General features: G+C 39.4%; 1 protein-coding gene across 1 annotated transcript; it reads right to left on the bottom strand.

Moving 5' to 3' along the window:
• Nucleotides 1-111,189: 111,189 nt before the first annotated feature.
• LOC122807688 lies at nucleotides 111,190-241,408 on the bottom strand. Its single transcript, XM_044078645.1, has 2 exons — nucleotides 240,541-241,408; nucleotides 111,190-112,407 (listed from the first exon to the last, which is right to left on the bottom strand). The coding sequence occupies exons 1-2, from the start codon at nucleotides 240,823-240,825 to the stop codon at nucleotides 111,217-111,219; spliced, it is 1,476 nt and encodes a 491-aa protein (XP_043934580.1). The 5' UTR covers nucleotides 240,826-241,408; the 3' UTR covers nucleotides 111,190-111,216.
• Between the last annotated feature and the right edge of the window lie 46,950 nt (nucleotides 241,409-288,358).

The raw sequence follows: 288,358 nt of genomic DNA, 5'->3' as shown, positions 1-288,358 counted from the left end.
ATGTATTAATATATATATATATATATATATATATATATATATATATATATATATATATATATATATATATGTGTGTGTGTGTACATATACATACTTTCATATATGTACATTACCTTACATTATTATGTACAAGCTAACAATTAGCAGGGCTGTTTCTGTTAACACTAAACTAGTATGGGAATCCAGTAATTTGGACATTAAAAATCTACCTGACATGCTTTGGGTAGTACACATCCTATATTGCCTTTATATTCATTCCTACTATTACATGTTACATTTATTTTAGCACTATGTGCTTGTATGAGAGTCATGGCTTGGTGGTAGGTCATACAGACTAGTATTACCAAGGTCCTGGGTTCGAGACTGACAGTGGGAATTTATTTTTCTTTCGAAATGAGTACAGGACCTGTCAATCAAATGTGCCAAAGGCACTTTTAAGCACTTAAAACCAGGTCTGCGCTCGTTTGCGTGGAGCTCACGCATGCGCACTGGCGGTGAGCTCCGCTAACACACGCACACACCCGCGCTATTTTCTTTGAAAGAAAAGAAAAAGGGGTGACAGGAAAGTGGTGAAAAAGGGGTCACAAAGAGGGTAAGACAGTAGGGAAACAAGCTTGGGATTTGCAGGAGGGATGTAGGTGAGGCCCATAGCTGCCCATGTCTTTCTCAGCAACAGCTGTGCATTTGTATGTAATTTGGTGTGACATTTGAAACCTTCCACCCCTGAGAGAGGTGTCAGGACAACATTAATACCTGTTGTACAGCCAATTGTAATTAACAGTTTCAATGTCCAGCGGACATGTGTGCAACATGGACAGCTATGTATGGGGCGTAATTTTTTTGTGGGTACAGAGTGCCCCTTTTTTTTTTTTCAGGTGAGAGTGGTATGTCAGGTGAAGGTAGTCAGTATAGCTGGGGAGGTAGGTTGGGTAGGTTAACAGACAAGACAGACAAGATGCATACAGGGGCAGTGTATGACACATGTGGGGGGGTTACACAATTGACGGGGATGGAGGTTGGGATATCCAGGGCACATGAGCCCACAGATGGCAACAGTGGAACTGATATCCCCACCCATAGGCAGTTGCCACTGTTCCTTCACAACCCAGGATGGGGTTGTGCTGGGGACTGTGCAGGCGGGACAACGGGCATGCCCGTAAGCTGTGCCACCCGGGCCTCAAGCTGGCGTAGGGGCCCAAGAACAGAGTCTTGAATCTCCCTTCGCACCACAGACTGGACACCTTGGAGGGTGAGTGGACGGGCTCCTCCGGCCACGCTTGCAGAGGGGGGACAGGCCCCATCCCCTGCAGCGCTTCCACCCGAAGGTGGCACAGGGCCACCGGAGGAGGGTCCGGCCAGGGCACTAGTGCCAGGTGCAATCGCCAGATGAGGTGGGAGAGGTGGGTCCGCTGGGACCCGCCTTCCCAAGCGTTTTAGGTTTGTGAGTATGTTATGTTAGTTTGGGTTAGTAGCATATTATTCCATTCAAATTAGTTGTAACAGCATGCATTGGTATTCCCATTAAACAAACACCCAGATATTAACACCATTGAACAACAGGCATATCAATATCACATGCATTATTTGAACAATTAATACACAATCAAACAACATGCAGGGTTGATTAATGGCAACAGGCCATCAGGTTTGCAGGTATGAACACGGCACATGCAACAACGGACATGCATATATTTTTGAAACAACAGGACAAATGTCCATGGTTAATGAAATTTTCACATACCAATATTTAGTGAGTTTTTAATTTGCAATTATAGGGTGGGGTGGAGAATGAAAATGTTGACACATTCATAAATTATACATTGATATACATTTGTAATAGAAACACAATTAACTTGTGGGTGATAGTTTTCAAATGATTTTTAATTGACTGTCATGCTAGACCTGTTACAGATACATCACTATCCTATTTATTTTGAATTTGATCAGATACATCATCCTGCTACATTTTGATGACAGGGCAGGGGACAACTATGGATGTTTAGTATGTCAGACAATCATTCATTCTATCTGAAAATTGTTGACTGTGATCACCATATACAGATTTTGGCTTAAACATTCAAGATTCAGACACACCGAAATCAGTTTGGGATGTTAAGTTTTAATTCCCACATGCATTTAGTTCTGTAGAACCACACTGAGGCTTATATATTCAGGAGTTATTACTACTTTATTTATTGATACATGACCCTTTCTGTCACTCTCACACATCCTGCTATTTCACAGTTCAGGTTGGTACTTCTAGGCTTTGTTCACATATTAGACCTGTGGTGATTCAAACACTTTCCAGCAGCCTCACTTCTGTCATGATTCAGCATTTCAACAGGGGATATATCTCACATGTGATTAACTCAGCTTCTGAAGCTGTACTCTTGAGACTACTGCAGGTTATACTACATTTAATTAATGGTGGGACATCTGTTTTACAGAACTATTTATTTCTATCAATTATATTTCCAGTTTCACTTACATACTGATGAACTTGATGCAGCCATACCTTCACACTTTCACTTGTTGCTTGTACATTCAATTACTTTTAATGAATACACTGCAGTGTTCTGCTAAGTGCTACACTATAATATTTATTTACAAGTACTAGGTGGGGTTACTAACCTGCATGGTGGCGCAGCCGCACCAGCCTGCTGTCATGTGCCCTGCGATTCGCAGAGCGGACACCTGCAGCTGTAATACAAGACAAGTAATATTGGAATACACATCTCCATGGTATCAGCTAGTTGAATTCCTTACATACATAAGTAAAATGTAACTTACTCAGTAGTGGGGCGTTGGGCATATCCCGGGCCTCCTGGATCCATTGGGTCAACTGGTCTTGTTTGTGTCGCTTCAGGTCCGCATGGTGGTGACGGACCTGCTCACAGGTACGTGGAATCCCAGTAGCACTGGTGAGATCATGAGCCAACGGGTTCCATGCCTCCGCCCTGTATGCTCCCCATGAGATCTGGCCCTGCATGAGTTGGGCCTCATGATGATGAACTAGGAGCCAGACCATGTATCTGGACTCCTCAACGCCCCACCGCTGTGCTCGAAAGCAACGTCCCTCCCCTACTCCACTCATTCTGCCTGCAGGTCTATTCTACAATCGTTTATGCTGTGTATTCCCGCCTATGGGGCTTATATATGCCGATTTTCCCGCACATTTCTATGATTGGCCGTTCTGGAATTGTATAAACTTCACAGAAACTGCTTTATCATGCTCCATTTTGGATTACATCCTATATATATGCTATTTCTGCATTTCTAAGTACTGCTGTCATGGTTTAGTACCTTGACTCTAGTGCATGGTATCCTGGGTTCAAATCTGACCACTGATTTTTAATTTTTATGACTGTCTAGACAGGCTGAGGGGTGTGTCTGTGTAAAGGCACTTTTGATACAGCTTGCTTAACGTTGCCCAGCGGTTAGCTTGTGGGCGCGGCGCGCACCTCCGCACAAACGATGTGCGCTGGGTTAAACCTTAATTGGCTATTAACACGCATGTTAAGCTAAGCACAGCTAGTTGCACACAGTTTGAGCCTGTTAAACCAGTGCTTAGCTACGGGCTAGCAATTTGCAGCCTTTGAAACACTACTCAGCTAAGGGCACTCTGTCTCACCTTGTTTGACAGCAGCTTAGCTATCAGTACATTTCTAAATATTTTTATTATTGTATTACTTGAAAATATATGATCCATTTCATTCCATTTTACAAAAGGAAATACTTTTACATTTGTACAATACTGTCAGGGGCCTTTTTAGTGCTTATTTACAAAAATAAAAAGGATGTTGTGTGGGCTCGAACCTTGCCTGCCTGCTCTTAAGCCGAAAACTCTACTGCTATGCTATTACTTCTTGGCTTACTTTGCATATTTAGTTCTTATATCCTTTTCCACTGATTGCTAACTGCAGTTGCGCTAGTAGCACACCCGCGCACACGAGCGCACGCATTAGCAAACATTTACGGGGTTTTAAAAAAAATAAAAAAGTTTTCATTTTACATTTTATAACATCTGTTCACTTTTTACATTTTACATTGCTGGTCTGTGGGGGCATGTGTTGTGTAGTGTGTTTATTCACATTTCCATGGCCTCTCTCGTGGGTGTTTACTTTCTGCCATTCTAGACTTCCGGGGGCGTGTCTGCTTGCAGGGCTTAGCCTACAGACACACCCCCTACTGTCTTACACGGACCGTGTAAGACTTACAGTGTGATTCAGCATGCCTCATGCACCTCATGCATATGCATGACATGCTGACATCACACCGTTTAACTGCAGCCTCCGTGTAAGAGTTATAACTCTTACACGGAGGCTTCCTGAATCCTGCCCATTGTCTAATACAAAAACAATAAACTTCTTAAAATTAAAAAAACTAAGTAGCATGTTTAGCCAATGCATTTGCAACATCCTTCTTTTTAATGGCCATACAATGTTCACAAATTCTTTGTGAAAGCATTCTGACAGTCTTTCCAACATAGAAACATCCATAACTACAACAATTGGCTCAGGAGCGGCCTTAGGTAAGCTGGTGCCCTAGGCAAAAGAGCTCCATGGAGCCCCCCACCACACCCCCCGGTGTTCCCATCCTGGTCTACATACACCAAATAATACTGGAAAAGTGCCCCTGCTAGAGCGGCAACCTAGGCGGCTGCCTAGTTGGCCTATGCCTAAGGCCGGCTATGAATTGGCTAAATAAACTAAACCAGTACTTTTACTGTTGTATCTGTTTTTTGCTATGATATTCTTGTCTAAATGTTTAAAATAAATACTGTGTATAGAGTTAATATACCTACAGTGTTTACAATCTAAACATGGATAAGTGCCAACTGGACCTGTTGCAACCCAAAGGACAATTGTAACCAAAGTTTTCTAGTGTAGATAATTGGAAAATTATTTTAGGTAATGGTAATCAAGCTAAAATTGTTGGCAATCACCCACAATTTATATATAAAAAGTTTCTAACATTAAGATGTTATTAGAATACTGGTTTAGATTATTTAGCTGAGCTCCTACTACTGAATTCACATCTTCCATACCAAATATTTTCCTACATTTCCTAAAAAAAAATCTGTCCTCTTTTGTTATATTTTCCCTCCTAACCACATCCCCGATATATCCTGACTGTTGCAAATCAAATTCCAGTTCCCGCCTATAAGTAACATTCTTTGCTGAATGAAAGATGAGTAATTTTTCACAGAATTTTCTTTGGCTCCATTGCAGCAGTTTTAAGGGGAATATAAACACATGTCAGAGTAATTCTTATCCCTTGCCAGCAGCACCTTACTACTTCAAATATACCTTTATTATATTTTTTTCCTCTTCTGTCACAGTTGGAGCTCCCCTAGCAATTAATATAAGTACTTCCCTTTTCCTTTCTATCAGATATTCTGCTAAATGACCCTGAAATCCTTTTTTTATCAAATTCACATTCTCATTTCTTTCCAAATGTGTCTCCTTTGGCTTAGTTATTGCCACTCTCCATTTCCTAATATAGTTCACTACTATTTTTCTTTTGTATATATTTTTTCCAAGCATCTAGTTTCAGCTTTTATATTACATGCATACACTAACATTTGGCAGCTTTTATACATTTATATATGGTTTGTACCCATTTGAGCCTGTGTCACTTCTTACAAGGCTTTCTGTTTTAATGAAAACCCTCAAAAACGAAATACGCCCATAACCTATTAATTTAATACCAACACAAAACTATGTACATCTGCAAATAATGAAGTTTAACTTTCCTAATAAGACCAATTGTCCCAGATTGACAACTACACTACCAGGTTTTAATTGACTTATAATGAAGGTTATTCATGCTAAGGCACATTGCACAGCCTGTACTTGTACTTACACTAAGTGCTGTCCAGTTTTGTCTTACCTTTATTCTTATTCCAGATATAGAACACAACTTGAATGCGTAAGAATATGTTCAACAAAATATTAAGGTTGAAAGTAATTCTGTTACAAATATGCAACATAATAAGGAATAAAATAAAGCTTGCTTAAATGGAAAAATAGTTTGTAAAATGTGATCAGCATTTATACTAAATGACTGTGGCTTGAAAAATAAGGAACTTGCTTAATGGACATGTTTTTATACAGACTTGGCAAGAATGTAAAAAAGCAAGAGCCTGCTTTTGTAAAGAATGGACAACAGGAAAACAATCTGTGCATGTTTTTATCATATAACATTGCTATGCAAGGAAGTTTGAATGATCGAGTCAGCATTTGCACAAGATGGTTCCTTAAAAGACAATACCATTACAGGATAAAAACACATTTTTCTGCAAACATCAGCAAACAGATGTTCTCATACAAAGACCAAAATAGAATACCAAGAAAAAAACAGGATTTGAATTGCATGACTAGAACAGTATAAAGAGACTATAGCAATTAACATTGTTAGAGATATGTGTATAGGAACACACACTTGTTCCGAGGTAAATGTTATATCTCTCACATTATCCATGTTAAAGAAGTAAAGTAGAACAGTACCTGAAGCTGCAATGTTAGTCCATGTGGTTTGTTCTAAAAAGTTATTTGTTACTGCTCTGAGTTTGGTGCTGTAAAGTATATTCTCTCATCAGTGTATATTCTGCAAGTTTCCGTATGCAACAGACTGTGAATGCAACTATGACCAGACTTTGATTTCAGCTAAACCCAGCCAGCAAGACTGAGCACCTTAAGAGGACTTCGGAGCCATCACAGTAACAGCACAGTGTTTAGCACCACAAAATTACATTTTCAATGGTGAGCCAGACAGGAGTCAAACCTAGAATATTGTGTACCTGCATTTGAACACAGAGTGAGAAGTAAGTCCTGCATAGGGTCACTTCAGTCAAATTGCAGTAACCAACATTTTTACGTATGTGTAAATCCTAAACAAAAATATTCCAGTTTATGCAGCTTGCAGTAGTAAAGTTTTTCAGACGATTGAATCCAGATTGAGCCTGCAGTGCAGGAAAGTCACAGTGCCATTAATTCTTCAAGGAAAGGTGGACACCTACTTACACAGCAGTTTGCTGCAAGTTGTATTGCCCCAGCTTCTTGAGTGACTCTGAAAATTTTCCAGCCATTAGCAACAATAGCCTGATCACCTGTTTTCTTGCTAACTGGTAAGACTTTTTTCTATGTCACATTTTTAGTATGGATGCTGGTAGACATAACACAAACATGTGTAAGCCAAGCTTTCCTTTTAAATTGCAATGTTGGTATACACAGCACATTAGTAAATGTAAAACCTTATCAGGGCAAGTTAATAGTAAGGCATTATGCAAATGTATTACAATATTTGACTGGTATCTCAAAAAAAAATGTGGGGTATGACAAATGCTTATTGTGTGATTCAACAGAAATTGCATTTTGTGTGCCATGCCATAAAAAAGTATTGCATAATATTGCTAAAAAATAGACTGTGATGACAGGCCTTTTTATAATAAAAAACTGACTAAGGGTAAAGTGTTTTCATTATATTCAAATGTTGAACAGTTATGTCCTGTCACCACATGTAAAAGGTTTATCTCAGAGTTACAACAGGAGTCAAATTAGTTACTGACAGGACCTCTAGTATATTTTGTTACAAAAAATATAATAAACTCTAAGAGTCAGACACAATGAGTTCAGGAAGCTTAGACAAGTTATAAAAACATTTTTTTCAAAAGTGCATAGGAGTTTTAAATTCAGCAAAACAGGTTACTAAAGAATGTCAAAAAGACCATGCAACATTACAGGAAACTCTTAAACAGCAGTTATAAAATAAAGAAAATAAATTAGCTGAACTGACAGAGACTGACTTCCTGCATTTAACAGCTGAGCTTAAAAAGTATTGAAAAAGAGCAGGAAACTACAGCGATTCTGTACAAAAGAAATATATTTTATAATATGTTTGTGTTTTAAAAATGGGTAAGCATACATGGTAGGATGGTAAGATCTGATGTCTGGACAAATCATTCTCAAATGTTTAAAACTTCCATTCAGTTAAAGCAAGACATTTATCAGTACTACAGTAAAGTAAAACAAATAACTGCTATTCTAATAGCATAGTCAAGAGGTGCACAAAACAGTTCTAGTATATAAAAATCAAATAAAGTACTGGTTGTTGGACCATCATTTTATCTGCACTAGTATTGGTTACCCCAGTTAAAGAAAAAATATATTAAAATATTGTATTCATACAGCTAATGGACTAATATGTATATAGCATTCTTTAGTGTATAAATTATGTTTTTTTATCCTCAAGTATTAAATATACTGAAATAATTACATTCAAATATTTATTATCTAAGCTCAGTTCAGTACTTTACCAAGGTGTTTAATATGTTCACTTCAGTGTCAACCAAGATGTTAATCGGCAGTTCAGAGACATGACCACAATGTTATGGTTAAAGTGACATTGAAACTGTATATTTTGAGCAGTGTAAAAATGCTTGGAGTAGCACATAGTTCTTGTCTCTTATAGATATTAGTCTATCTCTAATCTTTTTATATTAATAAAAGTAAAGCGTTAATTCAACAGGTGCAAAGAGTTACTAAAAGAGTAAAAACCTCAGTTATATCAACTTACAGTCAGTAGATGGGTTATAGCATACATACAGTTCTAATAAAGTATACAGGAGGGTACAAATAACTACTACTAGTAGTAGACAGCAAAGGCAACAAAAAATATATTATGCCATTAAAAACAGCCAAACAATGATCAAATCAGGCAAAGGTCTATAGTTTGTTAGTAACACAATAAAGCAAAGGTATAACCACAGTGTTGGGCTGACATACATCATAAAGCAAATAAACAACAGTGCAGTACTACAGGGGGAGGGGTACTTTCTCAGTTTTACACTGACTGGGTGAGCAGTATGTATTGCAAAAGGGTCTAAAATAAAGCTACAGAAAAAAATAACATCTCATTCCTTCTTGACAATACTCTTTCAGGGGGAGGGAAAAACAGGTATTAGTGCATTAGAAATATTGGTAAACAGATTAAACCTGACAGGATAAGATATTTTACAAGTTGCTAATAGCTATCATTCTAGTTATTATTGTATTGTTTAGTATTAAATTGTATTTACAACCTGTTAAACTGTAAAGCTATACAAGAAATGGCTTAAAATTGCTTTATTAAAGCTATACAAGAAAGAGTAAAGATATGTAAAAATTGAGAAAGAATGGTCACTATATTTTAATATGTTTTTGGCAGGACAATGTTGGTATGCAAAAGCATAAATGTTTCTAATTGCTGGGTATGTAGTTGCCTCTGGTGGCAATTCCACTAGATACTTCTTAAGAGACATAAGAATTTTCCAAGATTTTGCTTGATGTTAATGTTACTACATTTGTAAGATTAGACTAAATGTACTTTACAGTCTCTTTATGTAAAAATACAAAAGAATTCAGTACAAATGAAATTAATGTCTAGCAATAAATATGTGTAGAGAACCATGTTTAAAAAAATAGGTCCAGGGTACCTACTAGATTAAAATGCATGAATAGCAAACAGTCTGTGTAAATACATACTGTACAGGATACATTGTAATAAGTTCAAAAGTAATTTGTCAAGTTGTAATATTACCACTGGTTTTAAATTAGAGTCTTATTACTGGTTTTTGGACCATCATTTTATCTGTACTAGTATTGGTTACCCCAGTTAAAGAAAAATTATATTAAAATATTGTATTCGTACAGTTAATGGACTAATATGTATATAGCATTCTTTAGTGTATAAATTATGTTTTTTTAATCCTCAAGTATTAAATATACTGAAATAATTACATTCAAATATTTATTATCTAAGCTCAGTTCAGTACTTTACCAAGGTGTTTAATATGTTCACTTCAGTGTCAACCAAGATGTTAATTGGCAGTTCAGAGACATGACCACAATGTTATGGTTAAAGTGACACTGAAACTGTATATTTTCAGCAGTGTATAAATGCTTGGAGTAGCACATAGTTCTTGTCTCTTATAGATATTAGTCTATCTCTAATATTTTGATATTAATAAAAGTAAAGAGTTAATTCAACAGGTGCAAAGAGTTACTAAAAGTGTACTAAGTCATAAATGATTGCAAAACAATAAATGAATCAAGTTAAAAAAAAACTAAAGCAGACACAGCTCATAACTGTTGGAATATTTTCAAAAAATGGTCTGCAAAAGAAAAAGTTGTTAAATACATTCAGTTTTAGTAGTAATACTTGATATCATTGTATTAACTATGTAAAATTGCATTTTGACTTGTTGAATCAAAAGAAGACTAAAGGTTTTGTTTCTTAATGTGTTTTCTATATAATGTGATCAAAAATACATATCAGTATAAAGTGTTTTGAGTACGTTAAAAAATAAAGAGGGAATTGTAAGTATATGCTCAACAAAATATTGTAAAAAAAACAGGAAACTGCTTCTGTAAAGAATGGACAACAGGAAAACAATCTGTGCATGTTTTTATCATATGACATTGCTATGCAAGGAAGTTTGAATGATCAAGTCGGCATTTACACAAGATGGTTCCTTAAAAGACAATACCATTACAGGATAAAAACATATTTTTCTGCAAACATTAGCAAACAGATGTTCTCATACAAAGTCCAAAATAGAATACCAAGAAAAAAAACAGGATTTGAATTGCATGACTAGAACAGTATAAAGAGACTATAGCACTTAACATTGTTAGAGATATCTATGTAGGAACACACACTTGTTCCGAGGTAAATGTTATATCTCTCACATCATCCATGTTAAAGAAGTAAAGCAGAGCAGTACCTGAAGCTGCAATGTTAGTTTGTGTGGTTTGTTATAAACAGTTATTTGTTACTGCTCTGAGTTTGGTGCTGCAAAGTATATTCTCTCATCAGTGTATATTCTGCAAGTTTCTGTATGCAACAAATTGTGAATGCAACTATAACCAGACTTTGATTTCAGCAAAACCCAGACAGCAAGACTGAGTGCCTTAAGAAGACTTCGGAGCCATCACAGTAACAGCACAGTGTTTAGCACCATAAAATTAATTTTTCAGAATGCTTTTTAGAAAAAAATTATCTTTTAGCCTGTGAATGAAAAAAGTATTATGTTTTAATTGAGCTCTTATCAGACAGTCTCTATAGAAACATGAGAACCAGCTACAAGCTTCTAATGTTGCCCTGTGAACATTTATTTACTAAAAGAAAGCTTTTCATTACAATTACTTCTGTTTTATTGGGTCCATGTTAGGCTACCGAAAAATATCTGTGAACAGCTAAATAGCAAATATAAAACATTGGAACGTAACATTACTGAACGCAGATAATTTTGAAAAATCATTCATCGAATGGGTATAATCAGCCAACAATCAGGAAGTAATGGGATGCATAAGGTAAGTGAAGGAAGCCTTTTAAATTTTCTCTTTTCCCCACAGCAGTGTGCTCTTGGAGTTGGTATATATAGTTGGGGGGTGTGGGGGTGAAGCCTCCCACCTTGGTTGGTTGCAGTCAGGATGTTGGCCAACTATGGCCATTTGATGAATGATTTTCTGACGGTATCCACATTCGGTAATGTTACATTTCGATGTTTTAGTTTCAGTGTTTAGCCATTCACAGATATTTCTTTTTGGTAACTAAACACAGACCCATTTTATTTACTTGCTCTACTTAAAACTTGTTAAATAAAGCCAACAGCTGTAGCATAGTCATTCCTGTATGCAAAAGTAAGAAAAAGCACATCAATTTTACTTTTATCATGCTGTGTACACATTTACAACCATTTCTCACCTCAACAAAGTAAGATTACAGCTTATTATCTTAAACAATCAAAAGATTTCAGTATCAAATTCTCACATTATCTCCACCCTACTTTATGCCTCTCCAATATATACAAACAGGGGCATCCTACCGTAGTCACCACTGTCTCTCACTGGCAGAACAGGGCTGGCTAGAGCTCCCTCACGTCCTTCAATGGTACCAACTCGCACTCGCCCACAAACTAGTAAACCATCCACTGAAAGTCCCATCCCTTCAGAATCTAATCCAACTGTATCTTACCACCAGACCACTAAGATCCAGCAACAAAAACCTCCTGCAGGTCACAAAAGCAAATAACTCAGCTGGAGAAGTGTTATTCTCCTGCGCTATAGCCAAATTATGGAACTCCCTCCCACCCTCATTTACCTCTGAAACATCTTGCACCCACTTCAAATCTGCCCTTGCAATTCCCCCTCTAATAGCACTCACTCCAGCCACCCACTACCTCTCTCTGCACTCCACTAACTACCTTGATTATAGCAAGCTCGGTTGCTCATTAACCTAGCTACTTACTATACAGTAAGAACGGCTTATTGCAACAATTGAAAATATCTGTTATGTACCTCACAAATGACATGTTTCAGTTGTCTGCTGATGAATTATGTTCTACATCTGTAACTATGTTCAACATCTGCCACTATGTTTGAAACTTGTATTTATTGTTCTACAGCTGTTTCACAACTTTGTATTAATCTTGTATTATGTTCTACAGCTGTAACAATGTCTATAATTCTTTAAATGATGTGTTTCTCAAATTGTATAATGTCTGTAACATTTGAATGTGGAGCTTTTCTCCCCGGGCCTCCGCTGAAAATGGACCTGCTTCCAGTTGGACTCTCCCAGTCAACAAATGTAAATAAATAAACATGCTTTTGTCCAGGCTTTCTTCTCATTTTACATCGCAGTGGCAACATTTCTTAAAACTAAAAAAGAAGAAAGAAGAAGAAAAAAGGGTCACTTTTTACTTTAATATCCTGATAATACACAAAAACAAGTGAAAATGCTTTACTATATAACATGCAAAATGTGCTATGTTTTATAAAAATACTGTTAAGAGGAAAAAATATTTTACTTACAGTTACCTCTTTCCTTTCTCTTCCCCTCTCTTTAATGTTCTTCCAAATATTAATGACCTGAAGTAGGGCATGTGCTTTGGAGTCCCCTACAAGTCAAAAAAGTCCAGTATTTACTTGTTCCGCAAAATTTCACAAATGTGATCTGTGTTTATAATTCCACATTTATTCATTAATTTCTGAGTTGCTGGTTTTCTTCCTGTTGATCTTCATCTCCCAATTCAAGTCTCTGATTCATTTCCAACATTCTCCTGGTTCTTCTAGTCAGCTCTTATGCTTTTTCTATGTCTCTCTCAGATTTTCCTCTGCAACATTAAAAAAAAAGGTTTCACTGGCACAGTTTCTCTGTGAGCTTTATTATCAGAAGAGTAAGAAACAAAGTCCCCTCCTGTTTGATGGCTCATTTTTTGTTGTACACACTTTTGTACTTCTGCCTTAGCATATTCTGCATCAATAAAATGATGTTAAATATTCTGAAGATATCAGGGTATAGCAGCTTGAATCTTGCACCTGCCTCTTGACATTCCCTGATTGCTGCAATAAATTTACTCCTCATCTGCTGCTATACAGTGACTAAGCTTTTTTCACAAACACTCCACTGAATCCAGCTTTTAGTAATTTGTCCTTCTATCACAGTTTTGTCACAATCAACTCTTTCTGCTGGTAGAATCGCATCTTTAATATTAGAGGTCTTAGCTGCTTTCTCATGGCCAGGTTTGTAGCATACACACAATGTGCCCTTTCATTTAACAATGCTTGCTGTGGAATACCAATCCAGTTGCTTATCTGTGCTTTCATAAAATTAATACAGTCAGTTCCTTTCAGTTTCTCTGGTACAGCAGAAAATTTTAAATGTTCCCAACATGCTCTGTCCTCTATAATTACGTAGTTTTTTAAATATCTCTTCTTGAGCAGTCTCATATTCTGCCAGCCTTTTCTTCATTATGACCTCTAATTTTTTTTCAGTTTTATCAGCTCATCAGAATATTCTTTCATTTTTCCTGCCTTTTGTCATTTGGATTGAAGACCTCCTTCAGTATTTCATTTATTTTTAATCAGCTCTGAGCACATTTGATGTATTTTTTCTCTACATTATGGGAAGTCATTTCTTGCACCAAAGTTGGAGCTTGAACTGCTGTTTGATGAACAGCTGCAAGATTCTTCCCAGATAGTGTTTTCTCCTCAACGTTTGTGGTTCATTTTCTTTCAGGTTTTCTAAATTTCTTCATTGCTGGCATCCAGGCAGTGCACTTACTAGCCAGCAAATGAAATTTATACAAAAATACAAATTCTGTGACTCTCTCTTCTGAGCTTCTGTTTTAACACTGGAGAGCTGAAATTAAAATAGTACTCAGTGTGCAGCCATCTTGGATGTCATGTTATCAAGGTGCTTGTTATAGTTGTAGCAAGCTGCTTGTTATAGTTATAAGAGCAGAGAAGAGCTTTTTTGTCTTCTTTCAGTTAGGGGTACCAGTATGGGAATCACAGAAGGTGCTACAAGGGTGCCAGATGGCCTAGCTACAGTTCTGTTTGTGTTAAGCAAGTTGTAATAATTTACTTGGTCCATTTTTTTAACACAATTAGATACTAGAGGTATACACAGTCAAGATGCTGTGATTTATGGGTACGGACATGGTATATTATAATGGCAGCAGTTTGAATGCTGTTAAATTATGGAGGTGAATCTAAAATAACATGAACAGTTATGCATTTTCCATAAAAAAGTGTGTTTGTGGGAGTGGGGTGGCTCACGATTTGAAATAAATCCAGGGCCCAAGGTACTCCTAATATGCCACTGCTGCTGAATGTGATGGGGGTTTCAGAAAATTATATTCTATTAGCAAGGAATAGCACCAATGTCACAGTGATGAACTGCAGTTTCATAAATGGTAGTGCTAAATGGCTTAAGGGTTTCAGGGCATGCTGGTGGCAGGGAGTAACACAGATGTTAGAGACGATCTATATTAATAAATGGTACTGCTGAATCTCAAAAAGGTTTCAGAATGCTATTCTCTGATAACAGATGGAAGCAAAGCTGTCAGACGGATAATCTGCCTATTCATAAATAATTTGCTGAATGCCATAGAAGTTTCATAACACTCCATGCAGGTAGTATTGAGCAGCACAGATCTCAGAGAGATAATTTGTCTTTTCATCACTGGTACCACCATAAGTCAGAATTATGATACAGTACTATGCTGGGCTATGAGGAAACAGCACAGCTTTCTGACAGATAGTTTACCCTTAAATCTATAGCACTACTGCATTTTCACATAGAGACAGATTGCTGTATGTTACATTAAGTGAGCAGGACAACTGACAGATTCTGTGCCACTCAACTGTTCAGCTGTAGTTCTTATTGGTGTAACAACCCTACATGATACTGTAATGCAGTATTAGAGCTGTCAGTTGGCTGCTGTAGACAGTGGCATTACAGTAAGTCAGAATGATGTCAGAGTACCACATAATACCATTAGACAACAGAAAAGTTGCTAGGCAGACCTCATCAGTGGCAAAAGTGTAGGCAGACCTCATCAGTGGCAAAAGTGTAGGACAGAGTGGAATCAGAGCCCTATGTAGTACCATCAGGCAGTATTCTACCTGTCATATAATAATCTGCTGCCTCATTAGTTACTTTACAATAAGTCAGAATAGAATTAGGATACTACATGCTGCCTTCAGGAAGTAGCTCAGTTGCAATTAAGAATCAGTTCCTTCTGCAGCAGATAATATGCTAGGTAAGCTTATCTCCCTTGTAGCTGCTTTCTGTACTCCTTCATCCTCACTTATTACTGTCAGACAGGATGACAGCTTTCTCTCGCTCTCTCTTTCACTCCTTCCCCTTACTCTTTGGCCTATTATATCAGGTTAAGAAACTGACAATAAATGTAAAACAAAGTTGTTTCCCAATCATGCAGCAGTCTTCTCTCAAAGAATGATTTCAAAGGCTGTATACTCCATTACTACTCTTATAAACTGTATTATCAAAAGAAATCAGTCATAATTTCCCTTGTTATATGGAGGAGCATAGACATAAGAGCAAGTGTCCCACTATATAGCCCCTCTTTTGTTCTTGGGGAAAGTTGTGTAAAAACAGTCCAGTATCTACTAGGTGCATTTCCTGATACTGTAGGCCAGGACACGAGGTGGACAAAAGTATGGTACCTGTCATCAATATTCATTATACTGAATCCCAAAATGGACAAATTTGGTACATAGACCAGGTTTGAATATACAACCCTAAGTGATCTGTGGCCCAAACCTCACCACATCTCCATACAGGAGTTTTACCCTTTGCTCCCTTTAGGAAATGTAACCTATTTTGAGGTTGTTCAGTCTTGGATAAGTTAAAGACATTGTGGAGTTGAACCCATTTGGTGGAATGGGTTGGTAGAGTCTAGTGTTAATTAATAGAAGAACTACTACCCCACTTAAGCTGCCAGACCACATCCCACATAGGTTCATAGGTAGGTACTAGGCTATTGTCCCTAGGGCCTATATAAGCCTAGTCAAAAAGGTACCCTGACTTTTGCCACCCAAGAAAATTATTTTTCTGTGCCCCTGTTGAGCAGAGCCACAGAAGTGATCCCCGGGGTGAATTTCCTATTTCCCATCCAATATAAACAGACTCCAGTAAAATGACAGGTACTGTTTATCTGGATCTTTCATTATGGTCAGTCCTAAAATCCACAAACCTGAGAAAATAAATGTCAGCAACGTTGTGTACAAGGTTTTAGACTTAAATATTTGAGTGATGGCCTTCAAAGACCAAGTGTGATATCATCCTTCTATAACCTTTAAAGGTGGTGATGTGTGTACTTCAAGGTCCAATGTTAGGCTCATTACTGTTGTTCATGTATGTCATCGTATTGCTAGAAAACAGTGGGAGCACTGCCAACATTTAATATGTAGATGATGTATTTCTGTTACTAAAATTCAGCAAGCACATAAAAGATTAAAGCTAAAAGAGTTGTGGTTGTATGATAACTACCTGTGGCTAAATTCACCCAAAATGGAAGTAAAGCTGTTCATAAAACAAAGCCTGGGACCTGACAGGTCTTGACATCTGAAGAGAAAAACACTGCCAAAAACATGATGGATTTTTGCAAGCTGTAAATACCACAGAGTCATGTGAAAAATGACATACGTTTTGTTGAGCAAATCAGTCATATCAGGTACATATTATAAAAAAAAATAATGAAACACCATATGTAAGATAAAGGTTTGTCTGTTCCTTGTTACAGTTAAGTGATTTCCATATCACTTTTAGTACTGGTTTTGCTTTAAGGTGCTATGATGGGTCTATATTAGTACATCAAAGTATTACTACTTCGAATGTACTAATATCGAACCCTTTGCATCGAAAGATGGAAATAGTGAAGCTGCAGAATATCGAATACTTTCCTAGGGAAAGTATTTGGTGGGCCGTTTCTGCAGCTTTGCTATTTGCTCGACTGTGGGGCAAAGGTTAGGGACCGGGTTAAGGTAAGTGTGTGAATGAAGGTGTGTGCGCGATAGGGACCTTAAGGTTAGGGAACGGGTAAGGTGAGTGTGCGATAGGGACTTTAGGGTTAGGGAGCGGGTAAGGTGAGTGTGCGATAGGGACTTTAAGGTTAGGGAGCGGGTAAGGCGAGTGTGCGGTAGTTACGGACCTTAGGGTTAAGGTTGGGTTAAGGTAAGTGGATAGCTAGTAGTGTATGTATGGTTTAGTGTAGGGTTTTGTGAAGTGTATGTGTGTGGATTATGTATTTTGGTGTACTTGTGTTGTGTGTATGTTTGTTGGAACAGCAAATTTTTTCCCTGGGAAAAAATTCGCTGTTTTGAGTGTTTGATGTGGTGTTTCGAGTGAAATGGTTCGATATTAGAACATTCGATGTAGTAATACTTCAATGTTCTAATATAGACCTGCTATGATTACTACTTCCCTTAGGCATGCAGATTATGACTGTCTGGACTCAGCATATTATACATTGCCCACTTATTACTAGTCTGGATGTAATGAAATATCACTGCGTAATTTTGACCATTTCCTTGGCAGGGACTTCTTCAATGACTTCTGAACATATTTTCTGTAAGTAAGACAGAAGGGTGAAGTACATGGAGCTACTGCAAAGCATGGCTAACAGAAATAAGCTAGAGTGCATCTTAGTTAACATAAAGAGTATGGATTTATTTCTACATAAAAGGTAAAGAGGCCCATGAACCAATATTATGAGGCAGTAGTGGGACAAAAAAGTGAAGGAATTCTAGAAATTCCAAAATTCTGTAGTCGAATATAAGGCATATGTCAATGGGGGCATAGAATGTTAGTTTGTTTATTTTGTTTTCTTTACATGGAGGCTCTAGCTGGACAAAAACATTTTTAGTGGAGATCCAAAGAGAAACGTTCCCCACTGCATTTAGATTCACTCTGCATAAATCAATGTACAGTATACTTCAGCTATATAAAAATGGTATTTTAGGCCCAGCCCCATGATATAGGTGGATAACGACACCTTTGTTTGATTAGCAGCATGAGTGTTTGAGGGATCAAATGAGGAGTACAGGAATGAGGGGCCAATTCTGGCTTGACCATCCTTGGTTGTGGGGGGAGTAGCTTAGCTCACTACATTGTCAACACCTGCAGGAGTGCAGGTGTATCACATACAAGAATGGGCCTGCTGAATCCACTCTGCTGACTTGTGTACAACTAAGCTAGAAGACAAAACATATCTGGTAATACTCATGAGCCCCCTGAAAAGGCAACATTTGTGGAACTTGCAAGCTAACAATGAGGGACAGAATTTGGATAGTCCACAGGATTTGCCGACTGGTCTTCTCCATAGCACCCAAATCTCACCTCTAAAGTGAAATTAATGGCCTTAGTGTCACTGGTCAGGGAATGATTGAGCTGCAAGGCTCTTGCTCTGGCTAATGAAGCCTGACTCTTACCGTGATTGAGGAGTGGAAGAGCTATTTGGGTTCAGGAAGGGAAACCATTGGGCTGATACTATCCCCCTCAAAAAAAAAAAAAAAAAAAAAGGTGTTTTAGGATGTGGATTTTAGCTAGTAGGTGGAAAAGGAAAGATAACAGGTGGACCAAGCAACAGTTATCCACTAGCAAAGTCCTACATGTGAGTGCCACAGACACAGACTTGAATATTGTTTCTGATGAAAACAGTTAGCCTTAAACAACAGAAATGCCTTTTAAACCATGACTTTCTGTGGCACATCCCCACTTTGCCCCAGCTCCCACAAACTTAATACAATCAACTCAAAGATTGCTGCACCTCAAGCTAGATATTTACTCTATGTAGGACACAGGTCTACCTTTGCATCTTTCTACAATGGTACACTACCTGAACTGATGTCCACTGCACTGTTGTCTTATCTGTTTCTTTGCATGAATGTTATGTAACAATTTCATGCTAGCTTGATAAATATTAGCAGTTTTGGACTTAATACTTAGTTTGAGAGTTTCAGACTAAATTTAGCAGTAAAGCCAGCTGTAAGATGCCAGTCATTCATGCATGCATTTATTTTGGTTAAGCTATGTTTATTTATTTACTAATTTTATAATATGAATGTCCAGCTGAAAGATTAGACTTTCAGTACATTCACAGGAGCAGTGATCTCCAGATAATTCATATACATTGTAAGTAAAGCAAGGCAAATGGATATTAGCATACAAAGTTAAATATAGAAAAGTAACATTATATTATACAGATAATTTGCATTGCAGAAAAATATTTACAATTATAGTAGAAGTATTTCTTGAGCTAGTATTGAAGAGGCCAAATAAATCTATAATGAGGTGGCCATAGAAAATCTGTAATTGTACAGTGTGTGCTAGTGTTGCAAAAAAGGGACACAAATTAAGAGACCCCTCAGTGAAAGGACCGATTTCTGTGGTATTCTCTTACTCACTTAATCTTGAATTATCTCGTTTCTTCCCTTCTCACTTACTTAAAAAATGCACTTTATTCAGCTGTTTTTACTGTATCTGTGCTTCTTCCTAATTTATTACTTTATTTTGTTTTTTGCTGCTTGTTCTTAAAGTGTTCAGTTGCATTTATTACTGCTTGTTAGTATCCTGATTACATTGTAACTGTTATTCTAAGCCTCTTAATTTTGATTTAAGCACTTTGGTTTCAAACTAGTTATCTTACATAAGGAGGGTTTGTGGTCAACACTCTTGTGGCAGGAGAAGTAGCTTTCATCCTTCTAAATTGGGAATTGCTTGTTGAAGGCTCACTGTGTCTGTTATTCTAAAAGTGTATTAGTTCTGGTTTAAGTGCTTGAGCTTCAGGCCAGTTACTTTACATTAAGAAGGTTTGTGGTCTAAACTATTGTGGCAGGAGAGGATAGCCTATACCCTCCTGAGATGTGAATTGCTGGTTGAATACTTAATGGCTCTGTTATTCTGAAAGCATCTTAGTTCTAGTTTAAGCACTTGGGCTCCAAGCCAGTTATTTTACATTAGAAAGGTTTGTAGTGTACATAGCTTACTGGAGCTGCTCAGAGTTTAGAATTCTTAGCTAGAGGTCTGGAGTGCATCTGAACATAAATCCAAGTCATCCACTGAAATATTCTAAAACTAAGTATAATTTACGCCTGTATTGAAGTTTGTGAATTGTATTTTATTAAACTGCTGTGTCATTTTATTGTTTTTTTTTTGCTGCTGTGACTGCTTCATTCCACACTGTGTATCGTTGCTACTTCTGCCTCAGATAGCATAGGCTAGATTCAGACTTGCTGAATCTAGACTGTTTGTATCACTTGAGTACTAAAACCAACCATTTCACATTAAGAGGGCCTGCCTACACCACTGTGGCAAATGTGTGTAGCTCAGGACCCATCTGAGTTGGGGATTGCTGGAATAAGCCTCTGTGTGGACATTTCCTACTGGTAATTTGTGTTAAAACTGTTTACATTTGCTTATATTTAAGCCTCGCATTTGTACAGGTTTGTGCTCAGTTTACTGGAGCTGCTCAGAGTTTAGCATTTTAGGCAGGGGTCTGGAGTGCAAAACACTCTACCCAATCATTGCTAGCTACAGGTCCCCCACCATGAACCATGAGAAGCACACCGCCTACCTGGACTTGCTTGAGTCACTCACTATACAGTCAAACACCTTGGTCATGGGAGATTTCAACTATCCTTCTATTAATTGGGCAATGTACACATGCACAAGCTCGATCACCCTGAGGTTCCTGGACTTTGTTAATACAAATCCTCTGGAAAAGTTAGTCTGCATATCCACAAGGGGCTCAAATGTTCTGGACTTATTACTCACCAATATGGGGGGGGGGGGTCAGTGCACTATCCCCTGTGTTCTGCCCACCTAGTAAGGTCATACATAAATCTGTCTGATTCATAGTAATTATCAGACCTGAAAACTCCACAGCAGCAATAAAAATGAGAAACTTCTGCAAACCAAACTATAGCCTATTAAGAGATGGTTTGAAAAGTTTCAAACCTCCTGCTAACACAGCCAAGAATGGCTCCTATGCAGAGGAGTACAGAAACATCCCGTATAACCACTTAAACAACTGTATTGGCTCTGCTGCACCTGTCAGGATCAAAACCAAGTCCTCCCGTAAAAACAAGCCCGCCTGGAGGACCTCGAGTATAAGCAGGTTATATAACAAAAAGAATAAACTGATATCTAAGAACAAGAGGAAACTTAGTCAGCAGAGAAAGAGTACCCTCCGCAGCTTGAACAAGCAAATCAGATATCTGGTAAAGTCCTCTAAAGCTAGTTATGAGATTAAATTAGCTTCCCTCACTAAAGACAGTCATAAGGCATTCTTTAACTACACCCAAAATCTAAAAGGGAATACCCAGTTGTGTGCTGTACTTATAGTGGACGGTACCACTCACACTGACCTTGACAAATTGCCAGCCTATTAGATGATAGATATGGACAAAACTTCATCCCTTGTCTCCACCAGCCATACCCCAAAGCATATTTGACACCTGTCCTCTCTCAGGTATCACCACTGAAAAGGTCATATCTTCTCTCTCCAAGGCAAAAATACGGCATCTATGGAACTAGATAACATCCCAGGCTGCTTACTAAACAACCTAAAATATGACCTAGTGGATCCACTTGGCACTCTCTTTAACCATAGCCTGAGCTCTGGCTTTGTTTCAGTAGAGTGCAGAAAAGCACCTGTAATCCCCTTGCACAAAGGGGGTCCGTCAATCAACCCTATGAACTATAGACCCATAAGCCTAAGCAGTGTTATCTGCAAGGCCATGGAAAAAATCATCATGGACCATTTGAACAAGGACATAGGCAACCTTTAAACTCTCGACCTGGCCCAGTTTGGTTTCATTAAGGGTAGCTCATGCTTACTAAGCTTGGTGGACTTTTTTCAGAATATCACCAAAGCCCTGGAAAAAGATAAAACAGTACATACCACCTAGCTTGACTTAGCCAAGGCTTTCAATACAATCCTCTGCTCAGGTATCATTCAGAAACTCTACCAGCTGGGAATTAACCCATATGTCACTAGATGGATATCCATTGGCTCACCAACAAAACCAATACTGTCAAATTTGGGGACTCCACCTCCAGCAGTAGAACAGTTACTAGTGGGGTACAACAAGATTCTTTGCTGGAATCTATTTCTCGTAAGTCCAGGTGAAAGTATATGGCCTGTGGCTCACCAAGCTCACAGATGACTGCAAACTGGGAGCAATTATCGAGTCCTATAAAGATATTACCATATTACAGGAGGGGTTAACACAAACAAATGATTGGTGCCAAAACCACGGTCTAAAACTAAATGAAAAAAATGCAACATTGTCCCCTTTGACAAAGAGGTAGCCCTGCAAATTACATTATAGGCAGCAGCCCCCTAAGTTAAACCCTATTGTGCATGACTTGGGAACACATGATAGCAGTCAAAACTTTGATTGCCATGTGTCCAAAGTGGCAAGAAATGCCTTTTACGTTGTACACCTCATATGTAAGGGCATCACATACAAGATCAAGGATGTTATAACTCATCTGTACTCCACACTCATCAGACCACTAATGGAGTACAATGCTCCCTTTTGCATGTACCTCACCAGACACCTGCAGCAGCTAGAGAGACCACAGAGGTTCCTGACCAAGAGAACATGACCTGCATGGAAAGACTGAAAGCCCTGTCACTGTACTGAGTGTCCTACAGGCTGCTGAGATCTGACCTGTGCCTGGCCTATAGAGCAGTCTCTGACCTTGCCCTAATGGAAATGCTGCACATCCGCAAATCAAATGGCATGAAGAGTCACTCGCTTCAGAGATCTCAACCTAGCCTGTGACTTAAACAGAACATGCTGGAGACACAGATATGTCTCCCTGAGACTGCAACTACTCTATTCCAGAGCAAAGCTCCTCAGTGACCCTATTTAACGCAACCTGGGGGTGGCACCTATGTCCCTCATGGATGGGCAGCTGGTGCTGATCATAGATTCACTCTGCAAACAATCAAGCCATTTAATGGTCAGTTAGGGAACACCATTATTATATGGCTAGGCTTGTAAAGACTGTATGGCCATTAGCCTAGTAACCACCTATGAACCCAAGATGAAACTTTGGGCTAATATTCTATCTGATGAATATTTCAAAACTGGTGCCCCACCCCAGCCCCTTCCATGATACATTGCTGTGTAATGGAATACAGGTTCAAAACACTTAAATGCAGAGCTCATAACCTTCTGTGGGTTTAGCACAAAAAGCAATATACAATGTTGTTAGCCAGCAACTCCAATTTTCTAGTTACCACTCTGCACCATTTGCATTTATTTTAAATGCAATTATATTATACAAAATAACATCCATAGTTTTTCTATATACCCTGCCTTATGTAGGCTCAACACAGTCAGCATTTGTTCTGTATATAGGTTCATAGGTTCATAGGTAGGTACTAGACTATCGGCCCAAGGACCTATGTAAACCTAGCCAACATGGTTCCCTGGCTTACGCCACCAAGAAAGTTATTTTCCTGTGCCACTGTCGAGCAGAGACACAGAAGTGATATACTTTATTCTGTTGTGCTTTCTGCTGTGTTATATTTTCTCTGACTCCAGAGTATGCTATATTTGCCGAAAGATCTAACCAGTCAAGTCAGTACATGATGCACAGTATACATATACTTTGCTTGAAGACATCTGCCATTTCAGAGATAAAATACTGCTGGGACAAAAAAGAAACAAAATAAGAAAGCTGCACATATTTATTTATTTAATTTTATTTACTGTCTGATAACCAGGTAAGTGGGCTGGTCCAGATACCGTTTTTAGCCATGACCTGTGTGACAATAGGAGGTACTGCCAGCCATGCCAGGAGAAGTAGGGCAGTGGGTGTATAACATATGCCAGCACAGCTAGATGGAAAATTGCAAAGAATTATATGTCATTTGTATATCAAACTGATTTGTACAGATGCTTGTGTTGAAAATGTATTTGTAAAGCTGCTTGTGTTAAAAATGTATCAACAGTGTGCCCTGTTGGAAAGAAAATAAATGCACATACGTAATTGTAACTGAATTAAATGTATATGTTTCAACAGACGATACTGGAAGAGCAGAGGTTAATCATAATCCAGCTGCAGCAAACTTTGAAAAATAGCTGAAATTAAATTAGGCTATAAAGATGTTATCTCACACTTTTGAATGAAGCCAGAGACGCAATGTCTGTAAGAAGTAAGGTTTATTAGCTCCTGTAGGAAGAAGGGAAGTGTTTTATGGTTTTATGACCTCCAGGAGCTGCAGTAAATCTGAGCAAAGCTCTGTCTATGTGTATGGTAACACATATGTAAGTTAGAAATAATATTTAGATATTAGTAGGAGACTAATTTTAGTATTCTGCACTCTGTCTTCGATATGACAAGGACCACTCACCCACTTCATCTTGCCTTGTGCTAGTAAGTGACCAGGGATAGTAATTCTCTAAATCAGTGAGGAAAGTATAGTGAGAATAGTTAAGTATTGCTTTTTTTTCTGTAACTGTGTGAATCTTTCCAGCTGTGTTATTTTCAATATTTCCTGTAACTGAAACTCTGGCTGGTCCTTTTAGAAAAATATTTAAGTTTTGAGAGTATTTGCATTTACTTATTTGGTGACGGCACTGGCCACTCCTGAAAGCCTCACTGTTTGGACAACATTTTCAATTCATATCAGTATTAATTTGACTCAGTATAATTGGGTACCCTTGCAAGAGCCTTAGGTAGCTGGCTTTGTAGTGATTGGTGGCAGTGATTACTACCTTATAGTCTGGGCAGGAGGAGGCATAGCAGATAAATCTATGCTGGCCTTTCCCCAGGTGTGTGTGTGTGTGTGTGTGTGGGTGTGTGTGAGCAAGGGAGCCCGCAGGATTTTTGCAGGGGGGTGCAAACCCAGAGCCCCATCCACTCCCCCCCTTGCAGCCCCCCATGCAATCCAACCCCCCCACACAGCCATTTCAGTGTCCCATTACTTGGCTATTTCTCCCTAGTTGCCATACACACTGTTCAAAACTCTATGCACATACTGTTTCATGCTTTACTTCTACGATATTACAGATATTTCAATTTAATTTACAACTTTTATAGCACAAACACTGATAGACATTTGACAATGAAAACAGACTTAGCATTAAAACTTCTCTATCACTGCAAGTCACATTAACTGAAACAGCATTGAAACCCACATTCAAAGAAAATGCATCTGGTCATTGGTAGGTTAAGTTTACCTTTGGGCTGTTTTCAAATCATTGGCCCCTTGCACACATTTTAGGACCATGCAAAAGTTATTTAATACAATCAGGAAGGTGAATCAATTCTAATATATAATAATTGAATTATATCCCTTGTATAATACAGCTCCACTTGATAGAATGTATTTTAAATTTATAGTTTGAACATTTTCCCAGTAAGCAATGAAATAAAACATATGAACCAATAATGACAAACTGCCCAATTTAATTTCAACCATAAAAGGCCACTCAAACGTTTGTCATTACAATCCGCCAATATCAGTCAATATGCACAATTCCTGCAGAAGTAAGTCATCTGAATAATTCCACATTAAAAAGATCTGAAACTAATGAAGAGATTGTTGCTATAAAACAACTTATGTCAATGTTTCATCTACAAATTCAGTGCCCATTGCCCTTGAAAAATAAATTGCCTATGTTACATTAAAAGATATGGTAAACTGGTATATTGCAATAGGGAATGGGTGACAAGCTGGAAAAAGATGTTCATAGTTACTAGGCATCTCATCCAAATGAGAAAATACTCAGTACTGTCACACGCCAACCCCCTGAAAATACAAATTTACATGCTGTGTGAGTAGAAGCTACAGCCCTCTGTATCAAGACACAAGTATGCAACCTGCTGTGCTACTAACACTGCTTTAAAATTCTATACCACAATAATGATACCATTTGCTAAACAAAACAGTTGCACATTTTAAGCAGACCTAGCATGAGCAGCAGTAAACTTCTCTTCCCTTGAAGCTCACAATTCCTTGAAAATAAATTCCACCTGCAAACTCTCACTAGGTCATCACACACATACACACAAACACACACACACACACACACACACACACACACACCCTGTCAATCTCTTAGCACAAGTAATTAATCTGGACAAAGCCTGTTATAATGTTGTAACTAGGGGCACATTTAGAAAGTTGCTAGAATAAAATGATTTGTGTTGGAATGCATTTACTGAAGGATATGAAGTCTGAAACTGAAATGCATGTCATTATTTAACTTTAATCCTTAGCTCATCCCAGTGATTTGTACAAAAAATAACAGAATTTTTATGAGGAACAGACCAAAACTATAAAGCAGAAATCTGGACATTCTGTGAAAATCTGTACATTTGAGAGGTATGACACACATATAAATCTCCCTACCTCCTTAGAAAGTGGATAGAACAAATCTTTTGGGTTTCTAATACCGTGACAGGAATGTACACCATTCCCAAATCAAAGTATGATTAAAGTTCATGATATCAGCACTGCGTCAGTCTTTGATGTCAGCCAAAAGTGCTCTTCACAGCACCTGCAATGTGCCCAGGAATGATTCCTCCTGCAATTTGTATGAAGTTACATGTATTAGTAGCATATCTAAATATGACTATAGAATATTTTTTATAAGACCCGTTGCTCCTACTACTACTGGAACTATCTGGCTATCTTTCTTCCACATTGCTCTCGTTTCTGCCTGCAAATCCTGATACTTTGTGTCTCTCTGTATGCAAGACACTGTAGTCACTGGGTGTGGTGATTTCAATGATCAATGCTACTTTTGTCTTCTTTTCTTGGACCACTATATCCGGTTTTCTAGCAGCTATCTTTTGAACTGTTGGTAATGGGTGATCCCATATGATGCATACTTCATCATTTTCTATGACGCTTTGTGGCTTATATTTTCAGTGTTTGTCAGCCACTTCACTACCATAATGTTTGCACAATCCCCAGTGCAACAGTCTTGCCACAACATTATTATGCTTTTCAGTATGCAGTCCATCTACAGTTAGTATGCTGCAACCAGCCACGAGGTATGCAACTGTTTCCAGTTCTGTTTTATAAAACCTACATTTGTCTGTCTCTCCCACATTTTCAATGGACATTGTAAACCAACATGTACATAGTCCACTATATTGTGCCACCAATATTAACCTTTCATCTCTTGGTTTGATTTCGCCTCTCCTTAACCTTTCCTGCTTTTGCTCCTGATCAGCATGAGGTTCTTCCAGTAGTTTTCTATACTTGCAATTATATTTATCCATTTTCCACATTTCTTGTCTTCTCAGTTGGTCCTTCACCTTATATTCTTTTGCTTTTTGGCACATTCAATTGCTGCCTGTTTTTTATCTACTTGTGGTTTGATTTCCATTCTTGCTTGACACCGATATGCTTCTGCTAGCCTAAGCAGGAAAGTTATCTTAGATTTATTCTCTTCATGTTTCAACACTTTCACTACATTTGGGTCTTGTGAGGTCAGCAGATGTGTGGAGTTCCATGAGTGCAGATCTGTACATGTAATCAGTTTCAAGAAGGCCCATCCCTTCTTCAGAACCCACAAGAGTCATCTTTACAAACATAACTAAAACTTTTGGTGGTGTTTTAGACACCTTGGTCTAAGTCCATTCTTGTAAACTGGATCGAAGGCTATATACACAATTACAGTAGCTATTAAAAATTTCCCTACTGGAGTCCCGCAAGCCCCAGTTCTGGGGCCACTACTCTTCCTGCTTTGTATAAACAATATTTTGTGCATTACTGCATCTCTGTTAACTTTCTACATTACACAGACAACCTAGCTATTTGGTCAAACATTCAAATTTATAAAAGACTAATTCACTCAATATATAAAAACGTATCTGGTGGAAACAAATGCTACAGTTCAACCTCAAACTTCAAAAAATGTTATTCACACTCTTAGGACCTCAAAAATGAGTAACAGTAGCACAGCATTAATCTCATTACCAACCAAAAGGAAACACACACCTTTATATCTACCTACGATTTAGATAGCTATCCATCTTATCAGTTACTCAAACACATTCAAAACTAGAATGGAAATTCCAGTCCTTATTAAAAATGTTATCCGCTACAGCATAAACTCACAAAACAATTAGTCAAGCACACTACATCTTTAACAAAATATGAACTACCCATATGGCGCACTCCTCCTACAAACTCCAAAAAAATTTTACAAACCTACCTAATGAGAACATGACAGTCCATGTGTGCCTCCCCAGAGAATGAGCTTCACCGCAAAACAATACAGAAATTCAAATATATCCAGTTGCAGAACAATGAAGCTACCAAAGCAAATATGCAAACTGCACATTTTAAATCAGTGTCCCAGCTTAACCAGAATAGGGTGTCCATCAACATTATACCATACAGCCAAATCACTACCATTGCAACACCTAAAAGTTTCTTCCAAAGTCTTGTCAGTCAAGGTCCCTCAGCTTTAACTGTCCTATTTTTACAGCTACACATCAGCCTGCCACAAAGCACTCAAACCACCACTAAAGTTATATAGTAAAACTAGAAAGTTAAAACAGCAAATGAAATTCCCTGAAAAATCACATACTCTGTATGTTTTATTGCATACAATATACATACATCTTATTAATTTTCAAATGTAAACTTTCTCCATATTGAACTTCTTCCAGATGAGTACATCACAACTAGATTCACGATCTCTCAGTCAGTACTACCAAACATCTGTTACTATTAAAGAATAGTTAATATTATGCCCATTGACCTTCCAAGCCACTCATGACATCAAATACATGTTACTGTGGTGTAGCTTAGAAATACATTTTTACATGCCTTCTACAACGCAATCACACTGTATTCACCTAATATGAAAATGTAAATAATGTATATGACCTTATCGGTTTTTATGTGTTGACTCTAATGAAGACATATAGTATGGAGAAAGTTAACATAGAACATAAACTTGATGCTGGTAGCAGGGATACTGTAAAAATTTGTACTAAAACTTTTTTTTCCTGGCTGCAATAATGCTGTGACTGAAAGACAGATGTAGTTTACTTTTGGCATTTTTTTTGGCACAACTAATCTAGTTTATGTACAAGTATCCAAGAGGGGAAAAAACAGCAGCTCACACAGTCCTCTCGAACATGTCCATACCACAGATTTTTTTTTTCGAATGAGTTTTTAACTCTAGAGAATGTTATCAAACAAGCATTTTCTTTTTGGCTTTTATAAGCATGGAAGCTACCAGCATGTTACAGTTATCTGTAAAATATAACTCTCAAAATCTTATCTCCAGAATTAGGCATAACTTAATAATTGAGAAAAATGGCTCCCCCAAGAGATGCTATTAAAACAGTTGGTATTAATAACCTAGAATATCTCAAAATGTGTAATTAAACATACACACATTTTGAACTACATGTAGGGATAGCTGAGAGGTATGCCGCAAAAATGCAAAAGAAAAGTAAAGCATTCCGCAGAGAAAACGGTGAAAAGCATGGAGTGGTGCAATTTGATGGTGAGTAGTCACATGAGTTGTACTATAAACCCCTGATATTTAACCTAAAATCCACAATTCTCGAGGGTCAAGCCTTAAGCACTTCTTAACATTAAAATGATCACAACACACGTGAAAACATAACATGTACGTGTTGTAACGCGATTCCTTGTTTAAAGAATAATGAATCTACAAGTACAAAAAAAAAAACAACTATTTAATATGAATGTTCACAGCAGCTTGACTAACCTAAGTTTCAGTGTTTATTCTACAGCTACGAACTTGATAAATATATGTGGAACACACTTTATTTGCAGAATGAATTCATACCAGTATGCACAGATCAGACCCACTAAAATATGTTTACACAAACTGCATGATCTTGATCTGTACCTTTTCTAAATCTCAGCTCAGACTGGAGTGCACAGTCTGCATACAACACAGTGTAGCATGTCATTTTGCGCAATAATTTTTTTTAAGAAAGTAAATAAAAAGAAAAACTGCTGCAAAAGCAAAAAGGTCAAATAAAGCTCACCTACTTTTCCACATCCGCGTTGACTATAAATCTGATGGAGCACTTCTCCATACAATAAGTAACGGAGGGGAGCCCTTCTCCTGCATAAAATAAGTAACGGAGTTTCTTTACTGTAACTCTGGCAGCATAGCGTGCAAGGATGTGATCAGAAAGGAACATAGTTTGTTTCCAAGTGCACTTTGTGTTTAAATTAATTCACGTTAGCGTGCGATGCACGCATGAGTCCTCCTTAAAGAAAAAATGATTAGTAAATGGAAATGATAGAAAAAAATGTGTTTTGCCAAATCATCACAGATAGCTTTAAGAAAATACAGGGGGGTTCAAGTGTACCCCCTTGCACCTACCTGCGGGCGCCCTTGTGTGTGTGTGTGTGTGTGTGTGTGTGTGTGTGTGTGTGTGTGTGTGTGTGTGTGTGTGTGAAAACCAAATCTCAAACAGTGTATGTGTGTGTCAGCTACTTGAAGCAGGGACTTGAAGCACTGGTTTCACAGAGAGAGAGAGTGGTGGAGGACTTGGCTTGGGCAGTTGGCTCTGCAACTGTACCAGTGGGGAGCCTTACTGGGGACCTGGGGAGAGACAGAGAGAGAGAAACCCAGACCCCGGGTTGAGTGTGTTCCTTGTGTGCTCTTAAGGGAAATTGTGCTTGATGCAGAGAGGTCTGCATGTGGAAATACTGAGTGTATCCAGTTGTATTCCAAGGGAATGTCCCTCTCCAGTGTCAGTGGTGAGAATAGAGGCTCCTTGAGTACTAGCCCAGAGTGGGAACATCACAACCTGATACACACACTCACACACACACACACACACACACACACACACACACACACACACATATATATATATATGTATGTATCCCTGTCATATAATAGAAACCTCATTTGGCTGAATCGCATTTGACTGAGACCAAAAGACTGAAATTTCAAAAGACTGAAAAGTCACTTGACTGACACCCATAAGACTGAAACCCATAATACTGAATTTCAACATACTAAATTGTAAACTGGACCATATAAAACCAGACTAGGTGAGGGGCTACACCCCCCACCCCACCCCCTAACTATATATATTAACTCCAGGATTGCACTACAGTGGGAGAAAGGGGATAGTAGTCGCAGCATGTAGACTACTGTAAGGTAAGTGACAGGTATATGGGGAAAAGGGCATAGTAGTTTCAGCATGTAGACTACTGTAAGGTAAGTGAAAGGTATATGCCCTTTTCCCCACTGTAGTGCGATCCTGGAGTTAGTATATATAGCTGGGGGGCACAGCCCCCACATTGGGGGGGGGTTGGAGGGCGTAGCCCCCACCTAGTCTGGTTTAACATAGTCCAGTTTACAATTTAGTATGTTGAAATTCAGTATTATGGGTTTCAGTCTTATGGGTTTCAGCCAAGTGACTTTTCAGTCTTTTGAAATTTCAGTCTTATGGTTTCAGTCAAATGCATTTCAGTCAAATGAGGTTTTCTATCATGATAGGGATCCATATATCTATATCTATATATATATATATATATATATATATATATATATATCTCAATAATCGACAAAGAGCATATGCTTCAGTGATAATTGTTATGTAACAGTTAAGAAAACAAGCAAATACTTCTAAATTAACAGAACATAAGTGGTTTCAAAGAGCAATGGAGGCTTGATATAGTTGACCAGTGTCCCTAAAACATTTTAGGTTGATTCTTTATAGAGGTATTCTGTTACAGCCTCTTTGAATTTGATGATGAAATTCTTCCTTTGGCTATAATATTGTCAGACTGGAGAGAACTCACAAGAAAGTGGATGTAATAGCCATTTTTCCATAGTTCCTTTACAGTGCTCCCCTTTCAAACACCATTCCTAAATCTGGCACTGCCAAAGATCTTATCTCATACTTACAATTCAAAAATCGTATGTATCATTGCATTCTATATCTGGCACCAGGAAATAACATTCCCATACTAGAAAAAATGCTACCATGGTTATCGGAAACAATTCCATATTAAACAATCATCCTTAAAGGCATTAATACAGGCTGGCAAGAAATTTCCTCGGGCTTCCAAATAGCTAGTATGAACCCGTATGGATTCATGCACAATTCATCAACACATCAACCAGATTTAATCAAAGTAGTAACTACCAATCCATCCTTGATTGGATTCTGGCCCCCAGCCCGTATAATTTTACTGTAGCAGGCACACTCCCAGATACCCTTAGTGACCATTTACCAGTCTTTGCTCATAGAACTAACACACAACTTACCCCAAAACACAAATTCACAATTTACTGTAACCTCAAAAAATGTAACCAACAGTTTACAACTGACCTACTAAAAGCAATGAACTGGTCTAACTTAAAAACTCTACCCCTTAATGAAGCAATAGATCATTTTAATATAATATTTCTAAACACACTCAACAGCCTAGCCCCACAGTGCATTAAAAGAATTAAAACTAAGTATAACCTGGCTCACTAAAACAAGCAAACTCATAAAGAAAGATGGAGCCAAAGCGTGATACAAGAGGCAAAAAATAAAAATGGCAAAGACCTACAAATATATAGACAGCTGTGCAACCATGTCAAAAAAGTTAACAAGGGAAAAACAATGTATTATACTGAACTACAAAGCATCCATAAAAATAACCCCCCAAAATTCTGATCTGCATATCCTCCCTACTTAACTCTGGCAACAAAAAAGCTCTAAGTCCTTGCCCAGATAACTCCCCTACTCAAATAGCTACTAAATTCATCACATACTTCATAGAATGTATAGCTCAACTTTCCCCAAAGCCAGACATCATTTCCCCCCCAACCCACTCAACAATACCTCATACCTTTCACCTTGTCAGCCTTAGTCTAACTTTTCTCCCTTTACTTCACTTACATTTTACTACTCCAATCACAACTCCTGTAATTCCTATATCCTGTCCCTTCAACCCATTTCTACAAGCTTTATAAAAATGACTTACACTCAAACCCGGCTCTTTATAGACAGATAACCTCCCACCAGAATACCTAAAAGGAACCACACAGGGTATCACTTACCATATTAGCATCCTCATTAATAGATCTATCACTGAGTGATACATCCATAATACTACATCCATAATTTACGGAAAATGTCCCGCATCACCCCATTGTACTAAAGGGTAACTCCACTGACATATCTAACTTTTGTCTAAGAGCCATCCTATCTGCCATCTCAAAAATCCTAGAAAAATATATACACAGACAATGACTAAACTATATTTTACAAAGCAAACTACTTAGCGATTGCCAACATGGCTTTTGACCAACCTATAGCACAACTACTGCCTTATTATCCTTCATGGACATTGTCATTAAAGCTACAGATTCTGGCAAATTTGTTTCTTTGGTATTCTTAGACCTGTCGAAAGCCTTCAACATGGTCTCTCATCCAAAACTCCTTAACCAACTTTCTAACCTCAGTTTATCATCCTCTTCAATTCAGTGGTTCTCTAGCTACCTATCAAACTGGGAACAGTGAGTAAAATGGCAAGAATCCATCCGTCCATACCTCCTAATCTCCACAGGTGTGCCTCAGGACATCCTAGGAACCCTTCTCTTTAACATGTTTATTAATAACCTGTATATTTCCTCAGGTTGAGGCTCCTACTCTGGTCAAAACTTGCCTCCTTCCTGCACACCTTTATGGAGCTCAAATCCTAATAAATTAAAAGTTGGACCTAAAAATAAAACTTGACAGTTGCTGTAATAAAATAGCCAAATGTATGACCAATGCATCCACCTCCTTCCATCGTTGTAAAACATTCCATTCACTTAACTAGCTTAAATTTTCCAGTCAACTATGCTACCTCCAACTAACTGTTGCACATAACATCATAAACAAACCAGATGCGTGTCCAGCCCTTTATTCTGTACTTAATATATACTGTTTCCAGAGATCAATTATATCCAAAGTTAAACAACTGCTCACAGTACATAAACCAACCTAATACTCTGGTCTAAGCTTATATTCCTACTCAGTAGCAAAATGCTGGAACCCTTTATTCCTTAGAAATATATCTAAATTACCCTCCTTCAATTACTCGTTGAATAAATTCTTATCCAAATCCTGGATCTGCGCATTGTTTAACCCAAGTTAAGCTTTTAATTCATCCACTCTCCTTTCTACCTCTTCCTTAATTTCTATCATAGCTTAAACCCATACTGAACTAAATTTCCTATTACTTATTTTCTCCTTCCGTCTTATATCATTTGTTAGCGATCACCATGTGCTGTTATGTTAGAAATGCCTTATTAAGGACTACTACAATATCTATGTCCATTGGCCATGATGGCACAGCAGTTAGCATTGTCGCCTCACATTAAGAGGCTCTCCAGTGAGCCTTCTGTGCAGAGTCTGTATGTCCTCTCTGTGGTCAAGTGAGCTTTAAAGACATGCAGGTAGCTGCGTGTGTGTGTCTTCTTTGAAGGTTGGGCACCAGGCTGACAACTCAACACCATAAAAACACCACTGCCATTCAATCTGCAGACTGGTGATTCGCTGTGGTGACCCCTAACTGGGATAAGCCAAAAGATGTTGCTTTTACAATATGTCTGTCCATTGTAAATTTTCATTATATTGTTAATTTTATTTATACTCCTCTTTGTATAACTCATTGTATAACAGTACTCTGTAGATGTCTGTTTTTATTTAACATTTGTTAACCGGGAAAGTCTAACTTGGAACAAAGCCAATTTTCAGCAGAGGCCCAGGGAGAAATGTTCCAGATGCATGTCTTTGTAACATGGGAGGAAACTGGAGTACCCGGAGAAAACCCACATGAATGCGGGGAGGACATGCAGACTCCACACAGAAGGCACTCCAGCTGAGAATCAAACCGGAAAACCTCTTGCTGTGAAGCGACAATACTACCACTGCACCACTGCGCCATTATTATTCAATTGCTATGTGTATTTCTCTAAAATTTTCCTTTTGTAATGTGGAACTTTCTCCCTGGGCCTCTGCTGAAAATGGGCACATTAGGCCCAGCTGGACTTTCCCAGTAAAAAAATAAATACATTTGTTAAAGGGAATTCTTTGCCCTTTATATCAGAAGGTATATTATTCTATAGCATGGGTCCTAGTCTGGAAAATGTTTGGACTCCAAGGGCTGTCTTCAAGGGTGGTCTGTTATGGGAGATGTTACCCTGGAGTATTGTAGACAGTATACCTGATCTTTATAGGGGTGTAACCTTTTTAAAACAGGGCAGTAACCCTCATTTAAAACTCTATATAGTCGAGTGGCAAGTAGGTAAGTTGTTCTTTCTGTTACAGGTAGCCAGTTTAACTTTGATAAAAGAAGGCAGTGATGAGTGTGGGAGTTTGTTAGCAGAAGAAATCTACATATCTTACTTTCTTAGTCTTTAGTCATTGTCTGTTGTATGCCAAACAAAATGACAACTGCAGTAGGCCATATTCCAGTTTAATTAGAAGTACATTTTTGTTTAAGGGAATTCTAGCTATTAGTGAGATAAGATGGGGTATTCTGTAGCATAACTTCAGCTGAACAAGGACTTTATTTGTGATGTTATCAGTATAGGCAGAGGGGCTGATACAGTAATCAGGGGTGTGGTCTAAATACTTATATGATAAGACAAAGGAGATAATATTGTTTTTATTGTCAGTAGTAGTAGTTCACCTTTCTTCTTCCAAACTGTCCCAGACAAGATGGCCAGCTGTGATAGTCACCAACTCTGGCATTAACATCGCCATGAATGAATACTTGTTCATGGGAAGGGACCTCACTGATGGCAGCACTAAGCTCATCATAGAATTTTTCCTTGACCTCCTGGGTAGAAGTTAAAATAGGAGTGTAGACACTGAAGATGTTGACCATGGCCACTGGTGTTTGTAGCTGAATTTTCAGCAGTCTCTCATTTCCCATATTTGGTTGTATGACTGAACCAATGAGGTTGTTTCTGATTGCAAAACCAACACCATATTCCCTGGTCTCTTCTGGAAGCTTCCCATGCCAGAAAAAAGTAAAGTCTTTCGTCCCGAGACATCCAATGAACAGCAGTCTTGTTTCCTGGAGAGCCACAATGTCCATCTGCAGTCTGATCAATTTGTTGTTGATGACTGCTGTGTTCTGAACATCACTGATGTTCTGTAGAGCTTCCATAAGGCCTGAAGTCATCATCCTTAGTTCCATGTTCCTAGCCTAAAGGCTGGTTTCTTTTGTTGCTTTTTTGTTTTTCCATGTGTATGGTTAACGATCCACCTGTTAGGCATTCCCTAAGCCCTAAACACCCAGTGGAGCAAGTGGACCATGGTGAGGCAGCAGCTGTTTGTCTGGGGGTTGCCCAGCTTAAGGCAGGTGGTAGCTGCCCGATGAGATCAAAAGATCTCCCCCACCATCAGAAGCAGCCCCTGCCTCCTCATTCTATGCCAACTGGGTCCATTGGTTTATTACCAATAACTACTACTTTCTGTGTTGTGTCACTGCTCACAGAGTGAAGCTGGAGTGCCTTCTCCAAGGTGCAGGCCTGGGCAAGTGAATTTGAGGAAACAGCTGATGCCCAGCAGCAGGATACCCCTCTCCACACCACTGACTTAATTCAAGGGGAAATGCAAGACCCATACAACTTGGCATTATTGTCATTGCAGGAATGTAAGGTCTAGTATAACCTCAAACTGCCTTAGGGGCTCCATCTCCGGATTTTTCCTCAAGGTTTACTCCCAAAGCCTTCACCATGACTACGTATTGCCACAAGGCAGTGGGGGTTTTAAATCAGAGTTTACCATCTCTTAGGTAGGTTGCCTTTCCAGGGTGATGAGCCTCACCATCCTGAAGCAACTGGTTTTAAGGCATCAGTCACCCACGTTTGCCCCTTCTCCTTTCAGTACAAATGGTTTCACCAGACATAGAAACTAAGCCACATTTGAAGTCCAGGAGCTGGACGTGGGTTGTTATAGGCTGTTAGAGATGCATGCCATGGGAACATTTTATAGATCATAGAATCATAGGAAGTTACTGGGCTATTGGCCCTGAGGCCCTTATAAGCCTAGCCAATAGTTTAGCCCATGTATAGACAAATCAGCACCCAATGCCCCTGTCCAGCAGGGTGGAATCCCAGGGATGTATTTTCTAATTCCCATCAAGTTATCCAGGTTGCACATAAAATGGGGTAAAGAGGTACTCTGCTTGACGTGGAGAGCGAGTATATTCCACAGATGGGTGAGTCTTTGAGACACAAGTCTGTCCTACCAACAAGTCCTATTGATGCCACAGACCAGACTGAGACTACGCGTGCGGGTTACTCGAGTGGAGCTTGACTTGTGAATATGCAGCAGTCCCATCAAGTTGGGGTCCGAGATTTTGTATGCCAGACAGATGTCACCTCTGAAGAGTCTATATGAAACTGAGTAGAGGGATAGGGCTTTTAGCTTAACTGTGTATGGTAGATTTTTGAGGCCCTGAATTCTCCTGGTGAGGAACCTCTGTGGTCTCTCCAGCTGCTGCATGTGCTTTGCGAGGTACATGCTGAATGGGGTGTTGTACTCAGCAATGGGCCTTATATGGGTCTTATAAGGGAAGAATAGCGGACAACATCTCCTTGAACTTTGTTCCCAAAGACCTCTGCATAACCAACACCTTCTTCAATGTCAAGCCCCAGCACCAAATTTCATGGCAGCACCCAAGATCAAAACATTGGCACCAACTTGACCTTGTCCTCACCAAATGCACCAGTTTAGGTAGTGTCAGGGTAACATGCAGTTACAATGTTCAGACTGTGATACCAATCAATTGCTTGTGTGTTGTAAGGTGAACATCCAGATGCAAAGGTTCTTCGGCTCTAAAAAGGAAGGGTGGCCATGCATTGACATAGGCAAGACTTGTGAACCTTCAAAAGTATGCACGTTTGTTCAAGCACTTGAAGAGGCTTTGCTCTGCCTGGATGACACTGACACCAACAAGAGATGGGAAAAACTATGGGATGCTATCAATAACACTGCAATATCTATCTTTGGGAAGAAGACAGTCAAGTATGCAAACTGGTTTAGCCCAATTATGTGCTAACACCCCTGATTAAGATCAGACAGGCACTGATTGCATAAAGGTCCTCGCCCAATGAGGAGAACTTGAAGGCACTGCAGTGTGCTCAGAGTCAAGTGCAACAGGTAGCTCAGTGGTGTGCTTCAACTTTACTTCAAGATTCAGCAGGCCACAGACATTGGTAACATGTGAGGAATGCATGATGGGATCAAGCAAGCCAATGGCCCATCACAAAGGATGATATCTTCACTTAAGGTGGCCACAGGTGAGTTCTTGAAGGACAGAGCCAAGCAGACAGAATGCTGGGTAGAACACTACTCACAGCTGTATGCTAGAGAGAGTATAGCTGTGGAGAGAGCACTGAATGCCACAGATCCTCTGCCAACTATGACTGAATTCAATGCTGAGCCCACCTTGGAGGAACTCAACAATGCACTAAAAGCACTCTTTTCAGGAAAAGCCCCGAGAAAGATGGTATTCCCTCAGAAATCCTTAAATGTGATAGCAGTACATTAATCTCAGAGTTGCATGCAGTACTTTGCCACAAGATATGAGGGATATTATCATAGTATCTATAAAAATAAGGGTGACAAAAGTGATTGTAACAACTATCATGGCTTCTCCCTTCTCTGTATCACAGGGAAGCTGTTTGCTCATGTTGTCCTGAAAGGCTCCACATCCTTGCAGAGAGAGTTTACCCCGAGTATCAGTGTGGGTTCAGAGCCAGACAGTCTCCTATAGATATGGTTTTCTTTGTTAGGCAACTACAAGAATAGTGCAGGGAGCAGAAAAAAACCTCTGTATATTGCCTTCATTGATCTGACCAAGGCATTCAGCTTTGCTGGTAGGAAAGGTCTGTTTGTGATTCTGGCAAAGGATGGCTGTCCTCCAGTACTGCTTGCCATTATCAGGGCATTCCATGAAGGCATGAAGGGGACCATCATGTACGATGGATCCACATCCAAACCTTTAGAGATTCTCTGTGAAGTAATGCATGGGTGTGTACTGGCTCCAACAGTGTTTGGTAGCTTCATTTCAGTTTTGTTGAAATTTGCTTTTGGAATTGCTACAGAAGTAATTTTACTCTGAACCAAAATGGACAGCAACCTCTTCAAACTGTCGAGACTTAGATCAAAGACCAGGGTGCTTAGGAAGTGTCTAAGGGAGTCCCTGTTTGCTGATGATGCAACTATTGTGGCTCACACTCAGCAAGAGCTTCAGTCACTCAAAACCTGCTTTGCAGATGCATGTATGGAATTTGGCCTCCTGATCAGTTTAAACGACACCCAGATGATGGGCCGAAATGTCAGCAATGTGCCATCAATCATGTTGAGTGACTATGAGCTGGAGGTTGTCCATTAGATTATGTACCTAGGCTCTAAAATCTTTGACAACTTGTCGCTTGATAACAAGATCAACAAGCGCATTGGAAAAGCTGCCACAATGTTTTCCAGGCTGATAAAGAGAGTATGGGAGACCATTTGGCATAATAGTTAAGGTCTTTGCCTCCCGTGCACAAGGTTCAAGGTTTGATCCTGACCTCTGACCAATGCCTGTTATAAACTTCTTTGGAGCATCTACTGTAATGTGCAGTAGCCTCAAGATAGGAGAACAAGGACCTCAGACTGCACACCATAGCAGGGCTAGCCACTTGATGGTGTAAAATATGGCTCTAGATGATTCAGTCATGTTGACTAATGTCACCAAATAGGCATGGGTAGTTACCGGTGATAAGTGGGTTGAGGACCTGGCCTACTCTGACCTACACCAGGGACCCATGCTAACATTGGGAGAGGTGTATGTGCCCCTATTGGCCAGTGTGTGCCCACCATAATGCACAGCAGCCTTAGGTCAATAAGCTACTGGCCAGCTGGTGTTTATTTCTCAGCCTGGGTTACCTGGGATAGTTCTGTTGAGTGAAAGCTGGATGTAAAACCAATCGGCCTACCAAACATAAACTAAGAATTGCCACACTTAATGTAGGTTCACTGACGGGACGCAGCTTGGAAGTGGATGACGTGATGATACAGAGGAGACTGGACATCCTATGTATCCAAGAGAAAAGATGGAAGGCCAGTGCAGCAAAGCCACTTGGCTTGGGATCCAGAGACTACTACTCAGGAGAGGGACAACCTAGAAATCATGGGGGAATTATGGTGAAAGAGAGGCTTCAGAAGGTAGTGAGGGATATTATCAGAATATGTGACAGACTCATGGCAATCAGACTCCAGTGTAATGATTGGGCAGTATTCATAAGCTCAGCCTATGCCCCACAGCAGGGTTATGATAGTGAGGAAAAGAGTGCATTCAGACAGCAGTTGAAGGACCTACTAGATAAACCAGGACAACACGAATTGGTGTTAATAATGGGTGACTTGAATGCACATATCGGGACAGACAGAACAGGATACGAGGACTGCCTGGGTCCACATGGGTGGGGCAACAGGAATAAAGAAGGAGACACCATTCTAGACTTCTGTCTAGCAAATGGCTTGATAGTAGCCAACACATGGTTCAGAAAGAGAGACAGTCAGAAGATCACATACAAGAATAGCCAACATGCAACTCAGGTAGACTTCCTCCTAGTAAGGAAAAGGTACTGGGGAAGAATGAATGATTGCAAAATTATCTGCAGTGAAACAGTCATCCCACAGCATAAACTATGGGTTGCCACAATCATCTGCAAGCAGTGGTCAGAGAAGGCTCTAAAGTCAACAGAGCAAAACTGAAGACCTGGAAGTTGACTGGAGAGAAAATACAACAGTTCAAGGAATTACTCAGGACTCTTATCACCCCAAGAAGAAGAGAAAGTAGGTAGAGTTGAAGAAGAATGACAGCGCCTCAAAAAACCATGTGTGAGGGCTATAGAACAGATATGTGGCTGAGTCAGGTATGGAAATAAAGTACATAAGGAAAGATGGTAGTAGAATGCAGAAGTCCAGGAAGTCATAAAAAGAAAGAAGGAGTGCAGAAAAAAGTGGGAGATAGAAAATACTGACCAGGCTAGGAAGGAACACTGGTTGGCTAACACAGAAGCTAAGAAAGGAGTTGCAATAGCAAAGAATAGGGCATCAGAGGCACTCTATCAGCATCTGGAAAGTGACTCATTAGGTGGCACAAAGAAACTATATCAGGTTGCAAGGCAAAGACAGAAAGATGAAGATAGTCAGATACCTTTCATAAGGGATGCCAGCAACAACCTGCTCACTACTCCACAAGACATCAAAGGCTAATGGAAGGAGTATTTCCAGGAGCTTCTGAATGAACCCCCCCCCCCACAGAAGCTGTACTGCCCCAGAAACAGCCTACAATGAGAGAAGAAGAGGAGCCCACCCTAGAAGAAGTAAGAACAGCACTATGTACGATGAAGTCAGCGAAAGCAGCAGGCTCAGATGAGGTCACAGCAGATATGATAAACATGCTGTGTGAGATAGGGGAGAAATGGCTCCTGAGGGTACTCATAGCAGTGTGGAGAGAAAGATGTATCCCAGATGATGGAGAATAAGCATACTTCTGCCAGTGTACAAGAACAAAGGGGACATCCACAACTAGTAGTATGGAGGAATCAAACTCCTGTCACATTGTATGAAAGTTCTAGAGAGGGTGATTGATAAATGGATACACAGAGTAGTAGAACGAAAGATGGGAGATGAGCAGTTCAGATTCAGATCAGGATGCAGCACAACTGATCCGATGTTTGCAGTGAGACAGTTAGTTGAGAAGAAGCTAGAGATGTGGAAAAAGTCCAACTGGGCATTCCTAGACTTGGAGAAAGCATATGACAAGGTCCCAAGAAAGCTGATCTGGGCAGTACCGTGGTGGTTTGAAGTCGCAGAAACATTGATAGAATTAGTGCGGCTATGTACAATGACCCAACAACTTAAGTACAAACAGTGTTTGGCCTCACAGAGGGGATCCCAGTGGGAGTGGGTGTACACTAGGGTTCAGTTCTGAGCCCACTGCTGTTCATACTGGTGATGGACTTACATTAGCAAACAGGTTGGAGGAGACAGATCAACAAAGTTGCTGTATGCAGATGATGTGGCATTACAGGCAGGCTCTGAGCAAGAATTCCAGCAAAGTATAGAGCAATGGAATGCACAACTGAAAGCACATGGGATTAAACTACTCACAGATAAGACAGTGGTAATGGCAGCAAACTGGGGAAATCATAAGAAGCTGAGAACTGAGATAGAAGGGAGGATAGAGGAACAGGTAAATAGTTTCAGGTATCTAGAAGGGGTGCTTGAGGAGAAGGGAAGTCTGAATGAAGAGGTCAAAGCTAGAATCAGAGGGGCTGCAGTCAACTGGCATAGAGTGTCAGGTGTAGTCTATGACAGAAGAATGCCAAAGAAGCTGAAAAGTAAGGTGTACAAGACAGTGGTGTGACCAGTACTAGGCCAGGTGGACTAACAGCACAATTGTAGAAGATCTTGTATGGTACAGAAACCTGGGCAGTAAAGGCAGAGCAGATGAAGAAGCTAGAGGTGATGGAAATTAAGTGCCTGAGAAGGGTGGTAGGATGCACTCTGTGGGACAGATGAAGAAAAGAGGACATAAGAGCAGAAGCCAAAGTAGGTCCAATTGCAGAAAAGATCAAAGAGAACAGATTACGGTGGTTTGGACAAGTGCAGAAAGGCAGAAGACAATCTGGTGAAGAAGATTTGGGACAGACAGGAAGAAGGTAAGAGGAAACAAGGATGTCCAGCAAAGAGGTGGATGGATTGTGTGAAAGAAGATCTGTAACAGTCAGACATGAGTGTCGAAGAAGGCAGGAGTGTGGCATTGAATCAAGAGAGATGGCGACAGTTAACACCATTCCCTGATCCCATGTAGAAAATGGGAAAAAGGGGGCTGATGATGATGATGATGATTAATAAGCTCACAGTGCCCATCTAGGTGCAGGTTTACACAGCCTGTGTTTTGAGCACATTACTGTATGCTGGTAAAACATGGACTCTGCGCTCCAAACAGGAGCAATGGCTCAATGTATTCCATTTAGGTGCATACTTGGTATCTCAAGGTAGGACAAGATCCCCAACAGCACAGTGCTTGAGAAAGAAAAACACAACTTTCAGCAGACTTTACAGCAAGTCTCTTTTTTGCATGGGGTGAGCCTCTGTACCCACGCATATGGGAAGGTATCCCCTATCCCCCCAAAAAATAAATATATATATATATATATATATATATATATATATATATATATATACCTACTCTGAAGTTGCACAACAGTGGAGAAAAGAGAAAACTCTTGAAATTAATTTGGCAGATCAGCATTAGGGTATTATGCTGTCAATCCATTGAAAGATTCTCTGATGCACTTCCCCATAAGGCATTTATGACACGTTCCAGGAATAGTATACATCCTTACTCAAGACCACCACTAGTCTAGCTGTCAAAGAAAGGATGCTGCTGGTATTGTTACAGTCCTTAAAACTTTCTCACCTATGTGACAACCTAGCAATTGCACTGATGTCCTCATGGACTAGTAAAATTAGAAGTAACTGCCACACCTAAGAGTAGGATGATAGGGCCAGGTGGACTAACAGCACAATTGTAGAAGATCTTGATGAAGACCTACAACCCCTTTTCTTAAACTCTTCAGGGAAATCTTCACAATAGAAAAGACCCCTTACTCATGTCAGAATGAGCAGCTAGTCGAGAACTGTAGACTGATCTCCCTAATTAACATAAAAGCTAAATTTTATACAAAAGCATTACTTAAGAAGATTCAACTACTTTTTCCAACCCTAGTACACCCATTGTAGGAAGGATTCATAAAGAACCAGATCAAAGGGTAAAAAGGCAGACAAACTGTTCAGTAAAAACTGCAAGCAAAACCCATCCAAGCTAGAGTTTTCATTATGTGATACCAGAAACCTCTTGTAATAGAGGCTCAAGGGATTTATGCAAATTAACCCTTAAGGACAGCAAGTGTTTCAGCTACAGATTCTGAATGCTCATGATTTTTTATAATTTTTAAGTCTTTATGGATACATTCAGGCCATGAAAGTCACTTGCCACTAGCTATAGACATGTATGTTTTTGCATTCAGAAACTATAGCTGAAAAACTTGATGTCCTTATGGGGTCATTTGCATACCTCCCATGAGCTCCTATTACAAGAGGTTTAAGGTAACACATAGTGAAAATTCTAACTTGGCAGGATTCATAAAGGGCTGTTCAAATACACATCACACCAGTGCATTTTTATTTGTTTATGTATGCATGTAAATTTGTTTAATGGGCTAGAAATCTGATAAGCAATGACCAATACAGGTTCAGCTCGGGTTACATCAGAGATTACTTGAGATTACAAGAGATTACAATAGTTATTTGTTAGAGATATGGGATGCATGGCTAGGCTTAAAATGTTCATTGTGTTTGTTAGCCTAGTAAACAGCTATGAACCTATAATATAACAAAACAATGTGCAGTATAAAAATAATAATACTTTACAGTTATGAGTAAGCTGTGACACCAGGGAAATACTATCTGGAATTTTGTAAATAATTATATATCACTTTAAAATATTAACATGACTTCTATAGAAATATGACACTGCCAGCCCAACTATCTGGAATTTTGTAAATAATCATATGTCACTTGTGAATATTAATATGATTCATATGCTTGTCTTACAAATGTAAAAGAACTATATGTTATATGTATGTTAAACTGCTGGTGCAGAAGTGTGTGTTGAACTGTATGTTATGTACTGAGCTTCAACAATGTAACCACAGTGTAAAAACTGCAAACCTCTTAGGGTACTTGCATATGTATTTGGTGACACTGTACAGACCGCTCCTAAAAAAGAACAGCAATGTATATAAACTATATATCTGTGCAAATGTATGTTTAATAGTAGAATATGGAACATACACAGTTAACTTGCAAAACTTCAAGAAAATAAGTTGAAATCAAAAGTGCTGTATGACATGCTATAAAAAGTAGTTTCAGTGCAGCAAGCAGACACTATGTCTTGAGCTAGAAGTTTCTTTCTATTGTTTTAGAGAGAAGTAATTACTAGGTCTAAAATGTAAAAGTATTTAGTTATTTTACGATTTCCAGTTCTGAGCAAACATCTGAGAGATATGTATTTTTCACAGAGAAATGTTAAATTTTGTTAGGTTTCTGTTAGCCTGGGAATGGAAGGCAGGTGACAAAGAGTGACATCATCCAGGCTAACCCAGCAGTAGGTTTTGATATTAATTTGGGAACTCACTCAGAGAAAGGGCATTTTGTATCTTGTCTTGGACCTAGAAACATACACTAATCACTAGCACTACATCTGCATTTGCCTTGCTCTGTAAGTAAGTTATTTAGGGCATAATATATTTTAGATATAAATAGGAACACAGTAAAGATTACTTTAGATGTTTCTGTATTTATTTGAGACTGTCCTGCAATGTTGTTTTAAAGTACTTCCTGTGATCTGAACTCTGCAGTTACTGTGTTTGAGTATTGTCTTGTTCTTTTATTATTTATTATTAAATGTGTTTAAACCTATCTTTGTGGCTGATATTTGTGAGACATATTTAACCTCTTAGGGTACTTGCATATGGATTTGGTGATACTGTACAGACCGCTCCTAAATAATCTTGGCCTTGGTCACACTTATCATTTGGATAATAGTAACATTACACAATAGGATCGGTCACCCTTTGTAAGGGCCTTTACAGTAGCTGATAAGTAGGGGTTGTTGGCAGTGATAACTACCTTATAGTCTGGACAGAAGGGGGCATAGCTACTAAACCTGTGCCAGCCTTCCCCAAGTGTGTGTGTGTGTGTGTGTGTGTGTGTGTGTGTGTGTGTGTGTGTGTGTGTGTGTGTGTGTGTGTGTGTGTGTCTGTATATAAATCACATCTCAAAGTGTGTGTATATCAGCTAGTTGGGCAGGGACACGAAGCACTGGTTGGACAGAGAAGGAGCTGGAGGTCTTGGCTTGACCACTCAGCTGAGATCGTAACCCTATAGCTGTGCCAATTGAGGGTCTTATTGGGGATTCGGAGAAAGAGGAAGAAAGCAGCCCCAGATTGACTGTGATCTCTGTGTGCTCTTAAGAGAAATTGTACTTTACTGTGTGTGTACTTGTCATCCTCCTAATGTGTACGTTCATCACTGGTGCTAGTAGTGAGGATTGATGTTCCTTGATTACTGGGCCAGTGCAGGGGCATCACATATTAATTATTTGGCAGTGGGGGGATATTCACATCACATATTAATTGGTTGACAGTGGTGAGTTAACCACATTACATATTAATTAGCTTGTAGTGGTATGGATATTAAATTCCTGTAGCATGTGTACAGTGATCATTGAAGGTGTTTGTACTCTTAATCAGCCACACAGTGAACATTCAGAGTTCATATCACAATTTTTTTTGTTAGCTTAGTTAGTCAAGGAGAGCAAGTAAGCATGTCAGCATAGGAGTATGGCAAGTTGACAAGGAGCCAGTTGGCTGAGATGTGGCAGGCTAAGGACTGGTGCATACCAACCTGACTAAAGCAGACATGATTGCAGCTTTAGTCACAGCTGCATCACAAAAAAGCAATCAGGAGGACAATAAGCCTGGCCGGGGAGATGACCAACTCTCAGAAAATGGATAGCTCAGGCTTTCCACAGAGGACTTAAAAATACATCTGGATTTAAAGAGACTTGAGCTAGAGGCCAAGCATTTGGAAATAGAGGCAGCAGAGAGACTGAGACATCTAGAGACTGAGGGAAATGAGAAACTGTAATGTCTAAAAGCTGAGGAAAATGAAAAACTGTGATGCCTGGAAACTGAAGAGAAAGAGAGGAAGAGGCAAAATGAAAGGAGATGTTGACTCTTCGGCAAAGTTATGGAGGTAATAGGGAAGGGAGGAATTGAACTCCAGAAGCAACAAAGGTCAGTACATTTCTTCCACAATTTACAGAGGGGGATAATTTTGATAGTTTCATTCATACATTTGAGAGGGTATGTAAGCAGTGTAATGTTGACCAAGGGCTCCGTGTACATCTCCTGGCCCCCTTACTCCATGGTAAAGCTGTAACTGTTATCTCTAAATTGTCTGATACTGATTGTTTAAATTATAATGTTGTAAAGAACTCTTTGCAAGAATATTTTAAGCTAACACCTGAAGCTTATAGGAAAAAGTTTTGTGAGCATAGATGCAAGGCAGATGAAAGTGTGTGTCAATATGTTGCTGCACTATGTACTTATTTAGATAGGTGGATGAGTGGATGTCAGGTTCTCACTTTTGAAGGGCTGGCAGATCTTCTGGTGAGGGAACAAGCCCTTAGCACTTTGCCTGAGGACATGAGAATCTGGTTAGCTGATAGACAATGCACTACTGCAGATGAGTTGGGGAAGAATGGAGACCTATACCTAGCAAGCAGGGCATCACTGCACAGGAAAGTGACGCACATTGCTGTGCATGGGTCCAAGGGAACGCATGGTGAGCAGCCCAGACTACCCCAACAGAGTCCGTCAGTAACAGGGGAAGCCACTAGTCCAGGTACATGCCCAGGACCAAGGGTTAAATGTTTTAAATGCAACCAGTGGGGGCATGTAGCATATAAAGGTCCATGGAGGCAAAGTGGGGAGCAAAAGGTGGGAGAGCCAGTAAGTGGGATTGACAAAATTCCAGCAGTAGATTGTCTTGAGATAACAAGGGTACCAGATTACCACAATAGGTTATATCCTATCTTAGTGGATGGGAAGGACAGGAAAGAGAGATACAGCCTCTTGACCTAACCACTCAGAAGCATGCAATGGTTACAGAGGAGTACTACTTGCTGAAGCAGGCTACTCCAGTCAGAGCAAAGCTTTAGGAGGGATCCCATTCCAAATACCTTTGGCTAGTGGTCACCTTGACTGAAAGGGTGGAAAAGGAAGCCAGTAAGTAGCTGTGTTTGAGGATATCCCTGCAAATGTTCTGATAGGGAATGATTTTGGTAATGCAGTACTGTGTGTGCATGCAGTTACATGCAGTTAGGCTTGGAGACAAGCATGTGGGTCTGGTAGCCTGGGGGAGACCCAGGCAGACAGCACACTTGTATCCAGGACAGGTGTGGTGCTTACTTCATGGAGAGACCTACCCCTGTAGCAGTAAGACTGAAGGTGATCCACAGCTGCTTGTGGGTACTGATGTTCCCTTGGACAGAGTGACTGCAAGGGCAGAGTTGAGTAGTAATACCCGGGCTGACAGTGAGGCACCATTGTCAGAGAATGCCAGACTTCCTGTGGAACTGGAGCTGGGAAGGGTTACAAACGGAGAGTTGAGACAGGCTCAGCTGTCAGACCCTACATTACAAGCCCTGAGGGAGGTAGCTAGTGAAGCACCTGATTCTCATGGGAAGGGGAAATCTGTATACTGGGACACAGGGTTACTGTATAGAGAGTGGACCCCTGAGGGAGGGCTAGAGATTGAGAGAATACAGCAGTTGGTAGTGCTCAGAGCCTACCGTCTGATGCTTCTAGCCATAGCCCATGATATTCCCTTTGCAGGTCATATGGGCATAAGACATACACAGAGATGTATTATACATAACTTTTACTGGCCTGGGATTTCCAAAGATGTAACAGGGTACTGCAGGACCTGTGAGCAGTGCTAAAAGGCAGGCATGGCAGGAGACAAAGTGAAAGCTCCTTTGATGCTTTTGAGTGTGATTGAGGACCCATTTCAGAGGGTAGCTATGGATATTGTGGGGCCTCTGAGTACCCCAAGTTCACAGGAAAAGGTATATCATAGTGGTAGTAGATTATGTTACCAGATACCCTGAGGCAGTGGCTCTGTCCTCCATTGGGGCAGAAAAGGGGTCAAATGCTTTGCTAGTGATTTTCAGCAGGGTAGGTTTCCCAAAAGAAATACTGACTGACAGAGGTTCCAGTTTGTGTCAGACATGCTGGCTTGTCTGTGGAAGTACTGCAGGGTAAAGCACCTAAAGACCACCCCCTACCATCCCCAGATTAATGGTCTTGTTGAGAAGTTAAACTCTACACTCAAGACAATGCTACGGGCATTTGCTGAACAGTTTAAGTGGGACTGGGACAAATATTTTCCCCATCAGTTGTTTGCTTACAAAGAGGTTCCCCAGGAATCCACAGGTTTTTCACCCTTTGAGTTTCTGGGCATAGGGTGAGGGGGCCTCTAAATTTGATTTGTGATGAATGGGAGGATAAGTGTTAATCCCAGAAGGAGTCTGTTGTGGCATATGTCCTAAACCTCAGGACAAGGCTCAGGGAACTCATGGGCTTGGCCTAGGAGAACCTGGCAGAAGCCCAACAGCAGAAAAAGGTCTGCTGTTGGGCTATACAACAGCAGAAAAAGGTCTGGTATGACAGGAATGCTCAAGCTAGAGAGTATGCTGTAGGGCAGCAGGTAATGGTTCTCATTCCTGTCAGACAGAACAAGCTGCAGGAAGCCTGGGAGGGACCCTACAAAGTGGTCAGGAAGGTCAGTGATGTTAACTACATCATAGAACTGCTAGGCAGGAGGCAGGGGCACAAATTGTACCATGTTAACATGCTTTACCAGAAAGGCTCATCCAGACTCTGCTACACTTTGCTGTGAAGGAAAGGTTAGTTTGCTGTTAATTTTTGTATTTCTGTATTGCCTTTCTATATTTTGAATACTGTAGTTTGTTTTCTTTACCTTGTGTTTTGCTTGCATTCTGTTTAACAGCATATTAAAACTTCAAAAGAGACCACAGCTCTCTCTGTTCTGAGTCAGGCAGAAATAAGAACTGATTAATTAAGGATTCATTCATAAGACAGAAAAGGTCACTTAAGGTTAATCACTTGTTAACAGAGGGGGTGGAGCTAGGAACTAAAATTTCTATTTAAGGAGTAAACTAAAACATTTCAGAGCTTTACCAGAAAGGCTCATCCAGACTCTGCTACACTTTGCTGTGAAGGAAATGTTAGTTTGCTGTTATTTTTTGTATTTCTGTATTGCCTTTCTATATTTTGAATACTGTAGTTTGTTTTCTTTACCTTGTGTTTTGCTTGCATTCTGTTTAACAGCATATTAAAACTTCAAAAGAGACCACAGCTCTCTGTTCTGAGTCAGGCAGAATTTTTCCCTCCCTCCTACCCATTTAAGTTGTCTTGTTAAATACCACTGTCTTTCTAGTTGCCCGCCTCTTATGTTAATCTGACCATATATCTCATTTCTCTCTACTTTCACTGGCTTATGTGAGTAATCACAAAACCATCACTTTTGAAATCCCACCCTTCAATTATTTAAATTTATTGGCCATCCTACAGTATTTCATAGTACCAAAATACAAAAGTAACCACCCTTTCAGTCCATCTTGCTGTTTTAAAATAGTAACTCTCCACTAAACCTTAACTTTTTAAACAGGTAAAACTCAAGTTACCTACTTTCATATCTAACTTCTCTAGTGCACACTGCAGAGTGCATTCTTTTCAATCTTACCTTTAAGCATCCCTGTTACTAGCACTTTCTCTAATACCTAAAAGATCATCTCTACTTGACTCCAAGTAGACTTTTCTCTATCTGTTAAACCTAGCACTTGCTCCTACAGTACTTATTACCTTGATACGGCACTCTTATAGATAGCACCCCAAAAGGCAAACCCCATTTCTCGGTCACTCACGTCCCCGGAATCTCTTTTAAAGTTTTTGTCTAGTCCTTCTAGCATGTCGAGGGATCAGTTGCTAGTGTCCTCTCCTGCTCAGCTGGTGAACCTGGGAATATTGAGGCAATGTTACAATTGCCTCATGTACACAGACAACCCTCTCCTCCTCCCACAAAACACAAATACATGCGAGAGATGCAACTATACGGCCAAACTGGAGGCTGAGCTCTCTCAACATAGGACTGGCAAGACCAGTCAGGAGGAGAAGGTTACCACACACACTATAGACCCAGTCTCACATAGTACCATCACAACCTCAAATCATACACATAAACACAAAAAAGACATACTCGGCTCTGATCAAAAATCTACCAAAACAGCAGAGGCCACCAAAGCAGACACCCAAACAACCACCAACTCAGACCACAACACCAGCAACACATAGACCTCACAGTCAGAGTGTCAAACAGTCACAGCCCTTAAGGCCAAACACAATGCCAGACACACTAGTCATTGGTGACTCCATAGTCAGACACACTGACGTCCCGCTCACCAGACTGAGTAAGGAGAAGGTCACAGTAAGCTGCCTGTCGGGCGCTAGAATCCGCCACATAACGCAAGCACTCAGGTCTCTCAACAGCAGGTACAAATATGACTCAGTCATTGTCCATGCTGGTGTAAATGACCTGAGACGTACCTCCTTGGACTACATGAAAAGAGACATTGAGGAGCTCTCTGATTATGTAGCCCAGGCAGGTATGACCCTGACCTTGAGCAGTATCCTACCTTCACCAAGAATGATGCCACAATACAGAGATAAGATGATCAGCTTTAACAATTGGCTTAAACTCTGGTGTCATTCAAAGGGGATCCAATGTCTGTCTGCCTGGGATGACATGCTGGACAAGCCACGCTGCTTCAAGGGACGGCTTGCACCTGTCACCCTGGGATTCGGATATTGGCAAAGGCTCTTGCCACCCCATAGTGCCTTTTTAGGCAAGGCTCAAATTCTAAACCTACCACCCTAGAACACAAAAAGGAAAAAACTAAGGGTAATGCTGCTCAATGCCAGAAGTCTAAATCTCAAAATGCACGCACTCGAGGCCCTTCTCAGTATGGAGAACATCGATGTCTGTGCAGTGACAGAAACCTGGTTCAAGGCTCCTCAGAGCACCCCAGCACTATCAGGTTTTACCTCTTATCATGCGTTCCGCCCCAAAATCCGGACAATACCAAGAAAGGAGGGGTATCCATATTCATCAAAGACACCCACACCTCAAGACTGGTGGCAACGCACGATGCATCGGAGACCATCCAGGTGCAATTAACCATAGGCAAGACTGCTCTGCAAATTGTAGCATGTTACAGGCCACCCTCACAAACTCAGGAACCTCACATGGCCTTCCTGAAAACACTAGAGGGATAAATGTATCACCAAACACCATCATACTAGGTGACTTCAATTACCCTAATATAGACTGGGAACACTACTCAAGCCCAAACACCCTAGCCCAAAAGTTCCTGGAATTCATAAACTCAAATGCCATGGAACAACTAGTCACCATCCCACAAGAGGAGAAAACATACTTGGTCTCATCATCACGAACATGGGAGCACAATGTTCAACACCGGAAGTATACCCCTCACTGGTGAGATCAGATCACAAACTAATCTCGCTGGAGGTCCTCATCGCACCCCCACCTGAAATAAAAAGACCACAGTAAAGAACTTCTCGAAAGCCGGCCTCACCCTTCTAAAGACTAGTGTGGTCTCCTTTAAGGCCCCGAGCCGACGGAAAACAGTACTCAAGCCGCTGAATCACTTACAAATGCCTTCTACCAGCACCTGCAGGACTGCATGGATAAGGCAATCCCAAGCAAAACAAAGACTCTTTGTACCAAAGGCAAGCGTCCACTCTGGTGGACCCCAGCCATAAACAAACTCTACAACAAAAGGAGGAAGCTACTACAAGATAGAGCAAAATCCTTAAAAGGTAAGACACCCTTGATCACTATAAGTAAAAACTAAGAGCTCTCATAAAATCATCCAAAGCAAATTTTGAGAGAAAAATAGCTAAAGACTCAAAAGACAATCATAAGGCCTTCTTTAGCTATGTTAGAAACCTGGGAGGAAACTCCCAGATATGCTCAGAACTAGTTCAAAATGATGTGAAGATTACTGATCCTACAGACATTGCCAACACACTGGCTGACAGGTTCAGTGCAAACTTCTTCCCCCCCCAAAAGGAGAGATATCTATACCAAGCGATTGCAGCCCCCCAACATCTCCAACGCCCAAGTGAGAACTGCTCTCTCCAAAGCAAAAACACAGCATCCATGGGACCTGATGGTGTCCCCGGCTGTGTGCTCCACGAACTCAACGAGGAATTAAACCCACAGCTAGGACAGCTGTTTAATCATAGTCTTACCTCTGGATACGCACTCCAGGAGTGGCGCACTGCAACTGTGGTCCCACTTCACAAAGGCGGTGCCTCCACCGACCCTGGAAATTACCGCCCATTAGCTTGACAAGCCTTATCTGCAAAGCCATGGAGAGGATCATAATGGACCTCATAAATAAAGACATAGGGAATTTGCAGACTTTGGATCCATCCCAGTTTGGCTTTGTCAAAGGCAGATCATGCCTTCTAAACTTGGTTGACTTTTTGAAACAGTCACCAAAGCCATTGATGAGGAAAGGCAGTCCATACAGCCTACCTCGATCTGGCGAAGGCCTTTGATACAATACCCCACTCGGGTATCATTGAAAAACTCATCAGCTTAAATGTTAACCCATACATCACAAGATGGGTTGCAAACTGGCTGAGTGACAGAACCCACAGGGTCAGAGTTGCTGGCGCCATGTCAGACTCAAAGCCTGTCACAAGTGGTGTACCACAGGGCTCAGTCCTGGGCCCACTCTTGTTTGGCATCTACTTTTCCGAAGTACAAGCAAACACAGGAGGGTTATGGCTGACAAAGTTTGAAGATGACTGCAAACTGGGCCATAGTAGAAAACACATCTGACACAGATATCCTTCAGAAGGGTCTCACAGAAACGGATAACTGGTGCCAGAGCCATGGCCTAAAGTTAAATGCCAAAAATGCATAGTCATACCCTTCGGGAAAAACAAGGTTACCCCTAGCTACCAAATAGGTGGCAATCCACTGAGTACAGAAGAAGTTATCAGGGACCTGGGGACCCAGGTTGATAGTAGTCTGTCATTCGACACCCATGTAGCTAAAGTAGTTAGGAAGACCTTCTACATTGCCCACCTTATCATGAAGGGATTCTCATCTAGATCAAGGGAGGTCATAGTCTCCCTATACTCATCACTCATCAGACCAATGATTGAGTACAATGCCCCATTCGGAATGTATCTGACCCGACACTTGCAGCAGCTGGAGAGGCCACAAAAGTTCCTCACCAAAAGGATAAAGGGTCTCAAACATCTGTCCTATGCTGCCCGACTGAAAGAACTCCAGCTCTATTCAGTCGCCACCGCTTGCTCAGAGGTGACCTTTGCCTAACATACAAGGCCATGTCAAACCCAGATTTGATGAATATGCTTCACCTCAAAAATCTAGATCCGTCAGAGCCACAAGGGCGGAGACTTAAACCTCGACACGGCTATTAATAGGACGTGCTGGAGGGATAGATTCATCACCCAAAGACTCCCTATGCTGTGGAATAAAATCCCGGTATATGTGAGGCAGAGCACCTCGCTGGCCTTGTTCAAGAGAAATCTTGACCAATGGATGGGAGATCACAGATATACCCCAGGGATTACCTCAGTGTCACTGCTCAACAGAGGCACAGCAAAATAATGGGTATAGTTCCCCATACTAAAGGGGTGGCGTAAGCCACAAAACTATGGGCTAGGCTTGTAAATGCCCTCGGGCAGATAGCCTAGTATGAACCTATGAACCTATGAACCTATGATGAAACCATACCATGACAGGGAGGCCTTTGCGTTAAGCATTTGCAGTACAAGGCAGGAGAAGTGTGAGGGGGATCTATGGCTACAGGGAGCCAGTCAGGAAAATCCCAAATTACTATGGTGGAGCTTAGGGTTGCAGGTATATGATGGGACAGTGCAGCATGGTACTGGGGTCAACAATGCCAAGACAGCTGAAATCTCAAAACAGGGAATGGGGTAAGGTATTCCCAGATAGGCTCAATCCTCTCAAGCAACATTTCTCAAGGGTCACTTGAAAAACTAGCTTGAGTTTTCGGGGAGGGGAGAAATGTGACACCAGGAAAACACTGTCAATCCAGCTATCTGGAATTGTTTAAATAATTATATGTTCCTTGAAAATATGAATATGATTTATATAAAAATGTGACACTGCCAGCCCAGCTATCTGAAATTTTGTAAATAATCATACGTCATTTGTAAATATTAATATGATTCATATGCTTGCTTACAAGTGTAAGAGAACTATATGTTATGTGTATTATTAAACTACCGGTATAGAAGTGTGTGTTGAACTGTATGTTATGTACTGAGCTTCAACAATGTAACCACAGTGTACCCTACTGGAAAAGAACAGAAGTGTATATAAACTATATACCTGTGCAAATGTATGTTTTAATAGTAGAAGCTAGAACATACAGCATTAACTTGAAAAACTTCAAGAAAATAAGTTGAAATTAAAAGTGTTTTATGATGTGCTATAAAAAGTAGTTTTAGTGCAGCAAGCAGACATAATATCTAGAGCTAGATGTTTCTTTCTATTGTTCTGGAGAGAAGTTATTACTAGGTCTAAAATGTGAAAGTATTTAATTGTTTTATGACTTCTAGTTCTGAGCAAACATCTGAGAGATACTGTATGTATTTTTCACAGAGAAATGTTACATTTTGTTAAGTTTCTGTTAGACTATGAACTGAAGGCAAGTGACAAAGAGTGACGTCATCCAGGCTAACCCAGCAGTAATGTTTTGATATTAATTTGGGAACTCTGTCAAAGGCTGTGCATTTTGTATCTTGTCTTGGACCTAGAAACATGCACGCATCATCAGCACTACATCTGCATTTGCCTTGCTCTGTAAGTAAGTTATTTAGGGCCATAGTATTTTTTAGATATAGATAGGAACATAGTAAAGATTAATTTACATGTTTCTGTATTTATTTGAGACTGTCCTGCAATGTTGTTTTAAAGTATTTCCTGTGATTCTGAACTCTGCAGTTACTGTGTTATTTGAGTATTGTCTTGTTCTTTTATCATTTATTATTAAATATATTTAAACCTGTCTTTGTGGCTGATATTTGTGAGACATATTTAAGATCTTAGAGTACTTGCATATGTATTTGGTGTCCCTGTACAGGCCACTCCAAAATAGCCTTGGTCTTGGCCACACTTATAGTAACATTACACAGTAGGATTGGTCCCCCTTTGTAAGGGCCTTTATAGTAGCTGATAAGTAGGAGTTGGTGGCAGTGATAACTGCCTTATAGTCTGGGCAGAAGGGGGCATAGCTAGTAAATCTATGCCAGCCTTCCCCAGGTGTGTGTGTTTGTATATAAATCAAATCTCAAAGTGTGTGTGTGTGTGTGTGTGTGTGTGTGTGTGTGTGTGTGTCAGCTACTTGGGCAGGGACACGAAGCACTGGTTAGACAGAGAGAGTGTGGAGGTCTTGGCTTGACCCCTCAGCTGAGATCTTAACCCTGTATGGATCATGCAATCCCTAACAGAACCAAGATGCTATTCTCCAAAAAAAGGAAGACAATTTGGTGGTCCCCTGCCATAAACTCTACAACAGAAGAAAGAAACTGTTGCAAAAAAAAGTAAAATCCCATGATTGAAGGAACTCCCTGGTCAGCCTCAGTAAGAAGCTGAGATCCCTCATAAAATCCCGCAAAGCTAGTTGCAAAAACGAAATTGCCACCGATTCTAAACACAACCACAAAGCATTCTATAGCTTTGTCAAGAATCTCAATGGTAACACTCAGATCTGCTCTGAGTTACAGCACAATAGCACTAAATATACAGAACCAACTGATATTGCCAACATCCTGGCAGATAGGTTTAGCGCTAACTTTACCCCCCTCTCATCTCCTAAAGGGCCCATCTCTATACTGGAAGAATGCAAAGTTCCTGTAATCATGGCTGCACAGGTAAAAAAGACACTCTCTAAAGCCAAGAACACAGCATCCATGGGACCTGACAATATCTCAGGCTGCGTTCTACATGAACTACAGAATGAACTGGCACCCCACCTAAGTACCATGTTTAATCATAACCTCACCTCAGGTTTTCTGCCCACTGAATGATGTACAGTGACAGTTATCCCACTCCACAAAGGGGGAGCCACCACGGACCCTGGGAACTACTGCCCCATTAGCCTGATGAGCCCGGTCTGCAAGGCTATGGAACGTATCATCATGGAACTTATAAACAATGACATTGGTAATCTCCAAACTCTGAACCTCACCCAGTTCGGGTTTGTAAAAGGCAGATCATGTCTCCTAAACCTGATAGACTTCTTTGAAGCAGTCATCAAAGCCGTAGATGAGGGTAAGGTGGTTCACACAGCCTATCTAGATCTCGCCAAGGCTTTTGACACCATTCCCCCACTCTGGAATTATAGATAAACTCACTAAACTATGTATAACTCCCTCTGTCACAAGATGGGTTGCCAACCGGCTCACTGACAGAACCCACACTGTGAAAGTAGCAGACTCCAAATCCAACTTCAGACCAGTGACAAGTGGAGTACCACAGGGTTCAGTCCTGGGTCCTCTCCTGTTTGGTATCTACTTCTCTGAAGTACAGGCTAACACAGAAGGTCTTTGGCTAATGAAGTTCACAGATGACTGCAAACTAGGAGCCATAATCAAACCTCCTAACGATGTGGACATCCTACAAAAGGGCCTCACTGAGACAGATGCCTGGTGTCAAAGCCATGGCCTCAAGCTCAAAGCGAAAAAGTGCACTGTCATCCCTTTTGGTAAAAACTCTGTACCCATGAACTACCACATAGGCAGGTCTACTTAACACTGAAAGTGTGATAAGAGACCTTGGGACACAGGTGGACAGTAGTCTCTCCTTTGATAATCACATCGCCACAGTAGTCAGGAAATCCTTCTACGTGGCACATCTCATCACAAAAGGTATCTCATCCGGAAAAAAAGAGGTCATTGTTCCCCTCTACTTGTCACTCATTAGACCCATTATAGAGTACAACGCCCCTTTTGGTATGTACCTCATAAGACATCTACAACAACTGGAAAGGCCGCAGAAATACCACACAAAGAGGATTACCAGCAGACCGTCTCAAAAAACTCCAGCTTTACTCCGTTGCATATCGCCTACTCAGAGGCAATCTCTGCCTAACATACAAAGCTATGTCAAACCCAGAGGTGTTGGACATGCTCCACTTAAAGAAATCTCAATCCCTCCAAGCTACTCTAGGGGCCTAAATGTTGTCACCACAATAAACAGAACATGCTGGGGGGATAGATTCCTGTCCCAGAGACTTCCCATACTCTGGAACAAACTACCTGTCTATATCAAACAAAGCTCCTCATTAGCACTCTTCAAGAAAAATCTTGATGATTGGATGGGAGATAGGAAATTCACCCTGGGGATCACTTCTGTGGCTCTGCTCGACAAGGGCACAGGAAAATAATTTTATTGGGTGGCAAAAGCCAGGGCACCTTTTGGCTAGGCTTATATAGGCCCTAGGGCAAATAGCCTAGTACCTATAAGCCTAGAACCTATAGCTGTGCCAGTGGGGAGTCTTACTGGGGATCGGGAGAAACTAGGCCCAGACTGACTGTGATCTCTGTGTGCCCTTAAGGGAAATTGTACTTTACTGTGTGTGTACTTGTCATCCTCCCAAGGTGTACGTCCCTCACTTGTGCTAGTGCTGAGGATTGAGGCTCCTTGCTTAATGGGCCAGTGCAGGGATGTCACATAAACATAAAAAAATATGGCAAAATGTCTATACATAGAACAGCTAACAAACCAAATATGAACAGTTACAAAACCAGAATAGAAAAGGGAGAATTGAGTTAAAGTAGAAATAGACATTGTGGAGATATAGGTAGTAAGGATCTAGGACTTTTGATTGAAAGATCAAAAGTCCGAATCCATTATCACCGAACATTCTTTACTGAAGGCGCTTTCACCAAAAAAGCACTTACGGTAAAGTATGTTTAAAAAAAAAAACATTAAACCTACTTCTATGCAGGGGGCAAGCCCCCCTGCACCCCCCATGTGAGGGGCTGCACCTCCCACATCCCCCCCACAATGAGCATAATATTTTAATAGCGTAAGGGAAGTACTTTGCTTTTTGTGGAGTGTAAGACAGTTACATATCAGAGGTACTCTGTGGGATAAATACATGTCACTCGAACATGTTCTATATATGCTACAAACGAGATTGAGATCCATTGAGCAGGTGTTCTCACTCCAAGGTCACACATTGGGGAAAAGGGAATTTTCCCTTATCCACATCATAGTACGACCGGCACAATGAGCATACTTATCCGAAAGTGCTGCTTCGGTGAACAGCACTTTCGGTTAAGTATGCTTGGTGATTTCTGCTTCGGTGGAAAGTACATTTGGGGATCTGTATAGATCCCAGGTAGTAATTAAGCTAACAGAGACCAGTGAGATGAAAGAGGGGGTGAGATTATATGTAGTGGGCTTAAAGCAGTAACAGTGTGCTAAGCTGAATCACAGTTTAGGATGAGTGATTTAATCGGTTGGACCAGGTATGTGGGAGGCAAAGGTACTATGTAGTTGGAGATATTGGTTTACGTGACGTATCCTTTAGATGGACAGTTGCATGCAAACTGTTTGAACCATGGCCTTATCAGGGAGTACTTGGTGTGATCAGTTAAATCAGAAGGAAGTGAGTGTCATAGTTTTAGTGCCAGTACAGGGAAGCAATGGCTAGTAGAGTGTAATCTGCGCAAATAGTTTGTAGGAACAGACTAGATCTGGCTTAGCTTCTGGTCCATAGGTTCATAACTGCCCTTGCAAGCCACTTTAAGCCTAGCCAATTATCCCTTGTGAGATTCAAATCCTGTACCTTGTATTTGTAAGGCAAACACCTTAACCATTAGGCCACCCTCCCAACCCTGAGGTTATAGGTTTGAGTGGCAGTACAAAGTATGGAAGAAAGAGAGGAAAGGTTGCCAAGTTTGAGTATTTTGAAGAGTAAGGAACCAAGAAGAGGATTTGACCTGGCCTGTACTGTAAACCATTTAACCTTTGGAAGAATAAGGTAGTGGTGCTCATTCCATGATTAGTTAGCAACGAATCTACTTATTTTAATGGAGAGTGCCTGAAGGGTGGCTGTGTTTTTGACAAAGGTGAATGCCAACAAGGGAAGACCATACTTAAAGTAGACAAGGAGGATGCCTTTTCCTACAGCAGCCCTTTCAGGAGGTGAGAGGAACTTAGATATTTTGCTGGCCCGGGAGAGTAGACTGTTAGTCATAGCTTTCAATTTTTCTTTGTGCCCATGGAAGTTCAGTGACTGGTCTAGCCAAATTCACAAATATCTAAGGGAGGTCGGTGCTGGTTTCAGTAGGCATGCTATTACATTCAAGGACAATCATTTATGGGTGACAAATGCTGTGGACTTTATTTTTTGGCATTGAGGAGTATTTTGGGGAGTTTCGCCAGTGCTGCAGCTGAAGAAGGTCTTTTTGAAGTTGAGTTTCAATTGTATGATGTGATGAATCTGACGTATAGATGACCATATTATCTGCATAAAGAAATAGTGGTAAGTCGGTCAGGTAAAGTGGACATTTGTTGATTAAAATTGAGAATAGAAGGGGTGAACCCTGTGGGACTCCAGAGTCAGTGATGGAACTGTTGGAAAGACTATGTCTTGTCTTTACCTGGAATGAATGGGTGAGAGGACTTCCTCACCTATATGCATACTTTTTTTGGCTATAGTGTTTGTAGACTTTGAAAAGATCTTTGACTCAATTCCATAGGAGTACCTATGAGCAATGGTGGAGCATTGTAGGTTCACAGCAGTGTCTATCAGTGCAATTAAAGCCCTGTATAACTCCTTATGAGGCAGGATTCTTGTCAACAATCTGGTCTTATATGTCATTACATTAGACAAGTGAACCAAGTAAGGATGTTCACTGTCCCCTTCTCCTTTCATCCTTGCTATTGAGCCATTAGCACAAATGATAAGGAGTCATGTAGTTCTAATGGGATGGAGCTGCCTCACTGAAGATATGAGAATACTGTTCATGAAAGTCTATGTATTCCATACTGAGAACCTGGGGGAGGACAGTCCAATAATTATTGACATACTGGCACGGCCGGCCTTAGGCATAGGCGAACTAGGCGGTCGCCTAGGGCGCCATAAAGGCCGGCCTTGTAAAGGGCGCAATTTTTTACTTTTTTTTTTTTTTTTTAATTAACTTAGTGTTTTCTTTCTTCTCGGCGCCTGCTTGAGGGCACCGGAACTGCAGAGCAAAGGGGGTTGGTGAGCGCCCTCCCACTAATACAGCATCGCGGTTTTGGCGTTTTTTTCCTTTAAGGGGAATCATGCGTACACACGCCAACGTCTAAGTAAATTCATTTTGCAGGCGCGCGAAATGTAATTAGTTTTGTTAAGAGGGGTTTAAGTTCGTGTGTGCTTGTTTGGCCGTTCGGTTTGGAAAAAAGGTAAGAGTATGTGTGTGCAATTTAAACTGTTCAGTTCTGTATGCATGAGAAAGTGTGTGTGTATATATATGTATGTATATGGAATTTAAGTTAGCCATTCTGTTTGTATGAGATAAAGTACATGTGTGTGTTACTGTATGTGAGAGAGAGAGTATGTGTGCATGTGTACAATTTAAACTAGTGGTTCCATTCATTTCTGTATGAGGGACAGTGTGTGTGTTGTATGAAAGAGTAGGAGTGTGTGGAATATGAACTAGTTAGTTGTATGAAAGAGAAAGTATGTGTGTGCTGCTATGAGACAGAGTAGCTGCTTGTCTGTTGTATAAGTGGTGTTTTGTTGATACCTGGATGGTTGGAAAAAGTGGCTGAAATACACAGAAGGTGACAAACAGCGAACAGTGCACTCAATGCTAAAACGTGCATTTTGCCTGAAACTATAAACTGCTGACCAGTCGAATATCCTACTCTCCGTAATGGGGGTGCAGCGTTTATTTAAACCCCCTGGGGACCCCTTATTTGCACTGAGTTTGCAACATGCAGTGAATGGGAAGGCGGGACTGACTGATCACAATAAATACCAGAAGTCAGAATGTGAATGTAACTCTGGCTGGCATCAGTTCAGCTATTTACAGTTTACAAGGATTTGTACTATTAGCAGCATGGATGGTTTAACTAATATTTTCAACATTCCGTTTTTAAACATTCCATTTATTACAGAAATAAATATATTTGTTCTTTGAGTTACTGAAAGATGTGTCTAAACTCAGAATTTTGCATTGTTTATCCTGAAATTAACGTTGCCAAAAGATTGTGATTAAAAGCACTAAGCAACCAGCCCTAGCGTTTAAAACGTGTTTTCTCCTTTTAATTTGCTTTGCAAAAGAACAAAGGAAATTTACAGACTAAATGCATCACTGAAGTAGATTTCTTATACTTTAAGATAAAATTTGTAAAATGTTATTCGGTGTCTCTTGTTTCGTGCTGACTCCATCTGCACCCCCCCCCCAGTCAGCTCTTTGTAATGAAAACACATCAGACCTGAAGTAAGAAATTCATCGCTAATTAAACAAATGCTTAAATTAAGCCTGTTGGAACCAGCTGCTGTTAACAGAAAGCATGTATTTCTTTCAGCACTTTTTCCTGCTACTAACTTACCAGGTCCGCAATTCTCTCTCAACACTACATGCATCCAACATTCCTTTATTTACAAGATGCTAACAAACGTTAATGTTTGTGTTTTGTTAACAGACCGTCTTCTCACCCCAACTCTTATGTACATATTGCTTTTGACATAATGTGGCCTGCACTAGACAATCACTGCTTCTCAGTCTTTAGTATCTGATCATAGTTTTATGTTCGAGTGACGTTTTATACCAAACAACCGTATAGCCACATTGTTGTGCTGCAATACTTGTAAAATATGAATGATAGTGGCTGCTCTTTTCTGCATGGTGCAATTCAAAGAGCATATTTATTCACAGGTTGATATTCAAGAAATTGTCAGTATGATTTTTTGTTGTCTTCTGTAGAAAAGAGTATGCATTCTTAAATGGCAAACAGCTAAATGGTGTTTTTATTGAAATGTAAGTCTGAAACTAGAACTTACCATAATTAAAAAATTAAAGGGTCCAAGAAAGAAGACCTGTTCTTAGTGAAAGTTATAAATTGTCAAAGTAGACAAGTAATTGGGGAATTTGGAGCATGAATGTAAAGTATCAGAAATATAAAGGATAAGATACTTAATAGTTTATTTGTAAGACTTTGTAAGTACCCCCACAGGTCTGCCAAGATCTAGGGAAGACGCGTGTCATTTACCTGAACACACCTACCATTGTTTTATACATGTGCGATAGGGTAGAAGTTGTATAATTAAAATACACATGCTTGTTGTTTCCTTGGGAGGGTGCTTTGAGAGGTATGGATGCATGGTATGTCATGCCCCTAGGTTGTTGATTATTTGCTGCATTTTAAGGGTGCCCTCCTTTGTATAAGATGCCTAGTAACTATGAAGTGTTGTCGGTTTCTCAGTCATTCCCTGTTGCAATATTACCAGCTTACCACTTTTGTTCTTCAATGTAATGTAGGCAATTGATTCTTCCAGGGCAGTAGGCACTGAATTTGTCGATGAAACATTGATATGTAAAGTTGTTTGCCAGTAGCAACCTCTTCGTTAGTTATAGATTTCTTTAATGTGGAATTATTGTGATGATTTTACTTTTGCAAAGACTGTGCGTATTGAGTGATATTGGATTGTAATGACAGAAGTTTGAGTACACTTTTATGTTGAAATTTTATGAAATAGGTCGTTTTGTCATTATTCGTTCATATATCTTGTTTCATTGTTTATTAAAAGAATGTTTAAAACTACAAATTTAAAACACATTCTGACAAGTGGTGCTGTATTATACAAAGAATATAATCAGGAAGGTGAATCAAAGAACAAATGCATGTATGTAAGGCCCTAAAAAGTGTATGCAAAGGAGCCTGTGGTTTAAAAATAGTCCAAAGGTAAACTTAATCCTCCAGTGGCAAGATACATTTTCTATGAATGTGGGTTTTCATGCTGTTTCAATGAATGCGGGTTTCAAAGGCATAGAAGATTACAGCTCATGTAAATCTGTTTTCATTGTGAGACTGTTTGTTTAGCAAATTGCTATTTGTGTTTATACTATTTTATTTCAATACCTGCAATATGCACACTGATAGGTTTGAGCAGTGTTTATGGCAACTGGTGAGAAACAGCCAAGTAATGGAACACTGGAATGGTTAGGGGTAGGGGGTTGCTGCAGGAGGGTCTGTTCGGTGTGACAGTGATCCATTGCCTAGTGCCCTATTTGACCATTATCCAGCTCTGGTATTTAAAGTAGGAATGCGTACTCAAAGGTAGTTAACTCATTTGCGCCTAGAGCCCGTGTGACGGTGATCCATTGCCTAGGGCCCTATTTGACCATTATCTAGCTCTGGTATTTAAAGTAGGAATACGTACTCAAAGGTAGTTAACTCATTTGCGCCTAGAGCCCTTAGCCAGTTTGTGTAACAGCTTAGCTAATAAGTGTGTTGAGGTATCTTTTCTTCTATGCATTTAAATAATTTTGAAACTGCTCCGGCTCTGCTTTATGTAAGTGAAACTGATCCAATTCTGTTTTATGCACCTGGAACTGCTCCGGCTCTATTTTATGCAACTTAAACTGCTCCGGCTCTATTTTATGCACCTGGAATTGCTCCGGTTTTATATTTGTCTATATTGTGATATTCCCTGCTGTTAAGATAGCTTTCCATTTTTAGTTTTTATTTAGTGTTGTGTGATAACTTGAGAATTGTAGTCGTATGTTTTCCATTTCCTACTCCCATGTGGCTTAACTGGGCACTCAGTTATATTATGCAAGAATAGCCATGTGGTGATCTTGGTTCTATTTTAAGAATAGGGTGGCTGGCTCCCTGGTTTTTAGATTGTAGGTGAATACAGAGTTTGAGTCCACATATATACTTTTGGGTTGCAAAGGAACTGAAATTGAATTTTGTATTAACATTATGTATACTTAACAAGCATGGGAGGAACTAAGTCAGTTTTTAAATGTTGTAAATCTGATTGCATGGCTTAAACCTCTATAGCTATTACATTTCATTGTGTTGTATGATACAGTACTTGAGTCAATGTGGTAGTTAAGAACTGCCCTTCCTGTGGCACAAGTTGAAAGGTAACCTTATGTCAAATTGTACGGTTGACAACTATGGAGGGTTTTTGTCTCTTATTCTTAGGAAAGTAATTTCCATGGACTGCATTTCTGCTGAAATACCACTTTATTGTTTAATGAAGTCGTGTTCCAACCTAACCAGATATGCTGATAAGTTTGGTAGAGGTGATGGACAGCTATTGGCATATGTAAAAGGTGAACATACATGTCCAAACTCTAAAACTGTTGTGCTCAACCATTAGTAAACCTCTTTGCTGTCCCTTATTCTGTCTGACAGAGCAGACTGCTGTCAAACTCATTTATTGTAAACTACATTTATGCTATATATTTGATTAATGTCTGTTGTACATGTTGGTCAGTGATGTGATGGTGTACTGTGGCTGGTGTGCAAAGCATGCCTCCTTTGTTATACTATGACAAAGCATTCACTGATTTTCATGCATTTAAAAAATTGAAAGAAATGACTGGAGTGGCTTTTGTGGGAGTAACCTACAAATGGGCGTGGCTCAAGTAGGGGCGTTAATTGAGAATGGTGTGGGTGGGGCTTAAAGGGCGCCACAGCACTACTTCGCCTAGGGCGCCATTTCAGCTAAGGCCGGCCCTGCATACTGGACTGGTTCTACCAGCAATCAGGGTTGGAGGTTAGCATCAGCAAAACAAAATGATATCCCACTAAGAACCAAACCAAGTTCTATGTGACCCCCTCCTCAAGAACAGTGTCCCTTTCAAATGATGCACAAGACTGTCTAAGTACTTTGAAATGAGGCTGCACAACTCCATGCCAAAGATGATGGAGCTCAACCTAAAATCGCTTTTGCAAGACTTGTTTTCTTTGGTGTCTATAGGTTCATAAGTTCATACATACTTACTAGGCTATTGATCTGCATAGATCTTAAGAAGTCTAGTCTTACATTCCCACAGTAGTTTTTAGCTCTTATATTTTGCATACAAATAACCCAGCTGCAGGCAGAACAAGGATATGTTGAGACATTTACTTGCTGCCCTTACACATGAGGTACATGTATGCTAAACTGGGGATGAAGTTGGAGTTTCCCATCCATTCAATCAAATTACATTTGAATAGCGTAAGGGAAGTACTTTGCTTTTTGTGGAATGTAAGACAGTTCCATATCAGAGGTATTCTGTGAGATAAATACATGTCACTTCAACATGTTCTATATATGCTACAAACGAGACTGAGATCCGTTGAGCAGGTGTTCATGCTGTCACTGGACTTGTGAATGTGTAATAGGTATGAGAGGATCAATTCTGCCGAGGCTCTAAATGTGAAGCAAAGATTGCCACTTAGTAGCATGTATTATACCAAGAAGAGGGACAAGACTTTGAGATTGTCTGCATAGTTTTATGATTCATGTCCTTCAATTTTTGATTGAGAAAGCATTTTGATTGCTTTAGCTATAACAAGTGTTTTAACAGGTGTATACTGAATGGGGCATTATATCCAATGATCAGTCTGATGAGAGCTGAGTACAGTGGAATGATTACATCCCTGGACCTGCATGCCATACCTTTAGGTAACAACTCTGTGATGAAAAATAACTTCCTTATAATAGTGGAGACGTGGTAATAAAAAGAACAGTTTATTGCTGACGTGTTCCCAGGTCCCTGACTTTGGGATCAACATTCAGGGGTGTGATGTCAGTATGATATTTACAAGAGAATTCATTCTCGCCAAACAATATGATTATACATTTCTTGCTATTTAGTTTCAGTCAATGGTTTTGACACCAGCTATTTATTTGGGAAAGACCCACTTGGAGCACTTTGGTATCTTCTAGAGAGTTTATGATGGCTCCAACTTTATAGTCATCTGTAAACTGTGTTTACAGTCCTCATATGGAGCAAATGCGGAGCCCTTATTACAGGGAAGGGTGAGTGGTTTAAAATGATGTTCTCATTAAAAGCACTATATATACTACAGAATGTACCAGTCCCTCCTGCATGTATTTGGTTGATCAAGGTTCAAAAATTAGAAATCCAGTTCTCCTGGGATGTGAAAAGGTGTAAACTTCTAAATCAGGTGAATTTTTTAGTCTGCTAGGAGAAGGTGAAGCTGGTCACATACATATGATAAAGTGTATTCCTGCCATACTGGATCACATGGTCATAACTATATCACAGAAGTCAGCACCACTAAGTGTTAAGTTAAATGTAGGCATACTGGGAGGATACTCCCACCTAGCATTAAGCTGATATAGGACAAGTGAACCTCAGCGTTTAAATTTCGGCACTGCCTGACTGCCATGCATACAGCTTGGAAGTATTTCATAAAGGACACATCTGTTAAGTATCTGTGTGGATTGGAACTTCTCTTTGTGGGAAAACCCTGGGTTAAAGATGGGCAGCCAGACAGTAAATTAGAGATCCTGGAATTAAGTAGGAATTCAAACATTAGCTGACATCACTCCAGTAGTGGATGAGTAAAGGTTTTCTGCAGCATCCTTTCAACATCTCCACAACAAACACATGCTGGGTGCTAGAGAAATTTATCAGTATTTCCTACTCCACTAGGCCATCTTCTCATCCTCACTCACAGAATTTGTAAACAAGAGTAACAGACACCCATTTCAGTTTATTAAGAAAATAATAGGACTTAGTACTTCCCTGAGCACAGTAAAGGCATCAGCTTTCTACACAATTTTTCTTGAAATCTGTAATAATATGCAATCTCTGATATTAAGACACATAAAGGAATGCGAAGCCCAAGGACCAAGGTGTGATCCAATAAGTATTAAAGGTCCTTTAAAAAGTGTTGAAGTGGAATATACTATAGCTGCAGGCTGTGTAGGATGTGGGGAACTGCAAGATACAGTGCAGCACAAGCTGTGGGGATGTCTGTAGCACAGAAATGATGGTAACAGACATGCAGACTATTGGTCAGTATGATGAGACAATGTTTTCTGCTGACCTCTGAGCCAAGCATGCTATCACAGTCAGAGGAAGTTTATGTACTGCAACCACACCTTAGGGAGCTGTATTACAGCTGCCACTCTTTACAAGGTTCTGTATAGCCAGCCAATGAAAAAAAGCAGACTATCTGAACAAGATGCAATGTCATGTATACATGCAAAGATAAATAAGACTGCTGCGTTAAAGCATGAGAAAGGTCAAATTCACATAATGACTTGAGAAGCTTCACAGAATGCTGAAGGCCTTCTCATTCTGGGGTAAGTTGCTTCAAGTGATGCCACTGTGCCCCAGCAATGTGTCTGACTTAGAATGTCATGAGCTGAATGCATATATGATGTATGAGTATTGCTTAGTAGGTTTCCAGAGAGAGTATTATGTGTAATTATATAGTTATAGCAGTGGATTGAGAGTTATGAAGAGATTATTAGTGAATCCTGTGTAAGGATACTGCTATGGTTTTGTTGTTTATTAGCTGTGTTACTCAAAGTTGCTTTATTAAGGGAATGTGTATGGGTCTGTAAAAAAAAATAAAACACGGGTAACAATTTCCAAACAGATGGCACTGCTTTTAATGTATTAGACTTTACAGTTGTAACCTAAACTGTATCTAACAAACACCTCTCCATATAGTTACTTATCTTCCATTGTTGTTGCTGACATTTAATTCAACAATTATGCAACAGTTAAACAACAGCTGCTGCTACTTAAAACAATCATTACTGCAGTGAAACAGTGCTGTGTATGTCCAATAAGTTTTACAATTGTCTTAAATCAAACTTCTAACTTGATAGTAATACACTCTATAACAATTACGCTAATATAGCCAACAACATTTATTGTATTCTAATACCCTAATTCTATTTAACTATTCTTATATATCCTTAAAGTTTCCCTCTTACTGAAGCTTCCTTCTTATTGTAACAACTACACTGTTACCAGTGCTAGCTTCTAATTGTACCAGATTATACCTTTCTCTTATCATTACACTAACGGTATCAACTTCTACCTTACACCTTTTAACCATGCTGCTGAAGAATACTGTTTCGACTATAGCCATCACCCTGCCTCTTAAAACCTTAACTAGTTAATGTATACATGATGCTTCACCTCATTAATACACACTAAACCTCTTATCACTACTATTTAACAATTACAAACTAATGTATTCTTCTGTAAATTATATATATCATAACATTGCAGCCTTCCTTTTCATCCTTTATATACAAAGTCACATACACTAACCCAAGACCCACTTAATTCAGTGAAAAGTGCCTTAACATGCTCACTACTAGTCTCTCATACACATTGTTTTTCAAAATCAGAATAAAAGCGTGCAGAACATGCACTTCCCCTCAGATTACAGACCATCAGTAAGTAGCTCTTTCCCATTATGCTTTCATTACACTTACCCCCACAAACCCCATCTCAGCTGCAGCAGTCTATGGCTATACTCACCTCAGCTGAGTTACACACCAATAAGAAGCTCTTCATTGTGCATGTACATTTGATCTCAGAACCAGCTGCTTCTAAAATCTACAGTCATGCATTTACATTAATAATGTGTAAAATGACAGTGAATGGTGATATTCAAATGAACTCAGGTCCTACCAAGCCAATCATACAAAAGTGAGCTACAACAATGATCTAAAGTTTACACAAATGTCTGCAACAATAAATAGGCTGACAGTGGAGGATGATTTACTTGGCACAACCCAAGGATTATGAATATAACTGTCTTGGTTAAAATAGAGTTCTTGGTTGTTCTGTCATATTACTTGGTCATACCATACATTTATTTACAACAGAACTTCGAACCATATTGGTAGAAGGGTTCTTACACTAGTAAACAAAATAATTCACCTTACCTCTATCCCAGCAGCTAAAGGTAATTTGACCTCTGATACTGTCCTAAATTGGTCATTCATTCAAATTATACAACTGCCCCCCCATTAATATTCAAAAACGTGTAAATCAGAGTTATAGTAATGGAAAAAGGTCCAGTTGCCCAGACTTTTTCCATTACTATAACTCTTTTTTCACACTGTTTTGCTATGTTAAACGAGTTTAACATAGTGAGACAGCTTTAAAAAAAGCAACAGAGATTCTTCGTTGCTTTTTTTAAAGCTGTCTCGCTATGTTAAACCCATTTAACATAGCGAAAACAGTTTGTAAAAAGCAATGGAGATCTTGTGTTCTCCGTTGCTTTTGCCCACAGTTCTGATGTACTGCATAGGCATACACATACGCAGTACATCAGAACTGCCGCAGAATACCAGACAGCTGCGGAAGGGCAGCAAGGAGGCATTATACAATGCCATTATTTAAGAAAAGTAATTATTTATTTTTTAAATAATGTCATTTTATAATAGCAATAACCCATTTCTGGGTGCGGGTAATGCTGGATTTACCCACGGTTGGCTTTGTTTGGCCACTCTGGCTTCGCCCTCGTGACCAAACCACGCCAACCGTGGGTAAATCTAGCATTACCCACACCCAGGCGTGGGTTATTGCTATATTAACCTAGGAAGACATGCAAAAACAAACCTTACCACAGTATATATATATATATATATATATATATATATATATATATATATATATATATACCTCTCCCACTTCAGTCTGACTGATACAATAAAGTGTAAAAGCCATATTAGCACATTCTGAGCAGCATAAAAATATTACTCTGGGTGACATAAATCTGACTGGAAAGGTCCCTACAGAAATCAGCTTACAAGATTTCTGAACAATAACAGTATATAATTAAACTGTACAAAACAATACCTACAGTAATGCAGCTACAGGTAAATGCACACCGTTGGATGTACTGACAACAAACATAACCAATAAGCTGAAAATGTTACATTTCCTCTCAGATACTATAACTGACCACACTTCTTTTGTTTCTTGGTCTCTGAAAACTATAAAAACCACAAATGCAGCTCTTGCTGTCAAGATCCCTATCTGAAACCTCAGAGCAAAAACTACCAGAGAGATTGCAAATATATCAGTTTTTAACTGCTCTGAACACTGTAGTCCTTTCTTTCTTTTATAAGCAAATATATAAATTTTTAACTGCTCTGAACACTGTAGCCCTTTCTGTCTTTTATAAGCTTTTGGTTCCCATACAGGACAGACTTTTCCACTCACAAAAATAATATTTCAGGGAAACAAAACCCCATGGCTGACTACTGAACTGAAAAAGTTGTTAAACTGAAGAGACCATGAAGAAAAAAATCCTACAAATTCAAACAAGAAAGATGTATTTGTAGCCCTTATATGAGAAATTAGTATAATGAAAAATGCAGCAAAACTATTTTATTACAGACATTTACAAACTCTGTTATTAGAGCAAATTAAATGATTCTGGCAGCCCATTCTAACATGTAAATACCAATAAAGAGTTACCTGCTAACTCGAGCAATCTAGATATAATTATGGTATATGACATCAAAATATCTCTTCCCACGCATAGAAAAATGTTGTCTAAGAGTGTAAAACAGTTACTCTGCAGTTCATGTTTGTATTTATTGTCATATTAGTACAAGTTAGTATAATTATGAAATTTTAGATTGTATGTAATATGTTTTTAAGAACTAATTTTAAGCTGAAGTTTGATAGTATAAAAAGGGTGTGTCAAAGATGGTAATCATACACCTGAAGAAGCTAATTGTGAAAGCGCTTGTGTGCACCATTAAAGCAGTCTGCCTTTGGAGAGAAGCTGGAGCCTAGGCTTTACTTTTTTACTATTTATATAAACACTTTAATGTTTTCACCATGTTTTTGTCTACCATCAGATGCAACAAGCACAGTACAGTACTGCTTAAAAACCTTTTGCACTAAAACATTCAATCATCCAATAATTCAATTACGTAACAAACAAGTTTCAGGGCATAAAGCTATAACATTGAAACTTTTACTTGACAGCTGTGAGGATTCCATAAATGGCTACCATAAACATATTAAAATAAAAACATATTGCAACTTTTATAAATATATAAACCAATACAAAAAATGTAATTATAAATACCAATTCCATTACTATAGTCTTTTAAAATGGTACATCTAGTGGTTAATTATTACATGTAATAAAACTACAAATCTATAAACATTTATAGTATATATATATATATATATATATATATATATATATATATATATATAATGTGTTAAAAAAGGTGACATAAAAATGTAAAATTAAAAAAAAAAAAATATATATATATATATATATATATATATATATATATATATATATATATGAAACTTGAAGGTACATATAAAAATATGTATACTGTCAACTTATAAGTCTAAGCTTTTGAAAATGAACAAATAAATAATATTATAATGCAAGAAGGGTTTTTTTTTTTTAAATTGTCTCTTTATAACCTTGCCATTCTCAATTTTAACACTGGGGCTAAAGAGACATTCTTGTTAAGCCCAGGCTTCCAATACCAACAGCCAATATAGTTCTTTATATTCTATTGTGGTTTTCCATGCCCCCCCTCTTGCATCAATTGCAACTTCTTTTAAAACATAAAACTGAAACCTAGCCTTCTCACCTATTAGGGTATGTTTAAACAATGTATTCTTATCATTCTTATTCCTAATATCATAATAGTGTGCGTAAATGGGTGTGCCTTCTTTGAAGGTTGAGCATCGGGCTGGCAGCTCGGCACAGTAAAAATTCACTCCCAATCATTAGCGGACCGGAGTTCCGTTGTGGCTACCCCTAACCAGGAAAAGCTGAAAGACATTACAAAGTTCATATATCCTGGTTTTCAGTTTCATTCCATAAAAAGCTTCACAAACTTCACATAGACCTAGGTAAACAACTCCACAAATATTGCAATTAGAAAAAGTCTTAATTCTAATGTATCATTTCCTACTTTTAATAAATAATTCATCACATTGTAATATATAAGGACAAGAGGAACATCCCCCACATTTAAATTTCCCCACTTTTTTTCTGGCTTGTCTGATTAAAAATGTGTTACCTTCAAATATATATCTTTTAAATTAGGGACTTTCCAATAAATGAATTTAAGCGTTGTTTTAAAAATGACCTCCAAATCTGACAAATGTGCAAACTGAATCCATTCTTTCATAATAATAGTCTTAATAATACCTTTATCCCCATTAAAGTCTGTCACGAAGGCCCCCTTAAACTCATTTCATCCTACGTAACTGGTAACTTAAGGTTGGTAAAATCATTAATTTCCCTGTATCCCAATTATCTTTTCCCAGTAAATGGGAAAAGTTCCCCTGTCTACCTGCCAGTACATCCATTTTAATGAATTCAATTAAGTCTGGGGGGTGTCCTAACTCTAAAAACATCTCCCTAAACAATTCACATTATTTAAATAAATCTTCATCTTCTGAAGTTATCCTACTAACCCTAACAAATTGCCCCTTAACAATACTTATTTTTTGATAAAAGGGATGGGTGCTAGTATAATAAAGATGAGTTAGAAAATGTCTCTACGATAATGTGTGCACTTAAGTCCCCTAATATCAAATACTTTATGAATGGTAACATCTAAAAAATGTACTTTCTCATAACTTAGCTCATAAGTAAATTTCAAAAATTCTGTTGTACTATTAATATAGCCAATAAATTCTCTCAACTTATCTTCCATGTCACAACAAAATATAGAAATATCATCTAAATACTATTTATACAACCTCCAACTCTGAGCAAATTAGGAATTAAATATGTATGACTCTTCCCAAATTGAAAGAATGCTATTAGCATAAGTAGGGGCACAATACGCCCGCATTACAACCACACTAACTTGCTGGAAGAATTCACCTTAAAAATAAATAAAATTAATTGTTAAAACCATTTCCATTAGTTCAAGACAAATCTGAAATTAATTTTGGGTGAGTTCACCCCATTGGGAAAGCTTCCTCAAACCATTCCATACCTGCATTGTGTGGAAATATGGAAAATAAATCCACCACATCTATTGTAACAAAAATAATACTCTAATGAAACAGGGTTGGTCTAATAATTAAAAAAAAAATCCCAAGAATCCTTAAGAACTCAAGTATCTGACATCCATTTTTTTTTACTTAAAATCGAGGTACTTAGCCAAGGGGTAAATTCTAGACCTACATGCTGAAACAATTGGTTGGGGGGGCTAAAATATTCTTATGGATTTTCAGTATGCTAAAAAAAATGCTGGCACCCTAGGTCTATCCATATTCAAATAATGGTATATTTCCAAATCAATCATCCCTTCAAGCAGTAAATCACTAATACTTAAATCCTTCTTCTTATATGCCAAATTAATTCCATTTTTAGAAACTCTATTATATTTATTAATATCCCCTAGGATGTCCATAATTTTGGCCTCATAATTTATCTTAGCCATTACAACTGTCAACCCACCTTTGTCAGGCTTCATCACTCTGATAAATTTGTTCCCTCTCAACTCTTCCATTACATTTTTCTCCTCACCATTAAGATTAGAGCAAAACCTGTTAGCTAAAATTCCTTTCCTTAATTTTTCAAACATTTTTAACTGGGGATGTAATGGAGGATTAAATGTAGAATGTTTCGTCAAAGTATCACTCTCCATCTTAGGTCGTCCCTCAGGAAATAGTATTTCAAAATTCTTATTATGCAAAAACAATTTAAGGCCTATTTAAACCTTACTAATGTTACTTTTGATTTGGGGAATAAGTTTAAATCACTTAGAAAGCAATAAGAAATGTGTAGCACTAATGTTAATACTACTATAATTAAGAATGCTATAATTATTGTAGGTGAATTTAGCATTATCCTTCATTATTTCTATTCCATCACTTTGAAAATTTCCAGGAACATCCACTGAATTAATCAAAATCTCCCCCTCCCTGCAGGTTTCCCCTGGTATAACTGTAATTGTAATTTGGGGGATTTTTGTTCTTCAACCTCTCTGACCTGTGAAAGGGAGGAAACTGTAAAGGGTCCTGTATGTCAAAGTGTTGTTGATTGTTGGTTTATCTTTCATAACTGTTCAGGTGTCTATCCTCTCTCATATAATTATCTCCCTTACTTTCAACGTGCATACTATATATAGTAACTACCCCAATTCCTAACTGGGCCATGGGGCCTTTGATAACTTCTATTCTCTCTATACTCACCTAAATCCCTCTCAAGTTTCCTACTTTATCTTTTAATTAAAATCTTACACCTTTCATCAATCTTATTTTTAATATCAAAATATTTTGGTTTTTCACATTCTACCATAAACATTAAATCATTAATAATACAATTATTAGGGTTTTCAATATGCGTTAAAATGGTCACCATTTCCTTTTCATTCTGCTTGACAATTGCTCTTATGATGTCAAACCTATAACAAAAATCCTAAGCAATTCTTTAAGAAAATCGCTACCTTCCTGAACGTTGTTGGGGTATTTGTACACTCGCAGTCCCTTTAGTACAATTCCCCTCCAAATACATTTTTGAAGGTAGAAGTTATCTAAACCTAAAGTCTTGTATCTAAGTAAATAATCATGCAGTTTAAAAATATTATTTTCATAAGTGTCCGGATTGTTATTACTTCCTGGTACAGGTCCATTTTCTTCAAAAGAAAATTTCTTAGTTAACCAACTACTCAAATAACTGAAATTACACTGTTGATTGTCCTCACAGTCATAAAAGTCACCTTGATTCCATTGAGAGTGGCCCAAAACACCTCATCCATCATTTGTTTCATTGTTATCCCATCAGTGTTCATTGTTGGAAGAAAAAAAAATATTAGGAAAGCCATTTGGACTAAAGTCCGATCCTCCAGTATTATTAGCATGTATATTTTGCTCAAAAGCCATATCTGGCTCGCTCGTCACCACTTCTGGTTTCCTTTTTCACACAACACTTCCTCTAGGTGATGCAGCTTCCTGGTGACAAGCCAAAGAAGCCAAGGAATCAGAATTAAGTGAAGTATTGCATATAGGGTTCAGCAATTGAACTAATTGTGAAAGCTGCCCAACGACTTTCCTTAAATCTGCAATTTCACCTGTATGACCATCATAGGTCTGTCTGATGGCCTGCCCTTCCATAGCCTAAAACCAAACTCTTGAAACCAAAAGAGAAACGGAGGAAAAGTGCTGAATATAGCCACCAGTAACCAGACAACCAGCACTCTAGAAGCAGCTAGGCACAAATTGATGACCAGAAGAAAAACTTTAATACATCTTAAATAAAACTAAATAACATATTTGATCTTCATGGAAAGTTTTTACTTTTCAGGTCCCACCCCAACTCCCTCTGGTTAGTACAGGGATCGGTGTTAGGTATGGCAACTACCTGTTGCTAAACAAAGTAGTACCTGCCTAGAAGGCCCAGTCTCCAGTTATTACAATGATGTGTCTGTTGCCAGTTTTCAAGAAAATAATTTTGCAGTCATGCACATAATTGCAAGCAACTAGATTTGTATCTATATATAGGGCGTGGTAATACTGCACACTACCCACTGAAATGATCCACTCATCTTACCTTTTTTTTTGTTTGTTTGTTTTACTTATTTATTACAGTGATTGGGCTACAGATGACAGTCATTGGCAACAACAGGTCCCCAAAACATTAATGGAATCAAAGTCTCTCAACCTTTAGTAGCATTTTTTGTTTTGTAGGTATTTTTTGTAAGATGTGAGTTAGGCTCAAATGGATATGACAAGAAACAACTGTATAAGAGTTCAACTTGCCAAACAGTGCATGCATATATCACAAAAGCTGGAACTAGCCATCTAACAAAAAAGCTGTTAAAGATAAAAGGTGGGAATAATCACTTTTTAATGCAATGATGCTTTCTATAATGTCTTTAAATGTCAATGGTCTCACAGATAAATACAAAAAAGAAAGAGTAGTGAACTATCTTAAAATATATAGAGTGCAAATAACTCTGCTACAGGAGACACACTTGGAAAGAACTGAACATGTGAATTTGGTAAAGAAAGGTTTACAGCATGGTTATTCAGTGGAATACCTGTGACAAAGGAAAAGAGGAGTACTTATATTAATTGCAAGAGGAGCTTGAATAGCGATAGAAGAGGATAAAAAATATAATAAAGATAGATTTGTAGTACTAAGGGGCTACTGGCAAGGGAGGAAGATTATGCTGGCATGTATATAATTATATTCCACCTAAAACTGTAATAATGGAGCTTAAGAAAATTCTGGGAGAAATAATCTGCTTTTAGCAGGGAATATTTCTTATAGGTGGGGACTGGAATTTGATTTGCAGCAGTGAAGATGTCCCTTGGGGGCTAAGAAGGGAAGATATAACATAGGAGAGTAGATTTTTGAAAATAAAATGAATATATTTTGCATGGAAGATGTGAATTCAGTACTAGGAGTTTGGAGGGTATTTAAATATTATTCCAAGATACAAAAACTGGGCTAGGATAGACATAATTTACATTTCACAGAAACAAGTGCATTTAATTGAAAGTCTTGATACACACCTAGTAACTATTTCAGATCATGTACCAATAGTAACTAAAAGAAAAACAGAGGGTGATAGAAAAAAAAATGAGACACTGGGACTTTCCCACCTTTCTTTTGAAAAAAGAGGAATTTAAGGAATGGGTAGTGGAACTATACTATGAAACTATGAAACTATGAAATTATTCAGGAGCTATTGGAGAATATATATATTTTTTCTGAAAATATAGCTAGGGATTGGGATTAAATTAAAGTGGAGTTTAAAATAGGGTAGAAATAAAAGAAAGGGAGATATGGTTAAGAAGTAACAAAATGTTAAAGTATTGCAGAATAGGGGGAATCAACTCACAGAACAAGAAAAGGAGCACCTGCAGAATGCTAAAGAGAAAATAAGAGATTACCTTGATAATATGCATGAGTTTAGAAAGATTGCTGTTAAGCAACTGCTTTTTGATAATAACTCTAGAGCACAGAAATTTTTAGCACAACGACTCAGGCAACAGAAAGTAGAAAGGGTTGTCACTAAGCTTAAGGAGCCTACAACAAGGAAGATAACAAGAGATCCTGTATAGGTATTAGAACTATTTCAGAAAATCAATGAAAGTTTGTATAATGCAGAAAAATATGGAAATCAAGAAAAAGGTACAAATGGAAATGTTTATGGAAGAATTAAATATGCCAAGGCTAGAGGTAGATGAGGCTCAATTACTAACAAAAGAGGTTAAGAGGTATGAATAACCAGTTGTAATGTTTGGCTGGTATTCACTGAATGTTTATTTAATGAACAGAACTGTTAAGGTCTTACCAGTCCTGTATTTGTTTTATGCCATCATTTTATTAGAGTGGTCCTTTTTCACTTAGCATTATTATCTTCTAGGTAATCTGCATGATTTGTTAAAGACATATGCATTTCTTAAGAGGTGAATTATAGTGTTACATCAGAAATGGATGTCTGGGAGACTATTCTTTAAGCTGGAATGTATCTATTAATATAGTTATCAATTTATTGAACAGAGATGTGTATAATGGGATGGCCAACCAATTTAAATCTGATACTCATAAAGGTTAGTTTATCACATTAATTGGTTGACTTACAGGCTTTCAATGTATTAAAGGATCCTCTTGAACAGAATATTATGGTTTTTGGATCTAGTTAAAATATTAGGCGGTAGTGTCATTAAACGGAACAATTTATAAAAGAAAACCAACAGGGTAGGTGCTTGGTCTTTGAGTGCTAAACTACTTAAATTAGTTTGGTCAGGCTGAACTAACGTAAAATGGAACTTCTAAGTTGTATTTGTACATGCTTGAAAGTCTTTGGGTGTCCCTGTCTGAACAGAACACAGCTGTCTACTTGAGTGGTAATGCAACTGGATGATTTGAAGAAGGAGCAGCTGTTCAGGTAAGACTTGAACATTTGGATTTCTCCTTAGAGGCTAGCCATGCTGTTGTGCATTACACTTTTAAAAAGATGAAAGAAGGTTGCATGATGTTAAAAAAATTGCATCTTAATGGAATTATCCTTCCAGTGATTATAGTTTGAATGAAAATAAATAAAATTTGCTATGATACCTGTTTTTCTTTCTTTTTTTTTTTTTATAGGTAGCCCATCAAATATGTTTGAAGTGAGCAGGAACATTAGATGAGCTGGCATTGGTGTAATGAAAATGATGATGTATGTTTGAAGAGGATGGCCGAGAGCTATTTATTTTAAGTGCTTATGTTTGGCGATGTGTTACAATTCTGATGTCATCTCTTGCTGTGTGTGTGGGTGGTAGGGAATCTCAAAGATGATTGTGACCTGGTGTGTGCCAAGTTAAATAATTATTGTACGAACATTTCCAAAGCATAGCATTTGAGAAGTTTGAGTTATTGTAAGTCAAATAGTAGGATACTGTATAAAATTATGATTTTTAAATGATCAATTGAAATATATATATAGCTACAAATAATTTGAATATCAGGATCAGGAGTTGCAGAAGACACAAGAATATGGCAATAAGCATTAAGTTGTCTAAAAAGACAACAGACACAGTATTGGATACCTGAAAGTTAATAGTGGGAAGATAGGAAGGTAGGAGGGAGGCAGTAAGAAAGGCAAGGAATAAAGTGGAAAGAGGACTGTACATGAAGCATCATTATCATACAGTTATAAGGTGCCAGATGTGGTAATCGCAATGGCTCAGTAGTAAGATCCCTGCTGTTCTCTCTCTGTGTCTGTGGGAGTTTTCTCCATGTACTCCAATTTTCATTCTAATTTTAAAAATGTACTTGTCTGGGTTGTGTCTGAAAAAGGTCTATGGGCTTGCCCACTTACCTTGCTAACAAATGTTAAATAAATAAATGCAGAATATGGTAGTATGAAATATACTTAGTGTGATTACTAAGGTAGAGCCTGCATCGGTGTACTTTAGGTATGATGAACAATATCTTAGCCATTTAATAATGTAACACCTTATGATTTTAGAGAGACGTATCCAGCTTCTACCCTGACTCCATGTGAAAAAATGGGAAAAAGGGGTTGTGGATGGATCTATCCAGCTTCTGGAGGTATTTCCATGTAGTTTTGTATCAGAAAGTACTGTATTACTGAATAGGCTTAAACTAATCCTTAGTTCTAGAACTGGTGAGTGTATGGAATGAATAGTTATAAAGTGAAGCATCATTGTACATACATGATTTTTTTTTGTCAATTACCAGATTCAGACATTAAGGTTATAATGACTACATCCAGTTCAATGTAATTATTGATAAATGCTTTATGCATTTGTCTGACTTATGCTCAGACTTTTTTTTTTGACTGGAAGGACAGCAAAGTTGATTTAAAAAAAAAAATCAAAATACATTTTTTAGGACATGAACAACTGATTTGTTCTGATTATAAGGGGAACCATATACCATAATTTTGGAAGTCACTGTGTAATGCATCCATCGTGTTTTTTTTTTAATTAATTCCCCGATGTGATGCTCCTTTTTAGGAATACACTTTTGAGTTAATGCTGCATTGTATACCAGGCAAATTCTTCTGCATGATTAAGCTGTAAAAATGGCATATAACGGCAGTTCACAAACTCTTTCTGAGTAGTTTAGATTATCTATCTCTGTTATTTTCTAGTAAGGAGTCATACCTTTTCAAGTTTTTTTCAAGTGGTACACCGATTTCTCTGGCATGATTAGACATACCCTTAAGAACTGAATAGCCGAATATGGTTTTCTGACTTTGGTAACACATGTGGGTCAAACTTTTAACTGCTGTTTACCACGACCCTTAGCTCTTTATTTTATTTTATTTGTACTTTGTTGACTGGTTCTTTTTTGGCCGTATTCTTCTGATCTTCTGACATCAGATTTGCGTGTGCTGCCTGTTGACACACTGACCTTGATTCTTTAATGGAGTTCATTACATTGTTTTATTTTGTATTACACTGGAAGTTAAAATATCATCTGTTCATCTTACTGATATCTCAGGATATCAGACATTGCCTTACCACAGATGTTGTAGAGCAATGTTCAGTGTTTGAGGCCAAATGACTCAAATAAGAGAGAAGTGGTGTTTTCTTTTAAAGTTCTCTCTTTTTTCTGAGTTTGTGTTATCTTGGAGGTAGTTTATGCAGAGAATGGGATTGTGGAGGCAGGGCCTCAATATCAGAACATGTGGAAGGCATAGCCATCCTGCAAAAGTAATGGCTTTTTAACATTTTGTGATTTTTGTGTGTGTCATATGTTAATATGATGTTGATTCGTGATCTAGATATTTCAGTTACCATGTTTGGCATCTCACGTAAGGGAGGATTACAGATGCCACAAAATATGACCTACAAGTAGTTGCATGATGTTGGTGTGGTTGTGAGTTTTTATTTATAATTTAGCAACAAAGCAAATCTGGCAAAATTGAATGGTTAGCTAATAACTAAATGTGGTGTTCATCTTTTGAATTAAATTAAAACAATTACAATGGTATTAAAACAAAGTGTTCTGGGGACTTCCAAGATAGCTATACATATAATAACAACTTAATTCTAGCTCTCCACTGTGAAAACAGAAACTCAGAAGTGATAGCCAGTAAACCCATATTTTTTTTATTTTTTTAAACAAGAATCAGCTTTATTAAATTATCATATATGAAATAGGCAATCTTGCATTTAAATAAATGAAAATAAACCATAGTGACACTATCTCAGTTTCAAACATTATACATTTCAAGCCGTGCTGACATAACTATAGCTGCAAAGATTCTACATCACTTTTAATATATCCAGTCACTGTTAGTCAACCATTACATTGCTCAATTAAATCCTGCCTTCTTTTAAACCTTGTTCCTCTTCTGCATGTATAGATTCCACATTTCCCATTTTCCTGTATAATTTCCTCATAACCTTTTCTAAATATCCCAGTTCCAGTTGTTTTATCTCTTTTACTTAGTTGCTTCTAGTTAAGTTGGTTTAGACTTTGATTTCCATTTTTTAGTAATTGCTTTTTGGCATAATTAGACTGAACAAGGCCTTACGATGTCTAGGCAATTCTGATTCTGCATCATAATTCAAAAGAAAAATGTATTTCACTAGTCACTCCCATTTTCGCACCCAGCATCTCCAACAGAGCAGTCTGCAGGTGAAACTTTAAAGTCTGCCAACTCATTACACTCTCAGAAAATATGTTCCCATTTATCTCTTTCTTCTCCATCACACCTTCAACATTTGCTGTCAACCAAAGGAATAATTCTTTGGAGCCTACTTGGGGTATAAAAATAGCTATGTAAACACTTCCAGGCAAAGATCCTAAATCTTCTAGATTCTGTTGCGTATTTAGGAGGCATACATATATCCCCTATGCTGTTTCTTTGTGAATTGCTTATCCAATCTCTCTTCCCAAGCCTTCCTAACCTCCTCTGATGATTCTTATAGTTATCATGCAATATTTTATATGTTTTACCAATTATTCCTTTCTTAACAGCAACTTCTGTTCTAGATTCTACTAAAAACTCTACCAGTGCTGGTCTTTCATTTAGGACCCCATGTTTCTTTCTCTTTGTCTATACCCTGATATCAATCCTCAATAGGGAAGGCAATCTCTAACTTAGACCAAATAAGTTCTTGGCATCTTCACATTCTATTACCTTTCCCTCTTTAGTTATTTGCTCCCAATATCTTGGTTCCTTTGCCAGTTTTCTCCAATGTATTCCAGCCCACTGTTGCCTATTGTCTGTATCACTAATTGCAGTTATCCCTATCGGCAGAATCTCATTTCTCCATGCCCATGTTGGCTTAGCTCTTAGAATACCTTCTGCTGCTTTATGAATATTATTCTCCTTAAACATCTACATCCATAATCCCAGTTTCTCCCTGTTGCTTGAGCTACCCCCTGTTTCATCATCATCTCTTTCTACTTTGAATTATAGTTTTCTGATCATGCTACATATAGGAGCCTTTACTGTTGTGCTCTGAAATATCCCTTCAACTCGGGTAATCCCAACCTTCCCTGTTCTATTGGAATAATAAGCTTATCCCACTTGACTCTTGCTGTCTTCCCTCCTCAGATAAAATCCTTCAGCTCTTTATTAATTGCTATCCACAACTTCTCCTCTGGGTGATAAAAAAATGCCTGACCTGTGTATAAAGCTAAAAGGACTAAAAATATTTTGACTGTTTGTATCCTACTATTGATATCCATACAACAGAGCTTGCATTTTCTCAGTTTTTGTGTTATCTTTTGTTTAGTCTCTTCCCACATAGCCTTAGCTGCCACACCTGTATCATTTTTAATCCATATTCCTAAATACTTCATTTTATCATGTCCCCATATGTATGGATATGGCTGAACCAGTTTGTATGCGGGTATATAATTCACTGCTATTGCTTTTGTTTTATCTTCATTAATTTTATATCCCGAAATTTTTTGAAATTCTCTCACTATCTTCCACAGCACTGTAATGTCCCCTTTCTGGTTTTGTCAGGTATAAAATAATATAATCTGCAAATAGAACAAGCTTTTCTTGACTACCATACCAATTATATCCTTGTATTTCTGAGTCTCTTATTTTCTTTGCCAGTGGTTCTAAACATGTTTGCCTCCTCTTGGATCTGATGAAGTCTTGTTTACTATTTTAAGATAAATCACTTATCTTTAATGTATTTGTCATTTTGTATATTGAAATTTGAGCTTTACTAGTCTGACCAACCTTTTATTGCTTAACCTAAAGCTGTGACCTCCTGCGGATATGCTTTATTTTGCTTTTATTTAGTTTGTTGGTCTGTGATACCTCTCAGCCGTCCCTGATTTTCAGGGACATCCTGATTTTGACTCAAATTTTAGCTCAGCCCCTCTTAATCCCTGTTAAAACTGGTGACTTTTGGAGGAAAGGTAGTGAATTAAACTTAATAAATAATGGCGATAATTAGAGCTATAGACTTCTTTACCTCATAAATGTATATTGTTTCACATTATCTTAATCTGTCAATGTTTCAAGCTAATAGCACCAATATTTTAAAAGTGGCCCTGATTGTCCCTGATTATTTCCGTTTGTCCCTGATTTTGTTGAAATTCACCCTTGACTGGTTGAGAGCTGACTGGTATAGCAGTCAAGAAAAGTTGGCTCTATTTGTAGGTAATGTTATTTCATACCCAATACAACAAGAAAAGTAAATTTCAGTGTTGTGGAACATTTTGAGACAGCTTAAAATATTTTGGGGATACAAAATTAATGAGGCTAAAATAAAGGCATTAGCTGTAAATTATGTACCCACACACAAACTGGTTCAGCAATATCCTAAAATTAGGTACTTTGGAGTATGTTTTAAAAAATGATTCTGGGTTGGCAGCTAAAGAAATGTGGGAAGAGATTAAACAAAAAAATAATATAAAACAGAGAAATTGGAAACTGTTATATGGATATGGACAGCAAGATACAAACAGTTAAAATGTTTTAGTCCCTTCAGTTTTATACACAGGTCAGACATATTTTTATCAACCAGAGGAGAAGTTGTGGACAGCAATTAATAAAGAGCTGAAGAATTTTATCTGGGAGGGGAAGATGACAAGAGTCAAGTGGGATAAGCTGATTCTTCCACTAGAACACGGTGGTTATGGATTGTCTGATTTGAAGGGGTATTTCAGAGCTAGACGGTTAAAGCTCCTATACATAGCACAGACATTTACCTATAATTCATAGTGGAAAGAAATGATGATGAAACAGGGGGGAAGCTCAAGAAGCAAGGAGAGCCTGGGATTTTGGATACAGATCTTTAAGGAGAATAACAATAACCATACAGAATATTATATAACAAAGGAAATGATTTTTTGAGCTACGATACAGAATCAGAAATATTATATAGCATCCAAATGGAGAGATGAAAAGACAGCAAGCAAAGGAGAGTAGTAGTGCTGAAATTGAATTCATCCTCAAGTCTTGGTGAGTACCTTCACGAGGTGGACCCTGTTTTCACAAAATCTCACCAAGGCGACATTGATATATAGACTGTATTTATATAGCATATATCTTGGACAGAAGTAGGTCAAAAACTAAAAAAAGGTGACAGTGTAGAATATTCAAAATATGGAAACATTCCTACAATGGGGCCAAAAGGAAGTAGCAGTCCACAAAAATCACAAAAACTGATAGGCCAAAGAAGAGCCATAAAGATAATAAAGTGGACTATTGAGGATAATAAATAAATTATGTATTGTTACTATTAAGCAAAAAGCCCAGAATTTTCAGACACAAGTTATACAAAGTGATTAAGAAAGAAATTAGAGGAAAGAAAAATACTTCCGCAAGAAAAACTGTCAGAAGCTTCAAATGAAAATTTGTGTTCATCAATACAATAGATTTGTGAGAAACAGTATATAGATGAAGAAACCTTGATCTGTTTGGAAGAAAAAGCATCTGAGGAAGTGCAAAAATATACACAACAAAACCAAGAGGTATTTGAAAAGTATAAAAAATAAATATGGACATGGGAAAGAAAGAGAGATCTGATATGGTTAGGGTTACTCTGATGAAGTTTCCGTATGTTGGAAATGAAAGCGCTTAATGGAATCACTGCATTTACTAATAAACTTGGTGTTTGTTAAAAAAGTTGGCGTGGTTAATTTTGGACTGAAGAGTCAATTGGAATTGTGATTTATCGTTACGCTAGTGGGACTGCCTTCATTGGATTCTGTACAGACGGGGAATATTACATTTTATTATTTTTTTCTTCTTCTCCGTTTTTTCCATCATGTTGTGATTACTAGATCTGATATGGTGCAATAAATATGCAAAAGAGAAAGCCAAATTAATTAATGTAAAGAAGGCAGCCCCAAAGAGATTTGAAGAGAAATACAGGCAAAGGCATCCAGGTATGGAAAATTTCACAATAAAAAATAATATAACAAAGATGGAACGTAGAAAAGAAGATCAGTAAAGTAGAAGTTAAAAAAATAGAATTTGAAGTTATGGAGTGCCTGCAAAGTGAAGGATTTGATGTAGAAGGTCTAACACAGGTTACATCACAACAGGATGGAGGGAGTCCCCAAAGCAGAGAGAAACAGGAAGATCAGGAAACATCTGAAGAAGAAATATGAACATGAGAAAGAAAAAGAGATTTACTATGGTGTAATATTTATGCAAACGAGAAAGCAAAACTAACCAATAAAAAAAGCACCAAAGATATTTGAAGAGAAACATAGACAAAGGAATCCGGACATGGAAAACTTTACAATACAAAATATAGGAAGACAAAGAACAAAAGTAATAAAAGAGATTAGTAATGGAGAAGTTAAAGAAATAGATCATTGGTAATAGATATAACATGTAAAACAGTCTGTGATATTATAGGTGTGATGCCCCCCTCTGGGCCAGTAATCAGGGACCCTAAATCCTCACTGACAAAGGAGAGGGATATTCACTTGGAGCAAAGATAGATACATACAATGTTTCCAGATGCAGCTCTCTGCATCAAGCACAATTTCCTTTAAGAGCACACAGGGAACACACTCAGTCCTGGGGTTGGTCTCTCTCTCTCTCTCTCTCTCTCTCTCTCTATCTCCAGCCCCCCCCCAAGTGTCCAAGCCAAGTCCTTCAGCACCCTCTCTGTGAAACCAGGGCTTTGCATCCCTGCTCAAAGCAGCTGACACACAAACACTCTTTGAGATTTGATTCTCTCACACACACACCCTGGGAAGGCTGGCACAGACTTACAAGCTATGCCCCCTTCTGCTCAGACTATAAGGTAGTTAAACTGCCACCAGATACTCCAACGGCAGCTACTCTAAGGATCTTACAAGGGTACCCAATTATACTGAGTGAAATTAATATTAATACTAATGATAGTGTTTGACCAATGCAGTAAAGCTTTCAGGAGTGGCCACAGGGTCACAAAATAGACACAAGTACTCTGAAAGGTTAAAATATTTTCTAAAAGACCAGCCAAAATGAAAAGTTTAAAATTATTTAATAACTAATAAAAGAACATGAAAATACAGAATATCTACTTACAATAAACACCATTGTTTCAAACAAAGGAAATATTAAAATAACACAAATGAGCAGATTCATACAGATAAAGAATAACACTACTTAACTAATCTCACTATATTTTTCTGACTGATCTAAAGAATTACTATCCCCTGGTCATTTACTAAAGCAAGGCAAGATGAAGCAGGTGAGTTATTCTTCTACGTCAGGTTTCAAAAACAGACTGCCCTGAAACTTCAGTCACATCTAGTATTAAAACATCATTTCAGTGATGTATTACAGAATGACATCACATGCATCTGGTCATCTGACTTCTGATTCCCATACTACCCTCTTTACTAGAAACGTCCAGAAGTTAGCACAGATGTGTTACCTTACACATCTAGAGCTTTGCTAAAATATGTTGCAGCTTCTGAAAGTCATAAAACCATTTCAGAACTTCCACTCTTCCAGGGTAGCAATTAGTTCACTACTAAGGACAAAACAGCAAGGATTCCTAGTCCTTGTTTTCACAGACATTTTTTCCTCTGGCTGCAATCAGAACTGTAAGATACAATTTTTATGGCCTACCAGGTAATTTAATTTCAAACTATTTTTTAAAGTTAGCTGGACTAAGACTAACCTCTTCTCTTACAGTATCCTCTGTTACAATATATTAATTTCCACAGTTACAATACAGTCTGGCATACAGGTTCATTTTTCTTTCTGTCCAGCAGGACCCACTGTTGGTACATTTTTTAAACACAAACAGCTTTACAAGTACATTTTTCAACACAAGTGTCTGTACAAATCAGTTTGATATACAAATGACATATAATTATTTACAAAATTCCAGCTAGCTATGCTGGCATATGTTACACATCCCATGTTCAACTTCTCCCGGCATAGCTGGCAATACCTCACATTGTCACAATAAGCGCAAACTGTTTTGTATGCTTCATTCATGTAAAACAGTTTGTGATATTATAACCATGTTGTTAGTGTGGTAGTAATGCTTCTAGCTTTCTGTAAATGAAGAGAAGTGATGGTAAGCATGTGGACAAAACATTTAGTGCCAACAACTAGGAGTTCATCTACACTTGAAAAGCTGCTGGGAAAAACTTTAGCATATAAGTATTAAAATGTGGACTGAGCTTCAAAAAACCTGACCTGTACGTAACTTTCTAGCAATATACCATAGAAAGGTCAAGCCATGAAATACAAATATACTTTATCCTGTAACTCTGGGTTTGATTCTATTGTTTTCACTTGTTATCTGTGTGATATCTGATGGATGTAGGAGGAGGACCATGTGAATGGGACGAAAACAAGTCAATGAACCAGTGGTTTTGGTTCACTCTTGAAAAGAGGCATATATGTCTAGCTGGCTTACCCAGTTACCAAATTAATTTAAAAATGTATATGTAAGTATTTGGTAATGGTAACTGACTGCTGTGTTTAGATCTATTTCAAAGTATCGAACGGTCAAATTGTCCAATCTAATATGGTCGACAATTCAGTCTGTCGACAAAAAGCCCAAACCCAAACAACACCCGCAAACAACAGAAACATTGCTTTTTCAGAAGGGCAAGCTTCCCTGCACCCCCCACATCTACTGCTAATTATATGAACCAGCTCCGAGATCACATTACAGTGGGGAAAAGGGCAAATCCCCTGATCCCCACTGTACTGAGATCTCAGTCAGAACAGTTCAACAGACTGAACTGTCAACCATATGGATTTAGACAATCTGGCCACTTGATAGTTTGAAACAGGCCCACTGAAATTCATACAGTCTGGTCCTGGGGTTAGTAATTATCAGGCATCCAGCATCTTTGCAGCATTATAATACAACACTGTTACCTTGTACAATTACATTTGTACAAACATACTGTAAAAGAGTTCAGCTCATACTGGAAAACACAGATAAATATTGTTCAGACACTGAAGGTCTACTAGTGTTGGAGTCATAATTATTAATCAGTACGATAGTAGCTAACATCGGACCTTTCACAAAACAGTGAAGAATGGGATGCTGTAAAGTTCTAATAGCAGTGAATCTCAGGTGTGCTAGAATGAACATAATGCATAAATGTTAGAGCTAATCCACTATGCTTTAGATGAGACCACAAGCCATGAGTGAGACTTTGAAATTACTATCAAGAGTAGCAGATATTGAAAGCCATTAATAAACTAGTGCACAGCCTTTATAGTCATGAGACATCTTCAGCAGAATGGCTTCTGTTTTCCTTTATTACACACTGCAAGTCTGCATGCTTTATTTCAATATGGATTACAGATTATCATTTCTGAAACATCTCAGCACTATCCTGCATGAAAGGTAATACAGACTTTATAATATTTTATTCATTGTGATCTGTGACTGGATTTATCAGTAAGCTGCAGTTTAATGCACAGCTGGGCATCTGCTGTGGATTTATTTTTATAAGTTTATTAACTTATAGATTTATAGGTTCATAGGTTGGTACTAGGCTATCGGCCCTAGGGCCTATACAAGTCTAGCCATAATAATTCCCTGGATATTTCTTCCCGCAATATTTACTTTCCTGGACCCCTGTCCAGCAGGGCGACTGATGTGATCCCCCAGGTTAATTTCCTATCTCCCATCCAATCGTCAATGTTATTTTTGAAGTGCGCCAAGGAGGTGCTCTGCTTGACATGTATGGGCAGTCTATTCCAGAGTATGGGTTGTCTCTGGGTCAAGAACCTATCCCTCCAGCATGTTTTGTTCATTGTGATGACAACGTTTAGATCCCTGGAGCGTGTGGCTCTGAGGGATTGAGATTTCTTTAAGTGGAGCATGTCCAACATCTCAGGGTTTGACATGGCCTTGTGTGTTAAGCAGAGATCGCCTCTGAGTAGACAATATTACACAAGAGTATAGCTGGAGGTTTTTTTAGATGATCAGTATAGGGCATCTGCTTTACGCCTGTGATTATTTTAGTGAGGTATTTCTGCAGCCTTTTCAGCTGCTGCAGATGTCTTGTGAGGTACATACCAAACGGGGGTTGTACTCTATAATGGGTCTAATGAGGGATGAGTACAGTGGGACAATGACCTTCTTTTTTCTGGATGAAAAGCCCTTAGTGATGGGGTGTGCCACATTGAAGGATTTCCTGACTGTTGTGGCGATGTGGTTATCAAAGGTGAGACCACTGTTCATCTGTGTCCCTAAGTCTCTCATCACACTTTCGTTGTTTCGTGTATTGCCACCTATGTGGTAATTCATGGGTACATGGTTTTTCCCAAAGGGGATAACTATACATTTCTTGAGTCATGTGCTTGGTGCATATAAATACTATACTAAAGGCATTGAGGAATTATGCCAAGTTTTAATTTAAAAAAAAAAATTAATTTGCCTATGCAGGTAAATAATGGATTGAGTCTTTTGACTGCATAATCAGTAGTCTGATCATCTGATGGTGTTCTTTTACACATAGGAACTGTTTCTAGTGACTTGGTTTTCACAATCCTGTGTCAAATGATTTCAGCTTATTTCTATTTAGACATAATTATGTAGTTATTTGGGGAGAGTTGGGGAAGTGTAATCTACTTGGCAGTCCAGTTTGAAGTTGGAAATAATTAGTTTTAAATGCAGGTGTTGAAATGCATGTACATAAAATTAGATTAGAAGGAACAACTGTATGAAAATATGCAAACTATGGTGGTTGATAAGTTCATTAATCAGATTTTGAGATATTTTTATATGAATAGAATTTCTAGATCTCATCTTGCTCTGTCCACTTGGCATTACACCCTCCACGACCACTTTAGTTTGTCTGGGAATTCATGCAGTCCAGCCTCACCTGTGACTGGTGAAAGATTTAAAGTTGAGACAAAGATTAACATTTCAGCTGTATTAGTTTTATCTCCTCCGAAACAAGTGGCTCACATAACTAGTCATAATTAATTGATAATACTGATTGGTCCTATAAATAGCAGGGATAATAGCCTTGGTATATTTGGGACCCCACATTTAATTATATTGTTCCTTGGGCACAAGGGATGTTGGGTATAATGCATTATGAACAGCCTGTCTGTTTGTGTTTTAATTTAAAGTACAGTTAACAAACAATGTCCTGTTTAATATTTGACATGCTGTTGTAGTTTTATCTCCACCTGGTTTAGATTAAGTGAGTGGATTTTAAGGAAAGCCCTTAGAGAGTACATAAATAAGGGTCCTTAGCTGGAAGCAATCTTTTAATTGCCAGAAGCTCATTTGCTGTCCCTAAATACAAAGCCCCTGCTTTTGATGGTTTGGATAACTGTTTTCAAGGGTCATTGTATAGATTGTTGATAGCTTTAGGCTTGATTTTTTTCCTAGGTACTTTTTATCACCTGCTGCTTACCAGACATTCCTCTGCGTGACAACAGCCAATGGTGGAAGGTCGTCATCCACTCATCTCAGGTGTTTTCTTTACTTCTCCCTTACCCCCACCCCTGGTGGCTAACATGCATGCATGCTCACAAATGTAAGGCCTTGCAACACCTTTCATTTGGGTGTGTATATTCCTGCACATGCCACATAATGGCTACTGCATGACCACAGCTTGGCAGCACTATCTGTGGCTTGTACACTGCATACCATGCATCTCTCTCCAGTACGTGTCAGCATTGCAGATGACCTAATTACCTTCCTCGCCCCAGGAAGGGTGAGCTGGCATTGGCTGCCTAACTTCCCTGCCTGGCACAGAAAAGTACAGTTTTGTACCTACCATAAATGTAGATGTTCGAGGATTCCATTGCTGCAGTCCTGACTATTGGGTATAGTCCGCGTCCAGTCGGCCCGAATACCAGAGTATAAGGCTGACGTCGGTCAGGGCGCATTAGACTGACGTCAGTACGTCAGGGTACTAATGCGCATGACCGACGTCATATCCTCAGTCTTTTCTTGCCCCAGATGTCAGAAGACCCTAAAAAGACAAGTCCCAAAAAACCTGCACCAAAAACATGAACAATATATACAACAATATATACAAAAATATAAGCATGTAAACTCACCTACACAACCACCCCTAAATACAGAGGGGAAGGAGGGAGGGTAAATTGGACTGCAGCAATGGAATCCTCGAACATCTACATTTATGGTAGGTACAAAACTGTACTATGTTCTTCGTCTTCCATTGCTGCAGTCCTGACTATTGGGTAGAATCCCAAAGCAGAGGTAAGGGAGGCTGGCAAATCATAAGGAAGTAGGAGCTGACAACATGCCTTGCAAAACAGCTGTGGCAAAACCAGCCCTAGACTTAGAGTAGATAGGAAGGTGATAATGCTTAGAGAAAGTATGCACTGAACTCCAAGTAGCTGCTTCCAAAATATCCTTAGTTGCCACCCCCCTTAGAAATGCTGTTGAAGTGGCAGTAGCCCTAGTGGAATGAGGCCTAATCCCAGCTGGAATCTCCTTGCCATGATGGGAATAACAAAATGCAATGCAAAAGCCAATCCACCTAGAAATAGTTTGTTTTGACACAGGCTTGCCCTGTGAACTCAAAGCAAAAGAAACAAACAATTGCTGAGACTGCCTAAAATCCTTAGTCCTGCTTAAATAATAACGCAATTGCCTGTGTACATCTAAAGTGTGCAAAATCTTTTCCCCTTTATTTTGAGGGTCTGCAAAAACGTAGGCAAATGAATAGTTTGGTTTAAAGCCACACTAGAAACCACCTTAGGCATAAAAGAAGGATTAGTGCGTAATGATACCCTATCCTTATGGAAAATCAAAAAGGGCTCTACTGCCATAAGGGCCTGCAACTCAGATACCCTTCTTGCAGAAGTAATAGCCAACAGAAAAGCAGTCTTCCATGACAAGTATTTCAATTCAGCAGTAGCTGCAGGCTCAAAAGGTTGTAGAGTAAGTTTTTCCAACACAAAATTGAGATCCCAAGCAGGAGTAGGAGCTCTACGTTGGGGTCTTATATTCTTTGCCCCTCTAAGAAACTGCTTGAACAAAGGATGCGAAAACAAAGGTGGGTCACAATCATAGTGAGCTGAAATTGCTGCAGCATGAATCTTAATGGAAGAGAAGGACAAACCTTTGTCCAATAATTCAGTAAGATATTGAAGAGCCACACTCAAATTAGGCTCAGAAATCTCCAAATTCTTTGCTGTACTCCAAAATAAAAATCTCTTCCATTTTTCTGCGTACACTCTCCTTGTACTAGGTCTTCTAGCTTCCATAATCACATTTAAAACTTGTTGAGGAAGTTGAGACCTGCTGTGTTTCAACACAGAATATGCCAGGCTGTTAGATGAAGAGAGTGAAGCTTGACATTGAGCAGATGACCGTCCTTCTGAGATAACAGATGAGGAATCACAGGTAAAGGCCATGGAGGCTTCTTTACCAGACTCCGTAGTAGTGGGTACCAGTGTTGCCGAGGCCAATCTGGAGCTATCAAAATCATCCTTGGCCTGTCTTGTCTGACCTTTAATAGTACCTTTGGAAGAAGAGGCAGAGGTGGAAAGGCATACACATGAAGGTTTTTCCAACTGAAAGACAGAGCATCCACTTTCCAAGCTGTGTGATGAAACCCCTTTGTGCAATACTTTGGCAGCTGGTGGTTTAGTGGAGAAGCGAACAGATCTATGTCTGGAGTTCCCCATGACACTGTCAGTTTCTGAAATACATGAAGATCCAGTTTCCACTCGTGGGGATCCATGATTTGTCTGCTTAACACATCTGCTAAGGAGTTCTGTGCTCCTGGCAGAAACCTTGCCTGAAGAGTTAATTGCAGGCTGAGCGCAGTCTCCCATAAAATCATTGCTTGCCTGCATAGAGGATAAGAATGTGTTCCCCTTGCTTGTTGATGTACCACATGACAGTTGTGTTGTCTGTTAGAATCAACACCTGCCCTGGAAGAAGCAACTCCTTGAAAGCCATTAATGCAAACTGGACTGCTAACATCTCTTTCATGTTGATATGTAGATGCTGTAGTCTGGCAGGCCACTTGTCTTGTATCCACTTTCCATTTAGATGAGCTCCCCAAGCAATGTCCGAGGCATCTGTCGTTAAGATCTGACTTGCCTCTGGCGGGTCACAGAGAGTCCCTTGTTTAGGTGACATTCCTGAGCCCACCACAAGAATTCTTTTTGAAGGCAAGGTATTATTTGAATGACAGTGTCCAAATCCTGGCAGTGCTGTGTCCATACATTTTGAGATACCATTGTAGCTTCCTCATATGCAGTTTGGCATTGGGAAGTACCAGAATACAAGATGCCATGAACCCTAATGCTTGAAGGACTGTCCTTGCAGTCAGCACGGACTGATGAGATAGTTGATGGAAGTAAAGTGACAGACTCTTTTGTTTGTCCGGGGTTAAAAGGCCATCTGGGCTGCTGTATTCAGTCTCACACCCAGAAAGCACATGTCTTGAGAGGGTACTAGACTGGACTTTATTTCGTTCACAGAATACCCTAGGCATCTTAGCACTGCTATAACATATTCCAGATGCTGTAGAAGGTCTTCCTTTTCTTGAGCCAGAATCAGGCAGTCGTCCAAGTAAGGATAGATTTGAATTCCTTGAAGCCTGAAGTAAGCTATCACTGGAGCCAGAACCTTTGTGAATACTCTGGGCAGTAGATAAGCCAAAGGGCAATGCAGAGAACTGATAATGAGAATTTCCAGCTCGAAACCGCAGATACTTCCTGCAACTTAGCCTTATAGGCACATGAAGGTAAGCTTCCTTGAGATCTAAAGTTACCATCCAGTGATCTTTGCCCAGCAGAGGTAAAAGCTGTTGTAACGTCAACATCTTGAACTTGGGAATGTCCAAAAGCGTGTTGAGGAGAGATAAATCCAAAATTGGTCTCCACGTGTTCCCCTTCTTTGGTACAAGGAACAGGCGAGAATAAAATCCTAGGCCCCTTTCTGATACAGGGACTGGCTGAATGGCCCCTATGTGAAGTAACTGAGAAACTTGCTTGTGAGCCTCTTTTCTTTGTGGAGGAGGAACGTCTGGCATGCCTTTGAAAGGGGGCATTGTATGGAAATAAAATCTGTAACCGTGGTGAATGATATCCAACACCCATTTGTCTTGAGTAATTAAATCCCAATTTTCTTTGAAAAGAGACAGTCTTCCTCCCAAAGGAGCTGCCAAGCGTGAATCTGCTGGCAGCTGAAAAGACAGGTCATTGGGTTTGTTTACGAAAGGACTGACCCCTGCCCTCACCAGAAGTCTGAGCAGGTGAACTCCTGTTCTAGGCCTAAAAGAACCTTGAGCCCTGCCCCTACCACGTCTAGACCTACCCCTAGACTGGGAATCATAAGCAGGATATGTCCACCCCTTAGCAGGCCAATTTCTACTAAACTTTGGTGGCTGCACCTGCAAAAATCTTTAACAGTTTGCATAGACTTAGCTTTGTCCTCCATTTTCTTTAAAACTGCTTCCACAGGCGATCCAAACAACACATCAGACTGTAAAGGAGCATCCAAAATCCTTGTCTTAACATGCTCAGCTAAATTCTGATCCTTCAACCAAGCATGCCTGCGAAGAACAGAACTGGTAGCAGCCACCCTCGAGGAGGCCTGTACAGCATCAAAACCACATTGCAAAGAATGCTTACCCACTTGTTCAGACACGTGAACCAAATCCAGCAACTCTTTACACTCAATACCTTCCGCCAAAGCATCCACCTTAGATTTCAATTGTGAAAGGAGATAATTCTGATATTTAAGCATGTGAAACTGACAATTCAATGCTCTCATGGCTAGAGTGGAAGAAGTATACACTTTCTTTCCCCACCTATCCAAAGCCCTTGCCTCTTTATCAGTGGGAACAGGATTTTTAACCACAGAAGCCTTTACACCCTTAGGCCCTTGAGAAATAGTTTCTGGGTCCGCCCTAGGACTCTTAAACAAATATTTATGAGCTTGGGCACCCTATAATACCTATCAGGCTTAACAGGAGCAGGAGGCAAAGAGTCAGGGAAGCCTCTGCAAAAACATCTTCCACCACATTCAACACAGGAGGAATAGCTAAAGGCCTATGCTGGGGTAAAACAAGAATTCCCTAAGCCTTTTCCTGGAATCAGAGTAATCCTGGCCTTCCCATTTAAAGTGCTCCCTCATGGAATGCAGAGTCTCTGAAAATGAGAAATCCTCAGGCGGAGAAGCTGTAGGAGTGGAATCATCCACATCAGAATCAGAATAAGTAGGATACTCCTGCATATCTTCCACAGAAGATTCTGAAGCCTCTGAACACTGTTCAAAACTATCAAACTCCGGTTCCACCCTAGGCCTCTTATCAGGCGGGGGCATAGAACCTCTAATCATAGTAATCAAATCTTCTGCCATTTTAAGCATATGTTTCTTAGGTACAGAACCTGAAATGCTAGGAGAAGCCCCCACTGAAGCTGAACTAGGCCTACCTCTCAAAGAAGTTTTGGCAACAGAAGGAGAGGCTCTAACTACCTTAGGAAGAGAGGGAAGAACAGTCACCTGAGAAGCCCCCTCAGCCTGGCCTACCTCCTGAGAAGGCACATCCTGTAATAGTATAGTTTCTGCCTGGGACTCCATGGAAACTCCTGGCAAAACCTCCGGCTCCACTGAGCCTTCTAAAGAACCGGCGTCCGGGACTGCGGTTCATCAACCCTAGGCTTCACTGTTTTATCCTTGCGCTTCTTGGAAGCGGCGTCGGAGCATCCGGCGGCATTTTATAATTACAACGCTTCCCAAACACTAACCTGGCACAGTCTAACCTCCTCTTAATAGTGCGTTTGTTAAACCTAGCACAAGAGCGGCAACCAACAACGTCGTGCTCAGGCCCTAAACAAGGTATACACAAGGTATGATAATCCCTATGAGGTATCTGTTTCCCACAAGAAATACAGTTATTCACTTTTTCTGACATCCGGTAAAATACTGAGGCAAGAAAAAACCAAAATGTTCCCCAACGGGGTACTTAGCCAACTCTGTTTCGGTCTGAAACTCCGGTTTCGGAAATATTTCAGAACGCCAACCTGCACTCGCAAAACTGCTTCTGCATCGGACCATGCGGCAAAAAAGACTGAGGATATGACGTCGGTCATGCGCATTAGTACCCTGACGTACTGACGTCAGTCTAATGCGCCCTGACCGACGTCAGCCTTATACTCTGGTATTCGGGCCGACTGGACGCGGACTATACCCAATAGTCAGGACTGCAGCAATGGAAGACGAAGAACATCCAATAAACAATCTTGGATTGTTGGAGTCAAAGTCAAGGCTTCATATCTCTATACCATATAGCCAGGCAGTTTGCTGTTTGAATTTATGATTATTTATGTGCTGTTCCTGATTGACTCAATAGGTGATAGACTTTATTTGCAAATCACTCGGCTGGAGTGCCTTCTGTGTGGAGTCTGCATGTCCTCCCTGTGGTCGAGTGGCATTTGAAAGACATGCATGAATGGGCGTGCCTTCGCTGAAGGTTGGGTGTTGGGCTGGCAACTCGGCACCATAAAAATCTACTGCCAATCATTAGCAGACCGGAGTTCCGCTGTGGCGACCCCTAACCGGGAAAAGCCAAAATGACAAACTGTTTTCAAAGGCATACGTATTCTGGGGCTATGAGTGCAGAACTGGTATATTTGAAGTGATCTAGCAGTATAGTTATCTAATTAGGAAGATGAAAAACATTTTTGTCAAAGATCCCTACAGGGCAACCACCTTTTTCTAAGTGATTTATTCTTGTAAAGTGCTGTTTAACATTTCTCCATCACTGAGGATTGTGTCTTTAACTGGAGTATGGTCATTTCCCATGGTGATGCACACTTCACTGGAAGTTCATGGGAATCAACACATTTTTGTAATTGGTTTATGTTCAAAGCCATGCCATTTTAGTTCATAAACCTCTATTGGTCTGACAGCATTAAGCACATAGGATTAGGACTATGAACTGCTACAGAGTGTCATCCTGTAGATGAGAGTTTGATTCCTTCAACCTCTATTTGCCTACTGTGTGACTCAGAGTAATTCACTTAACAGATAGTGGTAACAGGTTGCCTCTGAAAACAGGCTTGCACCTAGTGGTCTTACTCAGTTAAAAATGAATAAAAATAAAAATAAAAAAGGCTTCCTATTATCACACTTAATTTATGTACCAGCAGTCTAGATCACATTCTTCAAAAAGCACCCTACGTTTCCCTGTAATCAGGATAGACTTCACCCCACTTCTGTGAAAAGCACTGTTACTGATGCCATTTATGTTACCTCCATAACCTTATACTGTCTCTTTGCATCTCCTTAACCAAGACATTTTCTCTTTCTGCTCCCTTACATGGTTACATCTAGTTTAGTAACTTACATGATGATGAGTTTCATGCACTAAAATGTCTAAAATGCTGAGCTGTTTATGTGTCCTTAATTTGATCTTTTCAAATCTACACTGCCAAATGATAATAGTCAAGTACTACTTTAATTGTAGACAATTTGAATGTGCCACTATTTTTATAATTAATTTTTAGACAACAAATAATAATAATAATATACGCTATCTGGTGTGTTTAGGTAAGGAATGAGCACTCTGCTACAGTTTGGGTGTATTTCTTTCCCGCTTTCTCCACGTACATACTTTCCCTATTTTGATGCCATTTGACTTGCTGATGTGCAGTAAATCCATCAGTATTTGGTCGGAGGATGCCAGACACAAGTCACCTCTTAGCAGTCTGCAGGATACCGAGTATAGTGACATGGCTTTGAATCGGTCCATGTAGGACACGTTTTAAACCCTGTATCCTTTTAGTAAGGTATCTCTGTGGGCTTTACAGTTGTTGCATGTTTCTGGACAGATACATACCAAATGGGACATTATATTTAATGAATGGTCTAATAAGGGCTGAGTAAAGATGGACAAAAGCATCCCTAAATCCATTTGTTTATAAGCTGTGCATATAGATGAACTTTCTTACAGCAATGGACACATGGTGGTCAAAAGTTGTCACTTTCTACATAAATTCCCAAATCCTGAATAACTGGGTCAGTACTGAGGGTCATATTGTCAATGAGATAGTTTCCTGGAGTAGATGACTTTCCAAAGGATACAATAATGCATTTTTGGCATTTAGTTTTAGTCCATGCTTTTGGCACCAGTTATTTATTTGGGAGAAATCTTCCTGCAGGATGGCTAAGTCATTTGAGGATTCAATGACTGTTCCTAGCTTGCAGATATCTGCAAACTTAGTCAGCAAGAACTCTTTGGTACTGGATTTTACTTCAGAAAGGTAAACCAATCAGGAGATGTCCCATCACATATCCCTGGTGGACTCCACTAGTGACTGGTCTCTCTGTGGAAGTAACTTCCCCTATTTTGATTTTCTGCATCCTGTCTATGAACCACATGGCAATCCAGCGAGTAACATAGAGGTTTATTCACACTTTATTTAGCTTTTCTACTATGCCTTTGTGGGGGAATTCTGTCAAAAGCTTTGGCCAGGTCATGGCATGCTCTGTATACCATTTTATCTTCATCCATTGCTTTGGTGACCTTTTCAAAAAAATCCACCAGGTTGAGTAAGCATGACCTGTCCTTGACGAATCCAAACTGAGAAGGGTCCAGTGTTTAGAGGTTCCTTATGTCCTGCTTGAATATTTATTTATTTATTTATTTATATTTGTTGACCGGAAGTGTCCAACGTAGGCCCATTTTCAGTGGAGGCCCGGGGAGAAAAGCTCCACAGTTAAAACAAACAGACAGTAGTTACATTGGATTACATAGTGATTAACAATTTATATAGCAATTACTTACAACATATTTACAGATGAAGAACATAGTACATCAGTAGACTACTAGAATCTATCTGTGAAGTACATAACAGACATTAACAAATGTTACAATAAGAAGTTCCTGCTGTATAATAAGTACTAGGCTTATGAGCATCTGAGCTTGCTATAATCAAGGTAGTTAGTGGAGTGGAACTAAAGGTAGTGGTTGGATGGAGTGGGTGATATTAGAGTGGGAGTTGCAAGGGCATAGCCAGCATGTTTTTAGGTGTGCTTTTAGTAAAGTTTTGAAGTGGGTGCATGATGGTATGGAGGTAATTGTGGGTGTGAGGGAGTTCCATAATTTGGCTATGGCGCAAGAGAATAAGTGCTTCACCAGCAGAGTTATTGGCTTTAGTGATCTGCAAGTGATTTTTTTGCTGGATCTTAGTGGTCTGGTGGTACGGTAGGGTTGGAGTAAATTCAGTGGATGCTTTGAATTATATTTTAGAAATATATTAGTAGGAATTGTATTGTTTGGTATGTGTAAAATAGTCAAATGGGAGCTATTTTTTTAAATGTTAATTGTTTTATAAATTAAAGAATGACATCAGAAATTGGTATGGTATATAAAGGGGATGAAAATGTAATATGGCAGATTCTGATGAAATCCCCAGGAGGGGATAAAAGTGCTCAATCTGTGAATTATTCGTGAAATAAAAGTTTTTATAAAGCAGTTCCTGGCATTGACAGTGCTTTTTTAGCATTATTTATAGACAGAGATAAGTTGTTTGTGTGGGACCATGTCAAATGCTTTAGACAGGTCTAGGAAAGTAGCAGAGGAGAGATAGCCATTGTTTTTATGTAGAAGGATAGTGTTAGTAAAGGAGAGTAAGGCAGTGGTGGTGCTATGGTTTGGACGGAAACCATGCTGTGTATTGGAAAGGAGGTTGTTAGTAAGGAAGTAGTCTGAGATCTGAGAGTGTATGCATCTCTCTAGTATTTTGGAAAGTGGGGAGAGAATAGCTATGGGGCGGTAATTGCTTAGTTCTGTGGAGGGTCCGCCTTTGTGGAGGGGAATTATATGTGATACTTTCCACAGTGTGGGAACGTAACTTTCTGACAGAGAACGGTTAATCAAGATGGATACTGGGTAGGCCAGAGCATCAGCTTCAATTTGTAGGTATTCACTTGGGAGGTTGTCTGCTGCTAATTTGGTGGGCTTAAGTTTAGTTAAGAGTTTTTTTATGTGGAGGTAGGTACAGGAGAAAAAAATAAGCAGTGGGGAGATTACTAGTTGAAGGTGTGGGCTGGAGGGGAGGGGGGTTGTGTTGTTTAGCTAGTGATAGTATGGTTTGTGTGAAGTGTGTGTTGAATGAGGTAGCAATATTTTCTGAGGAATGAGCGATGTTAGGAGGAGAGGTACCGACTTTACCTGGGTGGAGGATGGAGTTTATGGAGGATCAGAATTGTTTGGGGCTGTGTTGTGAGGAGTCTAGGGCAGACTGGTAGTATTGGAATTTGTCCTGTTTTATTAGCTTTTTGACTCTATTGCGTAGTTCTAGGAATTTCTGTCTAGTTGAGGGGGTTTTGGTTTTGCCCCAGTGCTCCCAGGCTTTATCCCTGTTTTTCATTTCTGACTTAGTGGTTTTCTGTAGCCATGGGGAGGGTTGTGCTTTGATTCTGGAAATCTTATGGGGGCATGGTAATTAAGGATGCTCAGGAAGGTAGAATTAAAAAATTCAACTGCGTCATCAAGACTGAGGTACTCTAGAGGATGCCAGTTACATTCTTCCAGGGATGAGATGAATGTGAGTGGGTTAAAGTTTAGTTTTTTACGTATTTGACGGTAGATGACAGGTTTAGCTTGGTATAGGTATTTTTTTAGTAGGAATGTTGGGGAGTGATCACTGAGGCTATCTGATAAGCAGCCTGTTATATATGACTGGGGGATCTTACTGACTAGTATCCAATCCAGGGTAGTGTGCTTGCTGGAGTTTTTATTTATCCTGGTTGGTGACTGGACTAGTTGGGTGAAGCCATGAAGGTTTACATGATGGGTTGGATGGTTGCCAGAACAGGATTGACAGTCAACATTGAAATCACCTAAAATGATAGTTACTTGGGGGAGATGGTGGGTAGACCAGCTGAGGAGGTTTTCTAGTGGAGGGATGTTTTGGCCAGGTGGGAAGTAGCATCCAATTATGTTGATGGTTTTGTTTTGGTTTATTTTGAGGTTGGTATATATTATTTCTTCATTGCCTATTTGTGGAGCTGATGATTTTAAGATCTGGATGTTTAAATGCTGTTTAAATATTATAGCTACACCGCCTCCTTTCTTGTTTAGCCGGTCTACTCTTAGTATGCCATAACCTGTAGGGAGTATTTGCTCACTGGTAATGTGAGGTTTTAGCCAGGTTTCTGTCAGGATGACTATATCTGGGGAGTACAAGTCTATGGTGGCATGGAGTTCATGGACTTTATTGGATATAATTCTAATATTTTGGCTTAGTAGAAGGAAGTCACTTGGCTTTCTATTGGCTGTAATATGGGAGAAGTTGTGGTTTCTAGTCTGATTATGAGGATTGGGGTTGGAGATGGTAGGGCCAGGGTTGGGGTGGATGTTTCCACTTAGGGCTAGTTTTGATATGCATGAGGTTATTAGTTTTATCAGTTTTTGAATGTGTTTGTTTATAAGGGAAACTTTATGATTGTGCTCTGTGGATAATAGGTATGGTGGGAGGGTTACTATGTTAAGTTGTAGGGATGCTTTATGTTTGAGTAATATAGTTGGTAGAATATGTGGGGGTGCATAGGGATGGTTCTTGAGTTGGTGGGAGGGGAGCTGAGTGAGGGTGAGACATGACTGGTGGTTTGAGTAGTAGTACAGTGGAAGTGGTTAAGTGGGGGAATGATGGAGCTTTGGTAGGATGTAAGATATGCAAGTAGAGTGCATGCAGTGAGCATAGGTAAGGTATGCTTGTACATGTTAGTTGAGGATGTGTGATAGTAGTGGGAAGATGGAGGAGGTAGTGTTGGGTTAGCGCTGTGGTTGGTTACTGGAAAGATGGAAGGGAGTGTAATAAAGGTGGGACCACTGGGGGTGGGAGGAAATAGGGGGCAGGGTGGGGAGCGAAGCGGGTAGAGACCCTATTAGTTACTCTTATGAGGGGCTGGAAACAATCAGGTAACAGAGTTGACTGATAAATGAACATATGATAGTGATAAGGGTGGTTGTAGTTTTAAAAATGGTGCCTGCCACAGGTAATATTTATTAACTCTGGGATTGTCTTAAGGTAATAAACAGGGAAGGGGGAGGGGAGAACAAGTGTGTGAGCAGGCAGTTCTTTGTACTGCTGTTAATGAGCCAAAGCAAAGACAAGTTTGTGTTTAAGAAACAATCACAACTGACCAAGGACTGCTCTGAAACTGTAAGTAATTTCTTAAACATTTCTCAGGTGGAAAAACAGGATAACCTTGTATCAGTAGGCTACTGTGGTCTCAGTTTAAATTAACAAACACACAGTATTGATCAGTTATGGATACTATTTGCTAACAGAAGGGAATAAGAGAGAATGTGGAAGATGAGTGTGCATGTGTGTGTGTGCGTGTGTGCGTGTGTGCATGTGTGTGTGGGGGGGCTGCGTACATGCCAAAGCAGAGTGCTCTCCAGGGGAAAATGAATATTGGCTCAAACAGGTAGACACATACCCAAAGTTAACTTTAGCTGTTTGCAGACAGTTCAGACCAGGACTGCGCTTTTCTTATAAGAATGATAAAGGTGGTACCGCAATTGAATACTTAAGAGTGGTGTTAGGTTCAAAGTTAACTTTAGCTGTTTGCAGACAGGTCAGACCAAGACTGTGCTTTTCTTATAAGAATGATAAAGGTGGTACCGCAGTTGAATACTTAAGAGTGGTGTTAGGTTGGAGAGACACTGAGCTCCTCATGGGGCCTGTAGCAGAGTGGATTGTAGTTAGGTCCATGATAAGTGTTTCCCTGGTTTTGCATATGAGGCTGGTCAGACTTATAGGTCTCTGAGTCTGTGGAAGGTCCTCCCTTATGCTGGGGAATGACTGCATCTGTTCTCCATTTGCTTGGTACAAAACCTGTATGGAGGCTGATATTGAACAGTGTTGTTAGGGGTGTGGCTAAATCAGGCTTGATGTCATATGAGATGCATCCAGGGATATTGTCAGGACGCATTGATGCAGTACATTTAGCTTTTGATAAAACTTTTAGGACTTGGTCTTATGTGATTCCTGGAGGCATGCCAGTTTCAGGTATATTTATTTATTTATTTAACATTTATTTACCAGGGAAGTCCACCTGGAGTAGTTGTCTATTTTCAGCAGAGGCCCAGGGAGAAAAGCTCTACATAAAAGTACACAGTAAAATAGCACATAATTATACAAGTCAGGAAATTATACAGATCATAAAGAAAGCATACTATAAAATGGAATACTATTCAATAATATTTGTCTAATAACATACAATAATTTTGTCAACAGTTATATATAGACATCAGGGTAGTAGTTGGTCATAACATTTACAGATCGTAAAGAAAACAAACTATACAATGCGGACTACCACAGGGTTCGGTCCTGGGTCCTCTCCTGTTTGGAATCTACTTCTCTGAAGTCCAGGCTAATACAGTTGGTCTCTGGCTAATGAAATTCGCAGACGGCTGCAAACTAGGAGCCATAATCGATTCGCCTAAGGATGTATACATTCTACAAAGAGGCCTCACTGAGACTGGTGCTTGATGTCAAAGCCATGGCCTAAAGCTCAATGCCAAGAAGTGCATTGTCATCCCCTTTGGGAAAAACAATGTACCTATGAAGTACCACATAGGCAGTAGCCTACTAAACACCAAAAGTGTGATAAGAAACCTTAGGACCTAAGTGGATAGTAGCCTCTCCTTTGAGAATCACGTCGTCACAGTGGTCCAGAAATCCTTCTATGTAGCACACCTCATCACAAAGGGGTTCTCCTCCAGAAAAAGAGAGGTCATCATTCCTGTCTACACATCCCTCATCAGATCCATTATAGAGTACAACACCCCGTTTGGCATGTACCTCACAACACATCTGCAACAGCTGGAAAGGCCACAGAAATACCTCACTAAGAGGATTACCAGCCTCAAACAGATGCCATATGCTGACCATCTCAAAAAACTCCAGCTCTACTCCGTAGCAATTCACCTACTCTGAGGCGACCTCTGCCTAACATACAAAGCCATGTCTAACCCAGATCTGAAGGACATGCTACACTTAAAGAAATTCCAATCTCTCCGAGCCACACGCTCCAGGGACCTAAACTTTGTCACCACAATAAACAGAGCAAGCTGGAGGGATAGATTCTTGTCCCAGAGACGTCTCTTGCTCTGGAACAGGCTACCCATTCATGTCAAGGAAAGCTCCTCATTAACCCTTTTTAAGAGAAATCGTGACAACTGGATGGGAAACAGGAAATTCACCCCGGGGATCACTGCTGTGGTGCTGCTCGACAGGGGCACAGGAAAATAATTTTCTTGGGTGGAGAAAGCCAGGGAACCACGTTTGGCTAGGCTTGTATAGGCCTTAGGACCAATAGCCTAGTACATACCTATGAACCTATGAATTGTGTGGATTAATGTTTGTCTAATAACATACAATAATTTTGTCAGAAGTTATATATACATCAGGGTAGTAAGTGGGAAAAGGGTTTGAGGGTGGGCTGAGGTGGGGAAATGACAAGCAAGTTCAGACTGGTGAGGAGAAAGAGCATAACCAGTTGTCATTTAGAGGGATCTTTAGCAAGTTTTTGAAGTGTGCTGAGTCAGTTGGGTTTAGTATATTCTGAGGGATAGAGTTCCACGCTTTAGAGATGTGATTAGAGTAAAGAGTCTCTGCAGCTCTGTTAGATTTTGAAACTTTTAGTAGTAGTTTGTTGGAGTAACTCAGGGTCCTGTTACTGATGTGGATTTGTACTAGCTTGTGTAAGGCTGGACATTTGTCAGGTAGGTATACTATAGAGTGAGTTAAGATAAGCTGGTTTAAGCATAATAGGTTAGGTAGTTCTAGCCATTTGAGTTGTTTTAGAGCGAGGCAGTGATGGGCTCTGTGGAGTAGGTTGGCAGTAAATCTGGCTGTCTTGTGGTAGCATGTTTCAAGTTTGCTAAGTCAGTTTTCTTGAGGTTTGTAAGTATAAGGGATGCATAGAATAGGGTGGATACTAGGTGGGTCCTGGCGATTACTTGTCTGGAAGTGTTGGTTAAGAAAGCCTTAATCCTGTAAACAGAACCTAAATTAATGCGGGCCTTTTTAATTGCAAAGTGATATATGCTTGTCAAATTTTAAATTATTATCAATAGTGATGCCTAGTAGCTTAGTTTTTGAGATTGGATCAATTAGTGTGTGATTGGATGAGGTGATTTTAAAGTTCTGGATGAGGATCTTTGTTTTGTGATTGTTGTTGAGGAATAGCATTAATCTGGTCTTGTTGGGGTTTAGAATGAGCTAATATTTACTTAAGAAAGATTTGATGGCCATGAAGGATCTTTGGAAAACTTCTTGTAGCTGTGGCAGGGAGGGTGCGGCATAGATGACAGATGAATCATCTACCTATTGTATAATGGTAGCTAGGTTAGTTGTAGTGTGGAGATTATTGGTGAGCACTGAGAAGAGCAGTGGACTAAGTATTGAGCCTTGTATAGCACCTGCTGTTACAGGAAACAGAGAAGAGAGATCATTTTGCCACTTGACTGCTTGTTGGCAATCTGAAAGGTATTTAAGGAACCACGAGAGAGTATTTTTAGATATATCAAGCTCTTGTAGGAGCTGCTTGTGAAACACTGTGTCAAATGCCTTTGACATGTCTAGACATATCGAGAAGACCATTTGGCCATCGTTTTTTAGTTGGTTTACAGTATTGGTGAAGTTAAGCAGGGCAGTGGTTGTACTATGGCCTGGCAAGGAACTTGTTAGTTAGTAGATAGTCCATTAGCTGTGAGTGGATGCATTTTTCTAACATTTTTGAAAGAGGGGATAGTATGGATATTGGTCTATAATTGGAGAGCTGTAGTGAAGAACCCCGTTTGTGGAGAGGAATTACATAGGAGATTTTTCCAGTTTTAGGTATGTACTGTTCTGAGATGGAACAATTAATTAGAATCGATTTTGGGTAACAGATGACATTGTCTGCTAGTTTGAGTTATTCATTTAGTAGTTTGTTGGCGGCAAGAGCTGTAGGCTTTAGCTTGCTCAATAATTTCCTTATTTTGCCTATTTGGATGGGTTGGAGGGAGAGTATGGTATGGGTGTCATTGAATACAGGATGACTGATTTATTGGGAACTAGTTTTGTTTTTTTATAAGTGAGGGTATAGAGTTTATACTATACTATAGGTATTTGGTATTGGGGTGGAATTATGGCCTGGATGTATACGTTGTTTGATAGTACCCCAGAATTTGTTTGGGTTATTTTGATGTTTGTGCTGCATGTTTGAGTAGTACTGTTTTTTATCAATTTTGATTTATTTTTTGCAAATATTTCTTAAGTGAAGGTAATTATCAAGGGAGGCTTTGGTTTTATTGACCTGATGCTGGTACCAGAGTTTTTCTCTTTGTTTTAGTAGTTGTCTGGTTTCCTGTGTCGGTCATAGACAGTAATTTGTTTTAGATCTAATGTGTCTTATAGGGACCGAGGTGTTTAATATTATCTTGAAATTTGTTGTTGCAGTATCAGGCTGCTGCATCTAACGGGAGGTGTTTTAATGGGGACCAATTGCAGTTGGGAAAAGCAGAAAGGAGAAGAAGAACAATTGCAGTTTTGAAGCAGTTGTTTAAAAGCGTTTGTGGAAATGTTTTTAACTTATGTACTTGTTTGTATGATGTAGTATTTGTGCAAGAGTTGTGATACCTTAAGAAATAGGTTAGTAGGTGGTCACTTAGGCTGTCTGGCAGAGAACCTGAGAGATAGATAACCGAGGGTTTATTTGTCAGGAACCAGTTGAGAGTTGATTGTTTGCTGCTGTTTTTGTCAACCCTAGTGGGTGTACGTATCAGTTGGGTGAAACCACGTAAGTTTATGTAGTTGGAGGGGTTTTCAGTGGAATAGGTTTGCCAATCAGTATTAAAATCACTAACTATAATGGTTTCTTGGTTAAATGTAGTGGATGCCAATGAGAGTAGTTTTTCTATAGTACATGGGTTGTTGTTGGGTAGGATGTATACTGATCGTAGAATTATATGTTTATTGTTACTGATTTTGAGGCATGAGACTAGTAGTTCAGTGTTATTTATGTCTGGAGGTCTATTTGCAGTTGCTCAAAGTTAAGAGAGTCCTTATACATTATTGCTACACCTCCATCCCATTTTGTTATCCTGTCTTGTCTAAGAATGTTATAGCCAAGGGTTATGATTTTGTTATTGTTTATTTGGGGTTTAAGCCAAGTTTCAGTTAGGACATCAATGTGAGGTGTGTACAGGGCTAGGGTGGCATGGAATTCATGTATTTTGTTTAACAGGTTCTGAGGTTTATGTTAATAAGGATGATGTCTGACCTTTTTTTTGGGTATGCTGATGAATGGTGGGGTGTTAGGCTTTATTGTTGGTTGGGGTTTCATTTGTGCAATGGATGGGTTTTGTTGGGTGGAACTTGGGCCTGGGTTAGGGTGTATGTCTCTGCATAACTGAAGGTTTGTTTTTTTGCGAGATGTTGGGCAAAAATATTTAGTAGATATTTGGGGATATATGTGAAGAAGTAGGTGAATGTAAATTCTATATGGGAACAGTTCGATTTCTGTGGAGTTATAATAAATTTGCGGTGTTATATTGAAGTTGGTATGTGCAGTTAGAGGAGGATTTGTGGATGGGTAGGTGGGAGATTTTAAGTAGATATTGGAAAGATTGAGAGGTGTGGTGAGATAGAATGTAATTATTAATAGTGCAAGAATTATTACGTGAATGAGAAGCATATTTAAGATTAGGGTTTTGTGTAGGGGATGTGGTGGTTCTTGAAAATTAAAGGAGGAGAGTACAGTATGAGTGTAGTTGTGTGAGAAGTTGGATGAGGGGGCAGGAGGTGGGTGGGATTATTAAGTGGTATGATGTAATGGTGATGTAATTGATTATGAGTGATTGGTGTGATGTGGTGGGTGTAGTGTGGTTAGTATAAATGTAATTGATGTGAGAGTGGATGGGAATAGGTGTGGGGTAAGGGAGAGGAGTGACCCCAAAACCAGTCAATGAGGCAGTGAGTATTGGCAGTTACAGCAGTCACTTTACTTTTGCAATTAATTTTAAGAAACATTGTGAAGGTGCTGGTTTGAAGGGGAGAGGATTTAAAGTACCAGATGCTAGAAATATAAGGAATATGTTTAAGACCCTAAGAGCTAAACTTTAAAATCCAGTAATGGTCAAGGGGAGTTGAGGTAAGGAGAGTAGCAATTAGTTATATTAACTGAAATGGTACTATTGTAAGTACAATCAGTGCCTATGGATGGAAGAACAATCGAATATATTTGGGAATTAACTAGGCTTCAGTGAAAAGACAGGTCAGGAGAGTAGATGAGAAAGTATAGAAAATAACAGGTACAAGTAAAGTAGAGGCAGAAATGTAAAGAAGGGGTGTGAATGTAGCAGATATCTGTCTTGGTGGTGTGCAGGGAGCCTTAAAATAACAGATATATTGCAGGTAAATATTTAAGTGAATGACATACATTGATTGAATAATGGGCTAATGCAGAACCATGGTATCAGTAGTGTCGGAGCTTCGAGCTTGACAGGGATGGAACTTGTAGTCTGTTGTCTAACCATGACTTTACAACACTGATTGAATAATGGGCTAATGTAGAATCATGGTATCAGGACTGTCAGAGCTTCGAGCTGGACAGGGATGGAGCTTGTAGTCTGTTGTCTTAACCAGGGCTTTACAACCTTAATCTTTGAAAAAGAATACTCAAAACTGTAAAAACTATTCCAAGAATGGCTCTTGAACACCACCAGCCAAAGAATGGGATAATGACGTTAGCTAGAATGTAGAATGTAAAAAGTATGTCTTGAGGGACAGATGGAGGGGAGAGAGGGGTAAGGCTAAAACTAAATTTATTGGCCAGTAGGTTCGCTAATTATCCTTAGTATAGGTAACCGAACTGACAATTATCTCAGTGCATTGCTGTGTTGTACTTTTGAGATTACAAACATAACTAAAAAGTCCTTTTGACTGTTTTAGGCTTGGGTAGGATTTTATTAAGCTCTTGAGTTGTTTGTTTATTTCAGTGACAAGGACTCTAACATTCTGGGAATTACTCTTCATACTTTTGGTCAAAATTATTTTCCTTTTATTATAAAGCTTGTTGATATTATGGTTCTACCATGTGGGTTTGTTTCTGGTGTGTGCCCTGCACTTGTTCCTACAGAGTATGCTGGTTTAGTGTAGTGGACTACGCTTTCACATATTCAGTGCAGTTTACTGGGTTTAGTGGAAATTTGAAGCTTGCCAATATATCACTTAGGAGTAAGCATTTTATCTTAACGAAATTTCTAAAGTTACCTTGGGTGGAAGTGATCTCTGGTTTCAATTTTATTTCGATGGAGACTGCTATATGGTCAGACCTAAGAAGTGATGAAGATATGCAAGGGATGGTGCAAGATGCTCCCATATTAGTAAGGACAAGATCCAAGATGTTATTCTCCCGTGTTCTAGGGCATTTCTATTGACAATGTCTAGGAATCTCTGTGCTTGTGCACTAAGTGGTGGTGCAGGATTCCCAGTCTATAGCTGGATTGTTTAGATCACCTAGGAAAATAGTATTAGGTGTAATGCCGACTGATTGTAGTTCCTGTAGATAGGCATTTTGGCTTTCTTTTGTCATAGAGGGAGTTCTACAGCTAGCTAATATATGGTACAGGACCTTTCTGATGGCTATTTGGACATGAACAAACTCTAATGCATCATGCCGCTTTCTCAGCCTTGATGTGGGTATGTAGATTGAGACACCTCCACCTTTTTCCCCTCTTGCACAGTAGCTGGTCTAAAGTGTGGAAGGCATTATAGCCTTGTGCAGCCAGAGTGCTCTCTCCTATTTTAAACCGTATTTCAGTCACTATACACACATGTTAATGTCCTCCAAGGTGAAAAGGGCGTGTAGGGAGTGGAGCCTTTTGCTTCATGTTATTCACTTTCTGTCCCTGCCAACACTATCTCATTTCCTATTTGCGGGGCTTTCTGCTTTCACTTTCAAGAGGTTATTTTTATCCTTTTTGGATATATTTTACTATTCCATATCAGGTAATATAATATGTCTAATTTGTCTCACAGTCATTACCTCTGCTTTCTTCGTTTTCCTTTGGTACTATTTTTATGTAGACTTATTAATGTATTTCAATACATGGAGGCTAGGCATCTCATGCTTTTTTTATTTTATTGTACTGTTTTTACTTACCAATTTCAGAAGAAAAGATAAACCACAGCAGTGCAATTATACCACTCCCAAAGCAGCATGATAAAATATTCAGAGTTAAACAAACAAGAGTAAATACAAATAAGAAAGGAACAACAAATATGGCTACAGCTCCATACAATTGTACAATTGTCGAAACATTGTTGGCACAGTCTGAAATTAACCTTAATGGACAGTTACTAGCTATAATATAAACAGACAGCTTACTAATAACTGCATTTAGAAAAAACACAGAAATAGTTAAACAACTCACATCAATTGTTTTTTCAAATAAAACCAAAATTAGAAAAAATAGCCCGACATATATGCAAAGCAGTGTAGATAGGCAGGAAAGGACAAAACCAAATCCTACGCAAAGAATCACATCGCAAAGAAATTTAGCCATGACAGTGATAAATATGCTCCATGTATGAACTTTATGACTGTCAACCAAAATAAAAAGATAGATGAGAACAGAAACTGCTCCTGAAACCATCAGATTACTAAAAGTAACAATAATGTCATTTTGAAATGCCATAAAAGCTGTTAATATAAAGATGTGACGTGATATAGATAGCTGATGCAAGATTTTGCCCTTCATTTTTTTTTCTGCTTCAGTGATCAAGATTTTAAGGTTTTCAGACATTTGTATGAAAAAATGTGTCAGATTATCCTCGAACAGCGATACCATAAAAGCGATAAAAATGCCCTGTGGTAGAAGTGAAGTTAAAATCCACATCACATTTTCCAAGTAGAAGGTGACAAAATATATGACACGGTTGTCATTGCAACAGTTGTCCATAAATATCGCAGTATCTACCCCTAGTATGTTATGCAAGTCTGACAGAGTGACTTCTTCAATACTGCCAGTGGTTGTTATTATGTATGCAAATGTAGAATCATAGCCATCAAGGTCAGAGTAGCAACCAGCAATCCAGATCTGTTTGACTGCTGTAATGTCATTGTTTCTAGAGTCATACTTCTGAAGGATCGGCCCTGTAACTAAGAACATATGATTTCCCTTCAACTGTTTTTCCATTCTGTCTTGGATGTGCCTTTGAGTTTCAAAGAACCACTTTGTCTTCAGTGGCTCATTCGCTGGAATGGTGAGTGTGAGTCCATAAAAGTGGAATGGAATGCCCCGTACATTGTTGTAGTGTTGTGAAATATATTCCTTATTGTGGTCCTAAAATCAGAAGAAATTAGATTATGAAAATTTAGCATTTCAAAAGAAATGTTTACTCCTGTAAGTGACATAACATCAGCAGGCATTTGAGTTTCTACAAAATAAAATACAGATGTGAAAAATCTTACCATAACAGTAGATGTCCTTCTCTTCACTGTTGCAGTATTCTTCACCTTAGGGATTTCCTGCCAAGGATAGCCCAACATTCGGATAGTATACCACAGCCTTTAGATCCTGTATGCACTGTATGTCACACATATGCTCCCTGCACAGAACGTAGGGCATTAAGGTGACGTACAGATGCAGTCAACCAGAACTGAACTGCCCCAGTAGAAAACAGTCTCCATAAGACAAAAGGAGGCTATACACATCCAAAGGGAAAAAATGCAGATAGAAAAGGGGGGGCTTGGCCAGGAGGGGAACTAAATCAAATCCCAAAGTGAAAAGGGGGATGGAGGGAGGAACCAAATATTGCAGCGAAGACAATGGCATCTACTGCTATGGTAAGAGTTTACACAGCTGTACTGTGTCCTTCTATATCACTGTTGCAGTTTTTTCACCTCAGGGAGAGTACAAAAGCTCAAAAAAGGAGTGGGATGAGGAAGGCTGGGAAAAGCCTCAACAAACCTATGCAGGATGGACCTAGCAAAGCCAGCTCTGGCCCCAGAACCCAAATCCAATTTATAATGCTTAGTAAAGGTATACACCGAGGACCAAGAAGCAGCTTCAAGAACGGAATTGGTGCCCAAATCCTTGAAGAAAGCACCAGAAGAGGTAACAGCCCTAGTGGAATGGGCTCAAGCTGAAGTAGCTAAACATGTGCCTTTGAAATGTATAACAAAAGGAAATGGTTTTAGATATCTAGGAGGAGTTGGTTTGCTTAGAAACAGCTAAACCCAAAGTCCTGGGATGAAAAGAAGCAAAAAGCTGGTCAGACTTACAAACGGTCTTAGTTCTATCCAAATAATACCTGTGCTACCTGTGCAAATCCAAGGTATGCAGGACTCTTTCACTAGCAGACTATGGAGAAGGAAATAAAGAAGTGAGTTGTACTGCCTGATTCAAGAACAACTCATTAACAACCTTAGGCATAAAAGAAGGATTAGTATGAACAGACACCCTGTCCCTGTGAAAAACCAAAAAAGGAGGAATGTCCATAAGGGCCTCAAGTTCAGAAATCCTCCAAGCAGAAGTAAGAGCAAACAGTAAGACAGTCTTCCTGGTAGAGTGTTGCAGGGAAGCTGAACCTGCAGGCTTAAAAGGAGCTGGAGTCAATTTTTCCATAACAAAATTAAGGTCCCAAGGAAGAGGAATCGGCTTCTTTGGGGGCCAAAGATACAATTTAACCGCAAAATGAGAAGGCAAAGGTGGATTCAAGGGCAGACAAACAGAAATAGCTGACAAATAGGCCTTCACAGAACAATAGGCCAAGCTGGACTGGAGCAGCTCACACAAATAGGAGGAAACAAGAGGGACCCCCACTGAAAAAGCATCTTGGCTATAAACATGGCACCAGACAGAAAATATTTTCCTTTTGGACATATAAGACTTTCTGGTTGCGGGTTTTCTTGCCTCCTGAAAAAAACACAAGCACATCCTCAGAAAAGAGGCACTTAAAAGGGATCAAAACTCTATCACCCGCAGTGTCAGTTCAAGAGTGGACAAGTGAGGATGGAAAAGTGACCCCTTGTCCTGTGTGAGGAGGTCCAAATGGTGAGGTAACTTATGATGACTGCCCCTGGCCAGATGCATTAAGAGGAAGAACCAGTGCTCTCTTGGCCAAAAGGGAGTCACTAGCAAGAATTGTGGGGAGTCCAGCTGAATCTTCTTCAGGACTCTTGGAAGAAGAGGAGGGAAGGCATAAAGAAACATACCTTTCCAAGGAAACGAAAGGGCATCTGTCTTCCACGCCAGATGAAATAAAAAAGCTGGACCTGCCTATTCAGAGGTGAGGCAAGAAAATTTACTTGAGGAATACCCCACCGTTGGACTATGTCTAGAAACACATCTCTGTGAAGCATCCATTTGTGAGCTTATATTTTGGACCTGCTCAAAGAGTCTGCCACTGGACTGTGCTTTGAAAGAATATACATAGCCTGAAGAGTTACCTGATGACTGATAACCTGATCCCAGGCCTGAAGAGCCAGCCTGTAAGGAAGGTAAGACTTTGCACCTCCCTGCTTGTTGACATACCACATCGCTGTGGTGTTGTCTGTCTAAACCTTCTGAGGGGCTGGAGAGATCATGGGGTGAAAAGCCTGAAGTGCCAGAATCAGAGCTCTCATCCCTTTGTGTTGATATGGTCTGACTTCTGATGGGTGGGCAAAGACCTTGAACTTTCAGGTGACCACAGGAAGTCCCCCCATCCATTGCCTGAGGCTTCAGTGAATAGTCCTTGAGAAGGAACCTGAGGCTGAAAAGGTAGTCCTGGGTTGATGGTAAGTTGCTGAATCCACCACTCTAATTCCTTCTTGATACACGGAAGGACAGGCACTCTGAAATCCACTGGGTGGCAATGCTGAAGCCAAACTGACTTGAGGTACAACTGGAGCTTCCACATGTGCAGTCTAGTAAGAGGGAGCTTTTGACTAGAAGAGGTCATGAATCCTAGGGCCTGAAGAAACTCTCTGGCTGGGATGGCAGGCAGAGGAAGAAAATAATGAAAGAAAGCTGTCAAGGACAAAACCTTTGGAAGAGGAAGAGAGGCTAACATTGGCACTGTCTGCATTCTGCTGTCCAGATACACATGATACTGAGAGGGAGTCAGGATAGGTATTTGGAAGCTGATAGTGAACCCATACTTTGAAGGAGAGATATGGTGAACTTTAGTGCCTGCAAAAGGCAACTGGGAGAAGGTGTACGAATCAACAGGTTGTCTAAGCTGGGAAAATCTGAATGCTTTGGAGCTTGCAAAAGACAATCACATGAGCTAGGTGTTTTGTGAATACCCTTGGGGCAGGAGAGAGGCCAAAGGGCAAAGAAGAGAACTGAAAATGAGAGAAAGAAACAAAGACAAAATGTCATGAAAAGAGGGTAAATAGGAATATGAAGGTAAGCATCTTTCAGATTCAAGGACACCAGGAAAGCTTGGAGCAGCAACAGAGGAAACAGGATTTGAAGAGAAAGCATCTGATACAAAGGAACTTTGACAAAGGTGATGACCAGGAAGACTTAGGCCTCCATGTGCCCTCCTTTCAAGGAACCAGGAACATTCTGGATTAAAATCCCTTTCCCACTTGGGAAGGAGGGACAGGTTGAATAGTTCCCTGGTCCACCAGGGACCCCAGAGCCTCTGTGAAATGGGGAAGCTGCTCTCAAGGAGGTTAAGTAATCTCTGAAAAAAGAGGGAGAAACTTCCATACCATGAAGTAACCTTGACAGATGATGGACAGAACCCAAGAATCTGTGGTGAAGAGTTGCCAATTTGGAAGACAGAGGGAGAGCTGAAGGGACAAGGGAACCTGGCTGGGAGTTGGAGGGCAAGATGTCAAACAGAAGTAGGCTTGTCAGATAAAGGAGGCTTCTGGGCCACAGGAGCCTGACAACCCTTAGCAAGAGGAGCTTGCCTACCACATTTCCTACCTTTAGCTGTCTGACAATTCCCCATACATCCAAAAGCAGAGAGCCTCATTGGCCATCTTCAAAAGGAACCTTGATGATTGGATGGGAGATAGAAAATTCACCCCAGGGATCATGTCAGTCGCCCTGCTAGACAGAGGTCCAGAGAAGTAAATATTGTGGGAAGAAATATCCAGGGAATTGTTATGGCTAGGCTTGCATAGGCCCTAGGGTTGATAGCCTAGTACCAACCTATGATCAAGGCTGCTTGCGTACAAAAGCAGAGCTGGAAGGATAGTTCCTCTGAAACATACGGATAGGAGGAACAAACACATGTTTAAGGTCCTGAAAAGCTTTACCTCTTTCTTGAAGAGACTTATACATATCAGTAGCAGCAGCAGGCCCAAACAGATTTTTATTATTCAAAGGAGCATCCAAGAACTTGGTCTTAATGTCTTTGGGTAATGACTGCAGACAAAGCCAAGAGTAATGTCTCATGACAGACCCAAAGGCAGCAGTTCTGGAAAAGGCATCAGCAGTATCAAAGATACACTTGACAGAGTGGTGAGCCACCTGAGAGGTAAAACCAAAAATAGAGAGAGCAGAAAAATTTCCTTCAGATCAGGGAGGTCAAAAATAACTTGAAAAGCTTGGGCAATCAAGGCCAGAGCAAATCTGGTCATGTGGGTCTGGTAACTGATGGCTATAAAGGCTAAAGTAGAAGCAGTATAGACCTTCCTTCCAATTCTTTCCATGGCCTTACTATACTATCCAAAGGCACAAGCTTGGTAAGAGGGCAAAAGCTTAGAAAGCTTGTGAAGAGTGAGTAAAGACAGATGAAGGCTGCCAGCCTAGCCAGATACAATTTTGCAGATAATTCTGTCATTTGTAAATATGAATGTAAACTACAGACTTGTAAATAAATACTGTTACACGTGGAACTGGAAAAATGTGACAACAGTGCACTCTACTGACCAAAGTAAAGCATGTGGTGACCCTTTGATGTAGACAGTGTAGAAGGGTCTAGCTGAGTAAATTCTTTCTGTTGTTTTAACCAAGAGTTAAATTGCTAGATTTAAACATGCAAATGTATTTTTATTGCTCTGCTTCCTGATAAGCTGCAAAACAACAAAAGGAGATGTTAAGAATGTAAATGCAGTTTTGTTAGCTTGGGAACCCCAGGAAAGTGTGAAGAATGATGTAATGTGAATCAGAACTGCAATTTCAATTTAAACAGAGAGAACCAGAGATTATGAAACAGTTTTGTCTTGACCATCCAATTCATCAGCACTCTGCCTATAAGTTATCTTAGACTTGTGTTTTCTTTTAGAAATAGCTAGAAATTAGAAAGATTAGACTTTTTTTCTGTGATGTCAGAACTGTACTACTGAATTATTTTAAGTATTTCTCTGTGATCTCTGAACTCTTGACTAGCACTGTGTAGTAAGAAGTATTGTCTTGTGTTTTTATTATTTATTATTAAATATTTTAAGACCTTTCAACTGTGGCTGTTTTCTGTAGAGATAATTTAAGCTCTAAAGTACATTGCATATTTATAGTGATTACTGTATCAAGTCACTCTAATAAGCCTTGACTGTTTAGTTATACTACCAATGGGATAATAATATTGCACAATAATAATTGGACACCCTTTTAAGGGCCTTTGAGTAGCTGATAAAAATTAGTTGGGTGGTGGCAGGCAGTACTACTGTATAGTCTGGGTAATAAGGGCACAGCTGGAGAACATGTGCCAGCCTTTCCCTGGAGTGTCTGGGTGGTTGTATAAACTCTTATCTCAAAGTGTGTGTGTGTGTGTGTGTGTGTGTGTGTGTGTGTGTGTGTGTGTGTGTGTGTGTGTGTGTGTGTGTGTGTCTGTGTGTGTGTCAGATACTTGGGCAGGGACACAAAGCACTGGTTGGACAGAGGTTTTAGCTGCCCAGCTGGCTGAGATCTGGACCCTATAGTTGTGCCAGTGGAGAGTCTTATTGGGGACCTGGGGAGCAAGGGAGCAACCAGCACAGGATTGACTGTGATCTCTGTGTGCTTTTAAGGGAAATTACACTTTTCTGTGTGTATTTGTTATCTTTTCCTCATATATGAGACGCTCTCTCTGGTGTTAGTGGTGAGGATTGAGGCTCCTTGATTGCTGGACCAGGGCACAGGCATCACAAAGCTTGTCAAAGGAAACTAACACTACAGCAGGATCAGAAGAAGGATGTTTAAACAGAAACTGACAATCCTCAGGAACAGATGCCTGCAAAACCTTAGAGGGTGTGCAAAAGGAAGGAGCCATGCCAGCCTCCAGTGAGGTCAAGGCAGAGGATTCTGAATTTGACTCTGGATGTCCTACAGAGCTATCACCCTCTTCTAGAGTGACACCTGGTGGAGGCTGGGTAGCCAAAGAATCCGTCTAAGATTTCTTGGCCTTCTTCTTGCTTAATGGTACTACCCCTGGGTTAACTGATTCCACCATGCCACCCCAAGTCAACTGTTTAAGCTGCTGATTCTCAAGATAGATGGCCAGAAAAGACAACCAGGTTTTAAGAGTCGTAGGCACAATGCCTTGCAAATACTATAGGAAGTATGGTCCTGGGAAGCACCCAAACTAAAGAGACACAGTTTGTGAAAATCATTATAGGGAATCTGCCTCCCACACAGACATTTTCCTTTTGTGGTTGACATGAACTCCAGGTAACAAAAATAAAACAAGATCAACAATAATAAAGAAAAAAGACCCCAACCAGGCACTTATATGCTGGCTAGGTATCAGCACAACAAAGGCTGATCAGAACAATGATCAATAATGGTGTTTGGACTGGTGGCAAAAAAGTTATGGGCAAGTGTGTTAGCATGTCAACTTTATGTCTACATTCTGTGCAGGGAGTATACTTGTAACGTATGGAACATGCAAGATCTAAAGTCTTTGGTATACTGGCCGGACATTGGACTATCCTTGGCAGGAGATCCCTAAGGTAAAGACTACTGCAATGGTGATATAGAAGGACATTGTGCCATTACATAAAAGGCTACCACTGCAGAGGATTTTAGGAAGCTTAACTATTTCACAACTCCTGACACCTGAAGGAGGCAGCACAGTGATGCAGCAGGTGATGTTGTTACCTCATAGCAAGCAGTTCACTGACTCAGTTCTCAGGTGGGGTGCCTTCTGTGTGGAGGTTGCATGGTTGCATGTCCTTCCTGTGTTCATTTGTTTTTTTTCCAGGTGCTACAGTTTTTTCCCATATTTCAAAGACATACAGTAGGTGGACTGGACTCACTAAATTGGCCATAGGTGGGAATGTGTATGTGTGGTATGAAACAACAATCATGGCAGGGCTAACCATCCGGTAGTGTGACCATTGACTCTAGATGATTGTCACTGTTGAAGTGACACCATGATCACATGTGAAAAATGGGAAAAAGAGTTGTTGATGGAAGTGGATTGATGACACCTGAAGAGTTCCTGCCTAGTCATCTTTCACCTGAGCTAAAATTTTGAGAATGCAGTTTTGCAACCTACCAGTAAACAAAAGTATACATCTCAAAAATTATAAAAGTTATAAAAAAAGTTAAAATACAAAAGTTATTCAAGGTGCACTCCTGTTCTGAATGGTGATGTTAATATATCATCCAAAGATAATAGTAAGTGTATATTAACCAAGTAATTAAACATTATGTAAATTTACTGCAAAGGCTAACTATGAGGAAAAACTCCACCAAGCAAAAAACAGGATAAAACCAAGACTCCACGGCTAGAAGCAGAAACTTTTATTCAGTGTGCAGTCCGTTCAACTCAGCACACAATAAAATGCCAATAGCAGCAGCAATTCATCCCAATACAAGATTGAAACAGTAGACAATAGCAATTACGATCCAGCACATTAAAAAATAAAAAATATATTGAGTTGTAAGTGCACTGCCTGGACGCCAGAAAAAAAAGAAATATAAAGGATCTGGAGGAAAATCAGCTACAAAATGTGAGAAAGAAGCACAGACTGAGAGGGGTACTAAAGTGGTTCAGCAAGAAGCAGTACAAGTTCCAGACATGACTTCCATTAACCTAAATGAAAGTATAAAACAGCTGCACACAGACCTATTTAAAATAAACAAAACACTGAAGGAGTATATGTACACAAACAAAAAGCTGGAAGAAATGGAAGAAGCTCTAAACAGATATTCAGATAAGGTGACAGAATTGCAAAACTTGGACGTTGAAATGAAGAAAAGGCTGGCTGAATATGAAACTGCACAAGAAAAGATGTTTAAAAAAATAACAGAAGTGAAGAACAGAGCACATAGGGGAAAACCTGAGATTTTATGCTGTATCACAGAAGTTGGAAGGAACTGACTGTGTTAATTTTTATGAAAGCACAAATAAACAACTGGACTGGTATTTCACAACAGGAACTGTTAATTGAAAGAACATATCATGTGTATGTTCCAAATCTGGTTACTAAAATAACAGCCTAGAACTTTAAGAGTAAAAATCCAGTCTTATCAACAGAAGGAGGTGATGCTGACAAAACTGTGGCAGAAAGATAAACGTGCTAAAAGTGGGAGATAGTAGAGTGTTTCTGGAGAATGATTACTCAGTGTACACCAGGCAGAAGAGGAGTAAATATATTCCATTATTTAGGGAATGTCAAAAAGCAGGTGTGAGATTCAAACAGCCTGTACCCAGCCATCTTTAAAGTCTTTTTCCCTGGTGGGGCAAAATCATTTTTGATGAAGTGCATGCTAAGGAGGAAATACAAAAGTTTGTCCAACAAAGAGTGAGCTGTGAATCAAAAGGAGGTTCTGCTTCATGTTATCATGGCTCCTAGGACTACAGAGTGACTGAGCCGGTGAAATCTTTTCCACTGTTTCAATTGCCTGAGAGAAGGAAGAAAACATACAAATCAACTAGAAGAATCTGGAATATGTTGGACATGAAACAGAAATAGGATTTGGGAGATGGAGATGAACAGGATTAAAGCTAGTAACTTGGAAATCAACAACTCTGGAATAATAAAGCAATAATTATACTTGTGAAACATGACAGAACAGGACAATCTGAAAATATTGAACTTCCTTGGACTTTGCTAAACTTGTGGGGAACTTTAAAGCTTATACCCTGCTTCGTGTTTTAATGTCCAGAGAATAAAATCAGTTACCTGTAAACAAACAAATGTGGGATTACAAAGAAATAATTATATTTGTGAAACATAGCAGAACAAGAGGATATGGAAATATTGGATTTTTGTGGACTTTGCTAAATTTGTAGGGGACTCTAAAGCATATGCCCTACATTATGTAATTAAGCTTCTGAGAACTACTTTGGAGAGGGAAGGAGAGGGGAGAAAGTTAACTGTACGTAAAACTAATTTATTTTTTTCTAATAATGGTAATATTTAAATGTTGCATGATTTTCTTTGCAAGCTATGAAGTAAAGCTTTTTCAGTTCTTTTAACTAGGATATTAAGATAAACAAGTGCTTTTCTTTTTTTTTTCTTTTTCTCCATTCTTCTCTCTTTTTCCTGTTCAGTTTTAAGAAATGTATGCACTGTAATGTGAGAAAAAAAAAGGAAGGGTCTGGTTGAGAGAGCATGGCAAAATAAAAATTAGTGTGTTTTTTCTCATGCTTGCATAGGCAAATGATTCAGTTAACCCTGGGATTTATCCAACAACTATTATAAAACATATAAATGGAAAATAATATTGAATATTATAAGGCTTTTTTTCTGGTAAACAAGGTATCCGTAGCAGTCTGTGTCTGGTTTGCATGTCACCAGAAGACGATCTGATAAACAAAAATGGCTTGGAGAAAATGTTTACTAAAAGCATTCAAGTGTTCTTAGCTGGGAGGGCTACAAAGATAGGACAAAAATCAGATAGTATTTACTAAAATCATAGGCTGTATCATGTGTCTTAGCATGAATGACCTTTCTTTTGGGTGTTTCTAGCCTGTGGGTGTGGTTATCATTTTAGAAAGTTTGTTCTTATGTACATAGTTTTGTACGTTGATATTAAGTTATTAGATTTTATGGGGGCATTTTGCGCGCGCGTGTGTGTGTGTGTGTGTGTGTGTGTGTGTGTGTGTGTGTGTGTGTGTGTGTGTGTAGTTTTTGTTTTAGGGGTTTTAATAAAATAAAAAAATCTGCAGGATGTGACATAGCCTCAAATGGAGATGACAAGAAACAATTGTATAAACGATTAACCTGCCAAACGGTGCAAGCATTGACTACAAAAGCTGGAACCATACAGTTAACAAAAAAGCTGTTATACATAACTGGTGGGAAGAATAATCCCTCAAGAACATGATTCTTTCTATAATGTGTTTAAACGTTAATGGTCTCACAGATAAATACAATAAGAAAGAGAAGTGAATTATATTAAAAAATGTACAATGCAAGTAGCTTTGCTCCAGGAGACGCACTTGGAAATAACTGAACATGTGAATTTGATAAAGAAAGGTTTTTAAGATAGTTATTAGCAGAATATCTGGGGCAAAGGAAGAGAGAAGTACTTATATTAACTGCAAGAGGAGCTTCAATAGTAACAGAAGAAATATAAAAGACAATAATGGAAGATTTATAGTATTAATGGGCTACTGGAAAGGGATAAGGATTACACTGGCATGCATTTATATTCCACCCAAAACTGCTATAATGGAGCTTAAGAAAATTCTGGGAGAAACAATTAGCTTTCAGCAAGAATATTACTTACAGCTGGGGACTGGAATTTGATTTACAACAGTGAATATATGTATGGGGGTCCAGAAGGGAGAATATAACAAAGAAGGATAGATTTTTAAAGAAATTTATGAAAACATTTGGCATGGAAGATGTGAACTCAGTACTTGGAGTTCAGAGTGCATTTACATCCTATTCTCCAGGGGATATGGAATCAGGGCTAGGCTGGATAGAGTATGCATTTCGCAGGAAAGTGTGCATTTCATTGAAGGTCTTGATGTGCACCCTATAACTGTTTCAGATCATGCGCCAATAGCTATTAAAATAGGGAAGTAGGGTAGTGAAGTGAGCGTGGGACACTGGTGTTTTCCCACCTGTCTGTACCTGTCTGTTGAAAGGAGTGGGGGTTTGGGGAGTGGGCGGTGGAAATTATTCAGAAGTTATTGGAGAAGATAGAGATTTCTTCTGAAGGTATAGCTGGGAAGTGGGATAGAGTTAAAGTAGAATTTGAGGAGTAGAGTGGAGTTGGAAGAGGGGTTAGATATGGTTGGGAAGTGGTGGGAATTACTTAGAGGGATTGACAGGTGTTGGAGTACTTCAGAGTGGGGCGAGTCACGTGCAGCGGGCGGAGGGGCAACTGCAGAGTGCTGGACAGAAAGTAGGGAATTGCCTTGATGGTATGCATGAGTTTACAGGGATTGCTGTTGCGTGCCTGTTTTTTGGTGGTAACCCTAGAGTACAAGGGCTTTTGGCATGGTGACTTAGGCAGCAGAGAGTGGAGGGGGCTGTCACCAAGCTTGGGGAGCCTGTGGCAAGGAGGATGACACGGGATCCTGTGGAGGTATTGGACATGCTTTAAAATTCTATGAGGGTCTGTACAGGCTGAGAAATGTAGAGGAGGCTCAATTGCTAACAGGATAGTAGGAGATGAGATGGAAATGGTGGTGTATGGCCAGTCTGCGGGGGGTCCCCAGGAGTGGATGGTGCTTCTGTGGGGGTTTGGAAGCAGGGAGGGAAAAAACTGATAAAGATCTGGAAAGTTTTGTTTGACAGTATTTTAAGGGGGGGGGGCTAGCATCCTGGAGAAAGATGGTGGTGACTGTGGTGTCTAAGGAGGGTGGAGACCCGTCAGATCCAGTCTTGTGTGGACCTATTTCAATGCTAAATTATGATTGTAGAGTCTTTATGTCTATGGTGGTGAGGGGGATGGCAGGAGTTATGCTGAGATTAGTGGATGTGGATTGGTGTGGTTTTGTGGAGGGGAGGCAAACATTTGGCAACATTGATGGAGCAGTGATGATCCAGAGGGAAGCAGAGTCTGGGAGGGTACTGCTGTTGTTGGTGGGTCTTGATGAGGAGAGGGCATTAATTTGCATTCCCTGAAAAATTATAGGGTTGATTGGGAGGATGTGTGAGGGATCAGAGGTGAAAACTGAAGTGGATGGGATCCTCTCTGATGATCTCTGCTTGAGAGGAGGGACTGGGTGGGGATGTCCTCTCTCCCCTTTGTTGTTTGCATTGTATTTAGAACCATTGGCAAAGAAGATATGGGACTCAGGGATTCAGGGATGTGGCTGGTGTGGTGGTCGAGAGAAGCTGTTTGCACATGATGTTATTTTGTACCCAAGAGATGAAAGGGGGATGTTGCAGTGCTGTAGAACATATTAAGACAATTTCAAACCTTTTCGGGATACAGGATTGATGAAGCCAAAACAAAAGCAGCGGTAATGGATTATATACCCACATCTGAATTGGTTCAGCAATATTCATACTTATGGGGACATGGTAAAATTAAGTATTTAGGAGTACAGATTGAAGATGATGCCAGTGTGGCATCTGGGGATCTGTCAGATGAGACTGAACAGAAGATGATACAAGGATTGGAAAAGTGGAGTCTCTGTTGTGTGGATATTGATAGTAAGAAACAAGCAGTTAGGGTGTTTTTGGTCCCTTTGGTGTTGTATACATGTCGGGCATGTTTTTGTTGGCCGGAGGAGAAGTTGTGGAAAGTAATTAATAAAGGGTTGAAGGATTTTGCCTGGGAGAGGAAGAAGGCAAGACTCAAGTGGGAGAGGCTTATTCTTCCAATGGAATGGAGCGGATTGGGATTGCCCAGTTTGGGGGCAGTATTTCACAGCAACACAGTTAAGGCTTCTATGCATAGCACAAGCAGAAAACTATAACTCAAAATGGAAGGGGGTGGTGAGGAAACAGGGGGACATTCAGGTAACAGGAAGGGACTGGGATTTTGGATGCAAACCTTTAGGGACAACAGAGATGGCTATACAGAATGTTGTATTCATGGGATAGCGGGGGGTATTCTCAGAGCTGGGCTGATACGGGAGTGGAGAGGAGAGATTTTGCCGATGGGACTGACTGCAATTAGGGATGCAGACAGTGGGGAATAGGGGGTGGGAGTGTACTGGAGAGGCCGGGTGGGAGCCAAGGTGTTGGGAAAAATAACTACAGAGAGTGGGGTTTTGGAATGGGAGAATACTAAGAGCTTGTTTGGACTGCAGGTTGGAGACTGCTCTCCATGTTGGGGATTGATATCAGAGTACAGGTAGGAAGAGGGGGTATGGGGCATCCTGGGAGGAAGATCAGCACTGGTTTAGTTCTTGGTGGAGTCTAGAACAGAAGTGGCTGTTAAGAAGGGAATGATTAGTGCAGCATATAGAATATTGCATGATAGCTATAAGAATTGATCAGAGGAGGTTGGAAAGGGTTGGGAGGAGAGATTGGATAAGCAGCTTGCAGGGCAGCAATGGGGGGATGTATGTTGTCTCCCAGGCATGCAAAGGAGTCTTGAGGATTTGGGATCTTTGTCTGGAGGTGTTTGCATGGATATTTTTGTGCCCCGAGCAGGTTCCAGAGGGTCTTTCATCAGGTGGATGGTGGATGCTGGAGGTGTGGTGGGGAGGAAGGAAGCTTTTGTATGTTTGGGTAATATATGTCGATCACCAATTGCTGAAGCAGTTTTCAGGAAGCTTGCAACAGAACATGGTGTTGTTCACCAGTGGGTCATAGACAGTACAGCTGTTTCTGACTGGAATGTGGGGCGCTTCGCTGATGCTCATGCTCAGAGCTATTTAAGAAACCATGACACTGAACAGCCCCCATAAGGCAAGACAGGTTACAAATGATGATTTTGCTTCATTTGAACACGTTGTTTGCATGGATGAGAGAAATGTAAGGTACTCTTAATGCATATAATTGCTGGTTTTCTGGGAAGCTGAAACATTTGTTCTTTTTCTGAACAAAGCTGCAAAAGGCCTATGTGGTCATCTGATGAAGTCTTTATGAGGAGAGACGAAAACGCTACTGCTACAAGTGCATTTATGTGTTTATGCAGTTTGTGGATTGTGTATTAACATTTTCTTTAAACAAACCTTGTATTTTCCATTTTCTGAAGGACCTACAAGGTGGATTCTAGTTACGATTTTGCTGCTTCTGCTTCACTTTTTTTGTTTAATGAAGGACTGAACATTATCACTTCACTAGTTCTACACATTATTCAAATTGAGCTGAAAGAATAGATGACAGAATAGCTGGAGTTTAGTGGAATACAGAAACAAAAAAAAGTAGCCCAGAAGGTGATAAACTGGGTTAAACTGAGTTAGGATTTGGTCCTATGACAGGAAACAAGAGGGAGATAAATTAATTTACTCATAAGAAAAAAGTGAGGCTCAATAAACCAAAGGTGCCATCTGTAAAAAGATGCATTTCCCTCTAATTTCTAAGCAGTATCAGGAACAGTCTTTGTGGTAGAATTTTGTCACTCTCATTTCTTGGACATACTCAGTACATACAGCTTCAAACAACTGAACTTGTATACTTCTGTACAAAATGAGTATGTCATAGTGAAGTACAACAACAATAATATTCATGGCAAAAATGCTAAGTATACCTGAGATGATGAAAAACACAGTGACAACGAAACTTTCAACATCTTCCCCTAAAGGTAATGAAAAATTTCTGTCTGCATTTGTTATACATGATAAAAAGTAGACACTAAATCTACAGGTGTACAGCAGTATCTGTAATACTGGAATGAATGTTTCACACGGGGGGGGGGTATTAGATAAGTTACCTCTGTAGCACTAATAGTGATTTGCTATTGTACAATAGTGGTGTTACAGATCGAAGTAATGATTTAGAACATGCAAGTGTCAAATGAAGTAAAACCACATTAGTATGTATCTGAAACAAACACCTGTCAAAAAAATAACTGCATTAAGTGTTCCCCTGCCAAGCCACACAACAATGTTGCACAGGTATCATCAGACACACACACACATACACACACTCACAGTACTTAACTGCTACAGTGCTAACAGACCCTACCATACACAGTAGTGGAAGTACACCATAAACACTGCAGTCATTCTTCACTGCAATTCTCTTAAGTACCATGGCACAGCACATTTGTAAATTGCTTTACATTGCTGTTTCAATACTGGTATAAGGCTCTGGGGCAGTGCATGTGGCTAATTTAAATTAGCCACACTCCTGAACTGCCACAGCTGTATGTGGTGTTGTCCAGCAGAGCTCTATAGCACTACTTGGAAGAGCTGTCATATTCCTGTAGTGATACAGCAGGCTTTGAATCACTCCCTCATAATATACACACCGGTCTTGCTAGAATCAGGATGGTACAGTGCTTTACATGTTTCTGAATACCCTTTCTCCCACTGATTCCTAAGAAATACTGAGGACATACTATGAAGATTAAAATGTACGCAGGTGAGACGTTAGCTGAGTTGAGTGAAATAATGGCAACAGTATGCTATGAAAAGCATTACAAATACTTGTCTTTAGTTGTAGTAAAAGGAGAACAACTAGATTTCCGTGGGGATGCTGCATAAATTAGTGCTAAACTGGAAACACGTTACGTTTTTGAGCCAAAATGTGTTGCGTGAGTTTAATTCAGTATAAGTAGTGGTGAATCAGAGTCACACCAAAGTTTTGCATGAGTAGATCATTACCATTTGCAATGAAAGTGTGTGAATAAAGAACTTGAAATTCAGAGCTGGAAGCAAGCTTGTGCCTAATGCATACCAGATCACTGCAGAGTATAGAGAGAGATGTAGCAATGCTCCAGTCTGCTCACATCAGCTGCAGATTTGGATATTCTGCAATAAATCATCATAAGTTTCGGCTTTGTTAGCACAGTTAGTTAAGGTATTATGTCACTTCCCTGGAAGGTGAGTCAAGACAAGAAAGAGCTGGCGTTTTCTCTGGTGCACTTGCTGAGCTATCCCTACTATGGTATAATGTTCCAAGTTGAGACCACATGACTGTTCTTGATTAAGTGAGATGTTGAGCTGAACTGAGGCAAAGTTTTTTTATTTTTTATCTGAGATTTCAGCATGGTGACATCATCCCAGTGTGAATAAGGGACTGGGAAGAGAATGGAAAACAAGGCAATGAGTGTATTATATTACTTCTTTATCTCAGCAGTTCAGCCAAACTGTCTTGGTGTAACAAGTGAATGATAAGCTTATCAGTGTGGAACCTCTTGGGTGACTGAGCCAAGGCTACAGACTAAGGTGCTCAAATTGACGACCTAAGCACTATGTTTAGCTGTATTTTAGCTGTGTTTTCAGGATGTGAAAAAGTCTCTTATACTGAATTTTTTAGTGTATAAACAAGGTTAATTGTTTCATTGTATCAAAAGCTTTATTCAAAGCCATCTGTGGTGTAATGTTTGCTCATGTGATGTAGGACGTTGGCTATTATTTTAACACGGGCACAGTCACTGTCCTGGATGAAGATTATTCTATATGTCCTATGACATCCACACGCTGGGCCAGTAAAGGAGAGACTACTCCCTGTAAAATATAATATCCAAGATGCCTTGCAAAATGACCTCATCTGGTCACCTGATTCTAGGTTCTCACACTACTCCCTTTTGAAGCTGAGACAGGAAATTAGCATATATGGCTAAAATACACATCTTAAATGTTTATGGCAGTGCTTGGGGCTTCCCCTCTTTTTACTCAGCTAATGAACAAAGGCTTCTTCCAAACCCACCGTCTCCAGTCCTATTCAGCACAGTGGGGGGATGTTTTAATGGTTTAACAGCTCATTTACATTTACCTTATTTTTTTTAAACTAAGTTAGCTGGTTTACCTTTGCTGTCGCAGTGTCCTCTATTAAAATATATACATTTAATTCAGTTACAATAATACATGCACATTTCTTTTCATTCCAGCAGGGTGCACTGTTGATGCATTTTAACACAAGCAAACCTCATAAATACATTTTCAGCACAAGCATCTGTACAAATCAGTTTGATATACAAATGACATATAATTATTTACAAAATTCCAGCTAGCTGTGTTGACACAAGTCATACCTCTACTGCCCTACTTCTCCTGGCATGGCTGGCAGTACTTCCTATTGTCACACCTGTCCCTCCTTTGAAGACTCAAGCTAGTTTGTTAAGTGCCCCTTGAGAAACGTTGCTTGAGAGAAATAAGCCTATCTGGGAATATATAGGTCTATATCACAACATCGAACCTGACAACATCGAACGCTCACATAAACGAATATTCACATACTCGACAACGGTATTGTGGGGGGCTGCGCCCCCACACCCCCTGCTAAATATATATTCCTACTCAAGATCACACTACAAGGAGGATACGGCAAAAATCCCGATCTTCACTGTACCACAAACAAAATTAAAACACTTCAAGGACATGATTTTTCGCTCATGTGAGCGTTCGATGTTGTCAGTTTTGATGTTCCGATATAGACCCGAATATATTACCCCATTCCCTGTCTTGAGATCACATCTACATCGGAATTGCTGACCCCACTACAGTGTTGTACTGTCATGTCATATGCCTGCAATCCTAAATGCCACCTTAATAACTTGGCATTTTGCTGGCAAGCTCTATGTAGCCGTGTTAAAGGATTGCGGTCTGTAACTACAGTGAATTTTCTTCCATGAAGATAAGGCTGAAGTTTCTGCAGTGCCCATAGTATAGTTAGACATTCCTTTTCTACAGCTACTTAACATTCCTTCCTTGGTTGGAGTCTACAGCTGAGATATATTACTGGGTGCTCTTCTCCCTCTGAGGAAACCTGGATAAATACAGCCCCCACCCAATGGTTTGAAGCATCCCCCTGCACAACAAATTGTTTGCTGTAATCTGGAATGGGTAACACAGGGGATCCTCCCAAAGCTCCTTTAAGCTTCTGGCATCCGTGCTTACATGCTGAGGCCCACACTACCTTATCTGGCCTATTTTTCCTTGTCAGGTCTGTGAGGGAAGCATCTGTTGTACTATAATTGGGAACAAACTTTCTATAGTATCCCGCTGTCCCTAAGAATACCCTCACCTACTTTTTGGTAACATGTGCAGGCCATGCCTGAAAGGCTTCCAGTTTGGCAGGTTCTGGCCTGATCTTACCACTCCCCACTCTATGCCCCAGGTAGACCCTTGCCATACCCACCTGATATATACTGGGCTTAATGGTCAACCCTGCTCTTTGCAGTCTGTCCAGCACCTCCCTGACATGCTGAAGGTGCTCTTGCCAGAAATGGCTGTAGATGGCAATGTCATCCATGTAAGCAAGGGCATAATCTCCTGCTCTTGCTATAATATGATCTACCAGTCTCTGGAAAGTCACTGGGGAAATTTTCATCCCAAAGGGCATCTTTGTGAACTCACAGAAGCTGAAAGGAGTCACAAAGGCTGACCTCTCCCTAATGTTGGGAGTCAAGGACACCTGCCAGTAGCCCTTGGTGAGATCAATAGTGGTCAAATACTTAGCCCCACCCAGCTTCTCAGCTTAATCTGTCATAGGCATGGGGTAGGCATCTTGGTTTGACTATTTAGTCTTCTGTAGTCCATACAAAACCTGGTGATGCCATCCTTCTTTGGTACCAGCACCACTGGGGAGGCCCACAGACTGCTGGACTCCTGGATTACTCCCAGTTCCAACATCTCCTGTATTTCCTCCCTCAGAATCTGTTAGGGGCCTGCTTGATAGGTCTTTGGGGCCCTGTATCCACATGGTTGGTGCTCCCTGGTTTCACAGTGAACATGTCCCCAAACTCCTGTAACACTGCTCAGATTTCTCAAACCTGGGTAGGGGATAGTCACTGGGACATTGCTACCCCTTCCACTGAGCGTAGTCCAAGCCTCACTGAGGAGATCAGTCACCAGATTCTCCCCCAGTCTCCTCCTGCCATCTACTGCAAATACTCAGCACAAGGGCCTCCCTGTCATGGTAAGGCTTTGTCATGTTAACATGGTACAATTTGTGCCCCTGTCTACTGCCTAGCAGTTCTACCATGTAATTAACATCACTGACCTTCCTTACCAATTTGAAGGGTCCTTCCCAAGCTGCCTGCAGCTTATTGTGTCTGACAGGAATGAGCACCATCACCTGTTGTCCCATAGCATACTCTGGTTCGAGCATTTCTGTCATACCAGAAAGTTTTCCGCTACTGGCTCCTGCCAGGTGCTCCTGGGCCAATTCCATGAGCTTCCTAAGCCTTCTCCTGAGGTTTAGGACATATGCCACAACAGAATCCTTGTGAGATTCACACTCACCCTCCCACTCATCATGAATCAAATCTAAAGGTCCCCTCACCGTATGACCATACAACAACTCAAAGGGTAAAAAAATGTGGATTCTTGGGGTACCTCTCTTTAAGAAAACAAGAGATGGGGCAAATATTTGACCCACGCTCTCTCTTAAACTGGTCTTAAAATGCCTATAGCATGGTCTTTAGTGTAGAGTTTATCCTCTCTACAAGACCATTAGTCTGGGGATAGTAGGGGGTTGCCTTTAGGTGCTTCACCCCACAGCACTTCCACAGACAAGCCAGCAGGTCTGACACAAAACTGGCACCTCTGTCAATCAGTATTTCTTTTGGGAAACCTACCCTGCTGAAAATCTCTACCAAAGCATTTGCCACTTTTTCTGCCTCGATGGAGGACAGATCCACTGCCTCAGGGTATATAGTAGTATAATCTACTACCACTAGGGTATACTTCTTCCTTGTGGAACTTGGGGTACTTAGAGGCCCCACAATATCCATAACTACCCTCTGAAATGACTCCTCAATCACAACCAAAGGCATCAAAGGAGCTTTGATCTTGTCTTCTGCCTTGCCGACATTTTGGCACTGCTCACAGGTCCTGCAGTACCCTGTTACATCCCTGGCAATCTTTGAATCTTGTTGAATTCCCAGGCCAGTAAAAGTTTTACATAATACATTTCTTGGTACGCTTTATGCCCATATGGCCTGCAAATGGAATGTCATGGGCTATGGCTAGAAGTGCCAGATGGTAGGCTCTGGGCACTACCAGCCTTTGTATTAACTCAGCTTCCAGCCCTCCCTCAGGGGTCCACTCTCTATACATTAACCCTTTGTTCCAGTATACAGACTCCCCTTTTCCTTGACAATCGGGTGCCTCCATAACTACCTCCCCTCAAGCCTTGTAATGTAGGATCTGAGAGCTAAGTCTGTCTCAACTCTATTTTTGTGACTTTTCACAGCTCCCCTTCCACAGGAAGTCTAGTATCTTCTGACAATGGTGCCTCACTGTCAGCCTGGGTACTACCACTCACCTCTGCCCTTGCAGTCACCCTAGCGTTGCCACCCCTCCGTTTTTTTTCCGGAGTGCCCGGAAATCAGTAGGGCACTCCGGTTCTCCGGTTCTTGCACTCGGAGTCCGGAAATAGCGACGTCAGGCTCGTCAGCGCGTATTTAAAAAAAAAAAAAAAAACATTCCCGTCTTGGACTCTCGTTGATTGGCTGCTTGCTGCAGACGAGGCTCGTGCAGCAAGCAGCCAATCAACACATAGAGTTACTAGTCAAAGCCCTGCAAAGCCCGCGAAAATTTATGAATATAAAGCGGCGCTTCAGCTTCAGTTTTTACCTTTTACTTTTGTACAAAGGGTGCTTTAAGATCTGAAATTCTTGCTTGGACGTCATCTTCAGTGGATTGCCTGCTGCCTGGAAGCCCTGCCTGCTGCCTGGAAGCCCTGCCTGCTGCCTGGAAGCCCTGCCTGGAAGCTCTGCCTGCTGCCTGGAAGCCCTGCCTGCTGCCTGGAAGCCCTGCCTGGAAGCCCTGCTGCCTGGAAGGATTGCCTTAGCCCTGCATGTTTGCCTTGCTTGCTGGAGTCTTGCCCTGGCTGGAGGAGAAGTGCTGTGGACTGGGTGGTGGTGTGTTCCCCTGCTTGCTGGCCCTTTAGCTGCCTGTTCTCTTCTGCTGCTGAGAGCTTGTTTTAGTAGCCCTGCTGCTGATTTTTCTGGAGGTAAGTGGATTTTTTTAATGGATTAATTCTTTGGAATTAAGGTAGATTTTCAAAGATTGGTGTGACAAGGGGAATGAAATATTGCCAGCACAGCTACTAGTGAATTTTTTAAATATTAAATTTATATTAATTCACTAGCTGTGCTGGCACTATCTCATTCATTGATGGTGACAAGATGTGTGCAACTATCTAGATGTTCAACATGTGGTGATTAACTAGAACAGTTTCTAATCTGGTTTTGGACTTGGTTGCAGTGAATATATAATGACTTCATGATTTGTATAAGATGCTTGGACTGTAGATCTGTCTTTCTAGTCTGTCATCACCGTGATGTTTACCTTGACCTGTGTTTCTTCCTAGGGTGTCTTTCTAGGGTGTACAGTCTTCGTAGTATAGTGAGGCTTAAATGTAGCTTTTTGTCTAGTTTGTCATCACAACTGTTTACCTTTTATCTGTGTTTTCTAGGGTATACCGTCTATACCAAAGCTTAGCTCATTTGATGTTACAGTGAATATATGATTACATGATTTGTATAGGATGCTTGGACTGTAGAACTGTCTTTTCTAGTCTATCATCACCGTGATGTTTACCTTGACCTGTGTTTCTTCCTAGGTGTCTTGGGTATATAGCAAGGCTTAATGTAGTTGCTTTTCTTTGGGACTGTCAATGTGAAATATCTCATGTGGTTTTGAGCTTGTTACAGTGAATATACACAGGATATTTTCTAACGTTTTGTTGTGTAGATATTTAAGTTTTGAGACAACTTAAATATTTATTTAGTGACACTGGGTCACTACCTTGGCATTGGTCAAACTAGCAATGTTTATTACTATTGCACAGTAAGACTAACACACTAAGTAAGTAAGTAAGTAACACACTTTGTTAGGTCCTTAAAGTTGCTTACAAGGAGTAGCTGGCTGATTATGTTGTAGTCTGGGGAAAAGGGGGGCATAGTTAGTAAACTTGTGCCAGCCTTTCCCTTGTGTATATAAATCAGACCTCAAGTGTGTCTCAACTGCTTTAGCAGGGGCCCAAAGCACTGTTAAATAGGGTGCTCGAGGTCTTCACTTGGCCACTATGCTCAACTCTAACTGTGCCAGTGGGAGGAGGTGGTGGTGAGGATCTGGAGTGGAAAAGGGGAGAAACCAGCCCCAAATTGACTGGTCTCTGTGCTTTGCACTTAATATGGGGTGTTGCATCTGGAATTGCGGGGCTACGGAATTCATCTTTATGTCTGCCCATACGGTCTCTTATCATTATGCAATTACTGTTGCAGCCAGAGGGTATTATGATTGCTGAGTTACATATTTCATGTTTATCATTGTGTCGGCCCACACTATGTCCTGTTTGTCTTTATGCAAGTTATTACAATTGTAGCCAGAGGGTATGATTGCTGAGCTGCCATGTATTTCATCTTTATCTTGTCAGTCCACAGTATGCCTGAACTTTCTTGCTGTGTTCAGACTCAGCTGGATAACGTTTGCACTGGGTTCTACATAAAAGTAGAGGGTCTTAATTTGGTGCATTGCTGTAGTGTCTGACCCATGTGTTTTACACACAGTTGAATGCCTTCTGTGCATATTCTGCTGTCACACCAGGTTCATGTGTAACAGCTGCAAGTCCCTCAGACAGGAGTTGCTTCTGCCTTTCATTGCTTTACCTTCACTGTAATTTTTCATGAGGAGTCTCATTTTTTTTCCCTATACCAACTTGGTATTACTAGGGTGTGAAAGTCTGGAGATTCACATGTGAATGTGAACTCTGGCTAGTGGCTACTGACTGACACAGGCCCCACCAGGCACTGGTGTTGGTCACAAGTGTTTTGATTTTCTATTAATAGCTGTTTTGGTTTATTGTAGTGTTGAGCAAGGATCCTACAGGAATCATGTTCAGGAAAAGGTCAATGGATCATCAAGAAGAGGCTGAAAGCGTCTCCTAAGAGGTTTTTCTGCAGTTATAATAAGGTGTGGGAGCAAAGCTACTCATGGGTGCGACCTATTCCAAATGCAGATGCCATGGCAAAGTGCACATCCTGTGGAACAACTTTCACTGTAAAATGGGATGGGGAAAAGGCATTGAAAAGCCATCAGAAGTCAGACAAACATCATCAAAGCCTTCAGCTCCAGAGGCAGAACCTCGTAATGACCAAGTTTATTCAGCCACGTAGTGTAACCAGTGAAGCTTCCAAAGTCACTGCAGCTGAAGTGACAGCAGTCTATCATGGAGTGAAACATGGTCACTCATATGTATCCATAGATTGTGGAGGTAAGCTGGCACCGACAGTCTTCCCTGATTCTACTTTGGCTTCGAAATTCACCTGTGGGAAGACAAAATCTGAGAGTATTGTCATGAATGTTCTTGCACCTCATTCAGAAGAGCTTCTTCTGCAGGAACTTGGCAATTCCTATTTCTCAGTGGGATCAGATGCATCCAATAAAGGGAACAGAAAAATGTTCCCTTTAGTTATTCAGTACTTTACTCACACCCATGGCACACAACAGAAACTCCTTGATTTCTATGAGGATCATAACGAAAGTTCTGAATGTATCTTTACTAGAATAAAGGACATCCTTGTGAATAAAGGACTCAAAGTACAAAACATTGCTAGCTGTGCTGCAGACAATGCCTCAGTCAATTATGGAAAGCACAGGTCTGTTTTTAAAAGTTTGAAATCTGAGGTGCCTCACATCATTGCAGCAAACTGTTTATGCCATGTAATACATAACTGTGCCAAGCATGCAAGCAAGGCCCTTGCAAAGTTTGATGTCTAGACTCTGGTTTTGAAAGTACATAGTGAGTTTTCAGCATCTGCTAAAAAAATGGCACTGTTGAAAGGCTTCTATTCTTTCCTAGACCAGGACTTTAAGGAAATAATGCAACATGTTGTAACAAGGTGGCTGTCTTTGTTCCCAGCTGTGGCAAGGCTGGTAGAATGTTGGCCTGCTATTAAAAGTTATTTTATTAGTCAAAGGCCTGTGGACTGTCACCCCCTTATCTGGAAATTTGTGGAGGCCGGTGAGGATGGCATCAGTGGGGATGTGTCTGAGGCAGAGTGCTACATACATTTCATGCACTACATCCTGCAGGTACTCCACAAGTCTATAGCAAAACTTGAAAGTAACACACTCTCTGCTCCAGAGTTGTACACCGTGATGAAAAGTCTAAAAGATGAGTTGCAGAGAAGGCTAGATGACCAGTTCTTTGGTACTAAAGTTTCATCTGCCTTACAGCACTTTACTCCAGCTGTCGCACAGCAGGTCTGTAGGACCTTCTGCGATTTTTACAGTAAAGCACTTTGTTACCTACAGAAGTGGTTTGACTATGATAATAGTCCCTTTAAAGCTATGCAGGTCCTCAGCCTCCAACATCCTGTAACTTGGCCAGAACTGCGTACAGTTGCAGACCTCTTCAAATTGGATGTGGACATTGAAGCACTTTACTCAGACTACTGTACTTTAACTGCTGCATTGCCAGCCCTGTTACAGATGACAGAGGCATCTGTAAGTGATCGCTGGGTGACTTTTTTTAGTAAAGCTCTAGACTGCAAGCCACTTTACAGACTGGTGCAGTTTGCTCTTTCAATCCCCAGCAATAGCTTTGTGGAAAGGGTTTTTCACTTATGGGGAATGCGTGGACTGATGTAAGAAATAGAATGCTTGTGTCACTTGTGAAGGCAGAGTTGCAGGTCAAGCTAAACTTTAACATGAGTTGTTCGCAATTTTATTCATTTGTGAGAAATAACCAGCCATTACTTGAGGCTGCTAGATCAAATGCCAAATATAGCTTCAAGTATAAGCAATGATTTCTAGCAAAACTGAAGATACTTTAAAGAGTTGCTTTTCTTTTACTATTGTGTGTGGTGAACCCTTAATGTACTGCTTTGAATGAACTGGTGTTTTTAATATCTAATTGTATTTCCATTTTAGTACTACCTGTGATATGAGACTTGGGCTTAGTTTTCCCATGCTTGTGTGTGATGTACTGTTGTATGTAGTGAACCTTTTGAAGTATTGCTAAATAAAGTTTTTTTTATTTACTTTTGACTCGTTGCACATTTTTCTACTTATTGGTAACTGTATGTGATATTAAAGACTTATGCTGAAGGGTGCTAGAGTAAAGGGGTGTGGCTATTAAAAGGAATGGGTGTGGCTTGATTGTGCATGGGGCGGGGCTTGTTTGTCAGGAAATGGCACAGTAGAAAGGTGGCAACCCTAAGTCACTCTGTCCAAGGGAACATCAATACCTACCAGCATCTATGGCTCATCTTCAGGCTCACTGCTATACAGTAGCTCTCTCCCTGAATTAGCCACATCACCAGTCCTGGCTTCAGGGGTGCAGTCTGTCTGGGTCTCCCCCAGGCTACCAGACCCACATGCCTGTCTCCATGCCTGACTGCATGTTACTGCATGTACACAAGTTACTGCATTATCAAAATCATTTCTCATCAAAACATCTGCAAGGGATATCCCCAAATACACCTACTTGCTTGCTTCCTTTTCCACCCTCCTAGTCAAGGTGAACCCTAAAGTTCTGACTGGAGTGGACTACCCAAGCAAGTACTGTTCCTCTTTAACCATTGCAGGCTGTGTCTCTCTTGGCAGTGGCCTGTTTGTCATCCACCAAGATAGGATACAAACTCTGGCGATAGTTTTGTACCCCTGTTGTCTCCAGAAAACTTACCACTGGCATACTGTTATTCCCACTTGCTGGCTCCCCCACCTTTTGTTCCCCAACTTGCCTCCATGGACATCTATATGTTACATGGCCCCACTGCTTACATTTAAAGCACTTAACCCTTGATCCTGGCCATGTACCTGAAGTAGTGGCTTCCCCTTTTACTGGTGAACTCTGATGTGGCGGTTTAGGCTGCCCATGATGGTTTCCCTTATATCCATGTGCAGCACTGGGTATCCCCTTTCCTGTGCAGTGATGCCCTGCTTGCTAGGTAGAGATCCCCCTTTCCCCCCCTTCATCTGCAGAGTTGCATTCTCTGACTGCCAACCTGATTTTCATGTCTTCAGGCAAAGTGCTGAGGGCTTGTTCCCTCACCAAAAGGTCTACCACCCTTGTAAAGTGGTGACCTGACACCCATTCACCCACCTATGAAAATAAGTGAGTAGTTCAGCAAATATAATCACATACACTTTCATCTGACTTGCATCTATACTCATGAAACTTTTTTCTATAAGCTTCAGGTGTTAGCTTAAAACATTCCAACAAACATTTTTAACAATATAATAGTTTAAGCAATCAGTATCAGACAATTTAGAAACAGCAGTTACAGCTTTACCATGGAGTACAGGGGGGGGGGTCAGGAACCATACCCAGACCCCTTAGTCAGCATTATACAGTTTACATACCCTTTCAAATATATGAATAAAACTATCAAAATTATCATCCTCTGTAAATTGTGGCAGAAATTTACTGACCTTTATTGCTTCTGGGGTTTGGTTATTCCCTTCCCCACTACCTCCATGACCCTGGTGAAGAGTCAGCATCTCCCTCTAATGTTGACGCTGCTTCTCCTTTTCTTCAGCCTCCAAACTCTGCAGTTTCTCTGATGATTCTAGTGCTAAACATTTGGCCTCCAGTTCAAGTCTCTTTAACTCCAGATGGAGTTTTAAGTCCACTGAGGAAAAGTTGAACTGTCCTGTTTCTGAGAGCTGTACATCCCCAATGCCAAACTGGTTGTCTTCCTGGTTGCTGGTCTGTACTGCAACTGTTGTTAAGGCTGCAATCATTCTCCCTTTAGTCAGCTTGGCATGCACCAGTCCTTTGGCTTGGCATATCTCAGCCAACTGGCTCCTTGTCATCTTGCCATATCCCTCTGCTGACATCTTTGTCTGTACTCCCTAACTAACTAAGCTAGCAAAAAGTAAATAAATAAAACTATTGTGATATGAAACTCTGAATATCTACCATGTGGCTACTTGAGAGTACACCATATTTAGTGACAGGTGCTTACAGGCTATAAGAGTTAAATTAATATCCACACCTCTGCTCACCAATATGTGATGAGTGACAGTCCCACCACTGCCAACCAATATGTGACGAGTGATGGTCCTACCACTGCAAACCAATATGTGATGTCCCCACCCTGGGCCAGTAATCAAAGAGCCTGAATCTTCACCATTGACACTGGAGAGGGGCATCCACTTGGAATACAAATTGATACACTCAGTATTTCCAGATGCAGACCTCTGCATTAAGTACAATTTTCCTTAAGAGCACACAGGGAACACACTTAGTCCGGACTCTGGATTTCTCTATCTGTCTTCCTCTAGGTCCCCAATAAAACTTCCCACTCGTACAGCTATAGGGTTAGGTCCTCATCCAAGTGTCCAAGCCAAGACCTCCAGCACCTTCTCTGTGAACCAACTGCTTCGTGTTCCTGCTCAAGTAGCTGACACACACACACACACACACAAACATACACACACACGCACACGCACGCACGCACACACACACACACACACACACACACACACACACACTCTGTGAGATTTAATTCTACACACACACACACACACACACACACACACACACACACACACACACACACACACACACACACACACACACACCTGGGAAAGGCTGGCACAGATTTGCCTGGTGCGCCCCCTTCTGCCCAGAGTATAATAGTGAGCAGTCTTTCTAGTCAGGTTCCCCAAAACAGAATACTCAATCCTCAGAGATTACTCTCTGTAAAATATAATATCCAAGATGGCTTGCAAAATGACATCATTGGGTCACGTGACTCTAGGTTCTCACACTCTTCCCCTTTGAAATTAAGACAGGACTTTAGCATAAACGTTTACAGCACACTTCTTAAATGTTTATGGCAGTGCCTGGGCTTCTCCTGTTTTTAGTGAGCTAATGAACAAAAGCTTCCAGACCCACCATCTCCGGTCCTATTCAGCACTGTAGAGTACCAATTTAAATGGTTTAACAGCTCATTTGCATTTCCCTTATTTTTTCTTAAACTAATCTGGTTCACCTTTTCTGTCCTAGTGTCCTCTATTAAAATATATACATTTAATTCAGTTATAATAGTACAGATATATTTCTTTTCATTCCAGCAGGGAGCACTGGTGATACATTTTAACACAAGCAAACCTCACAAATACATTTTCAGCACAAGCATCTGTACAAATCAGTTTGATATACAAATGACATATAATTATTTACAAATTTCCAGCTAGCTGTATTGGCACAAGTCATACATCTACTGCCCTACCTCTCGTGGCATGGCTGGCAGTACCTTCTATCGTCACATGTCCTACAGTAGGCAGTAAAATTCAAGGGATATCATGATTTGCCTTCACTATGCTCTGTCCATCATCTTGTCAAGCTGGAAAAGAATGTACACTTGTGTAAGCAAACTTACCATTACAGTAGATGTTCGAATGATCACTGCTGCTGTAGCCTTAGCTATATGGGTTATAACCTGCCAAGAATATAACAGCCAATCAGCTTCCGCTTTTTTAGGGCACCTTCCACATGCCCAAACTGTCAGACATCTCAAGATGAGCTGACTAAAAGTCAAGTTTGGCAGCCAAACCCTTCAGAGCTTTCTTGCCAAGAGAGAGAGAAAGACCCTGAAAAGACAATTCTGTGAAGAACAAAAAATAAACAGCCAAACCATGCCATAAACAGCACAACAAAAAAAATAAATAAATAAGGGAGGTGGAGAGAGGGAGCAACTACTGCAAAAGTGGTCATTTGAACATCTGCTGTTATGGCAAGTTTACTTACACTACTGTACTATGTTCATCATATTGATCGCCACTGCAGGACCCTTAGCTATATGGATAGATTACCCTAGCTAACTACATTTGGGAGGTAGAAGGAGAAGAGGCCAGGAGCCCCTGGAGAATGGTTCTTGCAAAGCCTGATCTTGACCTAGAAAGGTAAACAAGCTTTTATAGTGCCCTGTAAAAATTTGTACAGTGGATTAAGTTGTAGTTTCTACAATGCTTCTAGAATCCAGTCCTTTCCAAAAAGTCATAGATGAAGCCAAGGGCTTGGTAGAGCTGCCCTAAATACAGGCTGAAAATGATTAGAATGCAAAAAAGGTAATAGCCTTAGGCAACCATTAGGAAATAGCCTGTATTAAATAAGGTTGTCCCTTCTTACTTTTACAAAAAAAAGAATACCAGATCAGAATATTTGAAAGATTGTCAAGATGGTACCTGAGTTGTCAACTGGCATCCAAGGTATGGACTATCCTGTCTCCCTTATTTTTAAGATCAGGAAAGAAAATGGGGCAATGGATAGTTTGGCTTAAAATAAACTTGGTACCATTTTTATGTATAAAAGATGGATTAGCTCTTTAAAACAATCTGTCTGTATGGAAAATGAGATTGGTTTGACTCACCATAACTGCTTGCAACTCACATACTCTTCTTGCCGAGGTCCAAGCAATTAGTAAAACTGTTAGAACCTCAAGTCTGCCAGATTAGCTGGTTCAAATGGAGCAAATGTTAGTTTCTCTTACACAAAATTAAGATCCCAAGAAGGGGGCACTGATTTTCTTGGAGGCCTCTTAAGAAAATCCCCTTTCAAAAACATTTTCACTTGAGAAAGTCTTGAAGGTGGAGCATCCCTGGGCAACCATACTGAAACGGCCAATAAATGAATCTTGATGGAGGAGTAAGAAAAACCATAGGAACGTAACTTACACAAATAGTGTGAAACCAGACAACTAGCCCTAAATGAGTACTGGTTACATTGTTGCTGGCACCAACTAGAAAACCTTTCCCATTTGCTAATATATGATTTTCTAGTAGCAGGCTTTTTGCCTTCATTAGTATCTGCTCCACATTCGTAGTAAACAGGTGTCTAAAGGAAAATAAGACCCTATTATCCAGGGAGTCAGCTGAAGGTGATTACGGTCAGGGTGCATGTGAGCAGATCCATTCTGTCAGGAAGCTTGTGGTAAAAGCCACTGACCATTTCTAAAAGAAGGGAGTTACCTGGGCCAGAAAGGGAGTCACCACAAAGATCTTGGAAGAGTCCATCTGAATCTTCAGACGTTCCCTGGATTTCAGTGGAAAGGGTAGAAAAGCATATAGGAACATTACTGTCAAAGAAAAAGAAAAAGGCATTGGTCTTCCAGCATGGAGTCCTGGAGCAGAAACTTGCCAGCTGATTATTTACAGAGGAGGCAAGTGGGTCTACTAGAGGAACAGACGGATCAAATTTTGGAAGCCCCCCCCTTATTTAGTTTGCATATGTGAGGGTCTGCCCTGTTCTGTTCAGCTTGTCTGTCACACGATATTGTTCTGATGGAACGAAGGATGACTGTAGAGTGAGACTGTGCTGTGAAGCTATATCCCAAACTAACATGGCTAGTATGCAAAGGGGGTATGACCTGGTTCCCCCATGCTTGAAGATGTACCTACCACATGACTGTGGTGTTGTTTGACACAACTTGAAGAGGTCCCGGGGACTGAAGATGACACAGAGGTCAAGCGCCTTGATCAGGGCAAGTATCCCTTTCATATTTATGTCTTTGCATTTGTCTTAGCTGTCCTACACACTTTGCACTATTATTCTTCCTGACAATGCTCCCAGTCAAAATCTGAAATGTCTGTGATGACTGACTGCTTCAGAACCGGGAGGGATAAGGGAAGATTTAAATTTAGGGATATTTGCTGTCTCCACCAAGTAATTTAATGGCAAACCCTGGCACTGACGTTTAAAAAGACAATGGATGTTAATGCTAGGACCAAAGAGACTTCAGATACCACTGTATCTTTCTCATGTGGAGTCTTGCCAGGCTAATCACAATAATCATAGATGCCATGAAACCCAAAATCCTGAATTATTCTCTTGCGGTGACTGAAGTCTGACTGGAAAACCTTAAAACAGAGCTAAATATAGATCTATTTTTTTCCTGTGGAAGAAGGGCTCTTTGAACTGAGGTGTCCTGATGACATTCCAGTAACACAATCCTTTGTGAAGGAGTCAAAAAGGAATTTTTAAAGTTCACTTGGAGTCCCAGATTGTGTTAGAGATCTGTCATCCAAGTGACAGATTCCTGCCTCTTTCAAAAAGACTGCAAAGATAAGCAAGTCATTTATATATGAAAAAAAGAAAATGGATAGCCTGTCGCCTGCAATGAGCTACAAATGGAGCTAGTCACTTGCTTTATTAAGCACCTTTACTGAATTATCACTTGTGACATAGACAAATTTACATTTATGTAAAAGTAATCAAACCACGTTAACAAGTTCACATTTACAAACATTATGCATCATATATTGTTCTATACCATATAATCAAAGAAACATTACATAAATTGTTCAATTCCTGTCTTCTGTTAAACCTCATTCCTCCTTCACAACATTTTCTGCATGTATTGTTCCCAGAATTTCCATTTTTTCTAAGTAATTACTCCTACCCTTTTCTAAAGATCCCACTTCCTGTTTTTTATCTTTGTTACAATATTCAATAGTTCTATTATACTTAGTTTAGAGTTTAATTTCCATTTTCTAGTAACTGCTTTTTTTGGCAGCCACCAGAATTAAACTTAACAAGGCCTTACTATATCTAGATAATTCAGATACTGCATCCCAACCCGAAAAAAAAACTCATCTCCTTAGTTATACTTATTTGCTCACCCAGTATTTCTGACAGTACTCTAAAGGAAATTTTTTAAAGTCTGACAACTCATTAAGCCCTGGCAACATATGCTCTAAGCCTAAGGTATCTCTTTCTTCCCCATTGCACCTCCAACATTTGCCATCTAGTTGAGGAAAAATGTCTTTGCAGTCTGCTTGAAGTATAAAAGTATCTATGAAAACACTTCCAGGCAAAAATCGTAAATCGTCTAGATTTTGTTCCATATTTGGGAGCTATTACAAATGTCTTCCCATTGTTTCTTTGTGCCCTATTGGACTCCAAAGACCAGCTGTATCCACCTACCTAAACCTGCCTGTGTATTTCCTCACCTGGGTAATCTAAACACCCTTGGACTAAAAGCCACATTAACTAAGATTCTGTGCAAACCTATTATACTTACTTTTTCCACTCCCAGCTGTGCCCTTTTGGACTACAAAGACCAGCTATATCCACCTACCTAAACCTGCCTGTGTATTTCCTCACCTGGGTAATCTAAACACCCTTGGACTAAAAGCCACATTAACTAAGATTCTGTGCAAACCTATTATACTTACTTTTTCCACTCCCGGCTGTGCCCTTTTGGACTACAAAGACCAGCTATATCCACCTACCTAAACCTGCCTGTGTATTTCCTCACCTGGGTAATCTAAACACCCTTGGACTAAAAGCCACATTAACTAAGATTCTGTGCAAACCTATTATACTTACTTTTTCCACTCCCGGCTGTGCCCTTTTGGACTACAAAGACCAGCTATATCCACCTACCTAAACCTGCCTGTGTATTTCCTCACCTGGGTAATCTAAACACCCTTGGACTAAAAGCCACACTAAGACTGTATGTCACAAAGTAATTTTTTCCCTTCTTCTACTATATGTATATACTAGTCCACTACACCTCCTACGTATACTAGTTAAACTGCCATATCTGCCAGCAGCCATATCCCCCCCATCTACTACTGTTGTACTCCACTGTCTGTCTCTTAAGATACTGCAACCCCCAACCTTTATTTTAATACCCCTCTAACCTCTCCCTTCTACATTACTTTTCTTTTTTTATTTACATCCAACTGCTGCGTCCTCTTTACAGGGTACTTACAGACATTGGCCACTAGATGGCAGTATTTACCCACCTCTAATTTCACTTTATTTCTCTTCCTACCTCTTACTTTAAACTTATCACTCTTGTTGCACCTTTCTCCTTTACTATCTTCTTCCATAGTCCATTTAAACCTTGTACCCATCTCCTTCTATAGTCCTTATAAACCCTTTACCTAGCCCTCCTCTCCACCTCCACTACTCCTAGGTTAACCCTTACTCACCTAGGTTTCCCCTCTCTTTTATTTCCCCCTTCCTCACACTCACAACTTCTGCCTTTTTACTTACTGTCTCCTGTTCTTACCTTCTACCTTACTGATTGTTTTTTCTCACTGCTTTTACCTTACTTGGGTCTCTCCCTGATACTCTACCAAGTCTATATTCTACCTAGCCCCCACTCACTATCTTCTTCCCTCCCTTCTTCTTTTATATACCCTCCTTTTTTCTCTCCCTCTCCTATTCTCAGGGTATTAGTCCCTATCCCTGTACCTGTGTACATTGATCTCCCCCTCCTCTCTTATTTAATTTATTCATCTCCACCTCCATCCACACAACTCTAAGGTATTTTTCCTCCTCCTCTTTACCTTTAAAGTTTCCCAACTTTGAAATACTTTCCCCTGTGTATCTCTATCTCCCTCTCCCTCCCCTCCACCTCCACTTCCATTGCTCTAACCTATTTTTTGTCTTGTTCTCTCTTACCATCCTGCATCTCCACCTTACCCTAGTCTTCTGGTCTCCATTCTGCTTTTACATACTTTACTCCCCCCCCCCCCAGCTTACCACATTGTGCATGAACTATTATATGGGACTAGCTCCCTAGAGGTGCCATCTTTAATCCCCCTCTCTGTGCGTGGCTGCTGAGCGATCCCTGGCGTCTAAATCTGTATACCAATGTAAGTGTGTTATTGATACATGTATTTATGTGTTTTTAAAGCATTGCCTGTATAAATTCCATTATTATGCTTTTGCCACCTGCTTTTTCTGTACTATTTTACAGTACCTTTTTGTAGTTTCCTGCAACTTATACTCTGGGTATCTCACCTACCTACCGCCTTTACCGCAGCTCATTAACCGCTGCATTGCTATGCCAGGAACCAGTAGAATGCTTCCACTTTGTTTGAATTGGGTTGCAAAACAGTAATTATTCCTCTGTTTATCACTGACTCGCTCAACCAGCTTTTACCACATCTGTCTAATATTTGCTTACAATTAAAGCCTTAGTGCCTATAACTTCCTAACATCTAGCTTTTTGAGTAAATGCCCGTAGTCGGCGGACAACTACTCTTGCTCCTCCGCACTACCTTCCCTTTCACAAAGTGCCCAGTACACTAGACTGGAGTATTTCGGTCAAGCTAAAAGTATTTGTCCTATCACACCAGTACAGATAATAGAGGACAATTTAAAATTGACTGCACTGCCTTATTAAATTATAAATTTGATATCGCGAGCACTGCTGAGACTGTGCCACTCATTCTGGTGTAGCCATTAATCATTAAAAGCATTTGCCCTACAGAATCACTGCCAGAGTCCTTTGGTGACCCCCTGAGCTGATAACGGCGGTAGTGTTGGTTGCTACCTCTGTAGTGAAGTTGCTTATCCTTATCTTTAAGCTTAGATTCCTCGGCATTACATTTCTACCAGCTTATAATCTTTTTGTACTGATTTGCGACTGTGCTATTACTCTGTTGCAGCTGCTAGTCCTATATTTATGTTGGGACTCTGCTGCTCACGAACTGGATACTAGATAACGAATGTGCTATCACTCCGGTGCTATGGCTAATTCTTAACTTCTAAGATAGACAGCACCACTTAGAATCTAAAAGTCTGCATTCCATTGTGATTTTAGGGACCTGGAATAAACTGGAGCACTTCTTTGAACACTCTAGTTACAGGATTGGCGTTTTACTATAAATCTTTTGTTTATGACTTCGCCGATCACAACGGCGTACATGGCACTCCCTAATAGGCTTTAATATTAAGTATACTCATACATTTTCCGCCCTAATTAATTAAAATGCAACTACAGTATAACTAAATTACCTGGATGCTATAGAGTTTGATTTCCCAGATACCTTGTGACTACAAACAGCTAGGCGTGATTGAGATGCCTGTGTAGCTCACATTATCGGAATATGGCACAGGTTCTGGCTCTATAAATTAATTTAAGAAGGTAAAATACTAACCATTGGCCTCAGCTGCAGCCTTACTACTACCCTGGGACCTGAAATAGTAGCAGCATAATTGATACTTCTAGTAGCATTAATATTTAGTGATTAAACAAGCTTGTCCATTACATAATGCTGTAATAGAGCTAATAAGATGTCCTCACTGTTCACCTAACTCTACTTCAAACGAGTTGTCTGTAACCGCTGAAAGATAGCCGATTGTTTTTACCGTTCTTTTAATTCTGGCTTCCATGTTCTAACTGTAATGGTTCCACTTTTAGTTAAGGCTCTGTTTCTAGCTTATATTTAATGCTATACGTTGTTTTATCCTAATTCAATAGCTAAGTACAGCTGCTGTGTTACAGATAGTTGAGTTATTATGCAATTAGGTGATTACTCCTGTGCTTTTGACCTATGCATTGTTGTTTTCTAATCCTGTTGCTGATGTTTATTATTTGAACAACAGCTTTTGACCTATTTGATGTCGTCTACTCCTGGTGCTGATGATTAATATATGACCAAGTTTTTTAGTTCTGTTAAATCTGTACTGCTAAATAAAGTCTCTCTTGCTTTACCTAGTGTTAATTTTAACCTTCTTCTCACTTTATTTTTATTTCTCTCCAGCTGTGCAAACCTATTATACTTACTTTTTCCACTCCCGGTTGTGTCCTATTGAACTCCAAAGACCAGCTATATCCACCTACCTAAACCTGCCTGTGTATTTCCTCACCTGGGTAATCTAAACACCCCTGGACTAAAAGCCACATTAACTAAGATTGTATCTCACAAAGTAATTTTTTCTCCTTCTTCTACTATATGTATATACTAGTCCACTACACCTAGGTGTACTAGTTAAACTGCCATATCTTCCAGCAGCCATACCCCCCTTGTCTACTACTGTTGTACTCCACTGTCTGTCTCCAAGATACTGCAGCCCCCAACCTTTATTCTAATACCCCTTAAACCTCTCCCTTCTCCATTACTTTTCTTTTTTTATTTACATCCAACTGCTGCAACTTCTTTACAGGGTACTTACAGACTTTGGCCACTAGATGGCAGTATTTACCCACCTCTAATTTCACTTTATTTCTTTTCCTACCTCTTACTTTAAACTTATCACGCTTGTTGCACTTTTCTCCTTTACTATCTTCTTCCATAGTCCATTTAAACCTTGTACCCATCTCCTTCCATAGTCCTTATAAACCCTTTACGTAGCCCTCCTCTCTACCTCCACTACTCCTAGGTTAACCCTTACTCACCTAGGTTTCCCCTCTCTTTTATTTCCCCCCCTTCCTCACACTCACAACTTCTGCCTTTTTACTTATTGTCTCTTGTTCTTACCTTCTAACTTACTGATTGTTTTTTCTCACTGCTTTTACCTTACTTGTGTCTGCCCCCCCCGCTCCGTTCGCCTGTGGGCTCACTCCGCTCCCCTACCCTACCCCCAATTCCCACCCACCCCAGTGGTCCTAGACTTATACTTCACTAAACACTCCCCCTGTTTTTCTCAACCTATCACAAACCTCCTCATCACTAGGCCACTCCCCTATCTCTTTCTATCCTAATTAGTTCTAATTACCTCTCGTTTGAACTACTCCCTTACCTATCCTAACCATCTTCTGCACTAACTACTTCCCATATCTACCTCCTATACAACCTCCACTAATTTCTTTTTTGTATATTTTAAACCCTGCTCAATCTCTTGAAACATTATCTTCTATTTTCTACTTCACCTACTCATACAAGCTACTCTCATCTCATATCTACTCACTACTATGGCCCCAACACACAAAACTTTTTTCACATACATACTACTCTTAACTACCGCAATAGCCTCTTTTACCATACCTTATTCACTCACCTTCTTTGAAAATCTGACTCTACTTAAACAAAACCATCATTTCCAACAAACTTCACCATCTTCTTTCATCTACACCCTTAACCACAGTAACATAACCTGTACCTCTAACTATATACTACCAAAATATCACAGAGCAACCCATGTTATTTACTTCACGATCAAAAAGAATTTGAATAATTCCCACAAAATCTTTAAAAGTCTACACTATCCCCAGCGTCACCTCCTCCTAGATGGTGATATTCATCCAAACCCTGGCCCCAATAATGACAATAGCAATAACCTTGATAATGTAACTTTACCTAACATTTCTACATTAGCTAAAGCACCTAACTCCCTCCTGATAGCTCACCTTAATATTAGAAGTATTAACAATAAAATTTCCCACCTGCATGCACTGCTTGATTTACACTCATTTGATATTCTATGTCTTACAGAAATCTGGCTAAAACCATCTACTCTAGACCAGGTAATTACCCCTCCAGGCTATAATATCCTTAGATGTGACCGCAAAACCAAAAAAGGTGGAGGTATAGCCATTGTCTATAAATCTAATCTCCAGGTTTCCCCCTTTAATGTGTGTCCATCATTAGACACCAAATCTGAAATGCTGTCTACCAAACTACAAATCAACAACTACAAATCTATCTACCTAATTTGTATGTATCTTCCCCCTGGTAACAATACTAATACTCTTGAAAACTTACTTAGTTGCCTCTCTACCCACCTATACCAGGAGACCATTGTACTGGGTGACTTCAACATAGGGTGGTTCACCTGCAGTTCCCAGAACCCTACTAGCCACATAAATCTCTTTGGATTCTCCCAATTAATAACCACTCCTACTAGAATCGACAAACCTAGCAGGAAAGAATCTACTCTTGACTGGAGCCTCATTAATAACCACCCTGGCAATTATACTCCAGGAACCCTTCACGACAATATCAGCGACCATATGCTAACTTACATTATTAGGCAAAAACTCCATATCTCAACTACTCATAATATCAAAACTTCCTGCTCTAAAAATGTCTTTAATCCAGATAGCTTCCTGAACGAATTGCAAGCATGTGACTGGTTACCACTGACCCATCTTGAACTTGATGAGGCTGTGACCTACTTCAACACTACCTTTCTTCAAATCCAAGACTATCACACTATCGCTCTACTAGAATAAGAACCAAATCTGCCCCATGGCTAACAAAACAAACTAAGCAAAAGATGCTCCTCAGAAACAAAATCTGGGCTAAATGGAGAGCTACCAAATGTCCATCTGATCACCTCCTCTTTAAACAGTTAAGAAATGCCACCAAGAAAGATATTCTTAGAGAGACAAAAAATACTTCTACCTTCACCTCCAACAAACCAGTCAACAAACTCCACAAAAATTTTGGTCAGGGATAAACAAACTTCTTCAGCCAGGACACTCTACTACTCCAGCCCCATCAGGTTTCAACCATAATAATTCCAACCAGATCCCTGATGCCTTTAATAACTACTTTATGGAAGCCATGCAAACCCTAGCTAATTCTTTACCTCCTTCTACTGCTTCCCTACCAAATACCTCCAAGACTTCATCTCCTACCTTTCATATACAACCTGTACCTACATCTCTAATCTATAAGCTACTTAAAAAATTGAAACCTTGCACCCCGTCTGCTGACTGTCTCCCATCTGAATACCTACAAATTGCTGCAAAAGCTATAGACTACCCCATCTCTATCCTTATTAACAGAACTATCTCTGAAGGCAAAATCCCTACCATATGGAAAGTATCCCACATCATCCCTCTACATAAAGGTGGATCTTCTATTGAGCTTTCTAACTTTCGACCTATTGCCTTACTCTCCCCATTAGCTAAGATAATGGAAAAATGTGTTCACAAACAACTACTTAACTACCTACTACAAAATAACCTACTAGCCAACTGCCAACATGGCTTCAGACCATTCCACAGCACAATGACTGCCCTTCTATCCTTCACTGACTCTATAAATAAAATCGTAACAATAACTCCTTTTCCTCTGCACTATTTATTGACCTGTCAAAAGCCTTTGATATGGTTAACCATAATTTACTTCTAGACAAACTAAAGTCCCATTCTCTTGATCCACAAGCATTACAATGGTTTAGGTGTTATCTTAAAAACATACAGCAAGCAGTACTTTGGGATAACAATCTGTCTTCATTACTTCCAGTAAATATTGGAGTCCCACAAGGCTCTATCTTAGGTCCCCTTCTTTTTTCCTTATTTATTAATGACCTACACATGAACATACCTCAAGCCACCTACATTCAATATGCAGATGACTCAACCTTAATCTGTACTGCTAAGAACATAGCCTCCCTCCAGTCCCTCACCCAAACTGTTTTCCAAAACGTAGAAAACTGGTTTATCCAACATTGCCTCCTCCTAAATCCCAAAAAAACAAAACTACTGCCTTTTACTCCAACACATAAATCACCCAATCCATTCTTCTCTATAACCTCTAACAATGCTACCGACATAACCCAGATACTACCACCCACCTACTAGGTGTAACAATTGATAATCATCTTAACTATGATGACCATATTAACTCCACCATAAAGTCTGTTAACAAAAAACTTGGTACTCTCTATAGAATTAAACCTTTCCTTACCCCTTAAGCCAGAAAAACTATTGCCCAGACCCACCTCATTTCTACCCTTTTCTATGCCTCTGCTATATATACTAACCTATCAAAAAACAACATCTCCAAACTTTCTACCTGTTATAATAGCATAGCTAGATTCATCACATGCTCTCCCTTTAAAACTCACCACTGCCTTAACCTCAAACAACTAGGATGGCTAGAACTGCAGAATCACATACTCTGTCAACAGTTACTTATCACTCAAAAGATCCTATACCACCCCAATAATACCCCTATCCTCACTGATCTGATCTCACCATACAAAAATCTAGCTACACTACATTCTGCTAATAAGCTCCTGGTCTCCTCGATTAAAGCTAACAACAAAGCTGGTGACTCACTTTTCTCAAACACTACAGGTAAAAACTGGAATCAGCTCCCTCCTGAACTATCTACCCTAGCTTCTACTTCTCTATTCAAAAAACATATTAAAGAACATCTTAAAACTCAGTGGCTTTGTCCTTGTGCTAACCCAGAGTGAAATATTTTCCCCCTCCTGCTCATACCCCTTTCCCCACTCCCCTAACCTAGGCCTCCAAATCTAGTTACTTCTCTTTTTTTCATAGTAACAGGATAAAATATAAGGACTTTACTCTGTTTTGCTCATACCCACTTTTGTGCTTAGTATAATTGTTTTTTTTATTTAGTTTAACTTTTAGTATAATGTCTATAGTCTATAATTATAATACTATATTTTTCTTTTAACCAATGCTACCTCTGTACTGTTCTTATACATGTATTTGTTATATATTGTTAACTTTGTTACTGTTCATGCTTGGAGCTTTTCTCCCCAGGCCTCTACTGAAAATGGACATATATCCAGTTAGACTAGCCCAGTCAACAAATGTAAAATAAAATAAATAAATAATAAAATAAATTGCTTGTCTAATCTCTCTGCCCAATCTTTTCTGACCTCCTCTGATTGATTCCTAGTGTTACTGTGCAATATTTTATAATCCCTACTAATTATTCCTTTTTTAACAGAAGCTTCTATTTTAGATTCAGTTAAAAACTCAAGCAGTGCAGGTCTTTCATTTAGGATTCCCCTATCCCTTTCTCTTTGTCTATACTCTGATATCAATCCTTAATAGAGAAGGCAGTCTCTATTCAGCAATCCATATGTCTTCTTGGCCTCTTCACATTCTATTACCTTTCCCCTCCCTAATTACTTGTTCCCAATACCTTGGTTCCTTTGCCAGCATTCTCCAGTAAATTCCAGTCCCCTCTTGCCTATTCTCTGTAACCCTAACTACAGTCATCCTTATCGACAGAATCTCCTTTCTCAATTCCTTTGTTGGCTTAGTTATTAGTATACCTTTTGCTGCTTTATGAATATAATATTCTGTATGATTGTTATTCTTCTTAAGGATCTGCATCCAAAATCCCAATCTTTCTTTATTTCTTGAATTACCCCTTCCAGTTCATCATCATACTGACCTGAATGGAGGAGGGGCACAGCCACAACTCTGCTGGTGTTTCAAATGACTAGAGGCTTCTGAGCTTCCTAAAATACATAAGTTGTCTGTTTACTTGCTTATTTTTGCTATTTAATATTCTCACCATTTATTGCACTTTTTATTGTCTGCTGCCAATTTTATTACTGTATCTTATTACTATAAACAAATGGCACTGTTGTATTGCAATTGTCTGCCTTACTGGTCCTGTTAAGTCACTTTAGTTACTGTTTTCACTGTTTGTAAAGCTTTTTTAGCCATTTTCACTGTTTGAAAGGTATTAACTGGAAATTTTCTCAATTTGTTAATCATGTGTTTGTTTGTTCTGATTTTCCTGCCAAAGAGTATATCATGCAAGTGATTTGCTTGCAGTTAAAAGCATTCTCTAGAGTCTCCTTGCTTTTCTTTTTGTTTAAAACTTTTACTTACTGCCTCACTGCAATTTTTCTGCTGTAGTAAACATTTCTGTAGTGTTTTCTGCCTAAAATAGTGTAACTAGCAGCTGTAGCATAGTCCAGACTCAGGATCGATGTTTCTGGGTCTGGCAGTTTGTTTGTAGTAGCTGTTTGTTCTGAACAAATTTTCAAGGGCATCTTGGATTAGAAAGGGTCGTTCTGCACTCTTGTGAAAGGATTGTGCTGACTGGTCCCTGGCTGGTAAAGGTTGCCTGGTCTAGGGCTTGGAGTAAGCACTTAATTGGCTTTTTTGAGCTTTTTGTAAAGTTATTTTAGCTTTTAACTTTCTGGTACTTAACCCCAACCCTTGAGTGGATTTCTGCTTGTTTGCTCATCACACAGCACCGGGGACTGCTGCTAAGTTGTGTGTCATAGCCGGACAGATAATTTTGACAATTCTTCCCTTAGATACAGCTGTATCCCAACAGTGTAGTTCCTCATCTTTAGCACATTTCCAGGCAAAGAGCCAGTACTAGTGAAGCTGTGTAAGCATTACATTTTAATAATGGCCTCAAGAGTTTTTCGGCAGCCCGGCTCTACTGAGTAGTGTAGCATTAAGCCTAGTCCCTCTTGGACAGGGGTAATAAGTGCTAATCATGGTAACAAGGATAACATTTGGCTAGGCTTGTAAGGGCCCTAGGGCCATTAGCCTAGTGACTTCCTATGATCCTATGACCATCATCCTTTTTTGCTTGTGTTATGTATAAGAGCCTTAACTGTGTAGCTCTAAAATATCCCTTCAAATCCAGTAGTCCTAAACTTCCTTGAGGAGGATCAACTTATCCCACTTGCCTCTTGCCCTCTTTCCCTCCCAGATAAAATTCTTCAACTCATTATTAATAACTATACACAACTTCTCCTATGGTAGATAAATATATGCCTGACCTGAGTATAAAACTAAAGGGACTAAAACATTTTTACTGTTTGTATCTTGCTCTCCATATCCATAGACAAGAGTTTCTAGTTTCTCAGTTTTTGTATTTTCTTTGGTTTAGCCTCTTCTCATATATCCTTAGATGCCATAACAGAATTGTTTTTAATCGATACTCCTAAATATGCTATTCTATAATGCCCCCATAAATATGGGTATTGCTAAACATAGTTTACAGCTCTAGCCTTTGTTTTTTCTTCATTAACTTTATATCCCGGGAAAAAACTGTCAGAAAATGCTCCACAATGCTGATATTTCCTTTTCTGGTTCCATCAGATACAAAATAATATCTGCAAATAAAGCCAACTTTTCTTGAATACCATAACAATTATATCCTTGAATTTCTGAGGCTCTTATTTCCTTTGCCAATGGTTCTAAATATACTGCAAATAATAAAGCGGAAAGAGGACACCCATGTCTGGTTCTCAGTTCAGACACAACTTATCAAAGCCCTGAGAACACTCCCACTTGACTTTTGCCTCTAATCCCTCACATATCTTTCTAATTAACTTTATTATTGTACTAGGAAATGCAAATGCTTCCTTTGCCCTACTCAGATTCCCATCTTACACGGTTATATGCTTTCTCTGCATCAAGACCCACCAACAATAGTGGTATTTTCTTATATTCTGCTTCCCTCTGGAACATCATTGTTGTAGTAATGTTGTTAAATGCTTGCCTCCCCTCCAGAAAACCACACACTGATCCATATCTATCAATGTTGGAACCAACTTTGTCATTATTTTAGCCTGACAGACAAGCAGTTTATAATCATGTTTTAAATTTGAAATAGGCCTATATGAAGCTGGATCTGGAAGGTTTTACCATCTTCATATGTTGCAGCTAACACAGCTTTTTTTTCCAGCATGTTGGCACCTCCCTCCTTTTAAAATATTGCTAAACAAAATATTCCAGACCTTTACCAGTTACAGCTTTCAGACATCCACCTGAATACCATCTGTTCCTGGAAACTTTCCTGCAGACTGGTTATACATCACCATTTTATCTCATCTCCTCCTATCTTAACTGTTAATTGTTGATTCTCATTTACCTCTAACCGTGGCACATTTCATTTTCCATGAATATTTCCATTTGCGTTTTTCAAGATTTCTCCAGTTTACTACTTTAGACAAATGTTCATAAAATTTGCAAAATATTTTTAATACCTCTACAGGATCTCCAGTTATTTTTCTTGTTATAGGCTCCCTAAGTTTGGCAACAACCCTTTCTACTTTCTGTTGTGATTCGGAGTTATTATCAAAAATGGTTAATCTTTCTGAACTCATGCATATTATTCAGGTACTCCCTTAATTTCTCTGTAGCACTCTGCAATTGTGCCTTTTATGTCCTGAGAGATTCCCCTTATTCTGTAATACTTTAATATTTGTCAGCCACTCTAAATAATTATTGCTACTTCTTAACCATATTTCCTTTTCTTTTGTTTCCACCCTATTTTTAAACTCCATTTTCATTTTATCACACTCAGTAGCTATAACTTCTGGAGTACTTTCTATCTTCCCTAATAACTCTTGAATAATTTCCACAAGACTTTATGATTTAATAAAAACCCTCAAACAAAAACAAAACAAAAAAACAAACAAACACACCAGAACACCCCCATAATCTGTTAATATAAGCACACATAAGTATGTATATCTTCAAATAATGAAGTTTAAGCCTCCTAATGGGAACATTTGCCCCAAATAAACAGCTGCTAATACAAGCCTTAATTAACCTGAAATTGAGGTTATCCATGCTAAGACACATGCTATTGCATATGATTATACTTACACTATTTGGTGTCTGTTCCTTTTTTTATCTTTATTCCCCTCCCAGATGTGAAAACAACTTGCATGTTTTCAGAAAACTTTAACTTTTACTCTCGAAGAAAGCAGAGTTCTGGCTTTTTATTGCCCTGAAAACAGCTTGTCTTCAAGGAAATGTAACAGAAAAGAAAATGTAGCCCTCTTCTTCAACCTGAAAGACAGGCTGAGACATTTACTGCTGGACAAAAACTTTTCATTATATTTAATGTTCTCATATTTACTTGTTTCTACCTAAAACTTAGTAGATTAGGCCAAGGGTCGAAATCCAGGCATACACTTATGCAAAGGTTAGAGAAAATATATCAGCTCTATGTGTATTATGATCTGTGTAATTTTACACCCCAACCCCCATCTCAGCAACCCAAAATTACAGAATATTAACTTAAGCATCCATTTGTCCAGCAATCCATATATTTTCCATTGTAATTTCTACATTTCCCACTACTGAAAAAGAAGAAAAGAAGAAAAAGAAAAAAAGGAGCATATGACACAGGCAATCGTACATTTGTATAAATGAAAAACAAACCACATTAACACAATTTAGATGCAAACATTATGCATCACAGATGCCATTGAGACAACTGTAGTTGGAAACATTATACATCACTTGTAATATATCCAGTCATTGTCAAGTATTACATAGCTCATTCAAATCCTGCCTTTTTTAAACCTTGTATCTCCTCATGGCATCTGTTTACTTTAGTAACTTTTATCACATACAAGAACAACTAAAAATACTTTACTATATGTCATGCAATTTATATATTGAAAAGTTTCACAGAAATACTGTTAAGAACAGAAATAGTTTCACTTACAGATACCCTTTTCCTTCCTTGTCCCATCTCCTCTGTGCCCTTCACACATGACATGAAGTGAGGAAAATACTTTTCAGTTCCTCACAAGTTTAATAAAGTCAACAAATGTCCACTCTTTCAACTTTTTTTATACAGCCATATTTCACAAATTTGATTGATGCTTTGCAGTCTTACATTTTCTCACTAATTTCTGTGTTGCTGATCTTCTTCCTCTTCATCTTCATGTTTCAACTCCAGATTCCAGTTAAATTCCAAGGTACTCCTGACTCTGTCTCTCAAGCATTTTCCTTTGGAGCAATGGAAAAGGTATCACCAGCAAAGTTTCTCTGTGTGCTTTATTATCAGAAGAATGAGAAGCAGAGTCCTCTTCTGCTTGATGGCTCACTTTTTTGGGGCAGACATCTGTATTTCTTCCTTAACTTATTCTGCAGCAAAAATGACTTTGACTCCAGGCAAAACTATTCTGAAGACAGTGGACACAGCAGCTTAAATTTCATACCTGACTATTGACATTCACTTATTACTGGAATAAATTTGTTTTTCTTCTGCTTGGTGGTGTACAGTGAATAATCTTTTTCCACAAACACTGTACTGTCTCCAACTTTAATTTTTTGCCCTTTTGCCACATATTTATCAGGATCAACACTTTATGCTGGTAGGTCTGCATCTTTACTAATACAGTCATGGCTGCTTTCTCATGGCCAGATTTGGAGCATGCACATGGTGTGTCCTTTCAATTAATGGCTTCTACTGTGGAATGCTAGTTCAGTTGCTTTTTTCCATTATGAAATTAATACAGTTTGTCCTAGTTTCTCTGGTACAGAACAGAATCTCAGATTTTCCCTGCATGCTTTGTCCTCTAATTCTACCATTTTTGAAACATCTGCTCTTGAGCAGTCTCATACTCAGCCAGCCATTTCTTCATTTTGACCTCCGATTTTTGCAGTTTTATCAGCTCAGCTGTTTAAAGCTTCTTTCATTTTTCCAGACTGTTGTTATTTGAGTTAATATACTCTTTCTGTGTTTTGTTTATTTTAATCAGATCTGAGCACATTTAACTTATTTTTTCCTCAAGATTACTGAAAGCCATGTCTTGCAAAAAGCTGGAGCTTGAATTCTTTTTGCAGAACAGCTGCAGGATTTTTCTCAGTCAGCGTTTCATCTTCAAATTTTCTAGTTGATTTTCTTACAGGTTCTATTCTTTGCAGGCATCCAGGCAGTGTACTTACTAGTCAGTAACTGAATTTATTAAAAGTCACAAAGTTCCTGGCCCTTGTATTTCAGTTTCTTATTTAACACCGGCAGAGCTGTTGATCAGTTTGCAGCCATCTTGGAATGTCCCATGTAGTGAACACTGTTGGTGCAGTGGATAGGCCAAAAGGTAAAGCACTGAACTGATAAAGTGATACAAGCACACAAACCTTAAGAAACACCTGAAGTCTGGATGAAAAGGAACCAAATGATAAGCATCTTTTAAATGTAGAGTTACCAGGAAACATGACCAAAGAAGAACAGGTGACAGTTTACGAAGTTACATTACTCTGAAGTTAGGCACTGTCATGAACAGGTCTCCATGCATTTTCTCACTTTGGCACTAAAAATGTCCTTGACCAAAAACCTTTCCCAATTAGGGAAGGAGGAACTGGTTCTATCACTTCCTGGAACATCATGTAATGAAGGACAGGTGGAAATAAAACAGTCTGGTCTGGTGGATGAGGAATAAAAAGTTCAACCTTGGTCTCATCGGACCATAACACATTTTCCCACATGATTTTGGGAGACCTGATGTATTGTTTTGCAAACTATAGCCGGGGCTAGATGTTTTCCTGTGTAAGAAAAGGCTTCCGTCTTGCAACTCTATCCCATAGTCCAGACATATGGAGAATACGGAAGATTGTTGTCACATGTAGTACATAATCAGTACTTGCCAGAAATTCCTGCAGTTCCTTCAGTGTTGCTGTAGGTCTCTTGGCAGCCTCCCTGAACAGTTTTCGTCTTGTCTTTTCATCAATTTTGGAGGGACGTCCAGTTCTTTGCAACGTCACTGTTATCCCATATTTTCTCCACTTTTTGATGACTGTCTTCACTATGTTCCATGGTATATCCAATGCTGTGGAATTTTTTTGTACCTTTCTCCTGACTGATACCTTTCAACAATGAGATCCCTTTGATGCTTTGTAAGCTTCCTGTGAACCATGGCTTTTGCTGTAGCAGGCAACTGAGTAAATGTGAAGAAAATCCTACTAGGACAGCTGAACTTTATTTGGGGTTAATCAGAGCCTCCTTAACTGATAGCAGGTGTATAGCCAAGAAGACTGAATGTGTAATTAAATCAAAAGGTGCTTCAGCAAAATATTACTTTAAGGGTGTGCACACTTATGCAACCAGCTTATTGTACATTTTTCTATTTTTTTATATTTTTTCCCCTAACAAATTTGTTTGTTTTTCAATTGAATTGTACAGGTTATAGGGCACATTAAAGGTGGGAAAAGTTTTGAAATTATTTATTGTGGTCTCATTTTTTTATATCATAAAAACCTGGCATTTTAACAGGGTGTGTACACTTTTTATATCCACTGTATATACGTGTGTATATATGCATTATAGTTTATGTTGGTTATGAACACCTTTTTTTCTGGTGTGCAAACTCAATGTGAGGTAGTGCGGGGGAAGCAGGGCATTGTAGGCAGGTAGGAGGAGCTCAAGTGTGAAATCTCGAGCTTTGAGAAGCCAGCCGGTCAGTTTCGAGTATCGTAACATAGTCCCTCAGGTTAATGGACAACACAGATGGAACGTTATGGTAAGAACATAACTTCTGTTTTTTTGATCAGCTGTGCCAGCTCCCCAACCCGTCGATCAAAACACTCATCAATGAAAGACTATGCACACAAGAACTTGTATTTTTTTCTGTGCATTTAAAAGTACCCAGATGTGTGACAGCTCATTTCTTTGCACTTCATTTTCACCTACTTTGAATTTTTGGTTGATAATACTGTAGAGACTAGTGAGTAATGTTCTGTTCCTCAGCCACTGTATATAGTAAGTGAAGGGGTGAATGACTAGGTTATGAAAATAGAAACTGATTTATACACGCAAAATGTATATGTATATATTTATATTTATATATAATTTTTGATCGCAAAATGAACTAAGGTTGATATATTTCCAGCCATGTAGTATATTGCCTTGTATAAAATCACAGACTTAATAATCTATTTAATAATTTGGTTAAATAAGATGTACCATTTAAGTACATTAGGGCTATATATTATTATAACAGCTACTAGACAGGGCAGGACCAACTCGAATGTCACACTGATGGGGGAAGGGATGTGAATTTAACATGTGTACCAATAACACTTTGTTTTACAGCACAATAAACCACTCCCATGCCTGATAAAAAGTATATATATATATATATATATATATATATATATATATATATATATATATATATTTAGAAAGTTTGTGAGGAAATTAATACTCTATTTTTGTTTTACTTGGATCGCTTGTCTGTGTACTTAATAAAGGATTTTCGACTGGAAACAGACTGCCTGCCTTGCTTGGATTACTTTCGAATACTTAGTAATGCTGTAGAATTATATATTTTCTATTATTACTTTTTGACTTGACGAGTTTACGTTCACTACTTCTACTACTATTGTCTGATCTGATTAATATACAGGGATTAACTAGAAATATATGGAATGAAAATCTTCCACACAGAGAAGTTTCTTACACTGTTTTAATATGTCATATTTAAATGCAAGAATAAAATGCTATGCAGTGAGCAACTGGTATAAATTACACATTCTTTGAATAACTGTAGAAACTATAAAGGCAGTGGTTAAAATGTGTGTGCATCTGGATATGTGTAAGTAATTTTCCTTTTCTTTTTTACAGGTGGATTTTGATGTTGGTTTTTGTTTTTCCTTTACAAGGGAGAATTTAACTGATCTGGAGGGCAGTTGTTGTATGCCTATGTCATTGGGTTGATTGTGCTATTTACTATCATAATAAATGTCCTGCTAATCATCGTTTGTGTCAGCATGCAAGGTAAGAGCAATTCTCAATCATTAAGTGAACAAAGTATTAGTTTAAGGGTGTGCACACTTATGCAACCAGCTTATTGTACATTTTTAAAATTTTTTTATATTTTCCCCTAACAGATTTGTTTGTTTTTCAACTGAATTGTACAGGTTACTGGTCACATTAAAGGTGGGAAAGGTTTTGAAGTGATTTATTGTGGTCTCATTTTTTTATATCACAAAAACCTGGCATTTTAACAGGGGTCTGTAAACTTTTTATATACATTGTAATTGGTGCATCCTATTTAGGTAATGTTATAGTCCCATACTTGTGAATGTTTACAAATATCTGTATAATCAGTTTGAGACTGTCATTTGCAGATACATGACTATTATTTATAATTATGTTATACTGAAATTTCTATGCCCTATATGCAGTTTTACAATGTTATTAATGCTTTAGTTCTAAGGATGAGTCTAAGCCATGGTTGAAAAGGGTCAAATGACCAGTCCATTTACATTAAGTCATAAACACAGTAAGATGTAGGACTCTCCATTTGGAGGAGTTACTTGACCATTTTTCAGAAGACTTTAGGATATGTAGTATAATTCTGCTGATAAATATGAATGTTTATGGCTCTATCTGTCTTAATAGAAACCTTATATATATGTATTTATGAGCTCTGCATCATTGGTCTGAGACCTGTCAGGCATGTACTTCATACAAGTCTGTATTGCTGTTTTGCTCACAAAATAGGTTCACTCAAACTCCAGTCCTATAACACGGTGCTTCCTGAGAGGCAATGAGGTCAAAGGCTTCCTACAACTTGGTATTATAGAAGGTATAAACACATTGTTGAGAAAGCAATTTATTAATTTGGGAATCAAGTGACTGCAGGGAGGAGACAAATGTTTAGTTGGTGCTTATAAATAGAAGTTTTTGTGGGGAATCTTTAGGTGCTATATGAACCCTAAAAACCACTGAGCTCATATCACTACTCCCTAACACTTGTACTAATAACTGATTGCCTGAGTACATATATATGAAACACAAACTCAAGCCTTTAAAGTCATAAGTAAACACACCACAGATCAAAAATATGCAAAATTGTTTTGTTGCAGGTCTATTGCTTTTGCACCCCCATGTTTCTCACCTCTTCCTTTATTATTCTCAGTCTGAGGACACCTCGAAACAGTGACCAAGAATGCACAAAGAAAAATACATCCTGCTGTTTCTCCAGGAGGCTGCAAGCTCTCCGACCATAAACAATAACATCTGACTGTCAACACATCACTCCAATATGATGTGAGTAACAACACACTAGCAGCTATTCCCTTGCTTGAGCAACAGTGAAACACACAGTCTAATACTGAGCAACAGCATGTAAGTCGGAATCTTCACCAGTGGGTTCCTACATTCCATAATGGTCAACAAAAATGGAAGGTTTCAGGTACTGAGCACCAGTCTGTACATGTAAAGGATGTGTGGTGACTGTCCTCAAAGGAACAGTATTGTAATAGGCTCCCAGGTCTAGTAGGTACAGCATTTATCTAATAGTATCATTTAAACAGGAGTATGACAGTATATCCATGCACCTTGCGCAGTGTCCTTCCCATTCACAGGTATGCTTGTGATCCAGATCACATAGCCTTTGATCCTCCCATGTTGTTGTTCCATAACCTCACTTAACATATCATGCCCTCAGTTATTCAGTTAATTCTCTGATTCTCTCATTCCCTTCTCTGCTTGCACACAGCACTGGTACCATCTCAGGCATGGTTACTATGCTGTCTGTTGTGCAAAGCTCCCTCAGTTTTGGTAATTTCTGCTTTGCCTCCTAGGCTGAAGCAATAGACGAGGTATTTCCCTTCACATGCACAATCACATGGAGTTTATCTAGCCAATTGCTGAATGTGTTCAACAAGGTTTGGGTTGTTCTATCCACTGGGAGACCTGGCACAGTCTCCATCCAGACTAAATCTCTCCTTTATCCTTCCCCAATCTATAATTAAGTTTAATGGAGTCTCCCATTATAAATGTACCGAGCACTCACCAACACAGTCTTTCTTCTCCTTAATGCTTTCATCTGTGCCATCCCTGTTGTATACACAATGCTATTTCTTTTTAATTCTTCCTTGTACCCTTACCATTCCCATCTGTTAAGAAATCTCTCTCCTCTAACGTTTATCATGGAAAGGACACTTGTACTCTAACACTACCACTACTCCTTCAGCATTCCCTGCCTGGAAATCAATTCCCTTACATTCTGCTGTGGTTTTACTGCAAAGTACTGCCCTACTAATCTGTTTACAAATACTGCTGTCTTGGCTGTTATTTACTTAATACTATCTTTGGTGATCTCTTGTTCCCCATACTTCACCCTCTGTGAATCATAAATTACAATCAACTCAGAAAATGCTGGTCTGTGTTCTTGTTATACCTTACTAATATTTTGCCTTATCACAAATTACCATGATGTCCTCCCTTCTCCAGAGCACACTGGTTATAATGAGTATCTGACGGAAGGATTAAAGAGACTTCAATATACAAGATTATAACCAGCTTATTATGTGTTAAAGACATGGATAAAACAGCAGCAACAAACCGACTAATGCTCCACAAAAAGAATAAATCCATGAACTTGCAAGCTAGTAATACAAACTTTTTATTCCATAAAGTGCTTTTCGTCTGGCTGGATAGCTAGACTTCTTCAGATGCAATTAAATATTCAAAACATAGTATATAACATGAACATCAGTCAGCTGATCCACCCTACTAATTAGAACAGCTGATCAACACCAACCAACGCATATACATACCCTCCCAGTCTAAGCCAAAATGCCTTAAACACACATACCATGAATTATATCTACTTCTAGATAAATTAATTAAAACCTACTAACATATTTATTAATTTGAATCATAATTTATATATCTATAAATATTCTAAAAACATTCTAAAAACTTATAAAATACTTAATATACTATATGAAAAATATAGAAGTCAGAAACCATACAAATAAATGAGTTTCTGACTTTAATTATGTACATACTCCAAAAACCATGTAATTTAAACAAACTAAAACAGTTAAACTAATGATGCAAAACTCATACATCACTCCTACTCGGACAACTCTAGTTAGTAAAATAATATAACATAATATGCATAACATGTAAAATTCATAAAATGTTTGCTATGTAGAATAATATACATTTCTGCCCTAAAATGTTTTTAAAAAAACTGCTTTAAAATTTTAATTAATTTATTTAGAAGTAGATATAATTCATGGTATGTGTGTTTAAGGCATTTTGGCTTAGGCTGTGAGGATATGTATATGCATTGGTTGGTGTTGATCAGCTGTTCTGATTAGTAGGGTGGATCAGCTGACTGATGTTCATGTTATATACTGTGTTTTGAATATTTAATTGCATCTGAAGAAGGCCAGCTACCCAGCCAGATGAAAAGCGCTTTATGGAATAAGTTTGTATTACTAGCTTGCAAGTTGGATTTATTCATTTTGTGGAGCATTAAAGACATGGACGCCAAGAAATTCACTTTGAGTCTGGAATGATGTGGAGACAGGTAAATTTCTTGTCATGTTAAGAAGACATAATAAAAATTACGGTCAGAGACCCAATCATAATGGGTGGTGCACTGGTGCTGCAATTAGCATTGTCACATCACATGAAGAAGTTCTCTGGTTCAGTTCTCGGCTGGGGTGCCTTCTGTGTGGCATTTGTATGTCCTCCCTGCATTCATGTGGTTTCCTCTAGGTGCTCCAGTTTCCTCCCACATTCCAAAGACATTCATCTGGAGCTTTTCTCCCTGGGCCTCCGCTAAAAATGGGCTCTGTCCCGGTCAGACTTTCCTGGTAAACACATCCGTTATATAAAAAAAAATAAATAAAAATAATCTTCTATATTAACGTTTTTTATTCTTATTGCCAGATTATAATTATTTGTAGTATATGGAGTTTTATCAACTCCATGTAGTGATGATTACAAGAGAAAAAGTGGAGGAGTTGCAAGTGCTTTACAGTCTTTGAAAGCCATGAAACTCTTCTGTTCTGCATGAACACAGACAGTTGGTAGAAGTGAATGTTCTTCTGAGGAACTAATGGCTTTAAAAGCTGTAAAACAATTCACCCTGCCACAATTTTTTGTTTAGAAATATATCAGAAAGAAGTATCTACCAGTTTCTAATGCTGTTTTAGCTACTGCCACTGTTTTTCTCTAACTGGCACTGGCTATTTTTAATCTCTAGCATGAGACTGTGACACTCAATCTTAATAGGACATGAGTGCTTAACAAGCCCATCTTTTTCCTGTTTTTGAAGTGTAATCACTGCACTCTATGCACAAGAAACAATGTACCATCTTATTTTATCCCAAGCCATTAAATGCAATCCCCAAAAACAGGCAAATGTTTAGTTTCTTTAATAAATAGTAATCTGTCTGATTTTTTCTTAAGTTACCCAACCCCCAGCAACAGAGGGTTCATCTGTAATTACCATTATATAACTTGCTTCTGTGCCATATATTGCTGGAATTTTACAATATTTGCTCCTTAACCTGTTAGAGAAATCAGCAAACAGATGTCCATTGTGAGCTGATGCCAGATACCAAACTATGAGGTAAACTATCTTAATGGTAACATTGTTAACTAGAGATCACACAAAAGAAACACAGCTAAATGCTGAAATGTATATTAGGTAATCCATTTTACCATTTCAGTCACATTGTTACTAGATGTGCCTTGTGTATTTGTATTTGGCTGAGTGCAAACATACATTTATGTAAAAGAAAACAAACCATATTAACATTTTTCCAGTTGCAAAAATTATACATCACATGTACTCGTTTGTATAACTATCATCAATCCATCATTACATAAATTGCTCATTTCCTGCCTTCCCTTAAACCTGACTCCTCCTCCAAAACATTATTCTGCAAGTATTTTTCCCACAGTTTCCATTTTTCTATGTAATTTGCTTCTGCTACCCTTTTCTGAAGATCCACTTCCAGTTCTTTTATCTCTGTTACAACATTCAATACTTCAAATACAGTTGATTTAGACATCAATTTCCATTTTCTAGTAACTGCTTTTTTGGTAGCCACTAGAAGTAAACTTAACAAGGCCTTAATATGTCTAGCAAGCCAGATCCTGTATCTCAGCTCAGAAAAAAATCATTTCCTTAGTTTCACCCAATTGCTCACACAATAATTGTGACAGAATTCTATGTAGGGAATGTTTAAAGTCTGCTAGCTCATTATACTCCAGAAACATATGTTCCTGGTTACCGCTTTCTTCCCCATCGCACCTCCAACATTTGGCATTTAATGGAGGAAAAATTCTTTGGAGTCTGCTTGAGGTATAAAATACCAATGCAAACACTTCCAGGGAAATTCCTAAATCTTCTAGGCTTTGTTGCACATTTGGGAGCCATACATATTTCCTCTCATTGTTTCCTTCTGAATTGCTTATCCAATATCTATTCCCAGTCTTTTCTAACCTCCTCTGATTGGTTCCTATAGTTTTCATGCAATATTTTATATGCTTTATTAACAATCCTTTTTAACACCAGCTTCTGCACTAGATTCATCTACAAACTCTAGCAGAACACGTCTTTCACCTAGGATTCCCTTTCCCTTTTTCTTATCTATATTCTGATATCAATCCCTGATAGAGAAGGAAGTCTCTAGCTTGCAGTTTAAATATCTTCTTGGCCTCTTCCCATTCTGTTACCTTTCCCATTCTAATTATTTGCACCCAATACCTTGGTTCATTTGCCAGTTCTCTCCAGTAAATTCCAGACCCCACTTGCCTATTCTCTGATCCCCTAATTGTAGTCATCCCTATCTGTCAAATCTCCTTTCGCCATTCTCATGTTGGCTTAGTTCTAAAAAATATGTTCTGCTACTTTACAAATACAATATTCTGTCTAGTTGTTGTAGTTCTCCTTAAGGATGTACATCCAAAATCCCATTCTGTCTTTATTTTTTTAATTTCTCCCTGCTTCATCATCATCCCACTCTGTATTATAGCTTTCTGCTTGTGTTATGTACAAGAGCCTTAACTGTATAGCTCTAAAATATCACTTAAAATCAGGTAATCTTAAACCACCTTGTTCTACTGGAAGGATCAACTTATCCCACTTGACCCTTGCCCTCTTCCCCTCCCAAGTAAATTCCTTCAACTATCTATTAATTATTGTCAAAAATATGCATGACTTGTATATAAAACTAAAGGTATTTAAAATATTTAACTTCTTATATCTTGCTATCCATATCCATAAAAAGAGCTTCCAGTTTCTCAGTTTTTATATTATATTTTGTTTAGTCTCTTCCCAAATATCCATAACTGCCATAACAGAATCCTTTTTAATCCACACTCCTAAATATTTAATTTTATTGGGTCCTCATAAATATGGATATTGGTGTTTCAATTCATGTGTGCAGCACTGAGATGTCCTTTTCTAGTTTTATCAAGTACAAAATAAAATTGTCTGCAAATAAAGGTAACTTTTCTTGATTACCATACCAATTATATCCTTGAATTTCTGAGTCCCTAATTTTGTCAGTGGCTCTAAATATAAGCAAATAACAAAGGGGAAAGTGGACAACCCTGCCTTGTTCCTCTGCTCAGACACAACTTGTCAGAGGGGAACCCTCCTACTTTAATGTTTGTCTTCAGTCTTTCATATATCCTCCTAATTAACCTTATTATTGCATCAGGGAATGCAAATGCTTCAGTTGCCCTACTCATAAAATCCCAGCTTACTCTGTTGAATGCTTTCTGTGCATGAAAATCCATCAACAATAGTAGTATTTTCTTACATTCTACTTCCCTATGAATCATCATTGTTTTGTTAGTGTTGTCAAATGTTTGCCTCCCCTCTTCAAAACTGCACTGATCCATATCTATCAATTGTGGCAACACCTTTGTCATCCTTTTAGCAACTACAGATAAGCACTTTATAATCTGTGTTTATAATTGAAATGAGCCTATATGAACCTGGGTCTGATGGGTCTTTGCCATCTTTAGGTATTACAGCCACAACAGTTTTCTTCCAGGATGTTGGTACTTCCTCTCCTTTTAAAATACTGTTAAATCCTTCCAAATCTTTATTTCTTGATTTGTGAGCTTCCCCTTATTCTGAAATACTTTAATCATTGTCAGCCTAACCGAATAATTCCTGTTACTTCTTAACCATATCGCTTTTTCTTTCATTTCTAACATATTTTTAAATTCCACTTTCATTTTATCCCACTCACTGGCTATAACTTCTGAAGAAGTTTCTATGTTCCCTAATAATGCTTGAACAGTCTCCACTACCTATTCCTTAAATACATCTCTTTTTAATAGGTTGGTGGGGAAGCACCAGTCTCATTTTTACTTTATTACCCTGCAATTTTGTCTTACTGTTTACAGCCGCATGATCTGAAAAAGTTATTGGATGTGTGTCAAAACTTTAAATTCAGTGCAAGTGCTCCTATGAAATATAATTTTTGTCTAGTCTGGCCTGGTTATTGTACCTTGGGGAATAATATGTAATTTTTTTCCCAGTTCCTAATATTAAATTCTTATCTTCCACACCACATAAACTTCTGAAATCTACCTTCTTTTGTTATATTTTCCTTTTAGGTCCTCAGATACATCCTCTCTGTTGCAAATCAAGTTCCATTCCTCACATGTAAGTAATATTCCCTGCCAAAAGTTGATTACTTCTCCCAAATATTTTTGAGCTCCAGAATAGTAGTTTTAAGTGGAATATAAAAATACATGCAAGTGCAATCCTCCTCCCTTGCCAGTAGGCCTTTACTACCACAAGTCTACCACTATTATCTTTTTTCCTCTTCTATCATAACTGGATCTCCTCTATCAATTAATATAAGTAGTCTCCATTTCCTTTGTCTCTGACATTCTGCTGAATATCCATCCTGAAATCATTTCTTTATCAAATTCACATGCTGACTTCTTTCCAAATGGGTGTCCGGTAGTACTACTGTTTACACTGTGTCTGTATTTCTTAATGTAATTCAGTACTTCTGCCTTTTGTTTGTAACTGTGAGCCCATTCATGTCCCAAAATAATATGGATAGTGTAGCCATTATGACATTAAGTTATTATTCCCACCTATTATATATGACAACTTTTTTAAATGTCTATTTCCAGTTTCCAGCTTTTATGTTACATGCACCCACTAATATTTGGTGAATTGACGTTTTACAGTTGTTTCTTGTAATCTCCATTTGAACCTATTTCACACTTTGCAACACTTTTTGTTTTACTGAAAACTTTCAAACAAAAAAAAACAAACACACCCACAGTACACCCCTATAACCTATTCATTTAAAACAAACACACAAAACTATATACATCTTTAAATAATGAAGTTTAACCCTCTTGATAGGAACAATTGTCTCAAATTGATGGCTGCATCCACAGATCTTACCTTACATAAAATTAAGGTTATCCATGTTAAGACAAATGTTACAGCCTGTTCTCCGACTTACACCAATTCTTGTCTGTTCTTTTCTCACCTTTATTCCCTTCCCAGATTTGAAAAACAGCTTCTATGCTTTCAAAAAACAATAACATTTAGCCTTAAGAAAAAGTGCACTGACTATCTTTAAATAAACTAAATTATACACTGTTCTAGCAAATGCACAGATTTACTTAGGTACCAGGAAAACTGATACCTCTTATTCACATCCAATAATTTTGACTTTATTTTTTACTAAGCTGCTGTACCTTTAAATTTTAAAAATCCCTCAGCAAACACTGCCCAGAACTCTCAAGATTTATTGCCTGCATCAGCAATCAGTTTTGTCTCCACGGAAACTTAAAAAACAGAATGTACAGCTGCCCTCAGCTTCAGATTTCTCAACTCACACTGAACATTTATTTGCTAAATGAAAGCATTCTATAACATTATCAGCAATCTCTTATTTTTAAAGCTCACAGGCTTATACAAAAAATTGTTACTATATTAAGCCAAGGTCATTAATCCATTCACCTATGCAAAAGTAAGAGAAAACATCTCAACTCTACATATATTATAACCAGTGCAGTTTTATACCCCATCTCTTACCCCAGCACCCCAAGATTACAACATATTAACTTAAGCATGCTTTTTCCAGCCTTCTTCTCTTTCTACATTGTAATGCTTACATTTCCTAAAACTAAAAAAGAAAGAAAGTACTTGTTTACTTTGGTATCTTTATCACTTACAATGTTGTTGTTGTTTGTCTTTTGGCTTTTTCCCGGTAAGGGATTGCCACAGCGGAACTCCAGTCCACTAATGATTGTTACGAAACGCCGAGGTGCCAGCTCGACGCCCAACCTTCAACGAAGGCACACCCATTTACACACGCATGTCTTTCGAACACTACCCAACCGCGGGGAGGACATGCAGACTCCACACAGAAGGCACTCCCAAGCCAAGCCGAGAATCAAACGGGAGAACCTCTTGCTGTGAGGTAACAACACTACCGCCACAATACTCACTGAAAATGCCTTACTATATAACATGCAAGTTATATCATGAAATGTTTTATACAAATATTGTTAATAAGAAAATTGTTTTACTTACACTTACTTTTTCCCTTTACAGTTTTATACAAATATTGTTAATAAGAAAATGGTTTTACTTACACTTACCTTTTTCTTACTTTTTTCCTTTACACTCAACCCATAAGTTTAACAAAGTCAACAAAAATCCAATCGTTCTTGTCCACTGTTTGATTGAAAGCTATATTTCATAAATGTGATTGATGCTTTATAATCTCACATTTATTCACTAATTTCAGTATTGCTGGTCTTCTTCTTGCTTATCTCCATTTCCCAACACCAGACTCTGGTTCAAGGCTAAGCTACTCCTGATTCTTCCATCTAGTCAACTCCTGGTTTTCTATCAAGCATTTTTCTTTGGAATATTGGAAATTGCTTCACTGGCAAAGTTTGTCTATTTACCTTTATTGTTAGAAGAAGAAGCAGCATTCCCTTCTGTTGGATGGCTCACATTTTGTTGGATACACTTTTGTATTTCCTTCTTATGTGTTTCAGTATCAAAAAATGTTTTGATCCTCCAGAAAAAAAAATTCTGAAGACAGCTGGATCTAGCATCTTGAATCTCACTCCTGCATTTCAACATTCTTGCTAGGATACATGTGCTTCTCTTCTGCCTAGTGTACATTGAATAACAATTTTCCACAAAGATTCTGCAATCTTCAATTTTTAATACTTTGCTCTTCTGCCACCATTTTTTTCATGGTCAACTCTTTCTTCTGGTAGTACTGCATTACTGCATCTGTACTAATACAGATCTTGGCTACCTTCTCATGGCCAGGCTTGGAACATATGCTGTATGCTCCCTTTCAATTAACAAATCCTGCTGTAAAATACCATTCCAGCAGCTTATTTGTGCTTTCAGAAAATTAATACGGTCTGTTCCTTCCAGTTTCTGTGGTACAGCAGAAAATCTCATGTTTTCTCCACACGCTAGGTCTTCTAACATTGACATTTTTTACAGCTTTTATGAGAAGTCTCATACTCAGACAGCCTTTTCTTCATTTCAAACTCTGACTTTTGCACTTTTATCAGTTCATCTGAAAAGCTAAAGCTCCATCTATTTTTCCAGACCTTTGTCATCTGAATCAATTTTCTCCTTCAATATTTCATTTATTTTAATCACCTCTAAGTACATTTAATTTATTTTTCTCCTTATTTACAGAAATTCATCTCTTGTACCAAAGCTGAAGCTTGAACTGCTTTTTGCTGAATAGCTGCAGGATTCTTTTCAGGCAGTGTTTTGTATTCGCCTTTTTTAGTTGATTTTCTTTCTCTAAATTTCTTCTTTGTTAGCATTCAGACAGCGTAGTTACTAGCCAATAACTGAATTTTACTCAAGCTGGCAGATTTACTAGCTTTTATTTCTCAGTTTCCATTTTGACACTGGGAGAACTGAAATTAAACTGATGATTAGTGTGCAGCCATCTTGAAAGTTGTCTTAGCTGGGTGCTTATTGTTCAGTACATTTTTAATGCTTTATTTGCTGATTGTAATGCTATGGTTACTCCACCAAATTCTAGAAGTTTATTCTTTCCCAGTGCATGAATGTAGATTTACTGGTTCTATTAAATATGGTCACATTAGGTTGATGCTGTTTGTCTGCATGTCAGCACAATTTTAAAAAGCAGTTTAGTAATTTTAACAACAGTATGTCATGTTAGCATCTAACCCACATAAAGTGTGGGTACCATGAAAACTATGTACTTACTGAGGAATGAGCAGATTATGAACTGTTTATTAGATTACTTTCAGTGGTGACCTCTGTATAGCTAATCAACATGTCTCTTTATTGTACAACCAAGTATATTTTGGGTATTGTTCTTGTACTTTCATGTGTGGGCAAAACAGGCTTTTATATTCTAATTTTATTAGAGTGCCTTACTGAATTATGCGGATATCATCATTTATTCATGTAGATAAATACTGGTACCCCATGTATTTTAGCATTCAGGCTGTGCTTAAATCGCAGCACATAGATGGATTCTCTATTCTGTCATTGGAAATATTGATCTGAGACAGCTGAGTCATGGTACTAGGATGTTTTGCAAGGATAGCATAAGCACAGGTGTAGAAGCCAATAAACTGTTAACTTCCCACACTACTCGTACCATTTTTAAGTGTGCTACAGTGCTACAGTAATTGTGGTTTCACCCCCCCCACACACACACACACACACACCTATATTCAGGGCATGCTTGAGTAGGGTAGAATACATATGGATTCCCAGTTCAGCATGGTCTCTGTGGTACTGTATTAATTTTCTCCAAGTTTGTGCTGAAATGCTAGAGCAAATTATTGTTGCTTCCTCCATTGTTAATATGTATTTACAGATATAAGTGTGTGTGTAATTGCCTTTTTGGGGCGCTTTTGCTCAATGCATATAATGTATTTGCCTGTATTTTCCATGCTGTTATGTCGTACTGCACAATGCAGGCTGAATTAGTATAACTTGTCACAATACTTCAGAATAATATTTTCAGTGTTGTACATTTGTTGAGGATGTGTTACAAATGTGTTGTTAGGTTAACTGTTATCATGAAAATGACTCATATATTTATATTTATTAATAGGGTACAGCACTGTTCCATGTGAACCTTTTTCAGAGTGAGGGGGTTTGTATGATACATTTACATATGTTTATACATTATTTACAGCTACATACAATCACTTTCTTTTTTGTTTTTTTTTTAACATATTAAAGAGACAGATATTTGTTATAACAAATTCAGATTACACATTTCACCTTAATTCCATTTTGCACGACCGCTTTTTATCGTATTACCATCAAAAATAATCCACTTCTTATTAAACATTATCTCATCTATTTGCACACTCCATCTCTCCCTTACAATTTCAGAAATCATCAAATCTAAATATTTTATACATTCTTTGCTCACTCCTTTATTGTCTGTAAAGAATCTTGTTCATATTTACTTCACTAACATTGAACAACATATTTTCAGCAAATATTCACTCCCAAACCCTCTTAAACCTCTCGCAACATTAAAAAAATCATGTTCTGAGGTTTCAGTACATTATATATTAAACACACCCCCTCTATCTAACATTACCTATCTTATAGACTATGTGACCTTTAAATGGGAGCTTATACAAATGTAATCTCTACAAAAATCCAATACTTGTAAAACACCCCAACTTTTGTTTCCTTTCTTGTACTAACTTTTTAAAATCTTCACCTCACTTATCCCATGGATCAACAAAATAAAAACAAATAATTTCTCCTTATGCCTTTATTTTTCTTTTCTTCTTTTCTTTCTTTTTCTTATGCCTCAAATTTAATTTCTATATTAAAATCTTAACATTGCCATTCACTTAATTGTGCTTGATTTAAATTAGACAGCCTTTTATGTTATCTCATTTTCCCCATAAATTTCATATTTACTAGACATAATATTTATTAGGATATTCTAAGGAACATTATTCATTGTATCTAATATTTAGAACAAATACAAAGACGCCACATGAACACTAGGGTTAATTAACCCAAGTCATTCTTTTTTATCCACATACACTACACCTCTTTCCACCAAGTTTAACCTTTAACCTGAAATACAAGAAAAATGTATCTGCACCAAATCTTTTTCATTTTTTTAAACTTGGAACATATATACTCCAGCCAGCCAAATAATCTAACTTCCCTAACATAACCACATTAATAAGATATGCCTTCTTAACAAATGACAACCTAAACACCCCCCCAAAAAAATTCATTGTCTGAACTTCCTTCAAAACATACTCCCTTATTCTTCTATCTTTCTCTCCAAAACTAATACGCAATACTGAAAGTTCTGACATAGAAAACCTTACTACATGTTTCAGTACTTCTTTGATCCATATCTTATTTCTGGCTATAATAACTAAATTATTGTATAATAAATAAAAAGTGGAATGTCTACCTCATCCTTAAAAAAAAACATGTTGCCTTACCATGGTCATCATTAATTTGTCAATAAATCACATTCATTATTTTCACAAAAAACACTCAACTTACCGGGCAGTCCTGCCTAACACCTCTCTTAAACTTGATCCCCTGACTTAACTCACCATTTGTCAATATTTCAATTCAACTTTTACCATAATTATCCATGCTCCACACTATCAAAACCCCTTGGTATATTCTCACCACCATTTTTACTTCAGTTTGCTTAAAATATTACAACTAAAACATTTCTAAAAAATCAAGAACATCTGCTGACTATGTTTACCCTTAATTTCATACAACTCTTTGAATACATTCCCTCATAAAGCATTCTCAAACTTCTTGTGCATCACCTTTACTATTAATTTGTAATATATATTATTCATAGTTATTGGTCTGCAGTTTCTAATATCTTTCCTATCACCCTTTTGTCTGTATTAATTTTAACACTCCCTCATACATACACCTTAGTATTCTGAATACTTTTTCCCATCCATTCATTTAAAACACTTAGAATTTTTCCTTTCATTCTTTTTTTATATCTTAATACATTTTCTATTGAATTCCATGCAAACACAGCACTGCACATTTACTAATTTCTTGCAAAATATTCCTTTTTTCAAGATATTTTATTCCATTAAAAAAAAGAAAACAAAAGTTACAGAATATATTAGAAATAAAAACAATTTACCAAAAAATGAATATAATAGATCAATTTTTCAAAAACAGAAACAAAACAAACTATTTACAATATACACAGATTGTCTGAGACTAAAAAGTATATAAATATCACAAGGTATGCTTAAAATTTTAATAATTCAATGAGATAATTTTTAAATCTATGATAAAAGGGTTTCAATGAGAGCTAATACTTCCAACCAAGGATTGTCATTGAGTTTATTAGGAAAAATTCTATTCTTCTTAGTTGTTTCTTTAGTAGCAGTGTCTCTTAAGGAGAAGAGAAATTCTTCAAAAGGTGGCAGTGAAAAATCCTTCCATTTTTTGTGATGGTTTTCCTAGCCACAGCAAGAACTGTCCAAGTTAAACTGAAGAAGTCTTTTTTGGACTGTTTATCTCAAATACATTGAATAATATTTATTCTTTTGTTAGTGTGAATGAGTCAGTCTACAATGTTTTAAGCAAATCTTGAATCTTTTCCCAAAACTTAAACATCATAAGACAGTCAAAAACATATGAGACCAATTAGGATTGCAATATTTTTACATCTCCATCATTCAATTTCAGTTTCTTTTTTAAACTTAGCAACTTTATTAGGAGTCAAAAAAGCTCCATGTATGAATTTTTAAGTAAACAATCTCCAATACAAAGACCAGGATGTGTTCAGAATAGAAAGAAGAAGCTATTTTTTTTTATTTTGTTTAGTTAAAGAGACTTGTTGCTCTTTTGTAATGAAATTCCAGAATTTGTCATTTTCTCCTATCTTTTGCTAAACTTGTGTGTAAAATGGAAATCAAAATATTAATTTCCTGGTCTTTGTATATAATTTCATTTAAAAATTTAATACATTTTGGAATGTCTTTATTTAAAGAATTACATATCTGAGAGAACTTAGTTTGAATTAATGTGAAAACTAATTTGACGTGGAATGACTCTCTAGTATCAATACTGAATTCTAGGCATAAAGATTCTAAGGATTTAAGTTTAACTCCATCATAACACTGGTACCAGCAAAAAAATAGTTGTCTTTATCATTTATGATGAAATTGAATTGGTACATTATTCTTGGGATTATTTACTAAACAAAATGGAATAAGAGTCTCAAACCAAAACTTGTAATTTGAACTATTCAAAATTATTTTTGAAAAACTTTTTAAAATTAGGTTTATATAATTTGATTTTGTTACAGGATAACTAGTAATTTGTATATAATTACAGATAACTATGCCAAAGGGATTATAAAATGTATGATTATTAAAATTCAACATTCTCAATTTATTCATATTAAACAAGTGATTATAGGATCATGGGATCAGAGAAGATTACTAGGCTATCGACCCAGAGGTCATTTCAAGCCTAGCTGTTTCATCCCAATGTAATAGCATAGAAATGTTAGTTAATACACAAGATTGCATTTAGTAATGGCTGCCCATGCCCAGAAGGTTTGTGGGAGCTAATCCTGGTAAGAATTTATGGTGCCCCATCCACTCACTCAGGCTCCTCTTGAATAGTGTCATAGGTAGTCTATTGCAAATGCACAGCAGTCACTGGGAGATAAATCTGTCCCTCCAGTATACCCTATTTAAGTTCTAGGCCATATTTAGGTCCCTGGAATGGGTAGGCCTAGTCCCATTTGATTTATGGATATTCAGCAAGTTCATTAGGTTTGAGTCTGAGATTGCTGTAAGCCAGGCATAAATCTCTCCTAAGAAGTCGCTATGATACACAGTATAGTGACAGGGACTTTAGTTGGTCTGCGTACAGCATGTGCTGGAGTCCCTTGATCTTCTTAGTAAGAAGCCTCCGAGATTTAATCAAGTTGCTGCAAGTATTTTGTATGGCACATGCCAAATGTGGCACTATACTCAATTATGGGCCGGATTAGTGCTGAGCATAGATGGGTTATAACCTCTTTTGCTCGAGGCAATGCCTTTACTAATTAAGTGTGCTATGTAGAAAGCCTTCCTTACCAAAGTAGACACATGGTGGTCAAAGTTAAGGTTGCAGTCAACTTGTGATCCCAGATCCCTTACCACTTCATGGGTACTAATGGTTATTGATTTGATAGTGTGAAGGAACATTGCTGCTGCTGAAGGGAATGATGATGCATTTCTTTGCATTCAGTTTGAGACCATGACTAAGACACTAGGTCTTGGTTTGCATAAGACCCTCCTGAAGTATAATGACACCATTTGCAGATTCAATAACTGCACCCAGTTTGCAGTCATCTGCAAACTTGGTCAGCCACAACCCCTTAGTTTTGACCTGAACTTCTGAGAGGTATATACCAAACAGGCGGCACAGCAGTGACAACTGTGGCATCCCACTGATAACAGGTCTGCTAGTTGATGTGGAGTCACCCACTTTCATAGTGTGTGTCCGACATGTGAGCCAGTTGCCAACCCACCTTACAATGAAGGGATTTACATTCAGTTTGTTAAAGTTTAGTGGTAATGTCTGAGTGTGGGATTGTGTCAAAAGCCTTTGCCAAGTTGAGGTAGGCTGTGTGCACAGATTTTCCCTCGTCAATGGCCCTGTTCACATTTTTTAAAAAATCCACCAGATTTAACAGGCAGGAGCTGCCCTTGATGAAGCTAAACTGGGTAGGATCCAAGGTCTGAAGGTCACCTATGTCTTTATTTATGAGGTCCATACTGATACACTCCATGGCCTTACAGATGAGACTGGTCAGGCTTATGGGTCTGTAAATCACTGGGGGTGTTGCTAGGCCACCTTTGGGGAGAGGAACAACTGTTGCTGTTCTCCATTCCACAGGAATTAAGCCTGTGTTTAGATTGTGACTGAAAAGGGTACTTAATGGTGATGCTAGTTCACATTTTAGCCTGTTTAGAATACAGCCTGGGATGCCATCTGGTTCGATTCAGACTTTTTTTTTTTTTGCCTTGGACAAGGCTTTGATGACCTATTCTTCAGATATGTGGGGTGGGGAGGGAGTTTGGGAGAAGGTTTGTGATAGGTTTGGAGGGGAGGGGATAACGGAGTGAAATTTTCATCAAACCTGTCAGCTAGTAGGTTTGCCATCTCTGTGGGGTCTGTGTGTGTGATACCGTTGGTCGCTAGTTCTGTACATGCTTGGGCCATACTTTTTAGGCTACATACATAGCTGTAAAAGGCCTTATGCCTGTCCTTGGCTGTGCTTGCTGAGTTTTTCTCAAGGAAGCCCTTAGAGGATTTGACAAGGTGACATATTTACCTGTTGAGGCTGAGGAGGGTGCTTTTCCATTGTTGGGGTCTCTCCTTTGCTTTTCTGGACAGCAACATTTTGCATTTACCTTAAAGTTTGTTTGATGCTGGATGTCCACCATGGTGGCTGGTTTTTACTTGGGGCTCTGGCTTTGATTCTTTCTGGTACAGCTGAGGCTATAAATTATGCAAGTGATTGTACAGGGCTATAGTGTAAGCTTCAGTGCAGTTACCACTTCCAGGTGGGGGTGGAGCTCGAAACATATTTATACCTTCACCTAGAAGGGTATAGTTTGTCTTGGTGAAGTGTTTTACTCTGATTTCACCCATTATGAGTTCTGGTGTTAATGTCAACCCAAAGGTGACTGATATGTTGTCAGATTTAACTAATAAGGTCCAAGAGTTGCGGTAGTGCATCTGTTTGACGTGTTAGTGAGGACCAGAGCTACTATGTTTGTTCCTCTTGTCAGAGTATGAACAATTTGTTCCAGGGCATTTGAGTTAACAAAGTCAAGCAACTTTTGTGCTAGTGAGTTAGGGCTAACAAAGGATTCCCAGTTGATGATAGGATAACTGGAATCCCCATAACCAGAGTGTTTGGTAATATTTGGATTGTTTCAAGTGTGGTCAAGTAGGCTTCATGTGCAGCATGCTCCATCTGGGATCTATAACTGGCTATGACTTGAATGGGGGGATTCTTACCCACGGTAACCCAAACTTGGAGTAACTCCATGGAGTTGTTCAGTCTAACTAGATGGCAGGTGAATTTATCTCTAATATAGACAGAAACACCATCTCCTTTGGTTCTCACATGTTCATTTTGCGGTCTGAAGGTGTGGAAGGTATTGTAGCCTTGCAAGGTCGTGGTACTCTCTGAGGTCTTGAACCAGGTTTCTGTAACTGCACAGACATCTATATAAGCCAGTGATAGAAGTGCTTCCAGGGTGTGCAGTTTTTGGTTTCTGCTCCTAGTGTTTAGCAGCATGACCTTTATTTTGTTATGACTAGAAAATTTCATGTTGGTAAGTTTGTTTTCGAAATCTTGTCTTAAAAGGGCAGTATAGGGGGGGGTAACAGCCTTTGCCAGCAGAAAAAAGCCTAGAGGTGACAGGTGCAAACCATCTCTGACAAAACAGTGAGGTTTGCCGATCATGGCTTCCCAGGTTGACAGGAACTGGATCCCCTTTGAATGACACCAAAAACTAAGCCAATTATTGAAATCAATCATTTTTTGTTTATACTGTGGCATCGTTCTAGGTGAGGGTAGTATACTGCTCAAGGCTAGGGACATACTCAGAGAGCTCAATAATGTCTCTCTTCATATAGCCCAATGAGGTATGTCTCAGGTTGTTCACTCCAACATGAACTATGAAAGAGTCATAATGGTACTTGCTGCTGAGAGACCTGAGTGCATGCATGATCTGATGAATCCTAGCACTGGACAGGCAGCTGACTGTGACTTTCTTCTTGTCCAGCCTGGTGAGTGGGACATCTGTGTGTCTAACTATTGAGAATCCAGTGACAAGAAATTTTGTTTTTTGAGTGTTAAGCCTTAAGGACTTGGTAGGTGAGACACTGGTGTTGCTAAGTGTCATGGATGCTGTGGGAACTGTGTTAGTTGTACCAGTCTTGTGTTTTGGAGGTCTCTGGTGTCTCAGTAGGTTTTCTGAGAGAACCTCCTCGTATGTTGATTTTTGTATGAGATGCTTACTATGTGTATGAGTAGTGGCACTGTGTGCATGTGTAGTGGTGGGTCGACTTGACATCCTCTTCCATGTTACTGTTTTGAGAGTGAGAAACAGCATGGATTCAAGATTTTTGGTGTAGATACATCTCTCACACTCTGTACTAGAGTGAGTTATTAGTAGATGGTTGCCGGCGTACTTGAGGCAATTGCTACACTGCCACAAGAGACCCAAGTCAACAAGTTTTGCAGAAGAAACAAAGGTGGTCTAACTGTTCATAATCCTAGGTTGAAAACTGTTATCACCAATGGGAGCTTTTCAGGATCAATCAAGAAGGAGTTCAGTGGATGGATATTTCTGTCTGTTTTTTTTTTTTTTGGTAGTTTAATAGGTTTCAGCTCACTAGCAGTATTTCTTTGACCAGGAAAGTATTAAGGATAAGGGCTACACTAATGTGCTACAGCTGTATCTAAGGGAAAAACTGTTGAATTAATCTGTGCTTCTATGGCGCACATTTGCTTGGCAATGCACGGTGCTGCGTGATGCACCAATAAGCAGAAACCTGCTCAAATGCAGGGCTTAAATACCAAAAGGTAAAAATTTGAAAAAACTTTAAAAAGGTTCAAAAGGACCAATGAGGATGCTTACTCCAAACTCTAGATCAACTACCCTTCACCAGACAGATTCCACTCAGCACAATCCTCTCACTAGAGTGCAGAAAGGCCCCTTCCAATATAAGATGGCATGGAAAACATGTTCAGAACAAACAGCCACTACAAACAGACCCAGATGCACCAAACCTGTATCTGGACTATGCTACAGCTACCAGCTATCCTAGTTTCTAGTTTCAGTGGGAACTACTACAGAATGTTTAACATGGCAGAAAAATAACAGTCAGACGCTACGAAATGTTTAAAACAGTAGAAAATGAGCACAGAGACTCTAAATAATGTTTTAAACAGCTAACAATTCAGTTATTTTAACACTGCTTGGGGGGGGACTAGAATAAGCAGAACAGACTGCTTTACAACAGCAACAAATACCAGCAAATACTTGACAAACAGTGAAAATAAAAAGAGCTTTGTAAACAGTGAAAACAGCAATAGCATTAATTTTAACAGGGACACTAAGATAGACATTTGCAGTACAACAGTGTAGTTTAGTATATGGTAAATACAGTATAAAAGTAGGTAGCAGACAATAAAAATGCAGTAAACAGTATAAATAAGCAAAAAACAGACATCTTAAGGTTTTTGGGAAGCTCAGAAGCCTCTAGTCATCTGGTATCTCAGCTCAGAGTTGTGGGTGGTAGCCCACCTCAGTTCAGCTCAGTACAACATTTTACATTTTGTGATATAGTTATTATCTAGCCAGTTAAAATAGTTTTAATTATTATTGTTTTTGCATATGTATCTATACATGTAAAATTAATGCCTCAATAATTCCAAGGTCTAAAATGATGATTTAAACTCAATTTAGGTTTGTTTAGAAGTAATTTATTGATTTTTTAATTTGATTTTTACAAGCTGGTAAAATAAGGGATTGAATTATAGATAGTATTTTTGGAAATAATATAATTTTAATTAGTTGTAATCTATCTTCAAATGAGATAATAATTTTATTCCAATAGGTAATTAGATTAGTTATTGAAGATATTTTTTTCATAATTAAACTGTAAAGTTTCTTCCGTAGTTTTTAAAAATATGGGTTCCTAAATAAAGTAGATTAGTGGATTTTTTAACAATTATCTGCTAGTCTGGATTTAATGAACCTTTCCTGTTAAGAAGATAATTAGATTTTTAATTATTAAAAGGAAAATTTGAAATTATTTAAACTTGTTCTATAACAGATTTCAGTTCTTTCATTGTATAATTAGAGTTTTGCAGGGTTAAGAAAATATGATCAGCAAATAACATAATTTTTGAATTATATTCTTTATTAATCTCCAAACCCTGAATCTTTGACTTAGAATTAATTAAAATTATGAAAATGTCAATAGCTAAATCAAACAGTAAAGAAAGTAAAGAGCCTTGTTTAGTTCCTGTAGTTATATTTATGAAGTCTGAGGTAAATTGATATAATTTTGCATACATTTTACATAAGCTTTACTGTTATAGACTTTAACAACAAAATAAACTGAATGGGAAAATCAAACTGAATTAAGACTTTAAATAAAAAAATTCCAATTCAAGGAGTCAAATGCTTTTTCAATATCTAAACTAATAAAAGGGATTTGTGTTTTCTACTGTTCTACTACTGTTTCTACTGTTCTACTATCTATCAAACGGATAAGACTTTTAATGTTATCAGACATTTGTCTGTGATGAATAACACCTGACTGATCTAAACTAAAGTTGGTAAAACTGATTTAATTCTCTGCTAAAATGGACATAAAAAATTTATAATCTGCATTTAAATAAGGAAATGGGTCTATATGATGAACATGAATCTGGATTCTTACCTTCTTTAAAAAGTGGTGCAATCAAGGAAAAGTTCCAAGATGAAGGTATGTTTTCGGGTTCCTATTAGACGACCGAAGACGCTTTCTATCGAATGCATCTTGATAAAACTTAAAACAACAAAAAGGTAAAATAACGAAGTGGCTTTTAAGCAAATTCTTTCCCAGGGAAAGAATTTGCTTGGCCGCTTCCATTACTTTGCCGTTTTTGGCACTGTAGTGCGATCTAGCAGTTGGTATATTTAAGTAGGGGGGGTGTGGAGGGAGAAGCCCCCCACTTTATGTATTCTTTCAATTTTTTTTTTCTTTTTTTGTTTGGAACAGAATTTTTTTCCCCTTGGAAAAAAATCCCTGTTTTGAGCTTTGGAAATTGTAAGCCTTCATTTACATGGGTTTGATTATTCGTCATTCACTTTTTTAAGCAATCGATGATATATATATATATATATATATATATATATATATATATATATATATATATATACACACACACACACCCATGTTTTCTTGTTTCTCTGTATGTATCATAACTTTATGTAAATTTACTATAATTTTCTGAGAAAATAATTTATATAATTCTAAAATAATATCATCATTTCCAGGAGCTTTATTAGATTTGATACTTTTTAGTTTTTTATTTATTTCATGAAGTGTTATATCAATTTTTTGAAAGGGAGCTATTTTTTTTTATTAAGGACTGAATGAGCTCAGATGTTAGATCTATTTCTGAATTTGTAACATTTTGATTTAGGGATAAGTAATAAATTCTAAAAGCTTCTAAAACAGTAGTGTCCAACCCGCGGCCCTCAGAGCTCTTCCATGCGGCCCGCGACCCTTAAGTTTAAATTTTTTTCCGTGTGTTTTCACGTCCGCGTCTCTCAGCTGTTGTGCGCATGTGCCACATTACTTTTTCCCCGTTGTTTTTTTATGCCAGCGTCTTTATGCTGGTGTGCGCATGTGCCAAAACACCGTCCTGCCGTTTTTTTCCGTTGGTAGATTAATTTGCGGTACACAGCTGAGGGAAGAGGATTGAGGTCGCGGCAAAGAAAGAATTGAGAGCGAGGGGGATTTATTACTGACTACACTACACATCTCCTGCAGTAACAGGTAAGTCGTTAGAATTGAATTTTCTTACACTGAGTTGCAATGCTATGTACTAGCTCTGATGTGAGACCTGATTTTAGCACAAGTACAATATTGTCATTCCGCATTTTATGCCCTTGTCATTTAAACATTTGTTTGCTGCTTTTTGTACATCTTATTTTGTTTATTTTTAAAGGTTCTGTAATGAGATTGCTTGCAGTTTTTAAAGTAATGCTCACATTACCGACAACATTGCAATCAAAATGTTTATCCTGAGAAGGGGTTGGTGCTTATTAAAATGAGTTTGGGAAATTAGATGTGAATGAATTACTGAGTAGAGGTTTGCATTGACAGTTATCTGTACTTGAGACTGCTTAGAAATGTTTGAATGGCACACGCTCATTCTTTACATTTTGGGATAGGTCATTTAGTGCAGAAGGATTGACAGTAGGAAGATAATGTTTGAAAAGGGAGTTATCTAGCAGTTGCAGATATGTTTTTAAAGTGTATTTGTATCACTTTTAATTGATTTTTCTTAAGTTAATTTTGTACGTGAATGGATTATCTTAGCGAATGTGTTTATTTTCCATGAATACAGTTTGCAATGTTCTAAACCAGATGGATTGCAATTGTCAAGTGAATATTTCTCCATCTGCTCGCTGATTTTAAACTTTCATGTTTTCCGCTGTCTTTACCCTTTCCATCCAAAGTGCCCAAGTATGGACAATTATGATGAATACACTGAATGAAATGAAATGTAAACTTTGTGCAGACTGCGGCAGTGGCCAAAAGTGTACTTTAATATTTCAGTCTTTTATGCCATATGATTTCAATTAAAATAAAATTTCAGATCTGATGCTTGAAAGTGTTAGATTATTGTTATTCTTTGATGTAAACATCTTATTTAGTCAGCGGGATTAAAGCCTTTGGTAATGATCATGTCACGCAAACTCAGTGCATTCAATGTTTCAGTTTTGTACTTTTGGGTCCTTTTTGTTTGGCTCTTTGAGTGCTTATACATGCAGCAGATTTGGTGCAAAGTTCCAAAATATAAATAATGGTTTGAACATTGAAATATTGTAGTTAGTAAAGTTTGTCACATTAAATAAACTGCATAAAAGTTGACATGTAAGGGAGTTTCTCTGTTAAAATGATTTACTGCACACCCCCACCCCCATCATCATATAATGTTATGTGAAGGTAGATACTGAAAATACTGCAAATTTCAACTTCTTGATTTTTTTTTGTCATTAAAGTATACCTGGACTGTTAAAATGTCAATGTGTTGTTTTGGTAGATTATTATTTTTCATAAATCTCAGGAAACTTCTAGTATAGCTTGTTTTTTTTAATGGAAAAGGGATGCCTCTGCATTTTAATGGACATTATATATTTTAGTATTTCAGTGGTCATACTTTTTCCAACTTACAGCTCTGCTCTTGCAAAGCAGTGACTCTATGTCTCATGATTGAACCCCAGAGCCTCTAGCCATGAGACTGGTTGCAGTTGTTGATTGTTAATTGGTTACACTGATTAGGAAAGTTTTGATTGTTGGCTGGTCAATGTGGTTCAGCTGCTATATTTTTTGCCTTGTTTACTACAGCAGCTCCAGGTCAGTGCATCTGGATCATGGAGGGTGAAGTAACATTGTCGGGGTGTACTAACATGTCTTAGAAGAGAAGATATTTTTTCAGGTGATTGCCTTCATGTGAGTTATGATCAGCACAGCATGCAGGAAGCTGCAGAACTCCCTTGGTACAATTAATACATGTGTTTTTACTCTTGTTATTGGGTGGGTAGGTGTAGCTTGGAGAGAAACTCTTTACTGTTTGTATGTGCAGCTTGGGGAGAAGCAATTTCCATAAATTAGTGCTAATCAGAAAAAAAATATGCAGGTAGAATAAACAGCATAACTTTTGCTGGAATGTTTCCATCACAACCATGAGTCACCCGATTAAACCACAATACCCAGACAGGCTGTAAAAGCAATTGCTAAGGTACTATCACTTACAAATAACATACTAAGACCAAAATGGTTGAATTGTGTCCCTGTGAAAGGTGGGTCTGCAGTGGGGCCACTGCAAAGCCCTAAACTCATGAGAGCAACACAAAAGATCTAGTATACTTTTGCAAACATACAAGAGGTGGAAATGCACACCATAAAAGCACCAAACATAGAGCATATATATGTGGGCTCTGCAGTGCGGATACTTAATCTAAAAGTTGCCATTTACAGATGGTACCAATGCAGGAAGAGGAGTTAAAAGTCTGTCTTGGTCATCTTTCATTTAAGATCCCACCTCCCTTATGCGGATTGCTCCTTGGTGAAAGGGAATAGTTAAAGTAATTACATTTTCCATTACTCAATGGTGTTGCAAACTTGAAGTTATAATAGGAAAGGGACATGGATTTGTGTGTGTGTGTGTGTGTGTGTGTGTGTGTGTTTAAACATGAGATTTGGGGAGAGTGCTTCTCTGGGGGGCTATTAAGTTGAAGATGGGGCTAATTTTTTTTCTGATCCTAGCCACTGACTGAAAGAAGGTTGTATAAATTCTACCGTGAAATTGTCATAAGTGTCATAAAGCCTGCCTGTGCACTGACCGAGGGTCATAGGATTGGTAAGAAGTACTAGTATTGTTAGAAATATGCAAATAGTTTTAGTGATTTTTGGGTGATGTAGACAACTAGTTAAATTTTGAATTAGGATTAGTGTCCCTAGAATTCAGAAAGACCCTCTTGTTGTGAGGCAACAATGCTATATGTTTTGTCACTGTGCCACCGAGCTGGCTTGTAAATGAGGGAGCACGATCTATCATGCTTTTTAACAGGCCTATGAGATGTGTGGAGTACCTGTCCGTGCAGACACCAAGGTATATGTAGCTTCTTAAATACAAGCTAGATAGATGATGGACCTTTTGATGACCAACTTGGGGACACAGCGGGGTTATCTCAGGCATCTGCCACAAGGACACTGCACCAGTTCTTTGATGCCATGCTGCAGCATGTTGGGGGTGGGGGGTTGGGGGGGTGGTTATGTTGTTTCCACATGCTACAGAGGAGAAAGCCACCAGCATGAGGGCTTTCTGTGAGACTGCTCATTTCCTTCCCTATTTGGTCGCACCAGCTTTCATTATTGTTGCAGCCCACAACAGCAGCTTGAGTCTGGCTGGATGTGTGTGACCTTTTTTTTTTTTTTTGCTCTTCAGTTTGCTTGAGAGACCTTTTTTTTTTTTTTTTTTTTTTTTGGTCCTCACTTGCCGTCTGGCCCTCAGACCATTTCTGTTGACTCAATGCGGCCCTTACAACTGAAAAGGTTGGACGCCCCTGTTCTAAAATGTTTCCAGTATTTTTATATGTTTTATTTGTTGCTCGATTTTTTTTTTTTTAATATTATTAATATTAGCTTGGAGTCTAATTCTTTTTGTAATATTTTTAGAAGTTTAGGAGATCTCAAGTAAGAAGCTATTTTTATTTTTTCTATTGCTAGTTCAGTTTTATGAGATAATAGGTCATTAAATGTGTTATTGAATATTTTTATTTCTTTTTTATTGAGGACAAGTTTATTCTCTCCTTTTTCCTCTCTCTTAATTTCATTTGAATATTTGATCATTTTATTCCATTCTTTCAAATTATGTTTCTACCAAGATACTAAATGACCATAAATATAAGCTTTAAAAGAGTCCCAATCCATAACTAAGTTAGAATCTGGAGTGTTACTAAAAAGCATAAAATTACTGTATCTATTTCATTGAATAACCTTGTTTTATATCCTTTCATTCTAGTGATATATACTGAAATTTTTGTAGTATATGATAATATTTTGAAATCTGTTTCCATCTTGAAAACTAATGCATTATAATCAGAGAATGGACATGGTATTATATTAAATGTAGTAATTCTTGAAATAATGTCTTTAAAAAATAATAATTTATGAATTCTTGTTCGAGTACCAAAGTTAAAAGAGTAAGTACCAAAGTTAAAAGAGTAACTAGAAAAGTTTAAAGAATTTGTGTCTTTAAAATTAAAATGATCTTTTATGTTAAGAATTTCTGTCCAAGTCTTTGAAGATCTAGCAATGGGTAGTAGTTTAAATCTTCTGCAAGAATTGGATTCTGAGTTAGCAAGCAATTAAAATGTCCACCTATAATTAAATTTTCCCTTATAGCTATTTATTATGAAAAATAACATTATTTTTCAAATTGTTCGAAACAACTTCTTTAAATTGCTTGACTTTCAACCCATCCTACACCTCTTTTCTTCCACAAGAAAATGTTGACTGAAAATAGTCCTCCACTATTTTCATAGTCTCCACCTGCTTATATTCTTTCTTATGTTATTTATAAACTAATATGGCTTTCTTGCTGCACTCTATTAGATTATTTTTCTGACTGCTCTGTGGCATTGGTCTGCTGAGCACTCTCGGAGCCAGTAACTGTGGCATTGTGTGCTCTCATTAACCTCATCTAAGATAGGTTTGCCAGTGGATATTGTTAACTGCTACCATCTGGAGACTGGCACCATTTGGCAATTAATAAACATGTGCCACCTACATGCAGAAACAAGGGAGATGCATGTACAGCCTATTCCAACAGGCATGAAGATTTGTATAAGGTTAACCATCCTTACTGTTGACCTTCAACATCTATCAGAGGACATGCTATGAGTATTACAGGTGTCAGCCTCCTAGATCTTACTGCAGTTCGTTGACATGATGCTGCAGCATATGAAGGAGTATATATGGTTTTCACTGACAGCAAAGGGGAGAACCACCTCTGTATGGGAATTCTATGGCAGCCAATTTCCCTGAAGCTCTGGAGGCAACTGAGTACACCTACATTGCCACTATGGCCCCATCTGCTCTACATGACATCCAGTATATTAACTCAAAGAGTTTCTGCTCCATCACCTGTAAGGTGAGGTGCAACAAACAAGATGTCATATACAGTGTGTATGTGTACCATCCAGGCAGTGCCTAATGATTCCTACAGCTGGCACATCTGTGACCTTTACCAGCATTTAGTGTGGGTGATTTCTCAAATGGCTGTCTAGGTGGTAGATGTGTGTACTGCCAGATATATAAGGCAAGAAATGCATTTCCTGTTGAAAAAGGCAGCAGGTCACTTATAAGTGTATCCAGTGTTGTATATTGCATGTAAAGGATATAACTTGGAAAAATAGATGATGACACCCATTTGATACTTCTAAACTGTGCCAGAGATGGCATAGAATGTCACACAGACATGGAACATTGTTGAAAGTCTCTTCAGACTCCTGAAGGAATGCCTCTACTGCTTGGACACATCTGGCAATGCAATGCAGTATGCACCTGAGACTTGTAGTCAGTTATTTGTAGTGTGCATCATGTTACACAATATGATAGTACAGAAGCAGATATATCTCAGCAACATCACAGTACTGCATGGTTGCAGAGGAACAATATGTTGCAGCATCAGCTAAGAGGCAGCATCTGGTGCACAACAATCGGTCATGACATGGAGAGTATATAATAAAACTGATGCATGCATTAACACACCTAGGCTGTGCACTGCAATACATTGACTAGCCATACTATGCATCAGACATTGCTTTACCCACGTAGGCAAAAGGGAAGGGCTGGGCACAGCCATTATTTACACAAGTGGGGTGGGGGGCAGACTGACAGGTCACAGCAGTGTCATAAATGGGGGTAAGGGTCATGGGAGATGGATGCAGTAGCCCCTCCAGTCGCCAGCAGATTAAGGGGTGTCAGGGATTACATCCACTTGTGTTGGGATGGAGCTTTCATGTTGTGAACAATGGCCAAGGGTACCATGTGAATATGAAACATCATAGCTGGATAAATTCTGAGTGAGGGATGAATGAGAATGAACTGAAACCCCAGTTTTGCTCCCTATGTTGCAGCTAATAGATGAGTGGTGTTCATGAATCAGAGGATGACCATGGCTAAATGTTGCACACTGACAGTCCGCAAGGGACAAGGACAGTATTGGACTGCAAGAACCAGAGCGACTGGCCTGGTAAGGCATCCCAGCAATGGGGCCAGATGTATGACATTAGCAACAACTATGGGATTGTCCACACCAAACATACCTCTCAACTGTCCATATTTTCACAGAATGTCCAGATTTTTGATTCATATTCCTGGTTTATATGTCATAAAACTTGTGGTTTTCAGAAAATCATTAAGGACTGAGGACACAAAATAATAACACACATTTGCGTATCAGACTTCATATCCTTGAGAAAATGCATGCTAATACAAAATCTCTTATTGTAGCAGCTTTCTAAATTTATAATAGCAATATTTAAATGTTGTCACTATGTTTGTGCCTTTGTCTCACCATTATTGTTGGTTTTGTCCAGATTTCTTGTGCCAAAAGGTTGAGAGGTACGACACTGAGGTGTGATGGCTGGGTGACAGAGATGTAGTCTCTGGAACAGTGTGTGATATTTATGTAAGCCCAATCTGTGAAATTCCACCATGCATTTCCTCCTTTGCATGGCTATAGTTGGCATGGTCAGCAGAGGCACAATACAGAACATTTGCCACAAGTCTCATGGATGTACTGATGGATGCCATGAGTGGTACGAGTGACTTCAGTAAGCATGTTTAGTCTAAATTCCTATATACCGTATCACTCTGCCTGTGCTGCAGGACATCCCACTTTCCATTTAGCTGTTGTATGTTCCGATGCAGGCCACACAAGTGTTGTACCAAGGAGCAAGGAAAGAAAAGGAATCATGGTAGTAATAGCCAGCAAAATGCTTCTACCCTATGGAGGGTGAGCACACACTGGAAGCAGTTCAGCTGATGGATGCCATCTGTGGTGGTGACTCCTGTGTAGCCTGGGTGGTGCACACACTGACAAGATGTCCTGGGATGTATAGGTAATGCTGGAGGTTTGCCATGCCCCATCACCATCACCTCATAGATGAGGGATGTATGAGTGCCCTCCAGTTTTCATATTGTGTGATTTGACTGTGCCATGTGCAGAGTGCCATCATCATCATCAGCCACAGGTGACCTACTGGTATCAGGCATGTGCTACCTTGTTATGCTGTACTCTCTACCAGTGGAACATGTGACAGCATAAAGTTAACATGCCTTTGACAGTGATAGAACCAATGTCTTAATACTCTCACAGCCCATGGCACATAGATTCATACAGACCACTTATGTGAAATGAATAGGGGCACATATATAGCTTGTAGTGCAGGCTGTAATATATGCAGCCCCATTGTATCTGAAGAACAAATATGCATAGGTGCTCAGCTGAATGCCTCTTTCTCACATGCCAGTTGATGTAGAACTTGAAATGTAGTTTTTATTACCTGCTGCATCCCCTACAGGTATTTGGACATTTACTACTAACCCATCTTCCACATCTAAGCCACTACCAGGTATGACAGCTTACTCACCTTCCCCAGACATGATTATTTATTTATTTATTTGCTAACCAGGTAGGTAAGTTGATCTACTGACCCTTTCCAGCCATGACCCAGGCTTAGAGCATATTAATTCAGTACATAAAGTATAACATAAGAACACAGATGCTCTTCCACCTTTGTGAGCAACTTCTGTGTTGGTGGTCCATTTCCTGTGAAGGACACGTCCCAGCCAATGTCTTGTGCCTTGGTACTGGCATACAGAATCATATTGGTGACCCTATGATACATCTGTACTACTGTCCTTTTATGGCCACCCATAGCAGTGATGCCCTGCATCACTCCCTGCCACACCCGGTCCTGAAATGTCTTGTCAGTGTTACCTTCTCCCAGGATGTGCATGTCATGTGCACATACAGCCAGGAATAACACCTACATTTCCTGAGCAGTCACCTTTTCCAGCAATTGACATTCTCTTGGGCTCAGGACAAAACATGTGGGCTACATGGCACTCAGTGTATGTGTATGTGTACATGTATGTGTATGTGTATGTGCATGTGTCTGTGCCTATGCATGGCTGTCGACTGACCCTATGTTTCATCACTGGCCTCCTCCATCCATTTGGTGAACACATACCTGTCTCTTATTGTGCTGTGACATTTTCCACCCTGTCCCATTCTCACAGCAGCAAATGATATGTTACCACTGCCCACCTACTTGCAAAATTTTTCTGATGGCCAGTAGTGCTATGAGCATCCTGAGACAATTACCTCTTTCTTAACACATGGCCATTCTTTGACTTGTGCACTGTGGACACTGTTTCCCCTGAAACATGTCTTGGTGTCTGTGCACATACATCACAGTGTGGTCCTCTCAGAGGGAATTCTTCTGTCCTGGTTATGGTGAACACACACAGGCGTAGCTGGACATAAACCTGTCATGTCCCTGTGTTATGTTCTTTGTCATAGTGAATCCCCAAATGGACATTAACCTGTGATACCCTTGTACTACACCATGATTAGCCTCCCAAATGAACATTAACCCATCATGCTTTTGTGCTATATCACATCATCCATCACTGTTGCTGAAGTGCACAATAGGTGCTTAGTGCATACATTCCAATGTGTCTTGTCTTCTTTCCCTAAGCCTGTAACACAGTACACAGTATTCTTAAATGAATTACTACTTGCTTCTTTGGCAGTATGGCAACTTTACTTTTTACTACATTACAACAGGCTTACTAATGCAATGATTATGAAAATGAGGTAACTTAGTGTGACTGTCTCCAAATTTCTGCCACGTTGCATTATTCTATCACACCACAGGGCTACCATGCTCACCCCTGTCCATCCTTGGGTTAATGTGACATATGTACACTATGCTGTGAAGTCCCTTATGCCATGACTCTGTGCTATGGCACTTTCATTGTTTGGCAGCAATGGTGCACTAATGTACATCACATAATATCCATAACATGCGGCCACGTGCATGGGACCACCATTTTGCTCCTCGTGAAGACCTATGGAGTGGTCATGGCACTTCATACACAGGGTTCAGTAAGACTCCTGTCTGATGCAGCCAGGAGACTAAGACATTTCTGTATCTGCTGCACAGACCTGTTGCATAAGAGTGCTGCATGGCACCAGCTTGTCAGGGTGGTGAGTGATGCTAGCAGCATCACCCACTCTAAGTCACTGCAGGCATCACTGTAGTGACCTGCTGAGGCACCACTCTGACCTACTCCGTCACTAGGCAATAGAGATTACTGAGAGTTTGCTTTTTGTCTGTTTGTTTCCTTGCCTTCTGTTGACAGCATCACACTATGCTGAACAGCCCTTACTTTTTTAACAGCAGCAGCTGAGAATACAGACTTCAAAAGAGAGGCCTGCCTATGGATACTATCAGGAACGTGGGGCATACATACTATGCACAAGTCTATAGTAAGAAATTGAAACTGTGTTTATAAAAGATATGTGGTGCATGATGTGGAGTGGTGGCTGTCACCTGCTGGGTCACCAGTGGTTGTTAGGTCTACATCTCAACATGAAGACAAAGGTCAGTCTGCTGAAAGTAGCATGGAGGGCTTGCTAGTGGCCTTTGCTGGCATCTCTCAGGAGGGGTGGCTCTCTTCTAAGAGTGGTTAAGACGGATCACTCTTGGCTACCTGGCATTAGCTGCAGTGGCTGGTCAAGTCTGAAGTGTGCCAACTGCTGGATTCTTGCATTAAGATCCCAGGGATAGAAATCACTGTTTTGAACGTTCGCGGTTTAGTGAGTTCACTGATTATGTGTCAATGAAGAGGCGTACGATGGAACACCTCTTCGAGGATTTAATATACACCCAAAGAAATTCACCTTGAGCGCAGAACAGAGCAGTGCTTGAGAGGTGATTCCTGACATTCCTTCTGAGAGCATATAACTATTTGGTTACACTTAGAGAAACATAGTCCTAATTGGTTGTGATCCTCATCCTTTTATTACCGGTTACAAACAGAGATAGAAAAAAGTATAGGATCATTAATTGTTTACAGCTTTGAAAGCTGTAATACACTCATTCCTGTCATAAAAAGCACTATTCATCATTGTAAGTGAAGCATTAGTTGCTCCAGTGTACTGCCAGGTAAAGAGAAAACAAAAAAACAGTGTAAGGTGTTTTGCAGCTTTGAAAGCTGTAAAACGCTTAGTGCTTCCTCACAGACAGCAACTAGAAACAAAGTGTATGTCTAATGCTGTCATGCCTTTAAAAGATGTACTTCAATTTGCACTGTCACATGCAAAAAAGAAGTGTGCCAACATAAAGTGTATTACAGCTTTTAAAACTATTTTAAGTTCCTGTAACTGTTTTGTAGTGGCTATTGTTTATGTTGTAGTGTGAGACTACAGCATAACAGCAATGAAAGATGCTTAAAGTCTTAGTAGTACATAGACTGCCTTGATTATGCCCTGATGTTCAGAAAAAGACAAACTAGTTAAGCACCAGGGTGACACGTGTCTCGACCTTAACAATTGCTAAGCACCCCCTGCTAAAGTTGGTAAGGTTGGGTCTAGTAGTAGTCAGTAAAATCTGCCAGTACTGTCCAGCACATAATGGTGGTAGAACAAAAGATTTGTTTCTGCCTACTGTCCTTACTGGTACTGTGTCCCAAACTTCTTCAAACAAACTTAGTTGCTTGAATAACAGGATGCATTAGTATCAATTTTGTAAAGGATATGAACATGAAGCTAAAATTTGATGACTTCATTCCTTACGGGTTTGTCCAGAAATCACATATTTTATGAGGAACATACCAAAAATATGAAGCAATAATTTAGACAGTTGAGAGGTATGGTCTGCATTACACTACCTTTCTGGCAGCACCTGCCTAAGTGTTCTACGGCTTTGAGAGCTCAATGATAGCAGTCATCCTACTTAATATTTCTGTCACAGTTTGAACTGGCTTTAGAGAGCAAGTTCATTTTATGCACCAATGATGTGAGTAGTGAAAAAGTAGTCATACAACTGAGCATGTGGATAGACAGTCAGATGGAAGCTGAGGATTTAAAGCAGAAAGCTATAACGTGAAACAGTCTCTGGTGTGGGACACATGAAAACATAAAATGTTGGTGACATGACCCTAAAATGGACAGACCAGGCAAAGGATTTGAGGAGGAGGTAATAATCACAACTAAGCCATACATGGTGAACAAAGTGAAAGGGCAATGGAAAAAAAAAAAAAAAGGATGCTAGGGTACATAATGTAGGGAGTCTATTGACAGATGTTGAAATTATCCTTCCATTGTACGAGCGCTGGTAAAGTTGCAACTGGAGTACAGGGTACATTCTGGAAGTAATTCAGAGTAAAGGATATTAGATTGGTAGGAAGCATGAAATACAAAGTAACCAAAATGAGGAATGGAATAGGATGAGGTAAGAAGCAAGACTTAGATGGGCATGTATACATTAGAAGACAGAAGAAAAATTGGGATAGCTTATTGATGAATTCCAGTACTGACTCCTGATCCAGCAGAATAAAGTCCTAGGAACAGTCAAGGCCCAATCGCAAGTTTTTTTTTCTTTTTTCTTTTTGTTAAGGAACTGCTGATTGTTGATTCAGACCAAACCTACAGGCTGTGAGTGCCTTCTATTAGGTCTGGTCCGCGTATCTAAGCACTGTGGTTCGCTGGATTTTCAGACAGAGTGTGGCACCGTGCCAAAAAAGAAGAGGATTTTAACATTTTGCATGGGATAGGAGGAGTATTTCAAGACTCTGTCGTTGGTCAATTCTTTTATAAAAAGGTTTGCAGCTTATTTTTAGAATGAGTGTGTTTTATTTCTTTTACTCCATACTGTTTGCATGCTTCTTTGGAGGGAGAGAAGCCTGTTTCGGTGAGAGGAAGGGACATGAGCTGAGTGTGGGTAACACTACTGATGCTAAGGACAATAAGGGCAGGATTCTTATCTGTTTATTTGCATTTATTGAAGTAAACTCCAGTCTCTGAACTGTCCCTGATTTTAGCTCTATGCAGTGAATCTCTAAGAGGAGTTTAGTGCATATATATATTTGGGGATGACTATATGTATTTATTTATTTTATTTATTTTACATTTGTTGACCGGGATAGTCTGACTGGATATATGTCCATTTTAGCGGAGGTCCAGGGAGAAAAGCTCCATACATTAAAAACAATTATAAAGAGAATTAACTGCGGCCATTAACAATATAGTTACTATCTGACATAGCTAAAACATGTTATATACAGATCAATTATAGTACCATGACAAAGCATACCAGAAATGGCTGTTGATTGAAATGAAGAAATAGCACAGAGTACAAATTTTCAGGTAAATAATAAGTTTTTTTTTGTCCATAAAGCTACCATAGGAAGTGTACAAATCAATATAGAATAACAAAGCAACTGAAAATAAATGTTATAGACAGTAAAGGTGGTCATGCAAGAGGAGAAAGTGTCAGACAGGATTTGCACATGGGCATAGCCATTGGGATTTTAGTAAGATTCTTAGTTGCTTCTTGAAAATTGGGGTAGATGAAAGAGATGCTAGTTCATTTGGAAGTTTGTTCCAAGTGTTACCAACAGCATTAGTAAACAGGCAATCTCCATATTTGTTGTTGGATTTTAGGGTAGCAACTAGTGCCCTATTTGCTGATCGTAGGGTTGTGAGATTTTTGTATGGGCTGATAAGGTTACAGAGTATGGGAGTGTCTGTGGGATGATGCAAGATCTTGTAAACAATAGTAAGTTGCTGGATAAGAATCTGGTTTTGCAATTCCAGCCATCCTAGCAGTTTAAGATTTTGTCAGTGGTGGGTTCGAAAAGGGGCACCAATGGCAAATCTGGCTATGTTATTATAAGGTGTTGCCAACTTATTAAGATTGCTTTTGAATAGGTTTGTATAAATTGGTGAGGCATAGAGAAGGGTGGAGATTAAGTGAGTTCAGGCAACATCAGTCCTGGCTGAAGCTGTGATAAAGGGTTTAAGTCTGTAGAGGAAACCAAGTTTTCTATTAACTGATGTAATGGTTAGGTTAATATGTGTGTTGAAGTTTAGATTATGGTCAATTGTTACACCTAAACGTTTGGTGGTTGTGTCAGGAGTTATTACAGTACCATTATTGGATATAACTGTGAAGTTAATAGCAGGGGACTTCTGAGTTGGAGAAAACAATAACAATTTAGTTTCTTTTGGGTTAAGGAGGAGACAGCGTTGATAGAACCAGTTTTCATCTAAGGTAAATACTTTTTGGGTACTGGATTGAAATTCTGCAGAAGAGGAGGTGGCACACATTAATGTTGAGTCATCGGCATATTGTATGCAGGTGGTTTGCGGAAGGGAGGTTTTTAGATCATTTATAAAAATAGTAAAAAGGAGGGGTCCCAGAATAGAGCCTTGTGGGACTCCAAGAGTGATAGGGAGCAGAGTGGATAGTTTATTGTCCCAGAGGACTGCATGTTGTCTATTACCTAGGTAGGACTTGAACCAGTTGGCTGTCTGGGTATCTAATGAAAGAGATTTAAGTATATCTGACAATAATTGATGATTAACCATGTCAAATGCTTTGTAGAGATCAATAAAGAGGGCTGAGGACAGCAAGCTATTGTTATGATTTTTATTAATGCAGTCTGAAAAGGATAGGAGAGCAGTTGTAGTACTATGGGAAGGCCTAAAACCATGTTGGCAGTCCACAAGTAGGTGATTTTGGAGGAGAAGATCAAGTAGTTGATGATGAATACATCTCTCCATAATTTTTGCTAAGGGGGAAAGTAGGGCTATGGGACAGAAGTTTGAGACTTCATTTGAGTTACCTCCCTTATGCAGTGGGATAATATGTAAGACTTTCCAGAGAGATGGGATGGGACTTTCTGTAATGGTTCTGTTAATTAAGATGGAAACAGGGTAGGCAAGTACTCCAGCTGCCATTTGCAGGTATTCAGTTGGGAGGAGGTAAGCTGATGGAGTGCATCGTTTAAGTTTAAGAAGTAGGGTGTATATGAGAGATGTTGGAACAGGCTGCAGATGCAATAAGTGGGTTAAGTTAGTTTGCAGGGGTGACTCAGTGGTGGTAACAGGTGATAAGCTGTTAGCTAAGGACTGAACAGTTTCCGAGAAGAATTTGTTAAAAGTATGAGCAATTTGGTTGGGAGTAAAGTAAGTCAAATTAGAGGGGTAGGTGTTTTGGATCGTCCAGGATGGAGCAATTTATTTATTCCCGACCAGAATTTTTGTAGGTTTTGATGTTGGGTTTGTTGGAATTCTAGGTAATAGTTTTTTTTTATCAAGGAATATTGATTTTTTGTGGCATTCCTGAGCTGTCTAAATTTTAAATGATCTGTTGGGTTTTTAGTATTTCTCCATTTCATTCAGATTTTATTTCTCAGTTGCATTTTTTGCTTTGTCTCAGTTGAGAGCCAAGGAGCGGGTTTGTTCCTAATTCTAACAGTCCGAGAGGGGGCATGGTGCTCAAGGATTTGTAAGAATGTATTGTTAAAGTAAGAGACTGCTTCATCAAGAGGTAGATATTTTAGGGGTGACCAACTGCAAGCTTTGAGCTCTGCTTGAAAGTTTACTGGGTTAAGCTTTTTTTTTTGTTCTGGATGGTTCTAAAATTAATTTGAGTGGGAATTGTGGTCTTTTGTCTGGTTACAAAGGTAAGAGAGTGGTCACTAATATCATCAGGAAGTATGCCTGTTTTATATGATTGGGGATTATTGTTGACTAGTATCCAGTCTAAGGTAGTTTGTTTGTTGCTAGATTTATGGGTTCTGGTAGGGTAGGTGATGGTTTGATAAAAGCCATAAAGATTTATGTGAGTTGTTGGTTTGTCAGAGGTACAACAGTTCCAGTCAATATTAAAGTCACCAAGGACTATGGTTTCTTGTGGGAAGGATGTGGAGAGCCAGTTAAGGGCATTTTCAAGAATATTTATGTTATTGCCTGGGGGGATGTAACAGCAAATGATGTATATGGATTTATTAGCATTAATTTGGAGCTTAGATATTAAGATCTCGGCATTGCTAGGTGAGGGAGGTTGAATATTTAGTGAGGTGACCTGTAATTCAGATTTAAACAATATCGCTACCTCACCCCCCTTTTTTTGGCATGGTCTAATCTGAAGATGTTATAACCTGGCGGGATGATATCATTGTCCTTAGTAACTGGTTTGAGCCAAGTTTCTGTAAGACACAGGATGTCAAAAGAATGTAAGTCTAGCAGGGCATGTAGCTGGGTAATTTTATTATTTAAACTGCGTATGATGAGGTGGGCAATGAGAAGTGAGTTAGTGGTAGTAGTGGGGGCATGAGAAATAGAGGGACAGGAAGATTGGGAATCAGGGATGGTATTGCTAGGCCCTGGGTTTGGGTGAATGTCACCATGTAGCAGCAGGTGCTGTTGAAGATTCTGTGAAAGTTTTAATAGTTTGCATAAAATAAGGTCAATTTCTCTGGTTTGGAAATACTTAATATGGGTTAATCTGTAAAACTGTGGTAGAAGGCAGGATGATGAGGATGTTATGTCACTGTGGGTTTGTGAGGTTGAAAGAGAGAAAAGGGTTGTTTGTTTTAAGGGGTGTTGAAATTTAGTAGAGTTTAGGAATTCACAGCATGTGAGGCTATGGTATAGAAGTAGAGTGGTAAGAAGTAAAGACAAGAGGAGGAAGTTTGAGTGTATTAGTAAGCCAGGGATTTACATAATAAGAGGAAGTGGGGTGGGTCACAAGCACGATATTAAGGGTTGAAGAAGGCCAGTTAAGGGGTGGGTCTATTTAAAGAGAAAAAAGATTATAGGAAAGGTGTGAGTGAATTAGGAAGAAACTGTTAAGTATGTAATGGGATGGGTTGAGCTATTGGTTGATTATGGGATGGGGTGTGGCTACAGAAGTATAAGGTTAGGTGCACTGAGGGTGGTTGGGAATTGGGGGTAGGGGAGCAGAGTGAGCCCGCAGGGCGAACGGACCGGGCAAGAGCAGTAAGGAGAGTACAGCAAAAAAGTATCAGCTATCTTTCGTGTTTTGGCTTAATAAAGTATAAAATGAAATATGGGGATCAAAGTATATTAGTTTATCAATAAATGTAGGTAATTTAGCAAGGTGAGAGTGAAGTTTCCACATGTTAAGAAAGGGAGTAGAAGTGTACTTAATTACCAAAAATGGAGTTAAGACCTTTGGGATAGATAGTTTTATGGCTAGAATTTGATGTTGGTAGATGCTGCCACCCATTGGTCAGAGGGGTAATAGCAACTAGGAGAGGTAGGCAAGAAGCTAATTCGATGTAACAAATATAGGATGAGGAGAAAAAAGACTGGAGGGAGATGTCGGCTATGGGTCTGCGGTAGGCTAGTAGAGCGGTAGAGCAGTAAGGTGAGTACAGCAAAAAAGTATCAGCTATCTTTCGTGTTTTGGCTTAATAAAGTATAAAGTGAAATATGGGGATCAAAGTATATTAGTTTATCAATAAATGTAGGTAATTTAGCAAGGTGAGAGTGAAGTTTCCACATGTTAAGAAAGGGAGTAGAATTGTACTTAATTACCAAAAATGGAGTTAAAACCTTTGGGATAGATAGTTTTATGGCTAGAATTTGATGTTGGTAGATGCTGCCACCTATTGGTCAGAGGGGTAATAGCAACTAGGAGAGGTAGGCAAGAAGCTAATTCGATGTAACAAATATAGGATGAGGAGAAAAAAGACTGGAGGGAGATGTTGGCTATGGGTCTGCGGTAGGCTGCTAAATTTCACACGGGAGGGTTAACAAGCAAGTGTAGGCATTACAGATAATGGTAGTAAAAAGGTATTTTCAACATACGTGTACAAAAACTTTAGAAATAAAAGTTGTTATGAAGCCTGGCAAGGAGTCAGCTTCAGGGGCGTCTTCAGGTTTAGCTGAAGGTTATCCTTTTAGTTTTGAGGCAGGGAGGGAACACCCAATGCACTTAACTGAAAGAGAGGAAAGAGAGAACATTGAGTTAGACAGCTTTAGGGAATATGGAGTGAGAAGAAGAGGGGGAGGTTAAGATAAAGATTATAAGATTACTAGAAACTGAGTTAGTAGAGAAATGCAGAGGTGAGAGAATAGTAGAATGAGGGAGATGAGAGGTCTTTAAGAAAGGTAGTAACAGAGAGCAGTAGCTGAAGGTCAGGTAGGACGGTTGAAGGTGGCAGTACAAATGTATATATTACATACTAATACTCTACAACCAAATTTGTATATCCATTTCATCTTCTGCATGAGATGGAAGAGATAGGAATAGCAGAGGTCAACCATAAGCAGGGTTAAACAAGACAGATACAATATAAAATTTATTACACTATGATAGGGGAAAAAGAAAAAGTACATTAAATACAAACAGCAGTACATTAAATACAAACATTAGCAGACACCACATGCATTAGTCCCCTTTTTGTCATAGTGAACCACTTGCACACTAAGACCTCAGTATTCTATGCCTAGATGTGTCCAATACTTGATACTTAGGCAAGCATTAACTGCAAAAGGGCTACCCTTAAATAAACCACCTTAAGGGTAAAAAAAGACAGAAACACCCTTGCTACATCGCCTTGCATTTGGCACCTAATTCACTTGGGACTTTAACAGCAAAATTGTAACTGAATATCCTTTGTAATTTACTAGCCACTAAATCTACTACAAATCATTAAGTGCTAGCCTCAGGGAAGTAAAAATATAACCACCCTTGTTAAAAGGCTTTGCGATTGGCTCCCAAGAAGATCTGGAGAGTAAAACAGCAAAATAGAAGAATAATTTTCTTGTGTAGCAGCTACGATATCCTTTAAAGTTTGCTAGCCAATAAAATCTACTACATATCGTTAAGCGCTAGCCACGGGAAAGTACAAATATGATCACCTTTATTAAAAGGCTTTGCGATTAGCACCTTAGTAGGTCTGGAGCTAAAACAGCAAAATACAAGAATAGCTTTCTTATGTAGCAGCTATGCAATCTAATTCCAGTGGTTCCCCTTCAAACCACTGAACGTTTAAAACATCGAAGTTCAGATCATTGAGACGAGTTTGAAAACATCGAAGGTTTGAAGGGGAAGAAAAAGGTAAGTGTAGGTGGGAGAATGTTTGTGTTTTTGCAGGGCACTAAGGTGCCCTGCATACTGTGTGTGTCTATGTGACATCTGTGTGATGGCACTACAATAGGGCACAGAAAATCTCCCGTTTAGCGCTTCTGCATATAGCGCTAAATGGGAGCTTTCCCTTTACTTCACTGTAGTGCGGTCTCACAGTTGGAATATTAAATAGGGGGGTGTGGGGGGGTGCAGGGGGGGTGAAGCCACCCTGCATACAATTGTTAACATTTATTTTTCTTTTTTTTTTTGGTTACACTTGTAACCTTCGATGTTTCAAAATTCGATGTTCTGGTCTCGATGATCAGAATTTAGATGTTTTGAAATTTCGATGGTTAGAAGTGGAACCATTCCAGTACATTAAACGCAAGCCACATGTCCCATTATTACAGGATATTGATACTGTATTTGTGGAGTCATTGAGAGAAAAGCGACAATAAGAAATAAATAAATGCTAAGGTTTGCCTGTTAAATTACATTTCCTACTAAACTAAAAATAGAAAAATTAGTTTCCATAACAACAGTCTAAAGAAATGTTGACCTTTAACCATGATCCACTACCTTGAAAGTTATATTTAGGTGCGTGGTACAGTGGCCCAGGATACCACTGATGTGTGTCGTATCTAAACGCTAGCAACAATAGGAGGTAAGAAGTACCAAATTAAACACACTTTGTAACACTAGCACTTTAAAAGAAGCTGAGTATTAATAGACCTTTACTTAGTTTGAAAACAAAATGCACTCTCTAAGCTATAAGAGATGCAATATAACTCTGGCACAGTACAGCGTTCTCACAATAAAGATACTGTAAATGATTGTTCCTTTACATATCTAGGAAAAATAGTGTCTCTACATTGAGTAGATTCAAATTAACATAGAGCTCAATAATAATACCTACCAGCAGTCAAATCTATCAGCCCAAACCGCAGACCTAGTACCAGGGAGATGTGAACGCTATGGTACTGAGTTTAAAAATGGTGCCACAGTTCATACCTGGTAAAAGTAAGTTTGGGGCGGTTATCAGCTAGGGGGAGGGGATATAAAGAGATGTAGTGGCCAGATCAAGGGGCCCAAAATGGGAGGGAAGGGAGGAGAGCAGTAAGGTGAGTACAGCAAAAAAGTATCAGCTATTTTTTATATTTACAAATAACCAAGCTGAGAAGTAACCAAGGCGTGTTGCAGAATGCAGCATAAACTGTTCACCAAATAAAGTGTTCAATGAAGTAAAAGATACTAAAATCTGTATTTATTGCATATACACACGGTAAGCGCTTTCACCGTAGCTTCATCAGACCGTTGATTGCAGCTTGGTTATTTGGAATTATTGTCATATTTTTTTACTGTGAGCCGAGAAGCATTTGCACTGCTGGGAACATTGCTATTGTTATTTGGATTTATTTTTTATATTTGTTCAAGAGCAACATGCTGAAATTACTACATTATTGTAATAATCATTTCTTTTTTTTTTTTTTCTTTCACTTTCCACACCAGCATCAGGGATGTGAACAGTAAGTGGCTACCATTTTAGGGAAGGGGTGTGGAGGCATATTGTACATGAAAGCTCAAGGTCATCATTTGATCGTTGGCCATTAAGTGTTATGACTTGTGGGCAGTGTATGTGTTTACAAACCACAAGTGAAAATCCAAAATATTATTTTAGTTCTTACTTATTTCATTATTTTTTCAGTCAGAAATTAGGGTACAGAAAAGGGCCAACATTTTGGGGGCATACAGTACATGATAGCAAAGGTCAGCTATGGTTCAATGGTTTGCTGGAGGGACAGTATCTAACAAAGACCAAGGTTATCATTATTATTATTATATTTTGTAGTAATTTACAGTCACAGGTGTTGTACCTTTTCAGAAGGGGCACAGTATAGTAGGCTCAGTACTTAAGCTCAATGCCAAAAAATGTGCAGTCATCCCCCTCGGGAAAAACCCGGTTCCCTTGAATTACCACATTGATGGTAGTCCACTGAATGCAGAGGGCGTGAAAAGAGATCTGGGAACACAGGTTGACAGCAACCTCTCTTTTGACCACCACGCTGCCACTGTGGTCAGAAAGTCCTTCTATGTGGCACATCTCATTACTAAGGGTTTTGCATCCAGGAAGAAAGAGGTCATTGTCTCTCTCTCTACTCTTCCCTCATTCAGCCAATCATCGAGTACAATTCCCCATTCGGCATGTACCTCACTAGACACCTACAACAAACAGTGAGGCCACAAAAGTACCTCACAGAGAGGATCCTAGGCCTTAAAAACTTGTCCTATGTGGGCAGACACAAAACCTCCAACTATTCTCTGTCTCATATCGCCTACCTAGAGGCGATCTCTGCTTGACTTACAAAGCTATGTCTGACCCAGCTCTGTTAGAAATGCTACATCTAAAGAAATCCCAATCCCTCCACACCACATGCTCCAGAGATCTCAACCTAATTACCACAATCAACAGAACATGCTGGAGGGACAGGTTCATAACCCAGAGACTGCCCATGCTATGGAATAGACTTCCCATATGTCAAGCAGAGCACCTCACTGCCCCTCTTCAGGAGAAATCTTGATTAGTGGATGGGAAATAGAAAATTCACCCCGGGATCACTCCAGTGGATCTACTCGACATAGGCACTAGGAACTAAGGTCGAGTGGCATGATGCCAGGGTAATCCTATGGGCTAGGCTTGTAAAGGCTCCCAGGCCATTAGCCTAGTCCACACCTATGAACCTGTGAACCTATGATAGTGTTTCATTTTGTACTCAAAACAGGTTATTAAGCATACTCTTTTATTACTGTGAGTTGCCTTAAGGGAAGGTAAATATGGCTTTTTACATAATGCTAACAAAACACAACATGTCATATAGCTTTTCAGAATTAGTTATTTTTAACCCAGCTAGTGCTCTGATTCCCTGCTCTGGATCAGCTGTTAGTGGGCTCCAAGAGCCAAGCCAAAACCTTGGTTCAGCACTGGCTCAGTTCTACTTAAAAACTCCCACTCTTACCCACCTTTATTTGGAAGCTTGTGGAAGTGGTGGAGCCGAGCAGGAATGACATAGCGGAAGAAAGGGGGCAATGGAGTTAGACAGAAGGATAATCTCCAACTGAGGTACTCATACCATTGATTAACTGCAAAATGTGGATTTGGAATTGTGGCATTCATAAATCTAGCTTTAGAGTTCCTTATATTTCTGCTTGAAAAGTGAGACCAAGTATTGGCAGTTCAAAAGTTCACAACAGTTTGGATACATGTAATGTGTTAATTGGTGTGCAGACTATGACCAGATGTTAATAAGGAGAGGTTTGGACTGAATGTGGTTTGGCAACAGCATTTTGATCAAATAAGAGATAATATGGGCCAGAATAAATGCAGAATAAGATACATTTGGCCTGCCAGTTCAGGTGCTGACTTATACACAAGAGTGACAATTTATTGTATTTATTGTTATAGAGTCATAGTAGGTTACTAGGCTAATGGTCCTAGGGCCTTTACAAGCCTAATACTCCTATTCCCTAAATAACCATGGTTAGATTAGTTGCTGTTAGCAGAGTGAATCTGATCGGCATGAATGTCCCTGTCTATGAAGGACATAGGTGCCACTCCCTAGGGTGAAGTTATGGTCTCCCATCCAATTGTCAAGGTTGCATTTAAATAAGGTCATTGAGGTGCTCTGCTTCATGTAAAGTGGGAGTTTATTCCAGAGGAGTGGCAATCTCTGGGAGACACATCTATCCCTCCAGCATGTTCTGATGTTACAGACTAGGTTGAGATACCTAGAGTGAGTGACTCTTGTTCCATTTGATTTTGGGTGTTTTCCATTAGGTCAGGGTTAGAGATCACTCTGTAGGCCAGGCACAGGTCACCTTTCAGCAGCCTGTAGGATACAGAGTACAGAGAAGGGGCCTTCAGTTTTTCCATGTAGGTCATGTTTTGCAGGCCCTGAATTTTCTTGGTTAGAAACCTCTGTGGTCTCTCCAGTTGCTGCAGGTGTCTGGTGAGGTACATGCAAAAAGAAGCATGGTAATCAATTACTGGTCTGATGAGGGTTGAGCATAGAGGAGTTATAACTTCCTTCTGGATGCAATGCCCTACTTATGAGATGTGCAACGCAGAAGACTTTCCTTACCACTGTGGACACATAGTGATCGAAGTTTAGATCGCTGTCAACCTGTGTTCCCAAGTCTCTAACCACTGTGTTTGAGTTTAGGGGGTGCTGTCTATAATGTAATTTGCAGGGGCTACTTCTTTACCAAAGTGGGTAATGATACACTTTTTTGTATTTAGTTCTAGTCTGTGGTTCTGGCACCAATCATTTGTCTGTGTTAGCCCCTTTTGTAATATGCTAACATCCTTGGGAGATTCAAGTGATTGTACCTAGTTTGCAGTCATCTGCAAACTTGGTAAGCCACAGGCCATCTGCTTTTACCAGGACTTCAAAGAAGTATATTCCAAATAGTAGAGGGCCCAGCACAGATTCATGTGCTACACCACTGGTAACTGGTCTATTGGTGGAGATGGAATCCCCAACTTTGACAGATTGCATTCTGTGGATGAGTCAGTTTGCTATCCATCTAGTACCATATAGGTTAATCCCCAGCTGGGAGAGTTTCTCAGTGATACCTGGGTAGGGGATCATGTCAAAAGCTTTGGCTAAGTCAAGGTAGGTGGTATGTACTATTTTGCCTTCATCAAGAGCTTTGCTGACATTCTCAAAGAAGTCTGTCAGGTTAAATAAGTAAGATCTGCCCTTAACAAAGCCACACTAGGTCGGATCAACAGTTTGGAGGTCGCCTATGTCCTTGTTGATAAGGTGCAGGTCCATGATGATTCTTTCCATGGCCTTGCAGATAAGGCTGGTTGGGCTTATGGGCTTGTAGTTCCTAGGATCCGTTGATGGACCCCCTTGTGTAAAGGGATTTCTGTTACTGCTCTCCACTCTGTTGGTACAAAGCCAATGCTCAAGCTATGGTTGAAGAGAGTGACAAGTGGTTCCGCTAGGTCTTGTTTTAGATAGTATAGCACTTAGTTTGGGATATTATCTGGTCCTATGGAGGTTGTGTTTTTAGCTTTGGAGAGGGCAGTTATGAACTGCCCTTTGGAAATGCTAGGTGGAGGACTGGTGAGAGGGATGCTTTGGCATATGTCTGGTGGGGACAGTGGGGGGTGAAGTTTGTGAAAAATGTGTCCATCAGCAGGTTTCCAGTTTTTTCAGGTTCTGTGTGAGTGGTACCATCCACGATACATTCAGTGCATAGCTAGGCATTCCCTTTATGATTTCAGACATAGCTAAAGAAAGCCCTATGATTGTCTTTAGCTAGAGATGCTAGTTTAGCTTCATAATTAGCTTTAGAGGATTTTACAAAATAACTGATTTGCTTGTTCAATGAGTACTCTAATGAGTAAGTTCCCTCTTGTTCTTAGATAACAATTTCTTCCTTTTGTTATATAACCTATTTATACTTGCAGTCCACCAGCGTGGCCTGTTTCTCAGGGAGGACCTGGTTTTGATCCTGTCAGGTACAGCTGAGTCTATATAGCTGTATATATGTCTATACAGGGCATTTGTATGCTTCTCTGTATAGGAGTCATTGCTGGTTATGTTAGCAGTGGGTTTGAAACTTTTTATACCTTCGCTTAGTAGGCTAAAGTTTGCTTTAGAGAACTTTTTCAGTTTTTTGTCCTGTGGGCATGTTAGGGCTGATCTTTACTTCAAACGAGACAGATTTTCAGTCAGACCTTACCAGGGATGGCAACACACAGGGAGTATTGTAGTAACTCCACCATGCAAGTCAGTACCAAGTGCAGGACATTTGAGACCCTTGCAGGGGTGCAGGCTAACTGTTCCAGAGCATTTGAATTAATAAAGCCCAGAAACCTCAGGGCGATCGGATTTGTGTTCATGTATGTTTCACAGTCAATGGAAGGATAGTTGAAATCTCCCATGACCAAAGTGTTTGACTGTATAGGAGTGATTCTAGGAAGTCAAGGTAGGTGATGTGCTTCTCCTGGTTCATGCTGGGGGACCTGTAGCTACCAATGATATGGTAGGGTGTTTTACCTATAGTTATTTGGACCTGGAGTAGCTCCAGATAGTCATACAGTTTTAACCAGTCTTGAGGTGTATTTGGATTTAATGCAGAAGGATACACCTCCACCTTTGATTCTTTCACGCTCGTTTTGTGGTCTGAATGTGTGGAAGGCATTGTAGTCTTTTACAGCCGGCATGCTCTCTGTGGCCTTGAACCAAGTCTCAGCAACTGCACAGACATCGGTATCTTCCAAGGTGAGGAGTGCTTCTAGGGAGTGCAGTTTTCTGTTTAGGCTCCTAGCATTAAGTAGCATAACCTTGAGTTTATCTTGAGTGGATTTCTTTACATTGAGAATTTTGTTGTTTTGACATTGCCTAAAAGGTAGTATAGGGGAGGCAAGTATCTTTGCCAGTATCCGAAAGCCTTGAGGAGACAGGTGAAGACCATCTCTGGCAAAGCAGAGTGGTTTGTCGACCATGTCTTCCCAGGCTGACAAATACTGGACCCCCCTGGATTGATATCAGAAGTTAAGCCAATTGTTGAAGTCATTCATTTTCTGTCTATTTATGGCATCATCCTGGGTGAAGGTAAAATGCTACTTAGTACTAGGGACATACCTGCTTGGGACACATAATCTAAGAGTTCAGTCATTTCTCTCTTCATGCAGTCCAGGAAGGTACGTTTATTTATTTATTTTATATATTTAACATTTGTTGACCAGGAAAGTCCGACTAGGTTCCACAGAGCCTGTTTTCATTGGAGGCCCACGGAGAAATGCTCCAGATGCATGTCTTTAGAATGTAGGAAGGTAGAAGGAAGGTGCGTTCTCAAGTCATTCACCCCCAACATGTACTATAACAGAGTCATAAAGGCAACTGTTGTTGAATGACTTGAGTGCATGCGTGATCTGACAGATCCTGGCACCTGACAGGCAGCTAACTGTGACCTTCTCCTTATCTAGCATGATGAGGGGGACATCTGTGTGTCTCACTATGAAAGCTTATTGGCTGAGACACTTGTGTATGTATTGCTATGTATAGTGGGGACTTTTTGTGTTCTTCTATGTGTGATTTGTCTATAGCAGGGAAACATGGGAGGATTCTACTGACAGAAATCTAGGGGAAAAATAGTCTCTAGGCATTTCTGTCCATACAAAGCAGTGCTAAACCCCATTGCACAGTGCACAGCTATGCACAACACCAAGACTTAAATACTAGTGCAGTTAAACACTTTTAACACAAGCTAACCATTAAGAAAGGCCAAAACTGTGACTTTTTCCAGAAATCCACAACTCAGATGGGTCCTGGGCTACACACTTCTGCCACAAGGATGCAGGGAGGTCCTCTTAATGTAAGATAGCTGGTTTCAGGCACAGAAATTCCAAACAGCATAGATTCAGCAAGTCTGAATCTAGCCTATGCTGTATAAGACAGTAGTATTGCAGATACAAAGTTCAGAGTAAAAAGTAGTCACAAGCACAAACAGCAAAACAATGAAGCAGCAGATTAAATAAATTTTGCTTTTGTTTACCAGATTTGTCTGACTGGGTTTAGTCAAAACCCCCTTTTCACAGGAGGCCTGTGGAGAAAAGCTCCAACATATTACAAATATTTTAAGCAGACATTATGTAATAATACACATACATGCATTATGCAGTACAAATTGACAATTGCACATACATTTGCTAATCAGATTACACTCATATGAAATAAAAGCAACTATTAAAAAGATACTTATGCATCTAGTAGATGTTGAAAATTGAACATGTACGTTAGTGGGTTTGTCAAACAAATAACAGATAACAGGACTAGTGCTTAGAAATTCAAAAAATAGAGGTGAGGGGATGGAACTAGGTAGGGTGAAAAATGTTAATATTGTAAGAGGTGGGTTATAAAGCAGGTTAAGATAATTATATACAGTATTGCTATCATAAGGTTTATATTAGAAGTTTAGAGGTGGGGTAAGCAGCGTCACAAATCTATGTATATGGCGGAGAGATGGTAGTAAAACAATTTAGGTATTGGTAAATACTGGTTGTGGAGCATAAGATTCTGAGTGCAGAGAAGCAGGTTGACGATATGTCAAGCTGATGATTGCAATGGCATTTACCCTGGAGATATACAGAAGCAGATCCATTGATTTTATAGGTTATGTTTTACTTGTGTTTTAAATGTGTTTACATTCTGAATAGATTTCAGTGATGGTGGGAAGTGGTTCCATAGTTTAGTAGCACTATTTGAATCTAGAGAGTTGCCTTCAGTATTACATGATTTGTTTTTTGTGATTACTGCCTTTTCTCTAGAGTATAACATTCCAGTGGTGGAGTAGTGTTGAATTAAGTTGTTATTGGATGTCAAAGTTCTGGCTTATAGAGAAGTCTGTATATTGTAGTTAGCTGAGAAAAAGCTAGGTGATGTGATGTGGTAGTTCTTAACTAGTTTAATTATTTGAGTGCTAAGCAGTGGTGTGCCCTGTTGTAGTTTACTGCAACTATGTATGTTTTATTACAGCATTGTTCAAGTTTGGACAGTTGTAAGTCGTAAAGGTTGGTGAAGATTGGGGCTGTATAAAGGAGAGATGGTAGTAAGATGCTTGTTAACTGGGTTCTGTGCTAGTGCCCAGTACCTCTCAGTCCCTTGCCTCCAGAATCAGAGACAAAGCCAAAAATAATCACGGCCACTTTCTACTTATTGCCAATACTCACTTTAAAAACTGACAAATTAAGAATACTTGAATTAGCATGCATTTTCTGAAATAAAATGAGTCTATAACTGTACTTATTTATTTATTTTATTTCAGTTTGATGACTGGGGAAGTCCACTGGGCCATGAAGAGCCCGTTTTCAGTGGAGGCCCAGGGAGAAAAGCTCCAAAAGAAGAATTTATTGTACATAAATTACATGTAGCAAGAAAATCAAAATTATCGACAAATATACAGTGAGTAAATTTAAAAACATATAGTTGATAAAAAACATATAGTCATTGCACATAAGGATTGAGAAATAAACAGTACGTTAGACATACAACATATAGTTATTGCATGTAGTAAGTAAATATTGAGCATTGAAAAGCAAGTGTATTATGTACTTGAACAGAAATACAACACTAGAGGGGAGTAGCTCTGTCCCTAGTATGAGAGAGATCATCTCAGGTCATGGGGTAAGTATTGATTACAGTGGAGAGTACAGTGTTGATTACAGTGGAGAGTAGCAGAAGAGGGGGTTAGAAGGGTGTTTATGTTTGAGCGCGACATGGGCATTCCCATTTAGAAGACAGATGAGAGAATAGGTGAGACTTGAAATTGTTATGGTTAGATAGGTTGCATAGAGGGGGGAAGAGTTCCACTGTTTAGCTATGGAGCAGGATAGTAGTAGTTGGCTAGGAGGACGTGAGGGTTTGTGGACTTGTAGGAGGTTTTGGTTTTCGGATCTGAGTAAGCGGTTAGGTATGTAGATTTTTAAGGATGAAGCGAGAGAGGGGCAGTTAGTGGGTTTGAAGATGAGCTTGTGGGCAGTGGCAAGTTGTAGATATCTCAGGTAGTTGGGAAATTCGAGCCAATTGAAGGTGTGGAGGGAGGGGCAGTGATGGGATGAATTTTTAGAATTGGTTGCAAATTTGCAGATTTTGTGATAACAGGATTCGAGTTTGGATCGTAGACCAAGGTGGAGATTTCAGTACAGGGGAGCGCCATACATAAGAGAGGGGAGAAGGAAGGTGGATGCAAGAGTTTGTTAGGTTGAGGGGCTGAGGTAGCAGTTGTGTCTGCAGAGAAGACCAACTTTTTGATGGGTTTTCATGATTGTGGAGTGAATATGGGTGTCATATTTTAGGTCTTCATCAATGAAGATGCCTAGAAGCTTGGTACTGGGGAAAATTTCTAGGGGGGTGTTATTCTGGCTATGGATGGTGAAAGAGGTTTTGTCGATGTTGGAGTTTCTAGTAGGAGTAAAAATCATTTGTTTAGTTTTATTTGCGTTTAGGGCCAGATGGTTGGAGTGCACCCAGGTTTCTGTTTTGGAGAAGGCTAATTGGGTTTTTGATAGGAGTTTAAAGGGTGAGAAGGCTGAGCAGATGATAGTAGAGTCGTCTGCATATTGGATGATTGAGGATTCGGGGATGGAGTGGCGGAAGTTGTTGATGAAAATGTTAAAGAGAAGAGGACCAAGAATAGAGCCTTGGGGTACGCAAGTAGGTGGGAACGAAGGCAGAGGTTGAAGTTTTCCACTGGACAGCCTGTTGGCAGTTGGACAGGTAGCTGGAAAACCAGGCAGTGGAGGTGAGAGAGAGATGTAGGGTGGAGAGTTGGGCTAAGAGTAGAGTGAGAGAGATGGTGTCAAAGGCCTTTGAAATATCTAGAAACAGTGTAGATACAAATTTGCCAGAGACGTGTTCTAGGTTGATGTTTTCAAGAAAGGAAAGGAGGGCGGTCATGGTACTGTGGCCAGGGTGGAAGCCATGCTGAGTCAGGGAGAGGAGATTGTTTAGGATTAAGTATAGCATGAGTTGCACTTGGATAGTTTTTTCTAGAACTTTAATAAGAAAAGAAAGGCTAGCAATAGGTCTGAAATTGGTAGTGTCTATGTTTTTGCCACCTTTGTGGACAGGAATGATGTAAGTGTGGTGCCAGACAGATAGGATGTAGGATTCTTGGATGGCTCTATTGACAAGAATAAAGATGGGATAGGCTATGCTGTCTGCAGATTCTTTGAGGAAAGTTGATGGAAGATTGTCAGGTGCATTGCGACAGGGTTTGAGTTTGAAGAGAAGTTTTTTGATTGTACTTGTGGGGATAGGAGTTAGGCTGAAGAGTGAGGAGGGAGGAAAGTGATTGGGGGGTGGAGGGGCAGGAGGGATGGAGATGGAGGGGGTTGAGGTAAAGAGGTGGATAGTTTTACAATACAGTCTGTGCAAAAGGAGTTGAATTGGGTGGCTGTTTCGAGTTCGGCAAGGTTGGGATTTGGCCAGGGGTTTTCTTTATTACCAGGGTGGAGAATGGAAGAGATGGAGTCCCAGAATTTTTTAGGATTTGATGAGTGCATGCACTGAAGTTTGCAGTAGTAGGCTTTGCGGTCTTTTGTAATTTTTTTTTTTGTGGAGTTCCGAAGTTGTTTACATTCTAGGAAGGTGGTGGGGGTTTTATGTTTTTGATAGTGCTTCCATTTTTTGTCTCTTTGGTGCATAGTTCAGTTTCTTTTGTTAACTAGGGGCAGGGATTGGTTTTGATGCATTTGGTTTGAAGGGGAGCTTGCTGGTTAAGAAGGGTTAGGAATGACTGGTTGAAATAGGAGATGGCATCATCTAGCAGAAGGGGTTTTTAGAGGGGTCCAGTCAGTATTCTTTAGACATTCTGCGAAAGTTAGAGGGTTGAAAAAGGAGAGGTTGCGGGTTTGAGTGCAGTGCTGCTGTTTTTGTAGAGGAGAGGGGAGTCTGTCAACGAAGGCTGGTAGGTGGTCACTGAGAGGGTCTGGTAGTATTCCGGCATTTGAGATAAGGTTTGGATGATATGTTAGTATCCGATCGAAGATTGTTCCGGAGGTACCATCTTTATTTGGTCTGGTTGGAGAGTTAATACGTTGGCAGAAATTGTACAGGTTAATTGTGTGGGAAGGGGCTTCAGAGTTAATAGAGGCCCAGTTAATGTTTGTATCACTGAGGGTATAGGTTTCATTTCTGATGTTGGAGGAAAACCAGGAGAGGATGTTTTCAAGTGTTTTGATGGTATCCCCTAGGGAATATAGAGGGCGACGATGCATATGGACTTGTGGTTGTTTATTTTTAATAGACCTATTATAATTTCAGCACTGGCAAAGGTTGGGATGTGATTGCTGTAAGGTGTTATGGTATGGGAGAAGGGGTAAATGATAGCTACTCCAACTCCTTTTTTATGAGTTCTGTCATTGCGAATGATTTGGTAGCCTGGTGGTAGGATTTCATTTTTTTTGTGAAAGATTTAAGCCAGGTTTCAGAAATTGCAGTTATGTCGGGGTGGTTGTGGGAGAGCCAGGCATGGAGGTTAGGGATGTTGTTTCTAAGGCTTTGTGCATTAAGTGTAGTGAGGTGGATGGACTTAGGTTTTTGGGGTTGAGTGGTAAGGTTGGAGAGTTTAATGCTGGAGATGTGTCCAGGGTTAGGGTGGATGTCACCAGACAGTGACCAAGAGATGTGGTTGAGGAGTTGTGTGAGGTAATGTACTGGGGACAGGGAGTTAGGGTTATGCAAGAGTAGTGATTTTCTGATATGACATGACATTTGAGAACTGGGTACAGGGAGGGTGGGGTAGGGAGTAGTCTGTGTTTGAATAGATAAGTTGGGTTGGAGGAAATGAGTTCATGTGAAATGAGTGTGTAAGAGGTGGTAGGAGGTTGGTGGCTTGAAGTAATGGACTGTGAAAGAGTAGTATGGTGTGGATTAAGGTTAGAGAGCTGTGTAAGATAGGTAAGACAGGTGAGAGTGATTAGTAGTACAGATGGTATTATAGGGAGTGATGAGATGGAGGGCATTGCAGTGGAGTAGGTGGATTATTGAGGTAGGAAGTAGGTGGAGTGAATTGTTGGTTACATGTGATTGGAAGGGGGTGTGAGGGGACTGGGGATCAATAAATCTGCAGGTGGTGGGGGCAGGTGGGAAATGGGGGCAGGGTAGGGGAGCTGAGTGAGCCCAGAGGGCGAACAAAGTGGGTAGAGCTGAGCCAAGAAGGAGTGAAGTCCACAAAAACAATCAGTGGCTAAGAGTCTGTGAATGGGGCGGTGCTACCGCCAGACACTTTGGTAAGTGACTTCTGCAGCTATAAGGGAGAAGCCAGGAATGCAGTGAATATTTCACTGGTTCTCAATAATATAGGGCAGGGAGTAGTGTGAGAAAACCTGTTTGTGAAAAAGATGAAAACAGCAGCAAGGGATATTAAGTTATTAAATACTGCTAAGGTACGAGGTAAGATTATCTATAGTGGGTATATGCTGCCACCTAGTGGTGAAATTAACTAATAAAGTTATTACTGAGCAAAAGCGGCCAAGGGAAAAAAAATTAAAAAACTGTAAAGTCGGGAAGGGAGGGATGGATGGACAGCAGTAGGCTGCTATCGTGCACACACCACGGGTAGATAACAACTAAATATAATAAACAATAGGCTAAATTAGTGGATAGAACTACATACATGTAGGCTGCTTTTGGAGGTGAAAAACATACTTTTCAATTGCGCTAAAGGTGCCTAGGGTATAGGCAGTCCACGGATGTCTTCCTTAGGAGGGAGGTATTCCTGGTTAGAAAGCTGCAGGGAGGGGAGCACCTGAGTTGAAGGGCGAGGAGTGCAGCAAACTGTGAAGAGAGAATGACATTGTTCAGCATTTTAGGGACATAAAAACAGGGGAGGATCTAGTAGAAGGATAGAGCAGATAAAGTAAGTGGAGGTTAGAGCATTAGTAGTTTGTACTACAGCCTACTATAAGGAGTGGAGATAGCAGAACAAAACAAATGTAGGTAGAGGGAAATAAGTAAGAAACAGGGAGGCACCATGAATTAGTTAACATACCAGCATATATTCATCTAGGTAGTTACAATCATAATGCATCCCTCCTTGTAGGCACATGAAGAATATAACAGCTATGAAAATTAGCAGCATATAAATAAACAGACTGCAACTGGAAAAAAAAAGCAGCATACATTGACGTGCTAAATATGTAAGCAACATTAATAGGTTCAAAGAACTAGGCTATCTGCCCAAGGGCATTTATAAGCCTAGCCAGAATGTGTTGGCTTTCGCCACCCCCTTAGATTAATTCCCTGTGCATCTGTCCAGCAGAGCCATTAGTTCCCTGCACCACTGTCCAGAAGAGCCACTGCAGTGATCCCCAGGGTAAATTTTCTGTTTCCCATCCACCCATCAAGGTTTTTCTTGGAGAGTGTAAGTGAGAGGCGAGGAGTGCAAGCCTGATGTATACTGAAATCCTGTTCCAAAGCATGGGGAGTCTCTGGGACAGGAATCTATCCCACCAGCATGTCCTATTTATCATTGTGGTGAGGTTTATATCTCTAGAGTGTGTGGCTCTCCGGGATTTTTTTTTTTTTTAGGTGGAGCATGTCCATCAATTCTGGGTTGGACATGGCCTTGTATGTCAGGCAGAGATCACCTCTGAGTAAGCGGTATGCAACAAAGTACAGCTGGAGTTTCGTGAGTTGGGCTGCATAGGGCATCTGTTTGAGGCCAGTAATCCTCTTGGTGAGGTACTTTTGTGGTCTTTCCAGCTGTTGCAGGTGTCTTGTAAGGTACATCCCAAATGGGGCATTGTATTCTATGATGGGTCTAATGAGTGATGAGTAGAGAGGCACAATAACCTCTTTTGTTCTAGATGCGAACCTTTTGTGATTAGGTGGGCCACATAGAAGGATTTTCTAACCACCCTGGCAATATGATTATCAAAGGAGAGATTACTATCTACTTGGGTCCCCAGATCAGTGAGACCCATCTGGAGGGTGTCTGTATCAGCCGGAGAATCAATTATGGCCCCTAATTTGCAGTCATCTGCAAACTTGGTCAGCCATAGTCCTATGCTTGCCTGTACCTCTGAGAAGTATATACCGAACAGGAAGGGTCCTAGGACTGAGCCCTTGGGGATATCACTTGTAACCAGTTTAGAGTCGGACGTAGAGCCTGCAACTCTCACCATGTGGGTTCTATCCATGAGCCAGTTGGCAACCCATCTTGTGACATAGGGGTTTATGTTCAAGCTGGTGAGCTTGTCTATAATACTAGAATGGGGAATGGTGTTGAAAGCCTTTGCGAGGTCTAGGTAGGTTGTGTGGACCTCCTTTCCCTTATCTAATGCCTTGGTAACCATCTCAAAGAAGTCCACCAGGTTTAGGAGGCATGATCTGCCCTTAACAAAGCCAAACTGGGTAGGGTCCAAGGTTTGGAGGTTCCCAATGCCGCTGTTAATGAGTTCCATGATGATGCGTTCCATAGCCTTGCAGACCAGGCTAGTCAGGCTTATAGGGCGATAGTTCCCAGGGTCCGTTGTGGCTCCACCTTTGTAGAGCAGGGTAACTGTTGCTGTGCGCCACTCTGTAGGTATGTAGCCTGTAGAGAGGCTGAGTCTGAACAATGTGTTTAGGTGAGGGGTTAGTTCATTTCGGAGCACTTGTAAGACACAGCCTGGGACACCGTCCGGTCAATTGAAGCTGTGTTTTTGGCTTTGGATAGGGCTGTTTTAACCTGTGTGTCGGTGATTGACGGGGCCCTACATTCTTCTGGTATGGTTATGGGCCCTTTAGGGGGTGAGAGGGGGGTGAAGTTTGCACTAAACCTGAATGTTGGCAATATCAGTCGGTTCAGTGTATTTTGTGCCATTGTGCACTAACTCAGAGCAGATCCGAGAGTTTCCACTTAAGTTCTTGACATAGCTAAAGAACACTTTGTGGTTATCTTTGAAGTCATTGGCAATTTTTCTTTCGAAACTAGCCTTGGATGATTTAATGAGGGATCGTAGTTTCTTGCTGATACCGATCAGGGATGTCTTTCCTTCTTGGAATTTTACTCTTTTTGTACTAGTTTCCGCCTACTGTTGTATAGCTTGTTTATGGCAGGGGTCCAACAGACTGGTTTCCTTTTTTTGGAGGAATGAGTCTTGGTTTTACTTGGGATAGCACAATCTAAACAAAATGCTACTGGAAAAGAGCAGCATACACTGACACGCTAGGTATATTAGCAACACACAACTAAAGATAATGACATGCGGCACTGTCTAGGGTATTGTGTGTTTTTGGGGCTGAATCTGAAGCCAAACTGTATTGGAGAGATGTGCTTATATGCAAGCAACTGAGTCCTAGAATTTATGCAGTCTGAGTGAGTGAAGTTAACTGTTTGTATATTGTTAGTATGGTGCTTTAATAGACAGGAAGTAGCATCATGTTATGCAGAGTGTAGCAATATAGGTAGAGGCACTATTTGGTGTGTGATTATGAGAGGTTCCTGTGCATGCAAATGGTAATAGTTGGAGCTAATTAAGTAATGCCGAGTGTAATTACTGTCTGTTCCTGTAAGCAAACATATCTAGGTTGTGTGACGTTTACAAATAATAACTACTACATGAATAGAATAGGACAGATAATCAGTCACGTAAGCAGAAGGCTAGAGCTGAATGTATAACATGTACAGATAAACTAAGACAAAATAGCAGCAGTCATTTTTGCAGATAGGCAGAGCTGAATGCAGCATACAGCAAAACAGAACAAATAACAGCAGTTGCTTAGGCAGATGAGCAGAGGTGCATGTAACATATACCAAATTAAAACATTTGTATCCCAGCTTGTATAAGTTTGTATTGCCGCTAGTAGTGAGACAAGCAGAGGTGCATATCACTTTACATCATAACGCTTGATATTATAGCAGCATTTCTTGACACACATCCATTAAAAAGTACAAAAACTCTAAAATGTTCCAGAGAATATTAACAAGCACATAACCTATCAATAAGTGAAACGAGCAGCCTAACTGCAGGACCATCCGATGGGTTGAGGGCACAATTTTAAAAAATGACGCCACAGATAGCACCACTGTGATATAAACGTTAGGGAGGAAGTTATCTTAGGGGGGGAGGGGGCAGAGAGGAGTAGGTGGGGGTAGAAAGGGAAATGTACTTACATGAGTGCCTGGATCGTGCTATCCCAAACAGAACCAAGATGCCATCCTCCAAAAAAAAGGAAGCCAATCTAGTGGTCCTCTGCCATAAACAAACTGTACAACAGAAGGTAGAAACTGTTGCAAAAGAGAGTAAAATCCCATGAGTGGAGGAGCTCCCTGGTCAGCCTCAGTAAGAAGCGGAGATCCCTTACAAGATCCTCCAAAGCTAGCTATGAAAACAAAATTGTCACTAATTCTAAGGACAACCACAAAGCATTCTATAATGCTATGTCAAGAATCTCGATGGCAACACCCAGATCTGCTCTGAGTTACAGCACAAAAATTACAGAACCAACTGATATTGCCAACATCCTGGCAGATAGGTTCAGTGCTAACTTTACCCACAACCTCACCCCCCAAAGTGCCCATAACTATACTGGAAGAATGCAGAGTCCCTGTAATCAGAACTACGCAGGTAAAAGATGCACTCTCTAAAGCCAAAAACACAGCATCCATGGGACCGGAAAACATCCCAGGCTGCGTTTTACACGAACTTCATAATGAACTGGCTCCCCACCTAAGCACCATGTTCAATAATAACCTCGCATCAGGCTTTGTGCCCACTGAATGGCGCACAGCAACAGTTATCCCACTCCACAAAGGGGGAGCCACCACTGATCCCGGGAACTATCGCCCTATTAGCCTGACGAGCCTGGTCTGCAAGGCCATGGAACGTATAATCATGGAACTCATAAACAAAGACATTGGTAACCTCCAAACTCTGGATCCCACCCAGTTCAGGTTTGTGAAAGGCAGATCATACCTCCTGAACCTGATCAACTTTTTTGAGGCAGTCACCAAAGCCCTAGATGAGGGTAAGGTGATTCATACAGCCTATCTTGACCTAGCCAAGGCTTTCGACACCATCCCCCATTCTGGAATTATAGCTAAACTCACTAAACTAGGTATAAATCCCTATGTCACAAGATGGGTTGCCAACTGGCTCACTGACAGAACCCACACTGTAAAAGTTGCAGACTCCAAATCTGACCTCAAACCAGTGACAAGTGGAGTACCACAGGGTTCAGTCCTGGGACCTCTATTGTTTGGTATCTACTTCTCTGAAGTACAGGCTAACACAGAAGGCCTCTGGCTAACGAAGTCTGCAGATGACTGCCATAGTCAAGTCCCCAAATGAAGTGGACATCCTACAGAAGGGCCTCGCTGAGACAGATGCCTGGTGTCAGAGCCATGGCCTCAAGCTCAATGCCAAAAAGTGCAGTGTCATCCCCTTTGGTAAAAACTCTGTACCCATGAACTACCACATAGGCAGCAATCTACTTAACAGCGAATGTGTGATAAGAGACCTTGGGACCCAGGTGGACAGTAGTCTCTCCTTTGATAGTCACATCACCACAGTAGTCAGGAAGTCCTTCTACGTGGCACACCTCATCATAAAAGGGTTCTCATCCAGGAAAAAAGAGGTCATTGTTCCCCTCTACTCGACACTCATTAGACCCATTATAGAGTGCAATGCCCCTTTTGGAATGTACCTCACAAGACATCTGCAGCAGCTGGAAAGGCCACAGAAGTACCTCACAATGAGGATTACTGGCCTCAAACAAATGCCCTACACTGACCGTCTCAAAAAAAACTTCAGCTTTAACCGTAGCATATTGCCTACCCCAAGGTGATCTCTGCCTAACATATAAAGCTATGTCAAACCCAGAACTGTTGGACATGCTACACCTAAAGAAATCCCAATCCCTCCAAGCTACATGCTCTAGGGTCCTTAACCTTGCCACCACAATAAACAGGACATGCTGGAGGGATAAATTCCTGTCCCAGAGACTTCCCATACTCTGGAACAGGCTACCCATCTATGTCAAGCAAAGTTCTTCATTAGCACTCTTCAAAAAAAATCTTAATGAGTGGATGGGAAATAGGAAATACACTCCAGGGATCACTTTTGTGTCTCTGCTTGACAGTGGCACAGGAAAATAACTTTCTTGGGTGGCGTAAGCCAGGGAACCTTGCTGGCTAGGCTTATGTAGACCCTTGGGCCGATAGCCTAGTACCTACCTATGAACCTATGAAAGGGAAAAAAGGAGGTGGGATGATGAGCCGAGAAGGAGTGAAGTCCACAAAAAACAATCAGCGGCTAGTACTCTGTGAATGAGACAGTGCTACAGCCAGACAGCTTGGTAAGCGATTTCTGCAGCTATAAGGGACAGCCCAGGAGCACAGTGAATATTTCACTAGTTTGCAATAATATAGGGCAAGGGGGAGTGTGAGAAAACCTGTTCATGAAAAAGAAGAAAACCTCAGCAAGGGATGTTAAGTTATTAGACAGGACTAAGGTATGAGGTAAGGTTATCTATAGTGTATATTATCTGCCACCTAGTGGTGAAATGAACTAATAAAGTAATTATTGAGCAAAAGTGGCCAAGGGAAAAAAAAATTTAAAAACTGTAAAGTCGGGAAGGGAGGGATGGATGGACTGCAGTAGGCTGCTATCATGCATGCCGCTGGTAGATAACAACTAAATATAATAAACAATAGGCTAAATTAGTGAATAGAACTACATACACGTAGGCATCTTTTGAAGGAGAAAAACAAACTTTTCAATTGCGCTGAAGGCACCTAGGGTGTAGGCAGTCCACGGATGTCTTCCTTAGGAGGGAGGTATTCCTGTTTAGAGATTTGTAGTGAGGGGAGCACCTGAGGTTGGAGGGCGAAGAGTGCAGCAAAATGTAGGCTTCTTTGGGAGGGGAAAAACACACTTTTCAATTGCGCTGAAGGTGCCTAGGGTGCAGGCAGTCCATGGATGTCTTCCTTAGGAGGGAGGTATTCCTGGTTAGAGAGTTGCAGTGAGGGGGATCACACGAGGTTGGAGGGAGTGAGGGGACCACCCGAGGTTGGAGGGGTGAAGAGTACAGCAAAAGATAAGTGAAATGAGCAGCCTATCTGCAGGACCGTCCGATGGGTTGATGGCACAATTTTGGTTATTTCTTGATTATTCCTGACCACATTTCCCCCCAAAATCACAAGTCTTAGAAGGGTAAGAACAAACTTTTAAGCTAAATTCCTGGACATCCCTGAAAATCAAGGACATTTGAGAGGTGGAACCATTTCAGAAAAAGCCCAAGAGTTACAGAGCGGAATGGAACAGAATAAAAGGTTGTTTTACACATCTGTACAATACTGTTTACTAAATATGGTAAGGTTTGTATCTAAGAACTAAGCTAACTGCTTTTGCAGGCCATTTTAAGCCCAAACAATTTCTCTTTAAAAGTGAAAACCAAATGCTGTATCTTGTGACTGTGAAGTAAACACATTAGCCATTATGACAATCCCTAACCAATGTTTTAAGAACCTAATGAAACAGACAGGTAGCTACTAAGTAAAAGTCTGGGTACTCGGTGAAAATTTGAGGATCATAACTGTGATCTTTGGAACAATGACAATTTCAGTGTGAAAAAGAGGAATATATACTAATCCTGCAATTGCAGTATCAGTATATTCCCTTCTTCTCTGAGGAACAGCAATCCTGAAGCAAGTACAGTATATACGTAGGAGAGGTGTGGAGGAAGTAGCCCCCCTGCCCCATATCAGGGGATGTAGAAAGCAAACCCACCCTTGCAAAATACTTATGTATAACAGAAAGTTTCAGAATTTGTCAAAATCACACAAGTGTTGGAGTTCATATTATTTGGTCTTACACTTCGAATGTGAACATTGAACATTTAAAGTAGCAGTACAATAAGGTTAGCTGACTAACACAAATTTTAATTACATACCAAATTATTTATAATTATCCATAATGTTTCCTAATTACCTACAGTTTATGTCATTAGCAGATTTTTCTTTTTAGAAAGGAAGTGCAGTTGTGTGTTGGTGAATGTTTGAGTGATGGTGTTTTTGTAATCAAGAACAGGTGGCTCTGTGTGTAGCAGACACGTTAGACGTTTAGCATTGATTTCTTGTAATGTGTGGTAGTTAAGTACTTTGGTTAGTAAGGCATCCCAAAGCTTAGGGTCATGGGCCAGGAAACAAGAACTGACAGATCTATACAAAACTATGGCTGGTGCAGTGGTTGTGTTGTTGCTGCACAGTAAAAGGTTTTCTGGTTCTTTTCTTGGCTGGGGTGCCTTCTGTGCAGACTCTGCATGTCCTCCCTGCATTTGTGTGGGTTTCCTCCAGGTGCTCCATTTTCCTCCCATGTTATAAATATTTTCATGCATATGAAGCATTTCTCCCCGGGGGGCCTCTGCTGAAAACTGACTTTGTTCCAAGTCGGACTTTCCTGGTAACAAATGTTAAATAAATAAACACAAGCGTTGTTGGTGCAGGACCTAAGTTTGTAGTTGCTAGCTTTAAGTTGTGAGGAATGTAGAGAGGAAACTGAGGTTGTTGATGGTATTATATATATGAGGCAACAAAGATGAATGATACTTTATAATTTCATAATCTGTAACTACAGATATATCCAGACAACAGCTGCATAACAACTGTTACTATACCTCTCAACCATACCAAATTCCCTAGTATTTACCGGTTTTGAGGGAAAATTAATGAGGTGTGATGAATTTCTGAGTGGCCCCCTTCAAGTCACGATTTTTTATTGTTTTTATTTCAACATTATTAAATAAAGGATGAAGTCATCACACATCACCAGTGTATCCTGCAACGGCATCCACATCCAGGGGCGACATGCGTGAGGACAGTACTGTCTTGGTCCTGGACAAGGATTGTGGAAATAATTAATAGCAGGAGCAGCAATAGCGAGTGAAATTAGCCTGCCCTGTGGACAATTTAAATTATTTTAGTTCTGTATAATCTGCCTAGCGCCCATCTGTCACCATGCAGGATGAGGAAAATGTATTTGCTCCAGCGGCTCGACCTCCTGCTGCAGGTAAGTAAAGAAAGTGAATAAAAATAAAAAAAGTGGTTGCATTACTGCATATGTCTAATAGATAATTTATTTGTATATGCAGTGCAGTCTTGGTAGATGACATCATGTTTTAGAGGAGGCGCCCCATGCTGTTTAGCTAACATTAAAAAGCAGTTAAAAGTAGAAAGATGAAATGCATAATGCTGCAAAAGGTGTCCCTTCATTTTTTACCCAGAGGCTTATTGAGTACATACATAGCACACAGTACTGTTTTGTACCAAGATGAACTAAAAAGCAGAGGCTATGTACCTCAAGATGGAACCACTCAGAATAGCTGAACAAAGCTATTAGCCAACCAAAACTTTAATGTTTAAAAACTCTTTAAAAAGAATAAATAAAGTTTACATAAACAGCATTAAGATGAGTGTCCTTTCCTAGGAGGTTTTGGTTGGTTAACAGCTTAAATCGGCTATTCTGAATGGTTCTGTGACCGTCTTGAGGTACATTATGCAACACTGTCCAAAATTATGGAATAAATACACTTTCCTTTACAGTCAGAAGTCGGCCATTTACTTCCATGTAACATCAAAAATATAACCTCGATATAATATAACAACAATCTAGTAAGAAAGAAACTGTAATTTCCAGTTCTCATTTAACAGTTGGGGAATAAGATATTTGCATACCCATAATGCTCTGTTAAAAGTCTCTAAAGAGACCAGCCATTATCCAAAGAGCTAGATAATACAGTTAAATGTTTGATGGTCAGAATTCAATAGTAATATATCTTCTTTATATTTTAAACAACTTTAAAAAAATATATATACATATATATATATAGAGAGAGAGAGAGAGAGAGTGCAGTCTCACCATACTCACCATACTGTTACTAAAGATTACTTTCTCCATGTTTTAAGTCCGTAATTTAGCAACTTTGATGTCATTTATTTTCACCTGTAGTTTTATATATTATACTATAGATCTTCAAGAGGTATTTTTGGATACCTGCCTTACTGAAGCAGGGTTTAGAGTTAATAAAGATAAGGTTAATGTTATATTTTTGAGTTTACATGATAATTTAGTACATGTGTTGTGTTGAATATGCTATGGAGCAGTAGGGTTTACCATTACTTTTGTCTTTTTCAAGCATCTTCTGTTTAAATTTTTCACAGTGTGCACAGCCCTATATTGTGTGGTCTAATACACTTCGGATTGTTCTCAGGGGAGCACAAACTGTCCACTAATTTAGAGGAAGGGTTATCCACCCTGTAGTGTGAACATTGGCTCTAGATAATTAGTCACTGCTGACAAGCATGTAGCTAGACATAACTCTTTGTACTTTACTGAGTACAATTTTATAAACATTAATTAGAGAAACTATGGCTTTTTTAGGCCTTACTGTGTCCATGATGACCATCTAAATTAATGCCCCCATAGATTGAAAAAAGTGAAAATCATGTAAATATTTGTTAAGTGCTGTGGGGGGGATAACATGTCAATTCTTTAACTGCCAGGTGGGTTGGGGGCAGCAATAAGATCACAGAAGTTCAAAATTAAATTCTCTGGCTACACCCCTCACTGCTGAAGTGGCACTCCCACTGCAAGTGCAAAAATGGGGAAAAGGGGGTTGTGAAAGTAATCATGAGGAAGACGTAACTCAAGCCTATATAGAACTGAAAAGGTCTCAGTTGCTGGGCCAGCTACTCCTTCCATTTCACTAACCATACCCACTACTGTACTGAGAGCTTCAAACTCTCCCTAGTCTGTAATGTTGGCTATCCTATCAGATTATCATTTCAGGCCTTCTTCCATCGTTTGGTAACCCTTAGCTGACAGTGTGGCATGTATAAGTAGCTCTGCATACCCAGATGACCATTTCAGCCCTCATGACACATTACTTCAGGTTCCAGAACTCTGTCAGGTGCATTTTAGTTTCAGCAGTGCAGTTGCCAGTGTGCCTTCTTGCACAACATGCTGAATCTGCCTGGTGCTTTTCTTTTTACCTTCTCCAGTGTACAGGACCCTAATCATACCTCTGATAGCCTCTGCTTTTTAGTTCATCATGGTTTGTACTTGCTGTCTTGACTGCTTTGTATCAGCTTTATCTATGCCACCTTCAGGAGAACCCTTCCAAGACTTTGACTTTAACTTCACTCCAGGCAACCCTATGTAGCTTGATGCAGGTTTCATATTTCTTAGTTTTGTTGAAACCTGGGCTAATACTGTTATTGTGCCTTCAAACAACATTGAAATAAATGAGTGTGTAGATTGTGCTCTTTGCAATAAAAAAATAGCTCTTTCAAAACTGAAAATCATACTTAAAAGAACCAGTGTCTTTGTGGTAGTGGTGGATTTGTGTGTGTGTGTGGGGGGGGGGGGGGGAGTGTAACATTGTGGATGATCATTTTCTTTGCATTAACAATCAAATTATTATGGCAGTACAGTGTGCTTTGTATCATTTGCATTATAAATGCTGACATTGATTTGTTACACAATGGAAGGTAAACAGGATCCAGGTTTTATGTTAGTGTAACACAGCAGGAGGTGTTATGCCACTATGCCTCTCAATCAAGGCATAATGGAAAGAAAAGTACACTAACTGTCATAGGGAAAATTGCAGTCACTGCATTTGTAGTCAGTGAATAGCGCAGGAGTAGTGGTGCTCCATAATTTGCTTGTTAGATTTCTGCAATTGGATGGTAAAATAGATTTTGTTATACTTGACTGAAATACGTAAATCTGATCTTTGAATAACAATAATAACAATAATAATAATAATAATGCATTGTTTTTTTCCACTGGACTGTAATGACGCTATTAAAAATTAAGTTTTTGTTGTTCTTTCAAGAGCCCAAATGGGACTCTACATCATTTAATGTGTAGGTGTAATGCCATTCAGGAATACTGCTTATCTAAGTACTTCAACATGGCATCTGTGATGGCCCAGTAATCAAGGAGCCTCAATCCTCACCACTAGCACCAGTGAGGGACGTGCACATTGGGAGGATGACAAGTACACACACACACACACACACACACACACACACACACACAGTAAAGTACAATTTCCCTTAAGAACACACAGAGATCCCAGTCAGTCTCTCCAGATCCCCAATAAGACTCCCCACTGGCACAGCTATAGGGTTCAGATCTCAGCCGAGTGGTCAAGCCAAAACCTCCAACACCCTCTCTGTCCAACAAGTATTTCATGTCACTGCCCAAGTAGCTGACACACACACACTTTGAGATTTGATTTATATACAAACGCACAGACACTTCTGGGGAAGGCTGGCACAGGTTCAATAGTTATGCCCCTTCTGCCCAGACTCTATGGTAGTACCAGCTGCCACCAACGACTACTTATCATCTACTATAAGGCCCTTGCAAACGGTGACCAATTCTACTGTGTAATGTTACTATTATCCAAATGATAAGTGTGACCAAGACTAAGGCTATTTAGAGTGTCCTATACAGTGTCACCAAATACTTGTACAAGTATTCTAAAAGCTTAAATATCTCTACACAAACCAGCCACAATTAAAAGGTTTAAATATATTTAATAATAAATAATAAAAGAGCAAGACAATACTCAATAACAACACAGTGAAAACAGAGTTCAAAATCACAGGAAATACTTTAAAACAACATTGCAGGACAGTCTCACATAAATATAGAAAACATCTAAACTTGTTTGTTTGTGTCTTTTGGCTTTTCCCGGTTAGGGGTCGCCACAGCAGTACTCCAGTCCGCTAATGATTGGCAGTTAATTTTTACTTACCAGCTTGCCAGGCCTGACACACAACCTTCAACGAAGGTACGCCCATTCACGCATGTCTTCACGCAGAAGACGCTCTAGCTGAGAATCGAACTGGACAGCATCTTACTGTGAGGCGACAACACTACTGCAGCACCACCACCGCATAGAAAACATCTAAATTAATCTTATTAAATTCCTATCTATCTCTAAGAGAAATCACTGTAATATAAGTCTTACTTACACAGCAAAGCAAATGCAGATGAGAAGTGCTGAAGATGGATGTTTTGGGTCCAAAGGCAAGATACAAACTGCACACACACTCTCTGATATAGTTCTTAAGTTACTATCAAACATTACTGCTGGGTTATCTCAGATTACATCATTCTTTGTCACCTCTGCCTTCAGTTCCCAGGCTAACAGAAACTTAAAAATTTGGCACCTCTGTGTCAAAAATACTTATCTCTCACAAGTTTGCCTAGAACTGGAAGTTGTAAAACAGTTAAACACTTAATTATTTCTGTTTCCAGACAATAGAAATATATCCTAGCTGTAGACATTCTGTCACCTAGCTGAGATAAACACCACCATAAAACTCTCTGCTTTTCTTGAGGGTTTGCAAGTTAAGTCTGTATGTCCAGCCTTTACCATCAAAACATACATTTGCATAGGCCATTTCTGCTCTTTTCCAGCAGGGTTCACTGTGGTTACATTCTCGAAGCTCAGTACAGAACATACAGTTCAACACACACTTCTGCACCAGTAGTTTAATATACACATAATATATAGTTTTCTTATGTTTGCAACACAAGCATACAAATCATATTACTATTCACAAATGACATACAATTATTTATAAAATTCCAGCTAGCTGGGCTGGCAACCTTCACAACCCCCCCCCCCCTGAAAACTCAAGCTAGTTTTTCAAGTGACCCTTGAGAAACGTTTCTTGAGAGGATTGAACCTATCTAGGAATACCTTACCCCATTCCCTGTCTTGACAGCCCATCTGCGTTGGCATTGCTAACCCCACTGAGATGCTGAACTGTCATATCATATGCTTGCAACCCTAGGGTCCACCTTAGTAACTTGGCATTTTGTTGGCTGGCTCGATGTAACCATGTTAGGGAATTGTGGTCTGTAACTACTGTAAATTTCCTTCCATACAGATAAGGCTGGAATTTGTGTAATGCCCACACTGTGGCTAGACATTCCTTTTCTACAGCTGCATAGCATTCCTCCCTGGGTTGGAGCCTATGACTGAGATAAACCACTGGGTGCTCTTCTCCCTCTGAGGAAATCTGGCTTAGTACAGCCCCCACCCCATGGATTGAAGCATCCACCTGCACAACAAATTCTTTGTTGTAATCTAGACTGGCTAACACAGGGGGTCCTCCCAAAACTTCTTTAAACTTCTGGAATACCTGTTCACATACTGGGGTTCATATTACCTTATCTGGCCTATTTTTTCTTGTCAGGTCTGTGGGGGAAGCAGCTATAATATAACTGGGGACAAACTTTCTGTAGTACCCTGCTGTCCCTAAAACTGCCCTCATCTGCTTTTCGGCAACAGGTACAGGCCATGCCTGAATGGCTTCTACTTAGGCAGGTTCTGGTCTGATCTTACGACACCCCACTCTATGTCCCACATAGGAGACCTCTGCCATACCCACCTGACATTACTGGGCTTTTGGATATTGGCAAAGGCTCTTGCTGCCCCCATAGTGCCTTTTTTAGGCAAGCCTCAAAAGACAAACCCACCTCCATAATTATTCACAAGGGATAAGAAACTAAGAGTAATGCTACTCAACGCCAGAAGTCTAAACCTCAAGATGCACACACTCAAAACTCTCCTTAGCACGGAGAACATCGATATCTGTGCAGTAACAGAAACCTGGTTCAAGGCTCCCGAGAGCACCCCAGCACTACCAGGTTATACCTCATACCATGCTTTTCAGCCCCAAAACTTGGACCGAACCACAAAAGGAGGGGGAGTATCAATATTCGTCAAAGATACCCACACCTCCAGGTTGGTGGCATGGCACGAGGCATCAGAGACTATCCATGTGCAACTGACAGTGAGTAGAACTGCCTTCCAGTTTATAGCCTGCTACAGACCACCCTCCCAAACCCAGGAACCCCACTCGGCCTTCCTGAGAACACTGGAAAATATGAAGGTCTCTCCAAACACCATTATATTGGGAGACTTCAACTACCCAGACATAGACTGTGAGCATTACTCTAGCTCCAACACCCTAGCCCAAAGGTTCCTAGAATTTATAAACTCAAATGCTATAGAACAACTTGTTACCACTCCCACAAGAGGGGAAAACATACTGGACCTGATCATTACCAACATGGGGACTCTATACTCCAGACCAGAAGTGTATCCCTCACTGGTAAGATCAGACCATAAACTAGTCTCACTGGATATTCACATCCCGACCCCAACCCATGCCCAGAAAACCACAGTGAAAAACTTCTCTAAAGCTAATTTCACACTCCTCAAAACCGAGGTGGAATCCTTCAAAGCCCTCGGGCCTGTGGGAAATATGGCCCAGACCGCAGAATCCTTTATAAACGCATTCTATGAACACCTTCAGGAATGCATGGATCATGCAATCCCAAATAAAACCAAGACCCAATCCTCCGAAGGCAAATGTCCTGTCTGGTGGACCCCAGCCATAAACAAACTATACAACAGAAGGAGGAAGCTACTACATGATAGAGCAAAATCCCAAAAAGGGAAGGCATCTCTGATCAGTATTAGCAAAAAACTACGGGCACTCATAAAATAGTCTATGGCCAGCTTCGAGAGAAAAATTGCACAGGACACTAAGGATAATCAGAAGGCTTTCTTTAGTTATGTTAGGAACCTGGGTGGGAATTCCCAGATATGCTCAGAATTAGTCCAAAATGACAAAAAATACACTGAACCCACAGACATTGCCAACATCCTAGCTGACAGGTTCAGCGCAAACTTCTCCCCCCCCTCCCCACCAAAAGGGCAAATATCTATCCCAGCAGAGTGCTGCCCCCATGACATCTCAGATGCTCAGGTAAGAGCCACCCTCTCCAAAGCAAAAAACACAGCATCAATGGGACCAGACGGTGTCCTGGGCTGCGTCCTACATGAACTCCAAGAAGAGCTAAACCCAAACATAAAACTACTGTTCAATCTCAGCCTTACTACAGGATATGTACCCAAAGAGTGGCGTACAGCAACAGTGGTCCCTCTCCACAAAGGTGGTGCCTCAATGGATCCTGGAAATTATCGCCCCATATGCCTGACTAACTTGGTCTGCAAAGCTATGGAAAGGATCATCATGGACCTCATAAATAAAGATATTGGGGACCTACAGACACTGGATCCTACCCAGTTCGGCTTTGTTAAGGGCAGATCCTGCCTCTTAAACCTGGTCGATTTCTTTGAAACAGTCACCAAGGCCATTGACGAGGGGAAGGTGGTCCACACAGCCTACCTGGACCTCGCAAAAGCCTTTGATACAATACCCCACTCGGGCATTATAGATAAGCTCACCAGCTTAAATATAAACCCCTATGTCACTAGATGGGTTGCAAACTGGCTCAAGGACAGAACCCACAAGGTTAGAATTGCTGGAGCCATGTCAGACTCCAAACCAGTTACAAGTGGCATCCCACAAGGCTCAGTCCTGGGACCTCTCTTGTTCGGTATATATTTCTCAAAGGTACAGGTCAACACGGGAAGGACTGTGGCTGACCAAGTTCGCAGATGACTGCAAACTGGGTGCCATAATCGACTCTCCAGCCGACACAAGCATCCTCCAAAAGGGCCTCATAGAAACAGACAACTGGTGCCAGAGCCATGGCCTCAAGCTAAATGCCAAAAAGTGTATAGTCATCCCCTTTGGCAAAAACAAAGTGCCCACAAATTACCACATAGGTGGTAATCCATTAAGTACAGAAGAAGTAATTAGGGACCTGGGGACCCAAGTTGATAGCAATCTCTCATTTGACAACCACGTGGCCAAAGTGGTTAGAAAAACATTTTATATAGCCCACCTAATCATGAAGGGATTCACATCTAGATCAGGGGAGGTCATCGTGCCTCTTTACTCATCCCTCATCAGGCCCATAATTGAGTGCAATGCCCCTTTTGGGATGTACCTTACCAGACACCTGCAGCAACTGAAAAGACACCAAAAGTATCTCACCAAGAGGATCAAAGGGCTCAAACAAATGCCATATGCTGCCCGGTTAAAGAAACTCCAGCTCTACTCAGTGGCATACTGTCTGCTCAGAGGCGATCTGTGCCTGATGTATAAAGCCATGTCCAACCCGGAATTAATGGACATGCTGCACCTCAGAAAATCCAAATCCCATCAAGCTACGCGCTCGAGAGACTTGAACCTCAGCAATGAAATAAATAGGACATGCTGGAGGGACAGATTCATAACCCAGAGGCTCCCTTCACTCTGGAATAAAATCCCAGTCCAGGTTAGGCAGAGTCCCTCACTGACTCTCTTCAAGAGGAATCTTGATGAGTGGATGGGAGATCATAGGTTTACCCCGGGTATCACTTCTGTGTCACTGTTAGACAGAGGCATAGTATACTAACCTCGAAAAAGGGCATAGCAAAATTAATTTAAAATGGGTGGCGAAAGCCAAACACACTCTGGATAGGCTTATAAATGCCCTAGGGCAGATAGCCTAGTATGAACCTATGAACCTATAATGGTCAACCCTGTTCTCTATAGTCTGCCCAGCACCTCCCAACATGCTGAAGGTGCTCTTGCCAGGAATAGCTGTAGATGGCAATATCATCTAGGTAAGCAAGGGCAAAACCTCCTGCAATGGTGAGGATACAATCTGCCATCCTCTGGAAAGTTGCTGGGGCATTTTTCATCCCAAAGGGTATCTTTGTGAACTCATACAAGCCAAAATGAGTCACAAGGCTGACCTCTCTCTAACACTGAGAGTCAAAAGCACCTGCTCGTAACCCTTGCTATGAACAATGGTAGTAAGATACTTAGCCCCACCTAGCTGCACTAGGACTTCATCCATCCTAGGCGTGGGGTAAGCATCTGACACTGTGTGACTATTTAATTTCCTGTAGTCCACACAGAACCTGGTGCTGCCATCCATCTTCAGTACCAGCACCACTGGTGAGGCCCAGGGACTGCTGGACTCCTGAATTACACCTAGTTCCAACATTTCCTGCATCTCCTCCCTCTGAGTCTGTTTGACTCTCTCAGGCACCCTATAAGGGGCCTGCTTAATAGGCCTTTAGGGTCTTGTATCCACATGGTGCTGCACCAGGTGGGTGCACCCTGGTTTCCCAGTGAACATGCCCCAATCTCCTGTAACACTGCTCGGATTTCTCAAACCTGGGTAGGGAGATAGCTGCTGGGACATTGCTACCCCTTCCACTGAGGTATCAGTCCAAGCTCACTGAGGAGAACAGTCACCAGATCCCCCTCAGACTCCTCCTGCAATCCACTGCAAATACTCAGCACAAGGGCATCCCTTTCATGGTAAGGTTTCATCATATTAACATGGTACAATTTGTGCCCCTGTCTCCTGGCCAGCAGTTCTACCATGTAGATAACATCACTGACCTTCCTTACCACTTTGTAGGGTCCCTTCCAAGCTGCCTGCAGCTTGCTGTGTCTGACAGGAATAAGAATCATTACCTGCTGCCCTCCAGCATACTTTATAGCTCAAGAATTCCTGTCACAGCAGACCTTTTTCTGCTGTTGGGCTTCTGCCAGGTTCTCCTGGGCCAAGCCCATGAGTTCCCTGATCCTTGTCCTGAGGTTTGGGACAAATGCCACAAAAGACTCCTTGTGAGATTCACACTCACCCTCCTCACTCATCTCAAATTAAATCCAGAGGTCCCCTCACCCTATGCCCATACAAGTCAAAGGGTGAAAAATCTGTGGATTCCTGGGGAACCTCTCTGTAAGCAAACAACAGATTGGGGCAAATAATTGTCCCAATCCCTCTTACACTGGTCTGCAAATGCCCATAGCATGGTCTTGAGTGTAGAGTTTAACTTCTCAACAAGACCGTCTGGGGATGGTAGTGGGTGGTCCTTAGGTGCTTCTCCCCACAATACTTCCACAGACAATTCAGCAGGTCTGACATGAAATTGGCACTTCTGTCAGTCAGTATTTCTTTTGGGGAACCTACCCTGCTGAAAATCTTTAACAAACCATTTGCCACATTTTCTGCCTCAATGGAGGACAGAGCTAATGCCTCAGGGTATCTGGTAGCATAATCTACTACCACTAGGATATACTTTTCCCTGTGGAACTTGGGGTACTCAGAGGCCCCACAATATCCATAGCTACCCTCTGAAATGGCTCTTTAATCACAGGCAAAGGCATCAAAGGAGCTTTCACCTGGTCTCCTGCTTTGCTTACATTTTGGCACTGCTCACAGGTCCTGCAGTACCCTGTTACATCCCTGGACTTCCCAGGCTAATAGAAGTTCTGCATAATATGTCTCCTTGTAGGTTTTATGCCCATATGAACTGTAAAGGGAATACCATGGGCTATGGCTAGAAGTGCCAGATGGTCGACTCTGGGCACTACCAACTGGTGTATTCTCTCACACTCTAGCCCTCTCTCAGGGGTCCATTCTTTATACAGTAACCCTTTGTCCCAGTATACAGATTCTCCCTTCCCTTGACAATCAGGTGCCTCACTAGCTACCTGCCTCAGGCCTTGTAATGTAGGGTCTGAGAGCAGAGCCTTTCTCAGCTTTCTCTTGGTAACCCTTTCCTGCTCCCCTTCCACAGGAAGTCTGGTATCCTCTGACAGCAGTGCCTCACTGTGAGCCTGGGTACTACTACTCACCTCTGCCCTTGCAGCCACTCTGTCCAAGGGAACATCAGTACCCACAAGCAAGCAGCTGTGGCTCACATTCAGTCTCACTGCTACAGGGTAGTTCCTTCCCTGAAGTAACCACCTCACCAGTCCTGGCTGCAAGTGTGCAGTCTGTCTGGGTCTCCCCCAAGCTACCAGACCTACATGCTTGTCTCCAAGCCTGACTCCATGTAACTGCATGAACACATGGTACTGCATTATCCGAATCATTCCCCATCAGGACATCTGCAGGGTTATCCTCAAACACACCTACTTGCTTGCTTCCTTTTCCACCCTCCAAGCCAAGGTGAACCGTAGCCAAAGGTATTTGGAATGGCATCCCTCCTAAAGCTCTGACTGGAGTAAACTGCCCAAGCAAGTAGTGCTCATCTATAACCATTGCAGGCTTTACAATGGTTAGGTCAGAGGCTGTCTCTCTCTTAGCCATGGTCTCTTTTCCATTCACTAAGGTAGGGTATAACCTCTTGTGGTACTTTGATACCCTTGTTGCCTCGAGACAACATACTGTTGGCATTTTGTCATTCCCACTTACTGGCTCTCCCACCTTTTGTTCCTCACCTTGCCTCCATGGATGTCTGTATGCTACATGGCCCCACTGATTGCATTTAAAACATTTAACCCTAGGTCCTGAACATGTACCTGGACTAGTGGCTTCCCCTTCTACTGGCGGACTCAGTTGAGGAAGTCTGGGCTGCCCACCATGTGTTCCCTCAGACCCATGAGCAGCACTGGATGTCCATTTTCTGTGCAGTGATGCCCTGCTTGCTAGGTATAGGTCTCCCTTCTTCCCGAACTCATCTGCAGTAAAGCATCGTCTGTCAGCTAACCAGACTCTCATGTCTTCAGGCAAAGTGCTAAGGGCTTGTCCCCTCACCAATAGGTCTGCCAGCCCTTCAAAAGTGGTTACCTGACATCCACTCACCCACCTATGAAAATAAGTGCTTAGTTCAGCAACATATTCACACACACTTTCATCTTCCTTGTGTCTATGTTCAAGAAACTTTTTCCTATAAGCTTCAGGAGTTAACTTAAAAAATTCTAGCAAACAATTCTTCACAACATTATAATTTAAGCAGTCATTATCAGACAGATTGAAAAGAATGGTTACAGCTTTACCATAGAGTAAGGATGTCAGGAACTGTACTCGGAGCCCTTGGTCAACATTATACTGTTTACATACCCTCGCAAAAATATGAATGAAACTATCAAAATTATCCCTCTTTGTAAGTTGTGGAAGAAATTTACTGACCTTTGTTGCTTCTGGGGTTCAGTTACTCCCTTCCCCATTACCTCCATGACTCTGGCGAAGAGTCAGCATCTCCTTTTCATGTTTCCTCTGTCTCCCCTTCTCCTCAGCTTCCAGGCATAGCAGTTTCCCATTTTCCTCAGTCTCTAGACACCTCAGTCTGTCTGCTGCCTCTATTTCCAAATGCTTGGCCTCTAGCTCAAGTCTCTTCAACTCCAGATGGAGTTTTATGTCCTCTGTGGAAAGGCTGAGCTGTCCATTTTCTGAGAGATGTGCATCTGCATGGCCAGTCTGATCATCCTCCTAGTTGCTATTCTCTGATGCAGCTGTGACTAAAGCTGCAATCATGTCTGCCTTAGGTTGGCATGCACCAGTCCTTTAGCCTGGCACATCTCAGCCAACTGATTCCTTGTCAGCTTGCCATGCTCCTGCTGACATGCTTGCCTGCTCTCCCTGACTAACTAAGGTAACAAAAAAAAGAAAATAAAACAATTGTGATATGAACTCTGAATGTTTACTGCATGCCTAATTAAATGTACAAGCACCTTCAGTGACCACTGTATACAAGCTACAGGAATTCAATAGCCACACCACTACAAGCTAGTTAATATGTGATGTGGCTATCTCACAACTGTCAACCAATTAATATGTGATGAGGCTATCCCACCACTGCCAAGTAATTAATATGTGACGCCGCTGCACTGGCCCAGTAATCAAGGAGCCTCAATACCCACCACTAGCACCAGTGAGGGATGTGCACATTGGATGACAAGTACACACAAAGTAAAGTACAATTTCCCTTAAGAGCACACACATATCGTAGTCAGTCCGGGGCTGGTTTCTCCCTCTCTCTTCAAATCACCAATAAGACCCCCCCCCCACTGACAAAGCTATAGGGTTCAGATCTCAGCCGAGAGGTCAAGCCAAATCCTCCAGTACCCTCTCTGTCCAACCAGTGCTTTGTGTCCCTCCCCAAGTAGGTGTCAAACACACACTTTGAGATCTGATTTATATACAAACACACAGACACATCTGGGGAAGGCTGGCAGAGGTTCACTGGCAGTGCCCCACTTCTGCCCAGACTATATGATAGTACCAGCTGCCACCAACCACTGCTTATCAGCTACTATAAGGCCCTTACAAAGGGTGACCAATTCTATAGTGCAATATTACTATTATCCAAATGGTAAGTGTGACCAAGACCAAGGCTATTTAGGAGTGGCCTATATATTGTCACCAAATACATGAACAAGTTAAGAGCTTAAATATCTCTAAACAAACCAACCACAATTAAAAGGTTTAAATATATTTAATAATAAATAATAAAAGAACAAGACAATACTCAATAACTCAACACAGTGACAACAGAGTTCAGAATTACAGGAAATACTTTAAAACAACATTGCAGGACAGTCTCACATAACTATAGAAAGCATCTAAACTAATCTTATTAAATTCCTATCTATGTCTAAGAGAAATCACTGTAATCTAAGTCTTACTCACACAGCAAAGCAAATACAGATGAGAAGTGCTGAAGATGGATGTTTCAGGTCCAAAGTCAAGATACAAAATACACAGAGTCACTCTCTGATTAGTTCTTAAATTACTATCAAACATTACTGTTGGGTTATCTCAGATTACATAATTCTTTGTCACCTCTGCCTTCAGTTCCCAGGCTAACAGAAACTTAAAAATCTGGCACCTCTGTGTCAAAAATACTTATCGCTCACAAGTTTGCCTAGAATTGGAAGTTGTAAAACAGTTAAACACTTTTACATTTTGAAACCTGTAATCATTTCTGTTTCCAGACATTAGAAGAACTCCTAGCTGTAGACATTTGGTCTCCTAGCTGAGATAAACACCATCATAAAACTCTTTGCTTTTATTGAGGGTTTGCAAGTTAAGTCTGTATGTTCCAGCCTTTACCATCAAAACATACATTTGCACAGGCATATAGAATATACACATGTCTGCTTTTTTCCAGCAGGGTTCACTGTGGTTACATTCTTGAAGCTCAGTACAGAACATACAGTTCAACACACACTTCTGCACCAGTAGTTTAATATACACATAAAATATAGTTTTCTTACATTTGTAACACAAGCATACAAATCATATTACTATTCACAAATGAATTATTTACAAATTTCCAGCTAGCTGGGCTGGCAGCCTTCACAGTATCTATAAAACCTTTCAATATTACTGCTTAAGTTAATATAATTTATCTGGCAGTTGGTACAGAGGTTAAGATTATGAGCTGTAATTCATGTGGTAAAGAGTGATTATTTCAGCCCTCATTTGCCTAATGTGTGACTGAGTAGGTCACTTAATCATGCATTGCTCCTGAGTCACCCAAGGAAAGGGACAGTGTGCATCCAGTGAACATGCCTGGTTAACAAACAGGATTACTATTTAACCCAATTCAAGTGCAGCTTGGACAACTGCATAGGGAACAGGAAATTCATCCCTGGTTTGGCACCTATGTCTCTAATGGACACAGGCAACCTGTAAATGGCTCATCTCCTAGGCCCTGCATGTAAATGTTTCATCTTCCAAGCCCCTGCTTACACTTATCAAGGGTATCAGGACTTGTCAGAGATTTGGGATGCATGGCTAGGCTTAAAAAGGCCCTTGTTGTTACCCTGCATCTCTAAAGCAATCACAGTTTGTTTCCTTGGCTAAATGGCCTTTTTCCTAAAGATTGAAATGCTACTGACTTATTTTAGTGCATTCAGCATTTTATTCCACTAAGCTGAAATGATTTTGCAGACTTTTCGATGCAAAGTAAAGTAAAATTAAGTATTTCGTAGCACTGTGTCCTTTTAGGTTTCTGTTTGTGTTGTGTTCCATGAGTACATATTTTAAAGGATGATCGTAGTTATTGTTCAGTAATTTGAAGATAAGTGTATTTATTAGGTGTACTACAAGCACTCAGTTGCTTTATGCTTGCTATTACTTGCTCGCTGCCACTTGCTTAACTTCCATAGCCTTATCAGAACCATAACTCTAACCCTAAAACTCCATTCCCTAAACCTAAAAAACTTACTTCCTGTGCTCCCTAAGCCAAAAACTCCAATCCCTTCTCTAAACCAAAGTTTGATACAAATCCAAATATTAATATAAATAAAACACTATTGCTCTGGTTATATTTTGTATTTAATATGTTGTCTGTTCTTCAATTTGCGTTTGAATGTTGGTCTCCCACAATTCCACTGGAGTTGGTGAGGTTACATAATTAAGTATGCAAATGTTATGTTAATCAGCATACAGATTTTTGGCCAGTTGTACCTACTTTTCATGGGCCTTTGTCCAGATTTTTGATGTTTCCAGGTTGAGAGGTATGCTGTTACCAAGTACAGCATAATAAGTCTGCAAACACAGTAAACTTGCTACAGTAAGTCATGAGTACTATAAAACACAGATGTGTGCAGTATGACTAAACAATAACATTTTATTCTATTGAGGTTATATTCAATAATGCAGGAGATGTAGATATTACTATAATTTGCTAAAAGATATTATCACTGTGGGAAACGCTAAATAAACATCTCTAATGTCATAACTTGTCCCAATACATTGTGCTTCCTTAAGCATGAGACAACCTGCAAACACAAGTAATTTTTTTTATTTTATTAATGTGTTTACCAAGCAACACACAAAGATTCATTATTGCTTCATTGGCCCTTGGTTCCATGTTGTTGCATTATCCCACTTATACTATTTCCTATGTCTGGAAACAGAACAGAATCAACAGTTGGAGCTGTTCAAAATAGTTGATGTAAGGTCATTCAGCCAGCAACATGAAAATGGGCACATAAAGCTCCAGTTAAGTACCAGCTACTCACTAAGGAGATCTAAGAGAAAAGACATCATAAGCCTACACCTATATGTGACCATAGTCAGTAATAGTACAGTATATACTAAGTTCATAGGCGATTACTAGGCTAATGGATCAAGAGCTATTACATGCCAAGCTAGTTTTACCCAATTTTCTATCCCTAGGGGAACGAGAACAAGGGTCAGCAAGCAGGTGGGGCCTGTGTTGATTATAACTTACTGATTGATATATTTCTTGCCTGCTTGTAAATTGACTTACATACTGAGTCCATCTGAGATGTTTTCTAGCAGCTAAAATTAAGGAATGACAGAACATATCACACAGACAACACAATATGTATCATTATATTTAAATATACAATATCCAAGAAAATATACAGCGCCACTAAAAATGTTTACACAAGTAGTAAAAGGTCAACATGTTCATTTTTCACGCCTCCAGCAGCAGTAGTATCCTAAGTGTTACTACACAAATATCTCTTCATAAAGCTCTCACAAACAACAATATACACTTTCAGTGTATCCCTTAGAATATCTATAAGGTGATTTTTCCCCAAGACGTTTTACTTTACATTTTTGCATGGACATCTTGGCAGCAACTTGGATTCTACAAAAATGACTAACTTGGAGAATCCTAGGATTCCCATAAATAGCTGTGACTGATTTGGTTTATACTGGTGTAGCACTTATCAATGCTGCCTCACAACACTTGGTATACTGGTTTAGTTCCCAGGATGGTGACCCATCTGTGAAGCTTGCTGCTTTTCTCTGTATTTGCATGCATTTGAGACAGGGTGTTCATTCAGTTTCTTCAGACATCTAAAGACAATGTGGATAGGTGGACCGGTGATTTTCTAAATTGCACTTGGGGCATACCTCTCAACTGTCCAGATTATTGCAGAATGCCAGGATTGTTGCCTAATTTTTTGTACAGTTTCTCATAGAATTTGTGGTTTTCTGGCAAATCAGTGAGGATTAAATGTATTAAGCATTGGCAGACATTTGAGTTGCAGACTTCATATCCTGCAGAACATCCGTGGTAACCAAAACTTTTATTATAGCAACTTTCCAAGTTTTTAAGAGCAATATTTAAAATTTGTCCCTATTTTTGGCCATTGCACTACCATTATCTTTGACTTTGCCCAGATTTCCTGTGGTAACAGTTATGCATACGTGGTGTGTGTGTGTGTGTGTGTGTGTGTGTGTGTGTGTGCAGATGCATGTGTGTGTGTGTGTGTGTGTGGTATAAGTCTGAAATCACACATCCTGTGATGGTCTTGCATTCCACCAAGAACTGTTTTCTGCTTTACATTTATTTATTTATTATTTAATTAAATTTGTTTAATATGATAATCTGACTGGGTCAGCAAAAACAAACCTCCTTTTCAGCAGAAGACCAGGGAAAAAAGCTCCATTTTGCTGCCATGAAAGTGAAACTAAATGAAAAAGTACAGATAACATGAAGCAACTTCATTTGTACTGCATTCAACAACTGTAGATGACAACAGACAAGTTAGTATTGTCTATTATATACCTCTTTGTCTGCCCTTTCCACAGGAAGATGTGAGGTACAGCAACGATATCAAGACACAGAAACAATGAAATGCCTCCTACTATATACAGGCATTTAAGTAAATTATGATTTTTAACATCTGTTATCTCTGTGCAGCTACCCTTCTGTTCTGCGAGACAAGTTCAGTTTATTCTGATGTAAAGCTATTTCCAGCCAACAAAATCAAATCTATGCAATATGTGTTGAATGTAGAAGTGACAGTTTGAAACATACAGTATTAAAATATTTCCCCAAGTGTTCAAGAAAGAGCTTAAGAGACATTTTTTCCAACAATACCAAAAAAACACAGCTACATACCTCTAAGTCAGAAAACATTTCATTCCAAGTGCTCTCAAATGAAGGGTAGGTTAGCTGGAAGGCATTGTACACTGGAATTCTGTATTCAGTACTGTAGAGAGTTGCAAACCGGTAGTAGCCATAAAATCTCTGACAGATTTTCACTGTGTTTTGTGTGCTGAATCCTTGAGGTTCCGTGTGTTTATAAAAAAGTCCTTCACATTCTGAAAATGAGCTAACAGTTTTGGTTACTGTGAATCTTGCAGCCACAAAAACAAGGAAATAAATTACTATCCACTGCAACATGGCTCGGTCTATGCCTTTAGTCTACTCCTATGGCAAGAATACTGACAGGAAGTTGTTCTTTTTGAACAAAGTTTTACATAAACATGAGCAATGTTTGGAAACATAAGAACAAGAACTCATGCATGTTGTCATTATAGTCAGCATTTAGGTAATAAAACACTCCTATTTTGGCATAATTTCACACATCACTGTCAGTACAAGGTTTCATTTTTAGTCTGCCAAAAGGAAGTAAAAGTACAACATTCTTTCCTGCAGGTCAGTTCACTATGGGAGTTGATTTAGAACAAAGAAGCACATGCACACAAAATGATACACCTTTACGTTAAACAATGTGCATACATAGGAAGGCATGCAACCTTTATGGAATAAAGATTCCCCAAGGTCATCTGGATTGCTTATGCATGTATTTGCAGCATAAAGACCAAACCTTGTTTTATTTCTATATTCACAGTTTGTCTCACTTAAGCAGTAGTCCCTTGTGCAGCTTCATTAACTGTTTAGGCTAACTGAGAGTTAACAAGATCAGTTCCAGGCAATGAAGTCTGAATCCCTGGCCATTCGTCTCCTGTTGTTATTGTGTGGTACAGAGTGCAGAGTGTAGTTGTGGAAGTGTGTTGCAGATTTTTTCGCTGCAACAGTGTCCCCCAGTGGTGGGAGTAATCTATTACAATAAGTAATATATTACTGTAATATATTACAATTTCTAGTAACTAGTAATATAACTAATTACATTTTCAAAATAGTAACTAGTAATAGTACTATATTACCTTTTTTAGTAACTAGTAACTTAAATGTGAGTTACTTTTGCTTAAACCAGCGGTTCTCAGCGTGGATGATATAGCCTCTTGAAGAGGGATGTAAAACTTCCAGGGTCCCTGTATAGTACGAGTAGTAATCAGATATTAGGAGGTAATAGACACTTTGAAGTGGCAATATGGATAAAAAATTACAACATAATCTTGGCACAACTCATAGCACGTATGTGCCTTCATAATAGATCAATAGAATTAGTCTGGAGCAAAATTTACTTAATTTTTTTTTAGCACTGCAAGGAGGTGAAAGCTAATGATGACCAGACTTCAGCCCTGCCCTGGTACTGTGGGACTCTCACCCACTAAAACATCCCCTAACACTGGGACAATTCTAGCCTGCTAGAGATCATATCCTTACCTTGCAGTATAATAAATAGCATGGATTCTTCATACCACCATAAGTCGGAATCAGACATCACTCATCAGTTGAGCACCCAATGCCCCAACTCACTGCACCAAGCAGAACGCTTCAAGTAGATCTATGATCAACTAACTTTTGTCCTGACAATATTTTATGATCTATTTAAAATTCTTTTCAGGTTTCGATTTTTAGTTGCTGAAAACAGATAAAATGTGATAGTTTTTTTTATAGGTCTTGTGCTGTTGGCTGGTTTGGTTTAATTATCTGTGACTCTCTAGCTATAAAGACTAAGTCTTCCTCTTCTCCTTTCAGCTGTGCCCATTAGGGATCACCACAGAAGATCATCAGTCTGCAGAACAAGTGGCAGTGGAGTTTTACATTGTTGAGTTGCCAGACCAATGTTCAACCTTCTTCAAAAGGCACCCGCATGCACACACTCACACTTAAGGCCAATTTAGAATGTCTAATGCACCTGCAGCATGTCTTGGGAATATGGAAGGAAACTGGAACACCCTGAAAAAACCCACTAGAACACAGGGAGTGTAGATCATAGTGTGTGTGTGTTGTACTTTTAAAGCCACTGTTATTCATGGGCACATGCACAGAAAGTACTGAGTACATGCAAGCAGAATGCCATTTTGTGTAAGCAGCTGGAGTGAAAGGATGTATGTGTACGTCAGTCAGTCAGTTAGCTAATTTGCTTAAGTTTTATGTTCCAGTCAGCCATCCTGATGTGTTTGTGTGTAATAAGTATCTTAAATGAACACCCAGGCCTAGTCATCTTATTTGAATACACTAGACGAGTGACGTTCTCAGAATGTGATCCAAAATCAAAACTTCTTAAAATCATGAGGTACACAGTCAGAAATGGAGGAATATACAAGAGTGGCTCAAACGACTGCAAGCAACTCGTAAACAGGTCAGAAAATATTTCAAGGTTTTTAAACTCATTTAAATGATTTTTCCCTCAATGAATATAAAGCAAAGCATTCCAAACAAATTACTGCATAAACAAAATGTTCAAAATTGTGACATACTGAAAAAGTACTTGAAATAATTATGAAAACATATGAAACAATATCAGAATTATATAAAATGTTCAAAAAAGAGAAAACTGTATTTTTTCACAATGTCCTACTTTCACATTAACTAAAGCTATTCAAAGTATCTAAAGTGTGCAAAGTGTTGGCAGTGAGTGCAGTATTACAGTACAGTCTTTTCAAAGAGTACAGTTATTTCAAAGAGTCTGTTGTACAGCTGAATATAATTACAAGTACTTGGTATGTGTTTGACACTTATTTGGCATGGCAGAGGGATTTCACAGACCTGATCCGCTGGTGTTTGATAATATTGCTGAAAATTGGAGAGTGAGCAAGAATATGATATTTTATTTATTTATTATTTATTTTATTTTACATTTGTTGACCGGGCTAGTCTAACTGGATACATGTCCATTTTCAGTAGAGGCCCGGGGAGAAAAGCTCCGAGCAGCAACAATGACAAGGAAATACAATAAAGTATAATTAAAATAAAATAAAATTTGTTACAAAATTAACATTAAAAGGTAGAGTTATACAGAGTTATTTAGCAAATTTAGGCTAGAATCAAATACTATGAGTAAAAACAAAAATTAAAACAGAAGATAGATAAAGTAAAAAATTTCTTTTTTTTTTTTTTTTTTTGAGAAAGAGCAGGAGGGGGCAAGAGATATCAGTCAGGGTTGGGGCAGGGACAAAGCCAGTGGGATTTAAGATATTCTTTAAGATTCTTCTTAAAAAGTAGAGTAGAAGTAAGGTTGGAAATTTCAAAAGGAAGATGATTCCAGCTCTTTCCTATGGTGTTTGAGAAGAGTGAGTCCCCAGCTTTGTTGTTGGATTTAATGGAAGAGATTTGGAGTTTATTTACTGAGCGTAGAGTTGCAAGCTTTTTGTAAGGGGAGATGAGATTAGTGAGGATTGGGGTATTTTTAGGGTAGTAGAGGATCTTTTGGGTGATAACAAGCTGTTGAAAAAGTAATTGGTTCTGTAGTTCTAACCATCCCAGGTGGTTGAGGTTGTGACAATGATGCGTTCTAAATGGGGTACCAGAAGCAAATCTGGTTATGTTATTATAACAGGTGGAGAGTTTGGTAAGGTTGGTTTTAGAAAGATTAGTATAGATATCAGAAGCATAGAACAGGGTGGAGATTAGGTGGGTTTGGGCTATAGTGTTTCTGGCTGCAGGGGTAAAGAAGGATTTAATTCTGTATAAGGTCCCTAGTTTTTTGTTTACCGTCTTTATAGTGGAATTAATATGGTCAATGTAGCTAAGGTTGTTGTCTATTGTAACACCTAGAAGATGGGTTGTAGTATCAGGGGATATGATGGTTCCATTGTTAGAGGTTACTGTGAAGTGCAGTTGAGGTGTCTTGTGAGTAGGAGAAAAAAGCAATAATTTAGTTTTCTTGGGGTTGAGAAGAAGGCAGTGTTTTGTGAACTAGTTTTCAACACTGTTAAATACTGTTTGGGTGAGGCACTGGAGAGAGGTTATGAACTTGGCTGAACAAATTAAGGTGGAGTCATCTGCATACTGTACGCAGGTGGCTTGAGAAATACTAGTATGTAGGTCATTAATAAATAAGGAAAATAGAAGTGGCCCTAAGATAGAACCTTGTGGTACTCCAATGTTTACAGGGTGGGATGAAGAAATATTCTTATTCCAGAGAACTGCTTGCTGTCTATTTTCTAAATAGGATTTAAACCATTGTAATGCTTGGGGTCTAGTGAATGGGCTTTTAGAGTGTCAATAAGTATGGGATGGTTCACCATATCAAAAGCTTTAGAAAGATCAATAAATAGAGCAGAGGAAAAGGTGTTATTGTTACGATTTTTGTTTATAGAATCAGAGAAGGATAGCAGGGCAGTTGTTGTGCTATGGTAAGGCCTAAAGCCATGTTGGCAATCTGCAAGTAGATTATTTTGTAGTAGGTGGTCAAGCAGTTGTCTGTGTATACATTTCTCCATTATTTTAGCTAATGGAGACAGTAAGGCAATAGGCCGATAGTTGGAGAGCTCAGTTGATGAGCCACCTTTGTGTAAAGGGATTATATGGGAGATCTTCCATAGAGAGGGGATTTTGCTTTCTGAAATTGTTCTATTTATAAGTATGGAGATAGGGTAGGCAATGGCTTTAGCTGCAATTTGCAGGTATTCAGCTGGAAGACAGTCAGCAGAAGGGGTGCATGGCTTGAGCTTTTGAAGGAGGTTGCAAATGAGGGATGTAGGTACAGGATGTATATGGAAGGTAGGTGAGGGCATATTAGGTGTTATTAATGGGAGAGTGGAAGTGGATGGTAATGTGTTAGATAGGGATAGAATAGCTTCAGTAAAATAGTTGTTAAAGGCATCAGGAATCTGGTTAGAGTTATTATGGTTGAAACCTATAGGGTCAGGAGTTTTAGAGTATCCTGGTTGAAGAAGTTTGTTAATGCCAGACCAGGATTTTTGAGGATGTTGTTGGTGAGTTTGTTGTAGGTGGAGGTAATAGTCTTTTTTGTCTTTAAGAATGCCCTTCTTGGTGGCATTTCTTAATTGTTTAAAATAGATGTGATCTGTTGGATTTCTGGAGGTTCACCATTTAGCCCAAATTTTATTTCTGAGAAGGATTTTTTGCCTAGTTGCCTTTGTGAGCCAGGGGGAAGTTTTGGTTCTTATGCGGGAAGAGCGATAGGGGGCATGGTAGTCTAGTATTTGGAGAAATCTAGTATTAAAGTAGATTACTGCTTCATCAAGTTCAAGATTAAGCATAGGTGACCAGTCACATGCTTTCAGTTCGTTTTGGAAGCTCTCTGGGTTAAAGTATTTTTTGGAGCGGGAAGTTTTAAAAGTATTTATGTTGGGGCTATAAGTTTTTTGTTTGATTATATAAGTTAGCATGTGGTCACTGATATCATTTGGGAAAGTTCCTGGTTTATAAGAATCAAGATGACTATTTAGAAGGACCCAGTCTAGGATGGTTTCTTTGTTGTTTGGTTTATGGATTCTAGTAGGAGTGATCATTATTTGTGTGAATCCATATAGATTTATATGGTTGGTAGGATTGGGAGAATTACAGGTTGTCCAGTCTATGTTAAAGTCACCTAAGACAATAGTTTATTGGGGTAGGTGTGAAGAGAGGTAACTAAGTATGTTTTCAAGAGTATTGATGTTATTTCCAGGGGGGAGATAAGTGCAAATTAGATAGATAGATAGATTTGGAGTTATTGATCTGTAGTTTTGCAGTGAGGGTTTCTGAGTTGGGAGCTGAGGGAAGTAGCAAATTGAAGGGTGAAAGCTGGAGTTCAGATTTATACAAAATGGCTACTCCACCACCCTTTTTGGCTTTGTGGTCACATCTCAGGATGTTATATCCTGGAGGGGTAATTTCCTGGTCAAGAGTAGAGGGCTTTAGCCATGTTTCTGAAATATAGAAAATATCAAATGAGTGAACATCTAACAGTGCATGTAGGTGGAAAATTTTATTGTTAATGCTACGGATGTTTAGGTGCGCTATCAGGAGGGAATTAGATGGTCTATGTGGTATAGAGATATGTGAAGTAGGTAGGTTGAGAGGCTTTATGGTAGTGTCAGTATTGGGGCCTGGATTGGGATGAATGTCACCATCTAGTAGTGGGTGTGGTAGAGGATAGTGTATAAACTTTTGGATTTTGTAGTAATAATTTGTGTTTTTTTTATAAGGATGTAAGTAATATGAGTAGATCTATGGAACTTTGGAAGTACATAGATGGAGGTGGAGGTTATGTTACTATGGTTGAGAGAGTTATTAAGAGAGATTGAAAGAGTTCCATGGAGGGGGTGGAGATGTTCATGAAGGGAAAAATGTTCAAAGGAGGTTAATGAGTAAGGTATTGTAAGAGAAGCAAGAATTGTAGTTAAGAGCAGTATATATGGGTAGAAATATTTATGTGTTGGGTCCATTTAGAGGTATAGATATATAGTTTGAATAAGAAGGTTGGAGGAGCAAAGTACATAAGGGAAAACGAGGGAGAAGGAGAAAGAGTAGTGTGGGGTAGAGTAAGTGGAAGGATAAGGGTACTGTTAATTGAAGTAAGATGGGTTTAATAGATTAGCTGATAATGTCAGTAGTATTGGGTAAGCTTAGAAAGAAGTTAGGGTTTGTCTTAAGTTAAGGTAATTAACTAATTAAGGTGTAACTGAGGTGAGGGAGGGGGTATGAGCAAAAGTAGGTAGTGATTGGTTGAGGAAGGTAAGGGGTGTGGCTATAGAAGTATAAGGGTAGGAGCTCTGTGGGTGGGTGGGAATTGGGGGTAGGGTAGGGGAGCGGAGTGAGCCCATAGGGCAAACGGAGCGGGTAGAACAAGAAAGCGATTAAAGGCAGCAAAAAACAATCAGAGAGCTGCTGAGAGCTGCAGGTATGAAGAATAGGTAAGTGGGAGGAAAAGCAGGGAAGGGAATGAACGTAGAAGTAGAAGTGCACTAGCAGTGAGAAGTAGAAGTAAAAATATGAGGAGAACAAGGATGGCCAAAGGAGGGAGCAAGGTCTACTTAAGGGTGCTCGGGGCAACACTGTATCTAGGTGTAATAAAGGGAGAACGAAGAAGAAAGTATAAGGAGATGTCCTAGTTTAAGGCGCCATCTAGTGGGCAAAGAGGGATAATGCAGTAGTGGTGAGCAAGTAGATATAGGAGATAACAGGATTTGTGAAGGATCCTGGAGGTAGGAAGGTGCAGGAGACTAGACAAAAAGAGGAAACAGAGTAACTAGAAGCAAGAGACAATCCAAGGAGGCTGCTTTTTCCTGATAAAGATACATGTACAAAAGTATTTATTCTGCTTAGTTTAGCTGGTTCAGAAGTCATCGAGAGAGAACATTCATTTGTGTATGCACCTACTGTTTATGCAGAAAAGGGGGGAGACTGCCAAATCGTGGTAGAGGCTGAAACACGGGAAGACTCTGAGTGCTTAAAATGTAAATTTAGAGAAATGTGCAACCATCAAATTAATATTACAGTGGAAAGGCACTATTTTACACAAGAGATCAAAAGCCTGGTGAAACTTTTGCAGCATATATAACTGACTTGAGAAACAAGTCAAAATCGTACAGATTTGTTGAACTGAGAGATAAGTTGATAAAAGACAAGCTTGTGTGTGGTGTTAATGATACAGTGAGAAAGATTTTGCTTTGAGTCAGTGAATTAACTTTAAGCAAAATCACAGAGATTTAGCAGATATATGATCTTATAGAAAAGTACATGAATATGCTTGTGAATGATAAGAACATGCTTGCAACTTCTTCCAGCATGAATGTTGATAATATGCAGCACACTACAGCTGACATTTGGACCCATCAGAATTGTAGTTTCTTTGGTGTCACAGCCCACTGGATCAACTGTGACACACTTCAAAGAAAGTCAGCTGTTTTGTTATGCTGCAGATTACAGGGAAGCATACATATGATCTCATAGCATCAACTCTTGAGAGAATTCCCATCAAGTACAAGATAGATCAAAAGGTGTTTGCAACAATTACTGACAATGGCTGCAATTTTGTAAAGGCTTTCACTGTCTTCTCAGAATGTGAGAGATCTGAGACTACAAGAATTCTGTCCCAAGATGAGGATGATGATTCTGAAGTGATTTACAACAGAGTGACAACTGTGCTGAGTCAGTCAGGGCAAAGGGAGAACACCTATTCAGTGCCTCCCCATCTGAGATGTGCAGCACACACATTGAATCTAGTTGCCGTGCACAATGCTGAATTGGCTTGTAATTATGCACAGTATAAAAAAGATCATGCAAAGCACCATGGCCAAATGCTACGCTGCTTGGAACAAGGCTAGTCACAGCACCCAAGCTGCTGAGGTGGTTTGAAATAAATGTGATCAGGCATTGATTATTCCCAACGCAACAAGATGGAATCCCACTTTCTACAAAATGGAGATAATTCACCTCATTGCAACTCATGTTGAAGGCTTGCTGAATGAGATATGTGAACAGATTGGAATGGTCATCTTCAGGCCTGCAGAAATTCCATTTGTTGCTGAGATTGTGCAAGCAATGCAGCCCCTGGCAATGGCTCTGGACATCCTGCAGTCAGAGCCGAAAAGCTTCATGGGAATCCTGATCCCCACCATTATGTGCCTGAAAAACAAGTTGTCCGAAGTCAGGCAGTCTGTAAAGCTTGTAGTGCTACTAGTTGATGCTCTTCTTTAAGGCATTGAAGCTCGGTTCAATCATCTTCTGGAGTGTGAAGAGCTCATTCTGGCTAGCATAGTGCATCCACAGTTCCTGTTGTGATGGATGAACACTGAAGTGCAGAAACTCAGAGGCAAGGCTCTGCTCCTTGATGCCATGCAGAAACTGGACGAACCTGCACATGAGTCATCTGAAGCTTCTGCATTAACTGCCAAAGACAGCTTCGTCAGCTTCAAAGAGTTGACGCCAGCCAATGTCAGCATATCTTCTCAGATGGACATGTATCTGGCTGCCACTTCCAGAGAAATATCTTCTCTCAACAATTACCCTATAGTCAAGAAAATATTTCTGAACACTAATACAGCTCTGCCATCTAGTGCATCTGTTGAATGCCTGTTCAGTCTTGGTGGACAAGTGCTGACTGCAAAAAGAAAAACTCACTGACGAATACTTTGAAAAGTTGCTCCTTCTTCGAGCCAACAGAAATGTGTAGTCATTGTGAATAGTTATATAAAGTGATATTTTGGTTGACGTTGTGTTAACAGTCTTGTTAGACTTATATGACATTTTCTGTAAGCATTTTTGCATCCTCAGCATTTGTTTTAGCAGATTAGCCTAATATACATTGTTGAAAATTTGATGGGTTGTAACTTATTATGGGTCTTGTGCTGCTGGCTGTGCGTACTTTGGTTTAAGTATTACATTGTGAATCTGACTATAAAGACTAGTCTGTGGGACTTTGTAAACTGTAAAATGCTATTCATCATTATTGTACCACTGTGTATACGACTTTAGTATACTCATATTCATGTGCAGTAAGCATGCATTCCTCACACACAAGTACTGTGTGAGTAAATCTGAACATGAGAATTGATTAACTATACTTATGTAAAAGTAACTCAACAGTAACTAGTTACTTTAGTTAGTAACTAATAATAGTAATATATTACTTTTTTAGAAAAGTAATAAGTAATAGTAACATATTACTTTCACTTAAAAGTAACTAGTAATAGTAACTTATTACATTTATAAGTAACTAGCACAACACTGACCCCCAAGTGAAAGTTGCATGCATGGTAGACTTGGGCTACTATCATTTATGAAAAAGTAAAAAATGATCACAAGCAAAATATGTAAAATAACATAATATATACACGTATAGACAGATATATATATATATATATATATATATATATATATATATATATATATATATAAAAGAGAGAGAAAGAGATGTAAATATATAAATTTATGTTGCTTGCTCAACCAAGCAAAGAATTGAACCTAAGCTAATCGAGCACAAATGCTGAAAAAGTTTACCTATCAAAACAGAAAAAAAGTTTAATCCTTTTTTTTTTTTTTTTTTTTTTGCAGGGGGGTGCCCCCTGCACTTTCTACTCCCCCTGCTCATTATATATCCCAGCTGAGATCATACTTCAGTAATGAATGAGCAATTTCCCCAGTCCATGCTGTACCACAAAGTCACATAGACAAAATGCCAGTATGTACAATCAGCTGATTTTTTTTTATCAGACATACAGCCATTTTTATTACATTTCAACCAAAGTAATGCAATCCCTACACACACACACACACACACACACATATATATATATATATATATATATATATATATATATATATATAAAACATTTTTATGATTTGACAACTGTTAGGACAAAATCCAGAAGGACCAGTGTATGCTGGCAGCTCTAAACATCTACCAGATTCCTCTCACATGTGCACTCTGTGAAAACACCTTTTTAGATAATAGTCTCTTCTATTTGGAAGTTCAGAAAGAAAGGGTAATTTGGGGGCTATTCGCTTTAGGTAATTTGGGAATATGCAAGAAGAAGGTGTGTTCCAAGTGATGAACAAGGGGAGAGACATTCTCCACTTACATAGTATGCCATAGCAACTATAAAAGTAAAAACAGTGCTGCCATTCTTGTACAATCCATCTCAGTTTATGCTAATGTGTTTGTTTAGTTAGTTAGTTAGCTTGTAAATCAGTCATTCATACAACCTGTTGACAAGTTCGTTCATTCATGGAGTCTGTTCTCCAGGTGAGCCCAACTGGACAGTGGCCTTTTATAGTAGAAACTTTGAAATAGAAAGTACTAGTAAATCACTTTATAATTTACAGACACAGTGGTATAAACATTAAATATATAATATATTAAAAAGAGACAACATAGTAAATAAAAAGCAGTATTATTTACTATGGTAAACAATATTTATTAAACAGTAAAAAGTTGAAACTGAAAATTCAGAAGTAAAAAGATAACTTAAGGACATTAAATAAACATGAATATAACTGGTTGCACACTATATAAATGATAGTTTTCAAGAATACATGGAACAAGCATAAAGTGCTTTTTAAGGTGGGTGTTAAAAAAAATATATAACATTTTATTATCTAGCATATGTAGTTTATCTAGAAAACAATGAAATGGGTAAATTCCCTGACTTATGTTGAGTTTCTGGTAAACAGTTTTCACTGTCATATACCAGTTCACAATATCTGAAATAAACTACCATAATCTGAGGCATGTCTGCATCTGTAAAAATTGTCCTTACTTTCAACCACACTGCCTACCGGGAGTGGGGGATGGGTGTTTTTGTGACAATGCTTCTCTCTGCTGGGGACTGGAGAGCAGCATTACCTTCTTCCAAGTGTGCATGCACAGACAGGAGAAGATGGATATCAGTACATCATAGGCAGAAGTGCTCATGCTTGCATCTTTACATGCCAGTCTTTTTATGAAATTTAAGGATTACGAAACATTACTGCAGTTAAACTGGATGACGTAAGGTTGATAACTTTGATCTCTTCTTCCTCCCCCACAGATGGTTGAATACTCCACCAGATATACCACCAGATGGTGGCCTTGGTCCAGGGGGTAAGATGGTTGCTCTAGAGGGTGTGGTTGAGGGAAGGGGTGGCACCAACCCTGAACACCTGCATATACCCCTCCTGGCCAAAGGAACACAAAAATTGAAAAACAAACTGTCCTTGTATCACAGATAACTGTCCGAAATGTTGCACCTTAAACAGTGAATTATAGATGACTGCCTTTACTATATAAAGAAAATACCTGCGGTTGGGAGATCATTCGAAAGACATGCATGCAAACATAACCAATGTTCAAAGTGGTCATAAGACTAGGAAGACAGGTACTTTTCCATGCCATCATTGCAAAGCCTGCCAATGTATACTGCAAAAGAGCTCCTTTGAGCACCCCAAGACAGGACAGAATTACTATTTTAAAGATTATGCAGATTGCAGTACTAAGAATCTAGTATATTTAGCAGTGTGTCAGAACTGTGATTCATACTATGTTGGCAAGATGAATAGTATGTTTAAAACCAGGATATTTCAGCATGTTTCAGACATCAGACTTCAGAAAGAATCCAATGCCTTATTTTTGCATGTTAAGGAGAATATAGAACATAAGTTTTGGTTTATGGCATTACAAATACTTAATAATAATGTAAGGGGAGGGGATATTAGTAATGATACAGAATGTGCAGAGACTAGGTGGATAATTGGACTTGGGGCAGATAAATCCCCAGGCTTAAACACTGTTATCCCTTTAAAACCCATCCTTTGAAAAAGCCGGGTAAAATACTGATTTTTGATTGGTCAGTGAGTATTTTAAATATTTAGCTTTGTTAAGTATGCACTATCTGATGAACGGCTTGTTAGCTTGAAAGTGCTTAGCAGTGCACTTTTATCTTTATTGTATTGTTTTAATAAATTTTCACTGTTTTTCTACAAGTTTTGGCATGGTGTCTCCTGCCTTTTGTGCCTTTTGGATATATATATATATATATATATATATAGAGAGAGAGAGAGAGAGAGTGAGATAGAGAAATAGATAGCGAGATAGAGAAATAGATTACATGCCTGTGTCTGTGTAGTTCATGTCCTTTAAATAAAAACAAATCAAAATGGAAATTTATATATATATACATGTATTGGTAGTTTTGCGTTAAACCCTTACCACGCATTTTTGGTCCCACATCGGCATGTCTGTAGTGTACTTTGAAATGTTGTTGTTTTCTGCAGTGTTTGCAATACCCTATATCTATCTGGCTAGTCATCTTATTTGTATTTATTTATCTGTTTCATGTATTCATTTATTTGTTTATTTATGCATTTTACTCAACACTTGATTCTTATCCGGTCTCATTCACGTCCTCCACGAGGTATTGGTGCCCGAAATCAAAATCACTCTTAAAAATTAGATTTATATCATTAAAGTACAACCACAGACGTCTACTACACTGAAGAGTGTATTTTAACATTCCAATAACAAATACATGTAGTAGTCGTTAACTTGTAGACACAGCAGTGCTCTCAAGAAATTAGTGGTAAAATTGTGTTACACAGGAAGTAGAAACCTGTAAAATATCACAGGTACAAGGTAAGCGAGCTACACTCCACACTTTGTAGATCTTGACCTGGTTGATCAACATGAAGGATGTAGGAGGTATAATACCATACTTCTCAAACTTCTGGCCTTGCTTTTATCAGCAGGTTGTTGGGATCGATGTGGCACGGTCTTGCCTGTCTTTCAGTTTCCTCCCCTTCCCACTACATGTGTGTGGGTGATTTCTTTCCTTCTATATTTAGGATCCTGGCTTTCTGTTTTCATGGACCTTGCAGTCTGACCCTACCTTCTTCTCATGTGGTGTTCTTGGAGATCGCTGTTTTTGGAAGGGGTTAGGTCAGGGATGACACTGACACTTACTTGGAGAAGAAGGAATCACTCGCACGAAGCCCTGGGAAAAGGAATAGAGTGAGACACCTGTTTTACTTCAGAAAAAAATTGCTTACCTCATACCTGTGATATTTGCATATTAATTTGCAACTTCTGTTTCTATTAAATGTGTAAGTTAATAATGTGTCCCTGATCTGGGGCCTTTTTATTATTTTCCATTTGTCTTTACTTCTGGATATATGTAAACAGACAGACCTATATGGGACTGAAAACGTGTGGTTGGGGTTTAACAAAAAAGTACCCATGTATGTATGTAGTATATATAATACTATATGTGGGATGCAGTATAGTGTGAATATATCTAGAGTGAAATATGCAATGGATATTTTGTAAGTGGTCACACAGGCACTGACATATGAATGCGTGTGTGGCATGTGTGTGTGTGTGCGTGTGTGTATCTGTGTATATGTGCATGTGCATGTGTGTATGTGCGTGCTTATATATACATAAACATATATACAGATGCACACAAATATATACACAAAGATGGGGCATGTGTATGCACATGTTTATTATGTAAAAAGTTCATCATACTAATCAGCCTCCTATTTCCTACTTTCTACATGTCCCAAATAATCTTTTTCACTATACTAGTTATTAGGCTCCACTGTAATGGTTGTTCCATTCCAAACTTTGTATGTTTAGTATGTTTTCATACAATTTTAAGACAACAAAAGTGATGCATATATAATTACCCAACTGCCTTTTTCTTTTGTGAAGCCATAAACATTCACTTTTCTGATTCCTAGTAATTTAGACAACAGTAACATCTTATACCACTGTGAGCTGTGCAATATGGATGCATACAATTTATTTATAATAAAGTTAACTTAGTAGAGATAAACATTATTAATGTATACATTCTAGTAAATGTTTTTTAATCTTTTACCTATTCACTGTCACACCTTGGCAATGGGTTGTACCTGCAATTGTTGTCAAATGTCTTTATTGTATTCTTTGTATTGTTGAGTGCATTACTTGTTATTATCTTTACCAATGTAAGCTGAGTCGTGGCTGAAAGGGGTTCTGGGACCAGTTCACTTTCCTGGTTAGAAAAGTACAAATAAATACAAAATAGAAAAACAAGGAGTGTGAACATGGCAGAAATAATTAAGGAACTAGTAAAGCACGTTTTAATTCTGCACCATTCATGAGAGAAAGAGAAAAACTTCCCACTGAAGGCATTGGTAAGTAGCAGACAGACTTACTTTGGAGTCCTTTCCATTATACTTGCCACCTGTACATGATACAGCAAGGATCATTTACTGCAGTGAGAGTTTTCAAACCTCAGGATAGCTGTGTGGGGGAAGGTCTCTAAATTCCTCTAGAACTACAAAAGAATCCCTTTACAAAAGCCTGCTACTTAGCTACTTTATTTTGCTGAAAGTAGCTAACAGCTATTTATAGCATAGAACCAGCACTGACAGACACATAAATGAGGCTCAGTCAAGAAAACATAGAAACAGCTCTGTTATAGAAGGTGTGTTAGATGACAGTGCTTGACACTCCTGCCATTCTATCTTAATGGCATGAGAAAACAATACCACTTCCTTATGTCTAGCATAACTACCATAAAGAGGACTTGAAATGTATTCTGGGAAAAAGGAATGAAAGCAATTAAATAAATTCACCTTAGCAAGCAGGCCCCTTCAGTCACCATTTTGTGGGAAATACATTTAAATTGTAAAAAGGAAGCACTTGGAGTGATTTTCAGGCATTAAAATAGTTCAGAAAACAAAGATACATTGAAAAAACATGTTTTTTTTTAGTTCTAAGGTGGAGTTTTCCTTTAATATGATTGTTTCATTAGAACTACAACAGCAATCACAACTTAGGAAGGAAGCAAGCAATTCAAAAACTGGAGTCTAAAAGTCTGAATGCAATTCCATCAGGCAGTGCCAGACTCACAAGTGAAGTATCTTCCGTCATGCACATTTCAAGGAGAACAGAAGAAGAAGATGAACAGAGGCAGAACTACTGAACAGTTGCAGAAATTAAGACATTTTTAGCAGTGATTGAAAAATTATATACTGCCTTCTGTTGGTTTCTTGCTGTTACTTGCATTTACATGCATGCATACCACTGTTCATTTAACTATTCTTATTACTGTATTGTTCTGAGTACAATAAATACATGTAGACAACCATTTCAGTTAATACGCTTTACTGTTACATTCTCCTTTCGGATCTACAAGCATGCAACACAGATGCTGTCAGCTCTCTATGACAAATTCCCAAAGTTTGTTTATACACACTCATATTTATACCAAAAAGTCTGATATTTTTTCTCAAAGTCTGATGTATACCAGTTCTTTCTTTGTATAACAGTTTTCCTTTGTTCTTCTAATTAATGATTTGTCCTTGATTTAAGTTTGGTGGTCCAAGGAAATTCATTTATCTGAAACATAGTGTACCAGCACTATCTGTTACCTTGCTTGATGTTACATCTCTTTACTTCGTTGATGTCCTTCCAGCTACTATCTGCACAGTTATTTTTACAGACTTTGTTTCTCAATAACATACTCTTTTACATGGATGCCAAAATCTAATTAAGCTATGCCAGCACACTTACTGCTTTTTATTTTTCAGCATTTTATACTATTTCTAAATTAACCCTTTATATTTCATCTAATTCTTGCAGCTTTTTTATTCAAGCTAATAATCATGCTAGCAACAGTTTGAAAAGACAGTGTATACTAAATAGAACAGAGTACTAATATTCTTTCAGTGATAATCTTCATATATACTGCTTAAGCAAGGAAAAGTGCATTTTTGTTAGCCAGGTATATCTCAAGGTTTTTCTGAACCAATGGCTATTTTTAGTTGTCCTATGCGAAGAGGGACAGGTGGTAAAAAACAAAGGAAAGGAGCAAAAGCATGACCATATTAAAAAAAATAAAATAAAATAACCAGTCACAAACCCATGAGAAAAATAAAATGTATTTAATAGCAGTTATATATTAAAGTGCTTTCTTCCAGTAATTTGATAGCAAGGACTTTTTCAGACTGATTAACAAGGACTTTTTTCAGAGCTAAAACGGTTTTAGTTCTGAAGAAGTAGTTCCAATCAAATTACTGGATGAAAAAGCTTAACTGTTATATATAACTGCTACTAAATGTATTTTGGTTTATATGTTTGGTGATTTCTGTGACAAAATGAGATGCTGCCAGTCTAGCTAGCTAGAATTTTGTAAATAAATACATGTCATTGGTGAATATCGAAATGATTTATATAAGATCGTGGGTTACAAATGTATTAGAACTGTATGTCATGTGTATATCAAACTGCTTTTACAGATGTATGTTGAAAAGGTATTTGCACCATTGTGTTTAAAATGGATCCACAGTGTGCCCTACTGGAAAAGAACAGAAATGTGCATGCACTATTGTAACTGTTTAAATGGATATATTTTAACAGTGGAAACTGCGATACAGGAGGTTAACCTCAGTCTAGTAAATTTTAGAAAAACAACTGAAATTAAATTACTTAATGGCTGGGCTGTAAAGGATAGTATCTTTCAGTTTTCAATATAGTAAGAGGCATAATGTCTACACTAGCAAATTTCGGTATTGTCTTTTGGGTAGTTTAATTCCTAATCTTGAAAGCATGAAGGAATGCAATTGTTTTATGACTTTCAGCATCTGCCAGAGATATGAGAAGCCCTTGTCTGTATATTATTACAGGTAGATGCTAAATACTGCTAGCTTCATCAATGGTTGTTTTGCCTGGGAACTAGGAGTCAGATGACAAAATATTATGTCATTCTGCAAGTTATCCCAGCAGTAATATTTGAGATATTATTTTGAGAAGTCTCTTAATGAGACAGTGCATTCTGTACTCTTCCTTGGACCTGGCAACAACTATAAGATCCATTCACCACATCTGCCTTGCTCTAATCGTAAGTTTCTAGAGTATAATAATTATCTTAGATACAGTCAGGAATATAGTAAAGCTTAGTTTAGATAGTTTCTTTATTTATTTGGGACTGCCCAACAATGTTGTTTTAAATATTCCCTGTGGTTTTGAACTCTGATGTAACTGTGAATATATATTTAGTATTGTCTTGTTCTTTTATTATTTATGATTAAATATATTTAAACCTTTTTTTGTGGCTGATTTGTGTAGAGATATTTATGTTTTGAGAGTAATTGCATATTTATTTGGTGACACTATGTGGGTCACTCCTAATAGCCTTGCTCTTGGTTAAACTACCATTTTGTGTTAATATTAATATTACACAGTAAGATTGGACATACTTTGTTAAGGGCCTTAAAGTAGCTGATAAGGGGTTCTGGTGTCAGTGAAACTACCTTATAGTCTGGACAAAAGGGGCATGACTAGTAAACATCTGCCAGCCTTTCCCAGGTGTGTGTGTGTGTGTGTGTGTGTGTGTGTGTGTGTGTGTGTGTGTGTGTGTGTGTGTGTGTGTGTGTGTGCACGCATGTATGCGCAAATCAAAATCTCAAAGTCTCAAAGAGTGTGTATGGGTATGTTAGCTACTTGGGGAGGGACATGAAGCACTGGTTAGACAGAGAGAGTGTTGGAGGACTTGGCTTGGAACCCTGTCTGAGGACTCAACTCTATAGCTGTGCCAGTGGGGAGTCTTACTGGGGATCTGGAGAAAGGTAGAGGAGCCACCCTGGGACTGACTGTGGTCTCTGTGTGCTCTTAAGGGAAATTGCAGTTGATGCAGGGAGCTACATCTGGAAATACTGTGTACCAGTTATCCTCCCAGTGAATGTTCCCCACTGTTTCCAGTGGTAAGGATTGAGGCTCCTTGATTACTGGTTTGCAGTTGTGAGTCGCCATTCCTCATGGATTAGGAAGAGATTTATCACCCTACACTTGGTAAAATTGTTATTCCCCGGGCCACTGGGGCTTTAAGAAATAGGTCACACCTCTGTCTATACTTTCTTTTAGCAGGGTAATAGTATTAAGTACTGGAGTGTAATTCTGGTAAGAAAGTTTGAGCTGCAGTTGTTACATGCTGGTCTTCTAACTACTGATTTTATAGATTTAGGTTTTCTCTGAAACTAAGCATAGCTCTCAACCTTCCATCTCCAAAATGTGGAGCACTGTGTCTCATAATGTGGAACAGATGGGCAAGATGTGGAATGCTTACTAACAGTTTACTAGCACTTTCACCTAGAAAGCTCATAGGATGGTTAAAATGTGCTAGGTTGTAAATACGAAGCATCTGATTATTTTATGTTTTGTACCATGAATTTCAGTTAAAAGAGTTTTTAACACTGAATGCGTGACAAGCCCTTTGAATCTGAGACTGTGGAATATAACCTTTTTAGGACTCAAAATGAGGAGGGTTTTTCATAGTGAAGTATACTTGAGAAGTATATGGCTCAGTTATAGTTGATAACAAACCCTTAAGGCTTGTCAGTGAATGGGTGACTTGTAAATCTGCACCCTGATTGTAGAATGAATGTTTTCCAGCAGGGTGTTATTGTACAGGGAGTGCCCAGTGAACAACGAGTCCACACTTCACAGCAGCATATTAAGCTGCAGTGGACCTCGGACTGAAAGTAACCCCATTACTTCTGTTTATGCTTGTTAAGCAGTGCATTTGCTGTTTAGCAAGTATAAAATTAAAAAAAATTAAAAAAAAAGAAAGAAGGAAAAGCATCAGGCCTTAAAACACCCCTGGGTGGGCATTATTTAAACAGTAACATACACCCTGTTGGCATGCCTCTCACTGTACAGATTTTTGACTCATATTTTAGTCTATTCTTCATAACATTTCTGGTTTTCTTACAAATCTCTAAGGATTAAAGTCATTAAATAATGACATACATTCGAGTTTCGGACTTCGGACTTCATAGTTTTTATAAAATATATGCTAACACAAATCCTGTTATTCTAACAACTTTCTAAGCTTATAAGAGCAATATTTAAAATCTGGCTCTATTTTTGGGCCTTTGTCCCCCATTATTTTAGGTTTTGTCTGGATTTCTTGCCCTCAGAAGTTGAGAGGTATATCTGTTGGGACATTATTGCTTGCTTGTTAACCTAAAAGAAAATGAATCAGTGTGGGTCTCGAATTTCAGTTGCACTGCCTCTGTGCACATAATGCAAGTTTGTTTTATTAAGGCTGTTCCCATCAATATTTGCAGACTTATTTTTTGTTAAACTATTGAATTTTGTCAGCATGTTGTTTCTTATTTTCTCATATTAACACTTTAGGATCTTGTTTATTAACATTTTCTTGTGTAAAAGAGACTTGTGTGAGGTGTTAACTGTTTTATTGTTACATTCTGAAATGCTATGGATACCATTTTGTGCATTTCTGCTCTGTTTTCAGTGGTTGTTGTTTATTTAACATACATTAATGTAAACAGAAAGGAATTTTGGTTATTTGGTTAGTGGTTATCAGTGTGTGACTGTTGTAGATTAAAGCAGCCTGTCTCAGCAGTGTACTTTGGACAAACAATGGCTAAGATGTGTACTGTAAGAGGACTCTGTGATGTAATAACTTCATCAGGCTTGTTTTTACCAGGCTGAGGAGTGGTGATTCATCACTGTGATATAGCAGAAATTCCCCAAGGCTCCAAGAGCAGAATAAGTTTTTTTTTTTTACATTTATTTCATTGAATTGCACTTTTTAACACTTATAGTTGTGCTATACAGCTAATCTATTACATTTTGCACTGTTATAAAGCTTTTTTTTACTGTTTCACTGCATTTTTGTACTGTTTTATACTGTTTTAACTGTATTTTCATTGCTAGATAGTATTTGATCACTGTAATTGCATTTTTATTGAATTACTTAACTTTAAACTGCTTTTTTATACTGAGAGTTGTATTTTCTGTTTGTGAGTGCTCTATCTTTTCTGTGCATTTTTATGAGGTTTCTATGTTCTAGTCAGGTACAATAGTCTGGATAGAGGCCTGCTGTTATCCAGGCCTGGCTGTTTTGCTTGTTGCATTTCCTGTGTTTCTGACAGCCATCTTATGCTGGTAGTGGTTTGTCTTCTCTGTTAGTGAGAGTAACAGGGCTGCCTGACCTTCTCTAGCACAAGTGATTGGTTGAAGGAGAAGGAACTAGCAGGATTGGGTAGTAATTTGAGCTTCTAGATTCTTCCATCTTTTCTGGTATTTAAACCCTGTGTCTACAGGGGGCTGTGCTTGTTTTTACCAGGCAGAGGAGTGGTAATTCATCACTGTGACATAGCAGAAATTCCCCGAGGCTCCAAGAGCAGAATCATTTTTTTTTTACATTTATTTCATTGAATTGCACTTTTTAACACTTACAGTTGTGCTATACAGCTAATCTACTTACATTTTGCACTGTTACAAAACTTGTTTTTACTGTTTCACTGCATGTTTGTACTGTTTTATACTGTTTTAACTGTATTTTCATTGATGTTGTAATGATGAATGTTGTTAGTGCATATGCTCCATAAGCTGGGGTGCGATGGATGAGAAAGAAAAAATCTGGAGTGAGTTGGATGAAGTGGTGATAACTGTACCCAAGGGTGAGAGACGGGTGATTTGAGCAGATTTCAGTGGACATGTTGGGAAAGGGAACAAAGGGGATGAGGAAGTGATGGGTAGTTATGGTGTTAAGGAAAGGAATGCAGAAAGTCAGATGGTAGTGGATTTTGCGAAAAGGATGGACATGGCTGTGATGAATACTTATTTTAACAAGAGGGAGGAGCATAGGGTGACATACAAGAGTGGAGGAAGATGCACACAGGTTTATTATATCTTATGTAGAAGGGCCAGTCTGAAGGAGATTGGAGACTGTAAAGTGGTGGCAGGGGAAAGTGTAGTTAGGCAGCATAGGATGGTGGTTTGTAGGATGACATTGGTGATCAAGAAGAGGAGGATGAGTGTGATGGCAGCACCACCAAGGATCAAATGGTGGAAACTGAAAAAGGGTAATTGTGAAGTGATGTTTAGGAAAGAGTTAAGACAGGCACTGAGTGGCAGTGAAGAGTTACCGAATAGCTGGGTAACTACAGCAGAGCTAGTAAGAGAGATGGCTAGAAAGGTGCTTGGTGTGACATCTGGAAAGAGGAAAGAGGACAAGGAGACCTGTTGGTGGAATGAAGAAGTACAGGAGAGTATACAGAGAAAGAGGTTGGCGAAGAAGAAGTGGGATTGTCAGAGAGATGAAGAAAGTAGATAAGAGTATAAGGAGATGAGGTGCACGGCAAAGAGAGAGGTGGCGAAGGCTAAGGAAAAGGCGTATGATGAGTTGTATAAAAGGTTGGACACTAAGGAGGGAGAAAAGGACCTGTATAGACCGAGGGACCAAGTTAGTAAAGATGTGCAGCAGGTAAGGGTGATAAAGGATAATGAGGGAAATGTACTCACAAGTGAGGAGAGTGTGTTGAGCAGAAGGAAAGAGTACTTTGAGGGGCTGATGAATGAAGAGAATGAGAGGGAGAGAAGGTTGGATGATATGTGGATAGTGAATCATGAAGTGCAGTGGATTAGCAAGGAAGAAGTAAGGATAGCTATGAAGAGGATGAAGAGCAGAAAGGCTGCTGGTCCAGATGACATACTTGTGGAAGCATGGAGGTGTTTAGGTGAAATGGCAGTGGAGTTTTTAACTAGGTTGTTTAATGAAATCTTGGAAAGTGAGAGGATGCCTGAGGAATGGAGAAAAAGTGTTTTGGTACTGATTTTTAAGAATAAGGATGATGTGCAGAGCTGTAGTAACTACAGAGGGATTAAATTGATCAGTCACAGCATGAAGTTAGGGGAAAGAGTAGTGGAAGGTAGGTTAAGAAGGGAGGTGATGATTAATGATCAACAGTATGGTTTCATGCCAGGAAAGAGCACTACAGATGTGATGTTTGCTTTGAGAGTGTTGATGGAGAAGTACAGAGAAGGTCAGAAGGAGTTGCATTGTGTCTTTGTGGATTTAGAGAAAGCATATGACAGGGTGCCTAGAGAGGGGTTGTGGTATTGTATGAGGAAGTCAGGAGTGTCAGAGAAGTATGTAAGAGTGGTACAGGATATGTACAAGGGTAGTGTGACAGCGGTGAGGCCTGCGGTGGGAGTGACGGATGTGTTTAAGGTGGAGGTGGGATTACATCAAGGATCAGCTCTGAGCCCTTTCTTATTGTTATGGTGATGGACAGGTTGTTGACAGATGAGATCAGACGGAGTCGTCATGGACTATGATGTTTGCAGATGACATTGTGATCTGTAGTGAGAGCAGGGAACAGATGGAGGAGACCCTGGAGAGGTGGAGATATGCTCTAGAGAGATGAGGAATTAAGGTCAGCAGGACTAAGACAGAATATATGTGTGTGAATGAAAGGGAGGATAGTGGAATGGTAAGGATGCAGGAAGTAGAGGTGGTGAAGGTGGATGAGTTTAAATACTTGGGATCAACAGTTCAGAGTAATGGTGAGTGTGGAAGAGAGGTGACGAAGAGAGTGCAGGCAGGATGGAGTGGGTGGAGAAGAGTGTCAGGAGTGATTTGTGACAGATGAGTACCAGTAAGAGTGAAAGGGAAGGTCTACAAGAGGGTAGTGAGACCAGTTATGTTATATGGGTTGGAGTCAGTGGCATTGACAAAAAGACAGGAGTCAGAGCTTGACGTGGCAGAGTTGAAGATGTTAAGATTTGCACTGGGTGTGACGAGGATGGACAGGATTAGGAATAAGTATATTAGAGGGTCAGCCCAGGTTGGAAGGTTTGGAGACAAAGCAAGAGTGGCAAGATTCTGTTGGTTTGGAGATGTGCTAAGGAGGGATGCAGAGTATATTGGGAAAAAGATGCTAAGAATGAAGCTGTCAGGTAACAGGAAAAGAGGAAGGCCTAAGATAAGGTTTATGGATGTGGTGAGAGAGGACATGCAGATGATTGGTGTGAAAGAGCAAGATGCAGAGGACAGGAAGAAATAGAAACAGTTAACCTGCTGTGGCGACCCCTGACGGGTGCAGCCGAAAAGAAAAAGAAGAATTGCATTTTTATTAAATTACTTTAAACTGCTTTTTCTTACTGAGAGTATTATTTGCTGTTTGTGAGTGCTCTGCCTGTGCTTTTCTGTGCATTTTTGTGAGGATTCTGTGTTTTAGTCAAGTAGAATAGTCTGGATAGAGGTCTGCTGCTATCCAGGCCTGATTGGTTTGCTTTGTTGAGTTTCTTGTATTTCTGGCAGCCATCTTATGCTGGTAGTGGCTTGTCTTCTCAGTTAGTGAGAGTAACAGGATTGCCTGACCTTCTCTAGCACAAGTGATTGGTTGAAAGTGCTTGGGCAAGCAGGATTGGGTAGTAATTTGAGCTTCTAGATTTTTCCATCTTTTCTGGTATCTAAACCCAGTGTTTACAGGGTGTTGCACTTGTTTGCTCATTGCACACCGCCTCTGCACTGTTTTAACTCATTGCAAGGTATCTTAGTTGCATTTTTTCCCTTACCAGCACTCCTGTGTAACTGATGCCTCTCTCTTGCAACTACTGTGATTTTATCCAGCCCTACTCACACCTATAGTTACTCTATTCAGATAGTACCCACTCTACCATCCTTGACCTCTCTTCCACAGATTCTGACAACCATGGACAGACAATTTCCTGTGGTTTCTCCTGCCAGTCTTACTGATATGGGCATCCTGAGACAGTGTAGCAACTGAATATACATAAGGATACGACTACTCCAAACAAAAAAGCTGCGGAGTCACCAATAAGTGTCCAGTCACCTCTGATTAAAAGATATTTATTCCACAACGAGAAATAAACAACACGCTAATGAAAATAACAACGGTTAAGCGCTTTCACCCATCTAAATGGGCTTCATTAGAACACTGTGATTAGTAAAAGAACGCCTTATAATACAAAATTGGCACCAAAATCAGCTTGATTTAAACATTTCCTCTTAAAAATTCTTAAAGCTGTATCAACCTATAATACCATATGTAAGAGCTTACCATCTAAAAATAAACATATAATATACACCATTCATATAACCTGAAATTTAATCCAGACTGTATCTTCTTGATATTAAAAATATATGTGATGCATGTTAAAAATATATTATAAAATTATTGTAAAATTGAACTATTAAAATGCGTGTCTAAACTGCCCGTCCTACTGTCAAAACCTACATATTTCATATACATTGACATCTTACGATATAGCCTTAACCTAATAATGATAATAATGAGTGTTCCTACATGTCATAAGACAATGCTGAGGATTGAAAAAATAAGAATAAAAAGTAAAGTAGTAACTAGGTAAGAGAAATATTTAACTTGAACACATGCGTCCATCCGAATGCGTTCGCAATAGACTCTATGCCAATTGGTAGCAGTATATAAAAATATATACAAAATGAATCTAACTTGTCTATTATGAGACCACCATACAAATAACACCGCATAAATTGTATACTGCTACCCTATATAAAAATATAATTGTGGCCATATTGGCTACAATAATATATAATGTAAATGGCTGTACTTTGCATAAAAACTGATACATAGTATTAGTGACTAAACGGATGCAGGAAATGTATCCAAGGAAACAATGTATACAAAAGATTTGTATACATGCAAAAAAAGCAACAAATGTATCCAAAGAAAATATATCCAAAAAAAGTCTATCCAAAAAGATATATATAGCAGAAGATATATACAAATGTCGATTTCTTGTGTTTCCTACTTATATGCATTTTAGAAAAACATTGTAAGAAACTTGGTAAACGCTAAAAGATATGAGAACTTAGTGGACGTTAGGAAGACAATCCCAGTTGGATTATAATGCTAATTCATTTCCAATATGGGCTCACAGGAAATTAAATCATTAAGCCCAGGTGGCGTTGTTGCATCCAAATACAACTGTCACCAAGTCTCCCTATAGCTTAATGCGGTCTTATGATCTCCTCCCCTGGGATCCTTCCTAATGGTGTCTAAAATAACAAATTTAAATTCATGCTTGTTTCCTTTCATTTCTATATGTCTATATAAAGCATTAGTGGGGTCCTTCCTCCTGATGTTGTACATATGTTCATATATGCATTTTTTAAGACATCTCTCTGTCTTCCCCACATAATAACTTGCACATTCATTACACAAAGCCATATAAACCGCCATTTTTGTATTGCAATTTCCTTTGACGAATTTAACTATAGGCTTAAATATGTTTTGTATTACCACTTCTTCTTTATCAAATATATGTCTACCCTCTTGCATGATCCACATTTTGTAGTATGATGAACCTTTCTACTATTTCTATCACTATTACCTGATTTATGTTGCTCCAAATAACCTTTGATGTTTTTTCCCCATCTTGAAAACTGTTCCTGGTTTTGTACCTATTATTTCAGATAAGTGGGACTCTCCTGTGATCAAATACCAATATGTATTTATAATATTAATCAATTCTTTGGCAATTGGGCTGTATAGAATAATGAGAGATCTCTGATGTTGATCTATCTCTTTGTACTTCCTATTCATATTCTTAAAAGACTTTTGTACCCGATTACTGTCTGCACCAGATCCTAATAAAGGTTTGTATTTTCTCCCCCATTCTTGTAAAGCATATTGTCCCACACCATGCATCATTTCTAATGGCTATCCCCTCTCCTGAAACATACCAGTTATAAATTTAATTTCATCTACTAGTGTGTTATAATCTGAAGTCATACATACAGCTCTTATACATTGTCCTTTATAAATATTATATTTTAACTTTTCTGGATGAAAACTACCATATTCAAGATAGTCATTGGAAAATGTATTTTTCCAATGTATTTTAGAATGCAAACCACCTTCATGTTTGTAAATGTATGTATCCAGAAAGGCGATTCCTTCATAACTATGAGAATATGTGAATTTAAGAAAATCACTGCTGTTGTTTAAAAATTGAATGAATTCATCAAATTTGTCCATACTTGCATTCCATAAAATGTATATATCATCCAAAAATCTGAAATAGTGTATAATACTAGTAAAGTGTGCACTAGGGAACAAGGTGTTATCTTCCCAATCAAGCATAACCAGGTTGGCAAACATGGGAGCACAAGCTGCTCCCATAGCTACCCCCCTGGTCTGCTTGAAGTGCTCACCCTCAAAGTATATGACGTTGTTGTCTAACACTATATTCATACATCCCATAACTAAACTGACTTCATCCCAATTTAGGTCCGAATGTTTCATAATGCTATTACAAAAGGCATTGAGTCCTGCTTGTTTAGGGATACAAGAAAAAAGATTGATGACACCAATGGTAACAAATGTCAATCCATCCTTCCAAGATTGGGTGGGATACTTACTTAGAAACTTCTACGAGTCTTTTACCATGTGTGGTATTTTGTTTTATATATGTTTTAATCTTATATCAATAAGTTTACCCATAGGAAATGTTTTCGACTTGCTACCTGATATAATAGGTCAAAATGGTGGGTCAAGAGTGTTCTTATGGACCTTTGGTAAGCCCACTAAGGTAGCAAGCCTAGGGTACTTTACCTTCAAAAACTTGTATGTGTCCTTTGTTATCCTGCCATCAATATAAAATTCTTCTATATAAGAATCTATTCTTAGATATGCAATGTTAATCTCATTGATAGAGACTGGTTCATAATTACCTGAACCATATAAAATATCATACATTATTTTGGTATATTCGATGTTATCATATATAACAACCCCACCACCTTTATCAGGTTTCATAACCCAGATACTAGTATATGACTGAAGTTTATTTAATGTTTCCCTTTCTTTTTTAGTCAAATTGCTAGTGAATTTCATTTTCTTGCATTCACTATACAAGTTATAAGTCTCCCTAGTCACTATTTTTTCATAAGTGTTTATAATAGGGTGACTAGGTGGAACGTAAGTACTCTTTTGACTAATCCCTATGTCAAAGATGGATGATTCATTATTAATAGTATTTATCCTATCATTATACATTATTGCTAAATTCATCTTTCTAGTAAATTTTTTGATTTCACATAGAAAATCCACTACATCAATACGAGGGGTTGGTATATATTTCATCCCCTTTGCCAATAAATTAAAATGTGTGTTGTATATTGTTATATTGGAATAATTATAAATATTAAAACTGTTAAATGTGTATGTCCTATCTTTCACTTTAATTTTGTTGTCAGCATTGGAATTACTAATAATGCTATTTTCTACCACCACTTGTTGTTCCCCCATTCCTTCTGTTTGTCCTTCACTCTTGTATAATGTTGTTGCTGAAAATTGTTCCTGTATGGTTGCCCTTGTGGTACTTGGTCCCTCCAAAAATGTGGTTCATTGTGGTAGCACGGGTCTACTTTGGATGACCGAAATGCCAGTTCACCGACACGCAAAACACCGAGACCAAACAACCGAAAACACACAATACCGACAACTCACAAAACCGAACACCATTACACCGACACACAAAACGTAAACTACACATTACACACAATTACATATCCACTAACCTTAACCCAAACCCTAACCCTAAGGTCCGACTCTACGGCACACTTACCCTACCCGCACCCTAACCCTAACTCACTTAACCCACCCCTAAACCTAAAGTCCGTCACTATTGCACACTTATCCTACCTGCACCCTAACCCTAACTCACTTAACCCACCCTAAAACATAAAGCCCATCACTATCGCACACTCACCCTACCCGCACCCTAACCCTAACTCACTTAACCCGCCCCTAAACTACAGTCCATCACTCTCACACACTTACCTTACCCGAACCCTAAGTCCGACACTACCGCACACTCACCTTTCCCACACCCTAACCCTAAATCCCTCACTATCGCACACTTACCTGTCCGCTTCCTAACCCTAAATCCCTCACTATCGCACACTTACCGAGTCGCGCTCACACGTTGCCCATGTCGGTCTTTCGGCTGTCGGGATTTCACCTTGTCGATCACCTTCATTTTCGGTTGTTTGGTCTTGGTGTTTTGCGTGTCGGCGAACTGGTGTTTCGGTCATCCAAAGTAGACCCGGTAGTACACTTTGTGTTTGGTATTACCTACACTTTGTTCATCATGATGTATCATGTTTTTAGATCTCCACTTCCCTTTAACATTGTGCCAATTGTAAGCCACCCCCTTCCTATAATATTCCACATCTCTAAGAATCTTTCTCTGTTTGTTTTCACAAATGTTATGAATCCATCTTTCTGCTATATTAAATTGTTTGCAATATAATCTTTCCCATTCCGAAAATAATAAATCGTTTGTGATTTTGGTATTTAACCTCTCCGTTTCCTGTACCAGTTTACACAACTTCTCATCATTATATTTTATAATCATTTTCATGAAATTAACACCACAGTCATCAAAAAAAGTATTAAATTCCCCTACTGCATTGTCTGTCAACACTATTCCCATAGGCATTTTAAAAAAATCTTAAACCTTTGGGAACTATTTTCATATTAATACATTTCTGTAAATATGCATTGTCAGCCTTAAGGCCATTAATATTTTTTAACTTTTTCCCCAATTAAATAAATCATATCCTTCAAACTTCCCACCGATTCTGAGTTGGTGTTATTGCTGTCAGTGTCATGAGATATTTTGTCAAAGTTACAGTTAGTATTCAAAAATGTGTTGAATTGTATCTCTTTATTGATACCAACTCTTCCTGATAGTGTTTCAGGATTAATTAGGGAAGAGACAGTACCTTTATGATGTTGTGCATGACTGCCAGTAACAGTCGAATAAGTTTTTGTAGGAAACGCTCTCTTGGGCTTGGCGCCAACATGTTTAGCTTCATCATCAACATCGTATATGGAAAAGTCAAACATGAAATCAGAAATATTGATTTTGCTGCTGTTGAGTGGCTCTGTGTTGTCTAACGCCTGCTCAGTCTCTATGGGACAACGTCTAGCCCCTATACTCTGTCTATCTTTTAATCATAGGTGACTGGACACTTATTGGTGACTCTGTGGCTTTTTTGTTTACAGTGTAGCAACTGCCTCATGTACATGGACAACCGTCTTCTTCTACCACCTAGGAACACAATATGTGAGAGATGCAATTACATTAAGAACCTAGAATCCTTGCTGTCTCAGTCACAAGCAAGTACATCTAGCACTGAGAAGGTTGTCTGCACAAACACCACACCTCTAACACCACTCACACCTGTACAGTACATTCCTACATATGTGGAGGTTCTCAGCAAAAACATATCTAAACAAAAGAGACCTGTGAGGCAAAAGCATACACGCACATAATAACCAAGCACCACACATAGTACACATGCCTGTATCTTGCAGCCTGTGAGGCCCAGCCACAAACCCAACATACTAGTCATAGGAGACTCTATTGTGCCCTTACCAGGCCAGACAAGGGGAAAGTCATGGTAAGTTGCTTGTCGGGTGCTAGAGTCCACCATATCACTCATGCACTCAAGTCTCTCAACAGCAGGTACTGTTATGGCTCTGTCATAGTCCATGTTGGTGTGAATGACTTGAAACGTACCTCTCTGGACTATGTGAAGAGAGACATGATTGAGCTTGCTGAATATGTGTCCCAGGCAGGTATGTCTCTAATCTTAAGGAGCATCCTACCATCACCCAGAATGATGCCTCAGTACAAATAGAAAATGATTGACTTTAACAATTGGCTTAGTTTCTGGCGTCATTCCAAGGGGATCCCGTACATGACAGCCTGGGAGGACATGATTGACAGACCACGATGCTTTGCCAGAGATGGCCTTCATCTGTTTCCCTGGACTTCAGGCTTCTGGCAAAGGCTTTTCCCTCTACCATAGTGCCTTTGTTAGGCAAAGTCATAAGGACAAAATTACCAACTTGAAAAATTCTTCTAAATGAAATTTAAAGGTCATGTAGCTAAACGCTAGGAGTCTTAACATGAAACTGCACTCATTGCAAGCATTCTTCACCCTGGAAGATGCTGACATTTGTGCAGTCACTGAAACCTGGTTCAAAGCTGCGGAGAGCACCCCAGCCTTACCAGGTTACTTGTCCTACCATACTTTCAGACCCAAAACAGAGGGCTACAAAGCCAAAAGAGGTGGAGTTTCAATATTTATCAAAGACATACACACATCCAGGCTGGTCAAACAGTATGACACACAAGAGACACTCCAGGTGCAGTTAACTGTTGACAAAACACCCATTCAAATCATAGCTAGCTTCAGACCCCCCACTATGATGCAGGAGGCCCACTCCACCTACCTGGACTTACTTGAATCCATCAAGATTCAGTCCTCTACCCTGATCCTGGACAACTTTAACTACCCAACCATAGAATGGAAGACCTATTCTAGCTCTAACACGAATGCCCAGAGATTCCTCGACTTTGTCAATGCCAATACATTGGATCAGCTGGTCGAAACCACCACAAGAGGTGAAAATATTCTGAACCTGGTGCTAACCAACATGAGTAGCTACTGTAGCACCCCTACAGTGTCATCTTCCTTGGTAAGATCTGACCATAAAACAATCATTTTCAAAGTCACCGTTTTCCTTGACCCCCCCCCCCCCCCTGCCAGGGTCAAACAAAAAAACTTTTCCAAAACTGACTACAACCTCCTAAGAGCAAGTATAAGCAGCTTCACAGCAACCATCCCTTCATTTGGAACAAGCACTAATGTCCAATCCTACACCAAAAAACTATATGAGCACCTATATAGTTGCAGGGACTCAGCTGTATCTGACAGGACCAAATCATCTTCCTCAAGGAAGATTAAACCTGTCTGCAATAAACAGACTCTATAATAAAAGGAAAGAAATTGAAGTCCAGAACCAAAAAGGAGCAGGTGCCAAGTTGGAAGCAATCTCTCCTTTGTCTGAACAAGCAAATAATGTCACTGCTGAAATCCTCTAAGGTAAACTTTGAGTCCAAATTGGCCACATCCACTAAGGACAATCACAAGGTCTTCTTCGCATACATCTGCAGTCCCAAAGGTAACTTCCAAATCTGCTCTGAATTGGTGGTCAAGAATACCACATACACAAACACCATAGATATAGCCAACCTGCTGGCAGACACGTTCAGTGAAAACTTCACCCCCCTATCCCCCCATCAGTAAACCAGGACATCCCCAGCACCTGCCCCCTTCTCTCATCACTAGGGAGCAGGTAATTAATGCCCTCTCAAAAGCAAAAAATAAAGCCTCCATGGGAATCAACAACATCCCTGGCTGTGCCCTACATGAACTCGGGCAAGAGCTCTCAGCACCACTACACACCCTATTCAACCAAAGCCTGTGCACCGGCTGCATCCCAGCAGAATGGAGGACCTCCACTGGCATCTCTCTGCACAAAAGAGGAGCGTCCACCAACCCAGGCAATTATAGGCCCATCAGCCTAACTAGCCTGATCTGCAAGGCCATGGGACACATTATCATGGACCTTATAAACAAGGACATTGGCAACCTCCAAACACTTGATACCATACAGTTTGGTTTTGATAAATGGAGATCATACCTGTTAAACTTGGTCGCCTTCTTCAAAACAGTCACCAAAGCCATGGATGAGGGGAAGAGAGTGTGCACTCCCTACCTTGACCTAGCCAAAGCCTTCAGCACTATTCCCCACTTGGGCATAATAGATAAACTCTCCCAGCTAAGCATCGACCCATATGTATCAGATGGTTAGAACTGGCTCACTGATAGAACCACCTCAGTCAAAATAGGGGAAGCCACCTCTAGTAGTTGACCCATAACAAGCCCCAAGGATCGGTCTTGGGGCCTCTGTTTGGGATGTATACTTTTCTGAGGTACAAGAAAAATCCAGTGGTCTGTGGCTGACCAAGTTTGCAGATGTCTGCAAGCTGGGCACTGTCATAAATTCCCCTAGTGATGTGAACATCCTCCCAGAGGGCCTTACCCGAACTAATGACTGGTGCCAGAAACATGGCCTCAAACTGAATGCCAAGAAATGCATCATTATCCCTTTTGGAAAAAATGGTGTCCCGACTAATTATTGCATTAATAACAATGTACTAAGCATGCAATCAGTCATGAGGGACTTGGGAACCCAGGTTGATAGCAACCTGTTTTTTGACCACCATGTTGCCTCCATTGTACAGAAGGCTTTTGTACATGGCCCATCTCATAAATAAAGGTATTTCATCCATGAACAAGGAGGTCATAACATCCCTGTACTCCTCCCTTATCAGACCCATTATAGAGTACAATGCCCCTTTTGGCATGTACCATGCCAAGCACATGCAGCAGTTGGAGAGAACACAGAGGTTCATAACCAGGAAAATTCAGAGTCTCAAACACCTATCCTATACAGATAGGTTAAAAGCCCTGTCCCTCTAGTCAGTCTCATATAGACTGCTCAGAGGTGACCTGTGTCTGGCATACAAGGCTGTCTCAGACTCAGGCTTGATGGAGTTGCTGCATATCCGTAAGTCAAACTCCACTCACGCAACTCACAGACAAGGTCTCACCCTGGTCTGCAACATTAATAGAAATTGTTGGAGGGATAGATTTGTGTCCAAACAACTCCCCTATTTGTGGAATAGACTCCCTCTCCATGTCAAGCAGTGTAGCTTATTAGCCCTGATTAAGAGGAGCCTGAACGACTGGATTTGAAACAGAAAATATACACCTGGGATCCCACCTGTGTCCCTGCTGGACAAGGAAAACATGTGCTGACTTTGTGGGAGCATGGGTGAAATTCTTTCCTAGGATTATAAGGGCATCTGGGCCAATAGCTTAGTATCGTCCTACGAACTCCTAATGATGGGATATAGAATGGCACAGGTATGAAAGAACAGACTCACAAATGTTCACATGTGGGCATAAGTGATTTGTTGCAAGATGCACATTTTCACAAAAATGTGAAGTAAGAAGGCATAGGAAATGTACTTTTTTCCAAGCAAATTATTTTAGTCACAAAGAGAGTAGTATTAAGGAACTATTAATTTAGGGAAATGGTGAAGTTTTGTTGCCTGCTGTCTTTCAAAATTGCATAAACTGAGGGTACTGTTACAGACAATGTATGATGTCTCAGAGTAAGAATACGTTAGTATTGTTTATGCTTCAGGACAGACCAGAATGGTGCAGTAGAAATAGAAGGCGTTTGATATCATTTGTTCCAGTACTCATTGTAAAAGGGGATTGAAGTATGAATGCTATGGTAATCATTAAATAATGATAGACATTTCAGTTACACACCAACATTCAGAGGCATCTGCAATTTATCCCCTATGTCTCTTTATTGCTCTAAATACTTTAGGTGCCATCCAAAATACTACAGAACAGGAGGAATTTCAAGTGCAGGGGAGAAGCTGCTTTAAAATCTGACATGCCCCCATCAGTGAAGGAAGAAGTTACACACCAGCATTCAGAGGCATCTGTCATTTACCCATCTCTGCCTCTTTACTGTTCTAACTACTTTAGGTAATTGTAGCATCTGTTTTTGTTTCCTCTTTTACAAAGCTTAAGTAACATTGCCACAGCCAAGACTTATATACAGAGGGCATAAATTGCTGTATTTTACTGATGTAATCTCCCTCTATGTGTGTTGCTTTCATGTTTAAGCATCCTTGAGCACCCAGTGATACATCATTGCAGTTGTACACCATTCTGCAGGGATAGCCTAATCACTAGTTTACAGTGGTGCCAGTTTTTAGTTTCTGTCTTTTTTTTTTGTCACAGCATAACATTGCCTCAGGCCATTTCTTTACCTTTTTTGGGTTGGGTGTGCAGTACCACTGGGTTTAAGAAGGCCCAGACTGATTGTCTCCTACATTAGTGGGAGGTGTGTCCCTCACTCCCCGCCCCCCCCAAGCCACACATTTAATCCCTCTGCTCTCCTCCCACTTTTTAATAACATCAGAAATCAGCTTAAAGACACGGCTAAATATCAGAACCATTTCCAAACATTCATCACTCTATACCATCCATCACAATAGTATCACTTGCTTAAAACTACATCGCTCACTCTCCATCCCCTTACAGCATACATCTAGAGCCCCCCCCCCCCCCACCAGGAATTCAGCTACTCAGCACATCTCCCATTACTCATAGGTGCCAGAAGCTGTTGAAGATTGGGGGGGGGGAGGGGGGAGGGTGAGAGGGGCACTTAGTGATCTAAAAAGGGCATTTTTTTATAACTATTTACTACCATAGCATATGTTCACTTGGAGGACTTTTAAGCTTAGTCAATTCCCTTTTGGTGCTTGAATTAACATTTTCTGATTGATCTTACCTATTCCATGGCTGATAATTGTATATTAGCCCTAGTGAGAACAACTGTGATCATTCCATAGATAATTTGAGGGGACCCATATAAGGGATGCAGCATTTAGGAACTGCCTCCATCCATTAGTGGCATGAGGGACAATCCTGGAGTACATTTTCTATTACCCATCCTTAGGTCCAAATTGCATTTGAATATGGACGGATGATCTTTGTTTTATTTTTACGGATAGTCTGTTCTGGAACAGTGGTAACCTCTGTGATATATAACTATCTGAATTAGTTCACTGCATTTCAAGTGAAAAAGGAATAAATGGTAAAGATACTACAAAACTGCTTTTTAAATATACAATTATGTATGCCAATGAGCCACAGGAAAAAAAAGGTCATTGTCATTTAACATGTTTTGATTTCAAAATACATTTTTATTAATATGATCACTGAGACCAGCAGATCAGTAAGCCTGCAATCTCAGCTACCACTCTAATTCATGGCCTTCTAGTGGAGTTTCATAACCAGCTCCTGCACAGTCCAGCACTTGTCCATGAAAAAAAAATGTTGAAAGAATGGAGGCTGTACCATTTTAGCCTGAGTTTCAGTACTGATGCTATAATAATCTGGTCAGCATAAGGATCTACCCATGTCTGGATGGCCAGTTCTAAACCACAATGCCCTTGAAAGTGCTGGCATGTTGAAAAGCTGTAAGATCAGCTAAGAAATGTAATCTGGTGAAGGGGTGGTCTCTGCAGATGCTGCTGATGACAGTAGACAGTAACCATAGGTCATCCTTCCTTCTTTTCATGGCCTGTATTTTCTCTAATGTTAGAGTACACCAAAGGAAATGATGGGGAAGAGACATGCTCCTCTTTTTCCACATGCATGCATATATACTGATGATACATATCAACTGTCAGTTACCAGAGAACTTACTCTAATGTTTTGAGCTGGAATTAAACTATATTTGTCTTTCTGGAAACTGCCTGGGCCTTCCCTTGTACAGCTAGCTGAGTTGAGGATTACATGATGGAAACAAGACTGGCGGTCATTCTGAACAGGAACTAACATGCCTGGAATCCACTTGAAGCTCTTCCCACCTGAAAATGTTCTTCCTCACCCAAAGACAGCTACACAACCTTTAAGGCAGCAATAGGAAGTATTAACTATGTCTGCTTGAAAAAAGCATACAGATGTACCCAACCTTTCATCCATGGCTAACTGCCATTGTGGGCCTAGCCAATTTTACTTTCAATGGTAAGAATCACATTTTGTACCTGGTGTTTGCTAGATAAATACCTTATACCAACCCCCAACATCTGGTGGAAGGACTGTTCCCTTGTAAAAGTTCTCTACTGTGGGGACAAAACTGATTACATAATACCTGATAGAGATATGGCTGGTTACAGGAAGACAATATTAAGTAGGATAATTTTTGTTACATCAAGGTACCCAATGCTGGAGTCTGCACCTGGCTGGGGTTGATTGTAATGTCAGGACCCAGTGTGCCTAAGTAAAACAGTCTAGTACCAGGGAATAACACCCGTGTACCATCCTCTGGGGAGAAGACCAGAGAGGCCAATGGCTAACCTGGAGTAGGAGGTTTACTTGGAGTAGACTTAATCTGCTGTTCTGAAAACTGAAGTATAGTGCTTGGAAGAAAATGTGTAAAATAGCAGTGTAACAAACCAATCATTCCAGGGACAGCAGTTTATTAAAATAGTAAATGTTAAAATGGAAACAACCTTCTTCTTTGTTCATATGTAATTTAATTACACCTCACTAAAGCTAATATAATAACTGGTAGACCAGCCAGACTGGGCAAAACATTCAGATTTGTGTTCCTAGTTGCAAACAATGTTTGAAATATTTTAAAATGCCTTAATAATAACTAAATAAAATGTATTAAAACATATGACAGAAAAACAGGTACATATCCACTGTTTCAAATGAAATTAAAAACACAAATTTATCAAGCATTTCTATCAAACATTTTTAATGAACTTCTTGGTATCGCTGAGCCTTAAGGAATGTCTGATGCTAATGTTGTTGTTTAATCCAAAACCCCCATAGACTCCTAAATACAATTGTCAGGTATTATTTTAGAGATGTAACAACTTCTTTTGATCTCCACATCTATTCATTTTCTGTATCACTTGCGAAGGCTAAAACTTAAAATTATTAATTACAGCACACCTAACAGAGTATTATTAGCATCATTAACAAAATTCTGATTTCTAACATCATACCCACTTTGAAATCCTAAAATATAGGCTGTCTTTTGCACCTCCCCAACATAAAAACTAGAGCAGTCACAAGCTGCAGCATAAATACCTCCTGTTGATTAGCAATTAGCCCATGCATTCCAATAATAGTTGACTTGATTTTCCGGACAAATAGATATACTATAGAAATAACCCACGCCTGGGTGTGGGTAATGCTGGATTTACCCATGGTTGGTGTGGTTTGGTCACGAGGGCTTCGCCCTCGTGACCCAACAAAGCCAACCGTGGGTAAATCCAGCATTACCCACACCCAGAAGTGGATTATTGCTATTATACAATGACATTATTTAAGAAAAAAAAATATTAATTTTTTTAAATAATGGCATTGTATAATGCCTGCTTGCTGCCCTTCCGCAGCTGTCTGGTATTCTGTGGCAGTTCTGATGTACTGCGCATGCATATGCCTATGCAGTACATCAGAGCTGTGGGTAAAAGGAACGGAGAAAGCAAGATCTCCGTTGCTTTTTACAAACTGTTTCGCTATGTTAAATGGGTTTAACATAGTAAGACAGCTTTAAAAAAAGCAACGGAGTCGTTGCTTTTTTTAAAGCTGTCACGCTATGTTAAACCCATTTAACATAACGAAACAGTTTGCAAAAAGCAATGGAGAAAGCAATATCTCCGTTGCTTTTTACAAACTGTCTCGCTATGTTAAACGAGTTTAACATAGCGAGACAGCATTAAAAAAAGCAACGGAGAATCTCTGTTGCTTTTTTAATGCTGTCTCGCTATGTTAAACGAGTTTAACATAGCATGACAGTGTGAAGCAACGGAGATCTTGCGTTCTCCGTTGCTGTAAAAAAAAAAAAGAGTTATAGTAATGGAAAAAGTCCGGGCGACCGGACCTTTTTCCATTACTATAACTCTGATTTACAACATGCACACTGACCAATCAGCATGCTCGTTTTTTGAATATTAATGGGGGGTCGTTGTATAATGGTAATTTTAACATACTTGCAAGTTCTAAAGACTAACACCCAGCTGTGCCACACCATTTACTAAAAAGGACAGAGCACAACTAATGTTTTTCTGCCACATAAAATTCCTTTAATACTTGTCAAGTGTATATGTAAACATGAGTTTGGGTACAACATTATCAGCTACTAAGTTATTACAAGATTTGCTATTGCCATACAATAGCACATTCAACAGTACCGCAAACTGCAGAACATTTACTAACAAAACATACAATACTAAAATGGGTGTTACTACTGCTGTTGGATACAGTAGTGTTATACTCCCCCCAATGCTTATACAACACACACTACAAGCACTAAACCATACTGCAGTACCAATTCTTTTTCAAATGTGAATGAAGTTAAGTGCAACTGTTACTCATTCAGCAACATGAGTGTTCTAAAATACACACACATCCACTCTTCCGATTCCTTCCCTATTGTAAAGACCAATGCAGACACAGACACACACACACACACACACACACACACACACACACACACACACACACACACACACACACACACACACACACAGTAAAACAGAGCTTCTTTCCAGCCACCGCACACAGTAAAAACGGAGCTTCTTTCCAGCCAGCACACACAGTAAAACGGAGCTTCCTTCCAGCCACCACACACAGTAAAACAGAGCTTCCTTCCAGCCAGCACACACAGTAAAATGGAGCTTCCTTCCAGCCGGCACACATAGTAAACAGAGCTTCCTTCCAGCCACCACACACAGTAAACAGAGCTTCCTTAGAGCCAGCACATACCAAAACACACAAAAAATCTCAAATCTCTCTCCTTACTGTGACTCTGGTGGTGGCAGCAGGCTTGATGTGAAATCCTACTCTGGTGGCAGCAGGCTTGATATGAAATCCATTTCCGCGCACTTTTGTGTTTGAATTTAATGTTAGTGTGCAATGCATGCATAGGTCCGCCTATTGGTCTTACAGCTGTAAAAGTGGGGGGGGGCTCCCCAGGGGGGCCCTCCCCCTATGGTTCCAATGCTTCCCCCTCACTCTATGGTTCCAGTGCCTGTGCCATTACTGCTAGGAGTTGCAATATCTTTCCCAGCCACCTCTCTTAAAAATGTGTCCATCCCAGTTATTCCACCTCTTGGAAAAGTAATGGACCAAGAAAATACTAGCTTATGTCCATTTGCTATTAAGTATGCCAGTAGAGCCAGTTTTCTCCCACACCCAGCTGGTCTTACCCTACTGCTAACCAGCACATTAAATGTACTGTTTCTGCTATATCTTGTAATAGATTACCCCATCTTCAGTTGAGCAGTGTCCCCTACAACTATTCTCCCTTGTCACCCTCGAGACATATACTGTATTTCAATCTATTTCTTTCTAAAACTAAGCAGTTCTGTAGAAACATAGAAAGCAGAAACCCTGTAACCAGTCTGATAAAAGCAACCCAAAGAATAAAAAAATATTTAACATTAGATTTTGATTACCTTCTAGATCTGTCTCTAAACAAAACAAAAACACAGCTTCTGGATACTTTCACCCATTAGTCACTCAAGTCTCACTGGTGTCTCACAAAAACTTTCAACAAACCCTACACACAGTAACAATACACCTGCACCTAATTTCTCTTCTACTCCTCACCAGACTCACACACAGGACTAACTATCAAACTTGCATAGCTCCAAAGAGCAAATCACCCACCAACCCACACTGCTAATACAGCACTCATGACAGCACCTTCTTTTTTATTTTGTCACAAATACACCTGCCAAATCCCTCCACCCTCTAGCTACACATGTAAAAACTAGTCTGAAAACAATGCACCACTTCCTTATAAGTCAATCAAAATCTAAATGGTATTTTCATCTCTATCACTCAGTTACTCATCTGAAACTCAGTGGAGATGTCCATCCAAACCCGGGCCCTACTACTACTATGTCACAAACTACATCAATGTTCTCCTCAAGCTCAACACCACTATCTGCAAACAAATCTGACTTAATATTATTTAATATTAATCTCAGAAGCATTTGCAATAAACTCCAAGAATTCCAAGCATGCCTAGCATTTTACAGCCCTGATACAGTTGTAGCCCCAGACATATGGCTAAAACCTCACATAGAAGACAATAAAATATTACCTCCAGGTTATAACATTTCCAGACTTGACAGAACAAACAAACAAAGTGGAGGAACAGCAATTATATAAAACACTCCTTAGAACTTAGCCTTTACCCACATTTAACAATGCAGAATACCTCATAGCACATCTCAAATTTTTATTTTATTTATCATTTGTTAACTGGGAAAGTCCGACTTGGAACAAAGCCAATTTTCAGCGGAGGTCTGGGGAGAAAGACTCCAGATGCATGTCTTTGTAATGTGGGAGGAAACCGGAGCACCCGGAGGAAACCCACACGAACGCAGGGAGGACATGCAGACTCCACACAGAAGGCACCCCAGCCAAGAATCGAACCAAAGAACCTCTTGCTGTAAGGTGACAATGCTACCGCTGCACCACTGTGCCGTCTTTAACAAAAGAAAAGCCATCTGCATCACAGGGCTTTACATCCCACCAGAACAAAATAGTAACACAGCAGAACAACTTCTGCACTGACTATATGCAGTAACAATATACCCACGAAACCATCATAATGGGTGAACTTAACATACACTGGGACCCTAAAGGCACAAACACCCCATCAATGAATCTATTTGGTTTCTCACAAATAAGAAAAGATATCCCTAAGATACATAAATACACAAACAAGGAATCCATCTTAGAATGGATTCATAAGAGCAAATCAGATAACCTAAAATCCTCTGGATGCCTTGCTGACAGTATCAGTGACCATCTACCAACTTATGCTGTCAAAAGCCATCCCAACATATGCAAACAGGTGCGAAATACACAATACTTTAATTCAAGCGACTTCATCTCCACAGTCAAGCCGTATAACTGGAATATCCTAAAAACCATGCCACTTCATGATGCTGTAACTCATTTCAGTAATACTTTCCTAAACATCCTCAATAGCCACGCACCACTCAGACCTAACAGAGGAAGGTTAAACCTGCAGCCTGGTTAACCAAAGAGACCAGGCAAATTCTTCTTCAAAGAAACAAAGCATGGAAAATATGTTCCAAAAATTAACCCAAGTCAACTACCAACACTTTAGATACTTAAAGAAATCTTGAAAAAAGTTAATAAACGATGCCAAAAACATCCTGCTTCACCAACCTTCAGTCAACACAATAAAATAATTCCAAGCTATTTTGATCCTCATGAACAAACTTCTACACCTTGCCCAAACAACTATTCCCACACCAACAACCAGTAACAACCCAGACAGTATAGCCACCCTGTTCAACTCCTACTTGATAAACTCAATACACTCTCTTACTAAACAAAGCTCTCATACTACCCTCACTACCCCAACCTCATCTAACAATAATACTAATTCAGAAAAATAATACTATAGCCTTCTCTTTCCAACCAGTACCAACTTGCACCATAAAAATACCTACAAAAACTCAAAACAACAACTTTAGCTTCTGAAGCTATAGTCTTCCTGTTTCTATACTAACTGATCCATAACAGAAAGCCATGTCCAGTATTGCTGGGACTGAATTCATCCTCAAGTCTTGGTGAGTACCTTCACAAGGTGGACCTTGTTTTTTTCACAAAATCTCACCAAGATGACATTAATATGTAGACTGTATTTTATATAGCTTATATCATGGACAGAAGTAGTTTAAAAAATAAAGAAAATAGCTGGGTGCAGAAGTCCCAGGATAAAAAAGAGCCCAATTCTGGTAGGAACACTGGTACCAGGACTGGAAAAAATGACAGTGTAGAATCCTCAAGACATGGATTATGGGGCTAGGACAGGCAAAAGGGAAGGATGGTTCACCAGTTGTAGAAGGAAGTACCAGTCTAGAAAAATCACAAAAACTGATATGCCAAAAAAAGAGCCATACAGATGATAGAGCTGACTATTGAGGATAAGAAATAAATAATGTAGTGTTACTATTATGCAAAAAACACAGAATTTTCCAGACAAAAGATATAAGAAAAGATTAAGAAAGAAATTTCGAGGAAAGAAAAATATTTTCACAAAAAAAAAAAACTCTCAGAAGCTCCAAATAAAAATTTGTGTTCATTAATACAACAGATTCATGAAAAACACAATATAGACCAAGAAACCTTGTGCTGTTTGGAAAAGAAGACACTGAAGAATTGCAAAAATGTAAAGAACAGAATTTAGAGATGTTTAAAGGGTATAAAAAAGAAATATGGAACTGCAAAAGAAAAAGAGATCTGATATGGTGCAATATTTATGCAAAGGAGAAAGTCAAATTAATAAACACAAAAAGGCAGCCCCAAAGATTATTTGAAGAGAAACATAGGCAAAGGCATACCGATATGGACAATTTCACAATAAAAAAAATAAGATCACAAAAAGGGAATGTAAAACAAACAATTAGTCAAGTAGAAGTTAAAATCAGAAGCTGAATTTATGGAATATTTGCAAAGTGAAGGATTCAGTGTAGAAAGTCTAACACAGGTAATATCACAGCACGATGGAACAACTAGTCCCCAAATTAAGAAGAAACAAGAGGTGCAGGAGACATCTGATGAAGAAATGTGCACATGGGAAAGAAAGAGATTTAATATGGTGTAATATTTATGCAAAGGAGAAAGCAAAACTAATCAATGCAAAAAGAGCAGCATCAAAGATATTTGAAGAGAAATACAGGCAAAGACATTTGGATATGGAAAATTTTACAATACAAAAAATAAGAAAACAGAGAGGAAAAGTAGGAAAGAGACTTAGTAATGGAGAAGTTAAAGAAAAATAAACTGAGGTTATGGATTACCTGCAAAGTGAAGGATTTTGTGTAGAACATTTAATGCAGATGACTATAGAACAGGATATAGCAATAGACACCCAAATTAAGGAGAAACTAGTGGAGCAGGAAGCATCTAATCAGATGACATATGAAGACACTTTGGAGCTTCCCACAGGAAACCAGTACAAAGGTTCAGTTATAGCTGTACAGCAAGGGAAAGAAGAGGGAACTGTGGCAACTCTGACACAGTCAATGTTGTGGAGTGATAGGCCAGTGAGATCCCATGTGAAAGAGCAACGGATGACACGGGGTGAAACTGAACAGAAAGTGGCACAGGAAGAAACTCTGGAACTTTCTATAGAATGCCTGCAGGAAATGGTGAACAAAGAATGTGCCCTCAGTATAGAAGAAAATGAGCTAAGAGAAGAGTTGTTTGATTTAATAGAGATGGATAGACATATTAAGATCCATGAAAGAAATAGACTGCAGAAGGTCAATAAAACCCAAAAAGTTAGAAGGTTGATAAAACAAATGAACACAGTAATTAGGACTGCCCATGGATATTCATGCAATATAACAAAAGTAAATAGGATGCACTATTGTGCAACCAAATTAATAACAGATAAAGTCCTACCACAAGAACACAGGGTAGTAAAAGAAAGGCGGGGAAGAAATTGAATGCCATCATGGAAGTGTCGAATAGAAAAACTATAAAGCAATTAAGACAAGAAGTGTCACTGTTAAAAGAGTATAAAAGAGAGAACAGATCAACAAAAATACTCAGAAAGACGTGGTCAAAGCAATGTTTAGTATTAGAATGGATCAAGATTTGTCACGCACTGTCACAAATAATAAATTAAAAATATCAGCACAGGCAGAAAAACTTAGAAGATATACAGATAAATATAAAAGAAAAGTACAAAATAAGCAATTTATTGATGACCCAAAACGTTTTATAGAAGATTGGGAAACAAGGTAAAAGGAACTGAAAGAGCACCAAAAAAGAAGAAATATTTTGGAGAAATATTTATGAAGATGCTGTGGAACATAACAAAAATGCTAAACGGGTAGAAGAACTAAAAGAAAGAATAAGAAGTTCAAATGTACATGATATGAAATGAGATTATTGTGCCTGCTTATTTGAACTGTTTCTTTCTGAAAATGGTGCACCTTGGTTGCTGTAGCATAGACTTGATTCAGGCATCCTGAATCTAGTTTTGTTTGTATAACTTGAACAGTAATCCAGGCCATCTCTTTTGGAGAAGGTTCCCCTGCACCCTAGTGGCAGGAGTGTGCAGTTAGAACTTGTCTAATTGAAGACTGCTGGAACAGGGCTCAGTTTTGAGCTTTTTACTGGTTAATTGGGTAATTTCTTTAAATCAGTTTGCTCATTTTCTATTGTTATATAAAAAATTGCACTTTATGCATCTGCTTTTACTGTATTTGGGTTTCTTCCTACTTTTTTACTTTATTTTGCTTTTGCGATTGCATTTATTCTGCTGCATTTATTGCTGCTTGTTAGTAGCCTGATTAAATTGTAACTGTTATTCTAACCCTTTGGCTGAAGCACTTGGGCTTCAGACCAGTTGTTTTACATTAAGAAGGTCTGTGGTCTGCACTGTTGTGGCAGGACATGTAGCTTACATCCTTCTAAGTTGGGAGTTGCTGATTGAAGGCTTAGTGTCTGTTATTCTAAAAGTACATTAGTTCTGGTTTAAGCACTTGGGCTTTGGGCCAGTTATTTTACATTAAGAAGGTATGGTCTGCACTCTTGTGGGAGGAGAGGGTAGATTCTGCCCTTCTGAGCTGGGAGTTTCTGGTTAAAGGCTTATTGTGCCAGAGTATTTGAACTGTTTCTTTTTGAAACTGGTACGCTATGTTTGCTGTAGCATAGACTAAATTCAGACCTGCTGAATCTAACTTTGTTTGTATAACTTGAGCACTAATCCAGACCATCTTTTTTTGAAGAAGGTTCCCCTGCACCCTAGTGGCAGGAGTGTGCAGTTAGAACTTGTCTGATAAAAGACTGCTGGAACGGGGCTCAGTTGTTAGCTTTTTATTGGTTAATTGGTTAATTTGTTTAAATCAGTTTGCTCATTTGCTACTGTTATATTTAAATATATATATATATATATATATATATATATATATATATATATATATATATATATATATATATATATATATGTATATAGATTACCATGGTGGTACGGCGGTAGCATTGTTACCTCACAGCAAGAGGTTCTCCTGTTCGATTCTCAGCATGGCTTGGGAGTGCCTTCTGTATGGAATCTGCATGTCCTCCCCGCAGTTGGGTAGCGTTCAAAAGACATGCGTGCGTAAATGGGCGTGCTTTCGTTGAAGGTTGGGGGTCAAGCTGGTATCTCAGCATTTTGTAAAAAATCTACTGCCAATCATTAGCGGACCGGAGTTCCTCTGTGGCGACCCCGTTACCGGGAAAAAGCCGAAAGACAAACAACAACACACATATATATATATATATATATATATATACACACACACACACACACACACACTTTATGCATCGCCACTTAGCTAGAGTTAAACTATTCCCGGCGCCATAAAGTCTGCTCTTCAAATTTTCCCTTAGAACTAGCCAGTTTTTTAGTTTTAGGACTAAAATCTGTTTCTTTGAGCTCAGCACTTGTTCAGAAATTGTTGTAAGCATTAAATAAGCTACAAATTACTACAGCACTCAAATTTCCTCATTTGTCTAGAGGAAAACAGTTTTTAGTACTTAATAAATAAGCACCTATCCAGGCATGTCTAAGGGTCAGCTCCCGGTGTTTTCTCCTGTCTACCTGATGAATCTGGGCATCTTGGGCTAATGCAGCAATTGCCTCATGTACACAGACAACCCTCTCCTTCTACCACCCAACACTACAACCTGTGAGAGATGCACTTATATAGCCAAACTGGAAGCAAAGCTCTCCTCACCCAAGAGTGGACTAGACACACAAGAGAAGAACGTAAACCCTTGCACCACACCACACTCATCACATAGTCCCTCAAAACCTACACCACCAAAACACAAACATAGAAACACGAAACACACACCTGCATTCACTGAGGCTCTCAATAAAAATCTCCTCAAGCAACAGAGACCTCCAAAGCAGAAACACAAGCAACCTCCACCCCCCAACACAACCCAAATGACACATAGCCCACAAATTCAGTGTGCCACTTAACCACAGCCCATAAGGCATAACAACGTACCCAACACTCTAGTCATAGGTGACTCTATAGTCAGGCACACTAATGTTCCACTCAACAGGCTAAACAAAAAGAAAGTTACTGTCAGCTGCCTATCAGGTGCCAGGATCTGCCACATAATGCAAACACTCAGGTCACTCCACAGCAAGTACAAATATGACTGTCATTGTCCATGTTGGTGTGAATGACATGAGATGTACCTCCCTGGACTACATGAAAAGAGACATGGAGGAGCTCTCCGATCTTGTAGCCCAGACAGGTATGACTCTACCCCTGAGTAGCATCCTGCCATTACCCAGAATGATACCACAGTACAAGGACAAAATGATTGACTTCAACAATTGGGTAAGCTTCAGGTGTCATTCTAAGGGGATCCATTATCTGTCTGCCTGGGATGACATGATTGACAGCAGTGGCAGCTGGTGACTTCAAATCAAAGGGGGGCAGCAGGAGATAGCCGAATGGGTGGGGTCAATGGGAAGGGGTGTGGACAACTAGAAAGGGGAGGAGCTATGCTCAAAACCACAAAAACTAAACTTTAATTAAATATGCTGCCCTGGGTGCCAAACCCTCATTATGAGATTCCAATCAAGACAAATGAAGTGTAAAAGAATAAAAATATTTCAATGCATTGGCTGCTTGACAGCTTATTTAATATCTAGATGGAAACAAAAAGGTTGTGAGGCATGAAAAAATAAATTACTTTTTAAATACATTACTGGAATGCCAGTCAAAATCAAGTATAAGAAAAACATGCAGCACTCAACTCAAACCGCTTCTCCTTGCACTGCATTATAATTTATATTCAGCTTTATTAAAGTACCAAGTAACATGCTGAAAGTAGCAATCTCTGTGATGCCCCCACTTGTAAAAATGTTTCTTATCCAAAAAAGACCTGCTGCCTGACAACTATCTACTTGTTTCATGGGGAAAACATGATCAAAGTAAAAAATGAAAAGCAAACAAGCTCAGGATGCATTGCTTAAAGGATTACTGTGCAGGTTATGGACCACACATGAATGGCATTCTGTTTAGTTTATGGGTAAAGCCCTCAGAGATCACTAGAAGTCTCCAACAAGTGTAATGAGCTTCTTAAAATAATGTAATCCTGTCCTTTATTACAAATACTGCCATATGCATTTCAATACCCAAGGCTTATACATTATCTAGTTAAGTATTATTTGCATGGCAACAACAGAAAGGCTTCAATATTGGCAATTCTTTAACAGTATGCTTATTAAAGCCTACTTGTATGTTATGATCTCAGACAAGCTTACCTGATGGTCATTAAAGCATTGCTACTTAAAACACAGAGCAACAGGCACTTTGAGTAATAAGCATAAATCAACAGTACAAAAATATGACAGAAACCAGACCATTCTGCAAAATCAAGAACAGATGAAAAGCCACTGTAGTACTTGTGTCTACCTTGGATGGTGGATACCCTGCACATTTACACTGCATGGGGGAATACCCTGCAAATTTACACTGCATAACTGCTCCTTGCCTTGCTTGGACACATCCAGAGTCACTACATGTGGAGTGGGGTGCAACAAGTATGTCACAATTTGAAATGTCTCTGGCTGACTGTGATGGCCCTGACATATTTGTCATACCTCACCCTCAGAGTAAAGCCATACATAGAAGTGGGACAAAGGCCCAAAAATAAGGACAATTTTTAAACATTGCTCTTATAAACTTAGAAAGATAATAGAATAGTAGGTCTTGCATAAGTATGAATTTTCTGAAGGATATGAAATCTGAAACTCAAATGTCTGTCATTATTTTCTAACTTTAGTCTTTAATGATTTACCACTAATTTGCCAAAAAAACCATTTTATGAAAAATGGACCAAAAATGTGATTCATAAATATAAAATAGCCACACAATACAGTTGGGAACCTGTCAAAGAAGGGACACTTTTTTAATAATAGTACTGCTAACTTGAGCAGCTGACAAAATAAAAGAATC

The sequence above is a fragment of the Protopterus annectens genome, chromosome 1.part1 (assembly GCF_019279795.1).
Source record: "Protopterus annectens isolate FY-2018-M chromosome 1.part1, PAN1.0, whole genome shotgun sequence".
In the NCBI taxonomy this organism is placed as follows: domain Eukaryota; kingdom Metazoa; phylum Chordata; order Ceratodontiformes; family Protopteridae; genus Protopterus; species Protopterus annectens.
This window is presented reverse-complemented; position numbering and strand designations above follow the sequence as displayed.

What these genes read in the sequence shown, in the direction of transcription:
- LOC122807688 (XM_044078645.1), bottom strand. Translation starts at nt 240,825, where the DNA reads ATGTTGCAGTGGATAGTAATTTATTTCCTTGTTTTTGTGGCTGCAAGA. An exon ending in AAATGTTTTCTGACTTAGAG is followed by an intron (nt 112,408 to 240,540) that starts GTATGTAGCTGT and finishes TTCTGATTTTAG; the next exon opens with GACCACAATAAGGAATATAT.